General features: G+C 42.2%; 4 protein-coding genes and 1 pseudogene across 13 annotated transcripts; 4 read left to right on the forward strand and 1 right to left on the reverse strand.

The window, feature by feature from the left end:
• Nucleotides 1–4,958: 4,958 nt before the first annotated feature.
• LOC139533347 (uncharacterized) lies at nucleotides 4,959–64,759 on the reverse strand (annotated as a pseudogene).
• An 8,283-nt stretch (nucleotides 64,760–73,042) lies between these two features.
• Nucleotides 73,043–210,554, forward strand: LOC139534929 (protein phosphatase 3 catalytic subunit alpha). Of its 4 annotated transcripts, XM_071334465.1 has the most exons (15): nucleotides 73,043–73,325; nucleotides 139,690–139,890; nucleotides 160,690–160,814; nucleotides 162,282–162,393; nucleotides 162,744–162,889; nucleotides 165,767–165,906; nucleotides 177,942–178,019; nucleotides 178,615–178,709; nucleotides 188,740–188,865; nucleotides 189,674–189,745; nucleotides 195,591–195,617; nucleotides 197,643–197,727; nucleotides 198,731–198,828; nucleotides 204,946–204,975; nucleotides 208,503–210,554. In XM_071334465.1, the coding sequence occupies exons 1-15, from the start codon at nucleotides 73,265–73,267 to the stop codon at nucleotides 208,694–208,696; spliced, it is 1,590 nt and encodes a 529-aa protein (XP_071190566.1). In that variant the 5' UTR covers nucleotides 73,043–73,264; the 3' UTR covers nucleotides 208,697–210,554. The 4 variants fall into 4 exon arrangements, with proteins under 4 accessions (XP_071190566.1, XP_071190568.1, XP_071190567.1 ...); XM_071334467.1 differs by lacking the exon at nucleotides 204,946–204,975 and having other exon boundaries at nucleotides 73,044–73,325; XM_071334466.1 differs by lacking the exon at nucleotides 195,591–195,617 and having other exon boundaries at nucleotides 73,044–73,325.
• An 11,404-nt stretch (nucleotides 210,555–221,958) lies between these two features.
• LOC139534567 (merozoite surface protein 2-like) lies at nucleotides 221,959–230,949 on the forward strand. 6 transcript variants are annotated; one of them, XM_071333794.1, is made up of 11 exons: nucleotides 221,959–222,274; nucleotides 224,398–224,484; nucleotides 224,808–224,921; nucleotides 225,295–225,384; nucleotides 225,504–225,524; nucleotides 225,628–225,702; nucleotides 226,273–226,314; nucleotides 228,261–228,362; nucleotides 228,470–228,494; nucleotides 228,906–228,988; nucleotides 230,047–230,949. In XM_071333794.1, the coding sequence occupies exons 1-11, from the start codon at nucleotides 222,211–222,213 to the stop codon at nucleotides 230,058–230,060; spliced, it is 717 nt and encodes a 238-aa protein (XP_071189895.1). In that variant the 5' UTR covers nucleotides 221,959–222,210; the 3' UTR covers nucleotides 230,061–230,949. The 6 variants fall into 6 exon arrangements, with proteins under 6 accessions (XP_071189895.1, XP_071189898.1, XP_071189897.1 ...); XM_071333797.1 differs by having other exon boundaries at nucleotides 225,628–225,672; XM_071333796.1 differs by lacking the exon at nucleotides 225,504–225,524.
• A 10,362-nt stretch (nucleotides 230,950–241,311) lies between these two features.
• LOC139534568 (DNA damage-inducible transcript 4-like protein) lies at nucleotides 241,312–243,797 on the forward strand. 2 transcript variants are annotated; one of them, XM_071333802.1, is made up of 3 exons: nucleotides 241,312–241,440; nucleotides 241,751–241,861; nucleotides 242,202–243,797. In XM_071333802.1, the coding sequence occupies exons 2-3, from the start codon at nucleotides 241,768–241,770 to the stop codon at nucleotides 242,690–242,692; spliced, it is 585 nt and encodes a 194-aa protein (XP_071189903.1). In that variant the 5' UTR covers nucleotides 241,312–241,440; nucleotides 241,751–241,767; the 3' UTR covers nucleotides 242,693–243,797. The 2 variants fall into 2 exon arrangements, with proteins under 2 accessions (XP_071189903.1, XP_071189902.1); XM_071333801.1 differs by having other exon boundaries at nucleotides 241,313–241,440; nucleotides 241,739–241,861.
• A 21,061-nt stretch (nucleotides 243,798–264,858) lies between these two features.
• LOC139534569 (histone H2A.Z-like) lies at nucleotides 264,859–266,661 on the forward strand. The gene is made up of 5 exons (XM_071333803.1): nucleotides 264,859–264,998; nucleotides 265,277–265,354; nucleotides 265,748–265,861; nucleotides 266,080–266,209; nucleotides 266,319–266,661. The coding sequence occupies exons 1-5, from the start codon at nucleotides 264,996–264,998 to the stop codon at nucleotides 266,378–266,380; spliced, it is 387 nt and encodes a 128-aa protein (XP_071189904.1). The 5' UTR covers nucleotides 264,859–264,995; the 3' UTR covers nucleotides 266,381–266,661.
• The last annotated feature ends 14,275 nt before the right edge of the window (nucleotides 266,662–280,936 follow it).

Genomic DNA, 280,936 nt, shown 5'->3' on the forward strand with positions numbered 1-280,936 from the left:
TGGTGTAAACAACACGAAAAGAGACCAGGGGATGTTGTGTGCTTCTCGGCTTACGACAGGCAAAGTTCAGTCCATTGATACCATACCACAACCCCACCACCATTCATCCTCCCTCCCTCCACTAGCCTGTCTAGACAAAGTCCCCATTGTCCCTCTGCCCTCATTCGTACGGCAACCACCAACACTCCTAGTGGAATTTCACCATTCGCCCTCATCTAATGGAACATTATAACTATATGAAGCACACACAGGTTAAAGCTGGAATCAGTAACATGAAACTGCAACCTCTGATTACAACAACAAAGAAGTTACTTCAAACAACAAAGAAGGTTTTATTTCCCTCAGATGTCATTGTACGTGCGACGGAACAGCAGATTTTGTATTACGATGCTGAATGCTCCTCTGCACCATTTCATGAACAAAACAATAACAAATGTGCCTCCTTACATTAGCCTGTGGTATTTAGATTTTTATTTTTTTATTATCTTGATCATCAACAAAACTCTGCATGGTTTAGCCCCTAATTGTTTACCATAACTTTATATTGTAACAAATCCCACTGGGCACACACTGGTTGAATCAAAGTTGTTTCCACGTCATTTCAATTAAATTACGTTGAACCAATGTAGAATAGATGTTGAATTGAGGTCTGTGCCCAGTGAGATACATAATTCACTAGGCACCAAATTAGAAGTAGAATAGTGGCTTACACCAGGATGTCAAGTGTGGGTCAGGATGTCAGGTGTGATCGAGTGACACAGCAGGGGTTGCTGACTGTGTGCCCAACCTCAACCAATTGGATCCTCTCCACTAAACCTCATAGTGTCTGTGATCCGGATAAGAAGATAAGGGGATAAGAAGAAAAGAGGATAAGAAGATAAGAGGATAAGAATATAAGGGGATAAGAGGATAAGAAGGCATTATAGAATATGTAGCTCATATTGTACCTGTTGGCCCTAGAAGAGAGCTCTCCAGTCCTGTTATTGTCCTGTAGGTTTTCGCTTAGCTGGTTGATAAACTGAATCAGGTTAGTTACAACTGGGGTTGGATTGAAAACCTACAGGAGGGTAGCTCTCCAGGAACAGAGTTGGAAAAGCCTGCCCTTGAGGGTCCAGACTGTGCAGACAGACATTCCTACCTGGATTAACCACACAGAGCCAAGAGTCTCCCCCAGGTTCCTTTCTCTGGCCTGCACTTCTACAACCAACACTACCATCATTATCATTATCATCACCACCACCACAATCACTACCACCATCACCACCACCACAATCACTACCACCACCACTACAAACACTACCACCACCATTACCATCTCTACCACCACCACAATCACTACCACCATCACCACCACCACAATCACTACCACCACCACTACAAACACTACCACCACCATTACCATCTCTACCACCACCACCATCACCACCACCACAATCACTACCACCACCACTACAAACACTACCACCACCATTACCATCTCTACCACCACCACAATCACTACCACCATCACCACCACCACAATCACTACCACCACCACTACAAACACTACCACCACCATTACCATCACTACCACCACAATCACTACCACCACCACCATTACCATCACAACATCCCCTCATCACTACCACCACCACTACCACTGTTACCCCCCACCATCACCATCACCTCGTCACTACCACCACCACCATCATCACTACCACCATCACTACCACTGTTACCCCCCCCACCATCACCACTACACTTCATCCACCACCCATCACCAACACCCTTATCATCCCCACCACCGCTACTACCACCACCACCACCACCGTTATCTCCCCACCATCACCACTACCAATGCCCCTACCACAGAACAGAACACCAAGGAATAGTGTATCAGACAGAGGGTGACAGTAGCACCCCCCCATCCCCTAGTCATCTGATGTGAGGTAATGTGAGGGAGAGCCTCCATCTGCCATAAACCCTACACAGTAGCAGAAGGTGCAACTAATGAGGCTTGATTTGCCGCGGCACCTACCTTCAATCTGGGGGCGCTCTACCCCCTTTCTCCTCCCAGCCCAGCCCTCTTCCTCCCCTCAAGGTGTAATCATTGGTTAGTGTGTTATGGGAGATCCCAATCAACCCACATGACCTCAAGCAGGGAGATTCATTAACGGATATGCAAGGGAAGGAACTCTTGACCTGCCAATCCACCAAACCACCAAAAGTGCCTATAGCCTCTCCCTCAGAAGGGGGGAGAGATGGAGGATAGAGAAATACGGAAAGGCTTTTGTTCTAGTAGATGATGAAGGGGAAATGTGGCAACCTTTTTGTATCTGATCAGATTTCTATTACAGTCAATGATATAATGACGTAGTGTATCCACATGTTAAAATCGATGTTTCCATGTTCCAAGCATTTTGTCACTTTTAAGGGGAAGCTGAAGAACATTTTGAAAGGTTAGCATGGGGAAAGACCTGGACCACTAGTCCATTTCACTTAACTTCCTGATGCAGCATGATTCGTACCAAGGAAGACTCCTGCAAGTACTTTGCTTGGATGTTAAGATTACTTTAGCCTATCACTGTTTTGAAAAAAAAGTCTAATGTGTGTGCTGTTATGTCTCTGTAACATCCTCTCCACATAAATCATAGAACTTAGGAAGGTCTGAAACCTCTGGGGAATTTATGAACCAGTTCCCCGAGGAAAGGTGTTATGATATAAAACTGATCTTCCCATTGGACTACATTTGTTTACTTTTAAATTCCCTCTTTAGCCAGAGGCAGGCTGACATATGTGGCAATTTAGAGATGAGCACTGCCCTCTCCTGGTGAAAAGCTCAAGGCTACATTGCAAAATCTCCATGGATGGAGGTCGATTGCAGGGATTTCAAATTCAAGCCTTTAAAAAAATACGGCAAATAAATGGCACTTCTGACATTTTGAAATGTCATTTCAATTAAATTGTCTGAATTGAATACCCAGTAACAAATAAATTGTCCATTTACTAAATTGCTTAGTGTAAATACTACACTATTCATTAAAACAAGAGAGCCAAATGCAGGCAATGCAACAGAAGGACAATTTTCAAGGGTAGATGAATCTGGCAGGATTATCAAATCACTCATTCACTTCCTCAAACTGATTCGCAGATGGGAAATTATTAGGACGTGTCATATACCGGAGGCAGTACTGCAGTGGTCACTAGCAGGCACAGCTGCAAAGTCATAAAATCTGAATTTAAACCTAAACCTAACCACATTTCTTACCTTATGCCTAGCCTTAACCTTAAACATGTTTTCATAAATGTTTACGACATAGCCAATTTGGACTTTTCAGCTGGCCCATCTAGCGGATATTGCTCAGTTCTGCCTCCAGGGCAAGATTCATGACAGTAAATGTCAACCTGCTTCTGATTCCCTCTGTCTTGTTTGTGAAATGCGAGATATCAACTGTTACTCAGTTACACATGACTCAGAATGACTCAAATGAGTTATGGCTTACCAAGGTAATTTATAAATGTTTTGACCACTATTGCGAATCGTTCATTAGCAAACGAAGTATGTTAACCATATGTTTTCTCCTTCCATAGAATGGCGCTACACCCTTGTAGTTAACGTGGGTCAGAATGTTAGGCAGGTGGTTGGAAACCGAGGCAGATGGGCAGAGCATGAAAGCTCTGGATTTGTGAGCTCCTCTTCCACGTCCAGCTGCACCAAGGGCCCTTGAATTATTACCGGGACCCCATTCATAATTAGCAGAAGCCTGGTGGGGCCTAACCCCTTTCTAACGGTGCATTTGTTGGTGGCTGATCTATTCACAACAAATGAGAGAAAACTTATGACTGTGAGAAGCGCTCCTGCATTGAGGGCTAACGTGCCTTTAGGCAAGATCTCAAGGAATAGTCAGCATTATCTCAATCATTTCCTCGTTAAGATGAGCGTTCACACAGAGGGGTGTTTGTGTGTGTGTACGTGTTTTAAGATTGCAGCACTTCAGAGATCTCAATTCCCACCGCCTGAAAAATTTCTGTACAGCCATTTCATAGATAATTTGTTTTAAATGATTGCAATTCATACATTAAAAAAATATTGTTCTTTACAACTCAATGCTGAATTGCAACATTACACTTGTGAGTTCAAATCATGAAATATCAACACTTAACAATTTAATAAAACATACAAAGATCCCTCAGCTCAGCTGCATACCAAAACAATCGGTGGGGGCATTTTGCTGAAAAAGAAATCCCAGATGGTAGCTTTAAAGTAATTGTTACTGTCTCTGACTATACCACAAGGAACGTGATCCTACGGGTTGGCATGGTGGGCCATCTCTTCCTGACCTATCGTGTCCAGGTGCATGCTGGGAGCGCGGCCACAGATGGCCCGTGGTGCGCAACGTTACAGCACAGCTGTGGAAGCCACCTGAATTTGATTCCTCCGACTGTAGCCTAGCAACGGCGTGCACCAACCAACACACACAGTGCCGTTGTGGTGGAAGCCAATGGGCACCTGGTTGCAGCTCACTGGTAGGTGACATTGAGCAAACGCTGGCGTGCTGCGATTAGAGTATCAGAGTCCCACAGCTTCTCCAAGAGGAAGTCGTACCAAATGTAAAATCCAAGTAAGGAGGAGCTGGCATGTTCCTCTAACACAAGTGGATCTCAATATCCTAAGTGCCTCCATTTTACTCACAGACATACAGTATAATGCACATATATGCATACAGTATGTGGTTCATGAACACACTTTATGTACATATTAGTGATATACATTCAACAAAAAGTAATTAAAAATGATTAACAAAATAGACCTAGTATTAATAAGAATGAAATTATACAGTATATGACCTATTATATGACTATATAAGACCCAGCTAATCAACACACTATAGTGAAGGAATTGATAACTTCTTATTTTTTGTCTATTTAGCTACAGTAGTAATATTCCCTGCATTCCCCAGCCTCTCTCCTCTTACAGCCTACTGCAGTCGATCTTCCAACAGCTTCTGTTCAACTAAAACACCAAGCGCCTCCAGCCACTTTGATTCCTTCCCTGTGCAGTTGTTCATCAGATCAGATCTGGCGCTGTTTGGCACAACCGGTCTCCCCATGGCCGTACCTTTCATCTTCCTCTGGCTCTGGGGTGGGAGGACTGGCAGGGGGACGCGGCTTTCTGGAGATGTCACTTGGTGACGGGCCGTGTCCATCTGGTTTGTGTTGCACAGGGGCCAGATGAATGGCAGGCCACCACTTGCCATGCTTTTGAATCTCAGCGGCGGCTCTGTCCACTTTGATTCTCCGATAATTAAGGAGTCATCTGCCCAGCTGAGTTGGAGGAGGAGGAGCGAGGAGAGGAGAGAAAGATAGGAAGTAAGAGAGGAGAGAGACACGTGATTTGTGATTATAATACATAAACCAATACATTCAAATATAATGCTGTCAGGAATATTATCTATTTCGATAAGTCAAATAAAAAGGCGGGGGGGGGCTATCCCTCAGCGGTGGATCCTTGTTCTCAACAACTGTATGTGGTTTCTTCAACACTCAAAGATCTCCTACTGGATATCAATAAGTAAGGGTTTACATAGGGAAAGGGCAACTGGGATTGCTTAGGGACCGGACTCCCCTGCATGAGTTTACGCATACAAACGTATGAGTGCACACACGTCACGTGCACGTGTGTACACACACACACAGAGATGTGTATGTGTGTGTGGATGGGGTGGTGTGGGGGTAGTTAAGATTCCCAATATGTGTTCTGGGAATCAGAAAACACAACGGTGTTTCTTTCTGTTTAATGCGGCTGTCACTTCAAAAGTCCTAATGCTCCCCTCCCCACCAGCCTCCTGAGTTCCTAACATATGTTATGAGACCTGATGAAACACAGCAACATACCCACTGAGCTCGCCATACGTGGACATACAGTCGCTGGTGAAAGTCTACACAGCCCTTGCACAGTCATCACATTTTGCTGCCTTAAAATTAAACCTAAAGAAGAAATGTTTTCCTATCGATCTACACAACCCACTCCACATTTTTTTTAAATCAGAGAAAATGTTTCACAAAAAAACAAAACTAAAGAAGAGGATGTATTGATTGCTTATGTCTTCACACCCTGAAGTTGATACTTGGTGGCCATTACAGCTGTGAATCATTTTTAAGATTCTACCAACCTTGCACAAGTCTTAGGTCAACAAACAGTGCATTCAGAAAGTATTCAGACCCCTTGACTTTCCACATTTTGTTACGTGACAGCCATATTCTAAAATCGATTAAATATTATTTTACTCTCATGAAACTACACACAATACCCCATAATGACAAAGAAAAAACATGTTTTTTGAATTCTTTGCAAATGTATTGAAAATAAAAAAAAACAGAAATACCTTATTTACATAAGTATTCAGACCCTTTACTCAGTACTTTGTTGAAGCACGTTTGGCAGCGATTACAGCCTTGCATCTTCTTGGGTATGACGCTACAAGCTTGGCACACCTGTATTCGGGGAATTTCTCCCCGAATACAGGTGTGTATTCGGTTGGGTGGGGAGCGTCCCTGCACAGCTATTTTCAGGTCTCTCCAGAGATGTTCTATCGGGTTCAAGTCCGGGCTCTGGCTGGGCCACTAAAGGACATTCAGAGGCTTGTCCCAAAGCCACTCCTGCGTTGTCTTGGCTGTGTGCTTGTCCTGTTGGAAGGTGAGCCTTCTCTCCAGTCTGAGGTTCTGAGCACTCTGGAGCAGGATTTCATCAAGGATCTCTGTACTTTGCTCAGTTCATCTTTCCCTCGATCCTAACTAGTCTCCGAGCCCCTGCCGCTAAAAAACATCTCCACAGCATGATGCTGCCACCACTATGCTTCACCGTAGGGATGATGTCAGGTTTCCTTCAGACTTGATGCTTGGCATTCAGGCCAAAGTGTTCAATCTTTGTTTCATCAGACCAAAGAATCTTGTTTTTCATGGTCTGAGAGTCCTTTAGATGCCTTTTGGCAAACTCCAAGCAGGCTGTCATGTGCTTTTTACTGAGTAGTGGACTCTGTCTGGCCACTCTACCATAAAGGCCTGCTGCAGAGCGCTGCAGAGATGGTTGTCCTTCTGGAAGGTTCTTCCATCTCCACAGAGGAACTCTGGAGGCCTGTCAGAGTGACCATCGGGTTCTTGGTCACCTCCTTGACCAAGACCCTTCTCCCCCGATTGCTCTAGGAAGAGTCTTGGTGGTTCAAAACTTCTTCCATTTAGGAATGATGGAAGCCATTGTGTTGTTAGGGAGCGTCAATGCTGCAGAAATGTTTTGTAACCCTTCCCCAGATCTGTGCCTTGACACAATCCTGTCTCGGAGCTCTACAGACAATTCCTTCAACCTCATGGCTTGGCATTTTTGCTCTGACATACACTGTCAACTGTAGGACCTTATATAGACAGGTGTGTGCCTTTCCAAATCATGTCCAATCAATTGAATTTACCACAGGTGGACTCACATCAAGTTATAGAAACATGATCAATGGAGGATGATCAATGGAAACAGGATGCACTTGAGCTCAATTTTGAGTCTCATAGCAAAGGGTCTGAATACTTACGTAATTAAGGTATTTCTGTTTTTTATATATAGTTGCAAACATTTCTAAAAACCTGTTTTCACTTTGTCATTATGGGGTATTGTGTGTAGATTGATGACATTTTTTTTATACATTTAATCAATTTTAGATTAAGGCTGTAACCAGGGTTGGGTAGGTTACTTTCTAAATGTAATCCGTTAAAGTTACTAGCTACCTGTCCAAAATTGTAATCAGTAAGGTAACTTTTGGTTTATCCAAACTCAGTAACGTAATTTGAATACATTCTGTTACTTTTAGATTACTTTCCCCTTAAGAGGCATTAGAAGAAGATGTATGTTACCAATTGAACAGCATCTATTGCAAGATAAATCAATGTTACAGTTTACATAGCTGGCCATATATGGAAGTTAAATTTGACTTTATAGGTTGATTATGTAGGCTTCTTCTAACCCATCGCTTTCTACTACATATAATAATATGATTAAATGATATCTTTACATTAAAAACCAAAGTGTATCAGAATTCCAGTCATTACAATAAATGTTATACCCCTTGATCTGCAAAGTTGGTAAAATCTTATTCAAAATTATTCACAGCTCTAATGGCTGCCAAATGTGCTTCCACCAACTATTAACTCTGGGGTGTAAAGTTATACGCAATCAAGAAATTTTGTTGTATTATTAAGTTGGAAAATGTTCAGTCATTTTCTTTCACTTTGAAAATGTGGAGTAGGTTGTGTAGATCTGTAGGAAAAATATCTAATATAATTGTTTTATTTAATTGTGAGGCAGAAAAAAATGTAACATTGTGCAAGGGGTGTGAAGACTTTCACCAGGAACTGTATGTGTCTGGTTTATTATCAACTTTCATCTTGTACGGTGTGACTTCATTTCATTCAATGCGTGAAATTGAAGTGTGAGTAGCACCTCATACTGCACAGCAAGAAGCAGCACAGTTTATTTACCTCATCTAGGCAATTTTATCGTACATGCCCATATGCCAGCTGTCAGGCAAATCCTGTCTGAATGACAATTTTTTTAAACATAAACCTTAGACCATGAAATCCTGTTAACTGTATGATACTGCGAGTGAAGCATGAGGTCAAAGAGGGTTGAAGTATAACAGAGCTGGTTCGGTGAACCACACTCACGTAATCAGTAACCTTGCCTGAGACCTGAAGACTTGCGTTAGCTCCCCAAGCAAACACCTAGGTTTTAGCTCAGCGGGCTAACACAGTACCAGGACACCGGAGTCAAGCCCAGCCGGTCAAATATATCTACACAGCCATGATAAGACCTGTTTAATTGAGTGTGCAGCTGTTATCATCTTTCTCCACTGCGCGTTAGTCTGTTCCAAGGTAGGCCTTTTATAATGCAGGCCTCACCACACGTCTCCTTATTTTAATAGACTTATTGAAATATACTGTGGATCCCAGTAGATAGGACCTCTGACCGTCATTATAATGCCTTCGTGGGCTGTATAGATCTGGCAATGTCCACAGGCTCGCCAAGACATCTGCCGTCCAACATGGCAACATGAATAGGAGGCGTTGGCTTGAGTTCAAGTTCGAAAGAGTGAGACGGTCCCGTGCCTTTTGTTAGCGAGCTGCCTATTATCGGTGTGTGTGTGTGTGTGTGCGTGTTTATGGTTGCCACTGCCTCTATGGCCCCAGAATGGAGGGTAATGAGATACAGTTGTTATCGTTGTCGTGGAGACCCCCTCTGTCTCTGATCCTTCTGGACAGTGTTTGTTAGAAGACAGGAATGATGCAAGTATTCACATTGGGCCTCATGTATATAAAAAAAAATCCCTGCATTGGTTACACTTTACTTGAAGGGTACCTACTAAAGGACTTCATAACACATTCATAATTATATCTTAATTGTATTTATTTAAAATCCAATTAAGTGAGTTGTGAAATTTTGGTAAGTGCAAAAAAAACATTTTGCTTTTAAGGATATCCAGAAATGAAATCTAGCATTACTTGACACACACACACCACAGAATTTGGCGCCAACGCTGATGTATTTACCAGCTAACGAAGCTAACCAAAGCCCCTGGCCGGCAGGTCTGGAGGAGGCTTAAACATAGCCAGGATTCAGGATGGGTGCCAGGTCTTCTACCATTGACTATTGTGGCTACTTAATGAACCTACACAGAACTGACTGCTTCAATGTGCAGTGACAGATAAGAGGTCCCTTGGATGATTGATTTATTTGCTGCACGTGGTTGTGATTTCCATAACATTACCTTCCCAAACCATGGGAAGTCGCACCAGTATGAAGACATTATGAAGCCCTCAATGTATGCCCACGCATGCGTCTCTCTCTCTATAAAGAGCTGTGGTGAAATGTATTAAGATGTTATAGTGTGCATATGCATAACTACAGAAGGATAACTAGGCATGGTGGACCCATTTGGACTTTGCTACATTTTGACAGTACTAGCTGATAGGTCACTTTGGCTCCTTTGAAAAGACACCGTTAGAGACTATAGGAACTATGCTAGCAGAGGCTTAATGCTTTCAAACAACCATGAATCAAATCTTTGAATATGTTGCACTAGGTAGGGACTATAAGAACTAAGATAGCCGGCAGGAAACAAATACAGCAGTGGAGAAACATCCATATCTACATCTATCCATAAATCCAGGAACATCAGTGAAAATTACAGGCATCCATCTTGGCATACTGAAGCGGGTCCTGGCAGCCATCCCAGCATGCAGCAGCTAGGCCCTGTCTCTGTGATTGCAGCACCCTGTCTCCATCAGGAGATCACAAAGGTATTGGTGGGATTAAAAAATGGGCACTGCTGGCACATCCAGGCGGGAAAGGTTTTTCGGGGGGGGTGGGGGGGGGGGGGGCACTGCTCCATATGCGCTCCACCTGCGCCGCTCCGAGGCGCGCGCCAAGCACACAAGCTGGCAGGCTCTGCCAATCCCTAACTGATTGGAAGTTGCCATGGTGATATCAGGGAGGCTGGGGGATGAGGGAGATGGTAGCTGAGGGGGCGCAGGGTGTAAAAAATATCAACATGGTATTTTTTTAATTTAGAAAATTGGCAAAGGAAGTGTATTATATGAATCACCATTAATAATAAGTCACATATGGGACGGAACATAATTACGCTTTTTTGGCGCTACGGGCGATAGGTACGGTGAGCTCCCCCCCAAAAGCTGATCTCATCAAAGACACTTAAGCTCTCCCGGTAGTCAGAGTGAAGATATGCGTAGATCTGATAATGGCCATTTAATGACAATATCTCTGAAGTTCATTGCTGAGCATAGAAAGAGATGATAAGAAGCCTTGAGCCATCGTTCATCAGAACTAGATCTGTATCCATCCGCCAGCCTGTTAATTATTAACTGAACCACCACTAGTGGATAGCAACCAAAAGAAATAGGCCTTACATTTTAGCAGACACTCTTATGCAGAGTGACTTACAAGAGCAATTTGGGTCAAGTGCTTTTCTCAAGGACACATCAACAGCTTATTCACCTAGTCAACTCTGGGATTCGAACACAACAACCTTTCGGTTACAACGCTCTTAACCACTAGGCTACCTGCTACCTTCTTGTCTGCTTGACAACCAGCAGCATATCATCTTCTCTCTGTCTCCAATACTCATGTTTATTCACAACCAAACCAGCCACTTTCCTTTCTCCTTCATTTGGTTATCGTGTTTTAGGTAAACAGATTCTCCCCTCTTTGTAGAGTGGGCCGATTCTGGGAGCCAGTGGAGGGAGAGAGACAGAGGGGAGCAGGAAATCTTACCCGTAGCTTTTGATAACAAAATGGCCACCATCCAACTCGAGGCGAGAGCAGCACCTGGAGCTGCCAGGGGGCGCCGCAGCGCGTGATTCAGCTGGAATCCAATGCCCTCACCTGCATCGGAGTGAAGAAAATAATTAAAATTGTTTTCCAGGCATAAAGTTCTTTGGCTAGAAATACCTGGCCCCCTTTTTTCAAGTGTTAGGTTAGAAGTTCCCTTTGGATAGATTCTAGGCTTGATTGTGTACTTGGAGGATGAGTGTGTGGAGTGCTATGTGATGAAAGATGTTTGATATATTGCTTTCTGGGAAGAAGTTTACATACAACTGATGCTTCAGAGACAGACCATAATACTAATAGCTCACACTATTGATGAGTTTGGGTGAACAAAACCCAGCTAGCACATAATGTTCTGAGAACTATATCTTGGTGGTTGTCCTGTGGTTATTTTGCATACAACCTTCCCACAATGTTATGGGAATGGTGCAGGATAGTTGTTTGGCTTTGAAACATTCTCTGCACATTTAAGGAACTTTACATAATTTTCTTGGTATTTCATTACTGTAACAGAACGTTTCCTAAAAGTTCAAACATGGTTACATTGAATTTATATTTAGGTAATGTCCTAGGAACGTTCTCCAACTGGTTTGACACTGGGAATGTTCTTAAATAGTTCAGAGAACATTAAGAAACAATGTTCTTCTGTGGGAATTTCAATACTTCAGCATAAGATTTCCTACAGAATCCTCATGGTTCTTTTTAAAGTCAGGTTCTCAAATTGTTCCTAGAACGTTAAGAAAACTTTAGTTGCGTTCAGAGAACATTTTGAGAATTACATTTAAAAACATATACATTCCGTTCTCAGCATCAACAAAACTCTGTATCCTCTATCTTAAGTGTGTTCAGATGTGTTAGCCATACCCACTAATTGGCCACATCTGCTCTTAATGAGTGCTTGTTTCCTTTGAAATGGGGTCTGTTTGAATAGACTAAAATGAACAGCTTTGTATGCTTAAAAAAACATGGCATGCTAGCTTCATCCTGGTGGCGAAGTGCACTAATTCCATTGCCTGACGACTCAAAGTGAATTATATCACTGCCCTATGTTCACTACCTACTTCTGTCTGAGACGGCCATCATTGAAGTCGTTTGTGGTGACGTCAAAATGAGGGGTGTTGTTCAAAACAAAGTCAGTGATTTAATCGCCTCTAACCAAGCAGAGTATCAAAGACACATTTTCAAGACGCCGCTTGACCCACGTGTGTTCTGTCTCTGGCCCAACCCATCGTTAGAAATGTGTTTGCATGAGTAATGCCTAAGGAAATGCATTTCCAGGTCTCCTATCTGTGCTTGGAGTTCAGAAAAGCTAGCAGTGTTATTACAAGTCTTATTGAAACAGTAAAAGTTAAGGAAGTTATTCAAAAACCTCCAAATAACCTATAATTTCCTTTCTCAGAGCGTTAATAAAACCTCCCAGGAAAACTTGAAAGGATCCAGAGTAAAAAGTTCTCAGAACCTCCCTGCAACCTAAAAATAAAGGGTCCAGAACAGGTGAAATTTTCACTTCTGTTCTCAGAATGTTTAAAAAATATATTGGGTTTTACCAGGAAACAAGCTAGTTAAAATGCAGCGTACATAGGCCTACACAAGTCTATGAGAAAATGACCTGTGTTGTTATGCATATGAGGGTCATTCTCACAAAACTGGCATGACCCAAAAATTATCTGGTGTCATTTTTCACAAAATGTCCTCTTCGATCACTGAGAATACGATCTGTACTGATCTATTTCATAATTATTATGTTTTTTGATCATATATTATGCATTTTACCTATATTTTCACAACCAGCAATGCAAAAATTAAAGTAAAAAAAAGTAAGAAACTATTCAACTTCACATAGATTTTTTAACATTGGTCCCTAATTAAAAGGCATGAGTTAAACATAACACTGAAATTGTAAATATTTTAAATTCAATTATTAAAATGTATTTCGTAATCTAATCACTGTAACACAGCCTATTTGGAATATTTTTGTTGTTGTCATAATCACTTGTGTATACATGTTGTTTTAATGTACACATATTTGGATAGACTAAAAATAGTCACACTATCAGATTAAGCCAAAAATTCTAAAATATACGTTTTATTTTTCCTAATATTTCCTAAATATTGGTGCATTACGGTAATAACGAACAAGTTCCGGAGATGAGACTGCATGTTTCAGTAATGAGTGTTGCATAGTTTTCCATTGGAAGAACTGTACTGATCTCTATCAGAGATTCCATAATCTAGCAAATCATCAAAGTGTGTAATTTGTTCATCCCAAATGACTTGCATAATACTAAAATCACTGAGCTATCTGTTTTATTTGATTATTTGGATCCCCATTAGCTTTTGCAGAAGCATCAGCTACTCTTCCTGGAGTCCACAAAAAACACATACAGTGGGGAGAACAAGTATTTGATACACTGCCGATTTTCCAGGTTTTCCTACTTACAAAGCATGTAGAGGTCTGTAATTTTTATCATAGGTACACTTCAACTGTGAGAGACGGAATCTAAAACAAAAATCCAGAAAATCACATTGTATGATTTTTAAATAATTAATTTGCATTTTATTGCATGACATAAGTATTTGATCACCTACCAACCAGTAAGAATTCCGGCTCTCACAGACCTGTTAGTTTTTCTTTAAGAAGCCCTCCGGTTCTCCACTCATTACCTGTATTAACTGCACCTGTTTGAACTCGTTACCTGTATAAAAGACACCTGTCCACACACAATCAAACAGATTCCAACCTCTCCACAATGGCCAAGACCAGAGAGCTGTGTAAGGACATCAGGGATAAAATTGTAGACCTGCACAAGGCTGGGATGGGCTACAGGACAATAGGCAAGCAGCTTGGTGAGAAGGAAACAACTGTTGGCGCAATTATTAGAAAATGGAAGAAGTTCAAGATGACGGTCAATCACCCTCGGTCTGGGGCTCCATGCAAGATTTCACCTCGTGGGGCATCAATGATCATGAGGAAGGTGAGGGATCAGCCCAGAACTACACGGCAGGACCTGGTCAATGACCTGAAGAGAGCTGGGACCACAGTCTCAAAGAAAACCATTAGTAACACACTACGCCGTCATGGATTAAAATCCTGCAGCGCACGCAAGGTCCCCCTGCTTAAGCCAGTGCATGTCCAGGCCTGTCTGAAGTTTGCCAATGACCATCTGGATGATCCAGAGGAGGAATGGGAGAAGGTCATGTGGTCTGATGAGACAAAAATAGAGCTTTTTGGTCTAACTCCACTCGCCGTGTTTGGAGGAAGAAGAAGTATGAGTACAACCCCAAGAACACCATCCCAACCGTGAAGCATGGAGGTGGAAACATCATTCTTTGGGGATGCTTTTCTGCAAAGGGGACAGGACGACTGCACCGTATTGAGGGGAGGATGGATGGGGCCATGTATCGCGAGATCTTGGCCAACAACCTCCTTCCCTCAGTAAGAGCATTGAAGATGGGTCGTGGCTGGGTCTTCCAGCAAGACAACGACACGAAGCACACAGCCATGGCAACTAAGGAGTGGCTCCGTAAGAAGCATCTCAAGGTCCTGGAGTGGCCTAGCCAGTCTCCAGACCTGAACCCAATAGAAAATCTTTGGAGGGAGCTGAAAGTCCGTATTGCCGAGCGACAGCCCCGAAACCTGAAGGATCTGGAGAAGATCTGTAGGGAGGAGTGGGCCAAAATCCCTGCTGCAGTGTGTGCAAACCTAGTCAAGAACTACAGGAAACGTATGATCTCTGTAATTGCAAACAAAGGTTTCTGTACCAAATATTAAGTTCTGCTTTTCTGATGTATCAAATACTTATGTCATGCAATAAAATGCAAATTAATTACTTAAAAATCATACAATGTGATTTTCTGGATTTTTGTTTTAGATTCCGTCTCTCATAGTTGAAGTGTACCTATGATAAAAATTACAGACCTCTACATGCTTTGTAAGTAGGAAAACCTGCAAAATCGGCAGTGTATCAAATACTTGTTCTCCCCACTGTAGTAACAACAAGTAACAAAACACATACACTGACAGACAAGGTCAGTGAAACAAATTTAAAATACAACGATACACAAACAATACAACAAAAACAATACAAACAACTAAAAAATAATCAGTTTTCTTAAAGATAATTTCGCTGTTTGCTTGAGGAAGTGGAGATGAAAGGGAGTTCCACGCGATCATGGCTCTGTATAATACTTTGCATTGTCGTGAATTTGTTTTGGACATGGGGACAGTGAAGAGAACCCTGGTGGTATCTCTTGTGGGATATGGGTGTCTGAGCTGAATTTTATTTGATTATGCAGACAATCTGGAATTTTCATCACAGTATTATTTCTCATAAAAACTAGGAGAATCAGTTAATCTCTCATCAACCCTCAACCAGGAAAGACTGCCATGCATGTTGTTGATGTTAGTTCTGTATGTGCAGTTAAGGGCAAGGTGTGATGCTCTGTTTTGAGCCAGCTGCAGCTTTGCTAGGTCTTTCTTTGCTGCACTTGACAATATTACTGGACAGTAATCAACATGTGACAAGACCAGAGCCTTTACAACAAGTATAGTTGATTTTTGTGTCAAAAACGCAGAACATCTTTTTATTAACAGACATACCACTCCCCATCTCCACAACAACTTTGTCAATACGACTTGACCATGATAATTGACCATCCAATGTTTTACCTAGGAGTTTAGCTTCCTCAACTTGTTCAATGGTCACACACTTTCCGCACAACTCTAATTGAGGTTTAGGTCTTACAGAATGTTTTGAACCAAATACAATGCATTTAGTTTTAGATGTATTTAAGACCTGTTTATTATTAATCACACATTCTGATACTGACTGTAACTCCTAACTTCATGAGCTCACTGGCTTTAGGTGCTGACATGTAGAGTGTGGAATCATCTGCATACATAGTCATTCTAGCTTTGTGTAAGACCAGTGGCAAATCATTTGTAAAAACAGAGAAGAGTAACGGCCCAAGGCAATTGCCCTTTGGGTCACCGCACTGTACATACAGTATCTGATGTTAGAGAAGCTTCCATTGAAGAACACTCTCTGGGTTCTACTGGATAAATAACTCCCCAACCATGTGATGGCAGGTGATGTAAAGCCATAGCAAGTGACAATTTATGATCAATAACATCAAAGATTGCACTGAAATCTGACAATACAGCTCAACTATCATCTTATTATCCATTTATTTTAACCAATCATCTATCCTCTGAATAAGTGCAGTACAAGTTGAGTGCCCTTCTCTATTTGCACTGCTCTATGCATGCTCAAAGTCAGTAGTTAACTAGTTCTTTTAAAAATAGCATTTTTAGGCAGTGAAATTACTTTAGCTTCCTTCCACGCCTGTGGACACACACACACACACACACACACACACACACACACACACACACACACACACACACACACACACACACACACACACACACACACACACACACACACACTCCTTTAGGTTTTGGTTAAAGATATAGCAAATACGGGTGGCAATACAATCTGCTACCATTCTCAATAGTTTCCCATCATGGTTGTCTATACCTGGTGGCTTATCATTATTGATGGATAACAATAGTTTCCCCATCTCTCCCACACTAACTTGACCAAATTCAAAACAGCAACACTTCTCTTTCATTATTAGATATTTTATTTAAAAAATATGATGGTTCACTGTTCAATGTTGTCACTTCTGAGTTTTTCCACTTTACTAGTAGAATAGTCATTGAAATGATTGGTGATATTGGAAGGTTTGGTTATGAATGACCCGTCAACTTCTCGATTTCTTAATTTACAGCATGCCAACCAATCAGCTGAGCAGCCTGACTTATTTGCATAATTTATTTTAACAATATCATTTTTCAATTCATCGTCAATACAGGGTGCTCGAACAGTTCTCACAGTAAATGTCTTAACAGGTGTATGCGTGTCAACAATTGGCATGAATAATTTTACAAATACTTCCAGTACTGCATCTGGATTCACTTCCTTATACACATCAGATCAACATACATTTTTTTTTCATCAACAAAAGAGTCCTGAGAAAGCATTTTGTATGATCCCTTTCAATTACTTTAGGCCCAAACTTTGACACTTTGGCTTTCCTTGTTATTGCCACATTGTTATGATCACTACAGCCAATGGGAACTGATATTGCTTTGGAGCAAAGCTCTGCAGCATTAGTAAAGATATGATCAATACAAGTGGATGTCACAGATCCAACACTATTGGTATGCACTCTGTTAGTTACTAAGCAGTCAATGTTCAGGTCACCCAGAAAATAGACCTCTCTGTTAACATCACACACACACTATCAAGCATTGCACACATATTATCCAAATACTGACTGTTGGCACTTTGTGGAACATAGGGTGGGATATGGTCAAACGGCATAACACAATAGGTAACTGTGAATCAGGTAAAAATTGGGGATATCCTCCATTAAACGCCCACACCAGTAAGAAATCCACTTTTTTCGAGCTGAAAGAGTGGACAGAACTTACGCATGATGTTGCACAATGTTGTACGTCAAGTCATCTTTTTAGTCAAAGTATGATATATTTGGGCTTGAAGTGACAAAACTGAACTGCCTGCTTCGTTCCAATTTGTGCCAATGACGTGTCTTTTCCTATGAAATGACGTGTACAGTATTTTTAGACTACAATTTCGGGGCTGGGGTTTATTTGAATGGTACCACCCACCAGCATGGCATTGTTTATTAATCAGAAACTTCTGCAAAGTTAGCGAGTCACCAGTGCGCTGAGTAATATAATAGATCAGCTTTGGCTACAGCGAAGATGGTGGATAAACGAAGATAGTTCACTCAGGCCGTTTGCAATAGCAGCTGGGTCTGGTCTACTTAGTTCATTGACTTTCATTGAACCAGAAAAAAACAGCAAGTGGGGTGTCTCGCTGCCTCTTCTGTCTGTGGCTAGAGTTTTTTTTGCTTTAGCCTACGTTTGGCTGCCTGCCTGTTTATGCACCTCCACTTTTTTTTACCAGCAAATTATCATCATCTATTGGATAATTTGTCAAGTTTAATTTATTCTTGCGCTAGTCTTGCCTAAATTGTAAAATTGTGTGTGAAACGATTGCATTTTGGAACCCGGATACAACGGATAACATTAGTTGCCAGAGTATGTGAGCGGAGCATGCCCAATTTGACTGGAGCGAGTTTCCCAAAGGCTGGAGCGTGGCTAAATATTTTCATAGAGAAACTGATTAAACACACAGGTGCAAAATCAAGGCGCCTTACAAAGATGAGGAAGACGGAGAGCAGTGATGTAGTGTGCACAACTAAATAATCATTGTGGAATCTGAAGACAGGTGAAAGCATGATGGTGTAAGTTATTACGTGCACATGCTAACAGAAAGGAACAAGGTGTTTAACTAGCTAAATGTGTCATTGTAGCGAAGTATTTATCAAAGAACAAATCAGATCTCTTAAAAGTTTCGTTCATTTTCGTTCTATTATCTCTATACAATAGGCCTGACATTCTCTTTCAAGGAGCTTTCAGTTTTGATAGCGTTATTTTGCCTAAAACCCTTTAGGCCTACCTAATAAATATATATAATTAAAACACGCATCTCTGCCCAGCTTGGCAAGAGTTGCCCGAAGGGTGTTCGGCATCCCCAGTCTGCAAGCACGGAGAAGGTATTCCACTCCAGCCACCATTGCATAAGCCTGAAGCCAAACTCGTGTTTCTAAAAGTAAATTCAAAGGCATTGTAGACTGAGCCTAATACGGCATTAAGTAAGTCATGGCCTATATGCGCAATTTATAGACTAATGATTTAATAGAATGAAATGGTTAAATACTGAGCGCTTAATGTTCCTGCCACTCTAGTGTGCCTACTCACAAATGCTTCACAATTTATTTATTTGTAGGCTATATCCTTCAAATAATTGAAATAATAATATAGCCTAAAGTAATTTATTGTCGTTCCTTAGGCTACCTGTCTGGCCCCTGGCCTATTTAGTGTTTATATGCAGTTTAATGTGACATGTAACCTATTTGAAAATGTAGCCTATTTGAAATGTCTTACAGGCACCTTTTCATGTTGTTTATTAAAACCATTTTCATTCAAATCATATGGTTTGGTTTCAATACTTCAAAACCAAATGGTAGATCCAGGTAGTCACAAAAATACATGGGTATTGGTTAAATGGTGATTTTAATTAATTGAACGAATTTTGAGCATTTTGTTCTGTGAGCAAGGAGCGTTTTTTCGCGGAGTTGTTGGAAAGACTGTGGAGCGCAGGCGCGGTGCTGCTCTGTGAGATATAGGATTTCCGACCGCTCAACTCCTCTCACATATTTTGGTCAGTGCGCTACTTGTTATTTCTCCACTACACGTGGAAAAAACTCACGACGTTCCCACCCCCAATTCGTGAATATGTATTAGCAGCCTGCTTCATTTTTCGGAGATGGAACCTAAAGGACAATTTCTGCCGTCGAAATAGAGGCGGCATTACCCTCTAGTGGGGGCCTTTAAGTGGTGCGATTGCTCTTTGCTGAAACACACACACTGCCGATTGCGTCTTAAAGTTAAATGGTGTTTAAACACACCATATTTCTTGACAAGCCCTACGTAAATCAAAGTTACCAACACAGCACACCCATTGACTATACATTCAAATAGCTTAATATCATTACCGAAATTAAGCTTCTCATTACTGAAACAGACCTTTAAATGGTGTGGTGATGAGAATTGTGTTTTTTGTAATGAGGCACTTAGCTCCGTGTGCAAATAATAGGAGACACCCATTATGAGTCAGCAAATAATTGACCACATCACTAAAGCCCGTTCATGCCTCCATGTTGGTAAGTTAATGTTTCTGACTTTCCCAATTTGAGCTTTTTAGCTGTTTCAGTAATGAAAAGGCCAAGTGGGGTGAAGGGGGTGTTTGAGAATAAGAACCTCATTCTGAAGGCATATGAGCGAATACATTTACTGTGGTCATCTACTTCTTTAGATGATGCATCATGGGTGAATAAACCTTTGTTTATAAACAGATTGGAGTTTTTACATGAACTTGAAAAAGTGTTATGGCAATTACGGCACACACTGTTTTACGTAATAAATATTATAGTTTGATGTAAACTTCAACTATTATATCATTTTTATGACTTATGAACAAACTACAACAACATATTATTGCATTTTATAAAATTACCTGAGAATTTAATCCAGACGCATTTCGGTATAGAGAATTTGGGGCAAAAATGTCAAAATTCAGGGAAAAAATGTAGAATTAGCCCATCTTAGTCTTCAGAATGATAGTTGATTTTTGCAGATGCATCATGGTTTTGTAACTCAATTGGCTACAGACATGTTTAAAACTGGTTTCATGAGAATCACCCATGAGTGAACCTTTAATCCTGACTGTGACGCTGGAAAACATTAGTTGTGTGTTGTGGCTTATTTGATTGTTCAGCTGTGGTCTAGTGTGAACAGATAATACCCTAATCTAAACCGGGGCTGTGGGCAGAAATCCAGGCATCCAGAGATAAACCTAAACAAACAACACACATTCAACATGATCAATTCAATGTCCATTGCATTTGAAGTCATTTTTCTACCACATAATTCCCACCCTCAATGTTAGAGAAATCACCATAATCCCCACATGGGCCACCATCTTGCACACAATTAGTTGGACGTTGAGTCAATCCATTATTGCACGTGTGTAAGAATAATTGGCATAGTTGTCATAGAGAAACCTGCTAATACATGTGAGAAGCAAATCTTTAGACATCACAGGAGGGGCTGGAGGAAGACCTAAGGGAGTGTTAGGCCCCCTGGGGGAAAATGTTTGAAGAGTGTCAACATGTGTCTCTGGACCTCTGTCAGCAGTTATTAAACAACCAACAATTTATTAACCCTTTATTCAAAAATTATTAGGTGCAGTACCAACCTTTTAAAAATCGGCAGCACCCCTTTGTGGAAAACAAGTAGAACTGCACTATCACCACTAGGTGATAGCCTTGATGGAGACTGAAATATAACATAAGATACACGGTATGAAGAGTATTGCACCTTTCGTTTGCATTTCAAGGTTGCAACTCTGTAATTTGACTCCTTCCTTGTGAGCACATAATTGCTACACTGTGGCAATTGTCCCATCAAATTACTGGTATGTTTTGGGCTCCACCCGGGTCCCCAGCTCAGGCGAAGAAGATTAATTGAAAATGCGGAGCCGCCACCTCCCTCTTATGAACTGACCTGCAGTGGAATAAGCCAACCCCCCTCGTCGCCAGGCCCGTCCCCTGGCCTAAACCGGCCTCCCCGCTACTCCAACAGCTTGAACACGCCTGGGCACTGCTTTACAAAAGGCCTCAGCAGAGGAGGAACTATTAATCTCTCCAAAGCCTCAAGAGAGAGCCGCTGGTAGGGCCGCTGTGAGGCCCCTGGGGCCACTGACAGAGCTTAGAGCCCAGAGCTCCACAGTGGGGACCACTGGGTCTTCGTTTGGCCCCTGATCAAACAGACTGGGACAGGACAAGGGCACACGACTATGTACCTGTGCCATTTGGCAGATGGATGTCACTGTGTCTGCCAGGGATGAGCCATGCCCTAGAGAGACTGGGCATAGGTGGCATAATGCAGAGGGTTGGTTGTGGGGATTCGGAAAGGCAGGGATCTGGCTCTCTGAGACACTTTGACCCCAACAAGGTAGTGCAGCTTAAAATATAATTAAAAACTATTGAGAGAAAAAAGTCTAACACCAGGTAAGTCTCTGCAGGTGTCACCTTGCAAATACAGATATTGTGATTCCTGGCCATAGCCAACTTCTGCTTGTAATGAAACCCCATATATCAGTCACATCAATCATAATTACAGTAGTCTACACCTGGTCAGGACATGGACACACGACTTTTCAACTGTACACATCTGGGGCTGGACACCTATTTCACACCTTCTGACTTAAGTCTATTAAATTTATGGTGGCTGCAAACCGGAAATGCTGCTCAGAACAACTCATTCTCTTCCTGGTAAGGAGTTCCCGTATTCTGTATGTGCTATGTGGATTAGGGGATGAGAGAACGCCACAGACTGTGAAATTGCAAGATTTTTATCAGGGTTGCAGCTGTGCTCAACCCTCAGCCTTAATCCTGCCAGGGTACAGAGAAACAACCCAAGTGGGAGTCACAGGAAAGTATGTGTGTGTGTGTAAGAGGGGGAAGGGTGGTCACCAATGGGGAAAACTCCAAATACTTGCTCCTGCAGAGTTGCTTGAGTGCCCTTCTCTATTAAATGCCAGGAGAGTTCTACCTCAATCGGACTCACCTGTTTAAATAAAGGATAAATCAAATACAATTTAATGAAGTTAAGTACGATAGATAATTTTCAATGAGTGTCTACAAAGTCATAATGAAAGCTTTTCAATCATTTCTGCTGCAGAGGAAATCTATCAAGGTCAGATTAAAATAAAAAAAATTAAAAAAACGTGAGCTATCTTAATAGCTTGAATCAGAGCATCTTGAGCCAAGCAGCATAGATCTATAGAATGACAGTTGTAAGGTCCGCTGTATCTACAACTCCTAACGCTTTTGGGGGAAGTATATCTTGTTGTGTAGTTATCAACAGTTTGGCAGCAAACCAACTTTAAACTCACCTTGAAAAACAGAGAAGTCAATTCTCACAAAAATTCTCACCCAGGGAAATGAGAGATGTCATTCATAAATTAATTGCATTTATGCTAAAGTGATGGCCAAAGATTTGATGAAAACACATTTTTATTATTCGTAAAAAATAAAAAATGATACGTTTTATGTTGACAACACAAACTAACCTTCTCCTGTAAAAAGCTCCCTCTCTCCTAACTGTGCGGCATGATACGTTTATGCATGATCAACCATGACCATGGTCTAACTCCCCCACCACCATGCCCTGACAGGGAAGACAGAAGGAACTATGCTCAGCAGGTGACAGACAAACATATGTCTCTGATGCCACGGGGTCTTGCAGCCTGGGCTGGATCATCTCCAAAGGCTAACTGGCAGGACCAAGTAGGAAGGATGGGCTTTAATGCATATTATTCGCAAAGAGCATGGTCGATCACGAGAATGGCACCCAGCGTGTACCCAGCTGCTTGGTTGGCAAACAGCTCCGACTGATGCCAGGGTTTCTAGACAAGGGAATCTGGTTCAGCAGACAACCGTTGTGGAACGTTGTATTAGACATACCATGAATAGAATATGTGATTCCTTATTCTACATATTAAAAGGGGAATGTTTGTTCTACAGATTATATTTCTATGTGAACATTACACATTGTACCCTGCTGATTGCGGCCCAAGCCAGGGGTTTGTGTTTAACCCTGTATTAATTAAAATTCCCTACAAAAGACTATACATTCTTTGCAACAAGCCATTTTCCCTTTTAGTTAGACCCATTCCGGCTGCTGTATTGTACCGCTGTGTCAATGAACCAGTGCTTTGGTACGACAACATCAGTTTTTTCAATAGTCACCATCTCCAATAAGAACAAAATCCTTAAAACCCCGTATGGCTTCCATGTTTATCATTATGCACCCCAAACATTCACCACCTTAATTAACATGAATTAAAAAATCTTCCATCATAGACTTGTACAAGTGACTAACCTGTAAATCACTGCTTTGTGATGCTGCCCTCTGGCTGCAGATGCCTGTACTGCAAGGAGCTGAACATGTACATGGTGATGTTTCCCCTATGTACAGATCTTGGATCAGCTTCCCCTCCCCCAATCCAATCCTTAACCATTAGTGGGGGAAATTCTAAACTGACCCAAGATCATAGTGTAGGGACAACTTCGTCCCACTCACCATAAACTGATAAGAGAAACAGACCTCTTGAGAACCCTTCGGTCTATAATGTCGACAGTCTACTGTACATGTTTTTTCCCCAAATCCAGTCTTCCAGTCCTCACCTGATTCAACTCATTGAGGGCTTGATGATTAGTTGATTCTGGTGTACTCGTCTGGGGCCACAACAGAAATACGTGAAGTACGTCACTTATGACTGTTGCCTATTTCTGCATTAATCTGTTTTTTGTTCAACCTGCATGTGAGTAGTAGAACCAGATTATATGGCTTAAAGGCCAACTTAGTGATAAGAACACTCACTTATCATTCAAACTGGTATGCATTGGGTCTTGAAGAATATCACTTAGACATGCCTCAAGATTTGGCATGGGTACCCAGATCCTCAAAAGGTTCTACAGCTGCACCATCAAGAGCATCCTCTTTTCTCTGTATACATCAATGATGTCGCTCTTGCTGCTGGTGATTCTCTGATCCACCTCTACGCAGACGATACCATTCTGTATACTTCTGGCCCTTCTTTGGAAACTGTATTAACTAACCTCCAGATGAGCTTCAATGCCATACAACTCTCCTTCCGTGGCCTCCAACTGCTCTTAAATGCAAGTAAAACTAAATGCATGCTCTTCAACCGATCACTGCCCGCACCTGCCCGCCCGTCCAGCATCACTACTCTGGACGGTTCTGACTTAGAAAATGTGGACAATTACAAATACCTAGGTGTCTAACCATATAAACTCTCCTTCCAGACTCACATTAAGCATCTCCAATCCAAAATTAAATCTAGAATCGGCTTCCTATTTCGCAACAAAGCATCCTTCATTCATGCTGCCAAACATACCCTCGTAAAAAATCCTACCGATCCTTGACTTTGGCGATGTCATTTACAAAATAGCCTCCAAAACTCTACTCAGCAAATTGGATGCAGTCCATCACAGTGCCATCCGTTTTTGTCACCAAAGCCCCATATACTACCAACCACTGTGACCTGTATGCTCTCGTTGGCTGGCCCTCACTTCATATTCTTCGCCAAACCCACTGGCTCCAGGTCATCTATAAGTCTTTACTAGGTAAAGCCCCGCCTTATCTCAGCTCACTGGTCACCATAGCAGCACCCACCCGTAGCACGTGCTCCAGCAGGTATATTTCACTGGTCACCCCCAAAGCTTATTCCTCCTTTGGCTGCCTTTCCTTCCAGGTCTCTGCTGCCAATGACTGCAATGAATTGCAAAAATCACTGAAGCTGGAGACTCATATCTCCCTCACTAACTTTAAGCATCAGCTGTCAGAGCAGCTCACAGATCATTGCACCCGTACATAGCTCATCTGTAAATAGCCCATCCAACTACCTCATCCCCATATTGTCATTTATTTTTTTACTCCTTTGCACCCCAGCATCTCTACTTGCACATTCATCTTCTGCACATCTATCACTCCAGTGTTTAATTGCTAAATTGTAATTACTTCGCCACTACTGCCTATTTATTGCTTTACCTCCCTTATCTTACCTCATTTGCACACACTGTATATAGATTCTTTCTATTGTGTTATTGACTGTACGTTTGTTTATTCCATGTGTAACTCTGTGTTGTTGTTTGTGTCGCACTGCTTTGCTTTATCTTGGCCAGGTCGCAGTTGTAAATGAGAACTTGTTCTCAACTGGCCTACCTAGTTAAATACAGGTGCTGCTTGTGCAACGTCCTTTCGCTGGGTCTACTTTTAAAATCCATCTACAAACAAAAATTATACAACAGTTATACCAATGATTAAACAAGCAAACTTCTCAAAGCAGCTAGGAAATGATACAATGTTCTTGTTTGATGGGACCTATAAGAGTATGGAAAGCCATAGAGTTAATATAAAGCATTTTTAAGCAATAAGGCACGGGGGGTGTGGTATATGGCCAAGGGCTGTTCTTAGGTACGACTAGGGTTGCTAGACCTTCACTTGAACTCTGTTGAACTCTGCATCCAGCAAATGAGTAGATAAAGCATGTATGGTAGGAGGGGTGTATGCTGGGCGAAGAACATTCAGAAATCTCTTCCAATACACATTGCCTGTGAGCATCAGAGGTGAACCAGTTGCGTACACAGCTCGAGCAAGACATTCATCAGAATTTCTCTGACTACGTTCCTCCATTGAGTTAAAAAAAAATCTGATTCATTAGCTGTTGCTATCGATAAGGTGTCTGATTCATAGTTTTCACCTCGAATAGAAGTAGAGGGACTTTTTCCAGAGGTTGCTTGTTGTAAGCTCTGAGGGAATTTTATGCACTTGGCCAGATGATTCTGCTTCTTGTTGCATTCTTCACATATGATTTGGCACAGTATTTGCAAATGTACACAGCTTTTCCTTCTACATTAGCTGCAGTGAAATGTCTCCACACATCAGATAGTGCCCGTGGCATTTTCCTGTAAAGATTAGAAGAAAGTGAGTAATAAAAAAACAGATACAATTACATGTACATGTACAGATAAATAGTTAAGCAGTTAGATTAAACAACTCCTTTGTAAGATAAATGTTTTAAAATGAAACATGTATGGAAACAGGTGAATTAACACTCCTCAGTTAGCAGGCTCAAACAAGCAAACAAAAATCCATGTATGTCATATAAAATATATTCACCCCACCCAGTATTGTAATCAAAACTTACCAGAAAGCATGTAGTCCTTGGCTCAGACAGTGTAGTAGTGTGGGCTCAATAGCATCTCATTAGTGTGCAAGATCTTGAGAATCAGCTGTACATGCGATGGAAGAGTGCACTGCACCCGTTCTGCCAGTCACATTCTGTTAAAGGTCCCCAAAGCACACACATCCCTGGGTCGCTCCTCTTTCCAGTTTGCTGCAGCTAGCGACTGGAACGAGCTGCAACAAACACTCAAACTGGACAGTTTTATCTCAATCTCTTCATTCAAAGACTCAATCATGGACACTCTTACTGACAGTTGTGGCTGCTTTGTGTGATGTATTGTTGTCTACCTTAAAATCAAATTGTATTGGTCACATACACATCGTTAGCAGATGTTATTGCGAGTGTAGCAAAATGTTTGTACTTCTAGTTCCAACAGTGCAGTAATATCTAACAAGTAATCGAACAATTCCCCAACAACTACCTATTACACACAAATTTAAAGGGGTGAATGAGAATATGTACATATAAATATATGGATGAGCGATGACCGAGCGGTCATAGGCAGGGTGCAGTAGATGGTATAAAATACAGTTTATACATGTGATATGAGTAATGTAAGATATGTTAACATTATTACAGTGGCATTATTTAGAGTGGGATTGTTTAAAAGTGACTAGTGATCCATTTATTAAAGTGGCCAGTGATCGTGTCTCAATGTGGGCAGCAGCCTCTCTTGACCTTTGTGCTGTTGACTGTGCCCAATAATGTTTGTACCATGTTGTGTTGCTACCATGTTGTTGTTATGTTGTGTTGCTACCATGCTGTGTTGTCATGTGTTGCTGCCTTGCTATGTTGTTGTCTTAGGTCTCTCTTTATGTAGTGTTGTGTTGTCTCTTGTTGTGATGTGTGTTTTGTCCTATATTTATATTGCATTTATTTATTTATTTTAATCCCAGGCCCCCGTCCCCGCAGGAGTCATTTTGCCTTTTGGTAGGCCGTCATTGTAAATAAGAATTTGTTCTTACAACTGACTTGTCTAATTAAATAAAGGATCAATTTAAAAAATAATACAAATTAACAGGTGATGGAAGAATGCACTGTGCATTCAGAGGGTTGCAATTCCATTGAATTGGGGATAGTTTAACCAAAATATGCCACAAGACCTAGAATTGCCTTATGTGTATCCCACAAAAAAGGTTCACTGTTATAAACTAACTTTTTTGATGAATTTAAGTAAAATTCCCAAAATTCCAGGGCTTAACTTCCCATTGAAAATTTAGGAAATTTACCTGGAAAGTTTCCGATCCTTTGTAACCCTATGCACGACGCAAAGCGGAGTGCCTGGATACAGCCCTTAGCCGTATACCACAAACTGGTTACTAACGTAATTAGAGCAGTAAAAATACATGTTTTGTCCTACCATTGGTATATGGTCAGATATACCATGGCTATCAGACAATCAGATTTCAGGGCTCGAACCACCCAGTTTCTAATAATAAATGAAGTCAATTTTGAGAGATCATAAGACAACCCCTAGTGATCTTGTCAAGGGGTTCGAACCTCTTGGCGTAACAGTTAAGGTGTTGGCTTGACAGTCGCTGGATCCCGGATAGAGTCCCGGTCGTGGCTAGCCCCCAATTTCACTACAGTAATTATCAATTAGCTTTTAAGAATGCAAATGTATTTAGTGGTGGTATACCTACACAGACCATAGCAACTAGAGTGAAGAAATAGATCAAGCAATATGGAACCTAGAACATCAAAGCTACAGCTTTGGGGACTTTAAACCCTTCTGAGCAAACTGTTCAGAAGAGTTTCTCTAGCTAACTGTTCCTTTGGGACGATCGTTTCACTACTGCAGGAACTGAGGCAGCGAATGAAAAGGCCTGAAAAACAAACAGCAGACACCAATCTCTCTCTCTCTCTGAATGCGAAGCATTTTGAAGGACTTGCTGGGTGTGTGGTGGATGATGTTGATTGTATAAGAGAAGAGAAAGAGGGTCGTTGAGGCACTGTAACTGTACTGTATGTGGCTCTCTACCCTCTTTCTGCAATGTCACTTTCACACCACTTTAATGACAGAGAAGTTAGACTTATATTAAGGAATGTAAGAATTCCCTCTGCCAAGATTGTCATTTGTAGACTAATCACCATCATCAAGATGAGATGTGGGAATTACAACTACAAAACTCTTTACGTTACAAAGGGTGCTGTCATTTGATGTGTGCCCAATGGGACTACAACTAGAAGGGTAATTAGGACTTCAATCTTCTGCATAACGTTTAGAAACATCTCTATATTGCGGCCTTATTGGCTCTGGCATAATATTGTAATAGGTCACAAACAGTTAACTAGCTAGCTGGCCAACTAGCTTACCTAAACAACAGTTTGTGTCAATTATATGAAGTCCCTTGATGTTAGCTGTGACTGCTTACAGTATGTCAAATGTAAGCACATTGTTAAAAGTCACGGTAATGATCATATGTAAACTCAGTAAAAAAAGAAACATCCTCTCACTGTCAACTGCGTTTATTTTCAGCAAACTTAACATGTTAAATCTTATGTTCATAGAAATATTTACACAACTGAGACAAACTGAACAAGTTCCACAGACATGTGACTAACAGAAATGGAATAATGTGTCCCTGAACAAAGGGTTGGTCAAAATCAAAAGTAACAGTCAGTATCTGGTGTGGCCACCAGCTGCATTAAGTACTGCAGTGCATCTCCTCCTCATGGACTGCACCAGATTTACCAGTTCTTGCCGTGAGATGTTACCCCATTCTTCCACCAAGGCACCTGCAAGTTCCAATACATTTCTGGGGGGATTGGCCCTAGCCCTCACCCTCCGATCCAACAGGTCCCAGAAGTGCTCAATGGGATTGAGATCTGGGCTCTTCGCTGGCCATGGCAGAACACTGACATTCCTGTCTTGCAGGAAATCATGCACAGAACGAGCAGTATGGCTGGTGGCATTGTCATGCTGGAGGGTCATGTCAGGATGAGCCTGCAGGAAGGGTACCACATGAGGGAGGAGGATGTCTTCCCTGTAACACACAGCGACGGTGGGTTTGTGATGTCTAGTGAGGACCTGCCTTACAACAGGCCTACAAGCCCTCAGTCCAGCCTCTCTCAGCCTATTGCGGACAGTCTGAGCACTGATGGAGTGATTGTGCGTTCCTGGTGTAACTTGGGCAGTTGTTGTAGCCATCCTGTACCTGTCCCGCAGGTGTTTTATTTATTTTATTTGACCTTCATTTTACTAGGCAAGTCAGTTAAGAACAAATTCTTATTTTCAATGACAGTGGGTTAACTGCCTCAGGGGCAGAATGACAGATTTTTACCTTGTCAGCTCGGGAATTCGATCTTGCAACCTTCCGGTTACTAGTCCAACACTCTAACCACTACCACTGCCGCCCCAGTGGTGTGATGTTTGGATGTACTGATCCTGTGCAGGTGTTGTTACATCTGGTCTGCCACTGCGAGGACGATCAGCTGTTCGTCCTGTCTCCCTGTAGCGCTGTCTTAGGCGTCTCACAGTACGGACATTGCAATTTTTTGCCCTGGCCACATCTGCAGCCCTCATGTCTCCTTGCAACATGCATAAGGCATGTTCACGCAGATAAGCAAGGACCCTGGGCATCTTTCTTTTTGTGTTTTTCAGAGTCAGTAGAAAGGCCTCTTTAGTGTCCTAAGTTTTCATAACTGTGACCTTAATTGCCTACTGTCTGTAAGCTGTTAGTGTCTTAACGACCGTTCCACATGTGCATGTTCATTAATTGTTTATGGTTCATTGAACAAGCATGGGAAACAGTGTTTAAACCCTTTACAATGAAGATCTGTGAAGTTATTTGGATTTTTACGAATTATCTTTGAAAGACAGGGTCCTGAAAAAGGGTTTAGTAGGCTACAGTATGTCTCTCCCAAATGTGGAATTGTGATAGCCATTTATCCTGCCTCATCAACAAAAATTATTTAGAATGTTAACGTAGACACTTGTTAACGTAGACACTTTGGCATCGTCCTCTCAGTTGTTGATGATGCTCGCCCTCAGCTGGCATAGTTTCTCCTGTGGAGTTACAATCCATTAGATACAGCAGCCAATCCATTAGATAGAGGAACCAATCCATTAGATACAGCAACCAATCCATTAGATACAGCAACCAATCCATTAGATACAGCAGCCAATCCATTAGATACAGCAACCAATCCATTAGATACAGCAACCAATCCATTAGATACAGCAACCAATCCATTAGATACAGCAGCCAATCCATTAGATACAGCAGCCAATCCATTAGATACAGCAACCAATCCATTAGATACAGCAGCCAATCCATTAGATACAGCAGCCAATCCATTAGATACAGCAACCAATCCATTAGATACAGCAACCAATCCATTAGATACAGCAACCAATTCATTAGATACAGCAACCAATCCATTAGATACAGCAACCAATCCATTAGATACAGCAGCCAATCCATTAGATACAGCAACCACACCAAGGCAAAATGCACAACGTACTCATGGATGAGTACTGTTCAAAGCCCACCTGTCCTGCACACAGTTCCTTATTTGAGCCCTATGAGGCACGCCTACATTGGGAAGAGACGTCTTGAATTCTACTGTTGTTGATGTCTGTGAGCAGGAAGTTTCCCGCTGTGCATGATGGTCAGATTATTGAGTCTACATTTAAGGTTGATGGCACTAGTCCTGGTGAGCAGAAACAGCAGACTAACTTCCCCACATTATTACCTGTTGACTAGAGTCCATTCCCGTCTGGACCCTCTGCCAGTCACTGAACCTCTCCAGAGGCTCGTCCATACTGAGAGACCCTCTCTTCACCTTCTCCTGTAGCTCACTCAGCAGATCCATCCCAAGCGGCTGGTTGGGCACAAACATGTCATACATGGAGGAGATGCTGTCTCACCCACGCGCTATAGAATAACAGAGTGAAAAGGAGACTAAAATCAATCCCTTTCCACCGGGTGTTCAGTAGCAAATCATTTTCCGGTTTGACAGAACTTGCCAATAGACTATGGAGTGATAAATCATTTTAATGGCAGTAATACTGCTCTATATACTTAGCATCACTGACCTACTGTATTCACCCATAAATGCAGACCTACAGGAATATACCTTATGGCTGTTGTCTGGCCTTACCTTGCCTAGTGGCTAGAGAATATAGTGTTTCAGCATTGCCCTGTGGCATTTTCTTCTGGAACACTAAAAAAACACATACTGCTAGACACAATCCAGACATGACACTACAAATACTGATGCTGTGTTTTTCCCCTAATAAGTCTATTTCACACCATTCACAAGATGGCGCCATTCCACAGGAATATCACAGAGGTGGGCTAATTTACACAAATAGGCAGGATAAGTGAATGTATGGAAAAATACTGATTTATTATGGTGAATATTAGTGAATTTCATTTTATTTGAGATAAGATGGCATTCATGCGAGGGCCGCTATGCATACAGATCCATGAAGCTGAATTGAATCAGATTGAAGGATACACTCGCTGAGGGAGGCACTAGGCTGTTGACAGGGGTGATGGTAATGGAGCCTCTTTATGGCTCTGGCCCAGTCATCCGCTCAGATTTCAACGCTTCATTTACCTCCTGTAGATACACCCACCCACTTGTGCACACAAGCATACCCACATGTACTGTACCCACTAACACACTCATAGGTTGAATCCAAAATGGTACCTATATAGTGCACTTCTTTAAAGAATAATATGTTGCCATTTTAGACAGACATTCCCTCATACACAAATGATCCTTCCTCCACATATGGACTACGATTGTCTTACTAGTCAGAACAGCAGATCAACTAAACTTATGTGCACTCAAGCATTAGGCAAAGTCCATAATCCTCCACTCCAACCCCCTCCAGTGTCTTTAAGTCAGGCCCATCACTGACACATTCACTAGAGGCAATGTGATCAGTATGCGGATGAAATTCTCCACTGTATTAATGTGTGGATATCTCTGGATCCCCCTACTCGCCCTCTCCCATGCTGTGTTGTCTCATGTCGGAGGATATGAACGATGGAAAACACATGTAATGACTGATGCTGGCTGACTTGGCCCGAGACTGGCTCAGATCGGTTGCAGATGGGAGGCCAGTAGTTGCGCATCTGTTATTGAGGCATTTGTAATGCAGTGTATTCTGCTTTAGCTGGGCTTCGGGTTCTATGGGCCGGGCTGAAAGCTCACAGAGAGGTGGCAGCTCACACAATAATGTCACATTCATTCCCAAGAGAAAGACTTTTGGGCCTTTTATACTGCAGAATGGTGGTAAGTGCTGGTCATGGAACTCCATGTTTTCAAGAGTCTTCAAATAGGACAGGTAACCCTATAGTTGAATGGAGGACCAGCCACTGCCTGACTCACTTACAGAAAAACACACAGACTGATTACCAAGCATTACATTTTCTCCTGTCCAACCCCAACCAAGGTATCACATTTCCCACAAAGCACTGAGGGAGTTTAAGATCCAGTCCACGGTTCAAATGGAGGGCTAAGAATTGGAAAGAAAGGCATCGTTTTTTAGCAGAGAAAGAAAGAGAGAAATCAAGAACACAAATGATTTATAAACCCTTAACAATATGAGTCTCTTTCAGTAGCTTCATCCTCTTGTATTATTTACACAGCTGAAATTGAAAATTTAAATATCACATGCCAGAGAATCTGAATATGTGTATTTGTAACAGTCAATTCTGTCTTTGTCATAGCGGCCCTCGCATGCTAGTTTCACATCTGCTACACATTCCCGTTTGTTGAGGAAATTTCCAGACTTTTCTCGAAATTTAGTGCATACCACCAGATACGTATCACCAGTCTAGGAGCCAACTAACCTTGTTAAAAAAAACTATGTTGCATTACACTAGAGCCTGATTTTCTATCACTCATGCACAATGCTCACTAGTCACAGGCAGCATAAGCATACTAGCTGCCCAGGGACATATTCAGTAGGGCACAATGTAGCAACATGTTTTTAAATGGAAAAGGACAACGACCGTTCTCAATGACCATTGGACAGGTTCATGTAGGACCTTCTCCATCTCACTTTGTTTTCTCCTGTTTCGTGCCTATTGAACACAACACAGCTTGCACCGGCCTAGTCCTACCTTGAGCGATGAAGGGGGTGCTGTCTTTTTTGACAGACGGGTGATCTCGGGCGCTGGTGCTCGGTTAGCAATAACTACAGCAATGCTGGAGGTCAAGATGGTGTCGTACTGTTCATCATTTACGCCCAGCGGTGCGTACACATCCTCCTCATCCTCCCCCAGCTCATCCCCCTCTCCCTGCTCCGGTCTCGGAGTGTCTTGAGCACTAGTATTCCCTACAAGGTATCAAATCAAATTGTACTCGTCACATGCTTCGTAAACAACAGGTGTTGACTAACAGTGAAATGCTTATTTACTGGCCCTTCCCAACAACGCAGAGAGAAATAAAATAGAGAAATAATAGAAAAGTAAAAGACACAATAAAATACTAAATGAGTAAGGACAACTTATATATACGGGGTACCAGAACCGAGTCGATGTGCAGGGGTACGAGTTAATTGAGGTAGATAATAAACAGTAGCCGCAGCGTATGTGATGAGTCAAAAAGGGTTCATGCAGATAATTGAGTAGTTAACCAAATAGCTACCCGGACTAACTATTTAGCAGTCTTATGGTAGCAGAGAAAGCAGTCTATGACTTGGGTGACTGGAGTCTGACAATTTTTAAGGCCTTCCTCTGACACCGCCTGGTATACAGTACCAGTCAAAAGTTTGGACACACCTACTCATTCAAGGGTTTTTCTTTATTTTTTATATTCTCTACATTGTAGAATACAATAAAAATACCCTCCGGCCCGTCACTATGATCTATTGCAGGGTATTCAACTCTTCCCCTACGAGGTTATAAGCCTCCTGGGTCTGTTCTATCTGTATTCCATAGATTAGGGCCTAATTTATTTATGTCAATTGACTGATTTCCTTATATGAATTGTAACTCAGTAAAATCTTTGAAATTGTTGCGTTTATATTTTTGTTCAGTGTAATTGCACCCACCTGGTGTTCCAGGTCTAAATCAGTCACTGATTAGAGGGGAACAATTAAAAAACGCAGTGGAACTGGCTTAGAGGTCCAGAGTTGAGTTTGAGGGATTTATTAAATTAACCATATGAAACACAAATAGTATGCACTGAGCAGATCAAACAATGCAATATATCGTTGACCATTGTTCCTCAACTCCTGCTGTGCACATCATTTTGTTGACACGGGTGTCGTCGCTGTCCTTGTCCACAGTGAACATATTCTCTAATGATAGACGATAAATAGACTGACTACTACATGGCCGGAATTACAACAAGTCTAAATGTCATGGAACTCCTTGTATAAAGACTCCTTGTTATGGAAAAACAGGAGGCAGTCTAGATTTCACTCACCTTCTTCGATAGAAGCTCCTTCATATTCTGCCCTGTTGACAGCAACATAGTACAATATGCATTTCCCGTCTGTTGCTTTATATGTCCTGATACATTATGAAATGCCATGCTTGTTTGATGAGAGATAAAACAAATATCCAAGGAGACTCAATACAGTAAATTGAACTGGAAATAAGAGGCTGTTGTACAAGGCCAATTGCAATACTGATCACGATGGGGTGTAGTCGTCACTAATAACATACTCAGTGCCAGGGGGGACATCAAGATAATCAAGTGATCACAGATAATCTACCCCTGTCCATTCAAACATATTATTTAGTGGGGATTCAAGGACTAGCGTTTGATAGGGGCTGACCGTTTTGACTTGGGTAACCAGCAGTGGTGGGAAAAGTACCCAATTGTCATACTTGAGTAAAAGTAAAGATAACTTAATAGAAAATGTAAAAGTGAAATAGTAAAAGTGAAAGTCACCCAGTAAAATACTACATGAGTAAAAGTCTAAAAGTATTTGGTTTTAAATATACTTAAGTATCAAAAGTAAATGTAATTGCTAAAATATACTTAAGTATCAAAAGTTTCAAATTCCTTGTATTAAGCAAATCTTTTTAATTTACGGATAGCCAGGTGCACACTCCAACATTCAGACGTAATTTACAAATGAAACATTTGTGTTTCGTGAGTCCGCCAGATCAGAGACAATAATGTTACTTTTTAATGGTACGTTCACAAACATATATTTTGATAAATAGAATTGAACGTTGTCTCATTATGGTAAGTGGTGAAATAAGTATAGCCAGTTACAACTGTAATGGCTTAGCAGATAATAAGAAAAGACGATCAGTATTTACCTGGCTAAAAGAGAAGCAATATAATATCTATTGTTTACAGGAAACTCATTCAACAATTTTAGATTAAGTTTTGTGGAAAAAGGACTGGGGGGGGGGGGGGGGGGGGGCGGCGAAGTATATTTCTCCCATGGACAAAGAAATTCAAAAGGGGTGATGGTTTTAATTATCAGTAATTTTCATCCAAATGTGCAAATTGTCCAAACAGATCATTAAGGTAGATGGATTATTTTAAATATGTTATTGGACAATAAACAGATATGGCTTATTAACATATACGGTCCAAATAATGATGAACCAAGCTTCTTTGAAAATATATATAAGAATTGATCAACTCTAAAAGCAACACTAGACTATTATTATGGTGGGAGATTTTAATACAGTCTTAAATACCTGTTACGATCGATGAGGAAAATGGGTGAGGAGTCAGGCGCAGAAAGCAAAGGATACGGGGAAAAACCACACTTTAACGTCCAACCAGAAGTACAACTGGTAACGTCAAAACATTGGCGTAAAATCCACTCCACTACAGTACACACTGGAAATAATCCGGACAGTGAAAAACCCCATCAAACACGAAACACCTAATACAAAACAGAAGACAAGCCCGCACAAACAGAAGCGGGCTAAACGAACTTAAATAACACCACCCTAACAACCAAACAATGAACAGGTGAAAACAATTAGACAAAACCAAACGAAAAGGGAAAAAGGGATCGGTGGCAGCTAGTAGACCGGCGACGACGACCGCCGAGCGCCACCCGAACAGGAAGGGGAGCCACCTTCGGTAATGCTCGTTACAATACCTCTATGGACCAGAAAGGAAATCACACTACAAACTATTACCCTCAGGCACTTAGGGAAATCAAGAATGTCATGGATATATTGGAATTAGTGGATATATGGAGACTAAAATACCCTGACCTAGTGAGATATACATGGCGGAGGCGTAATCAAGCTAGTCGTCTTGAATACTTTCTTATGCCATTTTCTCTGGCACCAAAAGTTTAAAAAGTGTTGATAGGGGACAGAATGCGGTCGGATCATCACATAATTGGCATATATATTACTCTTACAGAATTTCCACGTGGGCGAGGATATTGGAAATTTAATCAAAGCCTACTAGATGATACATTGTTTAGAACTAGGACAGAAGAATTTATAACTGACTTTTTCAGACATATGTACAGAAGATCCCCGTATTGTATGGGACACTTTTAAATGTGCCTTTAGAGGCCATACAATTCAGTATTCATCTATAAAACAAAAGCAATTCAGATCAAAAGAGTCCATATTAACAAAGGAAATTGAATTACTAAGAGTACAGTTAGATAGCAACATAAACTGTACCATAGAGGCACAGAATAAGTTAGAGGAAAAACAAAAAGAAATGGAGGAACTTATTCAAGACTGGGGGGTGTTCTAATTTATTATTTTCTATGTGGGGTTCTAGGTTTATTTTCTATGTTGGTGAATTGTATGATTCCCAATTAGAGGCAGCTGGTAATCGTTGTCTCTAATTGGGGATCATATTTAAGTAGCGTTTGTGCCCACCTGTGTTTGTGGGATATTGTGTTTTGTGTTTTGAGTTTGTGCACGTAGCATTCTCGTTAGTCACGGTTCATTGTTTATTGTTTTTGTTTGCTAAGTTTCACTTTATAATAAATATGTGGAACTCTACATCCGCTGCGCCTTGGTCCGTCTCTACACACGACCGTGACAATAATAATGTAAAATTAACATCTGTACAGAAAGACTCCTGTGAAGGTCAAATTACAGAGGAGGAACTTCTTGATGCAATTAAAGCCTTTAAGGCTGGGTAAACTCCAGGGCTGAATGGCATACCAGTGGAAGTATACAAAACTTTTTTTGATATACTCAGAGGACCATTATTACCATGTTTTAACCACTCCTATATAAATGGTAGATTATCAGACACGCAACAAGACGGTCTGATATCATTATTACTGAAACAGGACCCAAGTGGTATATATAAAGATCGAGTCCATTTCAAAAATTGGAGACCTCTTACACTTCAGTGTTGTGATGCAAAAATCCTAGCAAAATTCTTGGCGCATAGAATTAAAAAAGTATTGTCAGATATTATTAATCCTAATCAGACAGGTTTTTTAGATGGACGATACATTGGAGATAATATAAGACAAGCACTGGAAACAATAGAACACTATGAAATAACGGGGACACCAGGCCTGGTTTTCATAGCTGATTTTGAAAAGGCTTTTGATAAAGTACGACTGGAGTTTATATATAAATGCCTAGAATATTTCAATTTTGGGGAATCTCTAATAAAATGGGTTAAAGTTATGTATAGTAACCCTAGGTGTAAAATAATAAATAATGGCTACATCTCAGAAAGTTTTAAACTATCTAGAAGAGTAAAACAAGGTTGTCCACTATCGGCATATCTATTTATTATTGCCATCGAAATGTTAGCTGTTAAAATTAGATCAAACAATAATATTAAGGGATTAGAAATCCGTGGCTTAAAAACTAAGGTGTCATTGTACGCTGATGATTCATGTTTTCTTTTAAAACCACAATTAGAATCTCTCCACGGCCTCATAGAGGATCCAGATACTTTTGCTATCCTCTCTGGATTAAAACCAAATTATGGTAAGTGTACTATATTACGTATTGGATCACTAAAAAATACACATTTTACATTGCCGTGTAGTTTACCAATTAAATGGTTTGACGGAGATGTGGACATGCTCGGTATACAAATCCCAAAAGAAAGAAATGATCTCACTCCAATACATTTTTATAGAAAGTTAGCAAAAATAGATTAGATCTTGCTACCATGGAAAGGAAAATACCTGTCTATTTCTGGAAAAATCACCCTGATAAACTCTTTAGTTATATCACAGTTTACCTATTTGCTTATGGTTTTGCCTACACCCAGAGACCTGCTTTTTAAATTATATGAACAAAAGAAAAATCTATTTTATTTGGAATAGTAAGCCAGACAAAATTAAAAGGGCCTATTTATATAACGAATATGAATTCGGAGGGCAGAAAGGATTAAGTTTAAAGAATTAGACCTCTCACTAAAGGCATCAGTCATACAAAAGTTATACTTAAATCCATAATGTTTCTCTAGTAAATTGGTAGGAATGTCTCATCCTATGTTCAAGTTTCCCTTTATTCAGATTACACCTGCTCACTTTCGGTTGTTTGAAAAGGAAATAATCTCCAAAATATTGTTATTTTTTAAACAGGCCTTAGAAAGTTGGTTGCAATTTCAGTTTAATCCACCTGAAAAGACAGAACAAATAATACAACAAATATTGTGGTTTGTAACGATCGTCTGTGGTGGTAGAAGGATCGGACCAAAGCGCAGCGTGGTAAGTGTTCATGATGATTTTTAATTCAAACTCAGAACACTAAACAAAACAATGAACAAACGAAACAGTACCGTGTGGTGACAAACACTGACACGGAAGACAAACACCCACAAACCAAAAGACAAAACAGGCTACCTAAATATGGTTCCCAATCAGAGACAATGACAAACACCTGCCTCTGATTGAGAACCATATCAGGCCAAACGACAAACCCAACATAGAAACTCAAAACATAGATAACCCACCCAACTCACACCCTGACCACACTAAAACAGAACGTGACATGGTTAAACTCAAATATACTAATTGATAAAAAAAAACATATTTTTCGAAGAAATGTTTAAAAAATGTATAATTGTTATGAATGATATCATAAATAGGACTGGTGGAGTTATGTCACACATGCAGCTAACACATATGGAAATGTCTGCTCTACCCAAAATTACAACCAACTAATTGCAGGATTACCACCAAAATGGAAGAGACATGTAGAAGGTGAAAAAAGAAAGGAACTTGTATGTCGGCCCTGTATTAAAGAACATAAATGGTTAAAGAAAAGTGTGATAAATAAAAACATATACCAATTTCATTTGAGGACCAAAACACTGACAGCTGTGCCATATAAACTGCAAAATAGTTGGGAAGAGATTTTCGATGTACCCATCCCATGGCACATGGTTTATGAATTGATACGCAAAACAACGCCGGATTCAAAACTTCGAAATGTTCAATTTAAATTACTATACAAAATTCTTGCAACCAACAGATTTTTATATATATGGGGGATACAATCTTCCCAGCTCTGCAGATTTTGCTGTGAGGAGGCAGAGTCATTAGATAATTTATTTTGGTATTGTCCATATGTAGCTTGTATTTGGTAACAGGTCTAGGAATGGCTGAAGAATTGCAACATTTGCCTAAAACTAACGCTGCAGATAGCAATACTGGGTAATTTGAAAAACCATAGTCAATCAATCAATAATATAATAATTATTTTAGCAAATTTTTTTATTTTTTATTTACAATCTGTAGAAGCTATGAGAATAGAAAGGTTCAGGACTTTTGTGAAGCATCACAGCACAGTTGAAAAATAAATGGCAAATAGAAATGGATTGATGGTGTTGAGAGATAGCTGGGAGGGGTTGAATGGAGCTGAAGGGTGGGACTAATAACAAGATAACCAATGTAAAACATACAGGGTCTGTAAAATGTATATAGGTTCAGAAATGTTGTGAAATAGCACCGTTACAAATAGAAATCAAACTGGATGGATATCAGAAATAGAGGAAGGACTAAAAACAAACAAAATATAATTATTGTAAAATAGATTGTGTCTGTAAAATGTGTATAAGATGTATAAACTGAAGGTAGAAGCCTAAGTGTTATTGTTTATTAGTTTACTCCAATTGGGGGAAAGGTGGTAGGATTTGAAGGGAATAATAAAGGCATATTCGGGAAAAAAGTATGTATGTCTATATAGGTATGTGTATGTATATATATATATGCATATGTGTATTTATATGGATATATATATTTACAAAAAATATATATATGGGGGATTGAAAATGATGCAGACAATTACATTGATGGAGGCAACAATCTTTCCACAATATTAAGCTGATCCACCCTTTAATTGTTTTTTATTTTTTACTTTACACACTGGTAACCAGTAGAGATGCTATTGACGGAATGCATTGCAGACAAGATGCTTATTTTTCCAGCTAGCAACTTATGCTTTTTTTGTTCTCTCAAGGTAAGAATTGGGAAAAGCTCAGGCCTAGCTAATAATAATTAGGATGGGGGGAAAAAGTGTGTTAAAGTGTGTTAATTCAGTCATGTTTGACCTGAAATAAATGCACATCTTACACAGACCTACTGTAGCACAGCTGATTCAAATCAAATCAAATGTTATTAGTCACATGCGCCGAATACAACAGGTGTAGAGTGAAATGCTTACTTACAGTGAAATGCTTACTTACGAGCCCCTAACCAACAATAAAATACAAATAAGAAATAAAAGTAACAAGTAATTAAAGAGAAGCAGAAAAATAACAATAGTGAGACTATATACAGGGTGGTAACGGTACAGAGTCAATATGCGGGGGCACCAGTTAGTCGAGATAATTGAGGTAATATGTAAATGTAGGTAGAGTTATTAAAGTGATCACAACAGAGTAGCATCAGTGTAAAATATAGGGGGGCCCGTGCGGTAGCAGAGAGAACAGTCTATGACTAGGGTGGCTGGAGTCTGACAATTTTTAGGGCCTTCCTCTGACACCGCCTGGTATAGAGATCCTGGATGGCAGGAAGCTTGGCCCCAGTGATGTACTGGGCCGTTCGCACTACCCACTGTAGTGCCTTGCGGTTGGAGGCCGATCAGTTGGCATACCAGGCAGTGATGCAACCAGTCAGGATGCTCCCAATGGTGCAGCTGTAGAACCTTTTGAGGATCTGAGGACCCATACCAAATCTTTTCAGTCTCCTGGGGGGAATAGGTTTTGTTGTGCCCTCTTCACAACTCTCTTGGTGTGCTTGAACCATGTTAGTTTGTTGGTGATGTGGACACCAAGGAACTTGAAGCGCTCAACCTGCTCCACTACAGCCCTGTCGTTGAGAATGGGGGCATGCTCTGTCCTCTTTTTCCTGTATTCCTCAATCATCTCCTTTGTCTTAATCACGTTGAGGGAGAGGCTGTTGTCCTGGCACCACACGGCCAGGTCTCGGACCTCCTCCCTATAGGCTGTCTCGTCGTTGTCGATGATCAGGCCTACCCTTGTTGTGCCATCGGCAAACTTAGTGATGGTGTTGGAGTCGTGCCTGGCCCTGCAGTCATGAGTGTACAGGGAGTAAAGGAGGGGACTGAGCATGCACCCCTGAGGAGCCCCTGTGTTGAGAATCAGCGTGGCGGATGTGTTGTTACCTACCCTTACCACCTGGGGGCGGCCCGTCAGGAAGTCCAGGATCCAGTTGCAGAGGGAGGTGTTGAGTCCCAGGGTCCTTTAGCTTATTGATGAGCTTTGAGGGCACTGAAACTACGCTGACTACGCTGAGCTGTATTCAATGAATAGCATTCTCACATAGGTTTTCCTTTTGTCCAGGTGGGAAAGGGCAGTGCGGAGTGCAATAGAGATGGCATCATCTGTGGATCTGTTAGGGCGGTATGCAAATTGGAGTGGGTCTAGGGTTTCTGGGATAATGGTGTTGATGTGAGCCATGACCAGCCTTTCAAAGCACTTCATGGTTACAGATGTGAGTGCTCCGTGTCGGTAGTCATTTAGGCAGGTTACCTTAGTGTTCTTGGCCACAGGGACTATGGTGGTCTGCTTAAAACATGTTGGTATAACAGACTCGGACAGGGAGAGGTTGAAAATGTCAGTGAAGACACTTGCCAGTTGGTCAGCGCATGCTCGGAGTACACGTCCTGGTAATCCGTCTGGCCCTGCGGCCTTGTGAATGTTGACCTGTTTAAAGGTCTTACTCACATCGGCTGCGGAGAGCGTGATCACGCAGTCTTCCGGAACAGCTGGTGCGCTCATGCATTTTTCAGTGTTATTTGACTCGAACATAGAAGTAGTTTAGCTCGTCTGGTAGGCTCGTGTCACTGGGCAGCTCTCGGCTGTGCTTCCCTTTGTAGTCTGTAATGGTTTGCAAGCCCTGCCACATTCGACGAGCGTCAGAGCCAGTGTAGTATGATTCGATCTATGTCCTGTATTGATGCTTTGTCTGTTTGATGGTTCGTCGGATGGCATACCGGGATTTCTTATAAGCTTCCGGGTTAGAGTCCCGCTCCTTGAAAGCAGCAGCTCTTGCCTTTAGCTCAGTGCAGATGTTGCCTGCAATCCATGGCTTCTGGTTGGGGTATGTACGTACGGTCTCTGTGGGGACGACGTCATCGATGCACTTATTGATGAAGCCAATGACTGATGTGGAGTACTCCTCAATGCCATTGGAGGAATCCCGGAACATATTCCAGTCTGTGATAGCAAAACAGTCCTGTAGCTTAGCATCTGCTTCATCTGACCACTTTTTTATTGATCAAGTCACTGGTGGTTCCTGCTTTAATTTTTGCTTGTAAGCAGGAGGATAGAATTGTGGTCAGATTTGCCAAATAGAGGGTGAGGGAGAGCTTTGTATGCGTCTCTGTGTGTGGAGTAAAGGTGGTCCAGAGTTTTTTTCCCCTCTGGTTGCACATTTAACATGCTGATAGAAATTTGGTAAGACCGATTTAAGTTTCCTGGCATTAAAGTCCCCGGCCACTATGAGAGCCGCCTCAGGGTGAGCGTTTTCCTGTTTGCTTATGGTGGAATACAACTCATTGAGTGCCGTCTTAGTGCCAGCCTCAGTCTGTGGTGGTATATAGACAGCTATGAAAAATACAGATGAAAACTCTCCAGGTAGATAGTGTGGTCTACAGCTTATCATGAGATACTCTACCTCAGGTGAGCAAAACCTTGAGACTTCCTTAGATATCGTGCACCAGCTGTTATTTACAAAAATACATAGTCCGCCACCCCTTGTCTTACCAGACGCCACAGTTCAAACAGTCAATGTCAATCCTGAGGAACATGACTGGTTAAAATTACTGGTTAAAATGTTGTGGCAATATTCTGAACCATACTAGTACCGATACAGAAATATGCATTTTAATGATTAACATGGAAACACATTTAAAAAAATGTATGTGCACTCAACTAAGCATTTTCCATGTGCTATTCCTAAGCAACACAGCCACTCCACCGCAATATTACACTTCTTGATATTGCATGTTATGTATTCTCTGTCATGAAAATGTTAGAGTAACAGGAAGACTTTGGTCCATTAACTAATATCTTATTTAGATGTGTTTTTGGAAAAGGCACTAGTGCCACCTGTTTGCAATCATGCCATCATTGCTTGTTGACTAGTGGAATTGCAGAGTATTTTGTATAAGATTTATAAAAATGTCCTTTACTACTATACACATCGTATTTAATTCACTTTAATAGGTAATGTGTTAGAATTGCCTGTTGTACATAAGCTGAAATAACCAGTCATTTCCTAATGTAGACAGGGTATCATTCAAATCGTTTACAAATCATGGAGTTGGGATGCATCTCACTGTCTCTGGACTTTATTCAAATAAGTTTGCATGCAAATGCAACAAAGATCCAATGGCAGGGAAAAAACTATACTTAAACTGCAATTTGACAGTCAACATGGTACCAATCAGTGGAGTGCATGGAGGATGTGTGTTTAAATCCTTTTAAATTATTACCCATTCCTCTGTAGGACTGATCTATGACCACAAGTAAATACAATCAGTGGGCCATTCCTTTCTCTTTCTTCTTCAATATGTTTTAAAAAACGGAAGTCATTTGGCAGACACTCTTATCCAAAGCGCCCCTTACTCTAACCTACCACTCAGACACAAATGCATTGACTGGAAAGAATCTCCTCGCCGTTTACTAGGACTTTCTAGGGAGTTTTTCCTAGCCACAGTGCTTCTACACCTGCATTGCTTGCTGTTTGGGGTTTTAGGCTGGGTTTCTGTACAGCACTTTGTGACATCAGCTGATGTAAGAAGGGCTTTATAAATACATTTGATTGACTGGGCCAGATTTCCCTCCATAGTAGAGTCCCCTTTCTTGTGCATGCGTAACCAACCGGGTTTCAAACTCAGATATTCTGCACGCCACGAGTCTGTCAGGCCGCTGAGTTAAAAGACATTTGCACATTACACAAGCGTGGTTCCTGGAACCACCTCAGTTACACTTTGGCAATTTCATCTCAGAAATAAAAGAAAATAGCAACTAGAAACACATGGTTTCATTTAGGAAGAAGGCCTCGATAAAGGATACCATTAAACTGAGATCACATTATAATATTACAATTAGAAAGTCGTTGGAGCTACTAACATAATCTGTCTTTAAAATAGGTAGATCTTCTATGCTAATGTTTCTTTCTCCTGTCCCTAACTGGCACAGATTTCCCCTGTGGAGCAGTTCACAGCTCATTACCATTGGAGAAGTGTGGTGCCTTGGAGACCAGTGGTGGCAGATCAACGGTGATATTGTAGTTAAGTAGGCTGTGTGAGTGATACGGCTGCATTCAGGAGCAGAGGGGCCATTCGTCTTGACTGTATTGACAGAGAGCCACTACACTGTTCCCCCAAAGCACTCATAACCTGATTAATTGGCCGGGAGAGGGGCTGACACATGGCTAACTGTAATGAAACCACCATACTACCTGAGTTTAGTCTACCCCATAACAGCCCTGGGAGTCAGCTGAAATGCACTGACCTTTTTACTTAAAATTACCTGAAATGTGTCATTCTAGGCTACATCAAAATAACGGTATTATGTTATATTATGATTGACAATTTGATTACACTGAGTGTACAAAACATTAAGAACACGTTCCTAATATTGAGTTGCGAGGAAAGGAAACATCCATTCTTGCTGGTGCGTAAAAATTCTGCAAAAACATGGCCGCCAGCAGTTTACGGAATTCCGGGTATTCCCAAGGAAGTGACCTCTGTTGGACACCCATGCCTTGCTCTTCCTCAGTCTCTCCTGTCAGTTTTCCTAAAACTCAAAGACACCAGAGAGTTTTTTGCCTGGAACAATCCCATCCGGGTGATCAGCCTTGGCTCCATCTGCAATCTCTCGCAATTAGCGGCATTGCCAGAGGATAAATTCATTCTGAGCAGCTGTCGAGTGTCTAAGTCTCCCACTGGGGAATCCCCTGCTCTTTGGAGATATGGAGAGAAGCAGCTAGGCTCCTGGAGGGAAACTGTTTTTTGACAAGACTAGTGTTGGTAGACAAGGATAAAGGCTAGGGTAGGCAGAGGGCAAGGCTGTTTTCTCTTACTATTACAGTTCAGAAGAGGATGGAAATGTACAGTTTCAATGAACCACTACTATGCTGGTGTACTGTAATTTTATCCCTGTTATACTTGTCGTTTTAAAAAGGATATATCCGGGAAGGCACATATGGTGTGGATACGGTTGGGCCTAGGTTGGGTCCCTGGTTGCTACTCACTGAGCTTCTAAACACAGACCCATCTATAGCTCTCATTTTGGTTTTTCTGTTTGCTTCTTGCATGGTGGTATTACTGGCAAGGGCTTCATTATTGTGCTGAGAATGAGAGTGAATGAATATTATATATATTTTTCAATATCAACAATGGATTTGCTATACAAATACTGTAGATCCCAATAGACCTTTTGAGGAGAGGCTTTAGTGAAAATGCTGCATCTCTTTATCGTTTAAGATCTTGCACCATTGGGGTACCTACCTCCAGACAGCGCAGCATATTCTAAATGATTTGCTGTCTTCACTGACTAATGGGATTTGCATTGTGGAAAGCAGGCAACATTATGGCACATTCATCTGCTCTGGGTTTAGCTAATGGATATACAGATACACATTCGTAGCCTACCTATCACATTTGGATCGTATGTCATTAGTGAGTAAACTGCGAACGCCCTGCACCTCCCTGTCCTTTCATATCGCTGGGAGATAGCGGGGTGAGACTCTCACCATATTAACATAAGAAAAACATCTACATTTTGCAAGAAATCTCACATTAGGCATCGCATAATGGTCCTAATGTATGCTGACGACCCACACTACTCTCCCCAAAACCATTGTGACTGCATGAACAAACACAGACCTCTTGAACGTCCATGGGGGTGTTGCAACACCCCCGTGGGGAACTCGTATAAAGGCAACGCGGTGACAGATTAGAAGAGATGAGAGGGGGAGGAAAAGGGTGAACGGGAGGGGCATGCTTTACCGTATTGCCCCTGGTGTCACATTCTGACCTTTATTTCCTTTGTTTTGTCTTTATTTAGTATGGTCAGGGCGTGAGTTGGGGTGGGCAGTCTATGTTTGTTTTTCTATGTTTTGCTATTTCTGTGTTTGGCCTGATATGGTTCTCAATCAGAGGCAGGTGTTTTGTGTTAGCTCTGATTAGGAACCATATTTAGGTAGCCTGTTTTGTGTTGGGTTTTGTGGGTGGTTGTTTTCAGTCTTCGTGTGTCTGCACCAGCAGAACTGTTTCGGTTTTTCACATTTGTGGTTTTTTGTATTTTGAGTGTTCACTTTTATTAAATCAAGATGAACAATTACCACGCTGCACATTGGTCCTCCGATCCTTCTAATTTCTCCTCCTCAGACGAGGAGGAAGACGAAAGCCGTTACACCTGGTCATAGACATGGGTAATGGAAAGAGGTGGCGTGGTCGGGGGATGGAGAAATTGAGATATATCGGCTGTCCTGGAGAATGAGGAGAACCTGGTGACTCAATACTCTTAAGGCTTCCACCAGCCTTCTTCCTCCCACTTCCACCATGTTTATTATTTATGGAGTATCTCTGTACGCTGTACCACATCTGCTTAAGTACATTCCTGAGAACACAGCTGTCTTTGTTGTTCAGCTTCTTGACATACAGGGTTTCAGAAGCTCTTCCAGTAAGCGTTGACAGATTCTTTTTTGTTATGAAAATGGCTGTTGTTAGGAAGAGAAACCCTAAATGTGGGCTGCGGACACTTCAGAGCCACTAGCTACTTTCAAAGTGAATAAATCATTAAATAATTTTGTAATCATTCAGATGTGTTGATGAGAATGTAATGACTCCTGGTCCTGGAAATGCAGGGTACCCATTGTACTACATTGTCCATGCAGGACAGTAACGGCACTGTACAGTACACAAAATGTTACAACCCCTTCATGTTTTAGCAGAGCTGAGGAGATCTGGGCCTGTATTCCCAAAGCATCTCAGAGTAGAGCGCTGATATAGGATCAGTTTTGCCTTTTAGATCCCAATAAATAAGGTTACATGGACAGGGGGGACCTAAACCTAGATCAGCACTCCTACTCTGAGACATGCACTAACCAGTGTCTGCTGCAACAGGGCATAGACCTCAGCGTGATCATGATGTTGGGCGATCTCAACGGGCATCTGACATTGGCGGTTAGCGGTGCGTAAAGCTCTCTGCCCCTGGACATTGTGGCAACACACTGGAGACATCCTGAAACCCGTTCTGGGCAGCAAAGTGAAGAAGTGACGATATGTCCTCTAGGTGCAACTCTAGTAATGGTGGGAGATTTTTGGGGTGGGTTAGGGTTCACAATTGGAGTTAGGGTTCTAATTGGAGATGTGCACACTATTTCAAGTTACTGTTCAGATGTCAAGTTAGGATTCAGGATTTCTAACAAACTAAAGGTTCAAGTTAAACATTTGGTTGAGTCAGATTTAAAACTGCAAATACACTCAAAGGATATCCTTGAATACAAACTCAGACTTTTTTATTCAAATAACCATATTCAAACATACTGTATATACAGTTGAAGTCGGAAGTTTACATACACCTGTCACGTTCTGACCTTAGTTCTTTTGTTATTTCTTTGTTTTATGGTCAGGGCGTGAGTTGGGTGGATTATCTATGTTCGTTTTTCTATGTTGGTTTTTTCGTTTGGCCTGGTATGATTCTCAATCAGAGGCAGGTGTCGTTAGTTGTCTCTGATTGAGAATCATACTTAGGTAGCCTTTTTTCACCTGGGTTTCGTGGGTGGTTATTTTCCGTGTCAGTGTTTGCCCCACACGGAACTGTTTCGGTTTTCGTTCGTTCGTTTGTTCGTTCACTTTATTGTTTTGTATTTCAGTGTTCAGTTAGATCTATTAAATATTCATCATGAACACTTATCACGCTGCGCATTGGTCCTCCTCTCTTTCTCCCAATGAAGATCGTTACAACACCTTAGCCAAATACATTTAAACTCAGTTTTTTTTACAGTTCCTGACATAATCCTAGTAAAAATTCCCTGTCTTAGGTCAGTTAGGATCACCACTTTATTTTAAGAATGTGAAATGTCAGAATAATAGTAGAGAGAGATTTATTTGAGATTTTATTTCTTTCATCACATTCCCAGTGGGTCAGAAGTTTACAAATACACAAAATTAGTATTTGGTAGCATTGCCTTTACATTGTTTAATTTGGGTCAAATGTTTCAGGTTGCCTGCCACAAGCTTCCCACAATAAGTTGGGTGAATTTTGGCCCATTCCTCCTGACAGAGCTGGTGTAACTGAGTCAGGTTTGTAGGTCTCCTTGCTCGCACACGCCTTTTCAGTTCTGCCCACACATTTTTTTATAGGATTGAGGTCAGGGCTTTGTGATGGCCACTCCAATACCTTGACTGTGTTGTCTTTAAGCCATTTTGCCACAACTTTGTAACTATGCTTGGGGTCATTGTCCATTTGGAAGACCCATTTGCGACCAAGCTTTAACTTCCTGACTGATGTCTTGGGATGTTGCTTCAATATATCCACATAATTTCCCCTCCTCATGATGCCATCTATTTTGTGAAGTGCACCAGCCCCTCCTGCAGCAAAGCACCCCCACAACATGATGCTGCCACCCCTGTGCTTCACGGTTGGGATGGTGTTCTTCGGCTTGCAAGCCTCCCCCTTTTTCTTTCAAACATAATGATGGTCAGTATGACCAAACAGTTCTATTTTTGTTTCATCAGACCAGAGGACATTTCTCCAAAAAGTACCATCTTTGTCCCCATGTGCAGTTGCAAACCGCAGTCTGGCTTTTTTATGGTGGTTTTGGGGCAGTGGCTTCCTCCTTGCTGAGCGGCCTTTCAGGTTATTTTGATATAGGACTCGTTTTACTGTGGATATAGATACTTTGTACCTGTTTCCTCCAGCATCTTCACAGGGTGCTATGCTGTTGTTCTGGGATTGATTTGCACTATTCGCACCAAAGTACGTTCATCTCTAGGAGACAGAACGCATCTCATTCCTGAGCGGTTTGACGGTTGCGCGGTCCCATGGTGTTTATACTTGCGTACTATTGTTTGTACAGATGAACGTGGTACCTTCAGGCGTTTGGAAATTGCTCCCAAGGATGAACCAGACTTGTGGATGGATGTCTAAAAAAAAATTCTGAGGTCTTGGCTGATTTCTTTTGATTTTCCCATGATGTCAAGCAAAGAGGCACTGAGTTTGAAGGTAGGCCTTGAAATACATCCACATGTACACCTCCAATTGATTCAAATTATGTCAATTAGTCTATCAGAAGCTTCTAAAGCCATGACATAATTTTCTGGAATTTTCCAAGCTGTTTAAAGGCACAGTCAACTTAGTGTAAACTTCTGACCAACTGGAATTGTGATACAGTGAATTATAAGTGACATAATCTGTCTGTAAACAATGGTTAAAAAAATGACTTGTGTCATGTACAAAGTAGATGTGCTAACCGACTTGCCAAAACTATAGTTTGTTAACAAGACATTTGTGGAGTGGTTGGAAAATTAGTTTTAATGACTCCAACCTAAGTGTATGTAAACTTCCGACTAACAGCATACGCTGAATGTTTAATGCTTAAAGACAGATTCAGGGCATGTATTGACTTCTTTCTCATTAAAATTACCCCCCCCCCCAACCCCAACGAATAGTAATGAATCAATACTAGAGACTGATTAAACCATCAATCTACCACATAATGAGCATAGCCCGGGGAAGACGACAGGCCACTGGGAATGTGTAAAAGGAACAAAATGGAGAAACATACCTTGAGTCAAAACCAATGCAAACTGATTATTAAAATGAATTCATAAATTATATTACAGGTTACACAAACTTTGTAATTAGACCCTTTGATCTAAATGGACCAAAGTCAATGTATTACATTAAAAACACAAAACATGCACAATGGGCATTACAAGTAATATCATAATTACTTGTTTCTGTAATTCATTGTATGACCTGGGAGTTTTACCCACTAATTAAATATATTGCACTTAAAGAATATATCCAAGCAGTTGCAACCCGTCATTGGGGTTGCCTGTTTTGCATGTTATTTTGACATTAATACGCGTCACAAATCAGTTCGCAAACAATGTAATTTTTTTTAATCTAATGTAAATCATTGAGTTAATAAAGCCTCCATACAAACATGGTCTCTTTTTTGCTTTCTTGATTAAGGCAGCTCCAAAATGCAGGTGTTTCAGCCTAGCTCAGTGCTTTCTGTGGTGGTGGGGCAGCCAGCGGAAAATATGGAGCGTAGGGATTGGTAATGTTCTCTAGTTGCGCAGTGACCGTGATTGGCTCAGTGTTCGGTCACTCATGGGAACACTACCTCACTGCCAAATATAAGGATAGAGCTTGAAAATTCAAGCCCTTGGGTGCTGCCATAGTGTTACATTAGAAGTGCCCATCCAAGAAGGCTGAAGGTCATTGGCCACAGATAAAATGACGTAAAATCACGTTATATCTACAGTAGCTTTGATTGGTCAACATCATACTTTCAAAATCTTAGCAAGCAGTCATCATCATGAATATAGTCGACAATCTACTGGCAAATCCTTTTTAATCCTTGTCATATAAAGAGAAATAATGAAGAGAAATTACAGATAAAACATATCGGTGCTCATCGGCCATTGGACATAAACAATACACAACAAGTTGGAAATCGCAAATTCAACAATGAGTGGTTTGGAAGGAATCAGTGGCTAACTGCAAGCAGTGCAAATCAATCACTAGCCTGCTATACAGTGGAGTGGGTGTGTGGTCTGAATTCTCAGTTTAAAGTTCTCTTTTCCAAGTGTCACGATCGTCTTGACTTTGAATGGAGGACCAAAACGCAGCGTGTGAAAAATAAGACATCTTCTTTTAATGAAGGAAAAAACAAACACTTACAAAATGAACAAAACAACCGATCGTGAAGCTAAGAAGAACTAAGTGCACACATGCAACATAGAATATAAACATAGACAATTACCCACAAACGCATGATGCCTATGGCTGCCTTAAATATGGCTCCCAATCAGAGACAAATGAAAGACATCTGTCTCTGATTGAGAACCACTCAGGCAACCATAGACTTACATTTACATTTACATTTAAGTCATTTAGCAGACGCTCTTATCCAGAGCGACTTACAAATTGGTGCATTCACCTTATGATATCCAGTGGAACAACCACTTTACAATAGTGCATCTAACTCTTTTAAGGGGGGGGGGGGTTAGAAGGATTACTTTATCCTATCCTAGGTATTCCTTAAAGAGGTGGGGTTTCAGGTGTCTCCGGAAGGTGGTGATTGACTCCGCTGACCTGGCGTCGTGAGGGAGTTTGTTCCACCATTGGGGTGCCAGAGCAGCGAACAGTTTTGACTGGGCTGAGCGGGAACTGTACTTCCTCAGAGGTAGGGAGGCGAGCAGGCCAGAGGTGGATGAACGCAGTGCCCTTGTTTGGGTGTAGGGCCTGATCAGAGCCTGAAGGTACGGAGGTGCCGTTCCCCTCACAGCTCCGTAGGCAAGCACCATGGTCTTGTAGCGGATGCGAGCTTCAACTGGAAGCCAGTGGAGAGAGCGGAGGAGCGGGGTGACGTGAGAGAACTTGGGAAAGTTGAACACCAGACGGGCTGCGGCGTTCTGGATGAGTTGTAGGGGTTTAATGGCACAGGCAGGGAGCCCAGCCAACAGCGAGTTGCAGTAATCCAGACGGGAGATGACAAGTGCCTGGATTAGGACCTGCGCCGCTTCCTGCGTGAGGCAGGGTCGTACTCTGCGAATGTTGTAGAGCATGAACCTACAGGAACGGGTCACCGCCTTGATGTTAGTTGAGAACGACAGGGTGTTGTCCAGGATCACGCCAAGGTTCTTAGCACTCTGGGAGGAGGACACAATGGAGTTGTCAACCGTGATGGCGAGATCATGGAACGGGCAGTCCTTCCCCGGGAGGAAGAGCAGCTCCGTCTTGCCGAGGTTCAGCTTGAGGTGGTGATCCGTCATCCACACTGATATGTCTGCCAGACATGCAGAGATGCGATTCACCACCTGGTTATCAGAGGGGGGAAAGGAGAAGATTAATTGTGTGTCGTCTGCATAGCAATGATAGGAGAGACCATGTGAGGATATGACAGAGCCAAGTGACTTGGTGTATAGCGAGAATAGGAGAGGGCCTAGAACAGAGCCCTGGGGGACACCAGTGGTGAGAGCACGTGGTGCGGAGACAGATTCTCACCACGCCACCTGGTAGGAGCGACCTGTCAGGTAGGACGCAATCCAAGCGTGGGCCGCGCCGGAGATGCCCAGCTCGGAGAGGGTGGAGAGGAGGATCTGATGGTTCACAGTATCAAAGGCAGCCGATAGGTCTAGAAGGATGAGAGCAGAGGAGAGAGAGTTAGCTTTAGCAGTGCGGAGCGCCTCCGTGACACAGAGAAGAGCAGTCTCAGTTGAATGACTAGTCTTGAAACCTGACTGATTTGACTGACTTACATAGACAACTACACTAGACACTGCCCCATACACATACAACCCCTAGACACTACAAAAACACATACATTCCCCATGTCACACCCTGACCTAACTAAAATAATAAAGAAAACAAAGAATACTAAGGCCAGGGCGTGACACCAAGCTTAAAATTATAACTATTCAACATTGGCCATGCTGTCAATCCAGCATTATTTCTGCCGTGCTCAAAACAACAGTTAACTCAGAACTGGGAAATCTGACTTTAGTGATTTCACCAGAAAGCACCAGAAATCCAGAGAATGCCAGACTTTGATGACAAAGTTTGCCCACGAAGGACCGCCGCACCACCTTCTTGTTCAAGTGAGCATAGCACAACAAGGTGAGTCGAAAAATGTCTTGCATGTTGCTGCATAAATTATGTAATATGCTAGGGAGATATGTATACTGCAGCTAAGAAAATAATAAGTGTATGAATAATAAGTGTATGGTGTGTAGTTAACTGTTAGTAGCCCACGTGCCTCAACCTAATAATTTGGTATATTTTCCCTTCTTAATTACGCCTACTGTTCTGACTTGGTGGTGCACATGTAGTCTATAACTTGTTTTTAGAGAAAGGTAATCATCGAATATTATATGAGCTTTCATTGTCTGCTTATATGCCCCCTTTATTTACCCTATGGTTCTGACTTGGTGTACAGGTAGAAAGAACACTGTAAGAACGACCCATATTCTGAATTCTGTCACTGTACATTTCAAAAGTGCTGAACAAGTAGTTATATTGACTACGTCCGTCCTAGCTCGCTCATTAATGTCTTAATCGAAATTACGGATTGCCTCTTATCCGCTTGTCGTCCCCTTCTGCCATATTTTGTACATCTCAATAGTCAGTAGAAACCACATTTGTTTAAGCAAGTCAGCCATATCAGCTGTTTTATTTAAAGGCAGTAAATGAGGCTGAATGAACTGTTTTGCTGCTAGACAAGGCTCCACTGATAGCCATGAGTAGCGGTGGTAAGGTGTTGGGACTCTGCTGTTGAGACAGCTTTATGTAGGTGTTGTGTAGTGGCTTTCCTGGTTTTGCTGGCATGCATCCCCCCCAATTAATTTTGGGGGGGGGGGTTGCCCCACCAAGATGTACATGCTTAAATTGCCACTGTATCCAAACTAGGCTAATTGTTATGAATGCTGAGGTGTTTATAAAAATCGCCCTAATGATTGAAATATACACAACTGTGTGGCACCTGCAAGATTGATGAATGAAATATCAGGGTTGAGGTCAATTCCATTTCAAATCCAGTCAACTCAGAAAGTAAACCAACGTCAGTGTACTTCCTGAATTGAAATGGAATTGAACCCAACCCTATGAAACATTTTGTGCAGCACTGGCACGGTTAATGAAGGAGACCCACTATGAACTAATCATGATCAGATGTGGAGGATCACCTCCAAAGGTGGATGAGGACACATGGATCCATGATATAGCCAAGTGTCAAAGTAACAGAAAATACGATAGCAACATAAATGCATTAAGAGAGGTATGAATTACTTTAAACCTTTTGAGATATTGGACATCGTGGTATGTAAAGCTGTTAATCTAAAAATTGTTAATGAGTTAGCCTACCAAACATAAGACATGACTTCGAACACATTTGACTCATTAGTCTCTTACATTATCTCTGCAGTTCGGTGCTAGACTAATTGCTCTGCAGTTATTTTCCACAGATAGCGTTGACAACATCGCGGTTACAGTCTCCTGTAATTGGCATGATACTCCAGGTGAAGAGAATGTCTATTTTGTGTTTTTAACGCCTGCATCCAATTAAAACATTAAAAGTCAACATTGAAGGACTGTAATTATGGCCTCCTTTATCACGGTCTGCATTAACACATGCAGCCCAATTCTGATCTTTTGCACAATTATAGGCAACACATCTGATTGGTCAAAAGTACAATTAGTGGCAAAAATATCAGAATTTGACTTCCTGTGTAAATGCAGCCTGACAGTATTTGATTAATTATCAGCTCACACATTTCAGAACATTTTAATTGCATTACTTTTAACTACTGTATTGGATGGTAAATGTATTCACTCATTTATGTAAGAATATTACATAAAATATGAATGTCAGCAGATCATTCAATTGACTATGGATTGTCGAGGGGTAGACACAACAGAACTTACCCCCTTCAGATGGGTCATCTCCCTGCAGTCCCTGGAAGCCTGCAGAGGTCATGGCCTTTGGTCCATTTTCTCCACCGAGGACACCTGAAGAACCTGAGACAGGAGGCATGACTACACAAAATTCTCAAGTTTTGCTGCTAATTCCCTCCTGATGATTTTGGGAATATTCCCACCTAAATTCCAGAGAAACCTGTACATTTTGGGAAAGTTACTGGAGTTTTGTAACCCTAGTAGACGGTCATATCCAAGGCATTGCAACTATGTTAAATGAAGTCCTACAGAAGTGAATTAATAATAAATGATGTACGGCATAATTTCATGACCTTTCTGTAGGGAGAGAAGTGCTATGTAAACTAACAGAGGCAAAGTGGGTGATACTAACAAGCAACACATTCTGTCTTAATGACACCCTAATATGTTTCATTCATTCATTTATTCATTGCTTGTCTAAAAATAAAACCCAATTTTGGCAGATTGAACAGGACTGATTCAAAGGGTTGAAACTTCTGCAAAATAGGTCTAATCAACCTAAGTGTTCAGGTGCATAATCAATTAGAGTTGCAGTCAGCTGGCTTTCAAAGAGAGGAAGTAAACATCAAAATCTGCAGGAATATGCAGATTCATTCCATTAATTAATCAAAATGGGTTTAAATTAAATTTATGCTCATCGTTTATATTCCTCTCTGAAGAGAACCCAAATCCTCCAGACCCTTGTATTTTATGTACGGTCTCTATGCACACTCACAGGGCCCTACACAGTCATGCACACCGACATTCAATTCCAGTGGTGACCCGTCATTCAGGGCACGTGGAGCCCCACCTGTTTTGAGCCCCAAAAGGTTTTGCAAAAATTGCCTGTTTTGCATGTTATTTTTGCATTAATTCATGTCACATATCAGTTTGCCAACAATGTAAAAAAATAACATATTAAAGTTAATAAAGCCGCATACAAACATGGTCTCTTTCTTGAGTAAGGCAGCTCCAAAATGCAGGTGTTTTAGCCTAGATCAGAGCTTTCTGTGGTGAAAGAGCAGTCAGCAAAAATACAGAGTGTAGGCGTTGGTAATCTTCTCTAGTTGCGCTGTGATAGGCTCAGTGTTCTGTCACTCATGGGGACACTACGTCACCTGCAGAATCTACAGGGCGAGCTAGGCAGTTCAAGCCCCCTTGGGTGCTGCCATAGATTTACATTAGAAGTGCCCATCCAAGAAGGCTCAGGGCCATTGGCCACAGATAAGACGTCAAATCATGTTATACTGTATCTACCATAGCTTTGATTGTACGGATCATGTCAATACTTGTAAAATCTTAGCTAGCAAGCTAGACAAGCAGTCATTGTCATGAATCATGTCGACAATCTACTGGCAAATCCTTTTCAATCCTTGTCATATGAAGAGAAACTATAGAAAAAACGATCGGTGCCCATCGGCCATAAACATTACACAAATTCAACAATGAGTGGTTTGGAAGGAATCAATGGCTAACTGCAAGTGTCGCAAAGCAATCAATATTTTGCTTTGCATGCCTACTATTCAGTGGAGAGGGTGTGTGGTCCAAGTCTGGGTTTAAAACATCTGTCTGAAAGGGTATCTTCACAATCAACACCATGGGCCAGAAAAGGTTGAACATTGGCCATACTGTCAATCCAGCATGACTTCTGCTATGTTCAAAACAACTGGAAACTCGGAAATCTCATACTTCAGTGCATTCAAGACAACTGGGAACTCTGAAAAAAACTAACTCCGACTGGGAAAATGTGTTTTGAATGATCAGCCAACTCTGAATTCCAAGTTGGGAACTCTGGCCTCTTTCTAGAGCTCCGACCTGAAGATCACTGACGTCACAATTCAACCTTTTTTCAGAGTTCCAAGTTGTCTTGAAAGCACCATAAATCTAGAGAATGCCAGACTGATGACAAAGTTTGCCTACAAGAAGGACCACCGCGCCACATTCAAGTGAGCACAACAAATGTTTATTTCAGAAATATGTCTTGTATACTGCTGAATAAATCTAATATGCCAGGGAGATATGTATACTGTAGCTAAGAAAGTAATACGATGTGTCACCCATGTGTCACATTAAGAATTGTCCCTGTCCCCCTCAGAACCTACTGTTCTGACTGCACATGTAGCCTATAGCCTGTTTTAGAGAAATGTCATAATCAAATATTGTATTAGCTTTTATTGTCTGCTTATATGCCCCCGTTGCTGAACAAAGAGTTATGTCTTAATCGAAATCACGGCTTGCCTCTTATCCGCTCATCGTTCCCTTATGCCATAGTTTGTACAGTACATCTCAATTGCTATATTGCTTACATAGGTCTCTCATTAGTAACTTATTAATAATTTTAGGCAATGTTGGAATAATTTAATTGTTTTACATTCTTCATGAACTGTATTATATACTAAACAAAACTAAATGCAACATGCAACAATTTCAAAGATGTTACTGAGTTACAGTTCATAAGGAAATCAGTCAATTTAAATAAATTCATTAGGCCCTAATCTCTGGATTTTACATGACTTGGAATCTGTTGGTCACAGATACCTTTAAAAAAAAAGTAGGGCCATGGATCAGAAAACCAGTCAGTATCTGGTGTGACCACCATTTGCCTCATGCAGCACGACACATCTCCTTCGCATAGAGTTGATCAGGCTGTTGATTGTGACCTGTGTAATGTTGTCCCACTCCTCTTCAATGGCTGAGTGAAGTTGCTGGAATTGGCGGGAACTGGAACACGATGTCGTACACGTCGATCCAGAGCATCCCAAACATGCTCAATGGGTGACATGTCTGGTGAGTATGCAGGCCATGGAAGAACTGGGACATTTTCAGCTTCCAGGAATTGTGTACAGATCCTTGCAACATGGGGCCGTGCATTATCATGCTGAAACATGAGGTGATGGCTGTGGATGAATGACACAACAATGGGCCTCAGGATCTCGTCACGGTATCGCTGCGCATTCAAATTTCCATCGATAAAATGCAATTGTATTCATTATCCGCAGCTTCTGCCTGCCCATACCATATCCCCACCATGGGGCACAACGTTGACATCAGCAAACGATCTGTGGTTGTGAGGCCGGTTGGACGTACCGCCACTTCTCTAAAACAACGTTGGAGGCGGCTTATGGTAGAGAAATTAACATAACATTCTCTGGCAACAGGTGGGCATTTCTGCAGTCAGCATGCCAATTGCACACTCCCTCAAAACTTGAGACATTGTGGCATTGTGTTGTGTGACAAAACTGCACATTTTAAAGTGGCCTTTTATTGTCCCCAGCACAAGGTACACCTGTGTAATGATCACAATGTTTAATCATCTTCTTGATATGCCACACCTGTCAGGTGGATAGATCATCTGAGCAAGGGAGAAATTCTCACTGACATGGATGTAAACAAATTTGTGCACAAAATTTGAGAGAAATAAGCTTTTTGTACATATAGAACATTTCTGGGATCTTTTATTTCAGCTCATGAAACATGGGACCAACAGTGTAATTAGCTCATGTGCTTTTCTTCACGAGGAGGGGATACTATGTAATGTTCTTTGGTCTGTAACCATGTTTGCCAGTGACGGTCTCTTCCCATTCAAATATTTGTTTTCAACAAAAAGTTCAGTAATAGACCCATTAATTTCTGTTGATATTGCGAGGGCTGTTTTGTTTGCGCAATGCGCCATCTGTGTGTCGGTATTATTGTATATAAAAGTGGATCCTTGTGACTGTTTTCTTATTTTTTTGACCACATAGGCCTAATAAAATACTTCATATGGTAGTCTCCCTCTCTGGTGACTTAAAGAAGAGTAAAGTTAAGGCCTCAACATCTTGCTGAATTTATCTGAACTAACATCTGAACTAACATTTCTATCGGTGTCCATTTTGAAAGTGCTGAAGGAATAGGCCTACCTCGTCGCAGCTCATTTGCTTGCTTATACAGTTACACTTAAAAGCTAAGTCTTAATGATATAATAACAAACATGAATTTACTGAACATAAATGTAATGTTTGTGTATGGTTCAAAAGTCGAAACCTATGGTGGCGTTATTATTGAAGGAGAATGCGGTTCTTATCGACTTGCACAAATTCACAAGGAGTCAGTAAAAGACATATTAGTTTAAGCAAGTCTGTCATATCAGCTATGGTTTTTAAAAAGGCAGTAAATGAGACTTTCAGCAGCGGTTTAAGGCATTGAGTCGCAGTGCTTGATGCGTGATTACAGACCCGGGTTCGACTCCTTGTGGCAGGCCGGGCGCCTGCAGGCTGACTTCGGTTGTCAGTTGAATGGTGTTTCCTCTGACACATTGGTGCAGCTGGTTTCCGGGTTAAGTGGGTGTTAAGAAGCACGGTTTGGCGGTGTAAGGACAGACGTAAGGGAGATGAGAAGCAAGTACAGGGAGTGAACATTTAATAAATAACGGACTTGAAACAAAACACGGACAGCGTCTGGACAGGGGACACATAACGACATTAATGCAGACACAGAGAAGAAACTGAGGAAGTGACAGATATAAGGGAGGCAATCAATAAGGTAATAGAGTCCAGATGAGTCCCATGAAGCGCTGATGCGCATAACAATGGCAACTGGTGTGTGTAATGATGGGCAGCCTGGTGCCCTCGAGCGCCAGAGAGGGGGAGCGGGGGCAAGCATGACAGGTGATGTGGGTCATGTTTCGGAAGACGTATGACACGGCCTTCGCCTCTCCCGAGCCCGTTGGGTAGTTGCAGCGATGAGACAAGCTCGTAATTGGATATCACGAATTTGGGGTGAAAAAGGGGGTAAAATACAATAAAAAAAAAATATACAGTTGAAGTCGGAAGTTTACATACACTTAGGTTGGAGTCATTAAACTAATTTTTCAACCACTCCACAAATTTCTTGTTAACAAACTATAGTTTAGGCAAGTCGGTTAGCACATCTACTTTCTGCATGACACAAGTAATTTTTCCAACAATTGTTTACAGACAGATTTCACTTATAATTCACTGTATCACAATTCCAGTGGGTCAGAAGTTTACATACACTAAGTTGACTGTGCCTTTAAACAGCTTGGAAAATTCCAGAAAATGATATCATGGCTTTAGAAGCTTCTGATTGGCTAATTGACATAATTTGAGTCAATTGGAGGTGTACCTGTGGATGTATTTCAAGGCCTACCTTCAAACACAGTGCCTCTTTGCTTGACAGCATGGGGAATTCAAAAGAAATCAGCCAAGACCTCCACAAGTCTGGTTCATCCTTGGGAGCAATTTCCAAACGCCTGAAGGTACCACGTTCATCTGTACAAACTATAGTATGCAAGTATAAACACCATGGGACCATGCAACCGTCATACCGCTCAGAAAGGAGATGCGTTCTGTCTTCTAGAGATGAACGTACTTTGGTGCGAAAAGTGCAAATCAATCCCAGTACAACAGCAAAGGACCTTGTGAAGATGCAGGTACAAAAGTATATATAAGCACAGTAAAACGAGTCCTATATCGACATAACCTGAAAGCCCGCTCAGCAAGGAAGAAGCCACTGCTCCAAAACCGCCATAAAAAGCCAGACTGTGGTTTGCACCTGCATATAGGGACAAAGATCGTACTTTTTGGAGAAATGTCCTCTGGTCTGATGAAACAAAAATAGAACTGTTTGGCCATAATGACTATCATTATGCTTGGAGGAAGAAGGGGGAGGCTTGCAAGCCAAAGAACACCATCCCAACCGTGAAGCACGGGGGTGGCAGCATCATGTTGTGGGGGTGCTTTGCTGCAGGAGGGGCTGGTGCACTTCACAAAATAGATAGCATCATGAGGAAGGGAAATTATGTGGATATATTGAAGCAACATCTCAAGACATCAATCAGGAAGTTAAAGCTTGGTCGCAAATGGGTCTTCCAAATGGACAATGACCCCAAGCATACTTCCAAAGTTGTGGCAAAATGGCTTAAGGACAACAAAGTCAAGGTATTGGAGTGGCCATCACAAAGCCCTGACCTCAATCCCATAGAAAGTTGGTTGGCAGAACTAAAAAAGAATGTGCGAGCAAGGAGGCCTACAAACCTGACTCAGTTACACCAGCTCTGTCAGGAGGAATGGGCCAAAATTCACCCAACTTATTGTGGGAAGCTTGTGGAAGGCTACCCAAAATGTTTGACCCAAGTTAAACAATATAAAGGCAATGCTACCAAATACTAATTGACTGTATGTAAACTTCTGACTCACTGGGAATGTGATGAAAGAAATAAAAGCTGAAATAAATAATTCTCTCTACTATTATTCTGACATGTCACATTCTTAAAATAAAGTGGTGATCCTAACTGACCTAAGACAGGGAATTTTTACTAGGGTTAAATGTCAGGAATTGTGAAAAACTGAGTTTAAATGTATTTGGCTAAGGTGTATGTAAACTTCCGACTTCATCTGTATATAATAATAATATTTCTGAATAAGGCTGTAACGTAACAAAATGTGGAAAAAGTCAAGGGGTCTGAATAATTTCGGAATGCACTGTATCGGTGGTAAGGATTCACTCCATGGTAGTGAAAGGAAAGCTCAGCTGTCAGGACATCTTTATGTAGGCTCTAGCAGTTTGTGGGCACCGTTTGTCACCGTTAAAGAGAAATTAATGTATTGTGTTGTGTAGTGGCTTTGCTGTCATGCATCTAAAAAAAAATTGTTTAAGTTTGCCCCACCAAGATTTACATGCTAAATGTGCAACTGCTCAATTCATAATTTGCTCACACATAATATGCACATACATTTATACTGACTCTACAAACTCGCACATACAATCATCATATACGCTCCTGCTACTTTGTTTATCATATATCCTGATGCCTAGTCACCTTCCCCCTATACCTCTATCACTCCAGTGTCCCTGCACATTGTAAATATGAAACTGGAACTGACCCTGTATATAGTATGCTTATTTACTTTATCGTATTCTTTTTATTTTTATTTCTCGTGTGTTTTTGTTTACCTTGTGTTATTTTTTGTATTAAATTGCTATTGATTGGATTAAGTTTGCAAAAAAGACATGTCACTGTACTTGTGCGTATGACATTAAAACTAGAAACTCCAGTGAAGTATTGGTTAAGTCATGAAACAACAAATGACCAGGAGTAATTTTGTTTAGACAGGCAGCACAATTTACATTTTTTTCCACTAATTGGTCTTTTGACCAGTCACATCAGATATTTTCCAGAGCTGATTGGTCAAAAGACCAATGAGTGAAAACAAAATCAGAATTGGGCTCCTTGTCTAAATGCAGCCATACTGTACACTTGTGTACATTTACATTTGAGTAATTTGTACTCCTTTAGTCATTTGTACTCCTCCCCACACATTTAAAAGCATTGTATTGGCATAAGCATGCACTTCACAACAAAGTTTGATCAATGGAACACAGGTATTGACAAGTCAAACACCCACTCTGCAAATGGCCTTCATTGTAGACCAATCAACTGAATGATCCTACATCTTCCTTCTGAGGGCTTCTAAGTTTCCTGAGCTGCTATGGCCTGGGCATACCTGGCACATGACGTCCACAGGGTCTGGTCAGGAGGCGAGAGATCTCCTCCATGGTACTGTAGAACTGCAGATGGGCCTTCCCCGTCTCCACAATACAGTGTAACACCCACACTTCCTGCTGGGAAGACTGCAACAGAAATTCAAATAATATCATCATGTCTCATAAGCATTGGGTATCATAAACAAACTCATTGAGTATCATACAACTACAGTGCACAGAGTGCATTTGTAGAAGAAACCTTTTTTTGTGGGGAAACATACACTTGGTCTCTTCCTGGTTGTTACAGTAGCTATCTGTAGTCAAACAAACAATTATATTGTGGGGGGTAGAGTGGAGTGTAGGTTTCACAGTCAGAGGGGGAAAGTTTGTTTTGGGGATAAAAGCCACAGTGTGGAAAAATACCAGTGAAATGGAAAAAGTGTTTTCGCAAATAGTTTACTACATGTTTGTATCAATATTCAATCAAAGAGTCGTGGGGAAAGGAAGTGAACTAAACACCATGGGTGAGTCAAATGGGAGCTTGACAGCGCTTCTATTAATGTCTAATTTCCCTAATCTCATGACATGACCCAGTATGTAAAATCATGGGTAGACTTCCTAGGTAGTACACTATAATGGGAATAGGGTGTGAGTTTAGAAACCATGGTGTTTTTTAATGTGCTCTGTGTCAAATTCATTAAACGTTGCTCTAGGATAAGCAACGATGCCATTGGATTTTCACTCACCTGCTGCATTCACACAGAGGATGTGTTCATTCCAGTGGACAGGTTTCACCCTCATCCTCCTTTTAGTCCCTCTGAACTCAACCTTCGCATCTTTACTGGCCACAGTGTCTTTTAAAAGAATGAACACCTCGCCTGGAGTCTACAGGAGGGAAAGAACACAAAACAAATGAATAATAAAAAAGTACATTGGGTGACATTCTGACAAACAGTGCTATTATATGTAAAAAAAAAAAACTGTAAAAACTTAAAACCAATTTGTAACGGGAATGCATTTAACTATTGTTTGCAAAAAATATAAACTCAACAAAAAAAGAAAAATCCCTTTTTCAGGACTTTGTCTTTCAAAGATAAAGGTTAAAGGTTTTAATACAAATATATGGCTGACAGCAAATGGTTTCGAATTTCTCAGAAAACGAACTGTGTAGCAGAGAGTAGAGTGTGACTCAAGAAATAATAACTGTCAAATTCCTCAGAATACGTAGTGTTCTCATGGAAACCGAGGCCAAACTGAACACCTAGTTACTGTCCAATTGTTGCAGCACTTAACTAGAGTCAGGGACATTGTGTTCCTACACTTTGTGTCCAGGGCCGGACTACCACAACTGGAGCCCCGGGGCACCTACCTCCATTGGGCCCTCGTACAGCTAACTTCCTGCAATTCTTCCTGCTAATTTTGCCATGGTGCAGAGAAATTAGTAGTTTTATAACTAATCTCATGCAATTCTACACATTTTGCCATAGGGCAGACAAAAAAAAGTTGCCGTTTAAAAGCAAAATTTCCTGCAATTCTACACCTTTTGCCATGGCTAATGACGTGCTCACACACCATCTGGGGGGGCGACCTCCAGGGGGCCCAGAACCAACATGTTCATATGCGATCTGGGGAGGCCCTGCGTGCCTGTTAGGTAATCCGGCCCCATTTGTATCTGACCTCCCATGTTTTGCTACTCTACTAGCCTTCTCTTCAGTGTTGACTTGAGCTACAGGTATATGCGGTTTGACAATGCCCAGTTAGTTGTATGGAAAATGCCTGTGAGGCAAGTCCGCTGAGGCAGGAGATCACTTGTGCAGCAAGTTCATTCATTTGTTTCTGAGGCAATTACTTGAAAAATAATACGATTCAACATAGACGTAGGTAGCCACAACTTTTCACCTAACCGGTATGACCGGAGACCAGCAAGTCCACTAACAGGCAATGACTCATAAAATGCTTCTCCATTTGGTTTATTTCAATTACTGCCTTTTGTGTTCACTTCTATAACATGACTGTGTGTGGGATATATTGTGACCATTGCGCATTCAACAATTCCAACAATGTATACAAAAACCCACCATAGTAATGAATTATATAATTATATTATCAATTCCTGAAGCAACAGATGGGAGGTTGGGGTCAGGGCAAAAATTGGATTTAATGTAGCCTATAGATACAGTGCATTCGTAAAGTATTCACATCGCTTCCCTTTCCCCACATTGTTACACCTTTACGCTAAATAAAATAAAACAATATCCTCAATCTACACACAATACCCCATATTGACAAAGCAAAAACAGTTTTGGAAATGTTTGCAAATATATTAAAAACAGAAATACCTTATTTACATAAGTATTCAGACCCTTTAGAATGAGACTCAAAATTGAGCTCAGGTGCATCCTGTTTCCATCAATGATCCTTGAAATGTTTTTACAACTTGATTGGAGTCCACTCGTGTGGTAAATACAATTGATTGGAGATGATTTGGAAAGGCACACACCTGTCTATATAAAAGGTCCCACAGTTGACAGTGCATGTCAAAGCAAAATCCAAGCCATGGGGTTGAAGGAATTGTCAGAACAGAGCTCCGAGACAGGATTGTGTCGAGGCACAGATTTGGGGAAGGGTACCAAACATTTTTGGCTGAGCTCGCCGCCCAGCCAAACTGAGCAGTCGGGGGAGAAGTTCCTTGGTCAGGGAGGTGACCATTAACCCGATGGTCACTCTGACAGAGCTCCAGAGTTCCTCTGTGGAGATAGGAAAACCTTTCAGAAGGACAACCATCTCCGCAGCACTCCACCAATCAGGCATTTATGGTAGAGTGGCCAGATGGAAGCCACTTCTCGGTAAAAGGCACATGACAGCCCGCTTGGAGTTTGTCAAAAGGACCCTAAAGAATCTCAGACCATGAGAAACAAGATTCTCTGGTCTAATGAAACCCAGATTGAACACTTTGGCCTGAATGCCAAGCGCCAAGTCTGGAGGAAACCTGGCACCATCCCTACGGTGAAGCATGGTGGTGGCAACATCATGCTGTGGGGATGTTTTCAAGCACATGGCCAAGGCAACGCAGGAGTGGTTTCGGGACAAGTCTCTGAATGCCCTTGAGTGGCCGAGCCAGAGCCCAGACTTGAACCCGATCAAACATCTCTGGAGAAACCTGAAAATAGCTGTGCAGTGACGCTCCCCATCCAACCTGACAGATCTTGAGAGGATCTGCAGGGAAGAACGGGAGAAACTCCCCAAATACAGGTGTGCCAAGCTTGTAGTTTCATACCAAAGAAGACTCGACGCTGTAATCGCTGCCAAAGGTGCTTCAACAAAGTACTGAGTAAAGTGTCTGAATACTTATGTAAAATGTGATATCAGTTTTTTATACATTTGCAAAATTTTCTAAAAACCTGTTTTTACTTTGTCATTATGGGGTATTGTGTGTAGATCGAAGAGGGGAAAAAACTATTTGATTAATTTTAGAACAAAGCTCTAACGTAACAAAATGTTGGTGTCAATACTTTCCGAATGCATAGATTTAATGTCGGCTATAGATATATACACATACAGTACCAGTCAAAAGTTTGGACACACCTACTCATTCCAGGGTTTTTCTTTATTTGGACTATTTACTACATTGTACAATAATAGTGAAGACATCAAAACTGTGAAATAACACACATGGAATCATGTAGTAATCAAAAAAAGTTTTTAAAAAATCTAAATATATTTTAGATTCTTCAAAGTAGCCAGCCTTTGCCTTGATGACAGCTTTGCACACTCTTGGCATCCTTTCAACCAGCTTCATGAGGTAATCACCTGGAACGCATCTCAATTAACAGGTGTACCTTGTTAAAAGTTAAATTTGTGGAATTTCTTTCCTTCTTAATGTCACGCCCTGACCGTAGAGATCCTTTTATTCTCTATGTTTGTTTGGTCAGGGTGTGACTCGGGTGGGAAAGTCTATGCTTTCTGGTTCTCAATCAGGGACAGCTGTCTATCGTTGTCTCTGATTGGGAATCAGACTTAGGCAGCCGTTTTTCCTTTTCTCATTTGTGGGTTGTTGTCTTTGTTAGGGGCATGTATAGCCTTACAGAGCTATACGTTTGTTTTGTTGTTTATTGTTTTTGTTGGCGACATTTAAAATAAAAGAATGTACGCTTACCACGCTGCACCTTGGTCCGGTCATTTCCTTGACGACGATCGTGACAGAACAACCCACCACAAATGGACCAAGCGGCGTGGCCGGGAGGAGCAGACAGAGTGGACATGGGAAGACATTCTGGAAGGAAAGGGATCCTGGACGTGGGAGGAAATCCTGGCTGGAAAGGATTGCCTGCCGTGGAAGCAGGTGGAAGCAGAGAGGAAGGCGGAAGCAGCTAGTAAAGGGGCCCGGCGTTACACAGAGTCATGGCTGGCAAGGAAGACCGGGAGGCCACTCCAAAAATGTTGAGGGGGGCGCACACGGGGAGGTTGGCGGAGCTAACTCCCCGTGCTCACGGTAGGGAGCGTGGTACTGGTCAGGCACCGTGTTATGCGGTGAAGCGCACGGTGTCTCCAGTGCGCGTTCACAGCCCGGTGCGCTCTGAGCCAGCTCTCCGCATGTGTCGTGCTAGAGTGGGCATCGAGCCAGGACGGATTGTGCCAGCACAGCGCTCCTGGTCTCCGGTGCGCCTCTTCGGTCCAGGGCATCCTGCGCCGGCTCTGCGCACTGTGTCTCCAGTGCGCTGTCACAGCCCAGTGCATCCTGTGCCTGCACTCCGCACGTGCCGGGCCAAAGTGGGCATTCAGCCAGGACGAGTGGGGCCAGCTTTAAGCACCAGATCTCCAGTGCTCACCCACAGCCCGGTTCGACCTGTGCCTGCTCCACGGACCAGGCCTCCAGTATGTCTCCCCAGCCTGGTGAGTCCTGTGCCTGCTCCAAGAACCAGGCCTCCAGTATGTCTCCCCAGCCTGGTGAGTCCTGTGCCTGCTCCAAGAACCAGGCCTCCAGTATGTCTCCCCAGCCTGGTGAGTCCTGTGCCTGCTCCAAGAACCAGGCCTCCAGTTGGTCTCCCCAGCCTGATGAGTCCTGTGCCTGCTCCACGGGCCAGTCCGGGGCCTGCAGCAAGGGTCCCCAGTCCGGGGCCTGCAGAGAGGGTCCCCAGTCCGGGGCCTGCGGAGAGGGTCCCCAGTCCGGGGCCTGCGGAGAGGGTCCCCAGTCCGGGGCCTAAGGCGAGGGTCCCCAGTCCAGGGCCTGCGGAGAGGGTCCCCAGTCCGGGTTCGGCGATGAGGGTCCCCAGTCCGGGGTCGGTGACAAGGGTCCCTGCACCAGAGGCGCTACCAAAGTGGGGGGAGCCAGAGGTGGAGCGGGGTCTGCGTCCCGCACCGGAGCCGCCACCAAAATAGATGCCCACCCGGACCCTCCCCTATAGTGTCAGGTTTGCGGCCGGAGTCCGCACCTTTGGGGGGCGGGGGTACTGTCACGCCCTGACCGTAGAGATAATTTTATTCTCTATGTTTGTTTGGTCAGGGTGTGACTCGGGTGGGAAAGTCTATGCTTTCTGGTTCTTTGTTTTTGGCCGGGTATGATTCTCAATCAGGGACAGCTGTCTATCGTTGTCTCTGATTGGGAATCAGACTTAGGCAGCCGTTTTTCCTTTTCTCATTTGTGGGTTGTTGTCTTTGTTAGTGGCATGTATAGCCTTACAGAGCTTCACGTTCGTTTTGTTGTTTATTGTTTTTGTTGGCGACATTTAAAATAAAAGAATGTACGCTTACCACGCTGCACCTTGGTCCAGTCATTCCCTTGACGACGATCATGACACTTAATGCGTTTGAGCCAATCAGTTGTGTTGTAACAAGGTAGAGGTGGTATACAGAAGATAGCCCTATTTGGAAAAAGACCAAGTCCATATTATGTCAAGAACAGCTCAATTAGGCAAAGAGAAACGACAGTCCATCATTACTTTAATTAAGACATGAAGGTCAGTCAATCTGGAAAATGTCAAGAACTTTGAAAGTTTCTTCAAGTGCAGTCGCAAAAACCATCAAGCACTATGTTAAAACTAGCTCTCATGAGGACCACCACAGGAAAGGAAGACCCAGAGTTACCTCTGCTGCAGAGGATAAGTTCATTAGAGTTACCTGCCTCAGAAATAACAGCCCAAATAAATGCTTCACATAGTTCAAGCAACAGACACATCAACTGTTCAGAGGAGACTATGTGAATCAGGCCTTCATGGTCGAATTGCTGCAAAGAAACCACTACTAAAGGACACAGATATGAAGAAGAGATTTCTTAGGCCAAGAAATACGAGCAATGGACATTAGACATGTGGAAATCTGTCCTTTGGTCTGATGAGTCTAAATTTTAGATTTTTGGTTCCAACCATCGTGTCTTTGTGAGACGCAGAGTAGGTGAACGGATGATCTCTGCATGTGTGGTTCCCACCGTGAGCATGGAGGAAGAGGTGTGATGGTGTGGGGGAGCTTTGCTGGTGACACTGTCAATAATTTATTTAGAATTCAAGGCACACTTAACCAGCATGGCTACCACATCATTCTGCAGCGATACGCCATCCCAACTAGTTTGCTCTTAGTGGGACTATAATTGTTTTTTCAACAGGACAATGACCCAACACACCTCCAGGCTGTGTAAGAGCTATTTGACCAAGAAAGAGAGTGATGGAGTGCTGCATCAGATGACCTGGCCTCCACAATCACCCGACCTCAACCCAGTTGAGATGGTTTGGGATGAGTTGGATCGCAGAGTGAAGGAAAAGCAGCCAACAAGTGTTCAGCATATGTGGGAACTCTGCATGTCTAAATAGCCTACATTAAATCTAAGTTTTGCCCTGACCCCAACCTCCCACTTGTTGCCTCAGGAATTCATTAAAAGTTTTATATCATTCATTATTGAATAAGCATTAAAAAAAATGAGTGCGGACCCTCTATACTGCACCCAACCTCCCATAATCCCCTTCTCTGACCTCCCCTTCCCCCTACCCCTGTACCTCTCTGCACAATGTCAGTCACCTCCGACAGGTAGTCGTGGGCGTCTTGCTCACTGGATATCTGCAGACACTCGTCCCCCTTGAGGGGCACCACCTCCAGGAGGGGTGCCAGGCTGTCCACCCCACACAGGAGCACCACCACATGGACCGCAGGGTTCAGCACGCGGGCCAGGAAGAAGCGTCGGAGCTGGGAAAGGCCCTTCAACATGCTCCTAGACAGGATCAACAGCTTGACCTTGTACCGGCCCAGTTGCAGGAAGTCCTCCTGCCGGCTGGTCACTGTGGTGATGTCATTGCATTAGATCACTCCCTCCCGGACAGGCCCGGTGAAGATAGAGCGCAGGTATGAAGCCCATTGCTCTGCCTCATAGATGATGAGCAGGTCCTCGGCTACAAGAGGATGGTGGAAATAGGGAGATTTTCACAGGTGCAATGCCCACTAATATATGTAAAGCCACATATTGCAAGTCAAACCAAAATGTAATAAGTATCCAATACCAGTCTCCAAAATCAACACAATTCCACACAAAAAAAATAAAAAATCATGTAATAACACAGCACTAAACAAGAGACGCAAACATCAGAATTTGTCAAAAAGTTCAGAAGGTCTAGGCTACTCACCTGAGCTAATTTTTTTCACATCTGTCTGCGTGAGAGTCCTGACTGCTGTGACAAGGAAAAACAGCTCTCCACACACTGGCTATATTGATTGTATGCCATTGGTCTGATAAGTAGTTAAGGGCAGAGAACTTCCTGCTTATCAAGATCAGACAGAGACGGGGCAGTACATGGTGGCTCTATTTCCAGAAGAGTTTAGGGACAAGTGCCTTGCCTTTACCTGATCTACAGAGGAACATGCATTATCTAACAAACATAGGGCTAAGGCTGTACAAACGTTACCCTTGATAGCAAACACACAAAATACTTACTGTTACATCTAAGTTCTATGCCCATTTACAGGGAAACAGAGGCAGAAAAATACAAACAACTCAAGTTTATTAAAGGCTTCAGGTTAACTCGTTTTAAACAGATTAAATTGGACCCCAAAGCATCTCTAAACACATGAAATCAACTGCAAAACAAAACATTATTGCAGTGGCATACATTTTTTTACAATAAACAATGAATATTTTCTAACTTAAATAAACAAAACACTGATACAGATAAACAAACATAGCTTTTCAGTACACTCGACCATGCCCTAAACAGTTCTTCCCAAACAGACTGCATGGTCCCCATGGTCTCAAAATGGTTTCCCTCAAAGAAATACAGCAACAGGTCCTGTGCTGTGCTGTGCTGTGCTGTGCTGTGCTGTGCTGTGCTGTCTCTACACATTGGGATAACACTCTCACCTGCACAGGGCTAAGGGGTGCTTTTGTACCATTTTACATGTTCACTAAATAGAGTTCCCTGGGAAACACTGACTAAAACTATGGTTCCTACCTTGTCATGTTAACTGAATGGGGGGGATTGATTATTTCTATTGCACATAAAGAATACAAACTTCCATTACAGGGATCCAATGCTGCAACCCTATTGTAATTGGGGGGATTACTATTTTGTGCCTTTAAAATGGCCACAACTTTACCATGGTAAACCAGTCCAATCCCAAATTGACCGCAAATTGTCCGCTATACACTTGTGGAGATCATTCGATTGGTATAAGCAATTGGTATACACTGTTAAATCCTTCCAGATTTCCAGAAGTGCATAGGGCAAAGATATGTCCTAGGGTCTGTAGGGATCATATCTATTTAATATTTTAACAGAAAAGTTGTTTGATTTAGTTTAGTAAATTTTGGGGAGGTAGTTTGGTCGTTTTTTGTTAGTTCCGTTTTCGGGAATCCTGTTTCCATGGCGCACACTAGGTGGCGGGATGCACATTAGAAGGTGCCATCGCCAATAAGAAGAATAGCAGCAGCCTAGAGGTCGATTTGGGATTGAACCTCACAGTCACCAAACTGTAGGCTGGTTGGGGTTAGTACAGTATATTCTGTCTATTAGAATGTCGCTAAATGTCCACATGGTGGCGCTGTAACAACAACCAAATATAACTGTCTAAACTAGCCTACTTATAAATCCTAAAAGGTGGACTGTCTATCACAACTACTTATAACCTTCCCTTTACAACCACCCTTATATCGTTCACAAAGCGGTTAGGCTGAATACTTGCACCACCACGAAACTAGAGAATATATGTTCTACTTGATTCCACACACCCACAGCCATAATATAGCTCTGCATCCACCCTGTGTGCCAGGGGAGTGAAATGGAATGCACCTACTCTTTAGCCTCATGGCGCTCACTCAAAACACTCTAAATTGCATGACATGTTGCATGATGACAACTCTAAACCCTTCGAGAAAGATTGAGTGAAGTTTAGATACTGTCTTTGAAGAAGCAGAAATGGCAGGATCCAGCGCACAACTATGGAGTTGCAGGCCAACGCTTCACACACACATGATTGATGTTGCAATGTTGCAAGATACAGGAGAGGGAACTGATTTGTTGCAACACACAGCACTGCAAGTATAGCCTAATATTCATATTGTTGATACTTACGAATGTCATTAAAAATGCCAGTGAAGGGGAATAGGTCTCTGGCACCAATAGAAGAGCAAATATATGGGGGGGCGTATCTTACCAACTGCAGGCTAGGTTGCGCGCGCACAGCGCTGGGAGAAAGAACTTGATACAGAAATCACACGGACCTACAGTTTAGGGGTGGTGAAATTTGTAACCTTGTTGCAAGTATCTTTGGCGAGTAATAGGAGCAAGTGAGATCACCGAGATCTCCCATTTGGATAGAGTTGAGTTGTTGGGCAAGGATAGCGTCGGGTCTTTTTCAGGCACAGTTCAAATATATTTGAATATATAACGTTAACACCCTGGAAATGTCCGAAAACAAGCCGAATGATGATCCGAAGTTATCTACGACGGACAGGGTAGTAAAATGTAAGTGTCAAATGAAATACGTTTGATTATAAACTGTTCTTGCGTTGCTTTTTTGGAGGGGATAATGAAGTGACACTGCTGCCATAGACGAATGTGTCCCCCTCAACACATTGCAATCCTAGTCGTATTGCGCCCTAATGGTCTGCTCAATTGGAAAGCTGGTTATGGAGAAAAAGGGTGTTAGCCGTGAGATATGGCACCGGCTAGGTGATCAGTAAAAGTAGGAAGTAAGGGTGTTATTACAATAGTTGTAGGCATTCAAGGTTTGAATCAGTGTCCATGTCTCGCAACGTGCTTGTTGGATATGGTCCTATTGTTTATCATCTGCACATACAATAATATATACATTTTTTAACAATGTATTACCATAAAATACATTATTTTGTAGCCACACACATTTCATCTGTATTCACTTTTGCAAAATAAACGAGCATGGACGAAGCATGTAGGCTATTGCAGAACTATTATGCCACTGTTAAAGTTAGACTTTCCCCCTTATTTTAGTTTCATTAGGAACACATACACAATATTGTGACACGGTGTGTTTTATTCTAGTAATAAACATGTCGGTTCTTGTCTAGCCCGCATGTTTGATGTTTGCCCCCATGGTACTATAGCCTACAGGGGCTAGAAATCTTATGGGGGCTAGGACTATCAGGACTCATTTCCTTTATTTTATTATACATTAAATCACTATTGATTTAAAAACTTAGTTAGGTTCGTCTTTATACTCTACACACATGGTGTAAATAGTGCATCAGAATCTTAATTTTACTATAAAGGCGACTGTTGGGCAACTCTTCCCTTGACACATGACATCACAGTTGCACATGTTGACATTTTCGCTATCAAAGATACTCCCGTAGCCTCTTGCAATGACGGCATATGTTTGGTATGTCATTGCATTTATTTGACATACCAGCTCTCTGTAGTTACTCAGTAAAGGACTATTTATTCTACCTCATGGTCCTTTACACAAGAATCCTTTAAGAACAGTTTTCCTGTTTTTTGTGTTAGTAGCTGGTATGTACTCAAACTGCATTCTACTAAACTTGATGCCCACAATATTCTACTAGTAGGCCTATAGGTGTGCTCTAAAACAAGAAAATAACTTAATTCTTCTGTGACCACATGGTTCCATGGTTTCCACTAGATAATAATCCAAATTGGCTATATCATAAACAACCTCAGAGTTTATGCATTCAGATTAGGATCATAAATGGAGTCTAAATGTTGATATGCAGGTGAAATGATTTGCCAATAGCAATATCAGCAACCACATATACATATCTGTTCTCTTGACATCATGGCATATTTCAATTAAAAACAAATTGGACATTGTTCTATAATCAATAATGACTGATGCTACATTGTAAAGAGATGAATAATTCAACTATGACCAGAGGACATGACACAGGAAAGCCTTGACTCTGTATATGCGCTGGTCTGGATTTTGTTTTCATACCAAAGTGAATATAGAATTCTGTTCTCAATAGTTTCTTGCCATGTAACGTTGATCAACTCTGTATGTCTCTCTCCTGCTCACACTACTGATTGCACAGTCTTCATGTAAGTGTACCATGATCAATGTGCATATGTTAGCTCATTATCCACAGTAATGCTTACGGCTGTGGTTCAGGTCTTTGAGAATAAGGTTGAGACCTGTATGGGTGACTGGTAAGGTCGTGGGTGGTTTTGTTAATTATTTTCAAGAGACTGTCCCTGTAGTTCACTCCAAAATTGCACCCTATCCGCTTCATAGTGTACTACTTTTGACCATGGACCATAGGGCTCTGTTCAAAAGTGTAGGGAATATAGGGTGCACTTTGGGATGCATCCTATGTATCAACATAATGGGTTAAAGCTCAGTAATGGGAAAACGATTACATGGTCCAAATGGATTCAGTGAGAAATTGAGAATCGTGCAAGTCCAATTGTACTACAGATCCCATTAGCTCATGAATTGCTAATGTTAGACTACTCACAAGCCACATCAGACGGAATCACAATTAATGTCCTGAAAATCATATGATTTTTAACTTGACGACAAACGGTGATATTGATGATGCTGTTAGGTTGTTGAATGCTACCATGCACGCACAAATGTCTATAAAATGGAAATAGCACAGTTTAGATTTTTCATAATTATTCATTATTTTTTATTTTTTATCCTCCAACAGCTTTTATGATATCAGACTCAGAGCAGTTATTATTTTAGCTCTGTGTCAACATCATGCCTGTATTGTGTACAAAGCATCCCTCCAAATATCTGGAGGCAAAATGTCAGAAGTCATCTGTTGCCACTCCTCCCAGTTCACCCTACGGGCTGTTTCTCACCTTCAATACAACGTGCATCACTCATTTCCACCTGTTTCAGTTTCACTAAATATCCAGGTTTGTCTTAATAAGATGAGTAACCATATTCAGTTTGTGGAAGAGCTATAGATCTAGACCAGTGGAGGCTGCTGAGGGGAGGACGGCTCATAATAATGTCTGGAATGGAGCCAATGGAATGGCATCAAACCATGTGTTTGATGTATTTGATGCCATTCCACCTATTCCACTCCAGCCATTACCACGAGCCCGTCCTCCCCAATTATGGTGCCACCAACCTCCTGTGATCTAGATAGCTACATAACTGCTGCTACCGGCTCAATATCATGCATGGCAAGATGGCGACCATATTAATACGAAGTGAATAGTGAATATCAGTTGTTGTGTATTTTATTTGACTCCAGCTGGGAAGGAAAGCCCCATAGCAGAGCATGTGCTGCAGCACTCCCCTGCTTGCAGGGGCCTTTCCTTTGACTTGGATCGATAGTATCTGACGTTTGACTTTTGTGGGGGGGTTCCACCACTGATCCCACCACTGATCCCAGCTAGACAGATGAGTCATTTCTAGAACTGAACATTTAAGTAACGCCACATACTTCACTCCAGCTTGATGTAATCACCTGCCCAAAGCCCCAGCCTTCACCTGCTTTCAGGTTGCTGTGTGTGGGGGGTTGGGCGGGTGTGTGTGTGCGTGCATGCGCGCACGACCTACAGGGTCTCTCCATACACACATTTGAATTGGTTTACCTTTAAATCTGGTTAATAGGATAATCACCAGGTGTTATTTGGATAAGTAAATTAATGCATATCTGATATCTTGAGAGCGGATATAATCTGGCACGTGTCAAACTCATTCCACGAAGGGCAGAGTGTCTGCGGGTTTTCACTCCTCCCTTCTACTTGATTGATTAATTAAATCAAATAACGTTTTGTCACCTGCTTCGTAAACAACAGGTTTAGAGCAGTGAAATGCTTACATACAGGTTATTTTTAAACAATGCAGAGTTAAAGATTTAAAAATTATTAAAGTATTTTAGATAGTGATACGAGGAATAAATACATAGTGAATTTCAATAATGAGTAAACGTAACATGCTACAGTGGGGAGAACAAGTATTTGATACACTGCCGATTTTGCAGGTTTTCCTACTTACAAAGCATGTAGAGGTCTGTAATTTTTATCATAGGTACACTTCAACTGTGAGAAACGGAATCTAAAACAAAAATCCAAAAAATCACATTGTATGATTTTTAAGTAATTAATTTGCATTTTATTGCATGACATAAGTATTTGATCACCTACCAACCAGTAAGAATTCCGGCTCTCACAGACCTGTTAGTTTTTCTTTAACAAGCCCTCCTGTTCTCCACTCATTACCTGTATTAACTGCACCTGTTTGAACTCGTTACCTGTATAAAAGACACCTGTCCACACACTCAATCAAACAGACGCTAACCTCTCCACAATGGCCAAGACCAGAGAGCTGTGTAAGGACATCAGAGATAAATTGTAGACCTGCACAAGGCTGGGATGGGCTACAAGACAATAGGCAAGCAGCTTGGTGAGAAGGCAACAACTGTTGGCGCAATTATTAGAAAATGGAAGAAGTTCAAGATGACGGTCAATCACCCTCTGTCTGGGGCTCCATGCAAGATCTCACCTCATGGGGCATCAATGATCATGAGGAAGGTGAGGGATCAGCCCAGAACTACACGGCAGGACCTGGTCAATGACCTGAAGAGAGCTGGGACCACAGTCTCAAAGAAAACCATTAGTAACACACTACGCCGTCATGGATTAAAATCCCGCAGCGCACGCAAGGTCCCCCTGCTCAAGCCAGCGCATGTCCAGGCCCGTCTGAAGTTTGCCAATGACCATCTGGATGATCCAGAGGAGGAATGGGAGAAGGTCATGTGGTCTGATGAGACAAAAATAGAGCTTTTTGGTCTAAACTCCACTCGCCGTGTTTGGAGGAAGAAGAAGGATGAGTACAACCCCAAGAACACCATCCCAACCGTGAAGCATGGAGGTGGAAACATCATTCTTTGGGAATGCTTTTCTGCAAAGGGGACAGGACGACTGCACCGTATTGAGGGGAGGATGGATGGGGCCATGTATCGCGAGATCTTGGCCAACAACCTCATTCCCTCAGTAAGAGCATTGAAGATGGGTCGTGGCTGGGTCTTCCAGCATGACAACGACCTGAAACACACAGCCAGGGCAACTAAGGAGTGGCTCCGTAAGAAGCATCTCAAGGTCCTGGAGTGGCCTAGCCAGTCTCCAGACCTGAACCCAATTGAACATCTTTGGAGGGAGCTGAAAGTCCGTATTGCCCAGCGACAGCCCCGAAACCTGAAGGATCTGGAGAAGGTCTGTATGGAGGAGTGGGCCAAAATCACTGCTGCAGTGTGTGCAAACCTGGTCAAGAACTACAGGAAACGTATGATCTCTGTAATTGCAAACAAAGGTTTCTGTACCAAAAATTAAGTTCTGCTTTTCTGATGTATCAAATACTTATGTCATGCAATAAAATGCAAATTAATTACTTAAAAATCATACAATGTGATTTTCCTGATTTTTGTTACAGACCTCTACATGCTTTGTAAGTAGGAAAACCTGCAAAATCGGCAGTGTATCAAATACTTGTTCTCCCCACTGTATATACATGGAGTACCGTTACCGAGTCGATGTGCAGGGGTATGAGGTAATTGAGGTGGCTACAGTATGTACATATAGGTAGGGTTAAAGTGACTAGGCAACAGGATAGATAATAGACAGTAGCAGCAGCAGGTAGCCATTTGATTAGCTATTTAGCTTGTTTAGCAGTCTGATGGCTTGGGGTTATAAGCTGTTCAGTGTCCTGTTGGTTCCAGACTTGGTGCACTGGTACAGCTTGCCGTGCGGTAGCAGAGAGAACAGTCTATGGCATGAGTGGCTGGAATTTTAGAAAAAATGTTTTTCCTTCCTCTGGCACCGCCTGGTATAGAGGTCCTGGATGGCAGGGAGCTCGTACTCACCACCAATGTTCCCTCAAATTTTTGGGGGCACTGAGCAAATCTTTGATCTTGTGAGCGGAAACTTGATTGTTGTGAGAATTTTGTGCAACTTCCAGCACGCGTTTACAGGCTGCACCCGTACAGTTTTAGACAGTAGCCAATAGGCTATTTTGGCTATTTCAGCATAATGTACTGTAGACCTACCAATGAAACCAATGGAGCAAATCCCATCATATTTTCTAATGGACATAGCTTTTGATTTCTACGATATAGCCTACAGTAGCCTATATGTGGTTTTCAATGCAGGCCTACATTGCATGCGACTTTTAAAAACAGTTTTACATTATGAAGGGCTTGACATAAAAATTTTTTTTTTTTAACTTGGTCTGTAACACCGTGGGACAAATAGGTGACTGTAAATTGCAATGTATTGTGTTGTATGATGCAAGAAACCACTTTACAAAATACAATTCATTATTATTACATTATAGAGAATTAGACAATGTAGGCTACGCCTCTGCCTATTGGCTTATTTGCATATTCAAGCCTTTCTCAAAATACAACACTGCCCCTTTAATTTAGCTTTTTACATGACTGGCTTTTCAAAGACAGCTTGAAATGTAGCCTACGCGCTTTCTGCTCTTGTAAGAAGCAGTAACTCCCCATTGCTGACCTATACTTATCAATAACTGGGCTAATAACTCGCTAACTAGCAAAGAATGTAAACAAATGTGCACACGAGCGGCTCTGCGCTCTGATCCAATAGAAATGTTCTTCGTTGCGCTCCGGCTCTGCCTTCAACAAAATCACAGACTCAGTCTTGCAAAGTTAGATTTGTTTTGGTTTGTTGCATTGAAAAGAGGCTGATATATGTTGATTCGATCACATAAAAAACTTTGAACTATAGAGTGTAAAGTAATGGGGCGAACTCTGAAGTTCAATCTCTCACGTCTCTGTGCGGCCTGGCATTTCTTCTGCGTGGCAGTCCTGGAGGAGGTGTGCGCTTGCAGCTTAGAGGGAACATTGCTCACAACCCTCTGTAGCGCCTTGTGGTCGGGTGCCTTGCAGTTGCCATACCAAGCGGTGATGCAGCCAATCAATATGCTCTCAATGGTGCAGCTGTAGAACCTTTTGAGGATCTGGGAGCTCATGCTCTCTTCACAACTGTGTTGATGTGTGGACCATGTTAATTCCTTAGTGATGTGGACACCGAGGAACACTGACTAGTAAGGAACTCCCCTCACCTGGTTGTTTAGCTCTTAATTGAAACAAAAAACCTAAAACCAGCAGACACTAGGCCCTCCACGGAATGAGTTTGACACCCCTGTAATATGGTTTTCAAATAGGTTGTAGCCTATTTTTTTCCCCTCCAATGTTCAGCCGAGAAATAGCTTATTATTATTATTATTAGTGTTTTGCAAAGATGTCCAGATGTCCTTATCCTTACTATTCCTATGTCAGAGTGATAACAGCAGCACTAGATGGGATAATTGGGTAGACTGGGTAGACGGGATGAAGAGCACCATTTGTGACTGATAACGGCAGCCGCAGAGAACATAATGGTGTTATCATACATGGATTGTCAGCTGATTATGTAATATATAAACGCAACGTGCAACAATTTCAAAGATTTTACAGAGTTACAGTTCATAAAAGGAAATTATTAAATTGAAATCAATTCATTAGGCCCTAATCTATAGGTTTCACATGACGGCGTAGCCATGGGCTGCGCCCTTGCACAGTCATGTGAAATCCATAGATTAGGGCCTAATGAATTGATTTAAATTGACTAATTTCCTTATATGAACTGTCAATCATAATGAGTTTTTCCCCACAAAAGGGCTTTATTACAAACAGAAATACTCCTCAGCATCCCTTCAGGCGATCCCACAAGTGAAGAAGCCAGATGTGGAGGTCCTGGTCTGGCATGGTTACACGTGGTCTACAGTTGTGAGACCGGTTGGACATACTGCTAAGTTCTCTAAAACAACATTGGAGAGGCGGTTTATGAACATTTAATTCTCTGGCAACAGCTCTGGTGGCCATTCCTGCAGTCAGCATACTAACTGCACGCTCCCTCAACTTGAGACGTCTGCGGCATTGTGTTGTGTGACAAAACTGCACATTTTTAGAGTGGCCTTTTATTTTTCCCAGCACCAGGTGCACCTGTCAATCAATCAATCAAATGTATTTATAAAGCCCTTTTTACATCAGCAGATGTCACAAAGTGCTATACAGAAACCCAGCCTAAAACCCCAAACAGCAAGCAATGCAGATGTAGAAGCACGTAATAATCATGATGTTTAATCAGCTTCTTGATATGCCACACCTGTCAGGTGGATGGATTATTTTGGCAAAGGAGAAATGCTCACTAACAGGGATGTAAACAAATTTGTGCTTAATTTTAGCTAAATTAACTTTTTGTGCGTATCGACAATTTCTGGAATCTTTTATTTCAGCTCATGAAACATGGGATCAAAACGTTAAATGTTGCGTTTATATTTTTGTTCAGTGTATATGGATTGGATAGAAACCATGCTAACCAAACTGAAATGTCAGTGCACATTTATGAAAACATTATGAAACGGAACATTTAAATTAGTGTTTCTTATTGGACAAGTCCATGTATTCCCTTTCTGTTTCAGTACATTTTCCAGTGTGGTGGCTAATAAACGACCCAGGTTGTGAGAGAGCCAGAAAGGGTGTGATTGAGTGGGTTTCATAGTAGTGGAGAAAAATTGCAACTTCCTTTCAGTTCCACTGAGTTTTGTTTATGTGCATTCCATGGCCCCTCAAGTTATGAAACTTGCCAAGGAAAAAGCTTTTGGGAGTTCTTGTCGAACGGAACTCTTGTGGACGTCCTTGTATCACCAAGCGACAGCGACCTGTGGAATCTTAAGAGTTCTGAAGTGAAGTATTTTTCTGCTGCCATAATTGTCTCCTTAATCTTTGTGAGCATCATGGTGAGAGAACGTCTATGAATATTCTTTTGGAAAAGTCCTTGTCTCTTTTTATTATCAGCTTGTTGTAAGGACTGTCTTTTATTTTCACACAAACTAAATACACTGAACAAAAATAAATGTAACAATTTCAAAGATTTTACTGAGTTACAGTTCATGTAAGGTAATCAGTCAATTGAAATACATTCTTTAGGCCCTAATCTATGGATTTCACATAATTGGGAATACAGCTGTACAGATATTTAAAAAAAGGTAGGGGCGTGGATCAGAAAACCAGTCAGTATCTGGTGTGACAACGATTTGCCTCATGCACTGCGACTCATCTCCTTCGCATAGAATTGATCGGGCTGTTGATTGTGGCCTGTGGAATGTTGTCCCACTCCTCTTCAATTGTGTGCAAAGTTGCTGGGTATTGGCAGGAACTGGAACAAGCTGTTGTACACGTCGATCCAGAACATCCCCAACCTTCTCAATGGGTGACATGTCTGGTGAGTATGCAGGCCATGGAATAACTGGGGCATTTTCAGCTTCCAGGAATTGAGTACAGATCCTCGTGACATGGGGCCGTGCATTATCATGCTGAAAAATGAGGTGGTGGCTGTGGATGAATGGCACAAAAATGGGCCTCAAGATCTCGTGCGGTTTCTCTGTGCATTCAAGTTGCCATCTACAAAATGCAATTGTGTTTGTTGTCCGTGGCTTATGCCTGCCCATACCATAACCCCACCACCACCGTGGGGCACTCCGCTCGCTCACACGACGCCATACACGCTGTCTGCCATCCGCCCAGTACAGTTTAAACCGGGTTTCATCCGTGGAGAGCACACTTCTCCAGCGTGCCAGTGGCCATCACAGGTGAGCCACTGCCCACTGAAGTTGGTTCGAACTGCAGTCAGGTCAAGACACTGGTGAGGACGATGAGCATGCAGATGAGATGGTTTCTGACAGTTTGTGCAGAAATTCTTTGTTTGTGCAAACCCACAGCTGTCCGGGTGGCTCGTCTCAGACCATCCCGCAGGTGAAGAAGCCAGATGTGGAGGTCCTAGGCTGGCGTGGTTACACGTGGTCTGCAGTTGTAAGGACGGTTGAACGTAATGCCAAATTCTCAAAAATTACGGAGGCGGCTTATGGTAGAGAAATTAACATTAAATTATCTGGCAACAGCTCTGGAAGACCTTCCTGCAGTCAGCGTGGCATTGTGTTGTGTGACAAAACTGCACATTTTAGAGTCACCTTTTATTGTCCCCAGCACAAGGTGCACCTGTGTAATGATCATGCTGTTTAATCAGCTTCTTGATATGCCACACCTATCAGGTGGATGGAGAATGCTCACTTACAGGGATGTAAACAAATTTGTTCCAAAAAATTGAGAGAAATAAGCTTTTGTGCAAATTGAAAAGCTCTGGGATCTTTTATTTCAGCTCATGAAACATGGGATGAACACTTTACGTCTTGCGTTTTTATATTTTTGTTCAGTATACATTTTTCTATGGCCTCTGTCTCTTAAACATGCACACACAAACACATGCATACACACGCACGCACGCACGCACGCACGCACGCACACACACACACACACACACACACACACACACACACACACACACACACACACACACACACACACACACACACACACACACACACACACACACACATTCCAATTTCTATGGCCCTGCTAATCCTTTCTCTCAAAGTCTAACCCACATGCACCCTTTTGCTCGATCTATGTCTGCCCTTCACAACGCACTATACTCTCTTGCAGTAGGATTTGGGGAATGGTGCACCATGGGAAATAAAGGTCAGATAAGCGGAGCTCGTTTTGGTCGAGCTGTGGATTTGGGGCCTACAAGCCGTAAGGGTGCAAAGCAGCCAGCCACAGTTAGTGAGCTAGTCAATGAGCTATTCATGGGCATAAAGACAGCGTTATGTCCCGGAGCAGGCCTGTTTGCAAGCAAACGTGTTGTTATTACTCACAAAGAATTAACCATGTGGGCTCTCTCTCACTCTCTTGTCAGTGTTTGCAGACCCAGAGACTGTTTTTGTTGACAGAGCTGCACTGCTCTCTGAAATGAACCACGGTTCCACTTGTAAAAAGTAAAAATCTCTGTTTTGGTCCGAAGAGCTGCTTGTTGCCATAGCTTCTTGGATGACACATATTTCCTGCTCGCTACTTGTCATTGGCTGCTGTACACCATTGTCCACCCTCAGTCATTGATTGGAACACTTTAGTGTTTTTCTTTTAAGTCTAACCCCAATGAAAAGAGAGAGTAAACGCATGAGAGAGAGTCAACATTTACTGAGTGGTTTGAAGGACAGAGGAGCCTGCTGAACAAATTGAGATGGAAGATGGTATATGCTGACAGATTGTATTCATTAAACTGGCTACTGAACCTGTCTCTCTTTACTTTGTCATTTGAATCAGAGTCAAAATCAAGTCAATTTCAAGCTTAAGTATTGCTCGACATTTGTTCAATTCATCATGGATGGATGCCCGACAAAAGACTTGAGTGTCTCAAAATAACGACTAAAGAAGTCAAAGGCGCATGCCTACCTGTGTGTCCCTTATTCCTCATGGTGTCCCTTTGGCATGTGGATAGAACCCCGGCCAGAATGCCTATGGTCTGTAAGATTACAGAAGAATTAGTCTCTGTTTTGGATTTAGGATACAGCAAAGTGGTTGATTTGGCCAGATTAAGCTCCATATAAAGGGGTAAAGGCAGATCTGCTAAGGGATGTAATCTGACTCTATGTATTAGTCTGTGCTCTTGCTAATTCAGGCCAAACAAGTGTAGCTAGCATAGCGTAGATTTGAAAACAGCAACCCAAAACAAAACTGTTCACCTAGCTAGCATTTTCGATTGTCGCTAGCTAAGCTTGTAGTTCAATGGATACCCCCCCACCCACCATACGAGACAATGGCTTTTGAATTTCAATTGATCACATACATTTGTTTATACGAGGCCACCTGTTATTCAGTCATTCTTAAAAACATAGGGTAGGGGGATCTTGATTGTCTTGGCAACTGGTGCCGTGTGATTCAAATTTTGAAGGAAGGCACCAGGCCATGTGTTCTCCTCATAATATGAAGGTCATTGGTGCCACCTTACCTCACAAGACTTTTCCTTGTTCCTGAGCTGACAAAGTAAACTCAGTCAAACTCCACATTAAGGAATGCCATACATGGCTACACCAATACAAATAGAACCCAGGATACACCATACACATGTTGTTTCAACTTAAAAATATAACTTACATTCATTGTAATATGCAAGTTTATACAACTTAACAATTTAGGTTTGTGGGGTTAAGACATTACACTCCATCAGTGTAGATCTAGATAGAGTCCTGCAAAGTTGTCTGTGACATTCCTACCTCTCAACCAGTCTTCTGTGACAACATGACTGTGTTCTTAACCTCAGTGATGAACCTGTGTTTTTCTTGCTGATGATATTTAGACTTTTATCAATAACTCTATTCTACCACTGAACTCCATGGAATCAGTGATATTGTGAAAGCCCTGCTTTTATGCTCACTTTGCCTGCCTTGCTTGTCATACACAAGAGCAGTTATCCCCCTTTCCTTGTACTGTAGGCACTACGCTTGACGTGGTAAAAGTAGCTGTCCTCTTTTGATATGTGCGTTTAATGTCTCCTGTTACCGTGGCTGGCAGGGTGTCATGCGCTCTTTGTTTGGCTAACAGCAGCAGTCCGTTTGGAACAGAGACAGTTGCATGTCATAAGATCCCCCTCTAGAGCAATCAATGGGATGTCTACCACACGTGTAACTACACAGCGGGCACACACACGCAGGGGGGAGGTCAGAGGCTAACCCAATGGACGGAAGCCTTATTGGAGCCGGGAGGGTTTCAAGCAAGCACCCCTAATGGTTAAAAGCCTGGGCAAAAGACTTGCCGGCTTTAACCCTTTGACACGTACCAACACACGGGTGTGATCATTCTACAGTGGTCCATGTAGCGTACGCTCAAACCGGTGGGATTAGAACGCTTATGTAGAACGTCCAGTTTCGATTCACAGTCAGCGTTTGAGCTGGCCACACTGTTTTTTCACAGAAACATTTTGCACAAACAGTCCTTTACAACATTATGCGAATGTATTAAACATTTAAAACAGAAATACCTTATTTACATAAGTATTCAGACCCTTTGGTATGAGACTCCAAATTGAGCTCATGTGCATCTTGTTTCCATTGATCATCCTTCAGATGTTTCTACAACTTGATTGGAGTCTACCTGTGGTAAATTCAATTGATTGGACATGATTTGGGAAGGCACACACGTCTATATAAGGTCTAGAGGTCGACCGATTAATCGGAATGGCCGATTTCAAGTTTTCATAACAATCGGAAATTGTTATCTTTGGACACCGATTTGGCCAATATTATATATATTTTTTTACACCTTTATTTAACTAGGCAAGTCAGTTAAGAAAACATTCTTATTCAATGACAGCCTAGGAACGGTGGGTTAACTGCCTTTGTTCAGGGGCAGAACGACAGATTTTTACCTTGTCAGCTCGGGGATTCAATCTTGCAACCTTACAGTTAACTAGTCCAACGCTCTAACCACCTGCTTTACATTGCACTCCACGAGGAGCCTGCCTGTTACGCGAATGCAGTAAGAAGCCACGGTAAGTTGCTAGCTAGTATTAAACGTATCTTATAAAAAACAATCAATCAATCATATTCACTAGTTAACTACACATGGTTGATATTACTAGTTTATCTAGCGTGTCCTGCGTTGCATATAATCGATGCGGTGCGCATTCGCGAAAAAGGACTGTCGTTGCTCCAATGTGTACCTAACCATAAACATCAATGCCTTTCTTAAAATCAATACACAGAAGTATATATTTTTAAACCTGCATATTTAGACTTATGGATGCCACCCGTTAGATAAAATATGGAACGGATCCGTATTTCACTGAAAGAATAAACATTTTGTTTTCGAGATGATAGTTTCCGGATTCGACCATATTAATGACCTAAGGCTCGTATTTCTGTGTGTTATTATATTATAATTAAGTCTATGATTTGATAGAGCAGTCTGACTGAGCGATGGTGGGCACCAGCAGGCTCGTATACATTCATTCAAACAGCACTTTCGTGCGTTTTGCCAGCAGCTCTTCGCAATGCTTCAAGCATTGAGCTGTTTATGAATTCAAGCCTATCAACTCCCGAGATTAGACTGGTGTAACCGATGTGAAATGGCTAGCTAGTTAGCGGGGTGCACGCTAATAGCATTTTTCAAACGTCACTCGCTCTGAGACTTGGAGTAGTTGTTCCCCTTGCTCTGCATGGGTAACGCTGCTTCGAGGGTGGCTGTTGTCGATGTGTTCCTGGTTCGAGCCCAGGTAGGGGCGAGGAGAGGGAGGGAAGCTATACTGTTACACTGGCAATACTAAAGTGCCTATAAGAACATCCAATAGTCAAAGGTATATGAAATACAAATCGTATAGAGAGAAATAGTCCTATAATTCCTATAATAACTACAACCTAAAACTTCTTACCTGGGAATATTGAAGACTCATGTTAAAAAACAACCTAAAACTTCTTACCTGGGAATATTGAAGACTCATGTTAAAAGGAACCACCAGCTTTCATATGTTCTCATGTTCTGAGCATGGAACTTAAACGTTAGCTTTCTTACATGGCACATATTGCACCTTTACTTTCTTCTCCAACACTTTGTTTTTGCATTATTTAAACCAAATTGAACATGTTTCATTATTTATTTGAGGCTAAATTGATTTTATTGATGTATTATATTAAGTTAAAATAAGTATTCATTCAGTATTGTTGTAATTGTCATTATTCCAAATAAATAAATAAAAATCGTCCGATTAATCGGTATCGTTTTTTTTGGGGTCCTCCAAATAATCGGTATCGGTAGCCAGTCCTCAGTAAAAGGCATATAACAGCCCGCTTGGAGTTTGCCTAAACGACTCAGACCATGAGAAACAAGATTCTCTGGCCTGATAAAACCAAGATTGAACACTTTGGCCTAAATTCCAAGCGTCAAATCTGGAGGAAACCTGGCACCATTCCCACGGTGAAGCATGTTGGTGGCAGCATCATGCTGTGGGGATGTTTTTCCGCGGCAGGGAATGGGAGACTAGTCAGGATTGAGGGAAAGATGAACGTAGCAAAGTACAGAGACATCCTTGATGAAAACCTACTCCAGAGTGCTCAGGATCTCAGACTGGGGTGAAGGTTCATCTTCCAACTGGACAATGACCCTAAGCACACAGCCAAGACAATGCAGGAGTGGCTTCGGGTCTTTACCTGGCTAAAAGAGAAGGAAATAATATCTATTGTATTAGGAAATTCATTCTACACCTTTAGACGAAGTTGTATGGAAAAAGGACTGGAGGGTGGGTGAAATATATTTCTCCCATGGGCAAAGAAACTCAAAAGGAGTGATTTTAATTAACAATCATTGTAATCTGAATGTGCAAACTGTTCAAACAGATCTGCAAGGAAGGTCGATCCTTTTAAATGAACAGATAAACAGATTTGGCACATTATTCTATATGGTCCAAATAATGATGATCCACGCTTATTTGAAAATATATATAATAATTTATCGAGTTTACAGGCAATACATGACTCCATTTTTATGGTGGGAGATTATAATACGGTTTTAAGTACCTCAATGGACCGTTAAAGAATTCACCCTCATGCACTTAAGGAAATTACAAATATTATGGCTATATTGGAACTAGTGGATATATATATATATATGAAGCTATAAGATTTTCAATGTACCGATTCCATGGCACATAGTTTATAGTTTATGCTTTCGAGGGGCTAGATCTTCTTTGCCATTCGGCCATCAGATTTGCCACCAATGCTCCCTATAGGACACATCACTGCACTGTACACTCCTCTGTAAACTGGTCACAAGACCCACTGGTTGATGCTTGCTTATTTATAAAAACCCTCTTAGGCCTCACTCCCCGCTATCTGAGATATTTACTGCAGCCCTCATCCTCCACATACAACACCCATTCTGTCAGTCACATTCTGTTAAAGTTCCCCAAAGCACACACATCCCTGGGTCGCTCGTCTCTTCACTTTGCAGCAGCTAGCGACTGGAACGAGCTGCAACTACAAACTGGACAGTTTTATCTCTTCATTCAAAGACTCAATCATGGACACTTTTACTGACAGTTGTGGCTGCTTTGCGTGATGTATTGTCGTCTCTACCTTCTTGCCCTTTGTGCTGTTGTCTGTGCCCAATAATGTTTGAACCCTGTTTTGTGCTGCTACCATGTTGTGCTGCTGCCATGTTGTGTTGCTACCATGCTGTGTTGTCATGTGTTGCTGCCATGGCATGTTGTTGTCTTAGGTCTCTCTTTATGTAGTGTTGTGTTGTCTCTTGTCGTGATGTGTTTTGCCCTATATTTTTATTTAATCATTTTTTATTTTAAATCCCAGGCCCCCGTCCCCGCAGGAGGCCTTTTGCCTTTTGGTAGCCCATCATTGTAAATAAGAATTTGTTCTTAACTGACTTGCCTAGTTAAATTAAATAAGTAAATTAACTGATACACAAAACGACTCCAGATTCAAAGCACAGTTTTTAAATAAAAATTATTATACAAAATTCTTGCAACCAATAGAATGTGATATGTGAATCATTTCAGGAAACTAGGCATATGTCGCGCGTCACTACTTTACAGAGGCATTTGAACGTAAACATTTATTTTTTAATCAAAATGCGTTTTTGGAAGAAATGTCTTCTGGAACATGCAAACTTTCATGTGCCTTAATAACAAACGTGTATACCATCTGTAAATACAAATAAAATTGTTGAATTACGAGCCTAGTTGGTTTAGCCACAGAAAAAAACAGGAACCTTCCCACTAGCCATGATTGATAATGGATGGGCGGGACATGCTGAGAGAGGAGTTTGTTTCTGTCTATAACATGAGCTGCTCAGTATGTGTAGGTAATCCTTTCTAACACAGCTTTTTTGGAAGGATATCAAGAAGAACTGAAAAAGTGTTGCTCATGCTCTCCACTTTCTGGAGGACCGAGTTTGAAATCAGTGGAATGCCCGGTGGAAGCAGAGTATGATAGCTAAGGAGAGAAAATTCTGACGTTTGATTGCAAATATGCGGAGGGAATCAAAAAGAGAACACATAGAAGGCTGTTGTATAAAACACCTGTCTCCGGATTACATCTTCAAACTAAGGGCAACCATGGCATCCGTGACAGAGAGGGAGAAGCATTCATCCATGTATACGGGTAAGAGAGTCTAGCTAGCTACATTTTCAGATATGACCAAATTAGAAATTTATAATAAAGTCATTTTCATTGCAAGGTAAAGTGTACTGTTAGCTAGCTGGCGAACGTTAGTTGGCTGGCTCGCTAGCTAATGTTACGTGTATGATCTGTGTAGTAATATTATTCGTACCTTATAGCCTAATGTTAGCTAGGTAACATTGATCCTAGCTAGCTGGTTAGCTTTAGCTACCTACAGATTCATGCAGGGTAGTAACGTTATGAGTTGGGATTATGGTTCATTGTTCAGCTACATGTCTAAACAAAAGACTCCACTATGCAAGTAAACATTTCACTGTACCGTTTACACGTTCTGTATCCTGTGCATTATTTGATATAGTGTGTGTGTACCAGAGCCGCTAAAGTGAAGAACAACATGACCTGAACCAAAGTCAAATTAGGATATAACGTTAGGCCAACGAGACAGTGTCCAAGTTGTAAAATTCTCTGGTAGAATGCCCTGCTTTTATTTCGTCACACTCTCAACCGTAAGATATTTTCTGTAATTAGCTCGCTATTAACTTGTAAATAATGACCTTGTTGTGAGTTTATTTTCCTGTAATAATTAATCAAAATGGGCTAAAAGTTAAGACCTTATCAGCTATATGATATGGTCATTATTTGAACTGATTAGCTAGCTAACAAGCTGGAAACGAACCTAAACATTGTTTAGAAAGTTGGTTTTAGTTGCCTGGTTTACTAGATTGACAAATACTAAATACATTTTTAAACGGATGGTTTTATTAGTGTTAAAATACACCAGTTATGCTATTTTGGACCATCAGGCTGCTGATGACATGCAGCCTGTCGTTTTTGTATTTATACTTTTTCATAGCGACAAAGACAAATGTTGTGTTTGAAGACAATAGAATGTTCATGATGTCACTGCGACAACTGTCTACAGACATGTCAATAGACATAGTATAAACCAGCCTTTAGTCTTAAAATCTTTGGTTGTTTAGTACACAACTGTACTCACTCTGTTTAGCACATGGCCTCGCATGTGAATCCTTATAGAGATGGGTGGGGTTAATGCTTAAGAGGGTGTGAATGATGCTGAATGGGTTTAGACAACGGAGAGCTCTCCAGTAGGTACCAAAACATTCAAGAGCCATTTTTACAAAAGTGGGGTTACAAGTTTATCAACTTTCAAAGCATAATTACTTTCCCATTGTTCCTCAATTATAGTGTATGATATACCATATTCCAGCTCTGAGTCCCTAGTTTTATCCAATATAAAAACACAATTTCAAATTTTGCTACATAAGACCAAATCCAACCGGTCAGTCACATATGGAGGATACAACCATCCCAGCTCTGCTGATTTTGATGGGAAGAAACAGAATCATTAGATCACTTGTTTTGGTACGGCCTATGTGTAGCTTGTTTTTGGTCACAGGTTCAGGAATGGATGAAAAATTGCAACATTTACTTGGAGCTAACTCTGCAAATAGTACTGCTGGGTGATGTGAAAAGTCATAGCCAATCGATCAATAATATAATAATACTCTTAGCAAAAATGTTTCTTTTCATTTCCAATCTGTAGAAACTATGAGAATAGAAAGGTTCAGAATTTTGTGAAATATCACAATGGAAAACTATATGGCAGCTAGAAACTGGATGGTCTTCAGAGATAGATGGGAGGGGTTGAGGGTAGCTGAAGGCTGGGCCTAAAAAACAAACAAAAGATAACTCATGTAAAATATACTGTCCATAAAATGTATATAGTATGTATAAACTGTAAGTAGAAGCCTAAGTATTGTTGTCTACTAGTTTACTCAAATTAGGGGAGGGGTGGTAGGGTTAGGGGAAAATAATAAAGAAGGAAAATATATATAAAAATATATATTTAAAATAATATATACAGTACCAGTCAAACATTTGGACACACCTACTCATTCTAGTTTTACTTTATTTTACTATTTTTTACATTGTAGAATAATAGTGAAGACAGCAAAACTATGAAATAACACATATGGAATGGAGTAACCAAAGTGTTAAAAAAATCTAAATTATATTTTATATTTGAGATTCTTCAAAGTAGCCACCCTTTGCCTTGATGACAGCATTGCACACTCTTGGAATTATCTTTTCCAACAGTCTTGAAGGTGTTCCCACATATGCTGAGCACTTGATGGCTGCTTTTCCTTCACTCTGCAGTCCAACTCATCCCAAACCATCTCAATTGGGTTGAGGTCGGGTGAATGTGGAGGCCAGGTCAACTGACGCAGGACTTCATCACTCGCCTTCTTGGTCAAATAGCCCATACACAGCCTGGAGGTGTGTTGGGTCGTTGTCCTGTTGGAAAACAAATGATAGTCCCACTAAGCGCAAACCAGATGTGCAGCGTATCGCTGCAGAATGCTGTGGTAGCCATGCTTGTTGTGTGCTTTGAATTCTAATAAATCACTGACAGTGTCACCAGCAAAGCATCCCCACACCATCACACCTCCTCCTTCGTGCTTCACGGTGGGAACCACAGATGTGGAGATCATCCTTTCACCTACTCTGCGTCTTATAAAGACACCGCAGTTGGAACCAAAAATCTCAAATTTGGACTCATCAGACCAAAGTACAGATTTCCACCGGTTTGTGTCCATTGCTTGTGTTTCTTGGCCCAAGAAAGTCTCTTCTACTTATTGGTGTCCTTTAGTAGTGGTTTCTTTGCAGCAATTCGACCATGAAGGCCTAATTCACGCAGTCTCCTCTGAACAGTTGATGTTGAAATGTCTGATAATCTCTGTGAAGCATTTATTTGGGCTGCAATTTCTGAGGCTGGTAACTCGAATGAGCTTATCCTCTGCAGCAGAAGTAACTCTGGGTCTTCCTTTCCCGTGGCAGTCCTCGTGAGAGCTAGTTTCATCATAACGCTTGATAGTTTTTGCGACTGCACTTTGAAGAAACTTTCAAAGTTCTTGACATTTTCCAGATTGACTGACCTTCATGTCTTAAAGTAATGGTGGACTGTTGTTTCTCTTTCCTTATTTGAGCTGTTCTTGACATTATATGTACTTGGTCTTTTACCAAATAGGGATATCTTCTGTATACCACCCTTACCTTGTCACAACACAACTGATTGGCTCAAACACATTAAGGAAAGAAATTAAACAAATTAACTTTTAACAAGGCACACCTGTTAATTGAAATGATTTCCAGGTGACTACCTCATGAAGCTGGTTGAGAGATTGCCAAGAGTGAGCAAAGTTGTCATTGTAGCTCCCTCCAGTAACCACGAGCACAACCGTTCCCTTGATTTAACTGGCGGCTTTATTCTGTAGATTTAGTCAGAATTATCACCTTCCGTGAGAACTATAAAGTAAATGAAAATACAGTTAAGCACACTCTTACAACCTCCTTATCTTACGAGTGACTTATTAGCTTGGTATAACTCTGAAGTGCTTACATACATAAACAGTTTTGCCGGCGCTATAACAGTATCAGATTAAACACATGAATAAAGGAAAAATACCTCATTGGCTGCTTATTACAGAAGGGAGGAAATCAAACTTCACACTTATTATTCCTGGCATGAATTCACACTTCATTCTTAATTATTATAACTTTACCATCCTAACATACATGCTTCAACGTTTACGAACTACACCCGATGACATGAAAACTTAGCTAACACAGCGCGGGATTGTCTTCCCTCCAAAAGTGTGTTGCTACAATAAGGATCCCCGTTACAACAGTTATTAGCTACGTAGTTCCGCTTGTCTTCTAATTTCCCCCGCACAGCGAACACGTAAACAATTCAAACAAAAAACAACGACATAACCTGTAAGTCTAACTGTCAGTTACAGTCATCAAGGCAAAGGGTGGCTACTTTGAAGAATCTCAAATCTCAAATATATTTTGATTTGTTTAACACTTTTTTGGTTACTTCATGATTCCATGTGTTATTTCATATTTTTGATGTCTTCACTATTATTCAACAATGTAGAAAATAAAGAAAAACCCTTGAATGAGTAGGTGTGTCCAAACTTTTGACTGATACTGTATATTTACAAATTATTTACAATGTTTTAGACAATTACATTGATAGAAGCCACAATCTATATGCAATATTAAAGCTGGCAGATTAATACACACTCTCTCGCTCTCTCTCTCACAAACACACATACTGTAAATATCTGTGCGAGTCCACATGAAAACGTCAAGGTTGCATCCCCTCTCTGCCTTATCTGGATGACTCAGACTACCTCAGACTGTACCTCAGCGTGTACACACTGGACGGTATGCACACAGAATGCACACAACAGGCTTCTTCAATGCCACCTAACGTTGTGTGCTAATTTGTGTTGGTGTTATGTGTTAACATGCGGATGGGATGGTTTCACCCCCTTCCCCCCAGAGATGAGCTTGAGTGAGCAAGCCCTGAGAATGCATGGCACAATACCAGCTTGAGGTATTTGAAGTGAGCAAGCCCTGAGAATGCATGGCACGATACCAGCTGAGGTATTTGAAGTGAGCAAGCCCTGAGAATGCATGGCACGATACCAGCTGAGGTATTTGAAGTGTTCTATGGACTTCCCTCTCAACACATAAGACACGCCTCTTTTTTTTCATTTTCAGGGAACATTTAATATACCCTGAGGCCTAGTAGAACATGACTCATCAGTTGGCATCATGTCAGTTTGCTTTGGCAGCAAGAGTACCCACAGACCAAAAAACTCAAACAATACTATTTTGGTTGCAAGTGGAATGTGGGATTCCAGTCCATCTGGTGCTGCAAGCCAAGGTCTACCTCTAGGCAAACTCTAACGCTGCAGTGTTAGCAATACTCACTGTTTCTGAAATGGGTTATGTGATGACAACATACCACTATGCTAGACGGCGCTTTCTTTCTTCCTGGGCCGCAGCCCCTGACGGATGGGACGAGCTCCTGCAGCGTAAGCGGCATGCTTCAGCGCGTCTCACACACATACACACACACACTAACTCGCTCACTCATACGCACACACTACAAATACGCACACACACGGGTCTGCTCTGAAAGGCCTCCATTCCTATTAGTATATAATGCGAGGGGCATGTGAAAAGACAGTTGTACCCTGCCTGTAAACAGAGGATTAGCGGAGAAAGGGAATGCTCGACGTCAGAGAGAGATGTTCCAGGCTTCCAGCACCATGTCGGCACGGCTGTGGAATGTTAAACACAGAAGGGAGTATACTACCTCTCATACTCTTGCCATATATCAATCCTCAAGCCCTCGAGTAGTGTGAAGCAGGTAGTGGGAAGCAGGTGTGAAAAGTGTTGGGCTGGAACAAAAATGTCTGCTAGTAAGTCCCTAGGACCTGAAGAGATCGAAAACCCCCTAGAGGATTATGTAAGGAGACCTCTTACTGGTTTCTTCCGACTGTAGGGAGGGAAAGTGTTAGCATTGAAGCAACATTTCAAAATTGAATTTGTTTCACTTCTTTTAAGTTCATGGGAGAAAGAGGGCCAGTTGTGAGGTTCCTTGTTAGTGTGCTTCCCACCTGGAGGAGGTAAAGGAGAGGGTAGTGTTTGGCTCGTCGTTAAGGCCTGGTTTTGGCACCAGAGCATTCGAAGATGGCGTCACGCTCTACACGGTCCTGGGGTTGCCAGCGGTTTCTTAGGCAGTGCCAGGCCCTCAGGCTCTAGCTTGGATGGGGTTGCCAGCGGTTTCTTAGGCAGTGCCAGGCCCTCAGGGTCTAGCTTGGATGTTTTACTAGTGTATGTGTTTTATTTCATCCGAGGTCACATTCGGATTTCCATTATGAAATAAGAGCCCTTCGAAGGTCCTTAGACGAAGGGGAATATTCCTCTGCTAGGACTTGGTTGTCTGTATACCATAGTAATTTAGAAAATGCATTAGTATGTGCCGGGTGAGTTTCGATTGAGTCAGATATATTACACAATATCCATATAAATTTGAATCACAATTTTTTGTTTGTTTTTCTGATAGAAAGCAATTGATAGTATAGACACAGCAACTATTCACATTTCCTGGTCATACAAAGAGGTATTAAAGTAGTCATGGCAACGTGACTCAATAATCTCAATAACCCTTATTCAACTTTAGAAGCATTCTTCATTAACCACAAAACAAAGAGTTCTAGCTACATGAGTGTTTACCAATGCTAGCTGGCTAACTTATCGAATTATGCAGTGAAACTACAACCCAGGAAGAATATTTTCTATTTTCATACTGTTCCTGGTAGGTGGACTAGACCAGTGGAATGTTCCCCAATGCTGGTAAGTGGGCCCTGAGTGAGAAAGTTTGGGAACCCCTGGACAAGACTAGTGACTTCAGCAAGACACTCCAGCTAGTGAGTCAGGACCTCTTGTTTTATTTACACACATTCACTCATGTTAATTATAGACCGCCTGGCTGAAAATGAACCCCCACCCCATGTACAGATGTGTTGAGGTCTACACTCCACATGCTTGACTATGCACATTTGTGTAGGCGGTACTTACAGTTCATAATGTTATTACTGTATCTTCATTGGACAAGATTGTATTTTGTTATGTTCATTTGAAAAGGTCTGTCAGGTCTAGACAAAATGACTCAAATGTAACTAACTCAACATTATTTTTAGTTAGTTTTCTGTCATTTCATAAAAGGTTAGCTGCATCACATCCGGCCGCGATTGGGAGTCCCATAGGGCGGCGCACAATTGGCCCAGCATCGTCCGGGTTTGGCCGGGGTTAAGAATTTGTTCTTAACTGACTTGCCTCGTTAAATAAAGGTTAAATAAAAAAATAACTAGTCTGCATTGTGAAAGATTGACCCTTCAGAACAGTTTGATCCACACAGTTTAAGCTACCTGAATTGATCACATTTACCGTTCAACAAATGTCGAAGAATCAGCTTTGGCCAGGCTTTACTCTACAGAGACAGAGCTGACCAGCGTTCAGTCACTGAACAAGAGGTTAAAGCTGTGGCTGCAAGGCAGGCCACTCAGTCACACACTCCCACATGGAGAAGAGAGGAGGGGAGTGAGGCTAGCTGCCCAGCCCGCTCTGCTCTGTGAAAGACCTACTGCAGAGGCGTCTGACCAGAGCCAGAGTCGTGACTGAGCACTGTTTGTTAGTTTGTGTGGTTGGGGCGGGCTGGTCTGTCTGTCCGCTTGTCTGCCTGTCTGTTCGAAAGCCTTTTGAAAGCCGAATGCAGGCCATTGTGTACTGTAGTGTCTACTCTGTAGAGTAGTGTCTACTCTGTAGTGTCTACTCTGTAGAGTAGTGTCTACTCTGTAGTGTCTACTCTGTACAGTAGTGTCTACTCTGTAAACGTCTCTTCTTTTTCACAGAATCAGGTAGACTCGTCTCACAGGTTGATGCCTCCAGTCCTTAGACTATGTAGTTACTTGTGCGTTGGCAGTGGTTCGTAAACAAATATACTGCATACAAATGTTGGTAACATTTTACTCGAAGCCAACAGTTGTAAGGGAGGATGATGCTGCCTTAATGCAACAAAAGACTTTAGCATGCATTTCATAAACATCCAAGTCAAGTTGTTGTACAAATAAAAGTGGCCAAGCTAAAACACTGCGTAGTCAGGTGCAATCAGAACACAAACAGATGTTAATACTATCAGCTGTTACCTAACACAGGAAGGCCAGCCAGACTGTTAACGAGGATAGCCTGTCTATCTGACTGTGTCCCAGTTGCCCCCATTGATTTTGTGACTGTCCAAAGAGTGAGAGACGGGGAGCCATATATTTGACTGACCAATCAGCATAGCCTTTAAATCATCCTACTGCCCTAAAGGAGATGGTTAAAAGGAGTGGCAGTGTTCCCTAAATCCTAGGGTGTGTTAATTAGGCACCAAACAGAAGAAAGCAGACTGAAACAGGGAGGGACTACCTGGACTTGTCCAATAACGAACACTCATTTTGGTTTTCTGTTGCTAAAAGTTTGAATACCACCCAAGCTGCATCTTAATGTTGTCTAGCATGGAGCTGCCTGTGTCAATTGTGTGTTGGGTGTTTTTTTGGGTCATCGCGGGGCATGTTGTTGATTTCAACATCCAGGAAGTACTGTGTACTTCTCTGTCTCTCTCTCACTCTCTGGGTCTCTTTTTCTCTCTCTGGGCCTCTCTCTTTCTCTCTCACAGACACACACACACACACGCACGCACGCACGCACGCACACACACACACACACACACACACACAGAGAGAGTGTATTATCATCCTAAGCCTTAGTGGTCTCCATGCATAGTGCATAATTTTTGGGAATTTCAAGTCTTACGTAATGTAAATGTGAAATATTGAGTGACATGTAAAAAATATACGCTAAACACCCAACACACACATACAGAAATGAACCAGCCATCAAAGTGTGGGATGTTATAGGAGAGAATAGGAGCTTCGTTGTTTGTAATGAATTCTGCTAGTACACCCTAGTTACACACACACACACACATGCTTAATATTTGTCGTTCTTCTTGGCAGCTCTCGTGTGGCTCCGCTGTATGGTGCAGCCTGTCACATTACCCCAGCCCCCACCCAGTCTCTGGGAAGGCTGAGGGAATGGCACTGCGGCTTGCCACGCATTTACCGTGAACACGACCGTCTGTCTGTGTCCTTCCGTCAGTCACCTAACTGAAGTGTGATAACAAGCTCGCTGACAGTCCTTGCTAGCGATGTAGACTTTTGTATCTGTCTGTCAAACTTGCTCTCATTATGTCTCGGTTTTGTTCCAAGGCTGTTTCTCTTTCTTCCGCTATTTTTGTATTTGTTTTTGGTGGAGGGGTTCTGTGATTATAGGATGCCCTTGTTCAAACAGCTGAGCTAGATATCCCCCTGGGTTACCATCTGCCTCTCGTACTGTTGTTTATTGAGTCACTTCTTTGCTCTGTGACTGAATGCTGGCCTAATGTGGGGGGGTGGGGACTCCCATCATACCATAAGCCTGCATCCTTGTATTGACATAGACCTCTATTCTAGCCCCCATGTTGCATCTGGGGAAAAACCTCCCATGAAGCCTTGGTCAGGCCTGTTGCCTCCCTGTATAGACCGTTACCCAATCCCTCAGGAGGAATTCTGCCGGGCCTTTTGGGATGGCCAAATCGAGATACAAATCAGCCACTCCGTCTGGCAGATAGTATATCTCTCTAGTGCATCTGAGCCGGGATAATGTGTAGGTCTGCACTTGGAAGAGCATATCCCCCACCGCCTCCTCTCTTCTGCCCTCATTGCCATGTTGCCGACCCCCAGTTGTGGTCATTCTAATGGAGTATGGAGCAGGGTAGGCCAAAGGAAGCCAGTGTTCATGGATCACAATAATACAGGAAGTAGTTCAAGGCACGTGGCTATTAGCTCTTTTATTTAAGCAATAAGGCCCGAGGGGGTGTGGTATATGACCAATATACCACAGCTAAGGGCTGTTCTTATGTACTATGCAACACGGCGTTCCTAGATACAGCCCTTAGCCCTGGTATATTGGCCATATATCACAAACCCCCGAGGTGCCTTATTGCTGTTATAAACTGGTTACCAATGTAATTAGCCCAGTAAAAATAAATGTTTTGTCATACCCGTGGTATATGTCAGCCAATCAGCATTCAGGGCTGGAACCACCCAGTTTATATCTTGCCTTATACCTCAAACCAGTCCATATTTTGATTGTTGAAATAAAGATATTCTGTGGCAAGGTACACACTTAAGATTAGTGATGCACCAATATGACATTTTTGTCCGATACCGATATCCAATATTTTCCTTGGCAAAAAAAAAATCAGATACCGTTAACCGATATTTAAAATTTGAGCGGCCTTTTAAGCATTCTAGTACAGTTAAATAGTTAACACACTCACATGGACGCAGCGGTCTAAGGCACTGCATCTCAGTGCAAGAGCTGTCACTACAGTCCCTGGTTCGAATCCAGGATGTATCTGGGAAAAAGAACATCTGAAAAATAGTGCACTTGGTAGTGTGTACCGGTGCTCGACCAGTCAGCGAAAGCCAACATCACCCACGACAGAGAATGGTTGATTGTCAAGGGCGATGAATTCCATTATCTTGGCGTTAATGGATTTCGCCTTTGAGTTGTCCCGCTGAAAATGTCTTACTCTTTCAAATGACTGCTCGACTTGTTGACTGCTCCATCCACACCAGCAGACATTGTGAGCTAGGTGAGGAATGCTGTGTTGCACGTGCAGCGCAAAATTGTACGTGGCGACATTACATCATGTACGTACGTTACATAGGTATGCACGTCAGCTTTGACATCGTTTTTGCACATCGGCATTAAACTAGACATGGGGCCGATGTCGATGTTGGCATTTTTAGATATATCGTCCATCCCTACTTAAGATACAGTGACACAATTTGTGGAAACCAGGGCCACCAACAGGCACAACATGATAAGGTGCAGTGTATGCCAGATACTGTAGATTGTTCATCTCTGGCCCTTACTGGACACCCTCAGGCCGTCGTGGCAGTGTCCCTTGCTGCATCACCAATTCCCTGGCTGGTCCTGACCCTGGCAAATTAGTTAATTACCGGCTGTCCCTGGACCCACCTCACTGCCCATCACAGGGTAACACAGCCCCTCCCCTCCCCCACTCGAGATAGGGCATGTGGCTAGACCTCCCTGTACAAACAGGTTTTTCGAATTATGCCATTTCCCACATTCAATCTCCTCGGCTGGTAAACTTTAATGCAATGTGTTACCAGGTGATTTATTTTGGAGAGAGAGACCGAACCAAACAACTGCTATTTTTACAATATGGAGGTCAGGCCAGGTGGTAAAGGTGGATGATTTACTGCAACGTTCACTTTTAGCCACAGAGGGGTTATATAATTACAGATACCTCAGGAGCTTCATCATAAGCCGCTGATATGATATACGGGCCCTCTCTCAAAGGGCTGGGTCCAGGAAGAGAGGCAATGTGGGGTGAGGAGGGGGGAGCTTGTCTCTGCTGAGTCAGAATTTTCTCGCAGTCTGGGAGGGGTTCCCCTTTTCATCCCCCTCCCTCTCTCTCCCTCCCATTCTCTCTCCATCCCTCTCATCCTTTCAGGTGTTGAAGGAGCAGGAGAGACTGCCGCGCCCTTAGAGCAGTGGCCTAGATACAGGGATTGCGTCGGGGGCTGGCGGGAGGGGAGGTGGTAGAAGTCTTGTCTTGGCAGGAGAAGGGGAGTTGGTGCCTGGCTGTGGCTGTGCTGTCCCATCGCCTTGCCAGCTGTCCCCATAACGCCACCCGTTGGATATGCCAAAATTACTCTAACCAGCATTGCTTACTATACCACCCTCTCTCCCAAGCTGCACACGTCTGCTGTTAAAAAAGGCCTTTTCCTAAAGGTCTACACAAGGAGTTGATGTCTGGAGTGTGATAATCTTTATTATTTATTATTGCAACGAGTAGGGTTCGGCGATATACCGTATACCGAGGTATTTGGAAAAAGCCACCGGATAGTTTTTCAATTCCGTCAATACCTTTTGTATAAGAATATTTTGAAGATAAATACACAACGCAGAGACATAGTGCGAGAGACAGAGGACGAGAAGTCAATAGAGTAATAACGATCAATGGAAATAGTTTTTTCTGTAATAGGGAATTATTTATCAATGGGTCAGAGACATGGGAGGAATTTGTCTATACAGTGAGTCTGAAATATTATACTTGTTATTTGGCTATTGGCCCAGTTGTACTGCAAGGACTTCTAATTGTTCAACCACAGCCTAGGGCTGGGTTATAAAACTAGATTCTGTCTCTTTGTTCTGGGAAGATAATCACAGGAGAGAACCACTGGAGAGCATCACTGAGGACAGGGGAGAATGACCATCACTTCCAAGCATGATTAGTTCTATTTGAATAAACCTATTTTCCTCCCCCTGATTTGCTTTGGGGTCTGTGTTATTATAGAATAACATCAACTGCTAACAATTGAATTTTTTTTTTTTTTAACGATTTTCAATAAATTGTCATATTTGTAGATACTTTTTAAGTTAATACCTGTAGTCAACTTGTGCAATATGAGAGGAGATAAAGCAGATGGCATTCTTCATTTCACCTGTCACATTATTTAGCATTATGATGCTTACTGTAGTTCCCCAGAACAGTTGAGCCAGTCACGTGTCTGTTTGTAAATAGCACAACAGGAGAAAGCGGTAGGTGAGTCCAGCTGTGTATTGGCAGTGTATTGAAAGTCAAGTGTTTTTTTGTTTCAATAGAGTGATCATGGACATTCAACTATAGTTTTCCTTCACAGAAAATACATAAGTGCAACACATTCGGCAGAAAATAGCTTGATTGCCATCAGTTGACAACTGAACACTATTTGGCTGGCACACAAGTAAATGAGTTTACAATGAAAAAGCAAGGTCTTTTTTGCAATACATTATGCATGACCATCATATTTCCAATGTTTAACATAGAAAGAATGTAGCCAGCTACATTTCCTAATGTTTTGCTTAAAGTTAATCTTGCATTTAACCAAGAAAAGTACCAGAGAAAAGTAGCTACACATCAGCCAGAGCGCTGTCTTTTGATAGAATGCCCGTTCGTGAATTCTCATCCAAGTGGAGAAGTGCAACTCAAGCACACAATTTCTTTGATGTTGAGCAGAAATTACAATAAGAAGCATTTTAGATCTGTGTTTACAAAACACAGAAATATATTTCTTATGCATTTTTCTTCCTGGGTGCAAAACAATTCTGCATTAAGGCGACCTCTAAGTTTAACTTACTAGTTATCTAAGTGGCTGAATTAATAAGGCCACGGATTGTGTGTCTTATCATGTGTATGTGCCTCCCATAGTCTGGGGATTGGGGATTGTTCTGAGCCAATTGTAATTTTCCGAGGTCCCTCCGTGGCACCTGACCACACGACTGAATAGTAGTCCAGGTGCGACAAAACTAGAGCCTGTAGGACCTGCCCTGTTGATAGCGTTGTTAAGAAGGCGGCTTCCATTAAAGAACACATTCTGTGTTCTGTTAGACAGGTAACTCTTTGTCCACAATAAAGCAGGGGGTGTAAAGCCATAACACATACGTTTTCCCATCAGCAGACTATGATGGATAATGTCAAAAGCCACACTGAAGTCTAACAAAACAGCTCCCACAAACCTTTATCATCAATTTCTCTCAGCCAATCATCAGTCATTTGTGTAAGTGCTGTGCTTGTTGAATGTCCTTCCCTATAAGCGTGCTGAAAGTCTGTTGTCAATTTGTTTACAGTAAAATAGCATTGTATCTGGTCAAACACCATTTTTTCAAAAAGTTTACTAAGGGTTGGTAACAGGATGATTGGTGGGATATTTAAGCCAGTAAAGGGGGCATTACTATTCTTGGGTAGCGGAATTACTTTTGCTTCCCTCCAAGCCTGAGGGCACACACTTTCTAGTAGGCTTAAATTGAAGATATGGCAAATAGGAGTGGCAATATCATCCGCTATTATCTTCAGTAATTTTCCATCCAAGTTGTCTGACCCTAGTGTCTTGTCATTTTTGATAGACAACAATAACTTTTTCACTTCTTCCACACTCACTTTACGGAATTCAAAATGACAATGCTTGTCTTTCATAATTTCATAATCAGTTATACTTGGATGTGTAGTGTCAGCGTTTGTTGGTGGAATGTCATGCATAAGTTTGTTAATCTTGCCAATTAAAAAAATCATTAAAGTAATTGGCAATATCAGTGAGTTTTGTGAAGAATGAGCCATCTGATTCAATGAATGATGGAGCTGAGTTTGCCTTTTTGCCCAAAATTTAATTTAAGGTGCTCCAAAGCTTTTTACTGTTATTCTTTTATATCATGTATCTTTGTTTCGTAGTATAGTTTCTTCTTCTTTTTATTCAGTTTAGACATTGTTCTGAATATGAACGGCAACATGTCCAGCCTTGGTATTTCTGTAGATGTTATAACCATGTATTGCTACCACTGTATCATCAAAGGTATTATCTAAGTGAGTTTCAGAGATTGTCAGAATATGAATGTCATCTGTTACTAGCAAATTATTGATTTCATGAACCTTGTTTCATTAAGCTACATATGTTAACGTGGGCTATTTTCTCACACTTTTCTGGTATGCTTGTTTGTTTTCATTGCTTTACTGGTAAGCTTTGCAGAAGTAGACATGCTCGTGTTATTTATGTTCGTGCAGGGTGAGCTGCTCACAGTGGACTTCCTACTAGGTCACACCGCCTCAGTGCAAACAGTATAACTCTGGTTCATAGGCATATGATTACTGCATACAATAGCTGTAGGATCAGCAGAGGCATTCAGGGCAGTTAGAGGGACATAAATTAGGTTACTTACATTGTGTCTTCCAGCGCCCCTGGGATAATGTACATTTGCTGACGCATTATGACAACTCAGCGACACAATGGTAGGGATTAACTGAGACTGAACTGGGCTTGGTGCATTTGATAAGTCATTGTCTCAACGCAGCCTTATAATGCCGTGAAAGGATCCAGGAAGCCAAATGTGTTTGGGTGGATCCCATCCTCCTTATAAAACATGCTTTGTTTCAAGAAGGTATAAAAATTGTCAATAAATGTTACACTCACTGAGCTGCAATAGTCTCGTAGCCTGTTATGGAGGGCTAAAAGTCTGTTGAAACGTTCAATGCCATGATTTACGGAGGGCACAGGGCCAGATATTATGGGGCGTTTGTTGGACAAGCAGAGATCCAATCAGTTCTTTAAACTCCATCTTCAGGTGTTCTGAGCTGCCCTTCATAATGTCATTGAATCCCGCATGAACTATGATAGACTCAATTTCCTGATGCAGGTTTAATATGTTTGGGAGCAGCTTATCGATGTACTCGTGCTCCTGGATAGCACAACGTTTTTGCTCCAGGGACTGAAATATTTCTCACCATTAAACAGCCCAATTTAACTGCCCGAGAAGGGGATGGAGAAATCTGCCGATTCTTACCCCTCACACAATGTGTGGAACCTTTCACGGGCCCACGAGAAGCAGGATAGCCCCGTCACAGATCCAGAGAGAAGGAAAGGAGCCGAACACGATGACCAACCCACAGCTGGAGTCAGCTTAGTTGGAGTCAGCACAGCCGTTGCAGATACAGGCAGTCCCAGTGATGAAGGCGCAGGTAGATCAGGCACCTTTGCATAGATTACATGCTTATTTCCCTCACCGTCCCCAACCTACACAACCCCTGCCTCCAATATAGCCATAGCGCTCCATTCATTCCTAAAGCCCATAAAATAACCTTCCTACTACTTCTTGTGTGCTTGGTGTGGGGCAGGAACTTTAGTTAATGATGAGGAATGTCATCTACAGTTCAGGCCCAGTTGTATTTGGGTCAACTCACTGCACCAGTGGTACTGTTGGGGCCGGGGCTGTAATCTTGGCTTAGCCAACAGACCAGACTCATCCCCTCGGTATCCGTCTAGTAATTGCATTCGAGAAATGCCAACATCTAGGCCTGCCAGCGTGTGGAGCGCTCCTCTCCTCGGGAGGTGCGATCGTCACACCTGTTGAGGCATATTGTTTTGGAAGGCAAGCTGTGAATGAGTAAAAAAATAAAATAAATTGAAAGCGGGTTAGAGTTGTTTGGCATAAGGGCCTACTAATTTCACTGTTTTATACTTTTGGATCAGACCTGTTCTTTGATGCAGTTTTCTGATCCTTGAGAGTTTTTTTTGGCTAGTTATTGTTCATGATTATGGTAAAAACACACCGATAAACATTTATGTGATTGTGAGTTGTATGCTGAGTAAAAATGACCACCTGACAACATCAACCATATGAAATCGATATCTTTTCATAAAATATAAATCTCACCATGTCGATAAAGGTATGAGGGTAGTGCTGTGACGGTAATAAAGGTATAAGGGTAGTGCTGTGACGGTAATAAAGGTATAAGGGTAGTGCTGTGACGGTAATAAAGGTATAAGGGTAGTGCTGTGACGGTAATAAAGGTATGAGGGTAGTGCTGTGACGGTAATAAAGGTATAAGGGTAGTGCTGTGACGGTAATAAAGGTATGAGGGTAGTGCTGTGACGGTAATAAAGGTATAAGGGTAGTGCTGTGACGGTAATAAAGGTATAAGGGTAGTGCTGTGACGGTAATAAAGGTATGAGGGTAGTGCTGTGACGGTAATAAAGGTATGAGGGTAGTGCTGTGACGGTAATAAAGGTATGAGGGTAGTGCTGTGACGGTAATAAAGGTATAAGGGTAGTGCTGTGACGGTAATAAAGGTATGAGGGTAGTGCTGTGACGGTAATAAAGGTATGAGGGTAGTGCTGTGACGGTAATAAAGGTATAAGGGTAGTGCTGTGACGGTAATAAAGGTATGAGGGTAGTGCTGTGACGGTAATAAAGGTATAAGGGTAGTGCTGTGACGGTAATAAAGGTATGAGGGTAGTGCTGTGACGGTAATAAAGGTATAAGGGTAGTGCTGTGACGGTAATAAAGGTATGAGGGTAGTGCTGTGACGGTAATAAAGGTATAAGGGTAGTGCTGTGACGGTAATAAAGGTATAAGGGTAGTGCTGTGACGGTAATAAAGGTATGAGGGTAGTGCTGTGACGGTAATAAAGGTATAAGGGTAGTGCTGTGACGATAATAAAGGTATGAGGGTAGTGCTGTGACGGTAATAAAGGTATGAGGGTAGTGCTGTGACGGTAATAAAGGTATGAGGGTAGTGATGTGACGGTAATTGAATAACTATTTAACTGACGTTATGGATGAAGACAGCCATGAAAATAAAATAACCTTTGAAACCTTTTAAATAGGCCTACATTATTTGTGTATTTATTTTTATTAACCTTATTTTCATGTAGATAAACGTTACCAAATAGCGGGAGTCTTTTAAATAATGATTATAAGCAACGCTAACTTAGTCTGTCTAGATATCCTCCTCTTTCCAACTGTTGTTTTATGCTCCAGCATCTAATCTGCTAGATGTGTAGGGTTGTAGAAGCTCTAGACTATACCCAGTTAGCAATGAGGAATCGGCCCAGAAGCGGGGGGCCGGAACTGATTGAATCGGCCCGGAATCGGGAGTCGGACTCAGCCCGGAATCAAAATGAATGACTGCCTAGAATCGGGCCATTTCTGTCTACCAGAATTCAGCCAACTTTGCCGGGATCTTACCAGAATCCCCCCCAGATTGGACCGATGCAAATTTTAATAAATGTATACAAAATTACCTGGTATTTTTTATTTATATTTAGTAATTTTAAATATTACTATTATAAATTTCATATACAGTAATCCCTCGTTTATCGCGGGGGTTACGTTCCGAAAATGACCCGCGATAAGTGAAATCCGCGAAATAGAAAACTTTTTTGTTCGAAATTACAAGATAATTTGGCCAACTTAATGTAAATTTGCCAAGCTGTTTTATGTACGTACACATAACTGCACGAGACGACAAAATGATAGCACAATTCGTAGCATGTTTTGATACAAGAAGCGGGAGTGAGTTTTTAGCGAATCAGAATGCAGAGCACAATGCACCAAAAAAATATAAAAAATGCATTATGAAAATCCGCGAAATAGCGAATCCGCGATAAGTGAACCGCGAAGTGGCGAGGGATCACTGTATACAAATTATACCCATCCACAAAAAAACATTTTGTGTCGGAGGAAACACCATGTGTATGCGCCTGGCCCGCCACAGGAGTCGCTACAGCGCGATGGGACAAGGACATCACGGCCGGCCAAACCCTCCCCTAACTCTGACGACGCTGGGCCAATTGTGTGTCGCCTCATGGGTCTCCCGGTCGCGGCCGGCACGGGTCTCGAACCAGCATCTGTAGCAACGCCGTTTGCACTGCAATGCAGTGTCTTAGACTGCTGCTCCACTCGGGAGGCTCCATCCACAAAATGTTTAATGCTTATCAATTGCCTTGCACAAAGTATCAAAATACTAAAATACTACACAGTACTCTTAAAGAATCTCATTTAAATTAGTTGTATTTTTTGATCACAGAAACAATGAGAAAATATATAATGAAATGTTAATTATATAAAGCAGCCTGTGTAATCATCTGCCAGAGAGTAGCCCCAATCAGCCCGAGCCCCAAGTAGTACATTTGGGCCAGATAACTCACACCGGAATCAGTCCGAGCCCCAAGTAGTACATTTGGGCCAGATAACTCACACCGGAATCAGTCCGAGCCCCAAGTAGTACATTTGGGCCAGATAACTCACACCGGAATCGGCCCGAGCTTAATCCCCGAATCCTAGCAATAAGTAATACTGCTAAAGGCGGCCCAGATGACATCAGCCGAGTCTGACTCTCAGCCGGAATCGGCCCAAATCCACTGTGCTAGCCGGGTAGGCTATTTTTTGATATGTGGACTTTCTTTTATACAATGCACGTTTTCATTGCTTGCTAGTAAATAAATAATTTGGTCTTCTTGTAAAAACGGTTGGATGTGTCTGACTATTCATTAATTATTCAACAGCAGTCGACAAGGTTGTTCTGGCTCTGAGGCCAACAGTAAAATGTGCTAATGTTGTGTCAAATGAACAATGCACCAATCCTATCCAACCAGGCATGGTATAATTTGATAAGGAATCTTTTCTTAATTTATAGACTAATCAACGTTGCTACCATGCTTTGTTTTCATGTGTTGCTGCCATGCTATGTTGTTGTCTTAGGTCTCTCTTTATGTATTGTTGTGGTGTCTCTCTTGTCGTGATGTTTGTGTTGTCTTATATTTTTATTTTGTTGTCCTATATTTATTTATTAATCCCATCCCCCGTCCCTGCAGGAGTCCTTTTGGTAGACCGTCATTGTAAATAAGAATGTGTTCTTAACTGACTTGCCTAGTTAAATAAAGATCAAATAAATTTAATTATTATTATTTTAATTTTAATTTAAATATGCCGATAAATAGGCTATGGACATGTTGCGTGTATTTGTTTCTATTTTAATTATTGTCAATTTCATCATCATAATATTGCATAGTTGTCTCTCTCCTTCATACTTTCCTTGTCAATTCATTATCCTATAACCTACTTTAAGGTAGGCCTAGGTTTTTCAATACGTTTTAAGGAAAGGAGAAATATTTGCTTGTCTCTGACAAACGCTGGTGGCTTTGACTGACGGGTTCTTTTACGTGAATGTGCCTGTGTACTTTAGGAAACTTTCTAAAACTTTCACACTCTTAGAGAAAAAGGTGCTATCTAGAACCTAAAACGGTTCTTTGGCTGTCCCCATAGGAGAAACCTTTAAAGAACCCTTTTTGGTTCCAGGTAGAACCCTTTTGGTTCCAGGTAGTACCCTTTTGAGTTCCATGTAGAACCCTTTACATAGAGGCTTCTACATGGAACCCAAAAGAGTTCTACATGGAACCAAAAAGGGTTCCGCTATGGGGACAGCCGAAGAACCCTTTTGGAAACCTTTTTTCTAAGAGTGTAGCCTGTCTGGTCTCTGTCTCTTTAGTAAGAATCAACTGCTCCTGATTTAATATTGTAAAAGGCCTATTTTCAGTAAAGGCCCTTTCCCACCCAGTCCCTTATTTTCGTCCAAATAATAATAAAAAAGAATACAAGTATGTCATGTTTATGACGCCGTTTACACCAATTTGCTTCTTTTCACATTCAAAAATAAGCTGTTGACCAATAGAAATTGTTATCTGGGATACTGCCACTGATAGGTCTGTGGGTTCGTTGTGAGAATTCATGAATTTCTCTCTGCCTGTTTTTTACATTCGCAATTTAGTCAATGTGATCACATCACACCAGAGCTAGGCTACACATCGCTCTCGCCATTCAAACTTCCCCCGCCAGTTCATTGCCAACTCTGTAGCCTATTTATTAGCCAATCAGCAATCAAGAGGATCGATCAATGCTTCTCTCCTCGAATAGGCCTAGGCCTATTAGTAAAAAGAAAAAACATTGCTCAAAATAAGTTTCAAACTATATTGCTGTTCATTCTATATACAGTATATACCGGCTACTCGTTCAAGAGCTCGAGAGGGGGGAAGAGAGGCCAGTGGAGTTGCCAGCAGAGATGCGTGAATTTCTCAAGAAGGGAACAGTGAAGAAGACGAGAAATGTACAAGTTAGAAGTTAATTGATATTATATGAATGCATCATTCGTAAAGCCTATATATTATAGGCCTGCTAAAGTGAATCTAGGCGACCATCTGTGCTATAGGAAACCCTAAAAGACTGAGAAGAATAAGTGGTTGAACAGATTTAGATAAAGCACTAATTAAAATGTAGTGTCAACATAAATCAACGGCTGATCATTAGGCTATGGACAGGTTGATCATTAGGCTATGGACAGGTTGATCATTAGGCTATGGACAGGCTGATCATTAGGCTATGGACAGGCTGATCATTAGGCTATGGACAGGCTGATTATTAGGCTATGGACAGGCTGATCATTAGGCTATGGACAGGCTGATCATTAGGCTATGGACAGGTTGATCATTAGGCTATGGACAGGCTGATCATTAGGCTATGGACAGGCTGATCATTAGGCTATGGACAGGTTGATCATTAGGCTATGGACAGGCTGATCATTAGGCTATGGACAGGCTGATTATTAGGCTATGGACAGGTTGCGTGCATATGTTACTATTTTGTAATGGTTGTTAATTTCATCTTCATGCAGCCTATAATACAGTATCACAACTGTCTCTATATATCCCTCTTAAAACTTTTCTCGTCAATTTATCTGATAGGTTACATTGCTTTAGCATTATCCTGTAGTGTAGACTATTTGATACCCTACAGAAAGGATTTAAAGCTAAGGCATGGTTTTCAATACATTTTTGGGAAAGGACAAATGTGATTTGTCTGAGTGAGATGTCCTGCAGGCGGCTTTGATTGATGGGTTCTTTAGGTGGGTGGGTGTGCGTGTAGGAGTTCAGTAACTCTCTATGTCAATTCAGAAAGTTTCCTAAAATAGGGATAGTCTGTCTGGACTGCATCTCTTTAAAAAAGTGTTTTGTCTTTGTAACGGCTGTCGCTTTCCTCATCCTCAGATGAGGTGAGGAGAGAAGGATCTTCAGACCAAAATGCGGAGTCAGGGAAATAAGCCATTTTTATTACAAATACGACGTAGACTAAACAAAACAAAACACTTTCAAAACTTACAAAATAACAAAACGACGTTGACGCAACCTGAACATAAACTTACATAGACAAACGTAAACTCACGAACAGGAACGTACATCGAAACATACGAACAGCCAAACAGCTCCGAAAGTGAATACATCGAACACAACGACGAAAGACATCACAGGAGACAATCACCCACAAACAAACAGTGAGAATGCCCTACCTAAATATGACTCTTGATTAGAGGAAAACGCAAACCACCTGCCTCTAATCAAGAGCCATACCAGGCAAACCAAAACCAACATAGAAACGAATAACATAGACTGCCCACCCAAAACACATGCCCTGACCATAAACACATAAAAACAACATAAAACAGGTCAGGACTGTTACAGTACCCCCCCCCTCAAGATGCGCACGCCGGGCGCACAAGCACAAAGTCCAGGGGAGGGTCCGGGTGGGCAGTTGACCACGGTGGTGGTTCCGGCTCAGGACGCTGTCCCCATACCACCATAGTCACTCCCCTCTTCTGTCTACCCCTTCTACTGACCACCCTAACACTACCTTCCCCTAAATAAACAGCTAGCACCGGGACAAGGGGCAGCACCGGGACAAGGGGTAGCACCGGGACAAGGGGCAGCACCAGAACAAGGGGCAGCACCAGGATAAGGACCATCACCGGAATAAGGGGCAGCACCGGGACAAGGGGCAGCACCGGGACAAGGGGTAGCACCGGGACAAGGGGCAGATCCCGGCTGAAGGACTCTGGCAGGTCCTGTTTGGACGGCTCTGGCAGGTCCATGCAGGCTGACGGCTCTCGACGCTCATGGCAGGCTGACGGCTCTCGACGCTCATGGCAGGCTGACGGCTCTCGACGCTCATGGCGCTCTGACGGCTCTGGCTGCTCATGGCGCTCTGACGGCTCTGGCTGCTCATGGCGCTCTGACGGCTCTGGCTGCTCATGGCGCTCTGACGGCTCTGGCTGCTCATGGCGCTCTAACGGCTCTGGCTGCTCATGGCTCACTGACGGCTCTGGCTGCTCATGGCTCACTGACGGCTCTGGCTGCTCATGGCTCTCTGACGGCTCTGGCTGCTCATGGCTCGCTGGCGGCTCTGGCAGATCCTGTCTGATTGGCGGCTCTGGCAGATCCTGTCTGGTTGGCGGCTCTGGCAGATCCTGTCTGGTTGGCGGCTCTGGCAGATCCTGTCTGGTTGGCGGCTCTGGCAGATCCTGTCTGGTTGGCGGCTCTGGCAGATCCTGTCTGGTTGGCGGCTCTGGCAGATCCTGTCTGGCGGGCGGCTCTAGCGGCTCCTGTCTGGCTGACGGCTCTAGCGGCTCCTGTCTGGCGGATGGCTCTGTAGGCTCATGGCAGACGGGCGGCTTTGCAGGCTCCTGGCAGACGGATGGCTCAGATGGCGCTGGGGAGACGGATGGCTCAGATGGCGCTGGGGAGACGGATGGCTCAGATGGCGCTGGGGAGACGGATGGCTCAGATGGCGCTGGGGAGACGGATGGCTCAGATGGCGCTGGGGAGACGGATGGCTCAGATGGCGCTGGGGAGACGGATGGCTCAGATGGCGCTGGGGAGACGGATGGCTCTGGCCGGATACGGCGCACTGTAGACCTGGTGCGTGGTGCCGGAACTGGAGGCACCGGGCTAATGATAAGCACCTTCCTACTAGTGCGTGGAGCAGGGACAGGGCACACTGAACTCTCAAAGCGTACTCTATACCTGGTGCGTGGTACCGGCACTGGAGACACCGGGCTGAGGACAAGCACATCAGGATTAGTAGGGGGAGAAGATACAGTGGGTACAGGGCTCTGGAGACGCACTGGTAGCTTAGTGCGTGGGGCCGGAACTGGAGGCACCGGGCTAGATACACGCACTACAGGGAGAGTGCGTGGAGGAGGAACAGGGCTCAGGATACGCACTGGTAGCCTAGTGCGTAGTGTAGACACTGTAGGTACTAGGCTGGGGCGGGGAGGTGGTGCCGGAAATACCGGACCGTGGAGGCGTACTGGCACTCTTGAGCATTGAGCTTGCCCAACCTTACCTGGTTGAATACCCCCGGTTGCCCGACCAGTGCGGGGAGGTGGAATAACCCGCACCGGGCTATGTAGGCGAACCGGGGAAACCATGCGTAAGGCAGGTGCCATGTATGCCGGCCCGAGGAGACGCACTGGAGACCAGACGCGTTGAGCCGGCCTCATGACACCTGGCTCAATACCCAATCTAGCCCTACCAGTGCGGGGAGGTGGAATAACCCGCACTGGGCTATGCACTCGTACAGGAGACACCGTGCGCTCTACTGCGTAACACGGCGCCTGCCCGTACTCCCGCTCTCCACGGTAAGCCTGGGAAGTGGGCGCAGGTCTCCTACCTGCCCTTGGCCCACTATCTCCTAGCCCCCCCCCCAAGAAATTTTTGGGAATTACTCACGGGCTTTTTTGGCTTCCGTGCCAGACGCGTTCCCTCATAGCTCCGGTTCCTCTCCTCGGTAGCCTCTGCTCTCCTCAGTGCCTCCACCTGTTCCCATGGCTTTTCGGGCTTCCAGCCACGTCTCCTTGCTGCCTCCTCAAACCACCGCTCCTGGGCTTTAGCTGCCTCCCTCTCTTCCTGGGAACGGCGATTTTCTCCTGCCTTAGCCCAGGGACCTTCTCCATTCATTATCTGCTCCCATGTCCAGAAATCCTTGTTTTTCTCCTGTCCCTTACTCCGTTTATTTTTCCCTTGCCGCTTGGTCTTAGCGAGTTGTTGGGTGATTCTGTAACGGCTGTCGCTTTCCTCATCCTCAGATGAGGTGAGGAGAGAAGGATCTTCAGACCAAAATGCGGAGTCAGGGAAATAAGCCATTTTTATTACAAATACGACGTAGACTAAACAAAACAAAACACTTTCAAAACTTACAAAATAACAAAACGACGTTGACGCAACCTGAACATAAACTTACATAGACAAACGTAAACTCACGAACAGGAACGTACATCGAAACATACGAACAGCCAAACAGCTCCGAAAGTGAATACATCGAACACAACGACGAAAGACATCACAGGAGACAATCACCCACAAACAAACAGTGAGAATGCCCTACCTAAATATGACTCTTGATTAGAGGAAAACGCAAACCACCTGCCTCTAATCAAGAGCCATACCAGGCAAACCAAAACCAACATAGAAACGAATAACATAGACTGCCCACCCAAAACACATGCCCTGACCATAAACACATAAAAACAACATAAAACAGGTCAGGACTGTTACAGTCTTGTTGCAGGGTCAGCATATGTGCGAGGAATGATAACAAGTCCCAATTTTTGAGTTTCCTCTCTTATTAAATGGGGTGCAACTGAATTAATCATGAAATGCGAATTGTTGTGAAAAGTGGAGGGGAAAATGTTTTTTCGAAATTCCCCTCCAATTTGACACTTCTTAATTTGTATACTAGACTAATATTTAGAGGTAATAACTTAAATAATAATAATGAAATGCTACGGATAATAACGAAGTGTAATAATAGTGACGTTGCAGAGAAACGCCACGCGTTTCTTTTGTCTGATATCCACCAATCCTACAGGATGAAACCAATTGAATCTTGATTAAAATCCATGAGTAAAAAATTATAATCTAGGGGAATGAAACAGGCTCCATAAGGTACCCCTCCAAAATAAACACAGAACACATTTTGGAGCCCCACACTGTATCAAATTAACTCAAACTTCTCCTCTAAATGTTACTCAACACCATGCAGAAGCATCGGCACCCTATCTGCACCTTGTTCTTTGGCGAGTTGCCGCCCTCCAGAATGTCAATGTCGGCTCTCGGAACAACCCGCCAACAACAAGGGCCGCTTTGTAAAGTGGCCGTCTGGCCACAGGGGAACTCTCCAGCGGTGTTAGTGTGGATACGTGTTCTCCTCTACAGACAGGTGTCGTCAGCCTTTCGTAAACGCAGGCCGGTCGAGCTGACAGGATGATGGAGAGTTGCAGTGGAGGGAGACAAAGATGCTTCTTGTGTGCAGGTTTGCGTCAAGCACGAAATCCAAACATACTCTCCAGTTTCCTTCCAGCCTTCCAGCCTTCATGTTCACCGTTTGGTCTGGCGGCAGAGGCGAGAGGACCAAAACATGCCCTTCTAGTCCTTCAGAGGGGTGTGGTCTCAATCAAGTTACCTTGTAGATTAAGGATAAACAAACTGACCACGGACACCAATAGACATGATTAGCGTAGTGTAGCAGTATATAGCTTTTTTATAGACTATAAACATTGACTTCAAATCCATTTTGAAATGGAGGGTTGGCGGATATACATGTCTCATTTGTTAACACTGGGTTCTGAGTATGTGTATCCTGCAAGTGGATCTTGCTGTAATCTGTTGTAGGATGTGCAGCAGCAAGGGCTATTTTACCAAGAAGGAGAGTGATGGAGTGCTGCATCAGATGACCTGGCCTCCACAATCCCCCGACCTCAACCAAATTGAAATGGTTTGGGATAAGTCGGACCGCAGAGTGAAGGAAAAGCAGCCAACAAGTGCTCAGCATATGTGGGAACTCCTTCAAGACTGTTGGAAAAGCATTCCAGGTGAAGCTGGTTGAGAGAATACCAAGAGTGTGCAAAGCTGTCATCAAGGCAAAGGGTGGCTACTTTGAAGAATCTAAAATCTAAAACATATTTTGATTTGTTTAACACTCTTTTGGTTACTACATGATTCTATATATGTTATTTCATAGTTTTGGTGTCTTCATTATTCTACAATGTAGAAAATAGTAAAAAATTAAGAAAACCCATTGAATGGGTAGGTGTTCTAAAACTTTTGACCAGTAGTGTATGTCAGAGCGGCATTGCACTAAGATACGGTGGCATAGTATAGAGTACAGTATATACATATGAGATGAGTGATGCAATATTTACAAACAATTCAAGTGACTAAGATACCGTAGAATAGTATAGAGTACAGATTACACATGAGATGAGTAATGCAAGATACGGAGACAATATTACAATGGCTAGTGTTTCATTTCCCTTAAAGTGGCCAGTGATTCCTAATCTATGTCAATAGGCAGCAGCCTCTGATGTGCTGGAGAAGGCTGTTTAATAGTCAGTGGTGTAGTATAGAATACAATACAGGATATAAATATGAAATGGGTGATGCAATATGTAAACACAATTTAAAAGTGACTAAGATACCGTAGAATAATGTGGAGGGAATTTTATACATATGAGATGAGTAATGCTAGATATGGAACATTATTCAAGTGGCTAGTGATCCATTTCTAAAAGTGGCCAGTGATCCCTAATCAATGTCTATAGGCAGCCGACTCTGATGTGCTAGTGATGGCTGTTTAGCAGTCTGATGGCCTTGAGATAGAAGCTGTTTGTTTAGTCTCTCGGTCCCATTTTTGATGCACCTGTACTAACCTCGCCTTCTGGATTGGTAGCGGGGTGAACAGGCAGTGGCTCGGGTGGTTGATGTCCTTGATGATCTTTTTGGCCTTCCTATGGCATCGGGTGCTGTAGGTGTCCAGGAGGGTGGAAAAGTTTTCCCCCACCGCACCACATTTTGGAGAGCTTTGCGGTTGTGGGCGGTACAGTTGCCGTACCAGGCGGTGATACAGCCCGACAGGATGCTCTCAATTGTGCATCTGTAAAAGTTTGTGAGGGTTTTAGGTGTTAAGCCAAATTTCTTTAGCCTCCTGAGGTTGAAGAGGCGCTGTTGCACCTTCTTCACCACACTGTCTGTGTGGGTGGACCATTTAAGTTTGTCAGTGATGTGTACGCCGAGGAACTTGAAGCTTTCCACCTTCTCCACTGCGGTCCAGTCGATGTGGATTAGGGGGGGGTGCTCCCTCTGCTGTTTCCTGAAGTCAACTATCATCTCCTTAGTTTTGTTGACATTGAGTGAGAGGTTGTTTTCCTGGCACCACACTCACAGAGCCCTCACCTCCTCCCTGTAGGCTGTGTCATCGTTGTTGGTAATCAAGCCTACTTCTGTTGTGTCATCTGCAAACTTGATGATTGAGTTGGAGGCATGCTTGGCCACGCAGTCATGGGTGAACAGGGAGTACAGGAGAGGGCTGAGCACGCACCCTTGTAGGGCCCCAGTGTTGAGGATCAGCGAAGAGGTGTTGTTTCCTACCTTCACCACCTGGGGGCGACCCGTCAAGAAGTCCTAAAGTGAATCTGGGCGACCATTTGTGCTATAGGCAACCCTAAAAGACTGAGAAGAATAAGTGGTTGAACAGATTTAGATAAAGCACTCTAATTAAAATGTAGTGTCAACTTAACCACCCACCGCTTAACAAGAAATAAATCAACGGCTGATCATTAGGCTATGGACAGGCTGATCATTAGGCTATGGACAGGTGGCGTGCGTATGTTACTATTTTGTAATGGTTGTTAATTTCATCTTCATGCAGCCTATAATACAGTATCACGACTGTCTCTATATATTGTTGAACTGGGACTCAACTTTGTCCCTATACCGACGTTTAGCCTGCTTGATTGCTTTGCGGAGGGAATAACTACACTGTTTGTATTCTACCATATTCCCAGTATTCTTGCCCTGGTTAAATGCGGTGGTTCGCACTTTCAGTTTTGTGTGAATGCTCCCATCTGTCCATGGTTTCTGGTTGGGGTAGGTTTTAATAGTCACAGTGGGTACAACATCTCCTATGCACTTCCTGATAAAGTCATTCACCATATCGGTATATGTGTCAATATTATTTTCTGAAGCTACTCTGAACATATCCCAGTCCGTGAGATCAAAACAATTTTGAAGCGTGGATTCCGATTGGTCAGACCAGCGTTGAATAGTCCTCACTACGGTTGCTTCCTGTTTGAGTTTCTGCGTATAGGAGGGGAGGAGCAAGATGGAATCGTGGTCCGATTTGCCGAATGGAGGGCGGGGAAGGGCCTTATATGCATTCTGGAAGGTAGTATAGCAATGGTCGAGGGTTTTAGCATTGCGAGTACAAAATACTGCAGAGTTGCTTAAGAGCTAGTCACCATGCTGCCATCTCTGTCGGCGCCATCGTGAGGTTCCGCTCTGAAGCTGATTTACACTTCCCCAGCTCTAATGAAAGCTAATCCTGTGTCATGGCATGGGGGGAGACAGGCCTCCACATGGCACCACAACTAGGGAACTAACATCTTCTTCAGTGGCTGTCAGTCGGCTGGCTAGGCTTTTTAGAGCATGAGATGCTACAGTGCAGGAGATCATGCCACACTTAGCAACTAGGAAGTTGCAATGTCATGTCGTGTGATGAAGAGATGACTAGTGTCATGGGCTAAGAGTTCTGAAGACTTCTGAGTTTGGGATGTCACTGCGCTGTAGAGGGTTTCTGAAGTCATGGTAAGGGTTTTTGCGACATGCTCGTCTAGTATCTGTGATTGGTGATGTATTTGTCTCAGAGGGCAAAATTTGCTATATTTTTGGGGGAACGAGTAGATAGCGCTGGATAGCACCAACATTTCAAGGCAGGAAACATGGGTAAGTGTTTGTAAAGTAGGGGTCTTGAAAAGGTGGTCTGTGTGTGTGGACTGTGGAGATCTGGGGAGGCTCAGGAGTACTCCAAGTGAAAGCAGAACACTGTTTCGGAGAGGTCGGGGCTGCTGCATGTTGAGCTAAAGAGCAGCTCTGGTCTGGATCGCAGAGTTCTGAACCAACCTTGGTAGAATCAGCCTTCAGCTCATATGTTTTAACATGATTTCAATTCATGACTTAAGAAATGGAATGATTTATTGAATCTACCAACATTTTTCAAAGTGGCTTTCTGAGCGCACCAATGGGAGAGTTCTTCACTCTCCCATTGAGATGGTGAGTCACTGTACGTTAAACAATGCTAATGAGAAGATCTATTCATGTCGATATGGTGCTTCTCATAAGAGCATTTAGTCTGCGTGAGGCAGTCTGCGTCAAAGGCTGTCTGTCATTGAGTAGTTGATAGTCGGTCAGGGAGAGTGGGTGCTTTGACAGATTGACAGGCCTTCACCAGCATACTGATTTCCCCAGCCCCCTCCAGTTCCCTCCATGTTCTCATTGACGTATCGTGCCGTCCCTCTGGTCCTCTCGGCTGACCCTGACTAATCCTTGCCCCTCGCCCCTCCCCCCTATCCCCTGCATGGCCGACGCCATCCGCCATCCGCCAGGGAGCTGTGAAGCGGCCGGGTCCCCACTAGCCACTCATCGATCCTCCTCTACTGCCTCCAATGGACCGACACACGCCAGCCACCAGCAGCACACTGTGGGCCAGGAGCCAAGGGAGCCAATGCAGGAAGGGGACATCCTGAGAGAAGGCAATAGAGGGAGGGAGACCACCCATCCGCCCAAGCTAGTCAGGAATTGGTTAACCACACGTTACATACATATGCCCCTCTCTTTTCACAGTTTACACGTGTTTTGATTGCCATGTTGCCACAAAGCTCCAGCGTGACCTTTACATCTGTCGAACGAGGACAATCAGTTTGCTCATTACTCAATCTCCTACAGCCCTCAGACCCTTGGCTCTGAAAAGTGCTTTAAATGCTATTGTTTTTGCGATACGGGCGGGCTCGATAGCTGTTTTGGAACCAGCTACTGTCTCTCACTGTCACTTTATACACATAGTGTCATTCAAAGGAAAGAAGCTCCCACACACTGCACTTTCAAAGTATCACGTTTATTTTAATGCTGTACCATACAGATGTAGGATCTTAATTTGATCACCATGTTGCAGTTGAACTTTTATGCAATGCAGGAAATGTTAACTTGTAGTGTATTTGAGGTTTAAAAAGCCTTTCCCTTACGAAAAATGTATCAACCCCTACAAAAATGTCCATTAACCCCCTAGAGACGATTGATGCACCTGGACTCATCTGAAGTCGGTACCATCGATGTGCAAACTTCTGATTGAAGCGTCCGAACCATTTGGGCTACAAACTAATTTGACCCCACTGTGGAAAGGGGAGATTCCCATGAACACGATGCTCTACATTTTGCTCAATGCAACAACCCCCACAAAAGTGTCACAGGACTCGTCTGAAGGTAACCGGTACCGGATTTAATAGGATACATTTTTTGACTATATTTTTTTACATTTATGAATGTGTTGTTCTGGGATATAGTAGTAAAGGTCAAATGCAGTATTTTATCAAATCATTTGTTTATATATAAAAAAAGAATGCCTAAAGGGGTACATTAGGCTAAATAAAATAGCTAAATCATCCATAGTATGACCATCTTAAAAACAATTCCATATGTCAGTTTAGACTTTTAAGAATTAATTATAATCCACATAATAATTCACATTTCCTGTTGCTGCAGGACTATTTTCCTGCTGTAGCAAACTGGCTTAAATTAAGATCTTACATCTGTAGAACCAATATTTCTTTATGATGGCCGATACAGATACCATAGATCTCACTATCACTGAGGGTAATGCCACACTCGTAAGCTCCTTCCCTCCACTGTAATTAGACCTATCTTTGTGCACAACAGTCCAAACCAATATAGATATCACACAATGCGGCATGGCACTGTAGGAGTTTTCTCTATAGCTAAGGCGGCCGCATGTGCATATATTATGACGACATTTTGTAACTTTTTTGTTTGTTTTGATGTTCGGCTAGAGTTTTGATGGCTGTTCGGGCACACCATTTTTTTTCTCAAGTCCAGCCAGAGTTCGGGGAGCCAAAGTCTACGCACCTTCCTCCGTGATTGGTCAACTGTAGGGGTGAGACAAGTTTCTGCGTCTTGTCGATTCAGCCTGAAACTCAATGTGATTTCAACATGGCAAACGACAACTTCGAGGATCGATTGACGAGGAGGTGCAGAAATTCCTTCACCGCTACGATTCTAGCCATACATTATATAAAGACCAGCATGTAAATACCAATTCATGGAGGGAGACACTGGGGTTCGACCCAACCACTTGTTTGTAAAAGTGGAGTAGGGTTTGCGAGAAGTTCGTCAAGGCAAAGAAAAGAAACAAGGGCCTCAGTGGAGATGCCGGTGGAAAGGCTACTTCAGAAATGTTGCCGGTTGCTTGTTCGGCACATGAAGCATGGGAGAACTGAAAGCAACATGCCGTCTTCACCAAAGGATGAGGTATGTTGTTGTATTTTCTATTGTAGTCTACGAAAAGAGTACCCATATTTTGCTAACAATAGCTAGGCAGCTAGCGCTAGCTACTTGGCTGACTAGCGGCTAGCTAGCCTAGCAGCATACTCATCCAGAGAAAGCAAGCTAATCAACTAAACTAAAGAACTTTACAACTTTTTATAAACATAATTTTGTTAGAGAAAGAAAATCATAAGCTTCCCACATTGGTAACACCAAAGTCATATTTGGTTGCAAGGTCCAGCTTGTCAAAATGTTGCAAACATTTGAACAGAGTTGAGTAGCTAGGCCAGGCCTACTTGACTCTGCTCAATTATTTCCAACAGTCTATTGTAGTCTCGGTTAATGAAATTTGATGTTCATTCATGTTTTGGATATGTGTACTAAATAGCCCTCTACTTTCTAAATTGTTCAAGGCACAAACATCAGTGAATGGAGACAGCACCTGGTTTTTGTTCTCTGCGCCCCAGCACTGCCTGTTCACCGGCCCAGTAGTAGCAAGGGTGTGAGAAGAAGGTAGAAAAGAGCTGCAAACTCAGCTCGACACGTCACTCGCAAAGGCATTGCAAATGATTGAAGATAGATCTCAAGAACCTCATGTACCTAGCTTGTCCCAGAGGTAAATAAATACAGATAATTTCAGAATCTTCTCCTTTACTCTCTTCTGTTGTCCCCCCCAGGGCCCTGGCACCTAGAGCTGATTTCATGGATGAACTCTCACCAAAACTCCGGGAGGAATTTGATCACCAGCTGTATGAGTTCGTGCATGACTTGAAGAAAAGGACATGGACCACAGTGAAATGAACACGTTCTGTTGTTTTTCAGACATGTCAGCAGTCGAACATTTGACCCTTTTGTTGTTTCCATGTCTGTTCATAGCAGACACTGTTGTACAGAAATATTTATAACACTGACACTTACATTTTATTCCATAGACATTTGTTTACATGTCTGTTCTCAGCAGACACGTTTGTACTGTGGTTTACTTTCAGAAGAAAGAATAAAGGTTTATTTTTCTGTGCTGAAAAAGCTCTGTTGGCATTTCTTCATATATAAGGTGTTTCAATGCATTATATTTGAACATCAAGTGCTGACAACATTGAGAAGAGCTGTGTGTCACAGTCTCTACAGGCTATCTAAATGACTGCACACATCAGAGTCAGGTTTCATTTTATTAACAAGATTAAAACTATACATTTTGTACAATGTACTTTGGTTCACATTACACACAAAGAACTGAGTCTGTGTCCATCAAGAGGTGTGTGTGTGTCAGAAGTCCAAAGAAAGGCCTATTCTGCAAGGCCTATTCTGCAACCCAAGTCTGGCCTTGGGTTGTTGTCCTCTCCTAACTATGTCTTCCTGACATGGCACACGACCGGGGGCAGAGGAAGTCGTTTAACTTGCAAGCCTTGTCACGAGAGGGTCTCCCTGGCTCTTGAGATTGTTGTCCCCCTGCCACAAGCCTCCACGTTGGTAGTTGCCAGAAGGGAGGTGTGTCTCAGCAAAAAAGCGTGAGGCACGTATCTTGCGTTTGGCTCATGAGCTTCCTCTGTGGAGGGCCAGACATGCCCTTAGCCTTTTTCAGGGGTACACTTGATTGGACGACCAAGAATCCTCATCCTTTCAGCCATGATGCCGAATTTTTTATTTATTTTTATTTATTTTACCGTGTAAGTTGACTGAGAACACGTTCTCATTTGCAGCAACGACCTGGGGAATAGTTACAGGGGAGAGGAGGGGGATGAATGAGCCAATTGTAAACTGGGGATTATTAGGTGACCGTGATGGTAGAGGGCCAGATTGGGAATTTAGCCAGGACACCGGGGTTAACACCCCTACTCTTACGATAAGTGCCATGGGATCTTTAATGACCTCAGAGAGTCAGGACACCCGTTTAACGTCCCATCCGAAAGACGGCACCCTACACAGAGCAGTGTCCCCAATCACTGCCCTGGGGCATTGGGATCTTTGTTTAGACCAGAGGAAAGAGTGCCTCCTACTGGCCCTCCAACACTACTTCCAGCAGCACCTGGTCTCCCATCCAGGGACTGACCAGGACCAACCCTGCTTAGCTTCAGAAGCAAGCCAGCAGTGGTATGCAGGGTGGTATGCTGCTGGATGAATTCGGACTCTCCGACAACAAGAGTGGCGGTACTTCCAGGTATGCCCAGGTTCATTGAGATGGACACCTGTGAATGAGGTAACAAGAAAATGTCAGATGTACGGTACCAGTCAAAAGTTTGGACACACCTACTCATTCCAAGGTTTTTTTTATTTTTACTTAGTTCTACATTGTAGAATAATATTGAAGACAAACTATGAAATAACACATATGGAAACATGTAAGTGTCAAAAAACATTCCTCATGAAGCTGGTTGAGAGAATGCCAAGAGTGTGCAAAGCTGTCATCAAGGCAAAGGGTGGCTACTTTGAAGAATCTCAAATATAAATATATATTTTGATTTGTTTAACACTTTTTTGGTTACTACATGTGTAATTTCATAGTTTGGATGTCTTCACTATTATTCTACAATGTAGGAAATATTAAAAATAAAGAAAAACCCTTGAATGAGTAGGTTTGTCCAAACTTTTGACTGGTACAGTTTGGCCCCCCTAAAAAAAAACACCATATAATTTTCCAAAAGCCTTGAAAAAAATGGCATTTCTCATATAGAGGTGCATACATGAATGCAGTAACAAGGGAAATGATATTATCAGCTGTCTTCGGCTAGCCGCCAGCCAAACTGAAGCATGCTGATGACTTTAGGAGGACCTGTAGGAGCCCTGTGTGCTTTCTGAGTACTATAGCCGTAGGTGTCTCCTTCAGAAGCAATTTTTTTGCTTGGGATTGTAATGTTCTTTCGGCATTTTTGTCAAAATGTAGTTATTGGCACAGCCTTGTTCTGTTCAATGTTCTCTACCTACATAGCACTCTAAATACCCCAATTCATGTTGTTAAATTCAAAAGAATACGAGATGAAAATTGCTGACACCATTCAAACCAATGAGGGACTAGAACTTTAAAGCCAATTATCTCAGAATGATCTTTTTGCAGATAGAACCTTACAGTCCCACGCTCTCGCCATCTCAGTCCAAACCACCATAGATATCTTACAATGTGACATGGCACTGTAGGAGTTCTCTAGAGTTAGGAGGACCTAGGAACCCTATGTGTGTGAACTCTAAGCACTATCTCATATAAATCATCTCCTTTCAAAAGCCAGTTTTTGCTATGATGGATAAAAGATCACGCCGAGGCTGTGCTTCTCTGTTTCCGTGGCAACTCCTTTTTATACATTTTTCTATGATGCGATTTAAGTCAGTTTTTTTTGCAATGGTGTGTGCCATAGGGAGTGTAGAGGGGTTATTCAGTCCCCTGACTGTGTACACAGGGGCGGCAGGTAGCCTTGTGGTTAGAGCGTTGGGCCAGTAACCAAAAGGTTGCTAGATTGAATCCCCGAGCTAACATGGTAAAAATCTGTCTTTCTGCCCTTGAACAAGGCAGTTAACACACTGTTCCTAGGCTGTCATTGTAAATAAGAATTTGTTCTTAACTGACTTGCCTAGTTAAATTAAGGTTAAAAAAAATACTGTTGGTATTAAAATATGATTTTGTTGAATGACAAATATAAACAGCCCATAGGGAAATACCCCAGGGATGAAATTATTAAATATTAAGAGAATTGAAAATGCAATACTGTAAATGTGGTATAGTTATTTAAATCAATTGAACACTGGTTTCATTTTCATTACTGACTACAATTCTCACCTGAGTAATATGTGTGCTTTTTCAGAAATGTTTTATCAGAACATTCTATGAACTGGAGTAGAAGTCACTCACCAACTACCTCTACTCCAATGATCTTGTGACCTGAAAACATGATGAACTACTCAAATATGCTTGTCCTTATTGAGGGGTTAGATTTTGACGTACCCATTTGGACACTCTTCATCTAGCAGCTCTCCTCTTTACCCTAACTTTGCATTCTCCACTTACTCTGGACCAGAGTGCCAGGGGCACCACCCGTATGTGTGTGTGATTGCCGCCCCTGGGTCCACCACTACACCACATTCAGTTTATATCCCCCTGTCTCTCCATCTTCCTTACTGCTTTTCAAATACAGGCAGCTCAATTCAAGACTGAGCCTGTGGTACTCAGGCACTAGCTTCAAAGCCTTGTTCTGCTAAGGGTCTTGTCCCAAACCAGCTTCCCTCCTACTAACGCATGCTAAAGAGGCATACACAAATGTGACCGGCCGGCTCGATTCGGCTATATGTAGCAACATTTGAAATTGTGTTTTTTTACATTGGATAAAAGTAGAGACTCAGAGCTAGAAAATGGTATGTCATACCCTACAGTTGAGGAACAATGGGAAAGTAATTCTGCTTTGAAAGTTGATACATTTGTAACCTCACTTTTGAAGAAAATGGCCCTTGGTACCTACTGTTTTGGTACCTACTGGAGAGCTCTTCTTTGTCTACACCCATTCAGCATCGTTCACACCCTTTTAAGCTTTAGCCCCACCCATCTCTTTAAGGATTCACATGTGAGGCTATGTACTAAGCAACCAAAGATTTCAAGACTAAAGTCTGCGTTACACTACGGGTCTGTTCGTAAATGTAATCTGGAGTGCCAGAGTGTGCTCTGTGCGTTCGTAAACTCAGAGCGTTGTCAGATTGGCCGTTCGTAAATTCATAGTTTTTCGTTCTCGGAGCGGTCAGACCACACTGGATGCTCTGGCCTAAAAGTAGGGTTGATCCGAGCGTTCTGACCTAACAGCAGCAGTCAAGCACCCAAGCTAACTGGATAACGTTGGCTAGCTACTTCCTGACACAAATGAGAGAACAGCTCACTTTGACCATTTTACTCGCCCTAGCAGAGCTGGTTAGGCTGTTTTTATGTTATCCAGAGCGTTGGTGACTGCAACTGTGCTGCTGGCAACATTTAAATTATGCTTTTTTGCCAACGTTTACTGACACCGGCCATATTCAACGTGTGTTGAGCGTTCGTAAATTCATCAGTAATTCTGACAAATTTACCAACTACGTCTATCGACAGTCGTCACAGTGACATCATAAACATTCTATTGAAATAGTTACTTGAATAGTGGAATCTTTTGTTTAGACATGTAGCTAGCTAGCTAAACAATTAACCATAATCCCAACTCATAATGTTACTACCCTGCATGAATCTGCAGGTAGCTAACCAACCAGGTTCAATGTTAGCTAGCTAACATTGGGCTATAACTAGCAATGCAAATGGCTCTGAGATACAAATAATATTACTACACAGATCATAAACGTAACGTTAGCTAGCTAGCTAACAGCACACATTAACTTAAAATTAAAACTACTTTCTGACAAAATTTGAAACGTATAATATATCTGAAAATGTAGCTAGCTAGACTCTCTTACCCGTTTACATGGATGGATGCTTCTCCCTCTGTCACGGATGCCATGGTTGCCCTTAGTTTGAAGATGTAATCCAGAGTCAGGTGTTTTATACAATAGACTTCTGTGTGTTCTCTTTTTGACTCCGTCTGCATATTTGCAATCAAACGCCAGAATTTTCTTCATCTCCTTAGCTATCATACTCTAATTCCACTGATTTCAAAACTCAGTCCTCCAGAAAGTGGAGAGCAACACTTATGCAGTTCTTCTACGAGATATATTTCAAAAAAGCTGCGTTAGAAAGGATTACCTACACATATTGACCAGCTCATATTATAGACAGAAGCCTGCTACATGGCAGACCAATCCGAACTCATCTATCGGCATGTCCAGCCCACTTATTATCTCAGCTGATGATGGCTAGCGGGAAGGTTGCTTCCTTTTTCCATGGCTAAACCAACTAGGCTCATTATTTAACTATTTTATCCATATTTACAGATGGCGAACAAGTTTGTTATTTAGGCACATGAAAGTTCACATGTTCCAGAAGGCATTTCTGCCCAAAAATGCATTTTGATATTTAAAAAAAGTTTATGTTCAAAAGGCGCTCCTGTAAAGTAGTGACGCGTGACATACGCCTAGTTTCCTGAAACGAGTAACAAATGTCTAAATGACCGGGGCCTCTGCTTTACTTAGTAGATAGAACAGAAGCCTAAACTCCTCCAACGCTGACAAAAACACATTTGGTTGCCATGACTGCCATTGTTCTGGCGCTTCATCTCCATATTACACAATATAGAAAAAACAGAACTGTTTCCTCATTCCCGGTAGTGTCAGTGGGTTTAAATGATGTCGGTGTTAGAGTGGATAACAGATTGTAGGCTACCATTTAGGATTGGCCAGTCTGCAGCTTCATTAGAAAGCTTATTCAGTCTCAGAAAATGGTGGATTTCAAGCCGCAGATCTTCATACAACTTCCTGAAAGGATGTGTGGTTGATTCAACCAGACCAGATAATTGGTCAAGAAAACCCTTTGTGGGAACCACTGAGATAAATTATTGAAAGTTGGCCAGTAGAGAGGAGGCTAAAGAAAGGAGTTGGTAACCCAGGCTGACTTTGTCAGAAAGAGGATTTTTGGTGGGATTACTATTCCTGTATGACTCTGGCTTTCTTTGCTTTCGAATCATCCCTAAATGAAGTTGGCAACCATAATCCCAGACTTAAACGTTCTTTTAATCCCCTGTCCATATTATAATATTGCAGAGCCTTGCATGCTGCTGCGAAGGGACCGTAAGGCGGGTTTTAAATATGGAGGGCTCACCCTCAAATTTATTACGCCTTAATTGTATCTGAAGATTGCATCTCCTAGGCAGAGTGCTGACTTATGAATTATTGATGGGCAGCTTTGTAGCCATTCTAAATGAGAGAGAGGGGGGACTGAAAGCTCTATTGGGAAGTAGCGCAAATGCAGTTTGAGGCGTTCCGTAGGGAAACTAGGCTCATTTCTCCAGGGTGTGTCCCAAATGTCACTCCATTCCCTATATGGGCCCTGGCCAAAAGAAATGCACTATATAGGAGATAGGGTGCCATTTGGGACGCAGCTCTGTGTGTCTCCATCGACACACAGATGTTACAAACTTGAGCTATGGGTGAAGTGTTTCAACACAAGTGTCAGAAGGGAGAGACTAATATTCAGCATCTTTGGATGTGGCAGACAACATTGTCCATATAAACTGTATAGAATTTTTTTGGGGGGGGGATCAGAAGTTCCAGTTGGTGTTCTAAGTTTGGAATGCCTCTTCTATCCCTTTCGTCTTCCAAATAACCTGACATGTTTGAACCCTTTCAATATTCTCTACCAATTACCCAGTAGCATACGGTCTTCTCTTCTCCATCTCATTGTGGTTATGTAATTTAATTAGTAAGCACTGTCTGATAATGTTGTTTGGGGAATGAGATGCACCCTCTTTGTATCCTGTTCAACACTTGGCAATTCTGCTCCAAATATACTGGAAACCCAACTCTGCTGAGAGCCTTTTATGGGAATATGTTGAGAGATGGGAAGCGGTTTTTGAGTGCTGGTTTGCATGTCCCTCCTTGCTTGTAGTCACACTGAATAGAGGTGACTTTTTCTTTGAGGAATGGCAGCGTTCTTCTCTCAGTTATTGAGTCATGTCTTGGTTCATGGCCTCCATAGTTTTCTTTTGTAGGAACCATTCTAACAACAGTTCAGTCATGATTCATAATGGGGTTTAGCTTTGCAGCTTTTACTGTGGTGTGGGTGGTGCGGCGTGGGGGAGCAACATTTGTCCACCCACTTGAAATATCGTCTATGAAATGAATGTAATAGACTATTGGAGGATAATCAATATTGCTGGTCTTAGCCGCCATTATCGTTGACTATGTCTCCTTCGCTACACTTCTGTCACACACTCTTTTCTCTCCTGTTCTTCTGGTTTTCCTCTTTCTGGTGGTCTTGCAGAGACTGTGGGCAGTGAAAGTGCAGGCGTGGTAACTTGTCTCAGTGTGTAGATGGGTAGTGCCAGCCAAGTCCTCACCCACACTCTCTGAGGGTAGTGCCCTGTTTGTGCACTGTCAGCCATTTTCCCAGGTCAAATCCCATAGTGGATTTGCAAGATTTCATTGTGAAATCCTTTAGATGCCAAAACACTTGAATTTAAGCATTTGTTTATCAACTTTGATTGTATATTATACTGAACAAAAATATAAAAGCAACATGTAAAGTGTTGGTCCCATGTTTCATGGGTTGAAATAAAAGATCCCAGAAAAGTTCCATATGCACAAAACGCTTATTTCTCTCTAATGTTGTGAACAAATTTGTTTACATCCCTGGTGAGGACGATGATCATGCACATAAACTGCTCTGAGGCAATGCCCCCATGAACAAAGCGAGGTCCGTACAGAAATGGTTTGTCGAGATCGGTGTGGAACAACTTGACTGGCCTGCACTGAGCCCTGACCTCAACCCCATCGAACACCTTTGGGATGAATTGGAACACCGACTGTGAGCCCGGCCTAATCGCCCAACATCAGTGCCCGACCTCACTAATGCTCTTTTGGCTGAATGGAAGCAAGTCCCCGCAGCAATGTTCCAACATCAAGTGGAAAGCCTAACCAGAAGAGTGGAGGCTGTTATAGCCACAAAGGGGGGACCAACTCCATATTAATGCCCATGATTTTGTAATTAGATGTTCGATGAGCAGGTGTCCACATACTTTTGGTCATGTAGTGTTAATTGACTGATTTGAAATTGTTGCATTTATATTTTTGAGAAATATTACTTTTTAATGTCAATGTTGTGTACATGGAATGGTTGCGACTAATCACATTGGCTATCTCATGGCAACACTTTCTTCGTCTTTACATATAGGCCTAGCCTACGGTGTTTAATTTGATAATTTTCTTAATGTCACATGCTCTATCTGCCCAAGATATGGCCATTATTATTATCCTTCTCTATTCTGTCTTTGTGCAGCCAATTCTCTTTTTTCCAAGTGGTATCTTTCTGCTCAGACACTCTGCCTGGGGCATCTGTGGTGAAGGTGGTGTAGCCACAGTTATGTTGCTTGGTTTGAGACCCATAGAATAAAGCTGCTTCCTGGGCTGGATACTGGCTGTAAACTGTTATTTGATTGACACCTACAGACAGTCAGGGTTCCCTAGTCGATAACAATGGGGAGCGTTCATTTTTTCCTGATGCTCGCTCATGTTACTTGTGCAGTGAGTGTACAGAGAGCGAAATGCTGACTTCATCTGCACACACTGCCTAAATACATGGGTATTTTTGTGCTCATATTTGCCTCTGGAAACTCTACAATAAGTAGGCCTGCAGCTTATAAAGAAGAAAATAGTTCATGGCCCATTCCATCACCCATAAAAGGCGATATAGAAACATGAGTGGTATGTGTGATGTGGTTGTATGCTACTGCATTAGCGAAGTGGGTGCCTGTGCAGTGGTTTCAATAGATATTCAATATCATTTGAGTTTGAGATAAGGGCATAACCTATTGCTATTGCCTGCTGAATACAGCTTTCAGTCAGATGTCAACAACAAGGGAGTGAGAAAAGGGTAGGGAGGGAGGGAGGTGTAGACATCTGGTCCATGTTCAGTAGGGCATAACATTCTTATTGGACAGGTTCAGATATTTCAGTTTAATGTGGAGGAACTGGTCGTATTTTTCTCCTATTGCGTGTCTAGTACTGAGCATGAACGCTGAACGTTGCTCATTTAATCATTTCAAGTACTGATATAAACCCCTGTATTTTAGAAAAAGGAAAATGTACTGCTTGGACTGATCATAATGCTAAAAAGCATTCTTTGTACATACAATATATAATCTACTGTTACGGCGCAATCATGTGTTTGTTCCATCCATTACTTTCTTCTATAGATTAAAAACAGTTCAGTCTGCCTCCTATACGAATGACGTGCTCTATAGTAGTTGCTTTGGGAGCAAATGATCCTCACTGGTCTCTCCTATGGGGCTCGTACAGAACTATTGCTGAGCTTCTGGGAAAATGAATCGAGGTAAGATCTGGCCCTGTGGGAAATCAATTTTTCCCCCACAGGGCCAGATGATTGAGTCCCACTATGTTATGTTGATCAAGACTCTTACCCCCTCAAGACATGTATGTTATGTGTATGTATGTTGTTCGTCTCACTGTGTGCACTGAACGCGGTGAACTTGGGCCATATTTACTGAATCATGTAGGCTACATGCATAGAGATCCTTTAATTCACATTCTGTATGTAATTATATGGCTACATATGCATCAATGTATATAGTATAGGGGTTCTGGATAAGAAAGCAGTTTGACCAGTTAGTGATGTTGAAATATTCTAGGAACAACCACATATCCAGCATCTTGTAATTGGAGCATATGCCACTTAAAGGGGAAATCAGTAGTTGCTACATCCATTTTTGGACTAATAAATTAATGATATGTACTAGGCTTGGGCGGTATCCAGATTGTAATACCGACTTTGTGCCATACCGAGATATTCCGCGCTGAACACAAGGGGGCGCTGTTTTCAAAACCCACTGATACTCTGTAATCCAAAGGTTAGCAATGCTAACAAGTACATATCAAATCCCATAGAGAATGCTATCTAAATGCTAACTAGCGCATTGCAAACATTTTGTACAGTTTATGACCTAAACTATACAACTATACAAGTAACTAAAAAAATGCTAGTCACAGTTTGCTGCACGCATAAAACAAATATTAGCCAGCAAGTCTCTTGATCCAGGAGGGAATTCTCTGCTGTAACCAAGTGAATGCTTGATTTTGTAAGAAGCTAACCACTTAGTTAAATAGTTAACTAGCTACTGAATTAGCAAACCAAATGCACAACTGCTGAGCATTTAACACATTTTAGACAGTTAACTTAGCTTGAATTGCAAACATTTACATTTACTACATACTCTTAATTAGATCACCTGGCGCATACTGCACAACAGTGAGTGACAACAAACACCATCTGACTGGGGACTACTGTAAGCTTCATAAAAATGTGACAGGTGAAATGAAGAAAGCAATGTTCTTTATCTCCTAACGTATTGCACAAGTTGACTGCAAGTATTTACTTAAAAAGTAGCCACAAATATTCAAATGTTTTAAAACATTTTCAATATATTGTTTCAACTGTATTGACGGTATTGGAAAAACCATCCCGTGGCTTTTTCCAAATAACCCGGTATATACGGTACACTGCCAAGCCTAATATGTACCCATTGATTCTTGAAGTACTGTATACAACGTATAAATTTCTCATGAGCTAAGTTCAACTGATGTACCCCATCAGAACCTAATGTTTGTAAACAAAGTAAATGTAAACAAACATTAAATAGCCTTAAAACATGGTTAATACTCAAATGTGTATATCATGGACGTCCTTGCATCCATAGCTCTGTCTATGAATTTGAGAGTGGTTACATTTCTCCATCCCCATCCCTCAGCTTTTTACCAAAACAGGGGTGGGGACACCGCTTTATTATTGTTTCTACTGCTGATTATCGCTTTAAAAGCCAGTTGGAGAGCAGTACTTTAGTTCATTAAGTTGGTGAAAGTAGCAGAGAGGTAATGTAGTGAAAGTAGCAGACAGTTGATGTAGTGAAAGTAGCAGAGAGGTAATGTAGTGAAAGTAGCAGAGGTAATGTAGTGAAAGTAGCAGAGGTAATGTAGTGAAAGTAGCAGAGAGGTACTGTAGTGAACGTAGTGAAGAGGTACTGTAGTGAAAGTAGCAGACAGTTGATGTAGTGAAAGTAGCAGAGAGGTAATGTAGTGAAAGTAGGAGAGGTAATGTGGTGAAAGTATCAGAGAGGTACTGTAGTGAACGTAGTGAAGAGGTACTGTAGTGAAAGTAGCAGAGGTACTGTAGTGAACGTAGTAAAGAGTTTAAGTAGTGAAAGTAGCAGAGAGGTAATGTAGTGAAAGTAGAAAATAGTTTATGTAGTAAAAGTAGCAGAGAGGTAATGTAGTGAAAGTAGAAAGAGTTTATGTAGTGAAAGTAGCAGAGAGGTAATGTACTGTAGCGAAAGTAGCAGAAAGGTAATGTACTGTAGCGAAAGTTGCAGAAAGGTAATGTAGTGAAAGTAGCAAAGAGTTCATGTTGTGAAAGTAGCAGAGGTATTGTAGTGAAAGTAGAAAAGAGCTTATGTAGTAGAAGTAGCAGAGGTTATGTAGTGAAAGTAGCAGAGAGGTTATGTAGTGAAGTAGGAGATAGGTTATGTAGTGGTAGCATGGAGGTAATGTGGTGAAAGTAGCAGAGTTTATGAGGTGAAAGTAGCAGAGAGATAATGTACTGTAGCGAAAGTAGCATAAAGGTAATGTAGTGAAAGTAGCAGAGAGGTAATGGAGTGAAAGTAGTCATCTGACTAATGTCATTATAGAGCTCTAGACAAGAATCTTGCAGCATTGATTTTTTTATTGGCCAAAAATGTAAATTACTCTTATGTGCTGCAATATAATAATGCATTGCAGTTTCAATTTGCTGAAATCTGTCCGGTATCCTTCACATGACTTCAGACTATTGAGATGCACCCCAAGTGTCATGCATCACAATTTATGCACCAGTGATCCACCAGTCTCCATCCTGTCTTCTGATTAATCATTATTCTGCAACGTCATTAAACTCCTACCTTAGAGCTGAAGTGATTGTTACACAATGTGAAAAGTACTGACCCCCAGTGTAACCAACATGGCTTCCTGTAATCAGCCTTTTGAATGATACTTTTAATCCGTGGAAAGGAATTAGTTACTGTTCCCTGGAGTGCCTCAAATAATGCATGAGGGGGAGATAGATAATGCATTCAAAATACATGAGGGGGTGTCGTTTGAATAATGCATAGTATTAATTTGCTACGCAAGCGGGAGATGGATAGCGTTTCTATCTAATGGTGGAAATGGCTCTGATTGGAGCAATGGCTCTTAAGCATGCCTGTTGCTTTCCTGAGTTTAAACTGTTATTGGGCTTTTTACCAATTAAGCACCTACTTTTTCAATGATTGCCAAAAGCCATTTTCTACTCCCACAGTCCCACTGCATTGTGATGGGAGAAGTATCCATCAGGAGAAAAGAGACTCATAGCACTTAAAGTTAGGTAAATTAGATCTGACGGCAACGACAGTATTGTCCTGCAGAGCAACAGGCTAGTCTCTTGGTCCAGTAGATTATTGTCTTGAAAGCTGACTGCTCGTGAACAGGGGACTGAATCCTGGGGTTGGTCTATTTTACTTAAACGTGAGGGTTAAAAAAGGCCGGGGCAAGACAGGTTTGGTGGATTGATTGGTGCTGGAGAAATGAGGTGTGATCCTTGATGGTCCTTTACTGAATGAATGAATTACTGTACCTAATTACTGTACCTAATGTACAATATCAAATGATCCATTTTCATTGAAATTCCCTTTTAAGTCGTGGTGAAAGGGCATGTTCAGACTTCACATGAATGCAGACCAATTTTGCTCCTTCTAGACCAATCGCCTGGTTACATGGCGGGGGGCTGAGTAATGCTGAAATGAATTAAAGCTATCAGCTAATGGAGCCCAGTTTTGAGTCATACTTAGTAATCAGCCAGGCAACCATGCAAGCAGGCAACCAGGCAGGCGTACAGGCAGGCGTACAGGCAGGCAGGCAGGCTCGACCAACTCAGTCTGCTGTACTCTCACAGTCCTGAAGTGCTGGAACACAGGAGTGTGTGCCATTCCGAATGACAGTCTTCGAAATTGAAATATGCCCTAATTAATTGGATTTTGAAAAACTTCCGAATCAACTATCGAGGGTGGATTAAGAAAGGACAGGATTGATAATTAGAAATGGGCAATACATAAAAGACAGAGACTTCAATGTCAATCATCATAAAGTATGTCAAAAGCAGTTAGGCCAACATTAAATCACAGTTGCCAGTGGGGGGTTCATCATTGGGGGGGATCGATACAGTTACATAACGCAATATTATTTTTGGATGATATATTGATATTTAACCCCAAGTATCAAGTGTATATGTATGTATAGGTATGTATTTTTATTTAAAAAAATTACCAAAAATGCTAGGTAGCGTTAGCTAGCTAGTCGGCTGTACCTACGCCAGAACGTCGGTATTTTTCATCCAATAGCTTGGCCTTAATCTTCTCTTAATAGAGAGCCAACGTGTTTTCAGCACTTTTATTTCAATACTGAATGCCCTTTACCTCATTCTACTATAGTCATGGATTTAAATACTAGGAGCACTTGATTTACAGAACCAGTCAAAAGTTTGGACACGCCTACCCATTCAAGGGTTTTTCTTTTTTTATATACTATTTTCTACATTGTTGAATAATAGCGAAGACATCAACACTTTTAAATAAGACATATGGAATCATGTAGTAACCAAAAAAGTGTTAAACAAATACACATATATTTTAGTAGCCACACTTTGCCTTGATGACAGCTTTGCACACTCTTGGCATTCTCTCAACCAGTTTCATGAGGTAGTCATCTGGAATGCATTTCAATTAACAGGTGTGCCTTGTTAAAAGTTAATTTGTGGAATTTCTTTCCTTCTTAATGCATTTGAGCTAATCAGTTGTGTTGTGACAAGGTAGGTGGGGTATACAGAAGATAGCCCTATTTGGTAAAAGACCAAGTCCTTATTATGGCAAGAACAGCTCAAATAAGCAAAGAGAAACGACAGTCCATTACTTTAACATATGAAGGTCAGTCAATCTGGAAAGTGTCAAGAACTTTGACAGTTTCTTCAAGTGCAGTCGCAAAAACGATCAAGCGCTGTGATGAAACTGTCTCTCATGACGACCGCCAAAGGAAAGGAAAACCTCGAGTTACCTCTGCTGCAGAGAATAAGTTCATTAGAGAGTTACCAGCCTCAGAAATGGCAGCCCAAATAAATGCTTCACAGAGTTCAAGTAACAGACACATCTCAACATCAACTGTTCAGAGGAAACTGCGTGAATCAGGCCTTCATGGTTGAATTTCTGCAAAGAAACCACTACTAAAGGACAGCAATAAGAAGAACAGAATTGCTTGGACCAATAAACACGAGCAATGAACATTAGACCGGTGGAAATCTGTTCTTTAGTCTGATGAGTCCAAATTTGAGATTTTTGGTTCCAACTGCGTGGCTTTGTGAGACGCAGAGTAGGTGAACGGATGATCTCCGCATGTGTGGTTCCCACTGTGAAGCATGGAGGAGGTGTGATGGTGTGGGGGTGCTTTGCTGGTGACACTGTCAGTGATTTATTTAGAATTCAAGGCACACTTAACCAGCATGGCTACCACAGCATTCGGCAGCGATACGCCATCCCATCTGGTTTGCGCTTAGTGGGACTTTAATTTGTTTTTCACAGGACAATGACCCAACAGGCTGTGTAAGGGCTATTTGACCAAGAAGGAGAGTGATGGAGTGCTGCATCAGATGACCTGGCCTCCACAATCACCCAACCTCAACCCAATTGAGATGGTTTGGGATGAGCTGGACTGCAGAGTGAAAGAAAGGCAGACAACAAGTCCTCAGCATATGTGGGAACTCCTTCAAGACTGTTGGAAAAGCATTCCAGGTGAAGCTGGTTGAGAGAATGCCAAGCGTGTGCAAAGCTGTCATCAAGGCAAAGGGAGGCTACTTTGAAGAATCTCAAATATATTTTTATTTGCTTAACACTTTTTTGCTTACTACATGATTCCATGTGTTTTTTTCATCGTTTTAATATCTTCACTATTATTCTACAATGTAGAAAATAGTAAAAAGAAAGAAAAACCCTTGAATGAGTAGGTGCGTCCAAACTTTTGACTGGTACTGTAGCTCGGTCAGCACTGCCAGGTATGTAACAAGAGTTTTCTTGTTTGGAACCCTTCCATTGGTCCTTAAGTGCAAGCTCTGCTTACATTTTGTGCATATACACACTTTGGGGGGGAAAAGCATGTTGTTGTAGTCAAATTAATGTAGTGATATCCTGACATAAGTGTAACTTCAAAGCTGTTTACAAGGGAGCATTGATTTTAAAGCATTGGACTGGTGTAAGTGTTGGCTGGAGGGAGTTTCCACCACGGTGGGAAGTGTTCCAAGTGCACACTTGAGGAGAAGGGTTGAGAACCTGGACGCTGCCCAAGAGATCTGTGCAGTCTTAGGTAGCACACCTGGTGTATAGATGCCTGTAAGATTAAGACTATCCAACAATCACTGTGTCGTTGCACTGATGGGTACACACATGCATGAACGCGGAGTACACACACACACGCACACACCACACACAGACTGTTCCCAGGAAGCAGCATACTGAGTTCCTTCCCACTCTGTAAAGTTATGAGTACATGTGTGTAGCAGAAATGGTGGAAAGTGGGGCGGAGGAGCCAGTGTACAACAGCTCAACATGACAGACAGGAGCCTGGGGCGGAGGAGCCAGTGTACAACAGCTCAACATGACAGACAGGAGCCTGGGGCGGAGGAGCCAGTGTACAACAGCTCAACATGACAGACAGGAGCCTGGGGCGGAGGACCCAGGGTACAACAGCTCAACATGACAGACAGGAGCCTGTGGCGGAGGAGCCAGTGTACAACAGCTCAACATGACAGACAGGAGGCCGGGGCGGAGGAGCCAGTGTACAACAGCTCAACATGACAGACAGGAGCCTGGGGCGGAGGAGCCAGTGTACAACAGCTCAACATGACAGACAGGAGCCTGGGGCGGAGGAGCCAGTGTACAACAGCTCAACATGACAGACAGGAGCCTGGGGCGGAGGAGCCAGTGTACAATAGCTCAACATGACAGACAGGAGCCTGGGGCGGAGGAGCCAGGGTACAACAGCTCAACATGACAGACAGGAGCCTGGGGCGGAGGAGCCAGGGTACAACAGCTCAACATGACAGACAGGAGGCCGGGGCGGAGGAGCCAGTGTACAACAGCTCAACATGACAGACAGGAGCCTGGGGCGGAGGAGCCAGGGTACAACAGCTCAACATGACAGACAGGAAGCTGCATGTAGACAGACTGTCACTTTAAGCCCAGGGCTAGAGTTGCACAGCAGGTGCTGAGAAGTGGCCCAGCCGGGGGCCAGTGGTAACCCTATCTGAGGCACTGGCTGGGGTTTGACGCACACCCACACAGATGAGTGTTGACTGTGCAGGGATGTAGGCTACTGAACTGAAGGTGTGGGGTAGGAATAGTTTGTCTGACTGGCTTGTCAATTGTTTCAGTCAGTGTCCATGATAGCTGTCTGGATTAAAGCTGAATGAGCAGAGGTACTGAAAGAGAAGGCTAATTTTGCGAGCCATATTGGGAATCTCGCTCTGCTTTCTTGTATCATATGAATGTCTGTCGAGAGAGACTACTGAAAGAGGAGTCTATGGGTGCTTCCCAATTCACCCACACTTCTCCCAAAGTGTGCACTTGCACACTCCCTGTCATTGATTTTAAAGCATTATTTTACCTTTATTTAACTAGGCAAGTCAGTTAAGAACAAATTATTATTTTCAATGACGGCCTAGGTTAACTGCCTTGTTCAGGGGCAGAACGACAGATTTGTACCTTGTCAGCTCGGGGATTGCAACCTTTCGGTTACTAGTCCAATGCTCTAACCACTAGGCTACGCTGCCGCCCCATTAGACTGGTGTAAGTATTGGCAGGAGGGAGTTTCCACCACGACGGGAAGTGTTCAAGTGCACACTTCAGGAGAGGGGTTGAGAACATGGACGCTACCCAATAGATCTGTGCAGTCTAAGGTAGCACACCTGGTATATAGAATTAAGCCCGATAATGAATGACCTTTTTCTATTCTTTCATTCATTACAGTGTGACATAGAGGTGCGCTAGAGGTCTGATTACCGATGATGTCACCTTAGGGAAATCATTGCCCCGTCTGTGGGATCTCCCCCACCCCTACTTGCACAGCACATTAATCTCTCTTTAGACCTGATGCTTCTCTGGGATTTTAATTAACATGATTTCCTATTTTCTGATGGTGTGAAAATGCTTAGTTAGTGAATCCACGTCATATTTTGGTGGCTAATTTGCAATTGACTATCAGGGTGGTGTACCTACTTGGTACTGTACAGCTGTTAGGCCATGTCAAAATGTGTTTTCATAGAATTCCTTGTTTCTGCTTTGCTCAAATGAAGGGTATTGTTGTGGGTGACTGTAATTAGTCAATAATTAAGATGCTCCCCATAAGGCCGGGAAAGTGAGCTTTTGATAGGATTATGTGTAGGCGGCAGGCAGCAGCAACACACAATAACTGCTAGGTAGAGTCTACCAAATGTTAGCGTTGATCATTTTTGTCATTTCAAAGTGCTAATTCGTGTATTTTACACTGGTAGTTGGTTTTCAGTTTGATAATTGCTGAAAGCACTCTTAAATTATTTTGAAGGGAGACATTTTACTTTTATTTTAAGTTATTTTCCTCTTGACATCAAAGTTTGTTTACTATTTGAATAAATCGTAAATAGATGTATTCACACATTTAGTTGTGAGCACCAATATGTTTTGTTGCATGTGATGAGAGGTGTTATGTTTCCCTTGACACCTAACCAGATATCTTTCCTCCAAAAGAGATTTCCTTGCACAAAATACACTCATTTCAAAGGCATTTTTGTTCTATTTTCACACAGAATTAATCTAAAACACAGGAGGACCTTATTCAGTGATACAACTGTACCTGTGACTTATTTGACTCAATCCTCTTCGCCCGTTTTGGGATCATAGGGTGTCCACCATTGCACTCGTCCTCACTCTTTTCCATGCAAGGTCTTTTGTACCTGTGGGTTTGTTGGACTAACTGTTCTCCTCTTTTTTCTTCTCCAGCTGTCCCTTTCCCGCCAAGTCACCGGCTCACAGCCAAGGAGGTGTTTGACAGTGATGGGAAGCCCAAAGTGGACGTGCTCAAAGGCCACCTGACCAAGGAGGGCCGCGTGGAGGAGAGCGTAGCCCTCAGACTCATCGGAGAGGGAGCGGCCATCTTGAGGGCTGAGAAGAACCTGCTAGACATAGAGGCACCCGTGACAGGTTAGTGAGTAAAGCGCACACATGAATATACAGTAGACACATGTGCGCACACACACACCCCTACTGCCTGCTCACGTGTTATTCAAAAAATATTACATAATTTTCTTCATAACGTACTTTACAAAGTTTTCTTACGAATTCCAATTTGTTTGTAGCTAACGTTAGCTAGATTATCTAGGTGGCCAACGTTAGGGTTAAGGGTTAAACTTAGGTTACATGCTAGCTAAGTATTTAAATGTTTAGGGTTAGTGTTAGCTAACATGCTAGCTAAGTAGTTAAAAAGTAGTAAGTAGTTGCAAAGTTGCTAAAATGCTAAAGTTGTCCATGATGTGATTCAAACATGCAACGTTTGGGTTGCTAGACCTTTACGTTACACGCCCACCCATCCTCCCCAACCAACATCCCTCCTATCATTTCTGTCTTAAGTAACCTCAGTCTGTATCTGTGATTGAAGTGCACTGTATACAATTATTTTTTGTGTGCCTGTGTCATGGATTCCCCCGGTACTGCTGCTCATTCCATGTACCAGTTCCGGAGGTCTACGTCACCCCTCTAGGCGTCACTGAACTGTCTCATTACGCACACCTGATTCCAATTCCCCTGATTAGTAATTGTATATATGTGCCCTCTGTTCACCATTGTCTTGTCGGTTATTGTTCCCATGTCCGTTGGTCTGTGAGTACCTGTGCTTTGTTATTTCGGCTTTCGTGCTGCGTGTATTGTGCACTTGTTATTACGTGTCTCGTCCCGTGTATTGTTGTGCATTTTTTATTACGGGTCTCGCCCCATGTATTGTTATTACAGGTAGGGTTGCAAAGGGTCGCAAACTTTTCAGGAAATTTTCGGAAATTTTCCATGGGAAGTTAAGCCCTGGAATTTGGGGAATTTTGCTTAAATTCTTTTTTAAAAGTTAGCTTATAACAGTGAACCTTTTTTGTGGGATACACATAAGGCAATTTTGGTTAAACTATCCCCAATTCAATGGAATTCAAACCCTCTGCATGCACAGTGCATTCTTCCATCACATGTGCAGTGTACTCTTCCATCACATATACAGCTGATTCCCAAGATCTTGCACACTAATGAGATGCAATTGAGCCCACGCTGCTACACTGTCTGAGCCAAGGACTACATGCTTTCTGGTAGGTTTTAATTACAATACTGTGTGGGTGAATATATTTTAATGACATACATGATTTTTTGTTAACTAGTAAATAGTAGCCTACAGGAAAGTGTGTTTAAATCATTTATAACTTAACAATTTCTGCTAGATAGGTTTTGCTATCATGTGTGTTTAACCTTGCTTGAGCCTGCTAACTGAGGAGTGTTAATTCACCTGTTTCCATACATGTTTAATTATAAAACATTTATCTTACAAAAGGAGTTGTTTAATCTAACGGCTTAACTATTTATCTGTACATGGAATTGTATTTGTTATTTAAAAAAATAAAAATAAATCTAATCTTTACAGGAAAATGCCACGGGCACTATCTGATGTGTGGAGACATTTCACTGCAGCTAATGTAGAAGGAAAAGCTGTGTACATTTGCAAATACTGTGCCAAATCATAAGTGAAGGATGCAACAAAGATGCAGAATAATTTGGCCAAGTGTATAAAGTTCCAACAAGCAACTTCTGACACAAGTCCCTCTACTTCTATTTGAGGTGAAAATTATGAATCAGACACCTTATCGATAGCAACAGCTCATGGTCCTCCTGGAATCAGAATTTTCTTGGACTCAATGGAGGAACGTAGTCAAAGTAATGCTGATGAATGTCTTGCTCGAGCTGTGATTGCAACTGGTTCACCTCTGATGCTCACAGGCAATGTGTATTGGAAGAGATTTCTGAATGTTCTTCGCCCAGCATACACCCCTCCAACCAGACATGCTTTATCTATTCATTTGCTGGATGTAAGAGAAGAAATCCATACTGCCCTGCCCACTTCACTGTTACTCCAAGCAGAGGAAACTGCTGTTCTGAAATACATCAAAAAGCGTGAAGACTTCTGCCTGAAGCCCATACACACCGCAGCTTACATGTTGGACCCCAAGTACGCTGGCAAGAGCATCCTATATGGTGCCGAGATCAACAAGGCCTATGGTGTCATCACTACCGTGTCTCACCACCTTGGCCTGGATTAGGGCAAGGTTCTTGGCAGTCTGGTGAAGTACACTTCCAAGCAAGGGCTTCTGGATGGAGATGCAATATGGCAGTCGTGCCAACATATCTCATCAGCCACCTGTTGGAAGTGACTTTGTGGATCTGAGGCTCTTTCCCCTGTTGCCTCCATCATCCTCCAAATTCCACCAACATCAGCCGCCTCAGAGCGCCACTGGTCCTTGTTTGGGAACACACACACCAAAGCACACAACAGGCTGACCAATACAAGGGTTGAAAAATTGGTGGCCATCCGGGCAAATCTGAGACTTTTGAGCCTGACAACGAGCCATGTTCAACAAGGTTGGAAAGTGACAGTGAAGATGAGGCCTCAGAGTCTGATGTTCAAGAGGTGGACATTGAGGAGGTCCAAGGAGAAGAAATGGAAGCCTGAGAGAAAGACAACCAAAGCTTTAGTTTCTAGACTATCATTTTACAGATGTATGTTGAAAACGTTTTTGGGAGATGCGATGGATCATTGGGGATCATTCAATATTCCCTTTCTTTTGTTGTTCAGTGAAATCATCCCATGTGAAGAGTCAACTCATTTAATTAAAGTTCAATTCGTAACCAAATTGTTTTTAAAATTTCTATTGGAAGGATTTAATAATTTGCAATTATGTCTACTTATGATAAGGTAAAAGGTTTATGTTTCTGTCTCCATATGATAGGGTAAATATATCCAATGTAAAAAAACATCTACATTTAAATGGTATTAATATTAATTTGCATATATTCCCGTTAATTCCCATATATTCCCGTTAATTCCCACGGAAAGTTTCCACCTCTGAATATTCCCCAAAATGTGCAACCCTAAGTATGGGTCTCGTCCCGTGTATTTATTAGAGGTTTAACCTCGCTCTTTTGTTTTGGTTACATCCCTGTGTTTTTGTATACGTGTTTGTTTTGGGCTTCGTCCCCGTGCCTTTCATGGCATGTTGTATTTTTGTGTGGAGTATTAAAATCCCCTATTACGTATTCCTGCGCCTGTCTTCAATCCTTTATACAACGTGACAGCCTGCAATAAGTAATTTGTGTCTGTTTCACAATAATCTGTGATACTGGGTTGTGTGGTCGCTGAATTTTACAGTACCCAAAGTCATACTGTGATGTTACAGTATCATGGGGAAAATAACTGTGTAGCCTAAATACTGCAATGCAGGTTTGATTGGATGTTATCCCTCCCTCCCTCTCTCTGGGGAGCCCTTACCCAACCTTCTACCTTTTCCCACATCCCCTGAGTACGTCAGATACCGCTGGGCTTTCAGGGACGTGCGTGGGCTCTGCTGCCGAACACCAGAACGCTATAACAAGCACAGGGCCAAGAGTCAATTAAACTCGTTCAGTCTGACCAACCAAGGCGTCACTATGTGTTCAAATGCCCTTTTGGTACATACAGACTTGAAAAGGTCAATTACTCTGTCACACACACACACACACACACACACACACACACACACACACACACGATCAACGTTTTGGCCCTCTTGAGGAAGATTAAGAGAGGGTATATTTCATAAAGCATATTGTGTGAGCCATTGAAATGTATTGAACTTCAATATGATTCCTAAACATTTGTTAGGAGATACGCTAAACCTTAGTTGATTTTTAAGTTTGTTATTTTTGTTGAATCATTTGTCATTTTTATATGACCTGTCCTTTTTGGGTGATTTCTGACACGTTGATAAGAAATGGTCAGGAGATGTGCTGGTCCATATGTATAGATGCAAACCTATTGTTCTCTTTCACTCCCTTAAGTCAAGTGTCTCAGTAATACCCCAATTATACTTCATAATGAGCTTCTTTGATATTGGTTTAGTAAGAGGCAGAGGTCCTCGGAACTAATGGCAATAGAGCACTTCCAGGAAGATTCCAAAGATAAATGGCCTTCATCCATCTCCTTTATATGTTTTGTTTTAGACTCTATTGCGCTAACATCGTACAACCATCTGGATGTCTCGCGAGCTTACATTCAGCAGTAATCAGTCTGGTACTTACAAGGCTACTATTGTGCAGCCTTCAAGGAAACACATCAGATATTCTCTGTCTCTCTAGTCCCCACACCAGAAGTCATTATTCTACCATTTGGCCCTGGCTAATGTAAATGTGACTGTCTGGGTTTGAATCCAGGTCTCCGGTGCACAGCAAAGATGTGTTAGCCCCTTAAGCTAAAGCCAAGGCATTAGCTTGGGTACGGCTGACGGGCTGGTAGACACAGCTACTTACATGAGACTCAAACCCATGATCTTACATTGCCATTCCAGCAAACCGGGAACATTCCCAGAACATAAGCTAAGATTTTTATAACATTAGGATAATAACATTCAAAAAACATTCAGTAAAATATTGTGCACAACATCTACAGAGGATAGTGCGTACAGCCATGGACATCACTGGGGCCGAGCTCCCTGCCATCCAGGACCTCTGTACCAGGCGGTGTCAGAGGAAGGACCCTAAAAATTGTCAAATACTCCAGCTACCCAAGTCATAGACTGTTCCCTCTGTTTCCACGCGGCAATCGGTACTGGAGCGCCGAGTCTGGTACCAAAAGGCTCCTGAACAGCTTCTTTCTACCCCCAAGCCATAAGACTTCTGAACAGTTAATCAAATGGCCACCCTGACTATTTGCATTGACCCCTTTTATTTGCATGGACTCTCTTGCACCAGCTCTATGCACACTCACTGGACTCTACCCACACACACTACACTGACTTTCCCAACATACACACTTCATACACTCACACACTACACACACACACACACACACCTAACACGCACATATGGATATTGACACCACTCACACAGACACACTTTCACTCTTCATATGCTGCTGCTACTCTGTTTATTATCTATCCTGATTGCCTAGTCACTTATACCCATACCTACATGTACATATTACCTCAACTACCTCGTAACCCTGCACATTGACTCGGTACCGTTACTCCTTGTATATAGCCTTATTATTGTTATTTTGTGTTACTATTTTATATTTCTGCATTGTTGGCAAAGGGCTCGTAAGTAAGCATTTCACTGTAAAGTCTACAACTCTTATATTCGGCGCAAGTGACAAATGTAACTAATTTAATATGACTCAAACCCATTTTCTTGCATATAACAAGCCCATAATATTATGTGACTCAAACCCATTGCCTTATTAAGGTGATGATTGAAGATGGCATGGTGCCTACAGATGTAAGATCTTAATTTGCTCACTCTTTTGTTGCTGAAAATCTTCCTGCACAACAGGAAGTGCAAACTTGTAGTGTATTGGAGGTTTAAAAAAAATCCATTCATTATAATCCACATAATAATTCACATTTCCTGTTGCTGTAGGATTATTTTCCTGCTGAAGCAAACTGGTTCAAATTAAGATCCTACATCTGTAGACGCTGTGCTGCTGTCCCTCTATTTGTGGCTGAGTGTTGCACAATGTACTGTAAAAAATGTCTCCACTGTCTCTGCCACGATCACAAATCATAGTGCCATGCGAGGTTTTCACTTATTAGATAATAAGGGAGCGAAGGGCAGTGGTTGCTATGTGTTAGGTGTTGTGTTATAACAAAATGGTGTCTGTTTTAGTGTACATCTCATTAAAGTGGAACTGACAGTATTTTAACTACATTTTGGATGTGAAACAAACAGACAATCATAATATCAGTCAAAAACATTAAATTCCCAGTTTATGCTTCAAACCCAACTTTTTAAGAGGTTTTATAAATGGGTTATATTTTACTAAAAATTCCATGAATTACAGTCAGGCATTGTTGGCAGAATAGATGGATGCAGTTCAATGCATGATTCATATAACTCACCAATTTAAAAAAATATATATTTTACCTTTATTTAACTAGGCAAGTCAGTTAAAAACAAATTCTTATTTTCAATGATGGCCTAGGAACAGTGGGTTAACTGCCGTTAACAGATTTTTACCTTGTCAGCTTGGGGATTCGATCTTGCAACCTTTCGGTTATTAGTCCAACGCTCTAACTACTAGGCTACCTTCCGCCAGGTCATAATTTTGGACTACCAATACATTTCTTGGTGGTCCAAAAATATTGCTGTCAGGTTGTAGATTTCAGCTGGCCTGGTACATTGTTTGCTGCCACGACCCATTCAGAATGCACAGTTTCAGTTTCAAAACGGACAACTATAACTAACATGCTGACCAGCCAGGACACGTCGCGTGCCGAGCGTCGCAAAATAAATTTAGAAACGCATGTTATTCAATTATTGCACCCACACTGCTTGCGCGCGCCAACGAGCGTCTGCGACACCAGGGGCTAAAATAGATGTCTTTCCTATTTCTGACGCAGATCGCGCTGCAAGTCCTGCCTCTCCCATCTCCTCGTTGGTTTATAGAAGCAGGTACCCACGTGCCATCTCCTCATTGGTTTATAGGTTATACCCACGTGGGTGATAGAAAGACGAAAACTGTTTTGCTGGTAATACATTGAAAGTTTAGATGCGATCACCATATAATTTAAACATGAACCTGCGTGTCGTGATCGCGTTTGGTGTGGGGGGGCAAAATAAAGGTATGCACGATAGCGCACGCGCGCAGCCGGTTTGGGCAAGGTGTAATAAGGCTGGTAATGTCAATACAATCAAACTAGCAAGGGCAATGACCGCAAGTCAGTCATAACGTGGCTAATAGGCTAGCGCACATGTGTCAAACACAATGCACATGGGCCGAATAGGACACACAAGTGCGTATAAATGAGTCAACATTTGAGTCAGCTACTTTAACGAAGTACAGCCAGTTGCGCTCACATTGTTGAATTCAACTTCAATTCCGCTGCTTTCGTGTGTCCGGGTAACAGCGGAGAGAAAGTGAACAGACACATGTCACAGTCTGAGCTTAGGCTACTATAAAATGTTGCAGTCGTTTTTTAAAGCTTGACCATTTATAACCAAAAAACAAAACCTGCAACAAACACCATGGAAAACAGAAACATCTAGGCCTATTACAGCAACATTTGAGCAGAAGCCTAATATATTTTGAGTGCACCTTACAGCAATGCTGCATTCAATCGCACCGGTGATCCATACAGTGCAAAAAATATATATTCATTACCGGTCAAAGGTTTTAGAACACCTACTCAATCAAGGTTTTTTCTTTATTTTTACTATTTTCTACATTGAAGAATAGTAGTGAAGACATCAAAACTGATAACACATATGAAATCATGTAGTAAGCAAAAAAGTGTTAAACAAATCAAAATATATTTTCTATTTGAGATTCTTCAAATAGCTACCCCTTTGCCTTGATGACAGCCTTGCACACTCTTGGCATTCTCTCAACCAGCTTCACCTGGAATGCTTTTCCAACAGTCTTGAAAGAATTCCCACATATGCTGAGTGTATCAGTATAACTTTAGTCCATCCCCTCGCCCCAACCCGGGCGTGAACCAGGGACCCTATGCACACATCAACAACAGTCACCCACGAAGCATCGTTACCCATCGCTCCACAAAAGCCGCGGCTCTTGCAGAGCAAGGGGAACCACTACTTCAAGGTCTCAAAGCGAGTTACGTAACCGATTGAAACGCTATTAGCGTGCACCACCGCTAACTAGCTAGCCATTTCACATCCGTTACACTCACCCCCCTTTCGACCTCCTCCTTTTCCGCAGCAACCAGTGATCCGGGTCAACAGCATCAATGTAACAGTATAACTTTATGGCGTCCCCTCGCCCCAACGCTAACCAGGGACCCTCTGCACACATCAACAACAGTTACCCACGAAGCGTCGTTACCCATCGCTCCACAAAGGCCGCGGCCCTTGCAGAGCAAGGGGAACCACTACTTCAAGGTCTCAAAGCGAGTGACGTAACCGATTGAAACGCTATTAGCGCGCACCACCGCTAACTAGCTAGCCATTTCACATCCGTTACATGAGCACTTGTTGGCTGCTTTTCCATCACGCTGCGGTCTGACTCATCCCAAACCATCTCAATTTGGTTGAGGTCGGGGAATTGTGGAGGCCAGGTCATCTGATGCAGCACTCCATCACTCTCCTTGGTAAAATAGCCCTTACACAGCCTGTGTTGGGTCATTGTCCTGTTGAAAAACAGTCCCACTAAGCCCAAACCAGATGGGATGGCATATCACTGCAGAATGCTGTGGTAGCCATGCACTCCCACACCACCACACCATCACACGCAAAGCACTCCCACACCATCACACCTCCATGCTTCACGGTGGGAACTACACATGCGGAGATAATCCGTTCACCAACACCGCGTCTCACAAAGACACGGCGGTTGGAACCTAAAATCTCCCATTTGAAATCCAGACCAAAGGACACATTTCTACCTGTCTAATGTCCATTGCTCGTGTTTCTTGACCCAAGCAAGTCTCTTCTTATTATTGGTGTCCTTTAGGAGTGGTTTCTTTGCAGAAATTCGACCATGAAAGCCTGATTCACACAGTTTCCTCTGAACAGTTGATGTTGAGATATATCTGTTACTTGAACTCTTGTTACTTGAAATGCTTCACATTTATTTGGGCTGCAATTTCTGAGGTTGGTACCTCTAATGAACTTATCCTCTGCAGCAGAGGTAACTCTGGGTCTTCTATTCCTGTGGCGTTCCTCATGAGAGCCAGTTTCATCATAGCGCTCAATGTTTTTTGCGACTGCTCCGTATTGACTGACCTTCATGTCTTAAAATAATGATGGACAGTCATTTCTCTTTGCTTTTTTGAGCTGTTCTTGCCATAATATGGACTTGCTCTTTTACCAAATAGGGCTATCTTCTGTATACTCCCCTTCCTTGGCTCAAACGCATTAAGAAGGAAAGAAATTACACAAATTCACTTTTAACATGGCACACCTGTTAATTGCAATGCATTCCAGGTGACTACCTCATGAAGCTGGTTGAGAGAATGCCTAGAGTGTGCAAAGCTGTCATCAAGGCAAAGGGTGGCAACTTTAAAGAATCTCAAATATAAAATATATTTTGATTTGTTTAACACTTTTTTTGGTTACTACATGATTCCATATGTGTTATTTCATAGTTTTGATGTCTTCACAATTATTCTACAATGTAGAATAATAAAAATAAATAAAAAACCTTGAATGAGTAAGGGTTGCAGCATATTATGCACCTCTGCAAGCATAGCAGCAAAGGTTGGACAAATATTATTTATCTCTTTTTTAATATGTTAAAATAATATACTGTATATAGCATCCTATGTACATAAGTGGACATTTTAAAGGGCCGTATTTTCTTAATATAACAATGGCCAGTTTGGGTAGCAGTTGTAAAAAATAAATGTCTGGCCCGAGAATTAATTGTGTTTTTTTAAGATGGTCTGTGTGCTGTTTGAGTTTGACAGCCCTGGGCTAGCGTATCTACACTGAACAAAAATATAAAGTATAATGTAAAGTGTTGGTCCCATGTTTCATGAGCTGAAATAAAAGATCCCAGAAATGTTCCATGCGAACAAAATGCTTATTTCTCTCAAATTTTGTGCACACATTTGTTTACATCCCTATTAGTGAACATTTCTCATTTTCCAATATAATCCATCCACCTGACAGTAGTGGCATTTAAAGAAGCTGATTAAACAGCATGATCATTACACAGGTGCACCTTGTGCTGGGGACAATAAAAGGCCACTCTAAAATTGGCACATCAAATTTTGTCACATAACACAATGCCACAGATGTCAAGTTGAGGGAGCATGCAATTGGCATGCTGACTGCAGCAATATCCACCAGAGCAGTTGCCAGATAACTGAATGTTAATTTCTCTAACATAAGCTGCCTCCAACGTCGTTTTAGAGAATTTGGCTGTATGTCCAACCTGCAGTATGTCAAACCTGCCACACGTACACAGCCGTATGGCGTAATGTGGGCAAGCGGTTTGCTGATGTCAACGCTGTGAACAGAGTGCCCCATGGTGGCGGTGCGGTTATGGCATGGGCAGGCATAAGCTACGGACAATGATCACAATTGCATTTTATCGATGGCAATTTGAGATACCGTGGCGAGATCCGGCCCATTGTCGTGCTGTTCATTCGTCGCAATCACCTCATGTTTCAGAATGATAATGTCGCAAGGATCTGTACACAATTCCTGGAAGCTGAAAATGTCCCAGTTCTTCCATGGCCTGCATAGTCACCAGACATATCACCAATTGAGCATGTTTGGGATGGTTGAATTGACGTGTACAACAGCGTGTTCCAGTTCCCGCTAATATCCAGCAACTTCGCACAACCATTGATGAGGAATGGGACAACATTCCACAGGCCACAATCAACAGCATGATCAACTCTATGCGAAGGAGATGTGTCGCGCTGCAGGAATCGAATAGTGGTCACACCAGATTATTTAAGGTATCTGTTACCAACAGACGCATATCTGTATTCCGAGACATGTGAAATCCATATGAGGATGTCATGTCATTGGAGGAGAGGGTGAGTGACCAACTTTTTCCCCTCATATCGTTTTTCGTTGGCTACAGCTAGAGATGCTGCCGGTTTCATTTGGTTAGCTAGCAAGAAATGTGAATCGCTTTGCTAGCCAGCTATGCTGATCTTGAATGACTGTTATCCACAGTTAGCATATCTCTTAGTTGTCAATCAAATGTGTTGGGCGTGCAGGCAAGTTCCCATTTAATTGTCAAAACGTGGGTTGGGACAAAAATGCATTGGCAGGCAAGCTGCAGAAGGACGTGCAGGCTACTATTCCCCATTGTTTATCAGTGAAATTTTGACTGCCAACTAGTTGAAAAAGTTTGAGAAGGTTTATCTAATGTTCCCTCGTTAGATTTTAGCTCATCCAGCTCTGGCTAGCATTAGTTGTTGATGATATGCATTGGCTGTCACGCCCTGACCATAGAGAGCCTTTTATTCTCTATGTTGGTTAGGTCGGGGTGTGACTAGGGTGGGTTATCTAGGTTGTTGTATGTCTATGTTGACCTGGTATGGTTCCCAATCAGAGGCAGCTGTTTATCGTTGTTTCTGATTGGGGATCATATTTAGGCAGCCATTTCCCCACTGTGTTTTGTGGGATCTTGTTTGGAGTTAGTGCATGTTGCACCTCTTATGTTACGGTTCGTTGTTTGTTTCTTTTTTTTGTTTTGTAAGTTTCACGAAATAAAGATGTCGAACTCAGAGTACGCTGCGCCTTGGTCCGTTTATTCATTAGATGATCGTGACATTGGCAACTGAGGGGAAGAGAGCCTACCTTTTCATGGTTGTTTGATCAATAGGATTGTGAAGTTCCCAAATGTAAGAGGACTTATGTGGTATTTACATATTTGCAGAAATCCATTAAGGTGTATTTTTTGCTCTAAAGTCGCGCTGCTGCCTGTAAACACACAGTCCAGTTAAAAGTAAATGATGGCAGGCCCGTGTGTGGCTTATGTGCTTATAGGCCAACTGTAGCTCTGATTGGCTATGGCGTACCGGTCTGCGCAGACACCAGTCCTGGACAGGACAGATGTTTTTATTTGGTTTTATTTACTGCAGTGTCTATTAATTGACCTAACGCACTGAAGCTTTCCAGCTGTTGCTATAGAATTTTCACAAATGCCTTACTATACGTCATTCCCAAACATTCTATGAAGGTGTCATATTTTGTCAGTTCCACTTTAAATCACAGTGGTAGCAGATCAGTTGAGAACGTTACCTTTGTCATACCACACAAGTTGGTGTCATGTCATTGTGGTTGTTCCTTTTAATTCTGTCATTCTATGATTGTGTTTTTTTGATTGTGCTCATAGAATATGCTTGATAGCTCCATAATGCTGTATGTGTGGTCCCCATCTCATTCTCTGCAGATAGTATGCAAGCCATACCTCTCATTCGATAGTCAAGAAAAAAGCCTGGAGCTGCAATTCATCATTGTTATCTTCCAGAGAAATCAGTTGTATGTGATTGGTTGTGAAGTAGAATGGCGAGTCAGAGAAAAGGCTTGGTGGTGTGTTGGTTGTGAATCAGCCTGTAGAGCCAGGGGGTAGGAGTTAACATGAGACACTTGTACACCCACTCCTACACCCACCCCTCTCCTACTCAACAGTTCTGTTCTACGGCAATGATACACACACACACACACACACACACTGAGTGCCTCACAAGGCCAGATTTTCTGTTGAAAAGAAGCCATTGTTTCTCTCACTCACTCATTCATTCTGCACCTCATTCTCCCATCTCTTCTGTCTATGTGATGTGTCTTGGGCGACCCACACACACTTTCTGGTTGTGTCTATCAGGCCCAAACTGCTCCCGACACAGCTCACTGCTGTACCATTCAGCACAACCTGTAGCTACGTTCTGCTTTTCCAGAAACACACTGCACTAATGACTTAACTGTACAACCAACGAGAGAAAAGAGCCTTCATCTACCAGACCTTCACATCCCGGTCTGTCACATACAACATATGAATACTGAACGGATTTGCAAGCTGCACTCCTATATGCACTACTATTTCACTCCGGGCTTGAACTCGGCAGATCTCACCAACTCAATGAGCTTGCCTCTGGAGTGGCCTGTGTAGGTTATCGAGCAGAGCTGGCTTGTGTAAGTCAGCCACCCACACACATACTAGCTGTTGCCGCCTGACTGGCGATATGGTTTTGATCAGTCTCGCACAGTAGCGCGGGGCGATGGATGGCGAGAACAAATTCTATCTCACTTGAGATAATGTACTCCCACTTGCTCATCTTATGTGGGCCTTGTCGTGACTGGTGATTGCCTGTGTCCATGCATGCGTCTGTATGTGCTTGCCTGCATGTGTGTTATAACAAAGCCCAGAGGAAAGCCATTTTATCTGATATGAATACGGCCTTACTGCCTACTATCCAGTGTGTCCAGTGTGCACAGCTGATTAGAACTCACCATGGCCTGGTTTGGCTGGCCATACATCATATCGTCTTCTTGACCCCTAGGTCACTCTATTCCAGTGTGACCCCACGGCCACTTCTGTCACCATGGCGTTATCACAGAGAAACACAAAGGTTGGTTTTGTCCAGATCCACCCACACACAGAGCGAGAGAGAGCACATCCACATTTACATTTACATTTAAGTCATTTAGCAGACGCTCTTATCCAGAGCGACTTACAAATTGGTGCATTCACCTTATGACATCCAGTGGAACAACCACTTTACAATAGTGCATCTAAATCTTTTAAGGGGGGGGGGGGGGGTCAGAAGGATTACTTTATCCTATCCTAGGTATTCCTTGAAGAGGTGGGGTTTCAGGTGTCTCCGGAAGGTGGTGATTGACTCCGCTGTCCTGGCGTCGTGAGGGAGTTTGTTCCACCATTGGGGTGCCAGAGCAGCGAACAGTTTTGACTGGGCTGAGCGGGAACTGTACTTCCTCAGTGGTAGGGAGGCGAGCAGGCCAGAGGTGGATGAACGCAGTGCCCTTGTTTGGGTGTAGGGCCTGATCAGAGCCTGAAGGTACTGAGGTGCCGTTCCCCTCACAGCTCCGTAGGCAAGCACCATGGTCTTGTAGCGGATGCGAGCTTCAACTGGAAGCCAGTGGAGAGAGCGGAGGAGCGGGGTGACGTGAGAGAACTTGGGAAGGTTGAACACCAGACGGGCTGCGGCGTTCTGGATGAGTTGTAGGGGTTTAATGGCACAGGCAGGGAGCCCAGCCAACAGCGAGTTGCAGTAATCCAGACGGGAGATGACAAGTGCCTGGATTAGGACCTGCGCCGCTTCCTGTGTGAGGCAGGGTCGTACTCTGCGGATGTTGTAGAGCATGAACCTACAGGAACGGGCCACCGCCTTGATGTTAGTTGAGAACGACAGGGTGTTGTCCAGGATCACGCCAAGGTTCTTAGCGCTCTGGGAGGAGGACACAATGGAGTTGTCAACCGTGATGGCGAGATCATGGAACGGGCAGTCCTTCCCCGGGAGGAAGAGCAGCTCCGTCTTGCCGAGGTTCAGCTTGAGGTGGTGGTCCGTCATCCACACTGATATGTCTGCCAGACATGCAGAGATGCGATTCGCCACCTGGTCATCAGAAGGGGGAAAGGAGAAGATTAATTGTGTGTCGTCTGCATAGCAATGATAGGAGAGACCATGTGAGGTTATGACAGAGCCAAGTGACTTGGTGTATAGCGAGAATAGGAGAGGGCCTAGAACAGAGCCCTGGGGGACACCAGTGGTGAGAGCACGTGGTGAGGAGACAGATTCTCGCCACGCCACCTGGTAGGAGCGACCTGTCAGGTAGGACGCAATCCAAGCGTGGGCCGCACCGGAGATGCCCAACTCGGAGAGGGTGGAGAGGAGGATCTGATGGTTCACAGTATCGAAGGCAGCCGATAGGTCTAGGAGGATGAGAGCAGAGGAGAGAGAGTTAGCTTTAGCAGTGCGGAGCGCCTCCGTGATACAGAGAAGAGCAGTCTCAGTTGAATGACTAGTCTTGAAACCTGACTGATTTGGATCAAGAAGGTCATTCTGAGAGAGATAGCGGGAGAGCTGGCCAAGGACGGCACGTTCGAGAGTTTTGGAGAGAAAAGAAAGAAGGGATACTGGTCTGTAGTTGTTGACATCGGAGGGATCGAGTGTAGGTTTTTTCAGCAGGGGTGCAACTCTCGCTCTCTTGAAGACGGAAGGGACGTAGCCAGCGGTCAAGGATGAGTTGATGAGCGAGGTGAGGTAAGGGAGAAGGTCTCCGGAAATGGTCTGGAGAAGAGAGGAGGGGATAGGGTCAAGCGGGCAGGTTGTTGGGCGGCCGGCCGTCACAAGACGCGAGATTTCATCTGGAGAGAGAGGGGAGAAAGAGGTCAGAGCACAGGGTAGGGCAGTGTGAGCAGAACCAGCGGTGTCGTTTGACTTAGCAAACGAGGATCGGATGTCGTCGACCTTCTTTTCAAAATGGTTGACGAAGTCATCTGCAGAGAGGGAGGAGGGGGGAGGAGGGGGAGGAGGATTCAGGAGGGAGGAGAAGGTGGCAAAGAGCTTCCTAGGGTTAGAGGCAGATGCTTGGAATTTAGTGTGGTAGAAAGTGGCTTTAGCAGCAGAGACAGAAGAGGAAAATGTAGAGAGGAGGGAGTGAAAGGATGCCAGGTCCGCAGGGAGGCGAGTTTTCCTCCATTTCCGCTCGGCTGCCCGGAGCCCTGTTCTGTGAGCTCGCAATGAGTCGTCGAGCCACGGAGCAGGAGGGGAGGACCGAGCCGGCCTGGAGGATAGGGGACATAGAGAGTCAAAGGATGCAGAAAGGGAGGAGAGGAGGGTTGAGGAGGCAGAATCAGGAGATAGGTTGGAGAAGGTTTGAGCAGAGGGAAGAGATGATAGGATGGAAGAGGAGAGAGTAGCGGGGGAGAGAGAGCGAAGGTTGGGACGGCGCGATACCATCCGAGTAGGGGCAGTGTGGGAAGTGATGGATGAGAGCGAGAGCGAAAAGGATACAAGGTAGTGGTCGGAGACTTGGAGGGGAGTTGCAATGAGGTTAGTGGAAGAACAGCATCTAGTAAAGATGAGGTCAAGCGTATTGCCTGCCTTGTGAGTAGGGGGGGAAGGTGAGAGGGTGAGGTCAAAAGAGGAGAGGAGTGGAAAGAAGGAGGCAGAGAGGAATGAGTCAAAGGTAGACGTGGGGAGGTTAAAGTCACCCAGAACTGTGAGAGGTGAGCCGTCCTCAGGAAAGGAGCTTATCAGGGCATCAAGCTCATTGATGAACTCTCCAAGGGAACCTGGAGGGCGATAAATGATAAGGATGTTAAGCTTGAAAGGGCTGGTAACTGTGACAGCATGGAATTCAAAGGAGGCGATAGACAGATGGGTAAGGGGAGAAAGGGAGAAAGACCACTTGGGAGAGATGAGGATCCCGGTGCCGCCACCCCGCTGACCAGAAGCTCTCGGGGTGTGCGAGAACACGTGGGCAGACGAGGAGAGAGCAGTAGGAGTAGCAGTGTTATCTGTGGTGATCCATGTTTCCGTCAGTGCCAAGAAGTCGAGGGACTGGAGGGAAGCATAGGCTGAGATGAACTCTGCCTTGTTGGCCGCAGATCGGCAGTTCCAGAGGCTGCCGGAGACCTGGGACTCCACGTGGGTGGTGCGCGCTGGGACCACCAGGTTAGGGTGGCCGCGGCCACGCGGTGTGAAGCGTTTGTATGGTCTGTGCAGAGAGGAGAGAACAGGGATAGACAGACACATAGTTGACAGGCTACAGAAGAGGCTACGCTAATGCAAAGGAGATTGGAATGACAAGTGAACTACACGTCTCGAATGTTCAGAAAGTTAAGCTTGCGTTGCAGAAATCTTATTGACCAAAATTATTAAAAGGATACAGTACTGCGGAAGTGGGCTAGCTAGCAGTGGCTGCGTTGTTGACTTTGTTTGAGAGTGTCGCTGGCTAGGTAACCTCGGTAGCTAGCTATGTAACCTCGGTAACTGGCTCGTTAATTAGTATAAACTACACAATTGTCTTAGATACAAGGACAGCAAAGACAACTATGTAGCTAGCTAACACTACACTAATCAATCGTTCCGTTGATCCGTTGAATGTAATAGTTTCTACAGTGTTGCTATTCGGTGGCTAGCTGGCTAGCGAGCAGTGTTGACTACGTTACGTTACGTTAAAAGGACGAAAAATAGCTGGCTAGCTAACCGAATTAGTCTAAACTACGCAGTTATCTTAGAAACAAAGACAGCAAAGACAACTATGTAGCTAGCTAACACTACACTAATCGAGTCGTTCCGTTGAATGTAATAGTTACTACAGTGTTGCTGTTCGGTGGCTAGCTGGCTAGGTAGCAGTGTTGACTACGTTAAAAGTTACGTTAAAAGAACGAAGAATAGCTGGCTAGCTACGCAATTATCTTTGATACAAAGACGGCTAAGTAGCTAGCTAAGATTAAACAAATCAAACCGTTGTACTGTAATGAAATGAAATGAGAATGTGAAAATGTGATACTACCTGAGGAGCGAAGCGGAATGCGACCGGTTTCCACTCTAGCTTCCGGAACAATGTGGAACAACATCCCTAGGGCTGGAGCGTTTAGTGTAACCGTTTGTTGCTTCATCATGTTCCTTGTGTTCTTGGATTGTTTGTTATTCTCATGTTATGTCTTGTAACAGTGTGATGTTGAATAAGACATTTGAATAGACTGTATCCCAGCTTTTTTGATAGAACAATATTTTGCAGCAACTAGGTCTCAAAGTCTCACGTCAGAATTAGACGTTCATCCATGTTTCTCAAACATCCAATTTGGATGTTCTTCCAAACAGCAAATTTCAAAGTGTTTAAGGTTGAGTTTAGGCATTAAGTGCGAAATTTTAACAAATACACATGTTCTATCGCTGGATTCGAACATGCAACCCTTGCCAACGCTTACACCCATCCACATCCACAGCACCCTAGCAAAATCGAAACCTACTTGAAGGTAACAGCGCTCACTCTTGCCCCTAGTGGACAGTTTCCTCGTCATTTCCCAAAGTCCTCAGACATGGATGGACGTCGAATACTGACTTGTATCACGGGGGACCTGGCTGGTTTTGTTCTGATGTACATTCATTCTTCATTGACCCGAAACTAACCAGTAATTCACCAGACAAGGTTTTGATTCTTTAGTATGTGCTATCGCAAGTCCATCATATAGACTTTGCTTGCATTGATTTACAGTTATACTATTGCTTACAATAGTGCTGTAGGTTACAAAATACAATATAATGGTGATCATGGTGTGTACCGTGCTGGCTGAAAATCCCCCAGAGACCAATAAGCTATGAATGAGAGGGATTTTTACTTTCTATAATTCCTTACAAATATCCACATTTTTTTGTAGTAAGCGAGAATGAACATCCACTTTGCACAATGAGCTGCTTCTCAAAACAGCATGAATAGACTATTTGAATGGAATATCATTTGTAACATACGGTAACACTTTATTTGGATAGTCCATCTGTGATGCTCTATAGACTATCAGTAACATTTCAACTAACTATCTACTAACCCTAGCTCTCCCTAACCTTAATCCTTATCCTAAACTGAATTATAACCCTAACCCTTATTCTAACCCTAAATGTAACTTTAGCAAGCAGTTGCTTATCAACAGATAGTTTGTTGATTGTATGACCATCTGTAGATCTGCAGGTGGACTATCCGGACTATCCAAATAAAGTGTGACCCAACCAACAGTTGATTTTGGGAGGGGAAGGGAGCACATTAGAAATGAGAACCCTTTGAGTCTTAACCTAAGTCTAAATCCAGAAATGAAACCATTTGAAAAGAGTGGGATTCTTCAAAGACAAAATTACAAAAGGAGAGTTTACAATGCATATGCGGAGAACAGATTCTCTCTTCTCTTCCTCGTGTCTCGAGGGGCTTGTAACTCGAGCTAATTACTTTCCAATGCAGTCATCCAACATATGATAATTGGAACTGTCTTCAAGATATTGCTACAAGTTTACTCTCTGTCATTAGATACAGGCTTAAAGACACATGTAAACAAATAAGTGGATAGCGTTTGCAAAGGATGGTGTTGATATTCATTGCCAGGGACCAAATTAGTAGGCCTATCAGTGCTTTAGCAACTGTGTTTGAGCCAGAGTAGTTGGCTGACGTTATCTTTTGCTACGGAGTATCAGTGTATCAATTGTTACCATGAATGTTAATGTTGTTGAACATTTTCTCACTGAAATGTAAGGTTAGAAAAATGGAGAGGGAATTACCTACCAATATTTGTGAATAACACACACACTCAGAATAAAAAAACAAACATGTTTTGATCAAATCAATCAGGGAATTCATTGTATAATAATATAAACTATGATTGGCTGGTCATGAAGGTTCTGACTTGCAGCTGGATATGACATTCAACACAGGTCACTGCATTGCAAAGAAATGACTAGGACTAGGTAGGACTGGTCTGGGTTCTTTAATCGCAGTACCAGCGATTACAGTGTGTGGCCAGCGGGTGACAAATGTCTGAAGGCACTGTGGGCTGTGGCTCCTTGGCTCTCCGAGGAGCAGTGGTGAACGGGGTCAGAGGGGCAATGGGAAAACCGATCCTATTTCACTGAGTGGCAAATGGTAATCCCTGATTTCATGGAGAGATTGAGTCAGCCCAGTCACAATGTGGGTCATGTTGGGTTGTTGACTGTAGTGATTAATGGATAGGTGGGGTGGGGATGTGACTAACGTCAAAGGAAAGAAATGTGCCAAAGTCCCTCTGTTATGAAGGAGGGGAGGGAGTGGAGTGTACAGTCCATTTTCGATAATGCACATTGCCATACAATTGCGGGCAACAACAACACTGTAGAGTTGAGATCTATACAGGCATTGGGATACATTTCGTTCCTCCATAATAACATAATAATAGCAGAATTTTGTTCCGTAGCAATAGAATAATAGGCTGTACAAATGATGTTCCTTTCATAGATTTCAGTGAGGGGTGTTCTATGAACAAAAAGCACAGGGAAGTGACGCATGTCATAGTGAGACATTCTATTGTACTAAAGATGGATCTATGATCTATGGCTGAATGACAGCTTTATTGATAAATGTTTCATGTTATCTCATGATACCACCTTGCTAACAATGGGATGTCAATGTACACGCTAATAATGGGATATCAATGTACATCAATGGGATATCAATGCACATCAGTGTTTCCATAGATGCTTGTAAGAATAAAATGGCAAATTCAAAAGGTTATTGGGTTATTGAAGACTGACTCTCATAATAATCATACAATAAGAATTTTACTGTGACGTAAAACGTTAGGCCACTCTAAAATCCACTGTAACAGAAATAGTGTGGACCTTATTTGTCCCCATGTTTGTTTGTTTGTTGATAGCCAGTCTTGCTGTATCTCCCTTTACATTACAGTGGTCCTTCTTGGTTCGAGTAGGGTCCAACATTTTGAGAAGGTGTTGCATTTGTCTAGAAAAAAAAGAACCATTCTTGAAACAACATATTTGGTCTGACAAAGTCATATCTCTCATGCTAATAGATGATGTAAAAAGTAGAATATAATAGTTGGTTTGGTCATGTTGATTTGTGGTGCAGGCTAGTTATTGGTCAGAGGGTCTCTCGAGTGGGATTCTGCCCTGGGCCTGCTTACATTGTTTATGCAAAGCAAAACTCACTGTGTAATACAACACATAGTGTCTCGGTTCACATGTTTTATGCATGATGCATGTATTATGAAGGGATGCAGGCGAGACAACACATTTTTGTACCAGTTGGCCCAGGTTCAATTGGCTGGCGACATACAGTACAGAAACACAAGACACTTCGCACTTGCAAACCCTCTCCAAGCTAATTGTATGAAACATGCTTTGAGTTTAAACCTTTATGTTTGTTAGGTGAGAGTAGCAGTTGCATTGTGTATTGGAACTGGGTATATATTAACACATAATTGCCCCCGTAAATAAAAGCTATTGTGCCACTTGGCTTCAGAGGATGGTTTATGATCATGATAAATGTCATGATGATGTTCATGTTTATGTATTAGGAGGAACAATTGTCACAATGCCCTCTTTTTGTCCTGGGTCTATGTACATGAATTATGATACCACAAACAAAAGTGTAATAAGAAATGGATATTAAAATTCATATTCATATTTTTTACCGCACAGAAAAACTGCACTTTTAAAGAAGACAAAGAAAATGTTTAGAATGTGAAAGTCAAGAGTTTGTATGACGTCTATTTCCTCCTCTGTTTGTTTCCTATAGTTTGCGGAGATATCCATGGCCAGTTCTTTGACCTGATGAAGCTGTTTGAAGTAGGAGGGTCACCGGCTAGCACGCGCTACCTTTTCTTGGGAGACTACGTCGACAGAGGATATTTCAGTATTGAAGTAAGTGTTTCACCTGTTCTGAGAACATTAAAGGAAAATACCACTCAAAAACTATCTTTTGGTATTTGTTTCATTAGTCGATTGTTGAAACAGTCCCAAAATGTTTTGCATGTCAACAATCAAGTTTTTAAGATATACAGTGCATTCGGAAATTATTCAGACCCCTTCCCCTTTTCCACATTTTGTTACGTTACAGCCTTATTCTAAAATTGATTAAATTCAAACAAATCCCATCAATCTACACACAATACCGCATACTGACAAAGCGAAAACTTGTTTTATTTTTCCAAATGTATACCAGTATTTTATTTTATTTATATAAGTATTCAGACCCTTTGCTATGAGAGTCAAAATTGAGCTCAGGTGGATCCTGTTTCCATTGATCATCCTTGAGATGTTCCAACTTGATTACAGTCCACCTGTGGTAAATTCAATTGATTGGACATGATTTGGAAAGGCACACACGTTTATATATAAGGTCCCACAGTTGACAGTGCATCTCAGAGCAAAAATCAAGCCATGAGGTCGAAGTAATTGTACAAAGAGCTCTGAGACAGGATTGTGTCAAGGACAGATCTGGGGAAGAGTACCAAAAAATGCAGCATTGAAGGTCCCCAAGAACACAGTGGCCTCCATCATTCTTAAATGGAAGAAACTTGGAACCACCAAGACTCTTCCTAGAGCAAGCCATCTGGCCAAACTAAGCAATCGGAGGAGAAGGGCCTTAGTCAGGGAGGTGACCAAGAACCGGACAGAGCTCCAGAGTTCCTCTGTGGAGGAACCCTTCCAGATGCACAACCATCTCTGCAGCACTCCACCAATCAGGCCTTTATGGTAGAGTGGCCAGACGAAAGCCACTCCTCAGTAAAAGGCACATGACAGCCCGCTTGGGGTTTGCCAGAAGGCCCCTAAAAACTCTCACTCTCTGGTCTGATGAAACCAAGATTGAACTCTTTGGCCTAAATGCCAAGCTTCACGTCTTGAGCAAACCTGGCACCGACAGCATCATGCTGTATGGATGTTTTTCAGAGCCAGGGACTGGGAGATTAGTCAGGATCGAGGGAAAGATGAACGGATCAAAGTACAGAGAGATACCCATCCAACCTGACAGAGCCCAAATTTGTAACAAAAACATTTTTAACCTGTTTTTGCTTCGTCATTCTGTGGTGTATTGTGTGTAGGTTGATAAGGGAAAAAACAATGTAATCGATTTTAAATAAGGCTGGAATGTAACAAAATGTGAAAAAAAGTCAAGGGGTCTGAATACTTTCCAAATGCACTGTAGATCTTTCAAAATACAGAAAGTGTCACAGTATGATGCGTTTTGCATAATCCTTTAAGTTAAAGAAGGAAGTGGTTGATGCTTTTGCTTTCGTACATCTGAGACTCCTATTAGTCATTGTGTATTGTATATGTTCTCTGAAAATATGCTAATTAATTTCCTATGTCTTTGTTATTGTCTTCCAGTGTGTGCTGTACTTGTGGGCCTTAAAGATCCTATACCCCAAAACACTATTTTTGCTCCGTGGGAACCACGAATGTAGACATTTAACAGAGTATTTCACATTTAAGCAGGAATGTAAGTGTGGTTTTGAGTTTTTCTTTCTGAAGCATTTTACATTGAACATGACGCTTGACTTTCAAATGTTCACGCGGAAAAGTGCTTCTTGGCATAGTATGAAATCAGATTCTTGCTTTCTCCTTGATATGTATTTACATATGTCAGGGCTATTGCTGTTGGATTCAGGCTTAGAGTATAACCAAAATACCAAGGGCAGAGTTAGAGTTTTTTATGTCTTTTGGATGTTTTCTGACACTTTGTTTTAACTTTACCCGACCCAGGCCCAGCACACTGCCCTAGTGTGTAAGAGCTAGGGGTGTTTGGCCTGGCAACACTCTTCAGTCTTCGCCCTATTTCCACCCTGACAGGTAGAATTAAGTATTCAGAGCGGGTGTACGATGAGTGTATGGACGCCTTCGACTGCCTTCCCCTGGCTGCCCTTATGAACCAGCAGTTCCTGTGTGTACACGGAGGACTTTCCCCAGAAATCTCAAACCTCGACGACATCAGGAAAGTACGTGATTTCCCAAACTACATTCCTTGCGTGACAAAGCCCAATGCAATATGCTTTTAATTTGTGCCGACTTTGGTACATTTTACACAGACTACAACATTCGGAATGATCTTCTCTTTTTACCTTAAAATCATGAATACTTGGGATATTGAATTGTTTCTATAGTGTATGAATATATCGCATATATAGTGGCAAGAAAAAGTATGTGAACCCTTTGGAACTAACTGGATTTCTGCATAAATTGGTCATAAAATGAAGTCCAAGTCACAACAATATACAAACACAGTCTGCTGAAACTAATAACACAAACAATTATACGTGTTCATGTCTTTATTGAACACACTATGTAAACATCCACAGTGTAGGGTGGAAAAAGTATGTGAACCCTTGGATTTAATAAATTGTTGACCCTCCTTTGGCAGCAATAAACTCAACCAAACGTTTTCTGTAGTTGCGAATCAGACCTGCACAACGGTCAGGAGGAATTTTGGACCATTCCTCTTTACAAAACTGTTTCAGTTCGGCAATATTCTTAGAATGTCTGATGTGAACCGCTCTCGAGGTCATGCCACAGCATTTTAAATCGGGTCGAGGTTAGGACTCTGACTGAACCACTCCAGAAGGCGTATTTTCTTCTATTGAAGCCATTCTGTTGTTGATTTACTTTGTGCTTTGGGTTGTTGTCCTGTTGCATCACCCAACTTCTGTTGAGCTTAAATTGCGGACAGATAGCCTTACATTCTCCAGCAAAATGTCTTGATAAACTTGGGAATTCATTTTTCTGTCGATGATAGCAAGCTGTCCAGGCCCTGAGGCAGCAAAGCAGCCCCAAACCATGATGCTCCCTCCACCATACTTTACAGTTGGGATGAGGTTTTGATGCTGGTGTGCTGTGCCTTTTTTCTCCACACATAGTGTTGTGTGTTCCTTCCAAACAACTCAACTTTAGTTTAATCTGTCCACACAATATTTTGCCAGAAGCACTGTGGAACATCCAGGTGCTCTTTTGCAAACTTCAGACGTGCCGCAATGTTTTTTTTGGACAGCAGTGGCTCCTTCCATGGTGTCCTCCCATGAACACCATTCTTGTTAAGTGTTTTACATATCGTAGACTCATCAACAGAGATGTTAGCATGTTCCAGAGATTTCTGTAAGTCTTTAGCTGACACTCTAGGATTCTTCTTAACCTCATTGAGCATTCTGCACTGTGCTCTTGCAGTCATCTTTGCAGGATGGCCACTCCTAGGGAGAGTAGCAACATTTACTGTGGACTGATGAACATCAGGCTTTTAGAGATACTTTTGTAACCCTTTCCAGCTTTATGCAAGGCAACAATTCTTAATCTTAGGTCTTCGGAGATCTCTGTTGTTCGAGGCATGATTCACATCAGGCAATGCTTCTTGTGAATAGCAAACTTCCATTTTGTGAGTGTTTTTTTTTTTTTACATCTCCAATCTCGTCTCATTGATTGGACTCCAGGTTAGCTGACTCCTGACTCCAATTAGCTTTTGGAAAAGTAATTAGCCTAGGGGTTCACATAGTTTTTCCAACCTACACTGTCAATGTTTAAATGATGTATTCAATATAGACAAGAAAAATACAATAATTTGTGTGTTATTAGTTTAAGCACACTGTGTTTGTCTATTGTTGTGACTAAGATGAAGATCAGATCAGATCAAATTGTATGACAAATTTATGCAGAAACCCGGGTAATTCCAAAGGGTTCACATACTTTTTCTTGCCACTGTATGGTTTTAACAAGTCATGTCCATGTTTCATTAAAGTGTAATGGATGTTCAGTATAAGAAGGATCATGCATTTTCCCTTGTAACAAACTATCATTCAAGTGGATTTTATTCTGTGAAAGGCACATCAATTAGGATACAATTAGGTTTACACAGACCTTGGTTAAAACCTGTTTCATTTCTCCTTTTTGCTTTTCAAGGAAATAGTCTTTACAATTTCTCTTGAAATATTTATTTAGAAAATAAATGACCTTGATAACACACCATGGACTACCTGCCTCAAACAAGGCCCCAAACTAACAGAGATTTGCAATCTGGCCTTCTGATTAAACTTGGCCTTCTGGCCTTCTGATTAAACTTTTTGAATAGTTGGATCCAGCTTTTTCTCAAATTCAATAACGACAATTGGATTTTGTGGCTGCAATCAAATGGTTTCTGTAATAATATCTGCACTATTGAAGTGTCCATTATGCTACAGTATATACTGTACCAGGCTTGGGGTCAATTCCATTTAAATTCCAGTCAATTCAGGAAGTACAATGATATTCCAATTCAAATTGCAATGATTTGAATTTGGTTTGCTTTCTGAATTGACTAGAATTTAAATGAAATTTATTCCAGCCCTGGTATATACCTTCTCTGAGAAATGTCTGTCATGTGCTTTTGGATGATCACTTTAATTTGTAGCTTTTCATTCCATTTCCCAGGAGGAAGTATTAGTATAGTCAAGATTTAAAATATCTATTCATGTTTCATACTCATAAAAGGCACAAATTGTCATCCAGTCCATCCAAGTACATTTTGTGGGTTTCTTTCACACACAGATGTGAGACCCTACCAGCAGTTTTACTGTAACATGCTCTGATGAAGGCATAACTGCCAAAATGCAGTGCCGCCGTTTCCCAATGTTCTTGAACTCGGCATTTCATTTGACGTTTTGCTGTAACCACAGTTGAATGTAGCAAGACTAATTGTCAACTCAAGATTCCTTTCCCATACAGTAGGTATCACTACACCAACTTATTGAGGAAGCTAAACTGACTCCGTTTCCAAAATAGATGAGACATTTTCCTAACTGATTGACATTGTCTCTCCCTGTCTCTCCTAACTCTGTGTACCTCTGTCTCTGTAGTTAGACAGATTCAAAGAGCCCCCTGCATACGGGCCCATGTGTGACCTGTTGTGGTCAGACCCCCTGGAGGACTTTGGGAACGAGAAGAGCCAAGAACACTTCACACACAACACAGTGAGAGGCTGCTCCTACTTCTACAGGTGGGCCGTCACCTCCTTCACAAGCTGCGTAGTGTGAAAAAGAGGCTGTGAATGTATTCATTTATTCGTCATTTAGTTGACAGAGACAGTGCACATTATTAAGAGTGTGTGTGTGTGTGTGTGTGTGTGTGTGTGTGTGTGTGTGTGTGTGTGTGTGTGTGTGTGTGTGTGTGTGTGTGTGTGTGTGTGTGTGTGTGTGTGTGTGTGTGTGTGTGTGTGTGTGTGTGTGTGCATGTCTTAACTTGGCTTTTGTAATGGTTGGCCATATCTTGCTTTGTTACCATTGCTGACTTTGTTAAATTGCTGATGTATCATACAATGGACTTGACATGGATCTAGTGTAACACTTCTGGGCTCTACAGTAATATAACCCTCCAAATAAAACAGTTCACTTGTGCCATTGAAGCATCACTGAACCTTCCTTTGCCAAATCCTTCCAACCCACGTTATTCTGACAAATGTTCATCTTCATTCAGTGCCCTTCGAAGCCCCTCAGTCCCTTTTCCACTGTCTGGATCATAGTAGCTTTGTAACCTGCATTTGTCATGGTACCAGGGAAACTGCCTTTTCTCTCATTACTGTGCAAGTTGTTTATGTTGCAAGTGTTTATGTAACACATATATGAACTCCCATTAAATATTTAATGATTTTTTATTTAACCTTTATTTAACTAGGCAAGTCAGTTAAGAACAAATTCGTATTTACAATGATGGCCTACCCCGGCCAAACCTGGACGACGCTGGGCCAATTGTGCGCCGCCCTATGGGACTCCCAATCACAGCCGGATGTGATACAGCCTGGTTTCAATGCCTCTTGCACTGAGATGCAGTGGCTTAGACCTCTGCGCCACTCAGGAGCCCAGTCACAGGCAGAGCAAACAAAGGAAACGCTGGAAGTGCTGCGGGAGCTCACGCTGTCCTGAATGTAATGAACTTGTGCGTTAGCACAGGGCCAGAGTCTTCTCCAAATGTGAGTTTTAGTGCTCCAGTGTCCAGTCATTACAGGTGGACAGACGCCCATTTGATCCTGGCATGCTAGTGGCAAAGCCAGCCTGAAGCAGCCCAAGCTGTCAAATGTTTCTCCTGGGTTAGTGACTGTAGATATGATTCCCCTTAGAAATGCAGTCCATCCAACAGAAAGCAGTGAATTGGGTAGGGTTGTTCTCAAGGCATTACTTAGAATGTGCATATTGATATCATTTGAAAAGAGACTGCATATATCATATTTGTCAGAGTCTTATTTTCTGTACCCATAATACCTATTTTAAAGACCTCCTATTTCACGAGCGTACAAACGCCAGGAAGACTAGTGGTCTCTAAAAGTCTTTTCATTTTGTGAAAACAAGGAAGAGTCGCCTTCCCTTGCAAGTAGTAGCTAGCTGGCAGCCTGGCTTGCTGGCTTTAGCCTAGCCCAAAGGCCAGCAGAGGGCGATATTGAGTCGTTTCCATTTTACAGTCCGATCACATTGTATTATGCCGGCAATACACTTGTATCCCCTGCGGACCGCTTTGTACCTAAAACATTCTCAATTTAGGCTGCAAATGTGTCGATTTCCTCCTTAACTATATTTAATAGTGAGAAGACTGAAAAAATGGGGAAAATATGCATACTTTCTTTATGAAACACCATTTTCCACCACCATGCTAAAGTGGCTAATGCCTAGGAATGCTATTCCCGGTTGTTGCCTATCGCTTTCAGCCAATCAAATTGCAGCAGTCTGTTGTTTACCCTTGGCTGAACGCAGTGCACAACATCACGAAGTAGCATTAGCCAAATGGTGTTTCATAAAGGGAGTATGTGTATTTTCCACGTTTTCTCTGCCTTCTTGCCATTAGTAGGAAATTGACGCCTTTGCAGCCTGAATGGATAATGTTTTAGGTACAAACCGGTCCACGGGGATACGAGTGTATTTATGGCTGCATACAATGCGTTTGGACGGTAAAATGAAACCATCAATTTCAGTTCAATATCGCCATCTGCCGGCCTTTGGGCTAGCCTTAGTCTGGCTAAAAACATAGCAAGCCAGCTAGCCTTTTTAGCTTCCCACATCGCTATGTGAAGTAATCTGATTTATAATTTTTTTAAATATGCCCTGTCAAATATTCTTATACTTGCCGGTGTAACCTAAAACATTTTCCCAGTTTGATATGCTGCTTGTGTATTAATTCCCATATCAGCTAAAAATAGAACATCATGTTTTGTTCACAAGAAAAAAAGCACATGGATTGCTAGGTGGCTGCAGCAGGTTCTACCATTTTAGCCTGTAGTTATTACTATTATACAAAATATATTTTGGGGTGAATTCTTGTTGTTTGGTTTACTATTTGAACAATAGCTGAGATTACATTTGGTTATCAAAGCAAAATAGGCTAATTTGATGAATAGTGACACAGCCTCCACGGCCTGTCTCAATTTTCAGGTAGTAAAAAACCACGTTGAATACCGGTAAACGACATTGCGACACTCCGAATCTTGCTTCTGCGTAGAGCTTGTCTTAAGCTTTATTTATTTTATTTTGATTTAACCTTTATTTCAACAGGGAGTCACAGTGAGATAAGGCAATAGCTAAAGGGGATCCAAATAAAGAATGAAGAATTAGTTCATGTATTTTATGTGGGAACAATGATGCTTATTTGCATTCAATATTTGATGTAGGTCAGGACTATGTGATAGCTGTGCATAGATTTGTATATGACCCAACAGTTTGCAGTAAATCAAATCAAATCAAATTGTATTTGTCACATGTGCCGAATACAACAGGTGTAGACCTTACAGTGAAATGCTTACTTACAAGCCCTTAACCAACAATGCAATTTTAAGAAAAAAAAGTGTCAAAGTATTTACTAAAATAAACTGAAGTAAAAAAGAAATAAACACAATAAAAAAGAAAAGTAAATGGTCCTACTTGAGTTAGATTTGTATATGACCTAACAGTTTGCTGTAAATGGTCCTACTTGAGTTAGATTTGTATATGACCTAACAGTTTGCTGTAAATGGTCCTACTTGAGTTAGATTTGTATATGACCTAACAGTTTGCTGTAAATGGTCCTACTTGAGTTAGATTTGTATATGACCCAACAGTTGACTGTAAATGGTCTCACTTGACTTATACTGGACAAAAATATAAATGCAACATGCAACAATTTCAAAGATTTTACTGAGTTACAGTTCATATTAGGAAATCAGTCAATTGAAGTAATTTCATTAGGCCCTAATCTATGGATTTCACATGACTGGGAATACAGATATCCATCTGTTGGTCACAGATATCTTGAAATAAAGAGAGGGGCGTGGATCAGAAAACCAGTCAGTATCTGGTTTTTGCCTCATGCATCGCGACACATCTCCTTCGCATAGAGTTGATCAGGCTGTTGATTGTGGCCTGTGGAATGTTTTCCCACTCCTCTTCAATGGCTGTGTGAAGTTTCTGGATTATGGCGGGAACTGGAACATGCTGTCGTACACGTTGATTCAGAGCATCCCAAACATGCTCAATGGGTGACATGTCTGGTGAGTATGCAGGCCATGGAATAACTGGGGCATTTTCAGCTTCCAGGAATTGTGTACAGATCCTTGCGACATTATCATTCTGAAACATGAGGTGATGGCAGCAGATGAATGGGTTGACAATGGGCCTCGGGATCTTGTCATGGTATCTCTGTGCATTCAAATTGCCATAGATAAAATGCAATTGTGTTTGTTGTCCATAGCTCATGCCTGCCCATGCCATAACCCCACCGCCACCATGGGGCACTCTGTTCACAACATTGGCATCAGCAAACCGCTCGCTCACACGACGCCATGCACGTGGTCTGCCGGTTGAACATACTGCAGAATTCTCTAAAGTAATGTTGGAGGCAGCTTTTGGTAGAGAAATTAACATTAAATTATCTGGCAACAGCTCTGGTGAACATTCCTGCTGTCAGCATGTCAATTGCACGCTCTCTCAACTTAAGACATCTGTGGTATTGTGTTGTGTGACAAAACTGCAGATTTTAGAGTGACCTTTTATTGTCCCCATCAGAAGGTGAACCTGTGTAATGATCATGTTGTGTAATCAGCTTCTTGATATGCCACACCTGTCAGGTGGATGGATTATCTTGGGAAAGGAGAAATGCTCACAAACAGGGATGTAAACATATTTGTGCACAACATTTTAGAGAAATAAGTATTTTGTTTCAGGTCATGAAACATGGGACCAACACTTTACATGTTGCATTTATAATTGTGTTCAGTGTAGATTTGTACATGACCCAACAGTTTGCTGTAAATGGACCTGCTTGAGTTAGATTTGTATATGTCCCAACAGTTTACTGTAAATGGTCCTGATTGAGTTAGATGTGTGTATGTCCCAACAGTTTACTGTAAATGGTCCTGATTGAGTTAGATGTGTGTATGACCCAACAGTTTGCTGTAAATGGACCTGCTTGAGTTAGATTTGTATATGTCCCAACAGTTTACTGTAAATGGTCCTGATTGAGTTAGATGTGTGTGTATGTCCCAACAGTTTACTGTAAATGGTCCTGATTGAGTTAGATGTGTGTATGACCCAACAGTTTGCTGTAAATGGACCTGATTGAGTTAGATTTGTATATGACCCAACAATTTTCTGTAAATGGTCCTGATTTAGATTTGTATATGACCCAACAATTTGCTGTACATGGTCCTGCTAGACTTAGATTTGTACATGACCCAACAATTTGCTGTAAATGGTCCTGATTTAGATTTGTATATTTCCCAACAGTTTACTGTAAATGGTCCTGAGTTAGATTTGTATATGTCCCAACAGTTTACTGTAAATGGTCCTGAGTTAGATTTGTATATGACCCAACAGCTTACTGTAAATGGTCCTGCTAGGGTTAGATTTGTATATGATCCAACAATTTGCTGTAAATGGTCCTGCTAGAGCAAGATTTGTATATGTCCCAACAGTTTACTGTAAATGGTCTCGCTGGAATTAGATTTCTATATATGACACAACAGTCTACTGTAAATGATCTCACTTGACTTAGATTTGTAAATGACCCAACAGTTTACTGTAAATGGTCTCGCTTGACTTAGATTTGTATATGACCCAACAATTTTCTGTAAATGGTCCTGCTAGAGTTAGATTTGTATATGTCCCAACAGTTTACTGTAAATGGTCTCGCTGGAATTAGATTTCTATATATGACACAACAGTCTACTGTAAATGGTCTCGCTTGACTTAGATTTGTAAATGACCCAACAGTTTACTGTAAATGGTCTCGCTTGACTTAGATTTGTATATGACCCAACAATTTTCTGTAAATGGTCCTGCTAGAGTTAGATTTGTATATGTCCCAACAGTTTACTGTAAATGGTCTCGCTGGAATTAGATTTCTATATATGACACAACAGTCTACTGTAAATGGTCTCGCTTGACTTAGATTTGTAAATGACCCAACAGTTTACTGTACATGGTTTCGCTTGACTTAGATTTGTATATGACCCAATCGTTTGCTGTAAATGGTCCTGCTAGAGTTAGATTTGTATATGTCCCAACAGTTTGCTGTAAATGGTCCTGCTAGAGTTAGATTTGTATATGACCCAATCGTTTGCTGTAAATGGTCTCGCTTGACTATCTGCCAGACAACAGGGACCCTGTCAGGGAGAGAAATGTCACCCCTGTCACTTGAGAGAGCGTAAGAGAGCTGTGTTGTTGCTCTCGGGTTCTGGCTGCTAGTGATATTTCCATGGTATGCCCCTGCCATCTCTGATATCTCTGATATCTCAGTTACAAGGACCCAGTATACTAAATCCAGTAGGATCGACTATTGACAGAGGGACAGTGATTTAAAGGTGATGGGCCCTGTTCAAACACTTAAAATACATCTTTCCTTCCAGGCTTCCTTGAAGTAATCCCTAATCTGGCATTACTGCATGGGTTTTATGGCATATCAGATAAGTGATTACTTCGAGGAAGGAAGGATGCATTTTAAAAGTAATGCAGGGCATTAGGAAATTATTCAGACCCCTTGACTTTTTCAAAATGTTGTTGCGTTACAGCCTTATTCTAAAATTAATTAAATTATTTGTTTTCCTCATCGATCTACACACAATATCCCATAATGACAAAATTAAAACAGATTTTAAAACATTTTTGCAAATGTATTCCAAATAAAAAACAGGAATATCTTATTTACATAAGTATTCAGACCCTTTTTCCATTGATCATCCTTGAGATGTTTCTAAAACTTGATTTGAGTCCACCTGTGGTAAATTCAATTGATTGGACAAGATTTGGAAAAACACACACCTGTCTATATAAGGTCCAACAGTTGACAGTGCATGTCAGAGCAAAAACCAAGCCATAAGGTTGAAGGAATTGTCCGTAGAGCTCTTAGACAGGATTGTGTAGAGGCACAGATCTGTGGAAGGGTACCAATTAATGTATGCACCATTGAAGGTCCCCAAGAACACAGTGGCCTCCATCATTCTGATGGGTTCTGACTCCTAAACTTGAAATGTTGTTAATCATTAGGTATCCTATGGAAACGAGGGGTGCTACAGTCTGGTTTCTACACCAGAAGTGAATGGTTATCTGTAGGAGGAATGTATATGGTGTGGTCAATTAAGGGTGGATATGAGACAGAGGCTTGGGGTGTACTGAGTAAAAGAAAGGCAAGCACATGGTTGCAGTCACTGATAAGGGTGAAGAGCTGTGGATTAGTGAGGATTTGGGGCCCAGGTCAGGTCATATAAAGGGAGAAGGAACAGTTTATTACCCACATCACTTAACTTCCTGCCTAGCGATAAAGTTTTAATGTTTAGAGGGAAGGAGGAGACTGCACCCAAATGTGGGTGTATATCCTTGTGCTGGTGGAAACATATCTTTGTCTGTTCAGCTGTCTAACACTTTGGGTAAAGAAACTTGGTTTGAGCTTTACTAATCGTCCGTGAGTTTTTACTCGGTTCATTGAGAACCTAACAGTTCTTAAATGGAAGAAGTTTAGAAAAACCAAGACTCCTCCTAGAGCTGGCCGCCCAGCCAAACTGATTAATCGGGGGAGAAAGGCCTTGGTGAAGGAGGTGACCAAGAACCCGATGGTCACACTGACAGAGCTGCAAAGTTCATTTCTGGAGATGGGAGAACATTCCAGAAGGACAACCATCTCTGCAGCACTCCACCAATCAGGCCTTTTATGGTAGAGTAGCCAGACGGAAGCCACTCCTCAGTAAAAGGCACATGACAGCCTGCTTGGAGTTTGCCAAAAGACACCTAAAGGAATCTGACCATGAGAAACAAGATTCTCTGGTCTGATGAAACCAAGATTGAACTCTTTGGCCCATGCTGGGGGGAATGTTTTTCAGCGGCAGGGACTGGGAGACTAGTCAGTATCGTGGGAAAGATGAACGGAGCAAAGACAGAGAGATCCTTGATGAAAACCTGCTCCAGAGCGCTCATAACCTTAGACTAGGGCAAAGATTCCCCTTCCAATAAGACAACAACCCTAAGCACACAGCAAAGACAATGCAGGAGTGGCTTCGGGACAAGTCTCTGAATGTCCTTGAGTGGCCCAGCCAGAGCCCGGACTTTAACCCGATCGAACATCTCTGGAGAGACCTGAAAGTAGCTGTGCAGCGACGCTACCCATCCAACCTGACAGAGCTTGAGAGGATCTGCAGAGAAGAATGAGAGAAACTCCCCAAATACAGGTGTGCAAAGCTTGTAGCATCATTCCCAAGAAGACTCGAGGCTGTTATCACTGCCAAAGGTGCTTGAACAAAGTACTGAGTAAAGGATCTGAGTACTAATGTAAATGTGATGTATTTCTAAGAACCTCTTGCTCAGTTGTGCACCAGGGCCTCCCACTCCTCTTTCTACTCTGGTAAAGAGTCCGTTTGTGCTGTTTTGTGAAGGGAGTAGTACACAGCTTTGTACAAGATCTTCAGTTTCTTGGCAATTTCTTTCATGGAATAGCCTCATTTGTCAGAACAAGAATAGACTGACGAGTTTCAGAAGAAAGATCTTTGTTTCTGGTCATTATGAGCCTGTAATCGAACCCACAAATGCTGATGCTCCAGATACTCAACTAGTCTAAAGAAGGCCAGTTTTATTGCTTCTTTAATCAGACAACAGTTTTCAGCTGTGCTAACATAATTGCAAAAGGGTTTTCTAATGATCAATTAGCCTTTTAAAATTATAAACTTGGATTAGCTAACACAATGTGCCATTGGAACACAGGAGTGATGATTGCTGATAATGGGCCTCTGTACGCCTATGTACAGTCGTGGCCAAAAGTTTAGAGAATGACACAAATATTAATTTTCACAAAGTCTGCTGCCTCAGTTTGTATGATGGCAATTTGCATATACTCCAGAATGTTATGAAGAGTGATCAGATGGATTGCAATTAATTGCAAAGTCCCTCTTTGCTATGCAAATGAACTGAATCCCCCAAAAACATTTCCACTGCATTTCAGCCCTGCCACAAAAGGACCAGCTGACATCATGTCAGTGATTCTCTCATTAACACAGGTGTGAGTGTTGACGAGGACAAGGCTGGAGATCACTCTGTCATGCTGATTGAGTTCGAATAACAGACTGGAAGCTTCAAAAAGAGGGTGGTGCTTGGAATCATTGTTCTTCCTCTGGCAACCATGGTTACCTGCAAGGAAACACGTGCCGTCATCATTGCTTTGCACAAAAAGGGCTTCACAGGCAAGGATATTGCTGCCAGTAAGATTGCACCTAAATCGACCATTTATCAGATCATCAAGCACTTCAAGGAGAGCGGTTCAATTGTTGTGAAGAAGGCTTCAGGGCGCCCAAGAAAGTCCAGCAAGCTCCAGGACCATCTCCTAAAGTTGATTCAGCTGCGGGATCGGGGTGGGGCTGCGGGATCATGTGTGGGGTTGCTTCTCAGCCAATGGAGTGGGCTCACTCAGAATTTTGCCTAAGAACACAGCCATGAATAAAGAATGGTACCAACACATCCTCCGAGAGCAACTTCTCCCAACCATCCAGGAACAGTTTGGTGACGAACAATGCCTTTTCCAGCATGATGGAGCACCTTGCCATAAGCCAAAAGTGATAACTAAGTGGCTCGGGAACAAAACATCAATATTTTGGGTCCATGGCCAGGAAACTCCCCAGACCTTAATCCCATTGAGAACTTGTGGGCAATCCTCAAGAGGTGGGTGGACAAACAAAAACCCACAAATTCTGACAAACTCCAAGCACTGATTATGCAAGAATGGGCTACCATCAGTCAGGATGTGGCCCAGAAGTTAATTGACAGCATGCCAGGGCGGATTGCAAAGGTCTTGAAAAAGAAGGGTCAACACTGCTAATATTGACTCTTTGCATCAACTTCATGTAATTGTCAATAAAAGCCTTTGACACTTATGAAATGCTTGTAATTATACTTCAGTATTCCATAGTAACATCTGACAAAAATATCTAAAGACACTGAAGCAGAAAACTTTGTGAAAATTAATATTTGTGTCATTCTCAAAACTTTTAGCCACGACTGTAGACATTCCATTAAAAATCAGGTGTTTCCAGCTACAATAGTCATTTACAACATTAGCAATGTCTACACTGTATTTCTGATCAATTTGATGTTATTTTAATGGGAAGAAAATGTGTTTCTCTTTCAAAAACAAGGACATTTCTAAGTGACCCCAATCTTTTGAACGGTAGTGTATATTTTAGAATAAGGCTGTAACGTAACATCATATGGAAAAAGTCAAGGTGTCTGAATACTTTCCAAATGCACTGTTTGAACAGGGCCCTTGTCAATGGCTGTTGTAGTATAAACACTCAAACAGGATCGGACAGTAAAATTCCAACCCAGGTTAGCTGCTTCCTCCTGTACCCTAGCCCAACAGCCTCCTGTGTTTTCTATGCTTGGCTTAAATTCCTCTGTGGCCTTGGGCTGTATCCCAAATGGCACTACATTTCCCTACATAGTGCACTCCTTTTGACCAGAGTCCTTTATGGGTAGTGCACTATATAGGGAATAGGATGCCATTTGACACGTAGCCTTGCTGTTTTCCCCTAGGCTGGATCTGCCTGCAGGGCTCATTGTAATTGGCAGCACACTGGCATGCTGAGTTTATGGGCCAGCTTCAAGCTCCAGACTAAAAGGAGAACAATTCGCCAATCGGAGAAAAAAGACTCAGTTTAGTCCCTTTTCCTGATTCTGGCAGCTGTGTCTTATTCCAGCACCATAGGCCCCCTCATAACTGTTCTACACACATTACTGAGGTGTGAAATTGCATGTTGTTTTGAATACAGGCCCCATCTTTTCTATCCCGCTATAGCCTAGCGGACACTTTGCTGTGTGGTTGTTGACTAAATATGTTTGGGGTTTTTTAACCATTGATTACTATTTGTGAGTAGCCTAAGCAGGCAATTGCATGGTATTTTAGATGCTTTATGAAAATAGCCCTTAATTGGATTTTGGCTGTACAAATGATTCACAGAGTTTACTGTCAGATTTGAAGTAGACAGGGTGTATGTATTTATTGATTTGTTAGGGACAGTGCACAACTGTTGGATGGCTCACATCTGTGTCCCAGAAGAGATGTCAAATGCTTTCAGCACAAAATGTATTTAGTCTTCTGAGCAATACCTAGCAACATCATCTGCTAAACAGTGACAGGTGCATGGAAAGAAATAATGGATTAAAATAATGAATCGAGATGGATATCAGATGCACACTTTTTATTATCCTCGAAGCAATGCGATCACACCACAAAGAAACCGTACACACACTTTGGCAATGTTCCTCCGTCAGTCGTATTTTCTCTCCTCATGTGACCAGTAACAGAATGAACTTATACCTAGACCTATTTCTAGGTTTAAGTCCACCTTGAGTGACAAAACAAAGTACTCTCAGCTGAGAAGCCTGATGTGTAACTGTGCCACTCAAAGCGTATCCTGTTACCCGTCTAACAAGGAAATGTGAATTGAGACATATTTGTTTACTTTTAGTGAAGTGAGAGTTTATGTTCTCTTGTTTACTTTTTGTCCTGGATATTAACTGTAGGGTGAGGACATTGGATGTTACCAGAAGTGCCCAGTGGCCAGAAGTGCAAGGCTTCACGAAAAAAATCCATCTACCTATCACACAAAGCAGTAAGCTACCCTCTAGCTCCAGAAGCATTCAGCAATGGAGACTCGTACCGAGCAAAGAGCATGACCATTGTTATGCAAATTAGCTATATCCAGCAACAAGCACTTGAGTTTAGCGTCCTGCACAGAGCTAAATGATCTCACGTACGTCACGTATTTCCTAATGTACAGCTGATGTGTATTTTTCTCAAAGTGAAATGGTTGATTATTTGTAGCCTACAATAAAATACAAACATGAATAGGTTGCACAATGAGTGTGGTTCTTTGAACGTGTGGTTGGAGTGTGGTTCTCTGAGAATATTGCATGTTTATCCTTGGATGGCTCTCATGTGACATCAGCTGTTCATGGAATAGCCTTTACAAGTTGTTGTGGTCGGGAGTTATGAAAGGATTTGGACTCACAGTTGCATTCTGTTTCCCAAGGTCACTCACTTACTAAACGTTCCTTCTCCGGTAGTTGATTTAGGAATGTTTTCAACATAACTGGTTTTTAGGGGGTTGTTGGCTGTGTGACTAGGGCCTACCTCACTGAGATCGAAAGGACATTTCCAGTGGACTTTTGGTGTCTTTGGTAGGGAAAGGTTATGGCATGGAAAATATTGCAACTGTCCTATACTGTAATTACTGTCAGTTTGTTTTGGTCACCTTCATCTCAGCCTGTTCAGAACCACATGAGTATGCAAAAGCTACACACACACTAAATAATTATAGTGTTTGTTGAGAAACCACAAGCTTGTGATTTTTATGCTGGATTATTTTGTTTACCCTTTCTGATGGTAACATGATGAAGATACATCTGCAATATTTACAAATGTATTAAAATACATTTGAATGAATATCTATTTCAATTATGTGTCAACGAAATCTAATCACTGTCTTTAGATCAAATTAGATCCCGTTAATCAAGCATGTGTCATCTTGTCTTTCAACAGCTACCCCGCTGTCTGCGACTTTCTACAACACAATAACTTGTTATCTGTCATTCGAGCCCATGAAGCACAGGACGCTGGGTAAGTGTCCTCTTTTTACCCACCGCTGACTGCTACAGCCATTCTCCTTGGACAACTATGTCGCTTGAGTTTACGCAAGTAAACATTTGAACCTGTGCTTGTTAAAAAATGGTGCTGTATTAAAAGTTATTGAGTTTTGGCCATCCGTGCCCCTTCAAAGGACTTTGGTAGCAAGCATGTCAAAACGTTGAAGAAAAGGCTGATGAGGCAGAGAGGAACGCCCAAACTGACTCTCCCGCTGCTTGTCCACGCAGACCGTCTGGTCCCACTCAAAGAGCAAGGACAGCTTGACGTACAAGTCAGCCTTAGGCACAGCTCTAGGATCAGATTACCGTGTCCAAATCAATAAAATTATTCCTCGGGGCACTGTTGACTTCATTCACATGCACAATGTGTATGTTACATTATTATATAACCTGTTGTAATATATGCCGTTTAGCAGGCCCTTTTATCCAAAACGATTTTAAAGTAATGCGTGCGTACATTTCAGATGGTCCTGGGAGTCGAGCCCGCTGCCCTACCACACTGAGCTACAGAGTATTAGGTAGTGTTGTTGTAACGGGGACGGTAATCATGATGCTGTCGCTCCCTCTAGGTACCGCATGTACAGGAAGAGCCAGACGACAGGGTTTCCTTCTCTCATCACCATCTTCTCAGCACCCAACTACCTAGACGTCTACAATAACAAAGGTAAGCACAGAGTCCCCAGTATTCATTACCTCGACGATGTATTCGTTTATTTGGCGTCTCTTGGGTTGGTTTAGATGGGGATGGGCTGGACTGGACTGCGGTCCATTTGGCACGCACACCCTGGAGGAGGCTGGACACACACAGACCTTTGTGAAGTGAGTCAGCACAAAAAGTCTCAGAGCGACTCTTTTTGTCCAATAGGGGCATCAAAGGGGAGTTTCCGGGACAAAGGGAGAAGGGGATGGGTCTGTCTTTGACACACACACACACACACAGAGAAAGAGACTCTGCCATTTTCCCCATGGGGGCATATTTTCACATAGGTGTGAATTGGGGCAAAGCCAGTGAGTTTACTTCAGGGCATGTGTTGAGATGTTTTGAAGTATTTTTGTCAGTCTTACAATGGGCTATGTTTACAGGTTGTTGTTTTAACCTTGATGTTCCCTGTTCTCGGCCCACTTTGATATCTAATCCCAGCTTTGCCAACTCAAAGGTAAAGAGCTTTAAATAGCCGGTCTTGTGGAGCACAGTCAGGAACGCAGGCAATTACTCAGCCCTGTTAGATTCTACTTCCCACTGTAGTTTTACGGTGCATTTAACATCGGTTGCATAATTCCTCAAAGATTTTTTTTATGGTGAAAAAGAGTTTGACTCAGGCGATGTCGTTTTCTAGGATCATTTTCTATTCTCTTGAAACAACAAGGGATAGAGCTTCTAAATGAAGAGGTAAGAAGAGAACATTCTCAATGTTATTTCTGTTAAGAACCGCCCAATGAGGCACAGATATGGTTAGAATCTGTCTGATCATTCATTTAGGTGGGGGCAGGGGCAGGGCGCCCAATTGAAACGCAAGTGACCGTAATAGATTGATCTTCTCTCATCTTGGACTGGGGCCTCTGTTGCGAGCGCCGCAGTCTAGTGATTGATGGCCGGTCGATGGCCACTGTAAATCTAAAAGGAGCCCGTCAGCTCAGCATGAAGACTTTGCCAGATTCAGATTAACCGGGGCCCCTCCCCAATGGTCTGCGGTCCTGGGACAGTGTAACCCTTATCAGAGAGGGGATACCGTCACAGCCAGGAAACCCCTAGCCGGTGGTTTCACAGGCAAATAAATAAAAACCAAAACACAAAGGCCAACATTGCTGAGTGGATAAAATGTAAAGGCCACATAGCTCCTTTTTTTTAAGGATAAGATAAATCGTAGAATCAGATTGTTCGACCCCTGAGACAAGGGTCTACTACTCTACAGGGTCTCCTGTCAGGGGTCAAGTTGTCTGTGGTCACATGAGCTGGAGCTGGGTTGTCACTGATGGTCACTCAGGCTAATGTGTTATGCTCCTCCTGGTACTTCCCTGACATTACACTGGTGTGTAGAGAGAGATGAACTATGGTACACCCTGCGCTCAAATGAAAACACACCGCCATGATTGCTCTCGCTCCCTCCCTCTCTCACCCTCCTCTCTCCCACCCCCTCTCTCTCTTTATCCTTTCTCTCCATGAGCTGTAAACATGAAAACTGGCTGCTGCAACACAAAATAGAGGAGGTTGGAGGACTCCAAGGGGGAAATAATATTTGCGCATGCTATATTGTCTAGCTGCTTAATTAAAATCTCCCAGCTCAACAAGACCCTTCAGTCACTGGGCCTGCCTCTTGGACAGTGATGGTAATTACACATATCCAAACACATATAAGACACTGTTTTTCCCCTGCCGTATGTTGTTGGTGCTTGTGTTTAGACAGTTGGAAGTGTGACGGGGAGACAGAAGTAGATGGACGGCTTTGAACGTGTCAGACTGGGGATTCAGGCATGTGTGGTGAGAAGTTGGCTGTGTTAATCACCAGGTCAAACTTCAGCACAAACATTTAGCCTACCTGCTTCTTAAACAGCCATCTTTCCCCTTCTCTCTCCTGTTTTTCGTTGATAGAAGGAAATTGGAGATGGATGGAAATTGCTGTTGCTCTAGAGGACAGGCTCGGAGATATGGCCGAGGCCATTGTTCATTGACCTCTGGGGGTCAAATGTCAGAGTTCAGTTTCCTGTGAGGTTGGCATGTGGCGGTGCAATCGTACGAGGGGTGGAAAGAGATGGCATGCTGGCGTGGAAAAAATATTGGGTTGGCATCCCCGGGGCAGGAATGATGACAGTGAACAAGGGAATTTTCCGCCTCGTCACGGACGACAGCGTGGGCACCTTGTCTGGACGTTCTCCAGGGATTCCCACCCCCTCCAGCCAGAGCACATCAGAGCAGAATGGGGAGGTTCTGTTTTCCTCTCTGGATTTCTGGGTGGGAAGTTGGATGGGACTCTTGGCAAGAGAGGACCAGTTAACCAATAAACATTCCATTGTTATTATTTAGTCTCCTTCTGTGACTTAACTGTAGTTAAGATCGAGACCTCAATTATTGATCAATGACAACTCAATCTGCATTATTACTAACACTGTACCGTGTAGCCTACTGTATTGCCCCACTGCAACAGTGATTTACTCAGATCAACAATGTGTGGGATGATAAATTGAAGTGAAGTGAAAAATCAAAACAGCCCATTTCCCTCCTCTATTTCCTGTCTGCCTCTGTTACATGAATACAGAGAGGTAGACAGTAGAGTGAGTAGAGTCTGATGGGCAGACAGACAGTACAGGAGGAAGCATTAAGCCAGAGGAGGTAGAGAGGAACTTTCATCCCTCTATCCCGCTTCCCTCCATCCCTCCAGACAAAGGGGATCAGAGAGCCGTCCTCGTTACGAAGGGAGGAAAACCCTTCTCAGCAGGCACTCCTCGGTAAATAATGTAGGAGAGGACAGACAGGTGGGTAGGCGTCGGGATGACTTGACCGTGGTAGTGTGTGCGTGTTAAAGCACAGTCTGGTCTTTTCCCCTAAGAAGCACTAGGGAAGCATGCAGCTTTATCAGAGCAACAGAGACCCCCAGTGGTCATCTGAGGAACTGCAAGAAACCTCTGAAAAAATACCGTTTTCTTTCTTTTTTCGAAAATGTATTGATTTGTGAGTTTATTTTTCTTTATTTTATTATTTTATGAAAAGCAAGTCACATGTTAAGAATATTTGGTCCTTTCTGGAATCAAACCCAGAACGCTGGTGTCACAAACGACAACGAACTGAGCCTTGTAGCATGGGGGGTTGCTTGTTATAAGCCACTAACTGCGTAGATCCTACAATGCAAGTGGATTTGTGCTTTCTGAGTTTGTGTGTCTGTATCTAAGAGAAAGCAGCTCATAATAATGGTTGTTGATACTCAAGGCTGCACCGTTTGCTTGCTCCCCAATCCGCTCGTCTCACCACAGTATCACCCCGACCCCACCTCTCACCAAGCCAACTGGGATGCAAGTGAATGTTAGTCTGGCTGTAGATGTACAGACTCATGACATGCAGATGGCTGGCATGCCGCGTTTGATGACTGGCTATTCTCAAACCCAGTCAGGAGACGCCCTGAGGCAGGAAAGTCCCCACCGGGACCCGACCTCGGTGTCAGCTTTCCCCTCAACGAATCTGGGCCACATTGGCTGGGTGTTGCGGGTGGGAGGGGGAGCAGCTTTCTGTATAAAGGGGGTTAGGCAGCAGTGTCTGCCTGTGTGGTTCCCTGGCCTGTTGCAACGTGATAACACCTTACCCTGATTAGACCAACTAGGTCATTGGCCCAGGCCCAGGTCTGATACTAGTGGGGTCGCTGTGTGAGCCAAAATAGCAAAGTATTCTAATACTGTACAAGTTTAAGTCACACATAACATAATGTATTTGGAAATTGTTTTTTATCATCCTTCTACAACATCCATGAGAATCTATAGATTTTTCATGATACAAAAAAGGATTGGATTTGTTGGACTGTGATTATATGTTTTCTTACTGTATTACATACAGTACCAGTCAAAGGTTTGGACACACCTACTCATTCAAGGGTTTTAATTTATTTGTACTATTTTCTACATTGTACAAAAATAGTAAAGACATCAAAACTATGAAATAACACATATGGAATCATGTAGTAACCAAAAAAGTGTTAAACAAATCACAATATATTTTATATTTGGGATTCTTCAAAGTAGCCACCCTTTGCCTTGATGACAGTTTTGCACACTACTGGCATTCTCTCAACCAGCTTCATGAGGAATGCTTTTCCAACAGTCTTGAAGGAGTTCCCACATATGCTGAGTACTTGTTGGCTGCTTTTCCTTCACTCTGCAGTCCAAACTATCTCAATTGGGTTGAGGTCGAGTGATTGCGGAGGCCAGGTCATCTGATGCAGCACTCCATCACTCTCCTTCTTGGTCAAATAGCCCTTATACAGCCTGTACGTGTGTTTTGGGTCATTGTTCTGTTGAAAAACAAATGATAGTCCCACTTAGCGCAAACCAGATGGGATGGCGTATTGCTGCAGAATGCTGTGGTAGCCATGCTGGTTAAGTGTGCCTTGAATTCTAAATAAATCACTGACAGTGTCACCAGCAAAGCACCATCACACCTCCTCCTCTATGCTTTACGGTGGGAACCACACATGCGGAGATCATCCATTCACCTATTCTGCGTCTCAGAAAGACATGGCGGTGGAACCAAAAATCTCAAATTTGGACTCATCAGACCAAAGGACAGTTTTCCACCGGTCTAATGTCCATTGCTCATGTTTCTTGGCCCAAACAAGTCTATTCTTCTTATTGGTGTCCTTGAGTAGTGGTTTCTTTGCAGCAATTCGACCATGAAGGCCTGATTCACGCAGTCTCCTCTGAACAGTTGATGTTGAGATGTGTCTCTTACTTGAACTCTGTGAAGCATTTATTTGGGCTGTAATCTGAGGTGCAGTTAACTCTGATTAATTTATCCTCTGCAGCAGAGGTAACTCTGGATCTTCCTTTCCTGTGGCGGTCCTCATGAGAGCCAGTTTCATCATAGCGCATTATGGTTTTTCAAAGTTCTTGACATTTTCCTGTCTTAAAGTAATGATGGACTGTTGTTTGTCTTTGCTTATTTGAGCTGTTCTTGACATAATATGGACTTGGTCTTTTACCAAATAGGGCTATCTTCTGTATATCTCCTACCTTGTCACAACACAACTGATTGCCTCAAACGCATTAAGAAGAAATTCAACAAATTAACTTTTAATAAGGCACACCTGTTAATTGAAATATATTCCAGGTGACTACCTCATGAAGCTGGTTGAGAGATTGCCAAGAGTGTGCAAAGCTGTCATGAAGGCAAAGGGTGACTACTTTGAAAAATCTCAAATATATATTTTTTGGTTTAACACTTTTTTGGTTACTACATGATTCCATATGTGTTATTTCATAGTTTTGATGTGTTCACTATAATTCTACTGTAGAAAATAGTACAAATAGAGAAAAGGTGTGTCCAAACTTTTGACTGGTACTGTGTGTTTCTCTCATAAACACGGAGGGTTAAACTGGTTCTTGATACAGCCTCGGTTTCTGACCCCATCTTTGGTATGTTACAATTGCCTCCCAGAGAATTTGGTGTTTTCCACAGATCCAATATTCCATGCATATTGGCACAGAAAAAGCTATGCACAAGACCTCTGGAGACCCCTGTATGCACTAGACCTCTGGAGCAGTATTGCATACTGTGGCGAACCAAAGCACTCCTCCTGGTTCTCTAATAAACTTTCTCCCTTTGTTTTATCTCCTGTGGAACTTACAAGTAGATTTGCTTTGTTTCAGCTTATTTCTCTGCACCAGCTTTTCCTTTCAACATCCCTCCACCGCCATCCTCTCTCCTTCTGACTCTCCAATCATCTCTCTCTCTCTCTCTCTTTCTCTCTATCGCTCTCTATAATCATCTCTCTCTCTCTCTCTAATTATCTCTCTCTCACCTCCATCCCCCCTCTTCCTTGCCTCTTTCTCACTCTCTCCTTTCACCCTCTCCCTCCATCCCTCGCTCCATTCATCCCTCACCAGAAATTCAAGTTCTCTCACTAAGGAATGGAGGGAGGGATGGCCCATATGCCGAGCAAGGTGTTTTTCTTGGTTTAATTCATGTTTTAAATCCCTTTAAATGATGCTGGGTCTGTAGTGGTGGGGGTTGAGGGCTTGGAATTAAGACGAAAGAACATTCTGGAAGAGCCGAGGATGGATTTAAAAGGCCAGCTGTGTTGAACAGGACAGCGCAGCGGAGACAGACTAGGTATTTTTAGTTAATACCATTGTTTTAATTGCAAGACACAATGTCCCTCATGGTGTAAAACTGACAGGTTTATTGGGGTTTAGTGACGAGCTGGATTTACGGTTTTATGGATAGTTTAATAATGCACTCTATGGATGTTCTAGGATAGAGGGCCCTCTGAATGTATTCATAATGCTATGTACACCGGTGGTTCGTTCAACATGTTACACTAGTTATTACAGTAGTTTACGTAAAGCATCCAGGTATAATTCATTATGATGCAGTTATTAGCCCATTATAATGTCTTGTAATGATCCAGACAAAATAAAAGCCCGTTTGAGTCACTTGGAATCATAGAGAGACAAAACATTCTATATTTAACTTGCTATAAAACATGAATAACATACATGCTTATAACAAGTTGTAATGCATAATACCTGGATGCTTTTTTTTCTTTCTCTTTTTTTCTTTGAGTATATATATATATATATATATTTTAGAGGTCGACTGGTTATGATTTTTCAACACCGATACCGATTATTGGAGGACTAAAAAAAGCCGATACCGATGAATCGGACGATTTTTTAAATGTATTTGTAATAATGACAATTACAACAATACTGAATGAACACTTATTTTAACTTAATATAATACATCAATAAATGAAATTTAGCCTCAAATAAATAATGAAGCATTGCGAAGTGCTGCTGGCAAAACGCACGAAAGTGCTGTTTGAATGAATGCATACGAGCCTGCTGCTGCCTACCATCGCTCAGTCAGACTGCTCTATCAAATATCAAATCATAGACTTAATTATAACATAGTAACACACAGAAATACGAGCCTTTGCTCATTAATATGGTCGAATCCGGAAACTATCATTTCGTAAACAAAACGTTTATTCTTTCAGTGAAATACGGAGCCGTTCCGTATTTTATCTAACGGGTGGCATCCATAAGTCTAAATATTCCTGTTACATTGCACAACCTTCAATGTTATGTCATAATTACGTAAAATTCTGGCAAATTAGTTTGCAACGAGCCAGGCGGCCCAAACTGTTGCATATACCCTGACTCTGCGTGCAATGAACTCAAGAGAAGTGACATAATTTCACCTGGTTAATATTGCCTGCTAACCTGGATTTCTTTTAGCTAAATATGCAGGTTTAAAAATATATACTTCTGTGTATTGATTTTAAGAAAGGAATTGATGTTTATGGTTAGGTACAGTCGTGCAATGATTGTGCTTTTTTCGCAAATGCGCTTTTGTTAAATCATCCCCCGTTTGGCGAAGTTGGCTGTCTTGGTTAGGAAGAAATAGTCTTCACACAGTTCGCAACGAGCCAGGCGGCCCAAACTGCTGCATATACCCTGACTCTGTTGCAAGAGAAGTGACACAATTTCCCTAGTTAAAAGAAAATCATGTTAGCAGGCAATATTAACTAAATATGCAGGTTTAAAAATATATACTTGTGTATTGATTTTAAGAAAGGCATTGATGTTTATGGTTAGGTACACATTGGAGCAACGACAGTCCTTTTTCGCGAATGCACACCGGATCGATTATATGCAACGCAGGACACGCTAGATAAACTAGTAATATCATCAACTCACATTAAGCATCTCCAATCCAAAATTAAATCTAGAATCGGCTTCCTATGTCACAACAAAGCATCCTTCACTCATGCTGCCAAACATACCCTCGTAAAACTGACCATCCTACCTATCCTCGACTTCGGTGATGTCGTCTATAAAATAGCCTCCAACACTCTACTCAACAAACTGGATGCAGTCTATCACAGTGCCATCCGTTTTGTCACCAAAGCCCCATACACTACCCACCATTGCGACCTGTACGCTCTCTTTGGTTGGCCCTCGCTTCATACTCATCGCCTGACCCACTGGCTACAGGTTATCTACAAGTCTCTGCTAGGTAAAGCCCCGCCTAATCTCAGCTCAATGGTCACCATAGCAGCACCCACTCGTAGCACACGCTCCAGCAGGTATATCTCACTGGTCACCCCCAAAGCCAATTCCTCCTTTGGTCGTCTTTCCTTCCAGTTCTCTGCTGCCAATGACTGGAACGAACTGCAAAAATCTCTGAAGCTGGAGACTCATATCTCCCTCACTAGCTTTAAGCACCAGCTGTCAGAGCAGCTCACAGATCACTGCACCTGTACAAAGCCCATCTGTAAACAGCCCATCTATCTACCTACCTCATCCCCATACTGTATTTATTTATATTATCTTGCTCCTTTGCACCCCAGTATCTCTACTTGCACATTCATCTTCTGCACATCTACCATTCCAGTGTTTAATTGCTATATTGTAATTACTTTGCCACCATGGCCTATTCATTGCCTTAACTTACCTCATTTGCACTCACTGTATATAGACGTTTTGTTTTCTTTTGTTCTACTGTATTATTGACTGTATGTTTTGTTTATTCCATGTGTAACTCTGTGTTGTATGTGTCGAATTGCTACTGCCAGGTCGCAGTTGAAAATGAGAACTTGTTCTCAACTAGCCTACCTGGTTAAATAAAGGTGAAATTAAAAAATAATTTAAAAAAATAAACCATGTGTAGTTAACTAGTGATTATGATTGATTGATTGATTGTTTTTTACAAGATAAGTTTAATGCTAGCTAGCAACATACCTTGGCTTCTTGCTGCATTCGCGTAACAGTGGAGTGCAATGTAGGGCAGGTGGTTAGAGCGTTGGACTAGTTAACCGTAAGGTTGCAAGATTGAATCCCCAAGCTGACAAGGTAAAAATCTGTCGTTCTGCCCCTGAACAAGGCAGTTAACCCACCATTCCTAGGCCGTCATTGAAAATAAGAATGTGTTCTTAACTGACTTGCCTAGTTCAATAAAGGTGTAAAAATATATACTTTTTTTTTATCAGCCAAATCTGTGTCCAAAAATACCGATATCCGATTGTTATGAAAACTTGAAATCGGCCCTAATTAATCGGCCATTCTGATTAATATATATATAATTATTATTTTTTGATTTTTTTATCCCCAATTTCGTGGTATCCAATTGGTAGTTAAAGTCTTGTTTCATCGCTGCAACTCCCGTACGGTCTCGGGAGAGGCGAAGGTCGAGAGCCGTGCGTCCTTCTTGACACACTGCCCACTTAACCCGGAAGCCAGCCGCACCAATGTGTCAGAGGAAACACCGTGCACCTGGCAACCGTGTCAGCGTGCACTGCGCCCGGCCCGCCACAGGAGTCGCTAGTGCGCGATGGGACACGAACACTGGATGCTTTAAGTAAAGTGATACCGACATGGGTTGTGTCAGATGAAATTTCACCATTTTTCTACTTCATATTCATAATCTCCAGCACCACCCCAACACCAACATAGGGTATATGAAAATGGCACATTTCTATGTATTGTAGTAAAGAAAATAAAGGAAGATGCCTGTTTCCAATTACATCATCAACCAATTAGCAGGCTATTAGTAGGCAACGCCTACTCATAATTGGTTCAAATCACATGATGGACACCGATGTCTTTGGAAACACTTTTTTTCCTCTGTGTTTTACTTCAAAACATGGAAACGTGCCATTTTCACATTTGTTGATGTTAAGGTAGTAGTAGAGATGATGAATATGAAGTTGTAAATGTTTGAAATGTTCCTTTAAAACTCCTCTCTCCATGGGCCTGGTCCGGAGGATGTAAAATTACAGAAAGAAATGTAGAATAGGGAATCATGTCATCTCTATTCATTCTATTTCTGTCTGCAACATACAGTGTTTCACTTCCCTGAATAAGTACTTACTCAAAAATGTGGAGGAAATCAATTACCTCATGTTTTTTTTGTAATGAAACTTGGCTGAAGTAACCAGTAGATCTTTTTTTAAGTTCATCTAAATGATGTCTTTGCCTGTTCCCTACAGCTGCGGTACTGAAGTATGAGAACAACGTGATGAACATCAGGCAGTTCAACTGCTCCCCTCACCCCTACTGGCTGCCCAACTTCATGGACGTCTTCACCTGGTCCCTCCCCTTTGTCGGGGAGAAAGGTGAGCGGGACACACACACCCACACAATGACAACCCTGTCAAATGTGAAGTTCAAGTTAATTTAATACATTTAGGAAACTGTTGTTGTGGCTATTATTAGGACTCCCATGCAGTGGTATATGTGGCTATAAACATGCCTAACAACACAACAACTAGAAATAGCAATTGAGATGACCAATTATCACGCCCAGTGGTATATGTGGATATAGTCATGCCTAACCTCTCAACCAAAAATATCAAATGAGATGTGTCCTTAACAATTATCACATCAAATGTCATTCAGCATAACGCCACAAGGTTGTCAAAAGGAATTTACGGTATCTTTGACTGCATGTATTTTAGTATAATGTGTCATAAGGCTGAAGGTGACATACATCCACTTTAATCTCCAGCACACCCAGTCACCCCTCCTTTACATGCTGCTGACATCTACTGTACTAATGTAGCATGACAAGTTACAATTTACATTCTCTGTTTCAATGTGTCAATGTGTAAACTATGAATTATCTTATCCAAGACCCCACTCCTACTCACACAACCCTCCCCCCATCTCTCGGTTCACCACTGAAGCGTAGTTAAATGTGAAAACACCCCAAACCATTCCCCAAACACTGTAGTAGTTGGATGTCACATTTTAGACATGGCTCACATTCTAGCAGCTAGTCCTAGCACTCCCTCCCGCTCCCTCCCTTCCTCTCTCCCCTACGTCTTCTCTCTATCTCACTGTTTCTTTCTCTCTCTCCCCACCCCCTTCCTTTCTTTTGCTCTCTCGCTCTCTTGCTCTCGCTCGCTCTCTCTCTCTCTCTAGTCACTGAGATGCTGGTTAACGTGTTAAGCATCTGCTCCAATGATGAGCTGACGACCGACGAGGAGATCGATGGTAAGTCTGTGTGGTGTGCCAATCGACTGGTACTATTTCCTCTCATGTTGCCACGACAGGTTAGATTAGCCCAATTCCCTTTCTCGCAGGTGCTCCCTCCCCTCTCTGTTTCACTCCAGAACTGTATTCAAATGTCATTTAAGCAAAAGCTTGAAAGCAAGATCTAATGACATGACATTGCTGACTTCACTCTATATGAGTATTGGAATGATTGGAGAATGGGGAATAGAGCCCCAATGTTGAGTTGTCATAATACCCATACAACCTAGTGGTCAAATAGGGAAATGGTTCCAATTGTTTTAAAAGTCACCTTGTCTGAGAGATATTTACATGGTTATCAAAATGTCACGCCAGGGTAAGCCTACACGGAACACAGCCCTCATGTTGTGTTTCTAAAATCCCCTATTGGAAAGATGTATGGTGGAAAAACTAAAAATCACGACGTCCCTGTTAGACCTCTAGGTTGTATGGGTATTATGACTCATACTGTGGCAGTCTATAGGGCAAGGGAGGAAGGACAGGTCATTATGGGGATTGACTTTCTGTCTGTGATTGACTATACTTCCACTAGAGGGCCAAATCTACCAATGGAACATCATCAGCTCAACACACATACATTTGGCCTTTACTTTCTTTGGATCCACAGTAGAAACATGACAGTGCAAGATGCCCGCATGGATACACACACACACACACACACACACACACACACACACACACACACACACACACACACACACACACACACACACACACACACACACACACACACACACACACACACACACACACACACACACACACACAATGTTGGAGGATAGCTATTAGCCACTATGTAACTGAGTTGTGGTTATTATTATCTACTATGTACGTTTGTTACAAAAGTCAACACATTCCACAATTCTATTCAGGTTGCATATCTATTGGTGGGACACGGCACGTTCCTGGTATTCAATTTCCATTGAATCATGATTCTAATTTCTTTCCCGTCTTATCTTACGGCTCATTTAGTTGGGTTCCATTTAACATTAATAGGCTACGTTGTACAACAGTGGTCGCCAACGGGTCGATCACGATCGACTGGTCGATCTTCAAGGTATTCCTAGTCGATCAACAATCATTTCTGTAGAAAAAACAACGATAAAGGCTTGCAATCCTTTTTTTGTATTATTTGTGTTGCGCTGTTGGCGGTAGGTGCACTTGATTCAGAAGCCCTGTGTACCGGGTAGACAAAGTGTTCACATTTTGAACCATTTCATTTTTGTGAAAAGACAAACTACCTACCCGGCGAACCGGGAGATCTGTGCCTAAATTGCGTGCGACTTCTGTGCTGGCCAATCAGATAGCTCAAAATCACTGTTCCTACAGAGCTTCCACGACCCTGGCTACAGCAAAGTTTGATACTAGCCTACATAATAACTTTTAAAACCATGACCACAGAGAGACCGTCAAAGAATACAGCAAAGAGCTGCAGTTTTTATGAGTGAGTTCATTTTTAAGTTTTTATTCAGCACTGTCACTGTTTTTATTCAACACTATTAGAATAAAAAACTGGAGCTGGCACACACCCAGGAAAAAATATTTGATGTGGAGGTGCTGACTAACGGCGAATAAACTATAAACTATAAAAAGTCGCACACTCAATATATATAAACTCCCAGTAATATATTGGGTAAATCACCAACGTTTCGGCATCACTGTGCCTTCTTCAGGGTAATGTCATGAATGCTTGAACCAGGTTATGTAGACAAACAGTGCAATTAGTGCAACCAATGACAATAGTGAGTGGTGTGTCATAATTATTAAGTTAATTCTAATGAATTGAGTGAAACTGTTAAAAAACAATAGTTTATGGCATATTGAATATATTAGGCTATTGTTATCATATGGAAACAGAATTGAATATTGTACATAATATTAGTCTCAACATACATTATTGTTTAATTAAATTTCACATATTTAATTGTTTTCTATTTTGTTGTGTCACATGTAATCTTTTGGTTCAACCATAATAAATAATAAGCATCATCAACAGGGGGAACATATTGGGTGTATGCTGACAAGCTGTAGGAAGAATATATCCATTTATAAGACTTGTTCATAAAAGAGAGAATTGTTCATATGAAGGGCCTGAGATCAAAGTCAATATTTCAGACCACTAGGGGTCAATGTTTTAGATAGGATATCCAGTAAGCCTCCCTTTGTAATAGTAGGATCTCCATGTTACCTCCTCTCCTTGGTAGAGCAACATGCTCAATGCCTGTGTATTTTAGGGAGGAGATAGGATGGTTAGCTTCAACAAAGAGAGCTGCTACTGAATAGTCAGTGTTCTGTCACCTGATTGAGCTGCTACTGAATAGGGAGTGTTCTTACACCTGATTGAGCTGCTACTGAATAGTCAGTGTTCTGACACCTGATTGAGCTGCTACTGAATAGTCAGTGTTCTGTCACCTGATTGAGCTGCTACTGAATAGTCAGTGTTCTTACACCTGATTGAGCTGCTACTGAATAGTCAGTGTTCTTACACCTGATTGAGCTGCTACTGAATAGTCAGTGTTCTGTCACCTGATTGAGCTGCTACTGAATAGTCAGTGTTCTTACACCTGATTGAGCTGCTACTGGATAGTCAGTGTTCTTACACCTGATTGAGCTGCTACTGAATAGTCAGTGTTCTTACACCTGATTGAGCTGCTACTGGATAGTCAGTGTTCTTACACCTGATTGAGCTGCTACTGGATAGTCAGTGTTCTGTCACCTGATTGAGCTGCTACTGAATAGTCAGTGTTCTTACACCTGATTGAGCTGCTACTGGATAGTCAATGTTCTGACACCTGATTGAGCTGCTACTGAATAGTCAGTGTTCTGTCACCTGATTGAGCTGCTACTGAATAGTCAGTGTTCTTACACCTGATTGAGCTGCTACTGGATAGTCAGTGTTCTTACACCTGATTGAGCTGCTACTGAATAGTCAGTGTTCTTACACCTGATTGAGCTGCTACTGGATAGTCAGTGTTCTTACACCTGATTGAGCTGCTACTGGATAGTCAGTGTTCTGTCACCTGATTGAGCTGCTACTGAATAGTCAGTGTTCTGTCACCTGATTGAGCTGCTACTGGATAGTCAGTGTTCTTACACCTGATTGAGCTGCTACTGGATAGTCAGTGTTCTGTCACCTGGTTGAGCTGCTACTGAATAATCAGTGTTCTTACACCTGATTGAGCTGCGGTGTTCAGCTATGCGTTGTTTTAATGGCCTTTTCGTTTGTCCTGCGTAGGCTTTCCCAGATGAACAAGTGATGAGATCGATTATTCCCTTGGTCTTGCATGAGATGATACCCCTAACAGGGATTTATCAACCTGTATGTGGGTGTCTGAAGAAGGATGTGTTTATAGTGCTATTGCACTGGGCGTGTGAGCCACATTTGTAGTTCCCATTTGGAATGGGTGTCTAGAGTGTCTGTGGGATCAGGGGGCATGTCAGATCTCACTAAGGTATCTCCAATATTGCCACCATGCTTATAGACCACCAGTGGGGGTTCCTTGAAGAGGTGTGAGATTTTTTTTGGTCTGATTGCAGAATATGCCAGTGCTTTTTCAGGATTGCTTTCATTTTCTCCGAACACTTGGTGTACAGGGTGCAAAAGACGGTCGTGTTGTTTTTCTTTGTTTGACTTTTTTGCAATTCCTCTCTTGGTTTTAGAGATATTTTCATCATTGCAGCATCAAGAGTTTTATACTTGTAGCCTCTCATTTAGAATTTATCGGTCTTTTTTTTTTTAGCATTGCCTTCAAAATCTGTCAAGATTCGTTTAACCCTGCATAACTGGCTATATGGTAGACCATTCTTGAGGGGAAGGGGATGTATACTATCCTCACATATCAAGGTTATGAACAATTCTCTCTTTTATGAACAAGTCTTATAAATGTATATATTCTTTCTACAGCTTATCAGTGTGCTGGTTGAGTGAATGCCAGTAGTGTGCAAAGCTGTCATCAAGGCAAAGGTTGGCTAATTTGAAGAATCTAAAATCAAAAATATATTTTGATTTGTTTAACACTTTTTTGGTTACTACATGATTCCATGTGTTATTTCATAGTTTTGATGTCTTCACTATTATTCTACAATGTAGAAAATAGTTTTTTTTTTATAAAAAAAAATGGATTGAGTAGGTGTGTCCAAACTTTTGACTGGTACTGTATATTAGGCCTACTGCCCAGACATAATTCATACAGAACAGTTTTTATTAGGTTAATGTGACATTGTTTAAGTCATGTTGAAAAAAAATCTGAGCGATAGATCTCGGCTTGCTTTTTGACTGCGAAAGTGATTTTGGCTCAGAAAAGGTTGGTGACCACTGTTGCACAACATAATGGTGAGACGCATTGTCTAGGTAGAGATGGTAGAGATGGTTTGGAACACCCATTCCTAGATAAGCCCTAAATACTCCATCCCGTCTCTTATTTTCCAAAGTCACACACGTCACCATAACTCTATAGCGAGGGGGAAGGAATGCTTAGGTCATATCCTCTCTGATCAGAATTTTCTGATCAGGCCCTACACCCAAACAAGGGCACTGCGTTCATCCACCTCTGGCCTGCTCGCCTCCCTACCTCTGAGGAAGTACAGTTCCCGCTCAGCCCAGTCAAAACTGTTCGCTGCTCTGGCACCCCAATGGTGGAACAAACTCCCTCACGACGCCAGGTCAGCGGAGTCAATCACCACCTTCCGGAGACACCTGAAACCCCACCTCTTTAAGGAATACCTAGGATAGGATAAAGTAATCCTTCTAACCCCCCCCCCCCCCTTAAAAGAGTTAGATGCACTATTGTAAAGTGGTTGTTCCACTGGATATCATAAGGTGAATGCACCAATTTGTAAGTCGCTCTGGATAAGAGCGTCTGCTAAATGACTTAAATGTAAATGTAAAATGTAATATCCTGTTCCTGTATGGCAGGAAGTGGCGTGTTATAGAAAATGGCTTCTAACCCTTGACTCTAACACTGGTTTGCCTGGCTGCCAAAACTTCTTGCTCCGGCCAAACGCTGCACCACATCAACCTGAGTACCTCCCCGAAGATTTCAAGAACACAGACACATTCTGACCGTTCTGATTGGTCCCAGAAACCGATGGGTTGGGTCGAGAGCCAGAACACATGTGGGTAAAGCAGCGTTTTGAAAATGTGCCATTGGCTTTGATACCCTGATTTGTTGGAGATAATCCGATCGCTGATGACTTTGATTTGAACAACACCCCTCATTTTGACGTCACTACAAATGACTTGAATGATGGCAGTCTCAGACTGAAGTATGTAGTGAACATAAAGCAGTGAACATAGGTCATATCCTGTTCCTGTATGGCAGGAAGTGTTGTGTTATAGGAAAATGATTCGAACCCTTGACCCTAACGTTGATAGCTGACGGACACTTCTTAGTCACTCACAGCCTTGGTGACTAACATCTCATCATTTCCTAATTTTCTTTCCTTCACTGTCTTTCTTCAGTAGCTTAATATTCATTGTGTTGATGTTCATATTCTTTGCGTTATTTATTTGTTTCTCTTCTCTCATCTAGGTCTCTCTCTCTCTCATGTCTCTCTCTCTCTCTCCGATGCTGTGTTATTTCATTATTTCCATGGTTACCTCATCTAATTTGTCTCTCTTCTTTTCTGTTTTTCAGAGTTTTGTTTTAAGCCATTGCTTTTCTTTATGCTTGATGGGTGTGTGTTTGCCTTTTCTCTCTTTCCTCTCCACCTCCTCTTCCTCTTCCTTGGCTTCCTCTGTCATTCTTCTGCCATTCACTGATCTCTCTTGTCTTTTCTGTTCTCTTCTGGGGGTGTTCTTGAGAAGGACAACTAATATATGCCCCCAAGAAAGGTACAACCCTCAGCTCTACCGCCAATATACCTGTGTGTTGGTGCTTGCTCTTGCACATGCACTTTGGGAACCAATTAACTAACCCAAGACGTAAATGTGTTGTAACATTTATGCTCAGTTTGGTTATTGATATTTATCAGTAAAAATAGAATATATAATCAATCTATAAAAAATATAGACAGTAGACATGCACCCAAATTCAATCAATTGCAGGTAAAGGTCAACTGCACTGTAGGTTCACTCAGAATGTTGACACTATACAGTATTGGGTCACTTTTTGGATAGTCCAAATGTTCCATCTATTGATGGTCTACCGATGGTTATAATATTAACAAACTATCTGTTGATAAGCAACTGCTTGCTACGGTTACGGTTATAGATAGAATATGGGTTAGGGTTAAGTTTAGTGTTAGGATAAGGGTTAAGGTTAGTGTTAGGATAAGGGTTAAGGTTAGGGAGAGCTAGGGTTAGGGTTAGTAGATAGTTCGTGTAAATGCTATTGATAGTCTGTAGAGCATCTACAGATGGACTATCCAAATAAAGTGTTACACAGTATTTTAACAGACTGGTATAGTTTTGAGTGGTGAACAGCTTGCACGGTGTGTTGGCTTCAATACTGGTAACTTAAACATAGCTTAAACATTTTCAGCGAACCTGCAGTACGGTTATCTGCACTTGAGTGAATTAGCGTTAGCCTATAGCTTCAATAGAAACAGTGCAGGGTAGTCAGTCCTCAATATGCTTCGCCTCTTTCCTGTGTAGAATGCCCAAAGGTCCAGCTGGCTGTAGCTCAATGTGAGAAGACGGGATACTCAGTACTGTCCCTAGTGGTCCGACCAAGGGAACACACTCCAGTAGAGTCTCACTGTTATCTGCATACTCATTCTTCTCTCTCCATATATTTCCAAGCACTTGTATTCATTTCCGTCTCTCACACTCCACCTCACTACCACTTTCCAAGCTGGGTCACAAAAGGGTCCTAGTGTCAAACACAAGTCATCCTGTCACAACACACAAGCTCCTAGACCAGGCTATATTCTTCACCAGGCTATATTCTTCACCAGGCTATATTCTTCACCAGGCTATATTCTAGACCAGGCTATATTCTTCACCAGGCTATATTCTAGAACAGGCTATATTCCAGACCAGGCTATATTCTTGACCAGGCTATATTCTTGACCAGGCTATATTCTTCTCCAAGCAGAAATAGAAACCTGGGTCGTGTTCATTAGGGCACACCATAGAAAAACTTTTTGCAACAGAAAATGACAACAAGCGTTTCTTATTGGACAAATTCTAATAGTGCCTCCCCATTTATCTCTGTTGAAATGTTTTCTTCCAGTCCATGCCAACTGAACACGACCATGTAAGAAGACAGTTTTAGGTTGTTTACACCTTGTACGTTCAGAACAATTATATAACACGGGCCTCACAAAGCAATGGCAGATTAAAAACAGTAGTCCTAGCAAAGGGAATCGATAGCAGGTCATCTGCAGTGCTTTTCAATGTCTGATTAGGCCAGGCAGAGTGTTTGAGGGAGTACTTTATCGATTAGTGCCTACAGGGTCCCTCTAGACAGGGTATTGGTGCTGAGGCATCGAACACCAAGCTTCACCTCTTTCTCAGAATGCCTTTCATACTAAGACATAACCAGGGAATCGCAGTGGTGGAGTGAGATTCAAAGTACTGGTTCGGTTGGTTTTACTTTGAACTTCAATAACTACATAGTGTATTTTGATGTGATATGACACTCCTGTGCAAAAAACATTTGCTAAATGATTCAAGTGTCAAATAAATGTCAACTAAACATTTAGGAAACAATTCCTTGGTATCAGTGGTAGTCACTCAAACATGTACTCTACTTAGACACACAAAACACAACTTAGTGTTAAGTTTTACTAGCTCATGTCTGGTAATGAACACACCTTAAAGAAAATGCCTCACCCAGAAAAGCAGACATGTTGTGATGGTTTGAAACAGCCTGACTGTCTGACCCTGAGAACTGCGTGTGTGCGTGTGTTATAGGTGCCACAGCCTCTGCACGCAAGGAGGTCATCAGGAACAAGATCCGTGCCATTGGCAAGATGGCGAGGGTATTCTCTGTCCTAAGGTATTTATTAGGAATCATCTCTGTAAGTCTAGGTGTGCATTTCCTGTATACCAATGTTTATGTATTTTATAATATGTGCCCAGTTACATGGTCCTAGGCAGAAGTCAGTACATTGTACATTACAGGAATGCCGTTTTACATAAAAAAATGTCTACATAAACACGTCTTAATAACAACCCACTGGGCACAGACGTCAAGTCAACGTCTATTCCGCGTTGGTTCACCAACATTTCATTGAAATGACGTGGAAACAACGTTGATTCAACCAGTGTGTGCCCAGTGGGAAACTCACAGCTGAGAATAAGGCTGCAATGAAAAGCTTTTAACAAAGGCTTATTTATACAGTATAACTAACTCAGTGGTATTCACTGACTTCCGGGTTATGTGGGCATTGTGTCAAGAAGCAGTGCGGCTTGGTTGGGTTGTGTTTTGGAGGACGCACAGCTCTCGACCTTCGCATCTCCCGAGTCCGTACGGGAGTTGCAGCGATGAGACAAGACTATAACTACCAATTGGGGAGCAATAGGAGCAGTAACTTTCATAAACATTGAGAAATCAGGTACATTTGTTGAATCATGTGTGCTAGTATAGGGCTAGAAACACAGGACATTGGTGGCACCTTAATTGGGGAGAACGGGCTCATGGTAATGGTTGGGACGGAATAGGTGGAATGGTATCAAATACCGTTGTTCCATGTGTTTGATGCCATTCCATGAAATCCGTTCCAGCCATTATTATGAGCCGTCCTCCCCTCAGCAGCCTCCACTGGCTAGAACAACAATGTGTGATGTTGGGAGTACGTGAGACTTGAGAAACACTTTTTTGAGAAGTTGAGAAACACTATTTCACATGAATGCATCAGTTCTGCATGCTATATTTCCATCTGAACGTTGCTTAATGTGTTTTCCCCGTGCAGGAATGAGCTTGCTATAAGGCCGACATGTTCTAGGGGCTATATTTCTATCTGAGCGTTGTGTCATTTGTTTGTTTGTTGTCCCTGCAGGGAGGAGAGTGAAAGTGTGTTGACACTGAAGGGGCTGACCCCCACCGGCATGCTGCCCAGTGGAGTGCTGTCCGGGGGCAAGGAGAAGCTCCAGAATGGTAAACCCCACAACACACACGCTGGACCTCCATGTCCAGCCCACAACACCCCTCACACTGTTATATATACAATTTTATTAGCAATACATTTACTTTTAAGACCTGAAACGTATTGAGCCTTTTGGGGGGGAGGGGGGGGGGTGTCTAGAGTTAAACCTGCTATATTTTATGACTTTTATGTCACAGAACACAGTTGCAGCAGTGGTAAATACTATGTAACCTGTGGTTTAGCGTTTCCTCAAACTCAGTCCTGGGGACCCCAAACGGTGCACATCTTGTTATTTACCCTAGCACTAAACAGCTGATTAAATAATCAACTCATCATAAAGCTTTATTTGAATCAGCTGTGTAGTGCTAAAGCAAAAACCAAAATGTGCATCCCTTGGCGTCGCTTTAGATAATACAGATATTAAATGTTAGAAGTTGACTTTCTGTGTCCCCGTTGTCTCTTCTAATGCTGTCTTGCTTTCCTTACCCCCCCCCCCCCCCCCCTCTCCACCTTTCTCTCTGCAATCTACTGGTTATATCTCAAATATTGTCTGTGTTTTCTTCTTTCTCGTCTCTCCCTAGAAACCACAGGTATAATCTGTTGTGCAAGTATTCTGTCAGCAGTGTTTTGTGAGAATATTGTAGAATTCACCCTCCCATGTTGAATTCCAAACACTCCCAAAACCAGTCTGACGATCGATCGATCTCCTTTACGTGACAGACTAGCATTAAAATATGCTTTTCCACAGGGAAGACATTTCTTCCAAAGATGATGAGTTGAATTGAATAATCTACCCACAGAATCGGGCTACAACATAGCCAATTTAGAATTTCTATTTATGTTCTATAGGACAAAAACGTGGACCTTGATTTTACAAATTGTAAGTCATTTTTAAGAAGTCAGGGAGGCTAAGGATCGACTACGATTCAGATGAATTGGAATTGACATAAACAACTGTGGATGTAAGGGGATCAATATTGTCCACCTTGTCATCCACAAACAAGGCAGAAATCCAAACAACTTCACTCTCCTCTCTTCAGGCTCTCTTGGTCAGTTTGTCTCCTCTGTCAGTTTTTCTGTCCGTTGTTTTAGTATGTACAGTGGTTCCTCCTTTAAAAGTTGCGTCATACTGCAGCACACCTTGCGGGCTGCTGCAGCATTCTATGGCACGTTATTTAATTGTCAGCCATTTTTTACATTAGTTTGACCACCAGAGGGCAACTTTGAGAAGCATTTGATAGTCTCCCATATTGGCATTACTAGAGAATTTAAAACATTTTTTGTAATAACATAGTACATGGGATTGATTGTAAGAAATTTGGCTTAATTCATTTGATTAATATCATGGTGTTTCTATTCCGAGAAAAACAAAACCCTCAGGGTTTCCGTTAGGATGGAATGGGAAATATTGCGCTGTACAACGTGACGGTCGGGAGTAGGCTACAGCATAAGAGGATTGTAGAAATCGAAATTAATATGTAAGGGGCATAGCATTTCCACACCTTAATTGTAGTGTAACCAATACTCATTTTGTCTATGGTAGGCCTACAGTATATCTAAAAATATTTTTTTCAATGACGTGACTCTCCTCCAATAATTACATTTAGAGGATTGAAGGATTCTAAATTAAATATCTAAGGGACATTTTCCATTAGGATCTGTGAGAATATCTAAGGGGCTTTTATATAATTCTAAATTCATTAATAATAATCGCTTTGTTTAAAAAAGTAACGATATTTTGGGGATTCCGTTTTATTTAACATAGAGTGAGCGAGACAAAGGCTATTATTGAACATTGGGTGAGCCATTCTCACTAATTTGTAAATAAAGCCAGTTTGTTATTTAGAATTATTTATTTCTGGAGAAATCTAACTTGATTATTTAGCAGACATCACATGCTTATATTCAGTCAACACATGTATCTTAAGAATATCATGGAATATAATTGAGCATTTTCGTCTCTCCATGCTTGTCTCAGAGCAGCGCGAAACAGTGCTGAAATAGACGTCCACAGCAGGAAGTCTATGTATAAAGATATTTCGGAGATTATTTTGTTTAAAAAAAACAACAGTGAGCGATTGTAATCTGACTAAAGGCCAAAATAATATTTATAAAGGCCAGAATATAGCCCTGCTAATAGCCATAATGACGCTGTACAACATGACCATGTGTGTTTAAAATAGTATTTTTCCGTAAGCAACTATTTGTTTGCCTTCATTAGACAATTTTGTTCCAATATTTCTGTAATTCATTGATATTTATTCCCATAGTAATTCATTATGGATCCATAACTAAATCAACATCCGCATTTTGAAAGAGTATTTGTATCATTATTTTATTAATGAAAGCATAAAGATGCTGATGAAGAAAGACAGTACTGTACAGTATATGCTTTTACATTTGTATCAAGCATTTAATTCATTTTGAAGATATAAGCCACCTGCATTTGTTTATTAGGCTACTGTGCAGTCTGACAAGTAAACATAGCCAACAATACATAATGTAGTAAACATGGGAAAGTGCCTAATTCCTTACATAAGGGAGAGCAGGCCATGTCCAGACTTTCTCGGTGACCTCGAGTACCTTCAATAATGACTGTACTAGAGAATGCGGGCACGTGGGAGAGCGGGGTTCAATTCCCCGACAGGGAGGAAGGAGTAGGCTGTACTTGTAAATAAGAATTTGTTCTTAACTGATTCCATATGTGTTATTTCATAGCTGTGATGTCTTCCCTATTATTCTACAATGTAGAAAATAGTAAAAATAAAGAAAAAACGAGTAGGTGTGCCCAAACTTTTGATTGGTACTTGCTTAATTCATTTGATTAATATTATGGTGTTTCTATTCCAAAGAAAACAAAAAACCCTCTGGATTTCCGTTAGGATGGATCGGAAAATATGGCTCTGTACAACTTGGCAGTACAGTACTGGGCTATTTAGCTAAAGAATCTCCATGTCGTGCAGGCAGGGCACGTGGGAGACCGGGGTTCAATTCCCCGATGGGGAGGAAGGAGTAGACTGTCTTTGTAAATAAGAATTTGTTCTTATCTGACTTGCTTAGTTAAATAAAGGTTACATTAAGAGCATAACATTTCTGCACCCTCATTTTTTTATTCTAGTCTAACCAATACCCAAACGGAGATTAAGTGAAAATAAAAATCTCATTGATTTATCAAGACCAGTACCTATGCGTGTCTCAGAGCAGCGTGAAACGATGCTAAATTAGTTGTAGGCTATTGCTTCTAACTTCAATATGCTCTTTAAATAAATAAGACTAGGGTAGGCCTACAGTATATTGAAAAATATAACGTGACTCTCCAAGGATTGGAGGACATTTCTATAATTCAGTGATATTTATTCCCATAGTAATTCGTTATGGATCCATAACTAAATATACATTGGCATTTTGAAAGAGTATTTGTATCATTATTTTATTAATGAAATCATAAAGATGCCATTATTAGTTACATTGTTTTAGTTTGAACGTGCAGACTGGTATTAAGAACAGAACACTAGGAATGTTTCCCTAGTCAGCGCCATTATTAGTGCAATGCCCCTTAAATATTTTGGAAATTATTTCGTTTTCAAATAATGTAAAATGAGCGAGAAAAAGGCAGAGAAAAAGGCCATTCTTGAACATGGGGTGAGACATTGTTACTAATTTGTAAATAAAGCCAGTTTGTTATTTAGAATTATTTACTTCTGTTTTTAGAGGGAGAAAAACCAAAAACCTACAGTCATCTCATGGATCTCCCAGTCAAGGCCAGCACAGGTATTGAACCTGTAACAACACAGCTTGCACTGCTACAGTATGCAGTGACTTTGACCGTTGCACCACTCAGGCGCTGTACAACGTGACCGGTCAGCAGTGGCCTACAGTACTACAGTAAGAGCAAAATAATCCTAACAAAATAAAATAATAAAAACCTACCTAAGGTAGCAACAGTTTTAGTACGTAATAGTGAAGTCGTGCACAATTATCAGTTTCTATTTAGGTTTATGTCGCCCATTCATTGACAGTTAGAGACATAGTAGGACCCAAAAACATAATCAGTGCTCTAACTCCCCCTTGTGCTGGTCTGGAGCAATGAAGTGGTGGCGCAGGGTACTGTACTAAACCACAAATTACCTCTAAGTCCTGCGGTGTAAGCTAGCAACTTTTAAAAGAGGAACCACTGTAGGCCTACAGAGTATTGTTTTCTAACCTTTACTGCTCTCATCTGACACTCTATTTCTGGGTTCACTATTTCTGGGTTCACTTTTCCTGATGTTGACCACAGAAATTCTACATGTTTGCCCTCTAAACAGTAGTCTATATCTCTATCTCAAACACATGCACACACCGATGCATATACCGCTATTGTTGATTCGGTTAGCATAGGAGCAACCATGTAGTTCCCAGTGAGGCAACGATGGGCCAAAGCCATCCAATGGAGAGGCAGCAGCGAGGAGGAGCCATTTTGGGAGGCAGAGTGACGTTCGAGAGATTTTCTGTCGCGGCATTGGTAGAATCACAGCTCACCATAGGCTCCTATTGTTCAGACAGTCTGCAATGTGCTTCTACTGCAATGTTGTGCAATCCATCAACCACTTGGTTTCATTTGGACCTCCTTATAACTTACCTGTGTGTGTACGTCTCTCCTGTGCATTATGTACTGTGTTATAACTCAATAGCAACATACACCTGTTCAAGTGTAGAGCTGTAGACGCTGAGTATTTCTTTATTTGCAGTGCAACTCGTACCCATTTATTTGTCTGTTTGTGCACCACCTGACTACAGAGTCATTTCTGTATTTCTTTTTTTTTATTATTATTTTTTTTTTTATCCCCTTTTCTCCCCAATTTTCGTGGTATCCAATCGCTAGTAATTACTATCTTGTCTCATCGCTACAACTCCCGTACGGGCTCGGGAGAGACGAAGGTCGAAAGTCATGCGTCCTCCGAAGCACAACCCAACCAAGCCGCACTGCTTCTTAACACAGCGCGCCTCCAACCCGGAAGCCAGCCGCACCAATGTGTCGGAGGAAACACCGTGCACCCGCCCCCCTCAGTTAGCGCGCACTGCGCCCGGCCCGCCACAGGAGTCGCTGGAGCGCGATGAGACAAGGATATCCCTACCGGCCAAACCCTCCCTAACCCGGACGACGCTAAGCCAATTGTGCGTCGCCCCACGGACCTCCCGGTCGCGGCCGGCTGCGACAGAGCCTGGGCGCGAACCCAGACTCTGGTGGCGCAGCATAGCACTGCGATGCAGTGCTCTAGACCACTGCGCCACCCGGGAGGCCCCTCATTTCTGTATTTCTGGTGATAAGTATTGCTATAAAACAGAAGGATTTGTACGGTAAGTGGTAAGTGTATCAAAGTCCTGCAAATTTTTAAATGCATCATGGCGTCTGCTCTGTTGACGGTTCATGTCAGAAGACGTGGCTGCGCTACAGTTCTAGATAGCTGTTTCCGAGAACATTTGAAGAGTTCTTCACCTTTTTATTTTATTTTACTTGGTCTCGGTTGTTCAGTTGCAGCCGCATTCTTGACTTTGGCAGAGTTGTCTCTGTTTTCACTCACACGTCTTTATGTACTGTACCCCAACTCCTGTTAAAACACCCCTCATGTCATCCCCGTCCAAGTGTGTAGTATGTTGAGTGAGGATACGTCAGACATCCACTGTTCCCCTTTGATAATCACTATTGTAACCCACTCCAGTCCTACTTGTCACGGTGTCCCCCTTCCAGACGTCCATTGTCTATATTCGTCCAGCACCGCTTCTTGTCCCTTTGTCAAACACGGGTGCCTTTTTTTACAAAGCTCAAAATACCAGCACACCACGCATTTGTCTACAATGGGTATTTGACTGGCTCCATTCCGTCTATCCCCTTTTTTGTTTCCTGCCCCCTTCCTCCTTTGTCCGTCTTAACACACCCGCCTAGTCCCTCCTCCTCCTCCCCTCTTTTTGCTTCCATCCATGTGTTGCCTCTGTCCCAAAAACATAGAGAGTTTTTTTTAACATTGTTGTCTTTGCATTGGCTCTCTCTTTTTGCTGCTCATTGACCGGTTGGGAAAACCAAATGAATTCCTCGCTGCTCACCTTCCTTCTCATTCGTTTTGCAACCCCCGTCTTCTTCTCTTCAGCTACTATTGAGGCTATTGAGGCAGATGAAGGTAAATAGGCCGGCAGCCCTATCTGTTGCTTCTTATCGCAATAGACATGGGAGTTTTCATCCTTTTCGCCGTAGCTTGTTACAGAGTGTGTTGGGTGTTTGGTCTAACAAATTGTGACATAATAATTTACCAAAATCAAACCAAAAAAATTACAAATAAATAAACGGGGGGGGAAAGTACAGAAAAGCGACGTTTGTTTTAAAGGGGAACAAAGTTCATATCAGTCAGGTGGTGAGACATTAAGTGCATGACTTTTCTTTAAACCTGCTAGGATATACAGTAGCCCCCCTTCCCCTCCCTCCCTCTCACAAAGTTTTTAGATTAGGGCTGGATTCAATCCGTAGCGCAGAAGATCTGTGTTGTAGCGCGATTGACATTTAAAGGCAATGTTATCATGTTCGCCGAGACTGCATTCACGGTAAATGTTGCATATGTCTGCTCTATTGGAAATGACCTATGAATTTTAAACCGCGCTAAAACGCAGATCTTCCGCGCTACAGACTGAATTGAGTCTTGGTCCCCTCCACTAAATAGTGCCCAATCATAAGTTTCTCTAAAAAAACACCAACCAAGGATATTATGGCACACCTGCATCTTCACACCCCATGCCATTGCACCCACTCACCCACCGACTCAGTCTTGCCATTCGATTTTCCCCTTTGAAACAACATGCAGTTCTGCTTTGTTTTTTCACTAATATACAGTACGTTCGATAGAAACAAATCGGAACAAAATGTGCTTTTCCAACCAAAGTTTTGAATTGGACTCCAAGTCCAGAAACAAATGGGCAAACAAACCCACGCAACAAAGAACAACCTCAACTATGCAGTAAATAGCGGTTTGTTGGCTAGCTGCTATTTACTTTGGAATTGTTCAGCGACTCCTCTTGAGCACCCCCTAGAGGATTACGTGCATCAGTCCCAAGACTCTTTTTCCCTCTTTTTCCTTGTGGTTCCTCTGTGTCGTGTTCTCTTTGTTGAGCTGCTAATAACCTGTGACTGACCCGTGCTATGCAGAAACACAACTACAAGTCCCATCAGCCCCCTCTCTCTACACCCATAATTCCATAATATGGGTAATTCCTCCAAAATGGTGCCCCCTGATCCAAAAAAAGGATCTCCTGAAAATGTAGCTGCCCACAACCACTATAACCCCATTGTCCCTTATTAGTAATTTGCTGCATGTTCTGAGCAGGCTTAACAAGTGATTAGCACCAAGTACCTCTGTAGTAGTGTCTATCAGAGAAGGCTGGTGGGAGGAGCCATAGGAGGACGGGCTCATTGTAACGGTTGGAATGGTATCAATGGAACGGAGTCAAACACGTTGTTACCATGTGTTTGATGTGTTTCGTACAATCCCATTGATTCCATTCCAGCCATTACAATGAGCCCGTCCTCCTATAGCTCCTTCCGCCAGCCTCCTCTGGTGTCTATGTATGTGAGCGTAGTCTTTTTGTGGTATCCTGTATGTTTCAGTCTGGTGGGCCCCACACTCTATTTTCCTTCTTTTTTTAAAATCTTTTTCCATTTCCTTTTGTTTTGTTTGTATAGTACAGTGGTGGGGAGGTCTGGTCCTGGGGATCCTCAGGGGTTTTAATCGTGCCCTTATTCAATATGCACTCAGTTATCTTCAGGTTTATTTTTTAAGAGAGCATCAGCTGCAACATTGTTGTTTTTACTGTTTTACTTCCGCATTACACTACATTCACTTTCACATTGAATAATTTGCACATTTATTTTCCCCATGTCATTGTCAAAATGCTTAATTCCGTCACATAATTGACTTACATACTTTTCTGTTTGAGTCAATTATGTGATTTATCAGTAGTGTTTTTACTTTTTGTAAATCTGTCCTTGATTGAAAGGCAATGGCACAATGAAAACCTATTGTCCTCCAGCACCAGACACTCACCTATAGTTCAGTCGGATTATGTATTCCTTTTGTCAATCGGGTTATATAATTGAGATATGGTAATTGGTGTTGGTATTGTGTTGTAATTTATTGTAATGAATTGTTCATATTGATTGTATTATAGTTCTCTGCCGTCTTCAAAAGGCAGAATGAACTACAGTGAGGGAAAAACGTATTTGATCCCCTGCTGATTTTGTACGTTTGCCCACTGACAAAGAAATGATCAGTCTATAATTTTAATGGTAGGTTTGTTTGAACAGTGAGAGACAGAATAACAACAAAAATATCAAGAAAAATGCATGTCAAAAATGTTATAAATTGATTTGCATTGAATATGTTATTCATAATTTACAAGGGCAGCAGGTAGCCTAGTGTTTAGAGCATTGGGCCAGTAACCGAAAGGTTGCTGGTTCGAATACCTGAGCCAACTAGGTGAAAAATCTGCTGATGTGCCCTTGAGCAAGGCACTTAACCCTCATTTGCTCCAGGGGTGCCGTAATACTATGGCTGACCCTGTAAAACAACACATTTAACTGCACCTATACATTGTATGTGAAAGTAAAATGTAATTTATTAATTTAGGTGTTCAAATTTCTCGGCAGAAAGAAGTTAGACCTGTATTAGATATACACTGAGTGTACAAAACATTAAGAACACCTGCTCTATATAGACATTGACTGACCAGGTGAATCCAGGTGAAAGCTATGATCCCTTGTTGATGTCACTTGTTAAATCCACTTCAAATCAGTGTAGATGAAGGCGAGGAGATAGGTTAAAGAAGGATGTTTAAGCCTTGAAACAATGGATTGTGTATGTGTGTCATTTAGAGGGTGAATGGGAAAGACAAAATGTTTAAGTGCCTTTGAACAGGGTATGGTAGTATGTCCCAGGCGTACTGGTTTGTATAAAGAACTGCAACACTGCTGGGTTTTTCACACTCAACAGTTTCTCATGTGTATCAAGAATGGTCCACCACCCAAAGGACATCCAGCCAACTTGACACAACTCTGGGAAACGTTGGAGTCAACATGGGCCAACATCTCTGTGGAACGCTTTCGACACCTTGTAGAGTCCATGCCCCGACGAATTAAGGCTGTTCTAAGAGCAAAAGGGAGGGGGAGGTGCAACTCAATATTAAGAAGGTGTTCCTAATGTTTGGTATACTCAGTGTACACACACTCAGCTTGCATTCATACTGTAGTTATTTCTATGAAAACACTAAGCAGATAAAATAGTATCGATTTTTATTTTGGGGTATTTTGTTCCCACAAATAACTATTTATAATGTTAAAATTATGTGGTTTCTGTCGGTTGACCCACTAGACCTCTGCTTGGCTAAGAACTATCAAGTGACTTTCCATTCAGTGCAATGGTTTATATAACCAACCAATTCAGAAACAGATTTTCATTCGTTATTCTGTCATCACATGACTTGATTCACGATGAATTCTTGACGCTGAACAAAACCAAAGACATCTCAAAACACATTGATGTGTCTGTGTTTCGGCATGTGAACCAGAAATAACTAACCTCATATTTTACATGTCTTCTCTACCTCTAAATCACCCCTGCATCAATTTTCCCCTCATCCCCCACTCCCTCTCTCCATCCTCCAGCCATCATGGGCTTCTCGCCCCAGCACAAAATCACCAGCTTTGAGGAGGCCAAGGGCCTGGACCGCATTAATGAGCGGATGCCCCCAAGGCGGGACGGCCTCCCCTCCGACGCCAGCCTCAACTCCCTTAACAAAGCTCTGTCCTCGGAGACCAATGGCACGGACGCCAAGGACAGCAGCAGCAGCATCCAGTGAAGGGGCACACTTCACCGCGGCGGGTGGTGGTGGCAGCCTGTGGCGACCAGGGTGGGGTGTTATACCACCATCCTCCTCGTCGCAGTCTGCCACGTGGCGGCAGAGAGGAGAGAGCAGGGTGGAGGAGAAAAGGGAGGGACGAGATCAGGAATGCGCTTACAGGAAGTGGTGCTCACAGGAAGTGGCGCTTACAGTACAACAACCGCAGGAGAGACTCTAGTCTTTGGGTATGCCTTTTAGAAAAAAAACTTGTAGAAACGACTAAGTTTTTCGCATTGTTCACTCTTTTGGGCCCTTGGCCTCCTCGAAGCTGGTGATGACGTGCTTGATTCTGTACTTCAGTACGAGAGAGACAGACAGGATCTCTTTCTCTTGGTCTCTCTAAAGGAGATGTTTTATGAAAGCCCCTCACTCATTTTACTGCAGTGCTCTCCAACCCTGTTCCTGGAGAATTACCCTCTAGTTTTTCGCTACAACCCCAGTTGGATCTCACCTGATTCAGCTCATCAACCAGCTAATTATTAGAATCAGGTGCGCTAGATTAGGGTTTGAGTGAAAACCAACAGGACTGTAGCTCTCCAGGAACAGGGTTGGAGAGCCCTGTTCTACTGGATATGAAAATGTTGTGTAACTTCTTACTAACTATTGTACGTTTACAAAATACAGCACTAAAAAGGACAGAACATGAAAAAAAATGTTTTTAACATAAGGGTGTACAAACTAAGTAAAGAATATTTATTGATAACTTTTTTTGCTACTCTTATAAAATAGCTCTCAGATAAATTAGGCAGTCTTAAAAAGAATGTTGCAACCTTGTTGAAATGCCAAAAAAAAAAAATGTTTTATGGTTTTGTACAGATTATGCTTACCCCAGGTTCATTTGGTGTGTGCTTTTGACCCGGATTTCTGTATAATGGCTAATTAATACCTTGGTGATGAATATCTATTTTTTGGGAAGTTTCACAACTGGAATTTACATTTATCTATAATTTGCAAATATAAAAAAATGTTTTTGGGGATAGAGATTTTATTGTGTCTTGGTGGAATTCTGTGAATGTTCATTTCTCTTTTTAAAGTATTGCGAACAAAGTAAGCGTAAAGAACCTATATTGTGTAAAAAATACAAACTAAAAGTGTCTGCCTATGCATGTTTTATAAACTCAAACAAAGGAAATGGATAAATTAATTGAATACCTTGGCTGCCGGGGCCTGTTTTGAAATGTAGTGCGCTTAGTGAACATATACTGGCATTCATTAAATTAACACCATGATAATGCTTTATATCCCTCAACTTCTTTTAAAATGTATGCATTTAATTATCTGACATGGAGGAGGAATCATATTTTTAACATGCGCTTGTAAGTGCACACAGTCAAATTTAGTATGTTTGACCATTCTTGTGAGGTTTGTGGTTACATGTGGAACTCAAAATGCATGATAGCTGTTAATGTCATATAACGGTTAAGACATTTTTGTTCTGTTTTGTACACGTGCCACAGAAAGTGTAATTTGATTATTATGATTATTGTTATTATTTGGAACTCTGCTTTGTATATCAATAAAACAAAAAACTCCATGACCTTTAAAAAAAAATGCTTATATGCCCAAGTATTTCACTACATGACATGAAGCTTTGCTTTTGTAATTTAACTTTGAAACAGTTGGCAGATGAAGCATGCACACGCAACTATGAAAAAGTATTTTCTATTACTGTTCAATAAAAAATGTGCATGAATTTCAACTTAACAAAACAGTTTTTTTGTGTGTGATATAGCCAGAATTTCTTCTTCTCAGATTTCAAGTCTGCGAACTGAAAATCTATGTAAACATATTAAATAAAAATGTATTACATTCTAAATATTTACTCTTCTGGACATTTTTGCATGATGACTGTGAGTGATGACACAGCATTCGCCAAAACATTCATAATGAGCGCTTCATAAATGATATCATAATATTTATTTCATAAATTGGATTTCACCGCTGTCTCCCAACAAGTATGTATCTCTCTTCAAAAGGTGAGGACACAACAGTTCACAAGACTGAATCCAAACATTACATTGTTGATCTTATGTGCATTTTATATTTAATATACTTTTCGCAAAATTTGTTTATAACGAATTCTTAAAATACTCTGGATACATTTAGTAACAAAATAAGAATATTCCTGAAAAATGTGGGGTAGGTGCAACATAAGACAAAAATTACAAGGGTTTGAGTGAGGTCTAACTAAAAGTGTGAACAGTTCCTAAGTCATTTGAATGCACTTTTATGACTCCAAGAAGAGTTTTCAACTATAAGGTGTTTTTTTGAGCTCTCCTAGCTGTGCAGTTGAGGAAGTAAAGCAATCACGCTTGTAGTTGTTTTGTTTAACACAACCCTGCACCCCCCCCCCCAATCACACAATTACTGTTGTTTACGCAATCCAAAAAGTTCCATTATTAATCGCAATCTAGGTCAGGTGCAGTAGTGGTGCGTGGGTAAAATCACTGGGGAAACCAATCCAGGAAAAAAAGCCATATTACAACCTATGTGTTATGATACTTGCGTTGTTTGCTCTTTAAACTGTTAGTTCATATGCCTTGACACAGTGATATATAAGCCTTGTTAGATATTACTGCACTGTTGGAGCTAGAAATACAAGCATTTCGCTACACCGGCAATAACATCTGCTAAACGTATATGTGACCAATAACATTTGATTTAATTTGATTTAAAGACAATAAGAAGACACAGTGGCAGAATAAATTCAACCACACATTTGTTTCATTACAAAACCGGAGAGCAACATCTGTCTAGTGAAGTCTACAAAACATATTGCATGTAACAAAAAGTTACATGACCTACAGCATGGTCAAGCAAGCGGAATTTTACAAAACAACTATTGATTTAGAACCACGGAGTTACCGCAAGTCGCAAAAAAAACGTAAACTGCCTCTACTATTCCAGCACCATTTCAACATAATCTAATCACCTATGCTTAGTCTAATACACTGACAACTATACAGTATAAAAATATAAACGCAACATGTAAAGTGTTGGTCCCATGTTTCATGAGCTGAAATAAAATATCTCTGAAATGTTCAATACGCACAAAAAGCTTATTTCTCTCAAATGTTGTGTACAAATTTGTTTATATTCCTGTTAGTGAGCATTTCTCCTTTGCCACTATAATCCATCCACCTGACAGGTGTTACATATCATCAACCTTCTGCTGGGGACAATAAAAGGCCACTCTAATAGTTGCACACAACACAATGCCACAGATGTCTCATGTTTTGAGGGAGCGTGCAATTGGCATGCTGACTGCAGGAATGTCCACCTGAGCTGTTGTGAGAGAATTTAATGTTAATTTTTCTACCATAAGCCGCCTCCAACATTATTTTAGAGAATTTGGCAGTACATCCAACCAGCCTCACAACCACAGACCACGTGCTACCACGCCAGCCCCGGACCACCACATCTGGCTTCTTCATCAGCCACCCAGACAGCTGAGGAGTATTTATGTCTGTAACAAAGCCCTTTTGTGGGGAAAAACTCTGATTGGCTGGGTTTGGCTCCCCAGTGGGTGGGCCTATGCCCTCCCAGGCCCACCCATGACAGCGCCGCTGCCCAGTCATGTGAAATCCATAGATTAGGGCCTAATTTATTTATTTCTATTGACTGATTTCCTTATATGAACTGTAACTCATTAAAATCATTGAAATTGTTGCATGTTCCGTTTATATTTTTGTTCAATATAAAAGACAACAAAAACTATTTAGCCCAATCAACAAGCCCTTAACCAATAATGCAGTTTTAAGAAAATACAAAAAAAAAAGTTACAAATAAAAGTAACATAGTAACAATACAGTACACGCTTTTATGTTTTGTTGTCCTAGGCTACCTAGCTAAAATACTTGCTCACCAACCTAACTTCCTTTCATGGACAATGAAATGCCAGGCCAGCTAATTAACATTAGCATGATACAACATCTAGCTACATGTTGAATTTCCATCCTCTCAGGCCAGGGGCACAATGAATGTATGAATTTATGGTTGGATCAGAATCACCGTTATAATCCTTGCCCAGTACAGAGAATTAAGTAAAACCACAAGTCCAAATCCCTATATCCATTGTTGGCTAATTTAGGAAAGGGATGATTTTAGCTAGCTAGCTAACCAGCAGAGGACAACAACATAACACAAGATGCAACAATTCAAGTTTTTTTCTGTCAACAATCTTGTTGACTTGTGATCTGATTGGTCTGAAGCCAAATCCAAACTGCCTTCCCTTTCACTTTATTTTGTGCTCCAGGACCATTCACAGCTGAGCTCACTCAGTTGAGCTCAATGCTGATTGGCTATTATTTTATACTTTTTTTTATCAAGGAAGGTGTCACGGTTGTCGTAAGAACGGGACCAATGCGCAGCGGATGTTGAGTTCCACATATTTATTTCCAAGTGAAACTTCAGCAAAACAAAAATATACCAATAAATGAACAACTAAATGTGACTACGTGGTGCACATGCACAAACACAAAAACAATATCCCACAAACACAGGTGGGAAAAATAGCTACTTAAATATGATCCCCAATTAAAGACAACGATTACCACCTGCCTCTAATTGGGAATCATACAAAACACCAACATAAAAAATATAAACTAGATCATAGAAATTATAAACTAGAATACCCCCTAGTCCCACCCTGACCCACTACACCATAGAGAAACAAGGGCTCTCTATTGTCAGGGCGTGACAGTACCCCCCCCCCCCCCCAAAGGTGCGGACTCCGGCCGCAAAACCTGAAACTAAATGGGGAGGGTAGGGGGGGTGATTAGAGTCGGTGGCGGCTGCGTTGTAGGTCATAGCCCCCGCCCAGACCCCAGATCCTGCCATCGTGACGGGCTGAACGCCGTGCCTGGACTGGGCATCGGCACAAAGGAGGACTCCGGCCATGGAGCTGGGTTGGACGCCGTGCCTGGACTGGGCACCGGTGCAAAGGAGGACTCCGGCCATGGAGCTGGGTTGGACACCGTGCCTGGACTGGGCACCGGTGCAAAGGAGGACTCCGGCCTTGGAGCTGGACTGGACACCTTGCCTGGAGGTTCCGGACCGGGGACCGTCGCCGGGAGGTTCCGGACCGGGGACCGTCGCCGGAAGCTCTGGACTGTGAACCTTCGCCGGAAGCTCTGGACTGTGAACCGTCGCCGGAAGCTCTGGACTGTGAATGCGCACTGGAGGCCTAGTGCGTGGAGCCGGTACAGGTGGCACCGTACTGGTGACACGCACTTCAGGGCGAGTGCGGGGAGCAGGCACAGGACGCACCGGACTGGGGAGGCGCACCGGAGGCCTGGTGCGTGGAGGCGGCACAGGTGGCACCGGACTGGTGACACGCACTTCAGGGCGGGTGCGGGGAGCTGGCACCGGACGTACCGGGCTGGGGAAGCGCACTGGAGGCCTGATGCGTGGATCCGGCACAAGTGGCACCGGACTGGTGACACGCACTTCAGGGAGGGTGCGGGGAGCAGGGCACAGGATGTACCGGACTGGGGACACGCACTTCAGGGCGAGTGCGAGGAGGAGACACAGGACGTACCGGACTGGGGAGGCGCACTGGAGGCCAGATGCGTGGAGCTGGCCCAGGTTTCACCAGACTGATGACACGCTCCTCCAAACGCCTGCGTTGCCGCATACTCCTAGCCAACTCCATTCTCCGGTATCCCTCCTCACACTGTTCCATCGACTCCCATGCGGGCTCTGGTACTCTCCTTGGGTCAACCGACCACCTCTCTATCGCCTCCCAGATGGTCTCTGGCTCTTCCCTCTGCTCAGCCGCCATCTCCATGTGCCCCCCGACAAGAAATCTTGGAGTTTCTGTGGCCGCGGTCCACAGCGTCATCGCCGTCCTTCTTTCGTCCTCTGCGACTCCTGCCAAGGAAGGGTCTCCTGTCCTTCCATGATTCCTTCCCAGGTCCAACTTATTTTTCCCATCGTTGCACGCTGCTTGGTCCTTGTTTGGTGGGATATTCTGTCATGGTTGTCGTAAGAACGGGACCAAGGCGCAGCTGATGTTGAGTTCCACATATTTATTTCCAAGTGAAACTTCAGCAAAACAAAAATATACCAATAAACGAACAACTAAACGTGACTACGTGGTGCACATGCACAAACACAAAAACAATATCCCACAAACACAGGTGGGAAAAATAGCTACTTAAATATGATCCCCAATTAGAGACAACGATTACCAGCTGCTTCTAATTGGGAATCATACAAAACACCATTATAGAAAATATAAACTAGAACACAACATAGAAATTATAAACTAGAACACAACATAGAAATTATAAACTAGAATACCCCCTAGTCACGCCCTGACCCACTACACCATAGAGAAACAAGGGCTCTCTATGGTCAGGGCGTGACAGAAGGCCAAATGCTCTCTGGCTTCCCTTGCGTTCAATGCTACAGGCGGCAACAATGTCATACTCTTTTTGACCAGACAGCATCAGATAGATGGCCTACGCATACAGAGACAGATGGGTGAGGTTTCGCTCGCTCAAATGCTTTCTCTTGCGAATTCAAGGAAATTGATGAAACACAGAGCGATGAAAGATCCATTATTTTGTATGTATTTTTTCCTTGGTAAACTTTTGGGAGAAGCCTGGCTTCCCTTGGAACCCATGAATACACGCCACTGGTCAGGTCGGCATCATTTGAGACCTTATTCTATTGCCAAGCAAAGTTATAAAATTGTACAGTGTTAGGCTTTCACAATGCAATTCAGGGAAACAGATAATTTTGGTGACCATAGAAAGGAGTCATGACTGCATTCAGGTGCGTGTCCTACGCAAATGTTCTTCCCAATAGACATAGGTTAATTCTGTTCAGAACAACCCATGGTATGACGCCATGTCATCTTGTAACTGTACATCAAACATAGTGATCATAAACGTTGACACTGTATATGACATGAGTTTTATGATTTGGAAATGTGAAATGCATATAAAGTTAAATAAAGGTACATTTAAATAAAATGTAAATAAAAAATGCATATTTGGCCTGCTTATATGACATCAAAGCGGTATTTATTATAATCATCAACGTCTCATCTTTCAAAATACATGGAGTCCTCTTAATTTACAGCATTTTCTTCACTCAAGTTCAGAACGGCTGACAGTCAAAACCCATACAGCGCTGTGAAGCGCATAACCAGAGCTCTGACATCATGTATAGCGTGTTACTGCACAGCCACAGTGCTCCAATTTAGGCGCTTATCAGTGCCCAAATCTGCCATTTTCAACCTGTACACGGGTACAAGTGTAAAGGGCTACAGCAATGTCTTATAAGGCCAACTTTAAGGTGAGTAATGAACAGATTATTTCAACAAGGGAATGTGGCCTTGACCGGTAATAAATAAGTGCACGGGAAATTAGGACTTGGCAGCACCAAGTAGAAAAAGTGTTTACTTTGGAGCACATTATGAACGTCTTTGATTAAAGTAGGAAAACATTAGGTGGAGTATCAAAACACCTTTGTGTGTGTGGATGTGGATGTTTACACCTCAACACCTTGCTGGAAATTGTGGAATATGTTTTTTAAATATTATTTTGCTATTAAAGGGGTTACATAAGTGTGGTTCATTGCAAATATAATGCCCGTAATGAATCTATTAGAAGGTATTATACAAAGTCACTTTATACACAACCTTCACCCAGTGTTATGCATCCAGTCCACACTGAATGATGTGGGGAAATGGGACAGTTTTTTTGCGGCGGTAGGATCACTTTTCCCAGAGAAAGCCTGTTCCTTTGGGAAGATGTGTAATGCCTGGGATGCTTTAGATATTTCCTTAACACACACATTCCCACCCTAATTCTGACCTTTGATCAATGGCTGTATTCCCACAGAGCAAAGTAAAATTACAATAGGGCCAGTCCCTTTACTTTTCTCTGAATTCCCCTTATTGTGATAAGAGCCATTCTGGGAATAGAAATCCAAGAAATTGCTAGATAGAAAATGCCAGGAAACAGATTGTTATTCATTGGAGCATAATAATAATAGTAACAACAATGATAATGGTCATTGATAGTAATTCGTCAAAAGATTGAAGCTCGGTTAATTCAATAAATCATACTGTATGTTGAGCAATGTTAGCTTTTTAAAGCCACACTCTGTAAGATGTGCATATCATCAAGAAGTAGGCCACCAACATTAAGCTTTGGTGGGGCTCTGACAGTGTCACTTACAAGTCTGAGGTAAAGCTGTAGCCAGATTTTAAGTCCCTCCTAATGGCCCTTGTCAGATGTGTTCAGTACGTGAGTCACAATGCACACTGGAAGGAAGCGGGTTCTAACATCCTGTTTAGGGATAGCATTGTAAATACATGTTTTATAGTCACATACACCGGATAGGTGCAGTGAAATGTGTTATTTTACAGGGTCAGCGATAGTAGTACAGCACCCCTGGATTAAATTAGGGTTATGTACCTTGCTCTAGGGCACATTGACAGATTTTTCACTTTGGGTATTCCAACCAGCGACCTTTCAGTTACTGGCCCAACGCGCTAACCGCTAGGCTACATACACTACATGCATTCTTCATAAGAGTGAAGTGAATGTCACCCTCAATACTATAACATTTACATTCCCAAGCAAACAGTTTAAGGTCATCTGTTTGCGTGACACTCGTTTGAAAACAAAGAAGAATGGGAAACGGCATCAATAATATTCGATCTGATTCGCACTCTTCCGCTTCTTGAATTTTCTTCAACAATGAGCTGACTTCACCAATCCCATCGAAAAAATTCATAATTTGTGTATTTGAATATATGAAACATGCAGTTGTTCACTGCCCATCTAAGAATGAGATCTCTTCACAAAGAGATGTGCCGTCTCTGCTCCTACTTTGTATTTGTCAAATAATAAGTAAAAATTATCATATTGATGGCTTTAAGTTGCTACAGGTCATGACGCTGAGATGTAGCCTATTAGGCATTGTTGCAATAGAGTATTAGGTGATCTCTATAGTGCAATACATTTTGTAGACAGTCATTTTGCCATGATGACAGCTTTGCACACTCTTGGCATTCTCTCAACCAGCTTCACCTGGAATGTTTTTCCAACAGTCTTGAAGGAGTTCCCACATATGCTGAGCACTTGTTGGCTGCTTTTCCTTCACTCTGTGGTCCGACTCATCCCAAACCATCTCAATTGGGTTGAGGTTGGGTGATTGTGGAGGCCAGGTCATCTGATGTAGCACTCCATCACTCTCCTTCTTGGTCAAATAGCCCTTACACAGCCTGGAGGTGTTTTGGGTCATTGTTCTGTCGCTGCAGAATGCTGTGGTAGCCATACTGGTTAAGTGTGCCTTGAATTCTAAATAAATCACTGACAGTGTAACCATTAAAGCACCATCACACCTCCTCCTCCATGCTTCACGGTGGGAACTACACATGCGGAGATCATCCGTTCACCTACTCTGCGTCTCACAAAGTCACGGTGGTTGGAACCAAAAATCTCAAATTTGGACTCATCAGACCAAAGGACAGATTTCCACCGATCTAATGTACGTTTCTTGGCCCAAGCAAGTCTCTTCTTCTTGTTGGTGTCCTTTAGTGGGGGTTTCTTTGCAGCAATTCGACCATGAAGGCCTGATTCACGCAGTCCCCTCTGAACAGTTGATGTTGAGATGTGTCTCTTACTTGAACTCTGTGAAGCATTTACTTGGGCTGCAATTTGTGAGGCTGGTAACTCTAATGAACTTTTCCTCTGCAGCAGAGGTAACTCTGGGTCTTCCTTTCCTGTGGCAGTCCACATGAGAGCCACTTTCATCATAGCGTTTGACCGTTTTTGCGACTGCAATAAAGAAACTTTCAAAGTTCTTGAAATTTTCCGCATTGACTGACCTTCATGTCTTAATGTAATGATGGTCTGTCCTTTCTCTTTGCTTATTTGAGCTGTTCACACCATAATATGGACTTGGTATTTTACCAAAAACCTTTCACCTATTACTACCTGTCAGGGCAAGGAGATTGAGGTTGTAACCTCATATAAATATCTTGGAATTTTAATTCATTACGGCCTCTCTTTTAAATTGCATATTCAACAACTTACAAAAAAATTGAAGCTGAAATTGGGATTTTATTTTAGGAATAAGGCTTGTTTTTCTTTTGAAGCCAGAAGGAGGCTAGTATCAGCTACATTTATGCCTTTACTAGACTATGGGGATATTTTATATATGAATGCTTCCGTTCAGTGTTTGAGATCAATTGACACCCTTTACCATGGCACTTTGAGATTTATTTTAAACTGCAAAACCTTTGTATACCAGGGTTGGCTGGCCTTCTCTAGTCACTCATAGGCTCAGTCACTGGTATACTTTTATTTATAAAGCCATTTGGGGTTAACTACCTTTTTATTTGGGCATTTTTATTGTTCAGAAATGTGGTGGGTACTCTCTTCGTTCGCTGGACTATATCTTGCTAACTGTTCCAAATGTTCGAACTGAATTTGGTAAAAGGGCTTTTATGTACTCTGCGCCATCGTCTTGGAACGCCTTACAAAATACTTTTAAACTGGAAGAACTTGTCCCGATTGGTATTTTTAAATCACTAATGAATGATCTTGAGACTAATTCCCTGACCTGTCAATGTTTTTAATTTGCTGTTTTTGATTTTGTTATACTCTTGTGAATTCTATGGTTTTTACTAGATTACTTGTTGTTTGTCTGTAATTTTTGTAATGACTTGGTGCTGCCTATCTTGGCCAGGACGCTCTTGAAAAAGAGATTTTAAATCTCAATGAGCCCTTCCTGGTTAAATAGAGGTTACATTTTTTTTTTTATAAAGAAAATAGGGCTATCTTCTGTATACCACCCCTACCTTGTCACAACACAACTGATTGGCTGAAATGCATTAAAAAGGAAAGAAATTCCACAAATTAACATTTAAGAAGGCACACCTGTTAATTTAAATGCATTTCAGGTGACTACCTCATAAAGCTGGTTGAGAGAATGCCAAGAGTGTGCAAAGCTGTCATCAAGGCAAAGGGTGGCTACTTTGAAGAATCTCAAATATAAAATATGTTTTGATTTGTTTAACACTTTTTTGGTTACTACATGATTCCATATATGTTATTTCATAGTTTAGATGTCTTCACTATTATTCTACAATGTAGAAAATAGTACAAATAAAGAAAAACCCTTGAATAAGTAGGTGTGTCCAAACTTTTGACTGGTACTGTATTTGTTTAGCCCTTCTTTTAACTTAGCAGATTCTCATTTACAACGACTTAAGGAAGACTTGCAGGGAATAAGCCTGTAAAATAAAGTGTACCGTCATCTCAGAAGGGAGGCAGGGTAGGAGAACAATGATGTTTCTAAAAGGTAAAGAGGGACCAAGCCTGACCTGATTATTGAGGGAAGGGCTGATTAAAATGTATCATATTTTCCCCTTTGCCAAGATAATCCACCCACTTGACAGGTATGGCATATCTGATAACTGAAGCTGATAACACAGCATGATCATTACACAGGTGCACCTTGTGCTGGGGGAAATAAAATGCCACTCTAAAATGTGCAGTTTCTGTCACACCCTGATCTGTTTCACCTGTCTTGTGCTTGTCTCCACCCCCCCTCCAGGTGTCGCTCGTTTGCCCCATTATCCCCTGTGCATGTATGCCTGTGTTTTCTGTTTGTCTGTTGCCACTTCATCTTGTCTTGTCAAGCCGACCAGCGTGGTTTTCCTGTACGCCTGTGTCGCTCTAGCACTTGTTTTTCCTAGTTTTGACGTTTTTGACCACTCTGCCTGCCTTGACCTGCAGTTCTGTACCTATCTGACAATGCCCTGGATTACTGACCTCTGCCTGCCATTGACCTGTCTTCTCCCTGCTTAACTGCCCATTAAAACAAACTGGAACGAAGACGATGGGGTGTGCCTCTCACCATCTCATTAGAGTTTGGTGCCAAGTCCTAGCTATAATAAAAGGGTCAAATGAGAGATGCAACTGACCACTATATTGATTTCAATTACCGTGGTTCACATAAGTGTAACGGCTTTCGTCTTCCTCCTCGTCTGAGGAGGAGAAGTTAGAAGGATCAGAGGACCAATGCGCAGCGTGGTAAGTGTCCATCACGTTTATTATCAAACATAAACTGAACACTAAGAAATACAAAACAATAAAGGTGAACATAAACGAAACCGAAACAGTTCTATCTGGTACAGACACACGAAGACTGAAGACAACCACCCACAAAACCCAACACAAAACAGGCTACCTAAATATGGTTCCCAATCAGGGACAACGATTGACAGCTGCCTCTGACTGAGAACCATATCAGGCCAAACACAGAAATAGAAAAACATAGAAATACAAACATAGACTGCCCACCCCAACTCACGCCCTGACCATACTAAATAAAGACAAAACAAAGGAAATAAAGGTCAGAACGTGACAGTACCCCCCCCCCTCCAAGGTGCGGACTCCGGCCGCAAAACCTGAACCTATAGGGGAGGGTCTGGGTGGGCATCTGTCCGCGGTGGCGGCTCTGGAGCTGGATGTGGATCCCACTCCACCATTATCTTTGTCCGCTTTCTTAGCGTCCTTTGAGCGGCGATCCTTGGCCTGGGAACCCGTCTGCCCTGAGCCGTCAGAGCCGCCCGTCTGCCCTGAGCCGTCAGAGCCGCCCGTCTGCCCTGAGCCGTCAGACTGCACACCCCAACTCACGCCCTGACCATACTAAATAAAGACAAAACAAAATAAATAAAGGTCAGAACGTGACAATAAGTGTAACAAATGTCACCTTAAATGAGTATGTTTGAAAATGTGGGTGTCTCAAGGGTGAGCTGAACATGCAGTTAAGTTCCAGACAACACTGTTTTCCTGAAAGCCTATCCTGAAGGGTATACTACAAAGCAACTTTGATAAACAACCAGAAATAACTATTGATTTTCTGGTTCATTAAGAAAGCTAAACTTAGGTATGCGTTGTTGGTTGTTGAGTCAATTAGACCATGCTAATTTCAAGCTTATATTTCTACTAAATAAGTTATTTAAGAATATTAGCTGGCTAACTCCTTGATCCTACTGTACCCTCTGAACTGATACTGTACATGTTCCGGGTCATTCACAGCCCATTCAGCCCACAGCCCATTCAGCCCATTCTAGTCAGACACTTATTAAGACTCCTTCACACCGGTACGCCGCTCCTGCAACGTGAGGGCAGGAAAAAATAAGTCACAGGAGTTGGCGATAGAGTACAAACAGCCTTAAGAGCTGAGTTCCTATCCAGGCTGGGGCCCGAGAAAGACTTCTCCCACTGGCCGAAGCAGCCTCCCCATCCTCTCCAGCCCCCAACCCTCCGCCCTCGAGGGAAACTGCTCTACTTCCTCCCCTTCTTTAAAGGAAGTGCCAAAATAAGCAGCTATGGGCCAGAATATGAACACCTTTTCCACTGGTTGATAGCAGTGGCTCACACGGCTCTGAAGAACCCTAAGAAGCAGCCTGGAGGGGAACGCTCAGTAGAACCACCATGGAGACCGTTAGGATAGCCCTACTTGTCTTCCTTCTAACCTCGCTCCAGCTCCTCACAACAGGTAAGCCTACAGGGATATTTAGTAGTCCTTTTGGACTGCCAAAAGCAGGTCTAAGTGGCTTGGATAGGAGAGCGCACAAAGGATTGTTGTCTCACAGACAGAAATGTTGAATTGAATTAATAATGGGTTTTAAAAGTTACACATTAACAAAGTGTTTAACACTGCTGGACAGATACGAGTTTTAGTCAGGCAAAATGGATGCTTGAAAAAATAGGCAAAAAGACTTGCCAGTAGTTGCATTGTATAGTGTTTTATGTTATTTTGTCTTGATGAGTAGAATAGTTGTTTTTATTAGCTGTTGTATTTACTTATTGTCTTAATCAGACTTGGTTTGCAAATAAAAAAATCTTGCATATGGACATTAGGGTCATTAAATATCTTATATAATAACACACGAAACACGACTGGCGATCACAATCAAGATATCCAGAACAGTATACAGACATTTTTTCCAGGGACATCCAGTGATGCCTATGTGCATATTTCCATTGGTACGAGCCTGAGATAAGAGCATCATTGTTTTTTGTTGTTGTCGATTGGAATCTTGTGTAGTGTTCCCCCCAAAAAACGGTATATTATCCTTGTCAGCCACGTGTGGAGGAAGGTACAGCCTCAACCCTTAATAAGGTGCTATGAATGTTAATAAAGTAGCATAACACTTCGTGTTAAGGTGTGTCAAGTGTTACCAGGATAACTCAGAGACCTCCCCATGGTACAAGTCGCCCAAGAGAGGCACATGGACATGAAGGTTGACAGGGAGACGCACCAAAGCTGTTGGCAGGACATTGAAACATCCCTGTTTTACTAAAAGTCAATTGTAAGACCAGATGCACACACAAAATAGTCTTTATTAGGTGTGTGTGAGGAACACTGTTCAGCACATTGTGTGCTTTACACCTACACTGAGTTTATAAAACATTAAGAACACCTGCTCTTTCCATGACAGACTGACCAGGTGAAAGCTATGATCCCTTATTGATGTCACTTGTTAAATCCACTTCAATCAGTGTAGATTAAGGAGAAGTGACAAGTTAAAGAAGGATTTTTAAGCTTAGAGACAATTGAGACATGGATTGTGTATGTGTCCCATTTAGAGGGTGAATGGGAAAGACAAAATGTTTAAGTGCCTTTGAACAGGGTATGGTAGTAGGTGCCAGGCGCACCGGTTTGTGTCAAGAACTGCAACACTGCTGGGTTTTTCAGATTAGCCATCCTTGGCAATCTTTTCATGAGACATATTGCATCGGACAACACTGATTATAAGACAGAACATATAGGAATAAAAAACATTGTTTGACGTCCAGGCCGAGACAAATGAATGTGCTTATTTGGGCTTGTGGAAAAAATAAAGAGGGAGTCTCCTGATTTGTTGTTTTGCTTGGAGCATGGGCACAGATCCAGGACCTGCGCCGCCTAGAAAGGTGATTGGAGCTGTAGATAGCCAGTGGGAACCAAACTGCTCCTTCTCTAACAGAGGGTGAGAGATCATTGTCCTGACCGTTTCGAAGTGAAATGATCCAATCGGCAGCAAATCTCCTTCCTGCATGAATGTAAACATCTGCAGGAAACACCCAAGCAAAGCCCTAGTGACTACAGTGCAAGCCTCTATGGAGTGGACAGAGACATTTTTTGTTTTTTTCCCTTGCAAATATGTCCCACCATAATATATACAAAACTAAATTGATAAAGGGTTCTCTTAACAAGAAGTATCCGCCTACAATATATATATTACATCTAAAAAAACTAAACTCACTGAATGATTTAATTGTTTTTGTCTGCCTCTCGTCTGTTGTTCGGATGCTTATTGTTGTGCTGGTTTTTGCCACACTAAAACCAGCACAACAATCAACAACAGACAAACCATCAGATTTGGGTAGGTATATTATAAAACATTTGAGTTACTGAGGTAATATTTCAAGAGACAGTGATAGTAATTCAAAAAAATCTCAGGGATTCCTGATTTTCTTTTTTATTACAAACAAAAAATTAACACTCAAGAGGCTGGCTGCATTTTAAAGTCTGAAAGATTTTCGCATCGCAGATGTTTATCCTGCTGCTAAGTTTTGTGATTTGAATCTTATTGTACACTACTGAGTTAGAACATCTTTGATCTGTCATCACAGAAACTACGACACCCGTCACGGCTGTTACTCTTTCCACTGAAAACAACCTTGGTGCAAATGTTTCTACAACCACTGTGACCCAAACCAGTAAGTAAAATAAAAACTTTTCAAAACATGGTCTAATGTTACAATGTCCTGATGTTCTAGTTCAAATAAGTCTCAGAACATTAGGACATTGTAACATTAAAAAGTGTTCAATCTTTAGAGATAGGTACAGTATGCTGGTTTAGAAACTCTGCTATTAACACAGCATCATAAAATGCATCATACCGGCTGTATTTCTGTATTTTGAAAGGGATATATCTTGTAAACTTGATTGCTGACATGCAAAACATTTGTGGGACTATATCAATAATGGACTAATGAAACAAATACCAAAATATTGTTTTGTGGTGGAATTTTCCTTTAAGCCTGGCAGAATTCTACCTCAGCACCTGCTACATCAACAGTAACAGAAAATACAAAGATTTCATCCTCACCCCTAATCACAGTGAATTCCACATCTCCAAATACTAAGGATAATGGTGAGACTTCATAGACATTTCATTTAAATTGGCTATTGAAATGTAATCTGTCTTCTCTGTAAACTTTATTTTTATGACAGAGGTCCTACATCATACAATAGGTCTGATGTGCTCACGTGTGATTGTGCAATAAGCTCCACAGATGTAAAACCAGATGATAATAGCCAGGGTTCGAACATATATACAGCATCTCGGAGTGCTGATTTAGGATCAGTCTTGTCTTTCAGGTTCACAATGAATAAGATTACATGGACAGGGAGGACCTGATCCTACTGTAGATCAGCACTCCTACTCTGAGAAGCTTAATACTGCCACAGATCTTTTAAAATGTTAGACATTTTCTGAACGAGTGCATTCTACCTCGTTCGCACAGGAACACAAGGGACCCAGGCCCCAACAACTGTTACCAAGAGTGACCCACTAAACAAAACTACCATTTCTCACCTTACCAAAAAGCTCGCAGGTAGGAGAAGATTTGTTTACCCCATCTCAAATCACAATAGAGATAGGATAGCAAGTACTGCATTGGGTTAACGATACCATGACCCCATAACAATGTTATGCCATGAATGTTGTCTTCAGGTTCAGAGGATGAAAATACAGGTATGTCTAAAGCACCATCACTGTCCCTCAATGCACTATTTTGTCCACTACCTGTGTAGGAAAACACGATGGTATAATGATAAAAATGACAATGTTTTTCCAGGTCAAGATAGAGTCAAGGACAATAAGAATACGGGTCAAGATGCCGGTACGTCCTCTGCTACCATCATCTGTATAGGTATAAACTCACATTGTCACGAATGGTGCTCCATTTTCCTTGCACTGAAAAACACACGGTCCGCAAAATAACCATAACATTTTAAATGGACACATCCAGATGACAAGTTACCAACACCATATATACAAAAGTATGTGGACACTCTTTCAAATGAGTGGATTCGGCTATTTCAGCCACACCCGTTGCTGACAGAAGTATAAAATCGAGGACACCGCCATGCAATCTCCATAGACAAACATTGGCAGTAGAACAGCCTTACTGAAGAGCTCAGTGACTTTCAATGTGGCACCATCATAGGATACCACCTTTCCAACAAGTCAGTTTGTCAAATTTCTGCCCTGCTTAGAGCTGCCCCGATCAACTGTAAGTGCTGTTATTGGACCAACTCCATATCAATGCCCATGATTTTGGAATGAGATGTTCGACGAGCAGGTGTCCACATACTTTTGGTCATGTAGTGTATTATGCAACTAGCATCTCCTTCTCGTGGTCATCGAAAGTTCAAAGTTACAGCATAAATCACACTGCAGAGTATATGGAGTTTTACGTTATGCTATTGTTTTCTACCAGGTCAACAGGCTGTAGGTGAAGAGACGGAAACTCCTAAATCAGGTAATGTAGCATCTTTATGGGCCCATTTACCTCAGCATCTACAGTGGGGAGAACAAGTATTTGATACACTGCCGATTTTGCAGGTTTTCCTACTTACAAAGCATGTAGAGGTCTGTAATTTTGATCATAGGTACACTTCAACTGTGAGAGACGGAATCTAAAACAAAAATCCAGAAAATCACATTGTATGATTTTTAAGTAATTAATTTGCATTTTATTGCATGACATAAGTATTTGATACATCAGAAAAGCAGAACTTAATATTTGGTACAGAAACCTTTGTTTGCAATTACAGAGATCATACGTTTCCTGTAGTTCTTGACCAGGTTTGCACACACTGCAGCAGGGATTTTGGCCCACTCCTCCATACAGACCTTCTCCAGATCCTTCAGGTTTCGGGGCTGTCGCTGGGCAATACGGACTTTCAGCTCCCTCCAAAGATTTTCTATTGGGTTCAGATCTGGAGACTGGCTAGGCCACTCCAGGACCTTGAGATGCTTCTTACGGAGCCACTCCTTAGTTGCCCTGGCTGTGTGTTTCGGGTCGTTGTCATGCTGGAAGACCCAGCTACGACCCATCTTCAATGCTCTTACTGAGGGAAGGAGGTTGTTGGCCAAGATCTCGCGATACATGGCCCCATCCATCCTCCCCTCAATACGGTGCAGTCGTCCTGTCCCCTTTGCAGAAAAGCATCCCCAAAGAATGATGTTTCCACCTCCATGCTTCACGGTTGGGATGGTGTTCTTGGGGTTGTACTCATCCTTCTTTTTCTTCCAAACACGGCGAGTGGAGTTTAGACCAAAAAGCTCTATTTTTGTCTCATCAGACCACATGACCTTCTCCCATTCCTCCTCTGGATCATCCAGATGGTCATTGGCAAACTTCAGACGGGCCTGGACATGCGCTGGCTTGAGCAGGGGGACCTTGTGTACACTGCAGGATTTTAATCCATGACGGCGTAGTGTGTTACTAATGGTTTTCTTTGAGACTGTGGTCCCAGCTCTCTTCAGGTCATTGACCAGGTCCTGCCGGGTAGTTCTGGGCTGATCCCTCACCTTCCTCATGATCATTGATGCCCCACGAGGTGAGATCTTGCATGGAGCCCCAGACCGAGGGTGATTGACCGTCATCTTCAACTTCTTCCATTTTCTAATAATTGCGCCAACAGTTGTTGCCTTCTCCCCAAGCTGCTTGCCTATTGTCCTGTAGCCCATCCCAGCCTTGTGCAGGTCTACAATTTTATCCCTGATGTCCTTACACAGCTCTCTGGTCTTGGCCATTGTGGAGAGGTTGGAGTCTGTTTGATTGAGTGTGTGGACAGGTGTCTTTTATACAGGTAACGAGTTCAAACAGGTGCAGTTAATACAGGTAATGAGTGGAGAACAGGAGGGCTTCTTAAAGAAAAACTAACAGGTCTGTGAGAGACGGAATTCTTACTGGTTGGTAGGTGATCAAATACTTATGTCATGCAATAAAATGCAAATTAATTACTTAAAAATCATACAATGTGATTTTCAGGATTTTTGTTTTAGATTCCGTCTCTCACAGTTGAAGTGTACCTATGATAAAAATTACAGACCTCTACATGCTTTGTAAGTAGGAAAATCTGCAAAATCGGCAGTGTATCAAATACTTGTTCTCCCCACTGTATGTTCCACCACACCCACCAGAGGGTGCACACACTTCACATTTGACTGGGTTGTGTGTGTGTGTGTGTGTGTGTGTGTGTGTGTGTGTGTGTGTGTGTGTGTGTGTGTGTGTGTGTGTGTGTGTGTGTGTGTGTGTGCAAAGTCAATAGTCAAGCCATGTTTGATTACAAGTCATCATAAATTGCCTACATTTCACATTGTCCCAACAATAGTACTAATCCAACTTCTCATGGGATGTGAAAAACAACAGTTTTGTCTGCCACACTAAAGAAAGATATACCTCCTCTTTGTCTTCAGATAAGAACCTGCTGTGGATTATTTTGCCAGTCCTGGTAATTGTGGGGGCTGCTGTCGTGTTCCTTCTGAAAAGTAAATGCATGAAGGACCACGATCACACAGGTACTACTCAATGACTGAAATAGCTGTGACTCTACACAGCATTATGTCTACATACTCATTACAAACTAAATAGCACTCATTATTCAATTGTTTTTGTCCCTGAACAGAGATAACTGATAATGGAACAGAAAAGTAAGTATAGTCGTTGGACTGTACATAAAGATACCATTTAGACAGGACCCCATTTGAATAGTTCCATTATAAACTGGGTGGTGCAGGCCCTGAATGCTGATTGGCTGAAAGCCGTGGTATATCAGACTGTATACCACGTGTATGACAGAACATTTATTTTTACTGTTCTAATTACGTTGGTAACCAGTTTATAATAGCAACAGGGCACCTCTGGGGTTTGTGGTATATTGCTAATATACCACGGCTAATGGCTGTATCCAGGCACTCCGCGTTGCGTCGTGCATAAGAACTGCCCTTAGCCATGGTATATTGACAATATACCACACCCCCTCATGCGTTATTGTTTAAATATACTGTGATCATGTCAAAAAATACTATTACCACCAATATGCCGTGCTGTCTCCTCTGTAGTGCCTCTTTCCAGAGCAGGCCGGACAACGCCAAAGACGGTGTCATGCTTCTCGGGGTGAAGTCTTCAGGCGGTGAAGACAATGGTACGTTTAAACTGTTTACTTACTAGCAGGTTAGCATCGTCAAACGGTGAGGCGCTGTTATACTGTATACTTCCAGCAGCTCTGGTGAATACATAACCAGGCCATTGCAGTAAAGCTTGGCTCGGCTCAGTAGTGTGAAAATATTATAACAAGCAATTAGTCTATTCAGTTCCCACGACTCCTCCCCTTCAAGTGAAGTAAAGACAAGGAGGAACACTTCAATAAAACGTTAAAAAGTTCAAGAGAATCATGCACACCATTAGTCTTCTACTTAACTTTCCCAAGTTCTCGCACTCATTTCCACCATCCCTCTACATTACAACTGTTTCATCAGGCGTGGACCTGCAATTATTCCAGGGAAGCCTGGAGCTTTTAATATCTCATTGTGCACATTCAGTAAATGAGCTTGGGCTGCAGAGAACAGGGGAAGGTGTTTCCTGTGATTTCTCATCCCCACCCTTGAAAGACCAGCAGAGGATGAAAGATGGGGACTTCCTCACACAAACACAGATTATTTTGGACGGGCCCTATTGTGTGGCTCCCTGGGCTGGCAAATGTCAATGTGCCCTGGGCAGACCCTGTGTGTAGTTTGCACCTCAGGCACCTCCCCAAATGGGAATTTGGCATAAAATCCCTACCTTCCTCCCTTTTCACTGTAATCAGAGCCTCTATCTGTTTGCTGGTAAACTCTGATATCTGGACAATAATACAACACTGAACTCTACTGTTCTGTTGAGCAACCACGAAGCAAACGCACCAGGGCTGAGTTCAACAGGACGCAACGTTATGGAACATTCAGATAGAAATGTACTATACAGAACAAGGATGCCTCTGTCATTTAAAATAAGGAATCACGTTGTCTCTATTCCTGGCATTTCTATCTGCAACGTTCGACAACGTTTGGCTACTGATCGTGGCCCTGGATATTCCTATTCTAATGCGAGGGATGTTGTAATATAAAGAGCGGTCTCATTTATATAACCACACCTGTCAAATTAGATCCTGGGTTAGGGTTTTATAATACATAACCAGTTTGCTCATTTTGAACTCCATTTCAGCTGCTGCAAGATAAAAGGGAGGCCATCCCATTCCAAATGGCCAATGGATGAGGACGAGCTCTTACAACCCAAAATATGGTCCATATCCCTTCACCTTCAACGATCTAAACCTTATGGACTATCAAATACGGCGTCGAAGAATCCCAAAAGTTACTAAAGTGGGAACATTTGTATATGGTTTGTGAGTATTGTAGGATATGGGGCTCTTAACTGAACACCTGTCTGTTAGAAGATATAGCATGTTTTATTATGTACTTCATTGTTTTGTGTATTCCTATTTTGATGGTAATTTAGTCAAGAAGGAATTGTGATTTTAATTTAATCAAGACCAACATCCAGCCATTTTAGTCAGGAAAATGATGCTGGATTCTGAATTAATATGAATAAATTAACCCAAATTCTTATTGTCTGAGTGTAAGATGGTTGTTTGTCTCACCCCTGTATTCAAGATACTGGTTTTGATTTGATTAAATCACCCAAACATGCATGAAATCCAAATGTACTGAACCTGAATTCAACACACAATTCCTTGATTTAAACCAGTTAGTGACCAGTACACATGGTTAACAAGTGTTTGTAGGCTTTAAATCTGTAAAAAATATTTTTTTCGTTTTCAGTGTAAATGCCAGGATTGTAAAGATGAGCTCTTTTACCAGTAAGTTTCCTGCTTTTGAACAAGTTATTTTGTATATTAGCTGTTGCTTGTCAGAACTTTTGTCAAATGTTTCCCAAGGAGGGTTGGGTTTGTTTAAATCACAGATGTATGTTTTACAAAATTTGGGGTGAAAGCAAATAAACTAAATGTGTTTATTTTGTGTAAAGGAGAAATCCATAAGATGTCCCTCTGGTCAATGATTATTTGAATTTCTCAAATACAGAACAGCACTGTTTTACTGATCGGCATTGGTTGAATATTTGTTGCTTTGCACCCGTACATGCTAACAAAACTTTGGCGCCATTATACAATGCATAAGTTAATGTTGATTTTGGATGTTGACTACACCTGGCTACACACCGTATCTGATTGATTTGAATGTGTTGAGTTATATAATGCACCATTGGTTCTTAGCGGTATGCAAATAAGCAGACCTTATAAGCGTATCGTATTCCCAAATAGTAGACCCGTTTTTAATGGACAGCAAAGTCCAGGCACAGCTGCTCCCATCGCTCCTGGAGGGTTTAGTTCCAACCAGGTTGTCTTTCTTTGTCGTCAAACTGCACAGATGATCAGATCTCACAATGCTTTGTCTGAGTAACCATTTCAATAGGCTATATTATAACACAGGCCTAGTAATCTTCTGAGATGCGCAGCATGTAGAGCCTACATGATTCGCCACCTGTAAAGTGTCTACTTCTTTATCAAAAGGAACAGCATGGCTAATGTAGCCTGGTAACCTTTCAGAACTAGACAGCCGAAGAATAGCACACCAAAGAGGGTATTGTCCCTTTACGAGACATTACCCTCACTGGGGGGCGAACAAGGAGGAAGCAGTGATGAGGGCGGTGAAAAACTGAAGAGTGCTGCTAGTGCAACTGGTGATGATGAGGAAGGAGCGTCTGCGATATGTAGGTCTTCACAAAGGTAAGCATAGAGTTGTTGTCCATCCAGACACTCAACCTCTCAGTGCAGGCCCTGACAGAAAGGGTGGACAGACTCCAAGGAATACTTTATTATTGGGCAGGTGGAACATAAGAGACTATTCGGATGTACTCCAGTTCTCTCCGAGAATGCTGAATAGGAACACTATGATATACCAGCCAGACCAACAATCACACTGACTCCTCAACAAAAAAGACCATGATACAGCGTTAATATGTATTATAACATGCAAAGATATGAGCCAGGGAATGACCCCAGAGGACACCTCATAGACTACTATAACTCCCTACCCATGGAGCTGAGCTACTCATTGCCATTTGTTAAATAGGATCCCCATTAGGTTTTGCAGAAGCAGTAGCTACTCTTCCTGGGGTCCGCAAAACATGAAAAGTAACAAAACACATTTTAAATACAACAATATGCAATACAACTAAAAAATGAATACAAACAATACAACTGAAAAAGTATGTGTGTTAGAGTGTGTGTGTGTGTGTGTGTGTGTGTGTGTGTGTGTGTGTGTGTGTGTGTGTCCCCTCACAGTCCCCGCTGTTCCATGAGTTGTTTAATCCATTTTTTAAAAGGTAATTTCGCTGTTTGCTTGAGTAATTGGAGATGGGAGTGCCATGCGATCATGGCTCTGCATAAAACTGTGTGTTGCCGTGAATTTGTTTTGGACTTGGGGACTGTGAAGAGACCCCTGGTGGCATGTCTTGTGGGGAATGTACAGGTGCCTGAGCTGAATGTTATTCGATTATGCAAACAATCTGGAATTTGTCACAGTAATATTTATCATAAAAACTAGAAGAGAAGCAGTTAATCTCTTGTCAACCCTCAACCATCTCAATATGGCACTGGGTCACCTCCATTGCTTTGGCTGCATGTTTGGGGTCATTGTCCTGTTGGAATGTAAATCTTCGCCCCATTCTAAGGTTGTTTGCACTCTGAAGCAGGTTCTCATCAAGGATTTGCCTGTATATGGGTCCATTCATTGTTCCTTCTGTCCTTACCAGTCTCCCAGTCCCTGTCACTGAAAAGCATCTCCACAGTATGATGCTGCCACCACCATGCTTCACGGTAGGAATGTGTTGGATGGGTGATGAGCTGTGCCTGGTTTTCTCCAAACATACCGCATTGCATTGCACACAATTTTTGTCTCATCAGACCACAATCTTTTGACTTGTGCTCTCACAGTCTTTCACATGTCTTTTTGCAAACTCCAGGCATGCTGTCATATGCCCTTTTCTCAGGAGTGGCTTCCATCTGGCCACCCTCCCATAAAGCACAGATTTGTGAAGTGCTGTAGAGACTGTTGTCCTTCTGGCAGGTTCTCCCATCTCAGCCAAGGAACTCTGTGGTCCCCGCAGAGTGGTCGTTGGTTTCTTGATCACCTCCCTGACCAAGGTCCTTCCTGCCCGGTTGCTCAAATTGGTTGGATGGCCAGCTCTAAGCATAGTCTGGGTAGTTGCATATTTTTTCAATTTCCCAATGATATGCTCTTGGAAAATGTCAACACCATAGAAATTGTTTTATACCCTTCCCTAGATATATGCCTCATCACAATTTTATCTCGGGGATCTACAGAGAGTTCTTGGACTTCTTCCATTTAAGAATGATGGAGGCCACTGTGTTCTTGGGGATCTTCAATGCTGCTGCAGAAATGTTTTGGTACCCTTCCTCAGATCTATGTCTCGACACATTCCTGTCTGGGAGCTCTAAGGACAATTCCTTCAACCTCATGTCTTGGTTTCAATCAATCAATCAATCAATTTTATTTTATATAGCCCTTCGTACATCAGCTAATATCTCGAAGTGCTGTACAGACACCCAGCCTAAAACCCCAAACAGCTAGTAATGCAGGTGTAGAAGCACCGGTTTCTGTTCTGACATGCACTGTCAACTGTGGGACTTTATATAGACAGGTGTGTTTCTTTCTAAATCATGTCCAAACAATTGAATTGGCCAGTGGTGGACTCCAATCAAGTTGTAGTGACATCTCAAGGATGATAAAATAAAATTGGATGCACCTTTCAGCTCAATATGGAGTGGCATAGCAAAGGGGTATGAATACTTATTAGATATTTCTGTATGTAATTTAATACATTTGCTAAAATGTTTTTAAAAATGTTTTCCCTTTCTCATTATGGGGTATTGTGTGTAGATGGGTGAGAGAAAGAAATCTATTTAATTCATTTTTTGAATTCAGGCTGTAACACTAAAATTTGGAATTAGTCAAGGGGTATGAATACTTTATGAAGGTACTGTGTGACCCCATTTAAGACATGATGTGGGTTTAGTTTCATTGGTGGCACCATGCCAAACATTTGCTTCAGTTTCAGTTTAATCATAAATTTAAAAAAAACCTGCTGCAACACTGCTTTCAACGTTTACAATTTTAAAACAGGAAACGATTTGATTCAACAATTCAGGTAACAAATTGCCTCTTGGACATGACCTGCTTATTAAAGTGAACTAGTGACAACTGTACTATGTCGCTGGGGATTATGTGGAAGAGAAATAAAAGGAAGAAGAGAGACACGTGGGAGATGGATGACGACTCCAAAATGGGAGATGGATGACGGTTCCAAAATGAGAGATGGATGACGACTCCAAAATGGGAGATGGATGACGGTTCCAAAATGAGAGATGGATGACGGCTCCAAAATGAGAGATGGATGACGGTTCCAAAATGGGAGATGGATGACGGTTCCAAAATGAGAGATGGATGACGGCTCCAAAATGGGAGATGGATGACGGCTCCAAAATGAGAGATGGATGACGACTCCAAAATGAGAGATGGATGACGGCTCCAAAATGAGAGATGGATGACGGCTCCAAAATGGGAGATGGATGACGGCTCCAAAATGGGAGATGGATGACGGTTCCAAAATGAGAGATGGATGACGACTCCAAAATGGGAGATGGATGACGGTTCCAAAATGAGAGATGGATGACGACTCCAAAATGGGAGATGGATGACGGTTCCAAAATGAGAGATGGATGACGACTCCAAAATGGGAGATGGATGACGGTTCCAAAATGAGAGATGGATGACGACTCCAAAATGGGAGATGGATGACGACTCCAAAATGGGAGATGGATGACGACTCCAAAATGGGAGATGGATGACGACTCCAAAATGGGAGATGGATGACGGTTCCAAAATGAGAGATGGATGACGACTCCAAAATGGGAGATGGATGACGACTCCAAAATGGGAGATGGATGACGACTCCAAAATGGGAGATGGATGACGGCTCCAAAATGGGAGATGGATGACGGTTCCAAAATGAGAGATGGATGACGACTCCAAAATGGGAGATGGATGACGGTTCCAAAATGAGAGATGGATGACGGTTCCAAAATGAGAGATGGATGACGACTCCAAAATGGGAGATGGATGACGGTTCCAAAATGAGAGATGGATGACGACTCCAAAATGGGAGATGGATGACGGTTCCAAAATGGGAGATGGATGACGGTTCCAAAATGGGAGATGGATGACGACTCCAAAATGGGAGATGGATGACGGTTCCAAAATGAGAGATGGATGACGACTCCAAAATGGGAGATGGATGACGGTTCCAAAATGAGAGATGGATGACGACTCCAAAATGAGAGATGGATGACGACTCCAAAATGGGAGATGGATGACGACTCCAAAATGGGAGATGGATGACGACTCCAAAATGGGAGATGGATGACGGTTCCAAAATGAGAGATGGATGACGACTCCAAAATGGGAGATGGATGACGACTCCAAAATGGGAGATGGATGACGACTCCAAAATGGGAGATGGATGACGGCTCCAAAATGGGAGATGGATGACGGTTCCAAAATGGGAGATGGATGACGACTCCAAAATGGGAGATGGATGACGACTCCAAAATGGGAGATGGATGACAGTTCCAAAATGAGAGATGGATGACAGATCCAAAATGAGAGATGGATGATGGTTCCAAAATGGGAGATGGATGACTGTTGCAAAATGGCAGCGTCCATGGAAGTGTTGCTTGAATATGAAAAGTGTGACAAGGAGCGGTCCAATAATTTTTTTTATTTTTATTTTTTCTCATTTTTTTAGAATGAGAGGTTCATTTTGGAAATCCATTTGTACTATCGAGGACTGTGAAGAGCGCAGTGGGAAAGGTGGATTCAATAAGGGGCTCTAGAAGCGGCCTTGTTTTGGGTAATTGTGTCGATGAAGAACAGAGGAAGCGTGTGCTGGATCTGGCTAAATCGTCCACGTCAGAAGTAACCTGTATTGATCTTCGGAGCATTGACCCTGCCAAAGGAGTTATACCTGGAGTCTCGTTAGATATAGATGACAAGTACCTTATTCAGAAAATGGCAGGATTGGTCAGTGCACGTCGCCTGACCCATATGGTAAAAGGAAGGAAGGAGAAAATCCTATCGATACCATTGTTGTTATGTAAAGCTTAGATATGTGAGGTATGCGGTGAGAGCATCTGTGTCCAAACGACTACAGTGTGGGAATTGTAAATGATATGGTCACGTGTCAAATGTTTGCAGACGGAAAGAGTATGGTATTGAAGAATCTGTGAATGAAAATGCCGCAATGGGATCGTAATCTGGACTTCCTTGAGTGCCCTGTTAGGGTGAAGGAGGTCGAGGTGTCAAGGATCAGGGCTGTACAACAGGGGCAAGAGGCCATAGTGTTGAAGAAGATATGGGGTTGGATGCAATGATGCAACCAGTTGCTAATGTTTTTAGTCAATCAAGCTATCTCGATACACTCATTGTGAAGAAGGTGGATTTTGGACACTTATTATCCCCCCGCACAGTAAGTGGCGGAATGCATATCCAATTGTTGCAAAAGCCATTATACCATAGAAGAGAAATGCAACCCAACAGAAGAGGCATGCTGGGTCTCCTGTTAGATTCCACAAGAAGGTAAGGGGATGCAATAGTCATGAATCGCTGAGAAGAAATGGGTGCCAGCATACCAGGCCCCTTGGGCAGGGAGATAACAAGAGGATCCGCCTCCATTGCACTGGATTAGTAATGTGAAGCTCAACCAGGGATACTTTTGCCTCATTCAGGAAGCTGATTCGACAAATGGGAATATTTCACAGGCAGAGTTTGGCAGCGCTCGCCTTACTCACTAAAACTGAAGGTGACACAGGCAAACTGAGGGACTAAAGACTATTGCCCTTATTACAGCCATTTCAAAGTCTTTGACAGACCATAGTGCCAAATACAGTTCTGTCTATTAAAAAGTTATATTTTCTTAATATATTTGATTCAACCAGGCCTCTAAAGTCGGATTCTCCAATTTATGAGTTGGGGTTAGCGATGCCGCAACCACCGGAAGTTGATTTAAAACTATTTTGTGAAAAACGCTATCACACAATGTTAGCTCTCACACAAAATGTGGTTTGGAATTTAAGACATTGCTAGTCATTTGCTTGAACGAGGAAGTGCAGTGCAGAGTACACCCAAACCCAATCTGCTCATGATTCAACTGAAATTGAACACTGAACCGGCAGGGGGCAGAGATAAACATTGTTGTTTTGGTATAACCACAATGCCTCTCAATAACTGCTCATTTCAGAAAAGGAAGTGACCAGGGTGAAGGCTGAGATGGAGGAAAAAAGAGAGAAGGAGGTGGCCAGTTGTAAAGATCCCCAAATGGCGCAAGAGGGCTGTAGGAGATAGATGGAGAGGGTGTGCCTGTGTACTGTAGGCCTGCAGAGAGATACAGGGAGATACACTGCATTCAGAAAATATTCAGACCCCTTGACTTTTCCCACATTTTGTTACATTACAGCCTTATTCTAAAATGGATTAAATACATTTTTGTCCTCATCAATCTACACATAATATCCCACAATGACAAAGGGAAAACAGGTTTTTAGAAATGTTTGCACATTTAAAAAAGTATGTAAATAAGGTATTTTTTAAATAAGTATTCAGACCCTTTGAAATTGAGCTCAGGTGCATCCTGTTTGATCATCCTTGAGATGTTTGTACAACATGATTGGAGTCCACCTGCAATAAATTAAATTGATTGGACATGATTTGGAAAGCACACACCTTTCTATACAAGGTGCCACAGTTGACCCTTGCATGTCAGAGCAAAAACTAAGCCATGAGGTTGAAGGAATTGTTGGTAGAGCTCCGAGACAGGATTGTATCGAGGCACAGATCTGGGGAAAGGTACCAAAACATTTCTACAGCATTGAAGGTCCCCAAGAACACAGTGGCCTCCATCAGTCTTAAATGGAAGAAGCTTGGAACCATCAAGACTCTTCGTAGAGCTGTCAGCCCGGCCAAACTGAGCAATTGGGGGAGAAGGGCCTTGGTCAGGGAGGTGACCAAGAACCCGATGGTCACTCTGACAGAGCTCTAGAGTTCCTCTGTGAAGATGGGAGAACCTTCCAGAAGGACAACAATCTCTGCAGCACTTCACCAATCAGGCCTTTATGGTAGAGTGGCCAGACGAAAGCCACTCCTCAGTAAAAGGCACATGACAGCCCGCTTGGAGTTTGCCAAAAGTTACCTAAAGACTTTCAGACCATGAGAAACAAGATTCTCTGGTCTGATGAAACAAGGATTGAAATGCCAGGCGTCACGTCTGGAGGAAACCTGGCACCATCCCTACAGTGAAGCATGGTGGTGGCAGCATCATGCTGTGGGGATGTTTTTCAGCGGCAGGGACTGGGAGACTGGTCAGGAACGAGGGAAAGATTAACGGAGCAAAGTACAGAGAGATCCTTGATGAATACCTGCTCCAGAGTGCTCAGGACCTCAGACTGAGGTGAAGGTTCACCTTCCAATGACCCTAAGCACAAAGCCAAGACAATGCAGGAGTAGCTCCCCATCTAACCTGACAGAGCTTGAGAGGATCTGCAGAGAAGAATGTGAGAAACTCCCCAAATACAGGTGTGCCAAGCTTATAGCGTCATACCCAAGAAGACTCAAGGCTGTAATCGCTGCCATAGGTGCTTCAACCAAGTACTGAGTAAAAGGTCTGAATACATATGTAAATGTAATGTTTCTTCTTTTTTTTTATACATTTGCAAATATTTCTTAAAACCTGTTTTTGCTTTGTTATTATTCGCTGGGGGGAAACTGTCTGACCTCGCATTGGTAACTAAAGAGGGCGGAACTTGACTTTATACAGATGTGGGGGAAAATGGCCTTAAAGGTGTTTTGGGGTGATCCTGCCAGAGGGACCTGGCAACCCTGTTTGTGAGTCATGAACACGGTACGTGTATAACTACAACCAGTTAGCAAGTCGGACATTTCCAAGTTTCCTAGTTGCGATTAGCATGTGAAAGCAAATATTAGTCTGGCTGTTGTGTAATGCCCTTATTAAATTTAAAACATTAGCAATGTTAACTGTTCTTCTAGTCTCCAGTTGCACTGGCAATGCATGTGACTGTGTTTTTTTAGAGGTATCTTGTTCTATCCATGTGACAGCCAGAGCTCCCTGGTGCCTTGGATTCCATTACCCTCAGCTGTAAAGAGGGAGGGCCAGGCCTGGGGAGTCAGATTGCATGGGGGAAATCAAATGGCTGTTGAAAGGGATTGATAATGGATTCCCAGAGTGTGGCTGTTGTGCTGCAGCTACAGTTAAACATCACTCTTCAAACATCTTATTGAACAATGCACACAAACCTGCCAGTGTCTCTCCATACGGCATAAGATTGTGATGAGTAACTTTGCCTGAGAACTGAAGACTAGTGATTGCTTCCTGAGCTGAGGATTTAGTTCAGTCTTGTGCCGTGCAGAATGTCATGCTAAAATCATCCCAGCGTGAAATAGTTCCCAATCATTCTGACACAGGACTCCTGGGTTCAAGCCCAGTCTGTGACATTGGTTCCGTGACCGGCATGGGTCTCTGAGAAAGAGGATGGCAAACGGGGGTGAAGTGTAATTTAGGTGGTTTGGTGAGTAATGCTCATGTGATGAGTTAATGAAAACGTGTGTAAATTCCCCAAAGCAACGCTAGGCTAGCTCAGTGGGCTAACAGTCTTCTGATGCACAGGAGACCAAAGACAACATACTTTACTGCACTTATCTTGATTTGCCTGGCTACACCACGCCCACGGACGTTAGTTTCTTCTTCGCATTGAGTCTGGATCTGAGTACCTCCCTGATCCTTCAACGAATGCTAACACATTCGGGGCTATCTGATTGATCCAGAAACCGATGGGTTGGGCTAAAGCAAGAACACACGTGGCTAAAGCGGCAGTTTGAAAATTCATCATTGGCTTTGATACTCTGATTGGTGTTAGGATTTATGTTTATGCACTATAGCCTGTTAGCATATTGTTTTGTTACACACACACACAAACAATACAGATGTGTGTAAGGACTGACCAACACAGGCCATAAAAGCTGTGGTCAATCTGGAGAGGGGAGGGGTGCATCTCTCTAGGCCAACCAGGGTGGTTAGATTACTGGACAATACCATATTAGGAACTGTTTCAGTGTAGAATCGACAGACACAAGACGGATCTAATCTACGCAACGACCAGATGCGGACATCTGAAAGAAGGGGACCAGTCTGAGTAACGGTGATAGGCTGAGAAAAGTCTAAACCGCACTCAGCTTCTACTGTGATAGGCCAACAGACGCGTTGGAACTACGTCATCACGGTATAAGAACAGCTGTTTACGTACTTCCTGCCAGTTCCCTGCTTTACCCTGCGTGGTGATACAGTAAACCCGTATATACGAAAATTGCATTTACCATTTATCGTTTGAGTTTAATTAAAATACTTTAAATATATTTGGTGACTCTGAATCACATTTTGTCCTGATACCAGATTTGAACTGACGCAAATATCTTTCATTGGTTAGAGATGGTCCAATCACTGATGACTTTGTTTGTAAAAAAAAACTTGTTGCACTCATCAATACAAACGACTTCAATGATGGCCGTCTCAGACTAAAGTATGTAGTGGATGACAGAGCAGCGGAATAATTTTGTGTGAGTCATCAGGGTAACCCTTGATGTGTTCTATTACGCCTTCCACCAATTTCACTCCATGACTTTGGGAAGCTGCTCAGTGAGGCTCCCCAGATCCCATTTCCAGAGGTGTCTGGAAGCAACTGTCTCGTCACATTTTATGCTCAGTTTTCTTAATTAAATTTAGGAGAGCGTCAAGCCATTTTAGATCCATTACTCCACCTCTAAAATGTACCCAGAGTGCAAAATGAATGTGCAATCCATCCGGTCATACATTTCTCAGCCACTAATAATATCATGTTATAGATAGACACAAAACAGATTGAAAAAAAGTAAGGTAGCAACCATGGATATGCACACATCTCATTAAATTCTGAACAATGAAGTACAAAAAAATACATGAGTTTAAGAGACTACCTGTTGAATATGGTCCTTATGGTAATAATTTGACGACTAACACTTTTCCCCTGATGAATTATCGCAGGTGAGCGAGTAATTGCAAAATCCAGTTAGCAACAAAGTAATGTTTCTTGATTATTGGTTGACGCAATTTTTTCCGTGACCAATCATGTGCCTCTGGGCAGACGTTATCTGAGCGCCCTGACAAGCGGGAGGTGTGTTGCTTGGTAAACTTCAGCCAGTACCAGAATGATAAAATGATTCCGATTGGTCAAAGCTGCGTCAGCTGTGAGGAGAACGGTATAAATATGCCCCGACCCTTTTCTCTAGATGTAGGCAGTGTTGTTTTCAGTGTGGTTGTAGGGGGGAAAAAATATTGTCGTTTACCCTATGTGGGGAAGTATTTATATAAGAGAACCTTTATAAAAAAAGTAATTTATTTTGGGCAAACATCAAGGTAAGAGAGTCTATTTTATGCGATCCTTAATACTCTGCAAGCAAACGTTCTGCTACACCATGCGGACTAATCAAAAATGTTATTATACAAAGTTTTCGAAACATTAGCTGGGTTACGTTAACTTGGTTGTAACGTTATCTAGATGCAAGTTAACAATTTGATTCTAGCAAGAAACCTTCGCCAACTTGTAATCAAAACAAAGCTTTTAAGTTATGTAGACTATCTATGCCAAGTTGGCTTGCAAATTGTTGCTAAATTGTTATTGAACATTTTCCCGTTGTATTTTTTTTTTTTACAGCACTTTAAAAAGGAACAAACGGTGTCACTATGGTTGTTGCTACAAGCACACTGAACAGTAAAAACGCTGAATACATATCAGAATTGGTTGACCGTAGATACGACCAGGCTTGTATCGACAATGGTAAGCTTGGAACTATTATTATTATTATTCTACAATGTATACTTTCTTGTGTAGGCATATTTTGCAACTGGGCATTTATATAGTCTCCAGCGCTTGTTTACTTCAATATTGGTGCATAGCTGCAGGGAAGAATGGAGCAGGAGGGTGGGAGGGGAGTGGATGGTGAAGTCAACAAAAGATGAAGTCATCTTTTCTCATCAGCTCTGTGCTAGCCTACAGGACTGTTTATTTGTTAATGAAAGTTTATGGAGACACTACACAAAATGTTCAGTGTTTGTGTTCCATAATGTGCTTTTGCCTTGCACCTTCACTCAACTATTGTCTTTTTGTCTTCAATTAGAGCTGGATTTCTGGGACCACTGTCTGGCTGAACCCCACCTGAATGTGGAGGTGTCTGAGGACAAGACATGTCAGCAGCTGGCCAAGATGTTCGAGACCTGCCTGTCGCGGGCCAAAAAGACCACGCTGCACTGCTCAAAGGTGCTGGTCCCGGAGAAGCTCACTCGGAGGATAGCGCGTGATGTCCTGCGCCTGTCATCGGGCGAGCCATGCGGCATGCGTGGCTGTGTGCTCTACGTGCACCTGGAACAGGAGAAGTGCTGCAAGCAGCTGGAGCGCATTGTGTACAGCGCAGATGTGGTGCCCACCTTTGAGCTGACACTGGTGTTCAAACAGGATGGCAGCGCCTGGCCCAGCCTCAGAGACTTCCTGCACATTGGTGCCTGTTTCACTCCAGGCTTCAGGCATGTGCTCAAACTCAGTCCGGGCTTCCGGCTCATCAAGAAGAAGCTCTACTCCTCCTCGGCTGGTACTGTGGTAGAAGAGTACTGAGGCAATGGCGGAAGGTGGAACTTTTGGGGGGATGGTGTAAGGGTACAATGCACTTCTACACTTGAGTGTCTGAATGTAAAAATCACTCCTGGAGGGTCTTTTCTACATGTTTTTTTGTATGACTACAGTTTGTCAAGCGATAGAGTAGTGGTATACGAAGGTTATCGGAGATGTCCAAAGGCCGGTCAACCAGCTTGTCTGTTCCAATGTCCAGAATGGTACAGCTTATTATTCAAAATGGACAGGCTTGGTTACTGTAATGGATTATGGTCTAATGCCTGAACAAGATTAGCATAACTGTCATTGACTTCACAATATTTGAGAACTTTTCCAATCAGCTGAAGTTAAATGTAACATTCTGAATATATTTATATTGTCACATACACCAGATGGGTGCAGTGAAATGTGTTTTACGGGGTTAAGTGCCTTGCTCAAGGGCACATTGACAGCTTTTATTTTTCACATTGTCTGCTCTGGTATTCAAACCAGTGACCTTTCAGTGCTGGCTGTACGCTCTAACCGCTAGGCTACCTGCTGCCCTTGGTAGATGGTCTTTGGTAATCAATAATTTTCCTACTCATGATTCAAAATGTATGAAGATTTGGCAATTCATGTTTTGATGTCCTGGTTTTCCACGTTTTTGTTTGTTCAGTCACTAGCCACTTTGACGTTGCATCAGTCTGGAGTTTGTTTCCAGATTTGTCCACTGTGTTCAGCAAAGTAAACACTCCTAGAGGAACAGGACTTAAAGTGGTCAGGGGCCATAATGTAGGTGTTCAATGCTGATTTGCGGGTATGTGTTTGTTAGCGAGTCATTGAATGTTTGTCCTTGTGAACATGCTGCTCATCAATGGCACAGGCTCTCCAACCTCTGGATGCAGATGCCTTAAACTGCCATTTAGAAAATGTTAATTTTTTTGCACTTGTTTAGATCCTAGCTCCACGGGATTTCTGTAGAGCTTTCTTTTTTTTATACCATATTTTCTGTCGTTGCAATGCCGTTCTCAATTCACTGTTGCAGTGCTGTTTAAGCAACTTATGATTTTAAAATTCCTTTTGAAGTAAGTGGGAATCTTGTCTTTGACAATAAAACATTTTAAATTGACTTGTCAAGTGTTTAAATATTAAATCAAATGTTTTCCAATCTGGGTTCAACTGCATTACACGCAACTCAAGTTGGTGATTCTGATTTTGAAAGAAATTGGAATTTTACTACAGATTGCAAATGTTTTAATGGTAAGAAATTGGCTTGCCACTAGTCTTCTACAAGAGCTTTTGGCTAATCCATCACCTAACCAGCTGTGGTGTCTATTCTGGTGCTATGAATGAGACCGTAGACATGACACAAGTTGCACAATACAGGCTTTTCAAAATGTGGCAGCAATATAAACCTGAGAACATGACCAGTGAGATTCTCTTTGTGCTGGGGGCTGGCATAACACAGAATTTTCAGCATGGTGCATTACAGAATTATCCCGTCTAGAAATACCCATTTCATAGTATCTCCATATTGAAGACCCTGGGGAACAACTACTGGTCCTTGACTGAGTCATCTAGCAGCATACAACAGGTGGGTCTAATGCTGATTGGTTAACTGCATTTCAGCCGGTGTCTATTCCACAAGTTACCACCGGCTAAATTTACCGTATGATGTTGAAATGTCTATTTGCTCTGTTCCATCTGACTGCACAATCCACTCATCAGCCCAGCCAGGCACTTTATAAACTTGTTCACCATTAAAAAAAAAAAGCATCTAGACTAACATTTTGTTTTCAACAGCGGAGATTTGTGTAACCTTGGCTGTCTCCAACATTTGCAGCATTAGATGTTTTAACTAGAAGTACAGAAGCAGCTTTAAAAATTTTTTTAAAAAAAATGGGGGTTGGGGGATGCAGAAAAAAGTGTCTATCCATCAAAATGTCTATCCATCTGCTAATACAAGACTAGTGAAGACCCAGTGCACTACTTTTGTAAAAAAAAAAAAAAAGTGTTTACCATTTGTAACGAGTGATCTGTACCAAAGTCCATTTGAAAATACATGCTTGATGTGTTTTGCAGTTTCTTGAAATACTTTGCAAATGCAACTAATTTCTCAAACTGAAATGGTTTATTCATGCCTTTCCATTTTAGTAGAGACTTATCCAGAGCAACTTACAGTAGTGAGTGCATACATTTTCATACTGGACCTCCGTGGGAATCGAACCCACAACCCTAACTCTACCAACTGAGCCACATCACATCATAAACCACTTGATGTCTCAATGTATTCAATTACTGTATTGTCAATAGTTGTTTATGGCGATGGAAAGTCTACAGGTACAAACCCAGATGACCAGCCTACGTATAACAGCCTCCAATCTTCTGGGAAGGCTTTCCACTAGATGTTGGAACATTGCTGCGGGGACATGCTTCCATTCAGTCACAAAGATTAGTGAGGTAGGGATGTAGGGCGATTAGGCCTGGCTCACAGTCGGCGTTCCAATTCATCCCAAAGGTGTTCGATGGGGTTGAGGTCAGGGCTCTGTGCAGGCCACTCAAGTTCTTCCACACCGATCTCGACAAACCATTTATGTATGGACCTCACTTTGTGCACGGGGGCATTGTCATGCTAGAACAGGAAAGGGCCATCCCCAAACTGTTGCCACAAAATTGGAAGCATAGAATCATCTAGAATGCCATTGTATACTGTAGCATTAAGATTCACCTTCACTGGAACTAAGGGGCCTAGCCTAAACAATGAAAAACAGCCCCAGACCATTATTCCTCCTCCACCAAACTTTACAGTTGGCACTATGCATTCGGGCAGGTAGGGTTCTCCTGTCATCCGCCAAACCCAGATTTGTCCGTTGGACTGCCAGATGGTGAAGCATGATTCATCACTCTAGAGAACAATTCCACTGCTCCAGTCCAATGGCGGCAAGCTTTACACCACTCCAGCCGACACTTGGCATTGTGCATGGTGATCCTAGGCATGTGTGCGGCTGCTAGGCCATGGAAACCCATTTCATGAAGCGCCCGATGAACAGTTCTTGTGCTGACATTGCTACCAGAGGTAGTTTGAAACTCGGTAGTGAGTGTTGCAACCAAGGACAGACGATTTTTACGCGTTACGCGCTTCAGCACTTTGATGTCTTTGCCCATACAGTTGAAGTCGGAAGTTTACATACACTTAGGTTGGAGTCAACAAAACTCATTTTTCAACCAATCCACAAATTTCTTGTTGACAAACTATAGTTTTGGCAAGTCGGTTAGGACATCTACTTTGTGCATGACACAAAGTAATTTTTCCAACAATTGTTTACACACAGATTATTTCACTTATAATTCACTGTATCACAATTTCAGTGGGTCAGAAGTTTACATACACTAAGTTGACTGTGCCATTAAACAGCTTGGAAAATTCCAAAAAATTATGTCATGGCTGTAGAAGCTTCTAATAGGCTAATTGACATCATTTGAGTCAATTGGAGGTGTACCTGTGGATGTATTTCAAGGCCTACCTTCAAACTCAGTGCCTCTTTGAGTTATGTCAGGTAAAGATGTTGAGTCAGGTATAGAATGTGAGGATAGATAAATAGATAATAGCAGATAGGGAAACTAGAAGGGACTATACTAGAATCTGCTAGACATCTTTAGTCCATGATTTGGGCCCATTGTAATAAAACAATTTACAATCAAGCTTTCATAATATCTACTGCTACGACAGTGTATTACTATATATAACAACTATTTTTCATGGAAAAATCAAAAGAAATCAGCCAAGACCTCAGAACTATTTTATTGAATTCCACAAGTCTGGTTCATCCTTGGGAGCAATTTCCAAATGCCTGAAGGTACCACGTTCATCTGTACAAACAATAGTACGCAAGTATAAACACCATTGGACCACGCAGTCGCCATACCGCTCAGGAAGGAGACGCGTTCTGTCTGCTAGAGATTAACGTACTTTGGTGTGAAAAGTGCATATCAATCCCAGAACAACAGCAAAGGACCCTGTGAAGATGCTGGAGGAAACTGGTACAAAAGTATCTATATCCACAGTAAAACGAGTCCTATATCGACATAACCTGAAAGGCCACTCAGCAAGGAAGAAGCCACTACTCCAAAACCGCCATAAAAAAAGCAAGACTACGGTTTGCAACTGCACATGGGGACAAAGATCGTACTTTTTGGAGAAATGTCCTCTGGTCTGATGAAACAAAATAGAACTGTTTGGTCATAATGACCATTGTTATGTTTGGAGGGAAAAGGGGGATGCTTGCAAGCCGAAGAACACCATCCCAACCGTGAAGCACGGGAGTGGCAGCATCATGTTGTGGGGGTGCTTTGCTGCAGGAGGGACTGGTGCACTTCACAAAATAGATGGCATCATGAGGCAGGAAAAATATGTGGACATATTAGAGAAACATCTCAAGACATCAGTCAGGAAATTAAAGCTTGGTCGCAAATGGGTCTTCCAAATGGACAATGACCCCAAGCATACTTCCAAAGTTGTTGCAAAATGGCTTAAGGACAACAAAGTCAAGGTATTGGAATGGCCATCACAAAGCCCTGACCTCAATCCTATAGAACAGTTGTGGTCAGAACTGAAAAAGCATGTGTGAGCAAGGAGGCCTACAAACCTGACTTAGTTACACCAGCTCTGTCAGGAGGAATGGGCCAAAGTTCACCCAACTTATTGTGGGAAGCTTGTGGAAAGCTACCCAAAATGTTTGACCCAGGTTAAACAATATAAAGGCAATGCTACCAAATACTAATTGAGTGTATGTAAACTTCTGACCCACTGGGAATGTGATGAAAGAAATAAAAGCTGAAATAAATAATTCTCTCTATTATTATTCTGACATTTCACATTCTTAAAATAAAGTGGTGATCCTAACTGACCTAAGACAGGGAATTTTTACTAGGATTAAATGTCAGGAATTGTGCAAAACTGAGTTTAAATGTATTTGGCTAAGGTGCATGTAAACTTCCGACTTCAACTGTAACGTTGCACCTTTCGATGTAAATGTTTGAGGACAGGGTTTTGTTCTTTCTGGTTCCATTAGAATGACAATCCCAGGGAAAATGACAGGACAACAACTCTTACAATTCCAACTATTGAATCCTGCAAAATAGTGTTCTTTGTTATACAGTTACCTACAGCAGAGATGCTGTAGACATCTATATCGTTCCGCTAATACAAGTAAAGGCCCAGTGCACTACTTTTGTGCAATTTCTTCTTCATCTTCTTAATATACATTTTTCATTACGATTTTTCAGGGGGTGCTGCAACACCCTCAGCACCCCTTCTTCCCGTGGCTATGATGACACATTGAACAATCACATGTCCATGATCTTAACGAATACGCTGGTTCTGTAGGGCCTAGGCAGAGGTAAACATGCTCTAGGGCAGGCGACTGGCATTCCATGACGGGTCAAGATGGTGTAGCGGTTCGGAGGTGGCAGCTTGTGCGTAAATAGTGCAGAGGGATGTTTATGTAAGTACATCAGATGACCGGATGACCCCTGGCTAATAACCGGCAGAGAGCGTGTGACATTTCTCGCTGACTCTTTAATGGTGGAGGGGCCTCTAGACTGATCTGAGTACAACGTTGCTGGACGCGACTGGACACTTAATGAGAAGGTGTCAAATTTGAGGGCTCTAACTATGTCACTTTTGTGGGACATTCACTAAGGTGGCACAACACAGAGTATGAATACTCTAATGAACTTTCTCACCATTTTGAATGCTTTATGATGGAAGGGTTTAGGGTCAGTGGTCTAGATAAGGCCTAGATTCCAGGACTTAGAATGTATGGCCACTACAGTACCAGACCTATTGCAAAGTTAGAATGTTTTTTACGATCAAATTATTAATCAGTAATTTGTCAGCAGAAATTATACATGGGGCAACATGTATCCTTAACATTACAAAGCCTTGCACACCCTTAAAGGTCAATACAGCCATTTTCTCAATATTAAATCATTTCTGGATAAAAATGAAGTACCTTACTGTGAATGTTTTAATTTAATATGGTAAAAAAAAGAAACAAATAGCTTCTTAGCAAAGAGCAATTTCTCAAGCAAGAATTTAGCTAGGAGTGGTTTGAGTGGGGAGGGGAGAACAGAACATTTGCTGTTATTAGCAGAGAGGTTTTGACCCATAGCAGCGGGAAGTAGGGATGCTGAGGGTGCTGCAGCAACCCCTGAAAAATCACATCTGTATTTTTTTTAAAGTCCTGTATTAGCGGACCGATATATAACCGTCTGTAGCGCGGTCAATTTTTTGGTTTACTTTGTCCATAGACCGCTTACAGGGTAAGGAAACAAACTTGTCATGTTGTAATTTGGGTGAACTATCCTTAGATTTCTTGTCCTTAAGTTCTTGAAATTTGATTTGAGTATGCAATGTATACATCAAATTTGTTTTGCTGAAATGAAGTGTTTTATCTTGGCATATATTTCTCTCTGACCTGCTCCTTCCCTGGGGTTAATTGTGGTGTGGTCGTAGCCATACGTAGTCTTGAGCTGGAGTTTCCTAAGTGTTTATTGAAGACAGTAAATACTTGAAACTGTCCTTTCCTCTCCTTCCACACCTCTTACCTCAACCCAAACCAATTCATATAATGTCCACTAGCATAAGCATAGGTTTGGATATGCCATGACTGGAAAACAGATTTTAAGCCAGGTTGAAGTCCTAGTGTGAAAACACTCAACACTGAGGCCTAAAGTAATTAGCCTCAAGGCCAAACCTCGTAAAACTATGTTCAATGGAAGATGTATATACGAAAGTTCAAATAACGCAGACATATCTCAAGTTAGGGTGCAGCGGGGGGCTTGATATGGAAGAGTACTGGAGCCCCACCCCCCACCCTCCACTCAAATGTTTTGTAGGCATGATGGATATTCTCTCGAGCACTCACAGGCTCTTTGTCAACGTGACTGTTTCCTACACGATGTTTCCAACTAGTAGTCTCTCTTCCCAAGTCATTGGATATGGGTATTTAGGAGTCTTAGGAGAGGGGTAGAGCCTAAGGCCATAGAATAACCCCTGACTCAGATCAGTGCCCCGTTCCAGGAATATTGAAATTTGATGAACTTGGCCAGAGTGTGCATACGTCATACTGTACATCAACATGGTATTAAGTCTTGGCTGGCTATCTTGTGGGGAATGATCAAGATCATCTTTGTAAACACCAGGACAATCTGAGCTGGAGACGTTTGTGGCTCTGGCAGTACACCTTTTGTTTTGCGCCCCTAGAACCAGTATCTGTGCTCTTAATTTGATAGCTTTTTGACGTACTGTCTATCCATTATCCACCATGTGATTTAAGTTTGAACGTTTGTGTACACAGCATCTAGTCTTGTTTTTCTGATGAGAAAATTTGTCAATTAAATACAAAAGTGAGTTCTGTCTTGTTTCAACATCTAATTATTGTCTGTAGTTCAGAGATTCTTGAAAGACGGTACGATCTCAACTTTTCTTTTTTTCACAAATATATTTCTTAATATTAACAAAATTTGAAATATACAGTACCAGTCAAAAGTTTGGACACAGCTACTCATTCAAGGGTTTTATTTTATTTTCCTATTTTCTACATTGTAAAATAACAGTGAAGACATCTACATTATGAAATAATAAATATGGAATCATGTAGTAACCAAAAAAAGTGTTAAACAAATCAAAATATATGTTATATTTGAGATTCTTCAAAGTAGCCACCCTTTGCCTTGATGACAGCTTTGCACACTCTTGGCATTCTCTCAAACAGCTTCATGAAGAATGCTTTTCCTCATGAAGGTCAGCCTTAAAGGTCAGCCTTGAAGGAGTTCCCACATATGCAGGCTGCTTTCCTTCACTCTGCAGTCCAACTCATCCCGAACCATCTCAATTGGGTTGAGGTCAGTTTATTGTGGAGGTCAGGTCATCCTATGCAGCACCATCACTCTCCTTCTTGGTCAAATAGTCCTTACACAGCCTGGAGGTGTGTTTTGGTTATTGTCCTGTTGAAAAACAAATGATAGTCCCACTAAGCGCAAACCAGATGGGATGGCGTATCACTGCAGAATGCAGTGGTTCCCATGCTGGTTAAGTGTGCCTTGACTTCTAGATACATCACTGACAGTGTCACCAGCAAAGCACCCACACACCATCACACCTCCTCCTCCATGCTTCACGGTGGGAACCACACATGCGGAGATCATCCATTCACCTACTCTGCATCTCACAAAGACAAAGACTCGTCAGACCAAAGGACAGATTTACACAGGTGTAATGTCCATTGCTCGTATTTCTTGGCCCAACAAGTCTCAAATTCTTATTGGTGTCCTTTAGTAGTGGTTTCTTTGCAGCAATTCGACCATGAAGGCCTGATTCATGCAGTCTCCTCTGTTGATGTTGAGATGTGTCTGTTACTTGAACTCTATGAAGCATTTATATGGGCTGTAAATTCTGAGGCTGGTAACTCTAATGAACTTATCCTCTGCAGCAGAGGTAACTCTGGGTCTTCCAGTCCTGTGGAGGTCCGCATGAGAGCCAGTTTCATCATAGCGCTTGATGGGTTTTGCGACTGCACTTGAAGAAACTTTCAGTTCTTGAACTTTTCCAGATTGACTGACCTTCATGTCTAAAAGTAATGATGGACTGTCGTTTCTCTTTGCTTATTTGAGCTGTTCTTGTCATAATAGGAACTTGATATTTTACCAAATAGGGTATACCACCCCTATCTTGTCACAACACAACTGATTGGCTCAAATGCATTAAGAAGTAAAGAAATTCAACAAATTAACTTTTAACAAGGCACTGTTCATTGAAATGCATTCCAGGTGACTACCTCATGAAGCTGGTTGAGAGAATGCCAAGAGTGTGCCAAGCTGTCATCAAGGCAAAGGGTGGCTACTTTGAAGAATCTCAAATATAAAATATATTTTGATTTGTTTAACACTTTTTTGGTTACTACATGATTCCATATGTGTTATTTCATAGTTTTGATGTCTTCACTATTATTCTACAATGTAGAAAATCAAATCAAATTATAATTGTCACATGCGCCGAATACTTACAAGCCCTTAACCAACAATGCAGTTCAGAAAAAAAAGGTGTTAAGTATTTACTAAAATAAACTGAAGTAAAAAATAAGAAAAAGAAAAATAGAAAATTAACAAATAATTAAGGAGCAAATCTTAAAATAACAGTAGCGAGGCTATATACAGGGGTTACCGGTACAGAGTCAATGTGCGGGTGGCACCGGTTAGTCGAGGTAATTGAGGTAATATGTACATGTAGGTAGAGGTAAAGTGACTATGCATGGATAATAAACAGAGTTGCAGCATCGTAAGACTGGTGGGTGGGGTGGGGACAATGCAAATAGTCCAGTTAGTCATTTGATTAGCTGTTCAGGAGTCTTATGACTTGGGGGTAGAAGCTGTTAAGATAGCTTTTTTTGACCTAGACTTGGTGCCCTGGTACCGTTTGCCGTGCGAAAATAGTAAAGATAAAGAAAAACCCTGGAATGAGTAGGTGTGTCCAAACTTTGACGAGTACTGTACATTTTGATAGACCAAAGTATCAGCTATCACGCCATGTAAAGGAACAACCTCATTTTTGTTTTCTTTCATAAAATGCAATTAACTGGACTCCGTCAGACACCATAGAAGGCTATTTATTTTTAACAAGTGTTTGGAGGCCTTGATTGTTTCATTCTAACATCAGATTTTTCACATTTGTAATACGAATCCAAACTTCTTTTTATTTTTGTTTTATAGCACTATATAATGCTTCAGGGTTAACTTCTTTAGCATTTTGGTATGTTTTTCTAGATTCAGAATATAAAACAACATTTATAAAGCTAACATTATCCTGTAGGTCTACTAGCCCAGCAAATTATTAAAGAGTTGAAGCACATGTTGCAGAACAGCTTTTAAAATATTTATTCCGAATATTGACAAAATAATATATCTTACGGGGGTTAGCGATCAGTGACAAAGTTTACAAGCCTCTTATGGACTTGACAACAGATCTCAAAACAGACATAGTATTCAGGCCCCTTGACCTTTTTCACATTTTGTTACGTTACAGCCTTATTCAAAAATGTATTAAATAAAATAAAAATCTCAGCAATCTACACACAGTACCTCATAATGACAAAACATTTTTACAAATGTATTAAAAACAAAAATACCTTATTTACATACAGTTGAAGTCGGAAGTTTACATACACTTAGGTTGGAGTCAGTAAAACTCGTTTTTCAACCACTCCACAAATTTCTTGTTAACAAACAATAGTTTTGGCAAGTCGGTTAGGACATCTACTTTGTGCATGACACAAGTCATTTTTCCAACAATTGTTTACACACAGATTATGTCACTTATAATTCACTGTATCACAATTTCAGTGGTTCAGAAGTTTACATACACTAAGTTGACTGTGCCTTTAAACAGCTTGGAAAATTCCAGAAAATGATGTCATGGCTTTAGAAGCATCTCATAGGCTAATTGACACAATTTGAGTCAATTGGAGGTGTACCTGTGGATGTATTTCAAGGCCTACCTTCAAACTCAGTGCCTCTTTGCTTGACATCATGTAAAAATCAAAAGAAATCAACCAAGACCTCAGAAAAACAACTGTAGACCTCCGCAAGTCTGGTTCATCCTTGGGAGAAATTTCCAAATGCCTGAAGGTACCACGTTCATCTGTACAAACAATAGTACGCAAGTATAAACACCATGGGACCATGCAGCCGTCTTACCGCTCAGGAAGGAGAAGCATTCTCTCCTAGAGATGAACGTACTTTGGTGCGAAAAGTGCAAATCAATCCCAGAACAACAGCAAAGGACATTGTAAAGATGCTGGAGGAAACCAGTACAAAAGTATCTATATCCACAGTAAAACAAGTCCTATATCGACATAACCTGAAAGGCCACTCAGCAGGGAAGAAGCAGCTGCTCCAAAACCGCCATAAAAAAAGCCAGACTACGGTTTGCAACTGCACATGGGGACAAAGGTCGTACTTTTTGGAGCAATTTCCTCTGGTCTGATGAAACAAAAATAGAACTGTTTGGTCATAATGGCCATCGTTATGTTTGGAGGAAGCTTGCAAGCCGAAGAACACCATCCCAATCGCGAAGCACGGGGGTGACAGCATCATGTTGTGGGGGTGCTTTGCTGCAGGAGGGCCTGGTGCACTTCACAAAATAGATGGCATCATGAGGCAGGAAAATTATGTGGACATATTAGAGAAACATCTCAAGACATCAGTCAAGAAGTTAAAGCTTGGTCGCAAATGGGTCTTCCAAATGGACAATGAACCCAAGCATACTTCCAAAGTTGTTGCAAAATGGCTTAAGGACAACAAAGTCAAGGTATTGGAATGACCATCACAAAGCCCTGACCTCAATCCCATAGAAAATGTATGGGCAGAACTGAAAAAGCGTGTGCTACAAACCTGACTCATTTACACCAGCTCTGTCAGGGGGAATGGGCCAAAATTCACCCAATTTATTGTGGGAAGCTTGTGGAAGGCTACCCAAAACGTTTGATCCAAGTTAAACGATTTAAAGGCAATGCTACCAAATACTAATTGAGTGTATGTAAACTTCTGACCCACTGGGAATGTGATGAAAGAAATAAAAGCTGAAATAAATCATTCTCTCTATTATTATTCTGACATTTCACATTCTTAAAATAAAGTGGTGATCCTAACTGACCTAAGACATGGAATTTTTACTAGGATTAAATGTCAGGAATTGTGAAAAACTGAGTTTAAATGTATTTGGCTAAGGTGTATGTAACTTCTGACTTCAACTGTAACTATTCAGACCCTTTGCTATGAGAGTCAAAATTGAGCTCAGGTGCATCCTGTTTCCATTGATCAACCCTGAGATGTTTTTACAACTTGATTGGGGTCACCCTTTGGTAAATTCAATTGATTGGACATGATTTGGAAAGGCACACACCTCTCTATATAAGGTCCCACAGTTGACATTGCATGTCAGAGCAAAACCCAAGCAACAAGGCACAGATCTTGGGAAGGGCACCAAAACATTTCTGCAGCATTGAAGGTTCCCAAAAACAAAGTGGCTCCATCATTCTTATATGGAAGAAGTTTGGAACCGCCAACTCTTCTTAGAGCTGGCTACCCGGCCAAACTGAGCAATCGGGGGAGAAGGGCCTTGGTCAGGGAGGTAACCAAGAACCTGATGGTCACTCAGATAGAGCTCTATAGTTCCTCGGTGGAGATGGGATTGTCTTCCAGAAGGACAACCATCTCTGCATCACTCCACCAGTCAGGCCTTTATGGTAGAGTGGCCAGACAGAAGCCACTTCTCAGTAAAAGGCACATGACAGCCCGCTTCGTGTTTGCCAAAAGACACATAAAGACTCTCAGACCATGGGAAACAAGATTCTCTGGTCTGATGATACCAGGATTGAAATGCCAAGTGTCACGTCTGGAGGAAACCTGGCACCATCCCTACAGTGAAGCATGGTGGTGGCAGCATCATGCTGTGGGGACGTTTTTCAGCTGCAGGGACTGGAAGACTGGTCAGGAATGAGGCAAAGATGAACAGAGCAACGTGCAGAGAGATCCTTGAAGAAAACCTGCTCCAGAGCTCTCAGGACCTCGGACTGGGGTAAGGGTTCACCTTCCAACAGGACAACAACCCTAAGCACACAGTCAAGACAATGCAGGAGTGGCTTCGGGACAAGTCTCTGAATGTCCTTTAGTGGCCCAGCCAGAGCCCAGACTTTAACCCAATCGAACATCTCTGGAGAGACCTGAAAATAGCTGTGCAGAAACGCTCCCCATCCAACCTGACAGAGCTTGAGAGGATCTGCAGAGAAGAAACTGAGAAACTCCCCAAATACAGATGTGCCAAGCTTGTAGCATCATACCCAAGAAGACTCGATGCTGTAATCGCTACCAAAAGGTGCTTCAACAAAGTACTGAGTAAAAGGTCTGACAACTTACGTAAATGTTATATTTCTGTTTTTTTATTTGAATAAAATAGCAAAAAATGCTAAAAAAAACTGTTTTTACTATGTCTTTATGGGGTATTGTGTGTAGATTGATGAGGGGAAAAAACAATTGAATACATTTTAGAATACGGCTGTAACGTAACAATGTGGAAAAAGTCAAGGGGTCTGAATACTTTTGAAAGCACTGTCTATTTGCCTCTAAAAATGTAGAAACATTTGTAAAATATGGAAAATGATTCATTTGAATATCTCTAATAAAAACAACCATTCTATCAGCACTCTGACGGAGTTGACATTTGACAAAAATTTTAGAGTTGATGTTTTACAGAGTTGACATTGCATAATTTTCTTCATTATTCAAGTGGTATTCTTAGTAGCAATTTAGTTTTTCCTCAGTTGCTTTATCACTCTAAAATCTAATTAAAATTAACACATTTGAACCATAACTTAATTCTACCTTAATCTATAAGGGAGATGGAGTTGACAGGTTATGGTTGTGACCATGGTGATTTCAAAATTGTTTGTTTAAATCTATCAAAAGTAGTGGACTTTCAGGACCATGCGTTGTATTGAAGTAGGAGAAGGCCATTGCAAGACACTACATGAGATCCTTTATCAGTTAATATGAATTATTTCAAGTTTTTAAAATTTAAAACACTTTTTGGGGGAGCTTGAAATTGTGATCCTTTGTTCTGGACAAGGGCATTTCCTGGCACAGAGCCGACATGGAAATGAATTAAAAAAAATATTCATTAGAAGATTTTTTAAATATTTTCCCTTATGAAATTGCCCTAAATGTCAATTTTAAGCCCAAATAATTAAACAAAATCTTCTTTTTTTTACTATAAAAATAGTTTCCCTGTCGGACAAGGAATGTCCCGACTTTCAAGAATCCCTTAGTTACATTTCAAAAGCAGATATGTCTTACTGCACAAAGAGGAAATCTGGGAAATCAAACAAAAAAAGAGGTCACCCGCCACTTTTTTGGTAAATAGCTGAGGGATGTGGCTCGAGAGATGTAACCAGAAACAATATGACTAACCCTCTGTGCAGCAGGTTTGTTTGCATCAGCCAGGCCTTTAACCGCTCTATCAGACACTTTCCCCAGGGCTGAGAGACTCGGAAGGTCACCGTCATGCTAATAGCTGTGAACAAAGGGGGATATCTCTGTCTGGGTTCCACGTTAAAAGCCTTGGGTGCTCATTGGCACGATAAAGAACCCGCCTCTGTCGTCCATTACTGGTGGCATTCCCCTTTGTTCTGAGTGATCATCAGGCTCTCTCTGTCTCTCACCCTGTGAGGCATAGCTCGATGTGGACTAGTGGGTTGGGTTAAATGTGGAAGACACATTTCAGTTGAAGGCATTCAGTTGTACAACTGACTAGGTATCCCCTATTCCCCTTTTACAGTTGCAAATACCTCCTCCAATCACAACCAGGCCCAATCACTGTTCAGTCCTTCACTCAATCTTGTACAGCTGCTGTTGGGAAATTATTATTTTTTAAATTTTAAAAAGACAACCCAGCCACTGAGCACAGACATCAATTCAATGTCTATTCCACATTGGTTCAACTTAATTTCATTGAACTGACGTGGAAACAACATTGATTCAACCAGAGTTGTGCCCAGCGAGCAGTATCATGATATCTATTCAGAAATGTGTATGGTTATCCCATTGTGAATTATTTTTGCAGTCTCATCCTATGTGTGTGTGTGTGTGTGTGTGTGTGTGTGTGTGTGTGTGTGTGTGTGTGTGTGTGTGTGTGTGTGTGTGTGTGTGTGTGTCTGTATGCATTTGTGCCTTTGTAAGTGTGTCTGTGTGTTTGTGTGTACGTAAGCATGTGCGTGTCTGTGTATGTGTGTGAAGTGTGAAGTGTAAGCGTGTGTGTGTGTGTGTGGCTGTGTAAGTGTGTGTGGCTGTGTAAGTGTGTGTGTGTGTGTGTGTGTGTGTGTGTGTGTGTGTGTGTGTGTGTGTGTGTGTGTGTGTGTGTGTGTGTGTGTGTGTGTGTAAGCATGTGTATGCGCACAGCTGCAGCTGCCTGACCCTGGTGCTGAGCACTGTCTGCTGATCCAGTGAAATGCCTGCCAGAGCTGTGCTGGTCCTCACACAGGGGAGCAAGATCACTCTCACTCTTTCCTCTCAAAGGCCAAATGCACTACACAGGCAAAAAACACTCCGCCCAAACACACTTCTACACAGCCTCAAACACTGTACACAGCTCACAACACACCCTACTACTTGTTGCTGTCTGAAATTGTACAGAGATCTTACCGTTATTTTTCTAAACAACTGCTTCTTTAGATGTGACAGAAATGCACCAACTAGACTAGTTTTAAGTTTATTTGCCGTGTGTCAATTTAAAAAGATTGGAACTCTTACTCAATCTAATGAATGGCATGCACTTTCTAATCTAGACTTTATAGCTACTGTCAGTTCTATAACAAGACCACACCACCTATACAACGCAACCTAAATCCTCAAACAACAACTCTTTGCCAAATACAGTCTAATTCCTCACAATGTCAGACATATAACATTTCAAGTACAGTAATGAGTGACATGTTTACAACGTAAACAAAGATGATGAATTATATTTCTAACCTCTCTGACGTAAGTGCCTCAGATATTATTTTTTTCTCTTCATTCTGGGGAGATTTGGACATTTTTCTTCTCCATATAGTACATAGCACCAAGAAAAGGTTTAATCAACCAAGTATTAATAAACCAATATTATAGGCACTTTAATCCACTTTTGAGGCCTTGGCTACCCAACGCTGACTATACAGTATGCCTAATAATAATAATAATAATAAGATGTTTTATTGTCACATACACCGGATAGGTGCAGTGAAATGTGTTGTTTTACAGTGTCAGCTAATCTCGCCCTTCAAAATTTTACCGCCCCCAAGAGGCCCATTGACGTACTTGCCAACTAAATTGAAATAACATCTGGTGATGTTGATCGTTCTTCATTGGGGAGGGAGGGGGGCTTGGCTTGGACATTGACACCCAGTTATGTAGCTTGTATTGGCCAATGGCTGACATTTTACAGGACGTTCCCCTCGGAACGTACCGATCCGAATAAGTACGAGTGAACCTAATAAATCCATCCCTACAATAGGCCCCTGGCTTGGGACAATTCGTTTTTCTGGCGCCACCCAAGGGGGGCGTTGTCTCTCTGTTGACGTTTTTTTGAATGCTGAAAGTAAGTCGCCGTCCAACCCAAAGTCACCTCGGGCTAGGATGGTCCCTGCCAATGCACTGTCCGCCACTGCTGCCAAGACTCAAGTACACCAAAATAAGTTTAAAAAATGTTACACAACCATTCGCTTACGCACATCGGTACATAACATTAGCAATTTGTCCTTGTAAATGTTCATTTGAGAAATCTTTCTAAGTATTCTACGAAGTGTTTACTAAGTGATGATAACCTTCAACAGATTCTATATGTTTACTCACCTTAAAACACAATGACCTACCATATCCCTGGAAATATATAAGATTAAAGTGATAAATCAACAATATACTTCATGAGAAAAATGTGTTAACATTGACCATAGACTGCTCACATGGTAAGGAAACAGAATGTAATTTTGTAATTTCGGTGAGCTATCCCTTTAAGCTTGCTAGAGGAATGATACAACTAACACCAAGATGTTACTCTGTAAAGGGCGCCTGCATATACTTGACTGATAGAACATCAATTTCCCCATATTCTGAATACTAAAAACATGTTAACCCTCTTGTGCAGGCACACCTTCCCATTCTCCGTAGTGCTAGACTGCTATTTATCACTCATTTTCTAAATCTGGCCTTTGTAACCTTCAGACAGTTTAACCTTTTCCAAAAGCACCAAAATAGATTTAGAGCTTGGCACGTGTGTACAAAGTCACGTCTCCCTGTTGGGAAGCCAGGAGTAACGCAGTGAATTGAGCCCGTTGTCAAGGGACTGGTGAGAGAATGAGAGAGCACTTCTACTTCTCTGCTCCCAGTAGCATACCACAGTTTCGTGGGGCCCCCGCAAGATCTGAAAAAGTAATATTTTGTAAATTGTGTAATGGTATTACTGGCAACCTAAAATGTTGTCATATAATAATAAATATTGTTTATATGGGTTTTATGCTATTTTTTTGTAGAAATACCCTCTACAATATATGTAAACCAACATTAAAATCCCCCCCAAAAATATATGTAAAGCTGAGAGTGCTATTATATGATACAATATCAGTACTTGTTGCATTTACAATTTGTGTAAATGCATCATCTACTGACTGTGGATTAACTGCATTGTTTGAATGGAACGTTGGCATATTGGCAGTTAATTTGAAAATCAAAAAACTAGCTAGCTAGCTAACATACAGTGCAGATAAATTCTTCAAATTCATTATTTTACACAATATCTTATCACAGCACTGACAAACAATGATTGACCAACTCCCTGACCCAAATGACTGACCAAGTGTTGGTCCTATGTTTCATGAGATTAAATAAAAGATCCCAGAAACGTTCCATATGCACAAAAAATATTATTTCTCTCAAATGGTATGCACAAATTTGTTTACATCCCTGTTAGTGAGCATTTCTCCTTTGCCAAGATAATCCATCCACCTGACAGGTGCAGCATATCAAGAAGCTGATTAAACAGCATGATCATTACACAGGCGCACCTTGTGCTGGGGACAATAAAAGGCCTCTTTAAAATGTGCAGTTTTGTCACAACACAATGCCACAGATGTCTCAGGTTTTGAGGGAGTGTGCAATTGTCATGCTGACTGCAGGAATGCCCACCAGAGCTGTTGCCAGAGAATGTAATGTTAACTTCTCTACAATAAGCCACCTCCAACATCGTTTTCGATAATTTGGCAGTACGTCCAACCGGCCTCACAACCTCAGACCACGTGTATGGTGTCGTGTGGGCGAGCGGTTTTCTGATGTCAACGTTGTGAACAGAGTGCCCCATGGTGGCTTTGGGGTTATGGTATGGACAGGCATAATCTACAGACAACGAACATAATTGCATTTTATCGATGGCAATTTGAATGCACAGACATACCGTGTCAAGATCCTGAGGCACATTGTCGTGCCATTCATACGCCGCCATGTTTCAGCATGATAATGCACAGCCCCATGTCGCAAGGATCTGTACACAATTCCTGGAAGCTGAAAATGTCCTAGTTCTTCCATGGCTTGCATACTCACCAGACATGTCACCCAGAGCATGTTTGGGATGCCCTGGATCGACGTGTACGACAGCGTGTTCCAGTGCCCGCCAATATCCAGCAACTTCGCACAGCCATTGAAGAGAAGTGGGACAACATTTCACAAGCCACAATCAACAGCCTGATCAACCCTATACGAAGTAGATGTGTCGTGCTGCAGGAAAATGGTGGTCACACCAGATGCTGACTGGTTTTCTGATCCAAGCCCCTACCCTTTTTCTGTGTCTGTGACCAACAGATGCATATCTGTACTCCTTGTCGTGCAATTCATAGATTAGGGCCTAAAGAATTTATTTCAATTGACTTATTTCCTTAAATTAACTATAACTCAGTATATGGGGCATACAACAATCTCAAGTTTGAAGATTTTGTTGCGAAGAGACAGAATCAATAGATCACTTATTCTGGTATTGCCCCTATGTAACTTGTTTCTGGTCACAGGTTCAGGAGTGGTTAAAAAAATCACAACATGCACTTAAAATTAACCTTACAAATAGCAATGTTGGGCGATTTGGAAAGCCATAGCCCGTCAATAAATAATATAATAATACTCGTCGGAAAGGTTTTCATAATTAGCTCACAATCTGTGGATAATATACAATTAGAAAGATTCCAAAATGTTGTAAAACATCACAGCACAATTAAAAAATATATGGCACATGGAAACCAAACAAAGGCGGTCTATGGTGATAGGTGGGATGGGCTGAGAGTGGCTGAGGGTTTGGATTAAAGAGTTTGTTTGGTAATGTATTGTTGTTATATATAAAAGTACCATGTATGTAAAATTTATATGTTAAATGTGTATGTAAAATGTATGTATATGTAACAAAAAAGCTGTAAAAAATATATATATAATCTTTATAATCTTTGAAATTGTTGCATGTTGGGTTCTATTTCCTAATTTTATTGGGGCGACCTGTGTTTGCTCCTGGAGAATCTATATTGATTTGCTCTTTCGATTGGAGCAGGGCTGCTCTTAGCCTTTTTTGGGGCCCTAAGGGAGACTTTTTAAGTAAATAAAAAAAATTAAAGCTAATTTCCAGCAATTTTACTGATTTTGCCATGACTTATTCCATGTTGATGCACCTTGTGTATTCTACTATTGTAACTCTCAACAGTAAGTTGAGACCCTGACAGAGTTCCTAAAAAAAACCTGACTGTTTATGTTGGAGATTTAAAAATATATATGTATATATTTAACTAGGCAAATCAGTTATGAACAAATTCTTATTTGGCCTAGGAACAGTGGGTTAACTGCCTTGTTCAGGGGCAGAAAGACATATTTTTACCTTGTCAGCTCAGGGATTTGATCTAGCAACCTTTGGATACAGGCCCAACGCTCTAACCACTAGGCTACCTGCCACTCTGGAGTTGCATGAGTTCCTCTGAACTGGGTCATGCTCATTGCAACTGCGCAGGCCCTCTCAGTTTTATCCAATTGTGTGCTTCACATTTAGAAAGATATTGTTTATTTTATGAATAATCAATTCAAATACATCACATTTGGCCATGAGTGCAAAAAATGTGCATGTCATGCACTGCATGACGTCTCTGCCTCTGAACCTATTACTTTCCTGAAATGCCTAACGTCGGTGTGTTGTGCTTGGAGGCCACAAGGTCAATTTCACAGCACTCTCTAAATCCAAGCAGGATGTCACACCATTGAAGCTCTTTTGATAAATGCAACTACTATTTTGAGTCATACAGTATGGTCTCTTTTGGCAAAAAAATGAGGCCCTGAATCTAGGCCGTCCTGAACCCATACCGCAATTGGTGCCATTTAAAAATGGTTAAATATTTTCCCAACTCCTGGATAATGTTTAACCATTGTAAATAAGTAACAAGCTGAAAACCACGGCACAATGGGTAAATGGGTCAGGATGTTTTGAGAAGTCAAAAGTTGGGATGGGAGGAAACTGTCCATGGGTCAACAATATCCCAGTTACTACATAACTGGGCCGTACATGGGTCAACAATATCCCAGTTACTATACAACTGGGCCATACATGGGTCAACAATATCCCAGTTACTACACAACTGGGCCATACATGGGTCAACAATATCCCAGTTACTACACACCTGGACCATACATGACAGAGTGGAACAAAGCCAGAGCTGAAGAGAAATAAAAACATCTCAAATACGGAATTGGGTTTGCAACAAACTATTTCAACTACAGTATTAGTGCTGTACTGGAACAGAAACTATTGTTAGCATTCTCCTCCCAAAGGCAAAGAGTAAAGGTCATTCTCAGCAATGGAAACACTATTAACCTACTGCCATCTTGTGGGGGAATGGAAATATTACAGTTATGCATAAAATCTATTTTTATTGCATGACGGAAATTACATCCCTGAAATAGAAGGTAATTGTATAAATGGAAAGTTATTTGTGTTCTGTCATCAACAATGTTGATGTGCCACTTTCTTTCTTTAAAAAAAAAAAAAACATTTATAGACGTTGCTTGTCTAGCAGTGTGACCAATACACTGTGCTTCTTTCACCAAATGGTTTCCACCCATGTCTGATGTTAATGCATTTTGACCAATGTGGGCAGGAAGTGGGAAGGAAGTGGCTCCACTTTCCTTCCTCCCATAGGGAACTCAGTGTGCCAGGACGGTTTGCTGCACAGCCCCAATGGAGCCAGTTCAGAGAGCTTTATCCAACAGAAATAAACAGGCAGATGGTTGAGCGGATGGGTTTGGCCATGGCTACACAATACCTTCCTTATCCAATGATGGCAGCTGTTGGCATCAGAACCAGTATGGGGTCACTGTGGAAAATGGGTAGCCATTTAAACCCTATTCAGAGGTGTGCAGGCATTTCAGTGACCTTTGTTGAGAATCAACTGTCCCCTTCCCTCTTATTTGAAGGGCAGGGTATGTGTCTAGGACATTGGTGCTTTACTGCATTACAAAGGAAGGAATGCTTGAATTGTTGATTGTTGGCGAGTGCATGAGAAACTTTAGGTATCTCTAGTATACCATAGCTTCAATCAGCTTAACCCACACTGAAGAAAAATATAAACGCAACATGTACAGTGTTGTACATGTTTCGTGAGCTGAAATCAAAGATCCCAGAAATGTTCCTTATGCACACAAATCTTATTTCTCTGAAATGCTGTGCACAAATTCTTTACATCCCTGTTAGTGAGCATTTCTCCTTTGCCAAGATAGTCCATTCACCTGACAGGTGTGGGATATCAAAAGCTGTGGAGTATTTATGACTGTAACAAAGCCCTTTTGTGTGGAAAAACTCATTCTGATAGGCTGGACCTGGCTCCCCAGCGGGTGGGCATGGTTCCCACGTGGGTGGGCCTATGCTCTCCCAGGCCCACGCCCTCCCAGGCCCACCCACATTAAATCCTTAGATTAGGGCCTAATGAATTTCAAAATCGTTAAAATTGTTACATGTTGCTTTTATATTTCTGTTCAGCATATTTTAAGCTTAGCTCCTAACACTATTTTAACTCCAAACCCTATATTTAACTTGACAATGGTATAGTTGTTCATAGAAAGGAAAAGCACTTTAATAAACATTCCCTTTATTTGAGATATGCATTGTTCGGAGAGTTTGTATCTAAATGAGATGGATATCCAGCACTCTGTAGACTTTTTCGTTATCCTCTCAGTAAACCTATTTCAATTTGTGAATTGTAATCAATCATGTTTTTTTCTCAAGGGCTCAATTGATTTATCAACTGATGTTTCATGAAGACATTTCTTACACTGCAGATATTTGATTGATTATTAAGATATATTTTTGTGCTATTTAATTTCAATAAAACTGTTAGGTCCACACATAGCATAAACAGATGTTATGTTATTCTCTGCTATAAAGTCTCCTAAATAAATTGAGAATAAAATAGAAACTACTTTATCCAACATGCAATGAGAAAATACGTGTCAAATTCCCGCACAGTGAGCACTTTTACATTGTGATTGGCTAAGAGCCATGCCCAAAACATTTATTCGAGAGTTGATTGGCTGGCTTCTTCCATGCAAAGTCCCGGATCAAGGTCCTCTCAATAAATACAAGGCAATCCAAGGCGGGACTACTTGTTCAAAGTAGACAAATAGTCGTGGAAGATCTGTGCAACTGCAAATAGCAGGGACATCTTACACAATGGTATTTTTATTTATTTATTATTCGTTGCTAAATCTATCAATTTATTGAACGGGTGCAACGTGAGGATTAGCCTGTATTCGAGAAACATGTGTCTTCGCTAAAGTTATTCTGTAGCTAATGTTAGCTAGTTACGTAAGGTAACTAACCTTAGCAATGCGAATCGCCTGGCTATTAACCATAGCACGCGTTGCCGAATAAACTGGCTAATTAAAAATAAATTTATATTGCATCAATTGCTCAATACATATCTATACTTTAACAATGGCTCTATATTACAGGCTGGTGGCAAGGCTGGAAAAGACTCCGGGAAAACTAAGACGAAGTCCATTTCGCGCTCACAGAGAGCCGGTTTGCAGGTGAGTACATCAGTCATTCATTACATGCTAACAATGCTAACGCCAGCGCCAACAATTATGGTAAACGTGTGGCAAGGTAGCGCAGTTACTTGTTAATTTGCAAATTATGTAGCGAATGTATAAATGTTGGTAACCCGATACTAACTAGTTGAGTTACTTGGTAGTGGGTGTTGATTTGCAAAATAATATTTTGTTGAATTGGCTCGTGACTTACTGATGGCTAACTAGCTGGCTAGGTAGCTACATGATTGAACACATGGCAGTGTTGTTCGGGATCCTTGGGACGACCATAATCCTGACCTAACGATTTTACATTTCGAACTTCAGTGGGGTAGGGACGTAGCACGGACGGGTGAAGGCATGCCTTTAAACGTTTCCCGCCCTGCTTTCCAGTTCCCAGTGGGCCGTATTCACAGACATCTGAAATCCAGAACAACAAGCCATGGCAGAGTTGGGGCGACTGCAGCTGTGTACAGCGCGGCTATTCTTGAGTACCTGACTGCTGAGGTAACGTTGGTCGACATCGCGACTGATTGTTGCATGTTCACAACACACTTTATGTGGCGGTTCATGACACTAAAACATACAGTACTGTGCATGCAATCGAAGTTAATTGATGTGCTCGTGCGAGAGTCAGTAAGTACTGTGCATGCAATCGAAGTTAATTGATGTGCTCGTGCGAGAATCAGTAACCAAATATTTACCCACGCGCTGGTCAACTTCAGGTTCTGGAGCTGGCCGGAAACGCATCAAAGGATCTGAAGGTCAAGCGTATCACCCCACGTCACTTGCAACTGGCCATTAGAGGCGATGAAGAGTTGGATTCTCTCATTAAAGCTACGATTGCTGGTGGTGGTAAGTGCAGAAGTTATTTTGTAGTCTTTGCCACTGGGATTGCCTTTGTACCAATTTCCCTGTTTTTTTTAAAAATTTGCATCCACTAATTGTTTTTTAAATGTTTCAGGTGTCATCCCTCATATCCATAAGTCTCTGATTGGAAAGAAGGGACAGCAGAAGACCGTATAACCCTGTAAACAGTGGCATTGGGTCATCTCAGGACATTCTGCTTAAATGGTTCAAAAAAAAGTATTTTCTTCGTAGTGTTTTAGAACTTTTTTAAATGTATGAACTTGCATCTACTCATCTGTGGTATTTTTTAAAAAGTAGCTTCAGAGAAGCTGTTTTATTTTGGGCTTGAATGTTTTTGGTACAACTGTGGTTTGGTTTTTATTGTGTAAATTTTTGCATACCTGTGGCGTTTCCATGTTTTAAAGTTGTATTTGAATAAAGCTCGAAGGTATTGTGCACCTGTGGTTCCTTACTTGCATTCATCTTTTAGTGGGTGTTGTGCCCTATAAATCCATTATGCTGCATTCTGGATTATTTTTTACAAGGAGTGCAAATTAATCAACATTTCAGTAAAAGTGTTTGTTTTAGCCAGGCTAATTTTCAATCTCAGTCCCTGGGCAGGTTATTAAAAACGATTACAATAGACAATCAGTGAGCACACTCAGCGCAACATAGGACATGTAGAACCCCCCCAAAAAAATGTGTGCAGACTGCAACAAAACAAAATCCATAAAAGCAAGTGTTTGCATACCTCACAAGCTGCAGACAACATGGAAAGTGGCAATACAGAACTAGGGATAATGTTCATAAACCTGCTTGCCATTCAGCCTTTTGTTTTGTGATAGGTGGTGCAGTTGTGTTGTCTGGCAGTATTCCAGAAATGGGAAGATCAGAGAAAGCAGATTGACTAAAGTTGCTCTTAAGGGAACTAGAGTCCCCTCATGGCAGACCTTGTGGATCTGCTGCCATAGGTTTGTTTTCTGTTGAACAAAAGTACTGAGTGGAGGGGGAGCCAGGCCATTTAGGATCTTGACTACAAGACATGTCTGTATTGCTCAATAGTTTTCCCATGCTTTCTGAGGATGTAACAGTGATGGCTATTGGGCTTCCTATCAAGCATTTTGAGAGCCTGTGTAGACAGACCGAATGGGTTTTAATGTTGTACAGCAAGTTTGGGCCCAATTAAGTGGGGGAGTATCATAGATTCTAAGTACAGTTTTGCTACCTCTAGTCAAACAATTTTGCATAAATCTGGAATTAGCTAGGTTGAATTTGGTTATTGAGTTACCTTTTTCACCTGCTTTTTAAGAGGTTGGAATGAAGTATGATACCATGTTACTTAATCAGATACCACCTGGAGCTTCTCCCCTGACACATCTGGCTCAGCATCAGTTGCCCTCTTTGTGAAGGAGTTTTTTTCACATTGAGATACAAACATGAATCACTGAGCCACTTTGTATCCAGGACCATTACAGTAGTGAGATCGTGGGCAGCTTGTTTGCTCTTTCATGCACATATATCACTATCATCTGCATACATTTGAACTTTAGACCCAGTACTGACAGAAGGCAGATCATTAATGTACAGGAGGGGCCCCATTATTAACCCTTGGGGCACGCTCATAGCTAAGAGTGGGCAACAGCTCTTTGCTCACTCTGACACTGAGTTCTACCTTCAAGGTATGATTTCATCCATCTCAAGGCATCGGGGGGAAAAAGTTGAACTGGGACAATTTTGTGATGAAAACCTCATGGTTAACAGTATCGAAGCCTTCCTTAGGTCCAGAAACACAGCCCCAACAACGCCCCTTTGTCCATCTTGGACCTCACATTTTCCAGAAGAAAGCAGTTGAACGTTTCTGTGGAGTGTTTTGCTCTGAAGGCAAACTGAATGGAGAGTAATGTGAAGGGGCTGTTGTTGAGGTGGGCAATCAGTTGGTCTACTATACACTTTTCAACAACCTTCGACACCACAGGTAGTATACTAATGGGCCTGTAGTTACTCACGTCAGCAGGGTCACCCGATTTAAAGATGGCTGTTATTCTGGCCGACTTCCAGACCCTTGGAAACACCCCCTGACCAACAGATTTGTTGGTGACCTTAGTAATGGGGCCAATGAGTGACTCATTGTAGATTTTAAGAAAGGTAGAGTCCAGCCCCAACACATCTTTGGCTTTAGAGTTCTTTAGCGAGCTAATCACCTTGCTCACCTCTGACTCAAAAACCTCCCTTATGATGAAGACAGGTTGAGTGTCATTCACTAGCACTGAGTCCAAGAAACCAGTGGAGGGGTTCTGTGTCAGTACCCTGACTGAGTCAACAAAGTAGGAATTGAAGGCTATTGCTATTTCGACTGCATCCTGTGTTAGATTGTCATTCACCATGATTTCTAATCTTTTTGAAGTGTTACAGTCTTTCCCTGTTAACTTTTTTAGATTATCCCAGATCAATTTAGAATTTCCCTTTGCTTCAACAATTATGTTAATAAAAAACTTGCTATCAGCATGTCACTAAACATTTTAATTGATAACTGCCACAAACTATTCCCGTTCTATTGTGAGTTGAAGACATCAATAGATTCATGTGACTGATGCATAACTGCCTGGAACAAGACAGTGATGCTCTATAACATTGAAATATATTGGCCACTTTTATCCAAAATGATGTACAATTAGTGCAGATGGGGGGGGGGGGCAATTTAGGGGACCCCTTTTTGCTTAAGACATCCCCATAGTTAGAAGTGTTACCTCTTTATCCAGGCATACATATACACAGGGGAGAAATCATATGGGTGCACAGTGACAAAATGCTTCAGCCAGTATGGGGTGCCTGTCAGTCTGACACCAAACTTGAGGTCTTCAGCATTCCATTACTGTGTACCAGGTGAGTCGTGTCAGCCAGGCTATTGTCACTGCATCAGAAATGAAATCCTAAAACTCTCATATGCAGGGAAGGCTTTATCTCAGTGAGCCTGTATCGCACAGGAGAAATTGCTGCAGTGAGCGTGACGAATGCTACAGCCAGAGAGAACCTGAGGAAAGCAAGCTTTCATATCTATGAAATGTTTGTGGGAATATTCTGCTCTCTTGCATTTCCTCAACACATTTCCAGCTCAGACTGACAGCACGGTTTGTTCTGAGTGGTACATTGACACAATGTATCAAACTACATCAGATTTTTTATAAAATGGATGTCAGTAGATGTACTGTGTCTCTTTTCTATCTTGTAGATAACTATGATGGACACGTTCAGGTATATAAATTATTCTAAATGATCTATTTTATAATGGCCACTAGGCGTCACTATTGCAGCATGGTGTATGTTGGTCTTTTGATACTAGCAACATAGACCATCTCTGGCAAAAAGGAAGATTATAGCAGCCAGTTACCACAGGTTAGATCTTTGCATCTATTGAATGTATGCTTGTTTGAAGAAAGGGATCACTTCTTGACTTGCTGCTGAAGATCAATAGCATCTACCAACATCTAGATCTTATTTAACCGTGTGTCTTTTTAGCCACAGCCACCCAAGTTGTGGAAAAAGTCTGAATTCCTTTTGAGGAGTAACACTTCATGAATGACAATAGAGATCTACAGCTGTTGTGACTGGGCCGGGAGTGAACTAACTATACAGGTGTGCGGTACGACAAAGGCAGGCCTTGGCTTGAGTGTCGACATTATTCCTCACCAAGTAACTCGCCTGAGATATTTAGGGAGATATCTTGACGGGGTAATATGGTGATGAATATTTGTTATAAATTGGTTATAAACATGCACAATATCAATGTTTCCCCCCCACAATTTCAAGTTCCAATTTAGCGTTTTCATAATGATGATACATTTTGTAGATTTAAATGTGGTTGTACATCGCCATACACTATGTCAAGAACTATATAAACTAAACCACACACAGGGTGTAAAAAAACATTAAGAATACCTGCTCTTGCAACTCAATATTAGGAAGGTGTTCTTAATGTTTTGTACACTCAGTGTATATTGACTACCTCTTTCACAAACCAGGGGTGTATTCACTAGGAACCAAACGGGGAGGGACCTACCTGTGTTTTCCGATGCAAAACGTTTTGCTACGATGTGCACTAATGAATACACCCCAGATAACTTGCTAGTGGTTACAGTAATATCCATTGACATTCTATTGTTCTTGATTCATGAGAGAACTCGGTCATTAGAATGAACATTGATAATTGACCGTGCTTGATAATGTAAGAGATGCATGAAGATATGCCAGGTGTGTATTCACTAGGAAACAAACGGAAGCGAATGGAACAAAACAGGAGGGCCCTAACTGAATTTGTCTAATAGAAACGCTTTTTCGTTGCAAAATGTTTTCCTTTTAGAGGAAACGGTTTTCGTTGCAAAAATGTTGCTATGGTGAAAAATGTTTTGCTACACTGTGCGGCTAATGAATACACCAATGCATTTTCTCCCACACTGTCTGTAAGGTATCACAGCGGGCATTTGAAGCCACATAACATGCTGAGTGACATATTGCCGAGATATGCTTCAGTAGATCTCCATGCAGTAATTAACAGCTGGGCTATAGTTTCCCCATTCATTAGAAGAATAAAACAGCTCCTTATCCTTTGTGTGCTGAAAATCTAAGTTGACACAACTTTGTCAACAGAAAGCAAATTAAAGGCATGCAGTGGGATATGTGCTCATTACCAGATTGACTCACAGTAATCAGTGCATTCTTGGTAATGTAGCATTCAAATACATTTTATTGACAAACATGACTTGGGCCTAGATTCAATCAGATCAGCGCTAACCGACGATAGCTGACTCCCGCATAGCGGATGGAACTGTGTTGGAGTGTCAAATCGGTGAGCAGTTTGCTCTTGCGTCCGTTGTCATGAAGCAACACCTGCCCCACTCGCATTAGAAGTTCAGAGCGAGAAAGTGTAGGCTATATAGAAATAATTACACTCAAATTGAAAAATCATTAAAGTAAATAATGAGGGTTTCTATCATCATAATGGAGGTGTAGATTCCATCTCATATTCCAGTGTTCCAACTTGTGAACAAGGCTGCATGGGATTTCTGTTAATGACTCTGCAAGTCAGTTAAGAACAAATTCTTATTTACAATGACGGCCTACACCGGCCAAACCCAGACGACACTGGGCCAATTGTGCACCGCCCTATGGGACTCCCAATCACGGCCGGTTGTGATACAGCCTGGATTCGAACCAGGGTGTCTGTAGTGACGCCTCTAGCACTGAGATGCAGTGCCTCCGAATCTAAAAGTTCCAGAGTTTCAACTGATTCATTACCATCAATGAGCACAGACAGGCGCCCTCATTTCTTTAAGGGCAAGCCAGCCAGCCTAGAAACTGCCGGGATCATCAGTAATATGGTCATCTCTTTTCTTCTGTCAGGGCAGGAAGACTGCGAGTTGTCAGCCTGTCAGCCTGTGGGCATTACAGCATGGCCTGATTCAGCCTGGTGAGGTAGGTGGATGAGGGGTTGATTCTCTTGTCCTGCCAGTGGAACCTGGTAGGAGAAATGGGGAGGACAGGCTAATTGGCTTCACATATTTGCTGTTGAATAAAATGGCCAGCTCATAAGGTTAGCTCACAATCTCATTGGATGATGGAAGACCAAGTCCCATACTACCCATACACTTAGTGTGAAGCATTTTACTGTGGCAAGTTAATGTTAGGTCATTCTAATATCCACTGTAAGAACATCAAGGTAATGTACTCCTTTAAATAGCTGTTCTTCAATTAATCCTATTTTGCAAAGGCAGTCGATTTATTGGCCTATTGATTTGTTTTGTATCCATGATGAAAAGCAGTTGGTTAATGAGCCTTTTCCCCCGATCAGGACCATTTCAGTCTACACAGTTCCCAAACTGACAACCGGGCCAACAAAGCACCACAGCATTGAACCATTAAAGGGGCAATCTGTAGATGCTACATCCATTTTTGGACATATACATTGATATGTACCCATTGATGCTTGTAGAATATAACTTATAAATGCCACATAAGCTTAGTTCCACTGTCATACCCCATCAGAACCCAAAATATAATCTTGTTTTACACAAATGTTTGTAAACAAAGTAAATCTAAACAAACACAGAATGTAGCCTGAAAACATGGCTCAAACTATAAATTGTGATATTATGGATGGTCAGTCCAATCCATAACTCAGTTTATGAGTGGTTACATTTCTCCAGCCCCATTCTTCAGCTTTTTACCGAAACAGGGGTCACGCTTAGTAATTGTTTCAACTAGCTGATTGCAGCTTTAAGTTTATTAAGATGAGAAAGAAAAGGGTCATTTGTTTTCAATTACATTGCAGGAAATAAGCAGTGAACACCTTGAGGCTGTACAGTTGGGCTGCGTCCCAAATGGCACTCTATTCCCTACATAGTGCACTACTTTTGACCAGGGCCCATAGGGCTCTGTTAAAAAAAAAAAGTGCACTATATAGGGAATAGGGTGCCATTGGGAAGCATTCATGGAGTTTCCCTACATCCTGCTGGAAACGATCCTCCACATCTGGGGCCTTCAGAGCGAGGCACAGGGAGTATTTAAGCTTTATGAAGTTTTAATGGAACGTGCATATCAGCGTGTCATCACGAGATTATGGGAATGGGAATTTACTACTGTCCATGGATGAAAACGCCGCCGTGCAAGACAGGGATTTCCTCTTGACTATTGTTATGAACCTTTGAATCCAGTATTACAGAACTGAGATCATTACTAACAGGAGTAGGCCTAACTATATATTTAGATAAATATCTATCTTTGGATAACATTTAGATAAAAATCTAAATATACAGTATATATAGTATATAACTATATGGCTCTGGAGTAACTGAATAGGTTCACTTCTTTATGCTATTATAGTTTTGTTACTACTCATCCTGGTGTTAAAGCTCATTGTTAATCTTTTATTATTATATTTTATTACTCCCCACAAAACATTTGTCTTTATGATAGTAATGCAATATTATAAAATGGGTGGTAAGAGCCCTGAATACTGATTGGCTGAAGCCATGGTATATCAGACTGTATACGACAGGTATGACAAAACCATAATTTTACTGCTCTAATTACGTTGGTAACCAGTTTATAATAACAATAAAGCCCGGGGGGGTTTGTGGTGTATGGCCAATATACCACGGCTAAGAGCTGTATCCAGGCACTCCACGTTGCTTCGTGCGTAAGAACAGTCCTTAGCTGTGATATATTGGCCATATACCACACCTCCTCGTGCCTTTTTGCTTAAGTATAATATCTTCCCAGCACAATATATCTTGAAGGAGGATATATTTACATTACATTTAAGTCATTTAGCAGACGCTCTTATCCAGAGCGACTTACAAATTGGTGCATTCACCTTATGATATCCAGTGGAACAACCACTTTACAATAGTGCATCTAACTCTTTTAAGGGGGGGGGGGGGGTTAGAAGGATTACTTTATCCTATCCTAGGTATTCCTTAAAGAGGTGGGGTTTCAGGTGTCTCCGGAAGGTGGTGATTGACTCCGCTGACCTGGCGTCGTGAGGGAGTTTGTTCCACCATTGGGGTGCCAGAGCAGCGAACAGTTTTGACTGGGCTGAGCGGGAACTGTACTTCCTCAGAGGTAGGGAGGCGAGCAGGCCAGAGGTGGATGAACGCAGTGCCCTTGTTTGGGTGTAGGGCCTGATCAGAGCCTGAAGGTACGGAGGTGCCGTTCCCCTCACAGCTCCGTAGGCAAGCACCATGGTCTTGTAGCGGATGCGAGCTTCAACTGGAAGCCAGTGGAGAGAGCGGAGGAGCGGGGTGACGTGAGAGAACTTGGGAAAGTTGAACACCAGACGGGCTGCGGCGTTCTGGATGAGTTGTAGGGGTTTAATGGCACAGGCAGGGAGCCCAGCCAACAGCGAGTTGCAGTAATCCAGACGGGAGATGACAAGTGCCTGGATTAGGACCTGCGCCGCTTCCTGCGTGAGGCAGGGTCGTACTCTGCGAATGTTGTAGAGCATGAACCTACAGGAACGGGTCACCGCCTTGATGTTAGTTGAGAACGACAGGGTGTTGTCCAGGATCACGCCAAGGTTCTTAGCACTCTGGGAGGAGGACACAATGGAGTTGTCAACCGTGATGGCGAGATCATGGAACGGGCAGTCCTTCCCCGGGAGGAAGAGCAGCTCCGTCTTGCCGAGGTTCAGCTTGAGGTGGTGATCCGTCATCCACACTGATATGTCTGCCAGACATGCTGAGATGCGATTCACCACCTGGTTATCAGAGGGGGGAAAGGAGAAGATTAATTGTGTGTCGTCTGCATAGCAATGATAGGAGAGACCATGTGAGGATATGACAGAGCCAAGTGACTTGGTGTATAGCGAGAATAGGAGAGGGCCTAGAACAGAGCCCTGGGGGACACCAGTGGTGAGAGCACGTGGTGCGGAGACAGATTCTCGCCACGCCACCTGGTAGGAGCGACCTGTCAGGTAGGACGCAATCCAAGCGTGGGCCGCGCCGGAGATGCCCAGCTCGGAGAGGGTGGAGAGGAGGATCTGATGGTTCACAGTATCAAAGGCAGCCGATAGGTCTAGAAGGATGAGAGCAGAGGAGAGAGAGTTAGCTTTAGCAGTGCGGAGCGCCTCCGTGACACAGAGAAGAGCAGTCTCAGTTGAATGACTAGTCTTGAAACCTGACTGATTTGGATCAAGAAGGTCATTCTGAGAGAGATAGCAGGAGAGCTGGCCAAGGACGGCACGTTCAAGAGTTTTGGAGAGAAAAGAAAGAAGGGATACTGGTCTGTAGTTGTTGACATCGGAGGGATCGAGTGTAGGTTTTTTCAGAAGGGGTGCAACTCTCGCTCTCTTGAAGACGGAAGGGACGTAGCCAGCGGTCAAGGATGAGTTGATGAGCGAGGTGAGGTAAGGGAGAAGGTCTCCGGAAATGGTCTGGAGAAGAGAGGAGGGGATAGGGTCAAGCGGGCAGGTTGTTGGGCGGCCGGCCGTCACAAGACGCGAGATTTCATCTGGAGAGAGAGGGGAGAAAGAGGTCAAAGCACAGGGTAGGGCAGTGTGAGCAGAACCAGCGGTGTCGTTTGACTTAGCAAACGAGGATCGGATGTCGTCGACCTTCTTTTCAAAATGGTTGACGAAGTCATCAGCAGAGAGGGAGGAGGGGGGAGGAGGGGGAGGAGGATTCAGGAGGGAGGAGAAGGTGGCAAAGAGCTTCCTAGGGTTAGAGGCAGATGCTTGGAATTTAGAGTGGTAGAAATTGGCTTTAGCAGCAGAGACAGAAGAGGAGAATGTAGAGAGGAGGGAGTGAAAGGATGCCAGGTCCGCAGGGAGGCGAGTTTTCCTCCATTTCCGCTCGGCTGCCCGGAGCCCTGTTCTGTGAGCTCGCAATGAGTCGTCGAGCCACGGAGCAGGAGGGGAGGACCGAGCCGGCCTGGAGGATAGGGGACATAGAGAGTCAAAGGATGCAGAAAGGGAGGAGAGGAGGGTTGAGGAGGCAGAATCAGGAGATAGGTTGGAGAAGGTTTGAGCAGAGGGAAGAGATGATAGGATGGAAGAGGAGAGAGTAGCGGGGGAGAGAGAGCGAAGGTTGGGACGGCGCGATACCATCCGAGTAGGGGCAGTGTGGGAAGTGTTGGATGAGAGCGAGAGGGAAAAGGATACAAGGTAGTGGTCGGAGACTTGGAGGGGAGTTGCAATGAGATTAGTGGAAGAACAGCATCTAGTAAAGATGAGGTCAAGCGTATTGCCTGCCTTGTGAGTAGGGGGGGAAGGTGAGAGGGTGAGGTCAAAAGAGGAGAGGAGTGGAAAGAAGGAGGCAGAGAGGAATGAGTCAAAGGTAGACGTGGGGAGGTTAAAGTCACCCAGAACTGTGAGAGGTGAGCCATCCTCAGGAAAGGAACTTATCAGGGCGTCAAGCTCATTGATGAACTCTCCAAGGGAACCTGGAGGGCGATAAATGATAAGGATGTTAAGCTTGAAAGGGCTGGTAACTGTGACAGCATGGAATTCAAAGGAGGCGATAGACAGATGGGTCAGGGGAGAAAGAGAGAATGTCCACTTGGGAGAGATGAGGATCCCAGTGCCACCACCCCGCTGACCAGAAGCTCTCGGGGTGTGCGAGAACACGTGGGCAGACGAGGAGAGAGCAGTAGGAGTAGCAGTGTTATCAGTGGTAATCCATGTTTCCGTCAGTGCCAAGAAGTCGAGGGACTGGAGGGAAGCATAGGCTGAGATGAACTCTGCCTTGTTGGCCGCAGATCGGCAGTTCCAGAGGCTGCCTGAGACCTGGAACTCCACGTGGGTCGTGCGCGCTGGGACCACCAGGTTAGAGTAGCAGCGGCCACGCGGTGTGAAGCGTTTGTATGGTCTGTGCAGAGAGGAGAGAACAGGGATAGACAGACACATAGTTGACAGGCTACAAAAGAGGCTACGCTAATGCAAAGGAGATTGGAATGACAAGTGGACTACACGTCTCGAATGTTCAGAAAGTTAAGCTTACGTTGCAAAAAATCTTATTGACTAAAATGATATAGTACTGCTGGCTGGTGAAATAGGCTAGCTAGCAGTGGCTGCGTTGTTGACTTTGTTTGAAAGTGTAGCTGGCTAGGTAACCTCTAACTGGCTAGGTAACCTCGACAATTACTCTAGACTACACAATTATCTTGGATACAAAGACGGCTATGTAGCCAGCTAAGATCAAACAAATCAAACTGTTGTACTGTAATGAAATGAAATGTAATACTACCTGTAATACTACCTGTGGAGCAAAGCGGAATGCAACTACTCGCTCCAAACCAAACCGGAAGTGCGTATCATAGAGGGAGAGGCAATAGAAGTGTTGTTTCTTGTATTATTGTCTTGATATGCTTACTGATTAGTTAAAAGCAACGTGTGGTTTGACAAGACAGTAGGGAAGGGAAAGATGGTCAACAGGCATAGTGACTGAATTCCAGATGTTTTCTCTTCCTCTTTCAAGTTCAACACTTTGGTCAGTTTGGTGGCAGGTGGCTGGCTGGCTGGTCGCATTTGAATGCTGAGCAGGTCAGGCTAGGTGCTGCTGGTTTCAGCTTTCCTAATACCATCAGCACACTACACATGGCCAAGCAAGTCACCAGAACAGACAGACAGCAGTATGAGAGAACAGGTCTGGAATCTGTCTTCAGTGGATGAGATTCCATTGAAAGTTGGGTTTCCAACAGGTTTCCCCCCTTCCTGTGGGTTTGTGGCGGGCATTGTGTGTGTGCGTTTGTGAGGGAGTGTCTGCGGGCTCACACAGACTGGGGTGGGCTGTTGGGGTTGGGGGGGGAGGAGCCCACTGCCACTGAAATCAAAAACCAGATCTAGGAGTATCTCATTACAAAAAAGCTGGTATCATTTGAAGGGATGGCGCAAGGTTTGGGAGTGGAAAGAGGAGGGTGTGGGCAGGGGGGCTGGATAAATAATCAAATCCAGGGTGTCTGGGGACCCGGCCGTTTGGGAACCCTTTATGCAGCCCTCGTCTGGTCCCCGTCTGTATGGAGAGCTAGGGGGATCCCCCCCACCCCCTGCAGCGCTCCCCTCTTCTCCCCATCCTCTTTGATGTCTGCTTGCTTTTGTTCTTTACATAACTTGATCTGATTTTTAAAAAGCTAATTTGTATGCCGCTTTCAGGGCAACAGAGCTGCCACCCGGAATTTTACAGGAGAGCTGACGGCAAGGTCAACGCGATTGGCCACACAGAGAAAAAAGAGCCGGGACACAACTAAGCTAAAGCATATGATAAATGCCTTTGAATTATTGTCACTGGGGGCAAATTTAATGACAATGGCAGATTAGTCTGGGAGGATGAAATCTCTTGGCAAACGGGAGGCGGGGATGCTTCGGTGGTCGCCATTCACCATCAATTTCCTCCCTGAAAATAGACGGTACACTGGAATTACATTTGACATGACTTATTCACACTTTAGGTTCAATTTAGGTGAACAGTAGGCCTATTGCAACTTGAATATTGAGTCAATTTTAGCAGATGTTAATTCATTTGTCTACAGATGATGTCCAACTGTTAAATGTATAATGCAATCGATAAAATGGATTTCATGCCCAAAGCACACAATGCATAATTCAGATAACCTATTGTAAGCCACTTTGTCAAACTGAAAACACAAATTAGCCTTCTCATTGGACACCTACAGGTGGTCATCCTAAAACCAGTTAGTCATTTTTCTTGCCTGCTGAACAACACTGGAGCCAGTGTAAACCTGTGGATGCAAAGGAACACTTTTCTTTGTGATGTCAGCATTTAGGGGGCCTTTGTCACAAACAGTCTGGAGCATGCCTTTAGGGAGGGAGGGAGGGGGCTTAGAGGGTAGGGGAGGTGAGACTTTTCATCAACCTTCAGCTTTAATTACTTCCTTTAGGTGTTTTTTGACTGCCTTCAAGAGGGGTGGCGGAAGGGAGGGAGAGATATCTCTCCATGTCTCTTCTGTGGGAGCTTATTTCAGAGGTCTCTCCCCATCCTGCTCTTTTTTGTTGTTGTTGAGGAAATTGTATTTGGTAGCTCAAACAGGAAGTCCCGCTGCTGGCCATGACTGTGAACTGCTTCAACCAACCCCTCTCTGTGGCTGGACACTGTGCAACAGCTTAAAGTCATCCAGGATCCCCAAGGCAGACACTAATGGAAAACACTTCTCTTCAACCTCCTCCTCCTCTCGTCCCCACCGTCTCTCTCAGGATTATGATCTCGTCGTCGGATGGTGTCTTTGCAGTGGACGAAGCGGGGGTGCGCCTGCTGCAGCGAATCACAACGAGTGTAGAGTTGAGAAGAACAATAGCTGGGGAAAAAAACTTGTGGACAATCTAAACACACTGTCATGAAGAAAGGAGGGGGAAAACGATTGAAGGATCCAGCCATGTCAAATCCATAATTATCGAGTGACAAAAAGCAGCTGGTTAAGTTCTGAAGCTCAGCCCTGTCGCCTCGTAGCCTGCACTATCATGTCTATGTACACGGATACATAAACCAGGCCATTGAAAATAAGCTTACGTGAACATCTTTGAAGTGATGCAATTGCCAGCACTCAGCATTGCTCAGACAGACCACAATCAAACAAGATCCTCTTCTTAAATGGTGTGACAGAGTATAATGCTCTCAGATATGACTGAAACAGTTGTCAGCAAAACAAGTGAAGTGTTTGTAGGCCCCTTTCCAGTTCCACACAGAGTGATAGAGACAAAATTGCTTGTGTGAAATTGTCTTCAAAAAAGTGACTAAAGGAAATACATAGTCAGTAGATGTTCTGGTTATTTAAATCGTGGTAATGCGATTAGAAGTGTATCACATTCTCGAAATACCTTGGCACCACCATCATTCCCACTGTCCAGCTGCTCCAAATGTTGTGTTAAATTGGCTGGCGTAACACGTCCGTTAGTGGCCATGGCGTAACACGTCCGTTAGTGGCCATGGCGTAACACGTCCGTTAGTGGCCATGGCGTAACACGTCCAGCACCCCTTACTTCCATTATAGTGCAGTGCTCTGGTCAAAAGCAGTGCACTACACAAAGAATAGGGTGTCATTTTGGACGAAACCCTGATTTCAGAGAGGACAACGGGAAGGAAGGTTGTTAAGGGGTGCATCTCAATAGTCTAAAGTGGTATCCCCTTTCACTTCTTTTCCTCTCATCCACACCGATTGAAATCAACATGGGTATATTGTGTGTTGCAGATAGAAATATAGGCTAATGAATAGCGCTGATGTGATTCCATATTCTACATGTCAGAATAATGTCTGAAACAATACAGTTATCTTAACGTTCTGTGACGTTACATACTCCTGGACAGGGCCCAGTACAACTAATCTTGGCAGCGAGATCTGAAAGGCTTTTGATCTGGCGAGCAACCATTTTGATCCATGTTTGATAGAGACAAATGCCATCCCCCTTGATGAAAGGCCTGAGCATGATACCTCCTTCCCCTGACCAAAAATGGGGAGTTTGGATGCCTTCCAAACGTTTAGGTCCAACCACCACATTAACAAACCTAAAAACCACATGCTACACAATTCCTGTCATCTTATTGAAGAAGGGATTGACATTCTGACCCGAGACCTGTTATCATTAAACTGTGTTTGTGAACTTTTCCCCTTTTACAATTGCTCTGTCGTCTCAGCGATAGACTAGCATCCGGTCAAGGGGGTGTACTTGTAGACTACAGAAACAGGAAATGGCGTCCTGCACTAACGGGACATTCTGGCTCAGACAAGGCTACACATTTACTTTATGGTCTCCAAGAATCAAAATATAATGAATCACTGGGAATCAACACCTACTCAGAAATCATCTACACTTGGTTTAAAGGAATAGTGACATTTATATTCAGTGGCTAGTTGAAGAAAACTAGGGTTATCAAATGACCAAGTTGTCCTTGGAATTCAGTGACTAGAAGGAAACATCACAAATGCGAAACCTTGGATCACACAAAACCAGTGTCCTCAAAGAAATTACAACTGTGCATTTGGAATTGCAACTCTGCAAGGTGTCTGAGGAACCACACAGTAAATGGGTCTGATCAGGTAGAACTGACAGCAGAGACTGAGGAAAATAATGTCCACGTTCAACCCAACAAGACTGCAAATTGCTCTAATAACCTCACCCTGTACATCTTAATAAGTAAGAGATAGGAGACTGATGGAGATGACTGCTAGATGCAGAGGATAACTGGGGTATATTCAGTAGAGCAAAACACTCAGAATGTTGCACATAGGAAT

Source organism: Salvelinus alpinus, chromosome 11 (assembly GCF_045679555.1).
Source record: "Salvelinus alpinus chromosome 11, SLU_Salpinus.1, whole genome shotgun sequence".
Lineage (NCBI taxonomy): Eukaryota > Metazoa > Chordata > Actinopteri > Salmoniformes > Salmonidae > Salvelinus > Salvelinus alpinus.

What these genes read in the sequence shown, in the direction of transcription:
- LOC139534929 (XM_071334465.1), top strand. Translation starts at nt 73,265, where the DNA reads ATGTCCGAAAACAAGCCGAATGATGATCCGAAGTTATCTACGACGGAC. An exon ending in GACGGACAGGGTAGTAAAAT is followed by an intron (nt 73,326 to 139,689) that starts GTAAGTGTCAAA and finishes TTTCTTCTCCAG; the next exon opens with CTGTCCCTTTCCCGCCAAGT. An exon ending in CCCCTTTGTCGGGGAGAAAG is followed by an intron (nt 188,866 to 189,673) that starts GTGAGCGGGACA and finishes CTCTCTCTCTAG; the next exon opens with TCACTGAGATGCTGGTTAAC.
- LOC139534567 (XM_071333794.1), top strand. Translation starts at nt 222,211, where the DNA reads ATGGAGACCGTTAGGATAGCCCTACTTGTCTTCCTTCTAACCTCGCTC. An exon ending in AACCACTGTGACCCAAACCA is followed by an intron (nt 224,485 to 224,807) that starts GTAAGTAAAATA and finishes TTTTCCTTTAAG; the next exon opens with CCTGGCAGAATTCTACCTCA. An exon ending in ACTGATAATGGAACAGAAAA is followed by an intron (nt 228,495 to 228,905) that starts GTAAGTATAGTC and finishes TCTCCTCTGTAG; the next exon opens with TGCCTCTTTCCAGAGCAGGC.
- LOC139534568 (XM_071333802.1), top strand. Translation starts at nt 241,768, where the DNA reads ATGGTTGTTGCTACAAGCACACTGAACAGTAAAAACGCTGAATACATA. An exon ending in CCAGGCTTGTATCGACAATG is followed by an intron (nt 241,862 to 242,201) that starts GTAAGCTTGGAA and finishes GTCTTCAATTAG; the next exon opens with AGCTGGATTTCTGGGACCAC.
- LOC139534569 (XM_071333803.1), top strand. An exon ending in CACAGAGAGCCGGTTTGCAG is followed by an intron (nt 265,355 to 265,747) that starts GTGAGTACATCA and finishes CCTGCTTTCCAG; the next exon opens with TTCCCAGTGGGCCGTATTCA. An exon ending in AGCTACGATTGCTGGTGGTG is followed by an intron (nt 266,210 to 266,318) that starts GTAAGTGCAGAA and finishes TAAATGTTTCAG; the next exon opens with GTGTCATCCCTCATATCCAT.